Raw genomic sequence first — 250,000 nt, forward strand, 5'->3', positions numbered from 1 at the left:
TCAGTCTACTTAAATTAGTTACGTTAACTGCAGCAACCCTGCATTTTTTTTAAAGAGGTTTGAGCGAGATGCTAATGGTCTAATCTGATTCAATGATCTATGCTAAGCTAAGCTAAAAGTACTCCGGAGATCAGCTAAATATGTCACACACTCAACTGTGAAAATAGCAACTTTTCATTTTCTAACTACAGAGATTAGAGTGAGATGCTGATGGTCTAATCTGATTCAATGATCTATACTAAGCTAAGCTAAATGTGCTCCGGCCAGACCTGGAGATCAGCTAAATATATTCAGAAATGGTAAAAACTCAACTGAGTTAAATAATCATGATTGATTAGTCTATGGTTTATATCATGGGTGTCCAAACTCTGTCTTGGAGGGCCAGTGTCCTGCATAGCTTGAATTGTTTGAAAGTTCCGAAGCACATGCAGATAATGTCCTGTGAATCCAGACTAATGTTTAACTGGCAGTTTGATGCTCGTTTCCTCCCATATATTTGATGAATTCAGAACATTTCTAAAAAAAAAAAAAAAATGGATCGAAGATTAGTAAGGACAGCAAATATCCAGCTAATTGTCACCTCCGGGAAACCCAGAAAGTAAAATTACCTGTAAGTACAGCTACAGTGGATGCTAAACAATCTACAAAGATGGCAAATGATTGGCCTAAAGAGCAATGTGGACTGATTAATCTAATATGAAAATTAACTATTCTAGAAAAGTTATTCTTTTCAGATCTAGATGTCACAAGGAAACGTAACTATTTTACGTTTTGTCAGTTTAGAGGCTAATTCATACAAATTCATAGTTTAGTCGATAACATATTTGGATAAATTAAGTTGCCCTATGTCGAAGAGAAAATTTCCCTGAAATAAGTATTTCAACTATACAACAACCCCAGATACACAAGCAAGCAAGTAACAACTTGGTTTCACACAAAAAAATTATCAATGGAGCGGCCAGCTCAATGCCCTGATCTCGACCCAAATGAAAACTCAAGAAGTGACATTACAAATGCAGTTTTAAAAGCAGGACGTCGTTTATTTTTCCTGGCTGAAATAGATGTTTCTAGATGCCAGATGTTGGTTGACTTTGTTGAACTGAAGGATATGAGTGTTTTAGTTTAAAGAAAAAAATATTGATACTTCTGTGTACAGTGTGTGTGTGTGTGCGTGTGCGTGTGTGTGTGTGTGTGTGTGTGTGTGTGTGTGTGTGTGTGTGTGTGCGTGCGTGCGTGTGTGCGTGCGTGCGTGTGTGTGTGTGTGTGCGTGTCTGCGTGAGTGCATGCAAGCAGGCAACCACTTTCAGGCAAAGAAGGATTAATGGAGTGGCCAGCCCAATGACCCAACCTTAACCCAAATCAAAACTCACAGGGTGACATTACTAATGCTAATTTTGATGCAAACCTCCCCAAAATCAAAGGTATTGTGGGACATTGTTCGTTCTCATGGCTGAAATATATATTTCTGACTGATATGTAAAGTTTATAAGTGTTTCCAGTTAAAAGAAAAATATTGATACTTCTGTAAATATGTGTATCTCAAGTACATGCACTGCTCAAATATTAAATAATCCCAAAAAGAATGACCGTACTACACAATATCACAAAAGAATGGGTTCTCTTTCTTATAAGTACAGGTAAAAACCAGGCCAGCTGGCAAACATTCCTTCATTTTAAATGCTCAGCCAGTTCAGGAAGTAGATGCTTTATGGCCGTTCACAAAGAGAATTAGAAGAAGGCATTATTAAGTAGTATTGTTGCCATAGCACTAGGAGAAGGGTGAAGGGCCACACAGTTTTCTTGTCTGTTAAATAAGGAAATGTCATTGAAGGATGGCGGGAAGTGGAGCTTTAGCATTGTCTGAGTCAGCCATGATAAATTAAGGCTGGACAGTTTCACACAGCTGGGTAACAAAAGTGCAAATGTTAAAAATCTGGTTTTGTTTTTGATTTTCCTAAATTACTGTGATAATATTATTTAGAAAGATACAATTGAAAAATATTCTTAAATACATAATTCTCTAGTTATATATTTTACGAGACAAACTTTAAATCAGGGGTCACCAATCTCGGTCCTGGAGGGCTGGTGTCCCTCCAGGGTTTAGCTCCAACTTGCCTCAAAACACCTGCCTGGGTGTTTCAAGTATACCTAGTAAGACCTTGATTAGCTTGTTCAGGTGTGTTTGATTAGAGTTGGAGCTAAACCCAAACCTAAAGGACACCTGCCCTCCAGGACACAAGTTTGGTGACCCCTGCTTTAAATCTTCTGATGAGTGAACATTAGTCACTTTGATGTTATAGCTTTACGTTATAGCTATTTAGCAAAGGCTTAATTTACGTTAAATGTAAATGGAAATCTGATTTGTGAATGTTATAAAGTGTATATAAATGACCAGATAAACAGGATCAGAAAAATACAGGATATGAAATGGCAGTGATGGTGCTAAATAACAGGCAAAGACAAAAGCTGAGTTGAGCAATGAGTGTGATTTTTACCAGATTGTTGTTTTTTTAATCATATTAAAAGGCATAACAAGAGCAATTGGGAAAGCAGAACTTTTATCTGGGTGCACCTTCTAAATCACAGGTGTCAAAGCCAGTTCCTGGAGGGCCGCAGTTCTGCATAGTTTAGTTCCAACCCTAATTAAACACACCTGATCAGACTAATTGAGTTCTTTAGACTTTTTCGAATTTATTAAAAATAAAAAACCTGAAGAATCACATGTACATAAGTATTCACAGCCTTTGCCATGAAGCTCTAAATTGAGCTCAGGTACATTCTGTTTCCACTGATCATTCTTGAGATGTTTCAGCAGCTTAATAGGAGTTCACCTGTGGTAAATTTAGTTGATTGGACATGATTTGAAAAGGCATACACCTGTCTATATAAGGTCCCAGGGTTGACAGTGCATGTCTAAGCAAGACCAAGCATGAAGACAAAGGAATTGTCTGAGAACTCCGAGACAGGATTGTCTTGAGGCACAAGACTGTGGAGGGTTACAGTAAAATTTCTGCTGCTCTGAAAGTTCCAATGAGCACAGTGGACTCCATCATCCGTAAATGGAAGATATTTGGAACCACCACGACTCTTCCTAGAGCTGGCCGGCCATTTAAGCTGAGTGATTGGGAAGAAGGGCCTTCACAAGCCAGAGCCCAGACCTAAATCCTATTAAACGTATCTGGAGAGATCTGAAAATGCTGTACACAGTCGCTTTCCATCCAACCTGAGCTTGAGAGGTACTGCAAAGAGGAATGGGCAAAAATTCCCAAAGACAGGTGTACCAAGCATGTGGCATCATATCAAAGGTGCATCAACAAAGTATTGAGCAAAGGCTGTGAATACTTCATTGATTGTGAAATCCTTATTTTTTCAGGTTTTTTATTTTTAATAAATTTGCAACAGTTTCAAAAAATCCTTTTCACATTGTCATTATGGGGTATTGTGTGGAGAATTTAGAGTAAATAAATCAATTTAATCCATTTTGGAATAAGGCTGTAACAAAAAGATGTGGAAAATGTGAAGTGCTATGAATACTTTACGGATGCACTGTATACATATATATATATATATTCCCTATATAAAAATCATAAAATCTTATATTATGCTTCTGTGCATAAAACAAATAAAATACCATCACATTCAATGTTTTTGAAACTACATCAATTTATATTCATAAGTGAGTATAATGATGATTTGTCCAGGGTTGCAGTATACCTACTTGCACCTCTAGATCACCATGCAATATGGCCAAAATTAAAATTTAAATCAATGTAGAACGGAGACAAAAGTTATATTCATTAATAAGCTCTTGAAATGGCATCATCTTTATCGTTCAAAATTCATAATAAATTCATTTGTGGCAATAGTGTGTTTTACAAAAACAGCTACCGCACAATAAAAAACACTTTATTTAGTGAAAAACGCAGTGATCAAATTTAGAGAACGGCAAAGATTGTAACAGGAAGATTGATTACAATTTAATATGTCATATCAATATCAATAGCGCAAGTCTTTGGAAATTGGAGGAAACCGGAGCACCCAGAGGAAACCCACGCCAACACGGGGAGAACATGCAAACTCCACAAATGCCACCTGACCCAAAAGGACTCGAACCAGAGATCTTCTTGCTGTGAGGCAACAGCACTAACCACTGAACCACTGTGCCGCCACATGATACATTAAGTTAGCCTACTTGCTTTTACCAAATCAAATGAATTGATTACAAAACAATTACTGAAAGTTGTCCCTAAAAAATTAAACAAGTGGTTTTAACAAACAGCATGTGACACGGTGGCTCAGTGGTTAGCACTATCGCCTCACAGCAAGATCACTGGTTTGAGTCCCGACTGGGCCAGTTGGCATTTCTGTGTGAAGTTTGCATGTTCTCCCCGTGTTGGCGTGGCTTTACTCCGGGTGCTCCAGTTTCCCCCCACAAGTCCAAAAATATGCTATAGGTGAATTGAATAAACTTAATTGGCCGTAGTGTATGTGTGTGAATGAGTGTGTAACCCAGGTTAACCCTGATTAAAAAAGGGACTAAGCCGAAAAGAAAATGAATGAATGAATGAACAAACAGCAAATGTCATTTTTGAGCGTAAGTTTGCTTGAAAATCATAGTGAAAGTCCAGTAATTGGGGGAAAATAATTCAGTAAATGTTTACATTTTGCTAAAACTAGCAAATGATTGACAAATAATATTTGTTTAGAAAATGTTCATAGAGATATCTCTATAATACAGACAAAATCTGTATTAGAACTTTCCCAGCACTATATCACTCCATCAGACTGAGCTATGCTTGATAGGGTCAAAATGACCATTTCGATTCAGTCAAGAATGTTCTTTTTCACCACAACAACAATCTAAGGGCCTCTTGAGCCAGAAAACTAGTCCAGATTTTTTTTTAATAATACGGAAGTACAAAGAACCTAACATAATAGGATAATGAATGTGTGACGTTTGTAAGCCTTTGACTATTCAGAGGAACTTGTGAAGGTGACCTGTGGTCTGTGTTGCTGGTTGTATCCCGGGAAACCAAAACAACAGTTGTCCATTTATACTTTCCCTGGTCTTCTGTTTTCCATAATGAGGAACACGACACAAAAATGGGATTGTATGAGTTTCAGAGATGATGTAAGCTGATCAGTCACTTTGAACCAAAGCAGTGAACTGAAGGAATTGAGACAAATGTGGAGCTTGATTGTGTGTCTGAGGAACCATTAACTTGGAGTCCACATTATACACTTTTTTTTTGGTATTAATTCACTCATTTACATATTTCTCCTCAAGATCATATATACCAAGATATTTATAGTTTTTCGAAGCAAACACCTAACCAAAACAATAATTAAATCATGAGAAAAAATTCATTCATTCATTAATTTTCCTTCACCTTAGTCCTTTTAATTATCAGGGGTCGCCACAGCAGAATGAACCGCCAACTTATCCAGCATACGTTTTACACAGTGGATGCCCTTCCAGCTGCAACCCAGTACTGGGAACACCCATACACTTTCACATGTGCGCACACACACACACACACACACACACACACACACACACACACTCATACACTACGACCAATTTAGTTTATCCAATTCACCTGTACCACATGTTTTTGGACTGTGGGGGAAACCGGAGCACCCAGAGGAAACCCACACCAACATGAGGAGAACATGCAAACTCCACACAGAAATGCCAACTGGCCCAGCTGAGACTCGAACCAGTGACCTTCTTGCTGTGAGGCAACAGTCCTAACCACTAAGCCACCGTGTTGCCCCATGTAAAAAATATATTATAATAATATACGCTGTTTTGTTTGTTTGGATGTGAATTTATCATGCAGTTTTTAACAACTTCTTGAGATCAATTAAAAAGGTTGATGAGATACTCTACACCAGTGTTTCCCAACCCTGTTCCTGGAGGCACACCAACAGTACATATTTTGGATGTCTCCCTTTTCTGACCCATTAACTTCAGGTGTTGGAGTCTCTTCTGATGTTATGATAAGCATTCCTGTCACATTCAGGTGTGTTTGATTAGGGAGAGGTTGAAAATGAGCACTGTTGGTGTGCCTTCAGGAACAGGGTTGGGAAACACTGCTCTACACAATGCAGGGTTCTTTAGTAAAAATTGATCTATTTGGCACTACTAAAAATACTCCCTTTGTGTAATTAAAATAAGAACAAATAACTGCTGGTTTCAATCAGGAAATAATTGTTATACCTATACCATATATGACAGATTGCTTTCTTGCTTAAATATAAACAAACTTTATATAATTTTAGAATATATCTCAGAAAACAACTTAACTCCAGTAAACGTATTTTTAGTTGAAGTAATGGTTCACCCCAAATTACAATTTATTCACTATTTTCTCTCCCTCAAGTGGTTTCTTTCTACTCTTGAACACAAAAAAAGATCTTTCAAGAGTTCACACTTAGCTGATGATTAATTATAAGCTTGTTTGGCATGCTGAGCCCTGAGCTCATAAGATCCTCGAGCCCGGGGCTCCCTCCCGTTGCAAGGCGAGAGGGGAGTTTGAGCTCAGGTAGATCTCGAAAACTCCCCCGCTGTAATAACCAATGAACAGCCAGTGATTGCTCTTGAGAGATAACCATTTACTAGGAGCATGTCTATAGTGCCGGTTTGGATTAGTCAATTAACTTATGTTGCATGTTTTTTGGACGGTGGGAGGAAACCGGGGAACCCGGGGGAAACCCACGTGAGCACGGGGAGAAAATGCAAACTCTGCACAGAAATGTCTGCTGGTTTGGTAAAGCCTGGAACCAGAGAGATTCTTGCTGTGAGGCAACAGTGCTAAGCACTGGGCCACCGTGTTACCCATCTAGGAAGAAGGAGGAGTAGGGGTGGATGGGGGGATTCTTCAAAACGAAGATAGCAGTGGTACGTAACCCAGGGTATTTGTAGTAGCTTAGGAGTCGTCTGATTGGTGCATTGAGAATTGGATAATGCGGATCCAGCCGCTAGCAATCATAAGCACGTGATCCTCTCGAAATTTGTTTATAATTAAACTTCACTTTAAAAAAAACTGGAAACCTGTAACCATTGACTTCCATAGGAAAAACAAATACTATAGAAGTCAATGTTTACAGGTTTCCAATATTCTTAGTATATAATTTTGTTGTTCGACCGACGGAAGAAACTCAAACATTTATTTATCCTTTATTTTACCAGGAATTTTCCATCGAGATATGCATAGTTTCAGATACAAAATTAGACACATAAAATATCACGTGATAAAATTGACACAAAACATTCACATGATTCTTCCAGGTAATGATTTAAAGCTTCAAAAGATTTTACAAACATTTAGAGATGGAATTTTGTCTAATATGATAACACTCTGCATTTCATTTCATAAAGGAGGAAAACATTTTGGGAATAAGTGAAAGATGAATTTTTTGATTTTGGGTGATCCACCCCTTTAAGAATGTTTTAATATTATATATACACATACATATGCTTTGAAGTTAATAAATTCATACTTACTTATGTATGTATTTATGGATTTCAATGCGATCAACATTTTTAATTCCACTTTATGAATTTAAGTCTTTCTGCTCTAAATTAAGACCTTTCAAGTACACTTAAATTGTGGATTGGTGAAGTGAGACTTTTTAAGACAGATAAAACCTGAAATTAGGGGAAAACCTGTTTTTTGTTGTTAATTCATGTGAAACATTGCATTATAGTGTTTGAATTAATGTATTCCATCCAATATAATAGTATTATTAAACACAAACCTTTTCTGGACATAGTGCTGACTGATAAGAGTCCAAAATAGGTGGAAGCGAGCTTTCATGATGAATTTCTTCAGTTTTCATTGCCAAAATCAGACCAGCGGACTATGAACATAAGACGTGGACATTTTGAGTTTTTAATGCACGATGTGCTTCAATTTGGCATCCATAGAAACACTTTTTTGCAGTTATATGTCACTATGGGTGAATAAATTAAGTTTAAACCACCTGCATTAATTATTCTGTAGTTAAAATACACGAAATATAAATACTTAAACGTTAAAATCGCACAGACAATGAAGATAATCCCAAAATTAAAAAAGACTTACCAGTTCAGCGAGAGAAATCAGCTCTCTGAAGCTTTTAATGTTATTATAAATTAACTAGTACACAAGTATCAGTCGTGTAAACGCATTTCTAACAGTTTATAATTACAAACGATACTTTAATTACGTTATTTAATGTCAAAATCTAAGTACATTCCTAAACCTGAAGAATTAGCCGTTTTCTTGATGTAGCGTCAAACTCGTCTCCATGGTGACAGCTAGCTACTCCACAGAAAGAGAGCAAAGCAGTGACTAGCCTATCGTTGCCATAGAGCGAGCTTTCACAACCTCAGTCCTTTTGACAGCTTATAACCCATTCATTACACTTTTTTGATCGTTGTAGTCTTCTCGTACTCAGGTTTTACCCAATTAATAAACCATTAATTAACGAATTTGTAAGGAATCGAGTCTACTTGACAGGTCACGATGTCATTAGCAAGCGCTTGCTATGCGTTTCTTTTCTATGCTATCCTTAAAACTGATCATGTTAAGATATAGAATTTAGTATACAGTTGAAGCCAAAATTATTAGCACTCCTATTATTTTTTTTCCTTTTTCAAATATTTCCCAAATGATGATTAACAGATCAAGGAATTTTTCACAGTATTTCCTAAAATAGTTTTTCTACTGGAGAAAGCTTTTAATTTTTTTTTTATACCATTTCAAGGTCAATATTGTTAGCCCCCTTAAGCAATTTTTTTTTATTAGCTACAGTCACAACAAACCATCTTCATTCATTTATTTTCTGTTAGTAAGGGCTTAGTCCCTTAATCAGGGGTCGCCACAGTGGAATGAACCGCCAACTTATCCAGCATATGTTTTACGCATGCCCTTTCAGCCGCAACCCAACACTGGGAAAACAAACCATCTTTTACAATAATATAAGGCTTTAAATTAAACTTTAAAGCTGAATAGTATCTTGAAAAGTATCTAGTCAAATATTTACTGTCATCATGGCAAAGATAAAAGAAATCAGTTATTAGAAATTAGTTAGGCCTATTAATTACAGTATGTTTAGAAATGTCTTTCCGTTAAGAAAGAAATGGGGGGGGGGGGGGTATACACAGGGCAGATTTAACCAATAAGAGAGCCCCCAATGAATAAGTAAAAAATATACCTAAACAACCATCGTTTTCTTTCAAATTTTTTATAGTTAGAAAAGTTTTTCCATAATTAAATATTATTTCATTTACACTAAAATATAATAGGCTATTATTATAATAATGTGATGTTATGTAATAATATTATAAAATAAAATATCCACCACCCCAATCATAGAGCAGTTCAGCAGTCAAATGTCTAAAAAAAAAATAAAAAAATAATTATATATATATATATATATATATATATATATATATATATATATATATATATATATATATATATATATACACACACACACACACACACTACTTTGTATTGTAAATTCATTTTAAGACAACTAATCATTTCATTTAAAATGCAAAGATTGCATTAAGATAAAACATAGAAAAGAAGTTTGAGTAATAAAAAAACAGCAAAATAAATACAAATTAAACAAAAGTAGAAAGGATGCATCTGGGCTTGAGCCCCATGTCTGGAGTTGCCTATAGGGCCCCTGACTTCAACTGTAAACAACTATAGGAAACTCCTGTAGGATTGTTTAGAAAAAAAACAGCATATGGACCACAGAACCAATCAGAAAAAAAATAAAAAGGCCTATAAATAAAATCACATATAAGCTCATAGGCATACACCAATTTGTAAAGGTTTCAAGAAATGCCATTATAATCTTTTCAGTTTTATTACCAGAATCCTTAAAAATGACTTGGAACAACACACAGCATATAAACACACCTCCACATGGCAAAATAAATACTGTACACAGCTGGTTTTGTCGATCAAACAGTTTATATTAGCCTATAGGCAAACTTTTAACAGGTCTCATATAGGCTATTAAGTAAGTGTTCGTTCTAAGGCTCTCAGACAGTGTCGCCTTTGACATCTTTTGTTTTCTGGCACAAAGGAAAGATCAGATCCTCGGGATGCATTTCCACGATCGACATTGTCCACAGTTTGTAACATAGCCGGCATCGTTCATTCAGTCTATCAAAGTGAAAACAATAGCGATGTGCAAAAAAAACACTACTGTTTCTCAGTCAACGTGTAAAGGTCACCTGCAAATAAAATAAACGAAATTCTCTGAGTGATCACCAATAGCCTATACGTCTCGGTGCAGAAAACATTCCAGTCAGCCCATCAGCTGAGTGTATTTACGCATTTACGCATAGGACGCGTTCTTGCGTTCAAAATTGTAACAGGAGTATAATCCTTTATATATATGGGCTTATATATATATATATATATTATATATATATATATAGTCCATTGTTGCAAACACAGAAATTTGTTTTCCCCCTTGCTCTATGTATACATTCATCCAATGGAAATTGGCCTTGCATTTTAAGACAGTGTCCAATTAAAAAAACATATAGGCTACAAACACCTTATCCACAGACATCGACGCAATCCGTCCAGCTGATTTCAAAGCAAGAACGCGTCCTGTGACCCCTGGAAAGCAGAATTTCTATAGGTGACTTTTGCGTTTGACACATAATTCATGGCCTGAAGTTTTCACAGTGGGCCTTTCTCTTATTTTGTGGTTAGCTAGTTGAGATGATCAACTTTTAAGATGAGGCAAAGACGACAGCTTATCGACTTTCCCAAAGGCAGCAGCACTCTCCACACCTTTAAGCCACTCTTTACATTTCCTCATCACAGTCTCGTCCACATCTCCGTCCTCCTCTTCGTACTCCACATCGTCGTATTTGTGTTGATCATTGAGCAGGGAGATCTTCACGATGGCGCTAATGTCATTGGACCCGTCCAGTTTAGCCACAGGGCCCGAGCTCTTATTATTAGAGCCTCCCTGCGCTCTCTTGGATGGGAAAACCCGTCGGTGTCTCAAATCCGCGGAAGCGCAGCACTTCTGCTTGGCCATCATCTGCTTCTCCAGATTGCGCTTTTGGATAACTAGGATGGCTTCGGGGGTCAGACTGAGGGAGAAGTGGATCTCCTGCTCGCCTTCTTCTTTCGCTAGAGAGGTCCTGGAGGCGTATTTATGGCTGGACTCTCCAGAGCTGGAGCGCGGGACGCTTTCGCATGAGGTAGCCAAGGGTTTGGGGACGCTCAACCACGAGTGCTTGCTGTCCGTCTCGTGGTCCAGAGGGACTCTGCTCGGCTTGCTTCGTCCCAGCTGCTTTAAATTGGACGATGGCCACGATGTGGAGAGCTTATCTTTCTCCGATTCCTTGTCCTCTCCTGTCCTTTGACTGAACGGCTGTTGAGGAGGAGCGACGTTATCTCTGCTCTTCTTCCTCCTGAACAGCTCCTTTCTCGGGGAGGTAATCCTCGAGTGCAGGTTTATAGGCGGAAAAGGCATCCTGGATACTTAAAAAATGAAGAAATCTGTGCGTAATCGATGGGAGAAATGCGTCCATTCGCCTCGGATCTTTGGATATCAGACGCTGCGCTCCGCGGTTTACTGCTAGACTGACAGGAGGCGGGGCTTCCGCAGCTTTATATGGTGTCATGCGAAAAAGGCGTGGCCACAACATAAAAGTAATAACAACAAAGCCATGCTCACACAAGAACCCGCTAAAGTGTAGCTTAAAGGGGTTTTATTGCATTACAATAATACAGTCTAGTTCACTTGTTCATGTCAATTCTTTCACTTTTCCTATTGATCTATGCTCGAGACAGTCTAACCAGAGGACAGTTTTGAGAATCTGGCTCGAAAATGCAATATTACAGCAGTTTTTATAACAAGAGGTTAAGAAAAGTACATTTGTTTTAACAATTTACTGCATTTTAAATGATGACAAAACTAATTAATAAAAAGTAGACGTGAAATCCAAACTACCCATATTGATTTTAGCTCACATTGCTAGTTTTATGATTGCGAACATTGAAATCTGAAAAACACTTTCTGCTTGTTTTCAGGTAAATTCTCAGATGACGTCTGTGTGAGGTTTTGGGCGGGGCTAACACTTAACCACACCCCTCCAGCTGTCATTTATTTATTTCATTTCATTTATTTCTTATAATTTTATTATTATTTATTTATATATTATTATTAATTTTATTATTATTTTATTTACTTCTGATGATTTATTTACAGATCTTCATTATCTTTTTAAAATATATTTTTATTATTCATTTATTATTTTATTACTATTATTTATTGAATTCTCTTTATTTCTTTGAATTTATTTCTTCTTCTTATTTATTGTTATTATTATTATTCATTTTTATTATCCCTATTTTATTTATTTACTTTTGATGATTAATTTACAGATCTTCATTATCTTTTTAGAATATATATTTTTATTATTTTATTAGTCATTTATTATTTATACTTTTATTACTATTTTTTATTCTCTTTATTTTATTTCTTTTCATTTGTTTCTTATTTATAATTTTATTATGATTTATTTATTTATTTATATTATTAATTTTATTATTGTACATTATTTATTTATTTACTTTTGATTAATTTACAGATATTCATAATCTTTTAAAAATATATATTTGTATTATTTATTTATTATTTTATGACTATTATTTATTAAATTCTCTTTATTCATTTAATTTAATTTATTTCTTATAATAAATTTATTATCATTTATTTATTATTAATAATTTTATTATTCATATTTTATTTGTTTACTTTTGATTATTAATTTACAAATCTTCATTATCTTTTAAAATATATATTTTTATTATTTTCACTATTCATTTATTATTTTTATTACTATTATTTATTACATTTTCTTTCTTTATTTATTTCATTTCATTTTTATTATTATTTATAATTTTATAATTATTTATTTATTATTATTAATAATTGTATTTTTCTTATTTTATTTGTTCACTTTTATTAACTTCAAAATCTTCATTATCTTTTTAAAATATATATTTTTATTATTTTTTTAGTTTTTTATTACTATTATTTATTAAATTCTCTGATTACGTGTGTCTGAGTTATTGGGCGTGGCTAACACTTAACCACGCCCCTCCAGCTGTCAGTTTTGACAACAGACAGAATGGTGAGAATGAGGAGTCTGTTAGATTGTAATAACTCTTCTAAAACCTTTTTCCAGATCTTTCTAACTGAAAATGCATACTTTATTACATCCAATCAGCTCTCAGTAGGAAAAACAACCCACTCTTTTCTCATTTATTATTCAACCCCTCTAGAAATTGCGTCAAACTGCAAAAAAAGTCGCAATTTTTGTCATGCGTGACTGAAAACGCAACGTCGCGTCAATAGCAAACATTTGCTTTTTCTCCTCTTGAATAACATTTGAAGTACCCACGGGTTTAAATAACACTGTTGTTGACTTTTATAATCCAACTAACACTACTTTATAAATGCCGATTGTCAATATTTTCTCCTCGGCGACCTTGACTTAGAAAAGAGGAGGTTAAAGACAAGCAGCCTCCATGCTTATTGATCTGTCGCCCTCCTTTCCAGCCATTTATAAGTTGACAAGAGACAGCTGTTCTGTCACCCAGCGCTGTGAAGTCTCCCAGCCCCAGAGTAAAAAATCAATAGGCTTATCCCTACTGTTAAGCGGCACACAAAAGACAGATGTTCATTTTCACAAACAATGTCCACAGATTGCCTTCAGAATCAAGTCAGAGGGATTAGTCCACATATTTAATCTTAATAAATACTTCGAAGTAATAATCTGAGGGTTTCAACTAAATTAAAAGACTTTATACTGTCACGAAAGGAAATATTACTGTTATTATGAGGCTGAAGCTATAATTATATAGTTTATTATTTTTTAAAATGGTTATAATAAAAAACAGCATTTTTTCCCTGGTAAATGAATGGTTAAAATGTAGAAAGCCTTAATTTAGTCCATTCATCCCTAATGGCGTCAGCTGAGTTAGCAAGCTGGTGCTGCTGGTGTCCTGCCAAGTGTAAATTGTTCAGATGTTCTGATAGCATATACAGCACATGCAATGTGTTATTGTTGCTGTTATTATTATTATTATTATTAATAAATGTATTTAATTTAAATTATTAATTTACAAATCTTCATATTTTAAAAATATTTTTTCTTATTAATACTATTATTTATGTATTATTGTTATTATTAATTTTATTAAATTAATTCAATTTAAATTATTAATTTACAAATCTTCATAATATTTAGAAAAATGTATTATTATTATTTTTATTATTATTAATTATTTCTGATTATTAATTTACAACTCTTCATTATCTTTAAAAATACTTTTATTATTTTTATTATTTATTTATAATTGATATTTTTACTACTATTATTTATGTATTATTATTTTTTATTATTAAATGTATTTAATTTTAATTTACATGAATTTAACTGACATGTTAATTAATTAATAATTTATATTTAATTTATTTATTATTTATAATTATTTATAATTTATTTATAATTTAATTTATTTATTTAATTTACAAATTATTATATTTAAAAATATGTATTATATGACTTTTTTCCTTATTAATTTATTTTATATTTATTTATTTATTATTATTATTCATTTCATTATTCTTATTTTATTTTTGCTTAGTAATTTAAAAATCTTCATTACCTTTAAAAATATTTTAGTTAAATTAATTTCATTTAATATTTCTATTTTTATTATTAATATTTATTATTAATTTTACTCATTTATTTTTGATTATTAATTTACAAATCTTCATTATCTTTTTCCAATGTATTTATTATTTTTATTATAAATTAATTAATTTATTATTATTTATAAGTAGCATTATTATTTTTTATTAATATTAACTTAATTATTATATTACTTAATTTTAATTTACAAATCTTCATTCTTTTTAAAAATGATTTATTATTTTTCTTATTCATTTATTTATTGATTTATTATTATTTTAATTATTCATTTACAAATATTTTTTCAAATGTATTATTATTTTTATTATTCATTCATGATTTATTTATTATTAATTTTATTATTATTATTTTTTCCTTCTTTTTTCATTATTACTATTTTCTTCTCTTTGCCATTGTTAAAATGTTGTTTTGGTCTAATGTGACCGTTTATTTAATGTTATTAACCATAAAAATTTTAATAAACAAGAATATTCTAATAATAGTCAATATACATATCAAAAATTCATATCCTGGCTAAATTATAATGCTTTCTGAGGGACAGTTCACCCAAAAATCATCATTTACTTGTTTCAAACCTTTATGAATCTCTTCCTTCCCTTAAACACAAAAGGAGACATTTCGAAAAATGTTGGAAACCACTAACCATTGCCTTCAATAGCCTCTGTTTACATATTGATCTCAAAATATCTTCTTCTGCATTCAATAGAAGAAAGAAACCCATAAACGATTCATAACATAAGCGATGAGTGATTTAAAATTTTGGGTGAACTATCCCTTTAATGATATAAAAAAACCTATATACTCACACTCTTATCAAAATAATTACAGACACGTGCACAGTGGAGGAGGGATGCTCAAGAAAACGGAGCGCTCGCACAGTTGTCATGGAAACCGCATCCGTGGTACCACACTCTCCTTGCCTAAGCAGTCTAAAAACAGACCAGCCACTCTAGGTTATTAGGTCATGAAAAAAAAACATGCTCAGAGGTAACTAACAAACCTGATTATGCATATAGAATCGATCCTATACTAGTTTATTAAATAGCAACACGCTTAATAGATTAAACACAAGATAGAACGAAAAACAATGGGATAGAATCAGCTGTCTCCTGAGATTCAGTGTAGTTAGACAGCTGTCTCTGTTGCCCTAGGGCTGGCGCATTACATACATCATTATACTGAACACATCCGGCAGAAGATTATAACACATTAACATCCTGAAACGCAGATAAATGAACGTACGAAACGTTAAATGAACAAAGCAGTTATTTATTTGGTGCACAGGCTCGTGTGAAACCTTTTTTCCTTCTTTTCTTGTTAATATATTTGGTAGAAATGCATTTTTTCTGTACAAAAGCGAACAGTAGTATTTTATTTCATTCATAAACATCATGAAAAGGCACTTTTTAGCACTCTGTTTGTACTGGCAGTATATTATATTAGCTATTAAGTATTTATCCTACATAAAATATGTAAATAGAAAGAATTGAATGTAATGCATATGCATATATTACATTTGACACTATATTAAGTTAAACGTATTATGCTTTACCTGAGAAAAGTCTTGTCGCTTTTCCAAGTTTTAGGAAGAACAAATAATAACTTGACTTCCAGTTGATCATTTGGTATCAGAAGTGGCTTATATGAAAGGAAAAAGGCCTCTAGATTATGCTTATTTTACCAAAATAAAATATGATCATGCCTTGATTATTCATGATTTCATTAGGACAGTAAGGTCTGACTTTACTTAGACTAAAGTCTTGTGACTGAACAGAAATAATGTCCAGTATAGAATATGTGGTCATGCTGCAGTGGAAACAGAATGAATATTGTGTCTGACTCCATCATGAGCTTGGAGGACTGCATCCATACATCTCTGCAATGACTCAAATCACTGATTAATAAAGTCATCTGGAATGGCAAAGAAAGCGTTCTTGCAGGACTCCCAGAGCTCATCAAGATTTGGATTCACCTTCAATGCCTCCTCCTTCATCTTACCCCAGACATGCTCAATAATGTTCATGCCTGGTGACTGGGCTGGCCAATCCTAGAGCACCTTGACCTTCTTTGCTTTCAGGAACTTTGATGTGGAGGCTGAAGTATGAGAAGGAGCGCTATCCTGCTGAAGAATTTGCCCTCTCCTGTGGTTTGTAATGTAATGGGCAGCAAATGTCTTGATACCTCAGGCTGTTGATGTCGCCATGCACTCTGCAGATCTCTCGCACCGCCCCATACTGAAATGTAACCTCAAACCATGATTTTTCCTTCACCAAACTTGACTGATTTCTGTGAGAATCTTGAATCCATGCGGGTAGAAATAGGTCTTCTGCAGTATTTGTGATGATTGGGATGCAGTTCAACAGATGATTCATCAAAAAAAATAAATAAATCGACCTGATCGATCCAAATGATCAACTAGAAGTCAAGTTATTATTTGATGATCTTACAACTGGGATTGACAACAAATCTTTTGTCAGGTAGTGTATTATGACTAAACATGATGATGAAAAATGTGTCGGATTATGAAATGAAAGGAAAACAGCATACGCAAACGGCAAATAAAACATTAAATAAAACAAAATAAGGCTTGTAATTTATTCAAATAATAAAAATTCACTCTTAAAGGGATAGTTCACCCTAAAATTAACATTTTCTCACTATTTACTCACAGTTACTCAGAGTTTCTTTCTACTGTTGAACACTAAAGAAGGTGTGAAAATGTTAAAAACCCTGTAACCATTGACTTCCATAGTAGGAAAACCAAATACTGTGAAGTTATTGGTTACAGGTTTCCAGCTTTCTTTTGTGTTCAACATAAAAAAGCAACTCGAACTGCTTTGTGAAAAGTGAAAGTTCATTAAACCAGTGTTTCTCAACCACGTTTCTGGAGGACCACCAGCTCTGCACATTTTCCCTGTCTCCTTAATCAAACACACCTGATTCAGATCATCAGCAGAGAGCGAAAGACCTGTAATGGGTGTGACAGACAAAGGAGACATCCAAAACATGCAGTGCTGGTGGTCCTCCAGGAACGTGGTTGAGAAACACTGCGTTAAATTGAGCGACTTTCAGTTTTGGGTGAACTAACCCTTATATTTTACTCAGTATTCACTTAAAATTAGGACAAAATATGAAATGCTTTTGAAAAGGTCATGAAGAAATGTGGCAGGTTCTAAAATAAGAGAAAAACAATTCCTTTTAGTTGTTGCTTGTTTGATTTTTGTTTACTCTCATTATGAAGGACCCGTCTTCAGATGGAAATACTGGATTCTTTAGCTCAAACACGTGGTGAAGCACTTGATAACAGCGTCCCTGTGAAAACAACAACACATTTATGTTTATGGTTGACGCTTCAATAAAGGGTATTATATATGGGTGGGGGCTCACCGCTAAATCCACTGTAACAGATGGATAGATATTCATACTTAATCCTGCATAAACCCATAACTTGATTGTTAGCATTGTTTATTACCTTAAAGGGATGGTTCACACACAAAATGTAAATTCGGCCATCCTTTACTTACTGTTGACTTGATAAGTTTGTTTGTTGTACGCAAAAGAAGATCTTTTGAAGAATGTCGGAAAACTGTAACCATTGACTTCCATAGTATTTTTTTTTCCTACTATGGAAGTCAATGGTTACAGGTTTCCAACATTCTTTAAAATATCTTCCTTTGTGTTCAACATAACAAATAAAAACTCAAAACTAGTTTGGAACAAGTCAAGGGTGAGAATATTTAATTTCGAGGGAACTATCCCTTTAAAATTGAATTTAAGTCTTTGTACTGGGGGATTCTTTTCTTCTTTACTGGGTGAAGCTCTTGCATATTTTATTTTGTTTTGGTAGGTAACCACTGCACAATCTTTTTCCACATTTAATAGATTTTAGAGATTTGATAGATTTTCAATTGCTTTTAAACATTTAAACAGACTAGTTTTCCAACAAACGCACACACTTAAGTGTACATTTTACATCTCTCTCTTGTTTTAAAGAGACAGATCACTTAAAATTAAAAGTACTGTCATCAATTACTCGCACATGTTCTACACCTTTTGAATAATTGCTGAATTCCATAGTAGGAAAAAATACTATGGAAGTCAATGGTTACAGGTTTCCAACATACTTCAAAATATCTTCCTTTGTGTTCAACAGAACAAATAAAAAAAATCAAACTAGTTTAGAACAAGTCAGGTCAAGTATTTTTAATTTTCGGGTGAACTATCCCTTTAAAATTGAATTTAAGTCTTTGTATTGAGGGGTTGTTTCTTCTTTACTGGGTGAAGCTCTTGCATATTTTATTTTGTTTTGGCAGGCAAACATTGCACAATCTTTTTCCAGACTTGATAGATTGTGACGACTAAATCACATTCACATTAATTTCCTTTTAAACATTTAAACAGACTAGTTTTCTAAGAAACGCACACATAAGGTGTACATTTTAGATTTCTCTCATGTTTTAAAGAGACAGTTCACCAAAAATTTTAAACCCTGTCATCATTTACTCACAATTGTTCCACACCTTTATGTGTTTTTTCTTCAGTTAAACACAAAAGAAGATATTTTGAAGAATGTTGGAAACCTGTAACCATTGACTTCCAAAGTGGGAAAAAAAAACTATGGATGTCAGTGGTTACAGGTTTCCAACATTCGTCAAAATATCTTCCCTTGGGTTCAACAGAACAAATAAAAACTCAAACTAGTTTAAACTCAAACTCAAAACAAGTCAAGGGTGAGTATATTTAAATTTTGGGTGAACTACCCCATTAAACTTTAACTTAAGTCTTTGTACTGGGGGATTTTTCTTCTTCCTTGTGGCTGGGTGAAGCTCTTGCCTATTTTATTTTGTTTTGGGGGCAACCATTGTACAATCTTTTTGCATATTTGATAGATTGTGATGACTCTAATACACATTAATGTCCTTTTAAACATTTAAAAACGACTAGTTTTCAACAAACGCACACGCATATAAGTGTACGTTTTAGATTTCTCTCATGTTGTAAAGAGATAGATCACCTAAAATTAAAAACCCTGTCATCATTTACTCACACATGTTCCAAACTTTTATGAGTTTTTCTTCAGTGGAACAAAAAAGAAGATATTTTGAAGAATGTTGGAAATCTGTAACCATTGACTTCCACAGTGGGGAAAAAATACTATGGAAGTCCATGGTTACAGGTTTCCAACATTCTTCAAAATATCTTCCTTTGTGTTCAACAAAACAACAACAAACTAAAAAAAAACTAGTTTGCAACAAGTCAAGGTTGAGTATATTTAATTTTCGGGTGAACTATCCCTTTAAAAATTGAATTTAAGTCTATGTATTGGGAGATTCTTCTCCTTCACTGTGGCTGGGTGAAGCTCTTGCATATTTTATTTTGTTTTGGTGGGTAACCACTGCACAATCTTTTTCCAGATGACTCTAATACACATTAATGTCCTTTTAAACATTTAAACAGACTAGTTTTCCAACAAACGCACACATATAAGTGTACATTTACATTTCTCTAATGTTTTAAAAAGACCGATCACCCAAAACTAAAATTCCTGTCATCAAAATATTCAAAACCTTTATGAGGTTTATTTTCTTCAGTTCAACGCAAAAGAAGATATTTCGAGGAATGATGGAAGCCTGTAACCATTAACTTACATAATAGAAAAAAAATACTATAGAAAACAATGGTTGCAGGTTTCCAACATTCTTCAAAATATCTTCTTTTGCGTTCAACATAACCAAAAAACTCAAACTAGTTTGGAAAAAAGTCAAGGGTGATGCATTTAATTTTTTAATGAACTATCCCTTTACAATTGAATTTAAGTCTTTGTAATGGGGGAATTTTTCTCCTTCGTTGCGGCTGGCCATCGTACAATCTTTTAGCATATTTGATAGATTGTGATGACTCTAATTCACATTCATTTCCTTTAAAACATTTAAACAGACTAGTTTTCCAACAAACACACACGCATAAGTGTACATTTCTGATTTCTCTCATGTTTTAAAGAATTGAAATGTTGGAAACCTGTAACCAATGACTTCAATAGTATTTGTTTTCCTACTATGGAAGTCAACATTCTTCAAAATATCTTCCTTTGTGTTCAACAGAAGAAACTCATTATAACCACTTGAGGATGTAAACTGTAATTTTATAGGTGAACTACCCCTTTAAACCTACAGCAATGGCATTATGGCAGAGCTGTTAATAAATAAATTGAGATAATGAAAACAAATAGACGACATATTTGTACACGTCTCTGATTTGGAGCGTAAAGATGAGGTAATCATCACGGTCTCCAAGGCAACAGCAGAACAAGGTCACCGTGCCTCCTTGCCTCAGCCTCCACCCTTCTCTCGCTCTCTCGAAATGTGTTGCTATGCAGACTTTGTCACGCTCAAAATTCACAGGAAGTGGAGGAGGCGTGAAAACAGCCAAGGTTAAAAAGGAAGAGAAGAGAATCAGATAACGAAAGAAAGAAGATAGAAATGACAAGCGTCTGTAGATGTTCCTCATCCCTCCCGCGGTGCAGGCACCCACACAGCAGCCGCAATCAGGAGAGCGTTTAGCGTTTAGCCTTAAAAGCACTGCACATCCAGCACATAAATAAATGATGATTAACTCCCCCTGCTTTCTGATGAAACATTGGTGCAACGGATGCTACGGCCTTTCCAGCACAGCGGGTGGATTTCCTTCAGAAAAAGGCTGAATAAGCCGGAACTTAAGGACCACACGACTAATAAATAATTCATTTTTTTCATTTAGAAGACAATGTACACCAACTAATAAGGTGACACGGTGGCTCAGTGGTTAGCACTGTCGCCTCACAGCAAGAAGGTCACTGCTTCGAGTCCCATCTGGGCCAGTTGGCATTTCTGTGTGGAGTTTGCATGTTCTCCCCGTGTTGGCGTGGGTTTCCTCTGGGTGCTCCGGTTTCCCCCACAGTCCAAAGACATGTGCTATAGGTGAATTAAATTAACTAAATTGCCCGTAGTGTATGTGTGTGAATGAGTGTGTATGGGTGTTTCCCAGTACTGGGTTGCAGCTGAAAGGGAATTCGCTGTATAAAACATATGCTGGATAAGTTGGTGGTTCATTCCGCTGTGGTGACCCCTGATTAATTAAGGGACTAAGCCGAAGGGAATGTATAAATTACAGGAAAACCCCTAGTCCTTTTATTTAATTATGTATTATTTTACTTAGGTCCCACTTTATATTAAGTGTCCTTAACTGCTATGTACTTACACCGAAATTAATCATTTGTTACAATGTACTTATTGTGTAAATACATGCATTTACTGTGTACTTATGCTGGATTAAATACCTGTATGTAATTACATTTGTAAATACACTGTTGACTATTCCCTATACCTTAACCCACCCTTAAAATCAAACCTGTCCATAACCCTACCCCTATCCCAACTCAAGAGCACCACAAGTGATCTCAAATACATTATAAACACAGTATTGTATTTATTTTTTGTTGCAAGTACATAGTAGTTAGGGACACTTAATATAAAGTGGGACCATTTATTATGTAACATTTTATGTAGGTAATTTGTTCTTTATTTGCAGCCGTTTCCTTTTTTTGTAATGTAAAGGTGTACTGAAAATGCCAAGTTGTTGTACATTACGTTAATTATTTTTTTTTAAACTGTGTTGTTTTTAAACCGTGCTACCATTTCTACAGCGCAAAAACTTTTTGGTGGACACAAAGCGGCAACATCCCGCTCTCTCTTGAAAAGTCAATACGGAAGTAATTGAAACTGCAATTCATCGACTCGCCTTTAGGGGGTGGCTCCAGAAACAACAGATGTCCACTGACTGCAATGGTAAATTGGCCAATTTTACAGCTGATAAAAACATGTTTACAGTCTGGTACAGAAGATGGTTTAGGTGCATGTAGCTAATATTACCCTTCATGACAACAGTGGTGGGGGGGATTTTTAAAAAACTCATCTGTTTCGTTTATATTAAGTCTGCATAATTAAGGGCGTGGCGACTTGAGTCACAGCTAGGTCTCGCTGGTCGCCGTCACTTTACCTCAGCTGATTCCGGCTGATTAGCTGCTGAACTCGGTATATACATCATATTTCTGTTTTGTTTTGTTTTATGTGGCTTTACACAGTCAATTACCTTTTGGAATTATTTCCTACAATTATCAGATGATATGGCATGCGGTGTGCACTAAATTGTGCTCACAAACCATTCAACTTGCCTCCATTTCCCAGGTGAGTGAAATTATTTACTTATGTATTTGTATGCAATATTTTTTTAAATATATAAATAATTCTCTTTAACAAGCACTCCAAAATCTGACATATTGATTATCTGTAGGCTATAGAACAGTCATCTGAAATGTTGTCATACAGTGTTAAGCCTGGATTTCATAAATAGCCTTGCATTTACTAAAACAGACTAGAATTTGAAGTATTTAGAAGTAATTTGTGTTTCCTCCAGTAGAAAAAACATCATAAGAACAACGTTTAATGGCTCAATGTATTACTACAGTGTTTTTAAAAGACTAAACTCTTTATTGATATAGTGTACAACCAAGCACAAGTGGTCAGAACACAAACGAGTCGGCGGTAATGAAGTATTAAGCGTTTCTCCCAAAGAAAACCCCAACTAAGCAAAATGTTAGCAGGCGTCTGTAGCTCCGCTCATGCTTTGCCTCTTTTCTCTTGTTTGGTATCCCCCGGTTGGGAAAATGACGCACAAACAAAATGACGATGATTGGCCACGCCTACTTGTAGCTTCATTTGCGCTCTTTAAAAACCTATGGGTGACGTCACGGATACTACGTCCATATCTTTTACAGTCTATGGCAGACACGCAATCATAAAGGAAAAGTTCACCAAAAAATATAATTTCCATCATCATTTACTCATTCTTTACTTGATTCAAACCTTTGAGTTCTGTTGAACACAATTGTAGATTTTTTGAAAATGCAGAAAACCTGTAACCATTGAATTTCATTGAAATTTTATTTCCTACTATGGAAGTCAATGGTAACAGGTTTTCCGTTTTCTTCAAAATATCCTCTTTTTGGAAGGTTTACAAAAGGTATGGAACCATTTGAGGGGGCGTAAATAGTGATAAAATTTAATTTTTGAGTGAACTATTGCTTTAAAAAAATTTCAACAGTCTCAAAAAAAATATAAATAATTTAACTCCTCTAATTTTGTGATAGTTTTTATCCTGTCATCCTGACTTTTGAATGAGAATACCATATTTTAAATATTATTGATGGCTAGTTTGTAATAATAAGGCCGACACGGAATCTCTGTGCGCAGAATTCCGCAGACTTTCCACAGATTTTCGCAGATTATTAGCCCATCATTAATTCTGTTTATTTACTAGAGTAAATGTGTGTAAATCTATATTTATTCACTTTTTAAATTAATTACAGTAATATTATTGACTAATATGAAAATATGCATCTGATTTATGTACAATGCAGTTTGTAAAGTCATATTTTCTGTCTTTTAGTATATCTATTATATGAGAGACTTGATTTGTTTACCAAATAAAGTGGATCTAATTGGATTTGCATTTTAAACATTAAATAAAAGTTAAAAAGATATTATTTTAGTTCACATATTAAGGTTTTAGGTATGATTCTCCCAAAATAATTCCGCAGAAATCCGCAGATTTTTACCAAAATTCTCAGCAGAAATAGCAAAAAACGTCCGCAGATACCGTCTGGCCCTAGTAATAATAAATCTATAAACTGCTAAACTAGCACAAATTGTTAATATTATACCTTTTATAACAAACAGTGCAATAGTTATTTAAGTATTCTGTGATTTTTTTTAAATTGGGTTATATATATATATATATTTCTATTTCTTTATGAAATTACAAAAGTTTATTTATTATGTTTTTTAGTGACTATAGTAAAGTATAGTTTGATGTTTTTAATGTTCTTGCTGGGTCCGATGAAACAATTTCGTTCTGAATTGCAATTTATTGGGGGCATTGTGCTGCAGTGGGTAGCACGGTTGCCTCACAGCAAGAAGGTTGCTGGTTCAAGCCTCGGCTGGGTCAGTTGGCATTTCTGTATGAAGTTTGCATGCTCTCCCAGTGTTGGCGTAGGTTTTCCTCTGGGTGATCCGATTTCCCCCACAAATCCAAACACATGCACTATAGGTGAATTGGGTAAGCTAAATATGTGTGTGAATGACAAGTGTATGGGTGTTTCCTTATGCTGGATAAATTGGCGGTTCATTCCGCTATGGTGACCCCAGATTAATAAAGGGACTAAGTCAAAAAGAAAATGAATGAATAACAATTTATTGTGATGTTTTGAATGACAAAAATAAAGGAAACTGAAACTAATTATTAGATTAATTTTCAGATTAAACGGGCATTAAATGAGCACAATATTAGATTGCAAATATGCACAATGCTCAAATAAAACAAGCACACGTGCGCAGCCTAATGATCAAAACAGAAAGTAGGATAAACAACTTATGACGTGGAGCCTGCTCATGCTAATCCAGGCAAAACACAATGAAAAGAGCCTTAACTGATGATTTTAAGCCACTCAATAACAGCATTGCTCTGAGCTTGTTGAAGGGTGTGGCTATTTCTAGGAAAACAAGCAACAATGAAACAACAGTAAGCGGGTCATCCAATAATAATCCGGCTCCAGATAAATGGAGAGATGAGTCAAGGGTTTGGGGGCTCATCTTTCCATTTATGGTGGTATATAGAGGGAATCATTCAGAAGGAGTTGTTTTCCTCTTTTCGAGAGGTTCCTCGAGCAGGGAGGGCATCAGGTTTGGGGGATGGGGCGACCTGGCTGTCAGAATCCATCAGAAACATGCACAAGCACCTCTGGCAGGAAAAGAAGGGGGTTGTCTGCCGCAGCGAGGGATGCTAAATATTAAAACCATTCTTTACTAGATAATGAAATGATGCTTATCATTCCAGTGGATTACATTTATTTATTGTAAACACATTTCTATTTAGTTTTTGATATTTATTTTCGATTTTCGATTTTGTAATTGAATAATAATAAACAATTGTAGCATGACAGACTGAACGTCAATAAAGATGCAGCAAACATGGAAGAAAAAGTGGAAAAACATTTGATGTCGACCATCCGTGACATCTGAATGATCCCTCACGGTAAACAGACATTGTAGTTGTGCACTGTAAAAAAATATCTGTTAATTAACAGTCTCTGTGTTTTGTTATTCACTGATGTTTTCGGTTTATAGGGTATCTGTAGAAGGACTTTTAATTTTAATAGCACTTCCAGTGAACTGTATATTGTTACAAAATCGCCACGTTTAAAGGCGTGGTCCACTACGATATCATATTTTAAACTTTAGTTGATGTGTAATGTAGCTGTGTAAACATAAACAACATCTCTGAATGCAAGACGCTCAAAGTTCAATGCAAAGACATTAGCTTTTACAGGGTTAGCTTAGCAAAGCCTACAACGAACAAAGTTTGGGGACTACAAAAAAATACATCCAGGCTAGTGAGATCACAAGGGCTTCCATTTACCTGCATTCACCATGTGCACACACCCCGCGCAGCGAAGAGGCGTGGCCAGAGGCGCTGTAATGTTATAGCAGAGAAAGCTAAAATGCCAAACGCTGCTTTTCCACAGAGCTTCTTCTGTTTCTGTATTTGGGCTTCCAAAGGACGCGACACCATATGAGAAATATTTGAATTATGTTCCAGAGAATTATAAAAAACATATAGCTAGCATTTGACAAAGGAGAACTTCCAGAATCTCTCCAGTTCAGTGCTGGATTTGTCCTACAACCGACGAAGCTGGGGATTGTGAGCCACAACCTGTAAGTGTTTTATGTGTTAAAACTGATCAACTACTTGCACATTTTCTAGCATTAATGGCATGATGCAGCGAGGACATAAACAAGGATGTAAACAACGGGAAATGCAGTTTGGCACCGCTAACAATTTAGCCACAAATTCATATTTATCCGTCAAACAGCTGTGAACAGCCACAATCATCAGCAGCGCTGCAGTGTCTCTCTATGCGGACGCTTTCCCTCTGTTTTACATCTCAAATAACAACAACAACGTTTCACATTACTTACACATGCTTATTTCTAATATATGTGAAAGAAACTTGTCAGATGTTATTTTAGAGAGCAGGCGTGAGGTTCAGCTGTGTGCTCTTTATTTTTCTGTCTGATTCAGGCAGCTAACGCATTCAGGCAAGTGCGTGCTTGTAGGGGCGTGATGTGGAGCTGATCCGTGAATCACAGCACATTATGTTAGCTGACGAATCAGAGCCTCTTGAGGGCGGGTCTTTCAGAGGAACTAGGAAATATGACAGTCGCTTTCATGTTAGCGGAGTAGCTGTATATATTCAAATTAAGATATATGAAGACATAACGTGATTTTCCACAAGTGAAGCATGAGCACACATTGCTTTGCGTCTTATAAGCACATCCAAAATACGCTGTGGACCACCCCTTTAAAGTCTGTTTTCTTTAAAAATTAACGGTATTCACTGCCGGATTGATATACGATATTGAATGCATACAAAAAAATTGAAGACAAGGGGGTGTAATCTGAGAGAAGAATAAAATTTCAACGCAGGCTCATTGTGAAAACGTAGCCCTGCGGACGTTTCTGGAGACAGTGAATTACGTGGGCGGAGGTACGTATGGCTGCATTTCATTTCTTTAAACGAACGCTACGGGGCGGTGTGACGCTGTTTCTTTTTCGCGCTTACCAGCTGACCGCTTACCTCCGTATGGACGGCATTCCGGCTGCAACCAGTTTGTCTCGTTAGCGCGCCACGTTTGTCTGCGGATTTGAGATGCAGAGAGGAGTTGACCACGAAGACGGGGGTTCGAGTCCGGTGAAGAGTGGTTCCAGAAAGCAGGTAAGACAAAAACAGAATCCAAAATATAAAGCAAACATGTGAATAGCAGGGTGAGGATGTGGTATTTTTTTGGATTGCTTTTGAAATGTGTTGGTTGGGTTCAGGGAAGTGGGTGAGCGGGTCAATCGATAAAACTGGTTGGGTTTAGGGAAGGTGGAGGGTGGGTCAGCCGATCGTTCGCTCAGTCAGTCAGAAAGTCTGTCCAAAAGTGAGTCGACAGTGGCCTCTGGTAGGTTTACGCGAGAACAGTAGGCGCGAATGGCACTCACGAGGGAAACCTGAGATCTCGAAAAGCTTACACGGCGATCTCTGGCGCATTCGCGAAAACAAAAACTGCAGAAAAACGTGCCGCCAGGACGTATTTCGCGGTCTCCAGAATCGTTCATGGAGGTACGTTTTCAGAATGAGCCTGGGTTGAAAATCTTAGTTAAAAACAAGGTGCTAATTATATTTGTAGTACCAATTACTAATAGAAGTTTAGAAATAATTTCTGGTTACTGATGTTAGAAATTACCTGTATTTTTTCATGGATGTGTACATTTCTGGAATATTTATGCTATGTCGTTTTGAATTTACCAGTAAAGGTGTTGTGGTAATTTTCCGTATTCTTACTGGTATTACTGTGTGAAAAGAGCTAATAATCACAACTGGCTATAAATACAGCCCCAAACCAAGATGGAGTCTTCACCATGTTTCATTGAACTCATTTCAATCTTTTTAACTCTTCTATTCACATACACTTGAAATCAAAATTATTATTAGAAAATGTGATTTTTCTTTTTCAGATATTTCCCAAATTATGTTTAACAGAGCAAGAATTTTTTCACAGCATTTCCTATAATATTTTTTTTTTTCTGGAGAAAGTCTTATTTGTTTTATTTCAGCTAGAATAAAAGCAGTTTTTAATTTTTAAAACCATTTTAAGGTCAATATTATTAGCCATCTTAAGCAATATTTTTCGATTGACTACAACACAATGACTTGATTGATACCCTAACTTGCCTAATTAACCCTTTAAAATGTCACTTTAAACTGAATACTAGTATCTTAAAAAATATCTAGTCTAATATTATTTACTGTCATCATGGCAAAGATAAAAGAAATCAGCTATTAGAAATGAGTTATTAAAACTATTATGTTTAGAAATGTGTTGTGAAAAAAAATCTCTTTGTTAAACAGAAATTGGGGAAAAAATAAACAGGGGGGCTAATAATACATGTATAAATGAGTTATTAAAACTATTATGTTTAAAAATGTGTTAAAAAATCTTCTTTCTCTTAAACAGAAATTGGGGGAAAACTATACAAGAGGGGGCTGATAATTCTGACTTCAACTGTATTTTGTTTCCTGCAATATTAACAGCCTTCAATATTAACAGTCCAAAAATTCTTCTATCTCAAGTAAGATTAATTATTTATTAAACAATTAAAAACTAAAAATAGATCAAATTACTTTTGTTAAGGTCCTAGACAAAGAACTTTACAGGCCTCTAGATGAGGAGGTGGAAACAAGCAGCACTGGGAGAGCATCGCGCTTCGGTAGGGGATTAAATGCCATATGGTGAAGGCCAACAGCCGCAAGGCCATGAGTAAATAACAACATGTTTTCATTGAGGGAATTGAGCTCTCAATGTGTACACAACCCAATCCCACCCAACAAACATGAACTGAAAGAGGATCTCACAGTCTGACAGGCTACCATTTGGACACAAATTTATGACTTCCACTGAAGTTAACTAGGATTTCACCTGGCATTTGAACTAATCTAGTAGGGCTGCACAATATATTGCAAATGTATCATTATCGCGATAATAGTAATGTAATATACATATTGCAGACGTGTGATCATTTATTCATTAATTTTCCTTCAGCTTAGTCTCTATTTCAGAGGTCACACAGTGGAATGAACCAGCATATGTTTTATGCAGCGGATGCCCTTCCAGCCGCAATCCAGAACTGGGAAACGCTATACACACTCATACACTACGGTCAATTTAGTTTATTCAATTCACCTATAGCTCATGTCTTTGGACTGTGGGGGAAACCAGACCACCCAGAGAAAACCCACGCCAACACAGGGAGAACATGCAAACTCCACACAGAAATGCCAAGTGGCCCAGCTGGGACTCGATCCAGTGACTTTCTTGCTGTGAGGTCACATTGTTCAAATAGCAAATCCATGTGTGCTACTTTGTGGACTCATGGGTGTTCCATTCTATAAAGGAGGTGTGTTAAGGCGCATTGTTGGTGTGTTGCTATTTTGATGAACAAACAGACAGCGCCATTGACCAACTAAAAGCTGCTCTAAAGTCCAGCGCAGAGCGCGTTATGCGCCTATGCAGGTCCAAATGCTTACACACTGCTTAATACACATAGGATGAACAGCAATACACAAATATCTTCACATATGAAAACAATTAAAGGTGTTGAATGTCAAATGCTAAAAAAATTTACAAACATTATTATTTTCCACAAATATAAAACCACTGCCTCCATGCCTTCATCTCTGGGGGCTTTTTCAGTTTATTCATGCCATTTTGATTTGTATAATGTTATTATTATTAGCAGTATTATTTATTATATGCAAATTTATATTTGTTTTAATAAAAACAAGTTTAGATTTGTCTGCCAGTCGGGTTTTGGAGACGTCTGCACCACCATATGGGGCATAAGAACAGGACGCGTGTTTAGATATAACTCAGTTTTTGACCAAACTTCATTATTATTGTTCATTTATTCTTTTGCTGGAAATTAGAACTGAATTTAGAAATAGTTTTGAAACAAATCTTTGCACTTTACAAACTCAATTAAATATGTAGGCTAATGGATGTCTTCAGTGGAGCGCGTATCAAAGTAAAGGAGTAAAGTAAAGGAGTAAAGTAAAGAGAAAGTAAAGAGGCTGAATGAAGGAGGCTTGTTCTTTATCCTCGCGCTGCAGATGCTCTGTTTAACTGTTGTCTCACTAGTGAAGCATTCAGTTTTTCCATTTACTAAATCCATCATGTAAACATCAAATGCACTATGGCGTGACACAACTGACTCTTAAAAGGAATGGGAGATGAGACTCTTGGTTTAATGCTCAAAACACACCCATAACTCATTAAGAGAATAAGCAAAACCCATCTTTTATCTGTTTAGATTATATCATTATATAAATGAATAATTCAAAACAGGTAATAAAAATGTTATTTTTTTATAGAAATGTTATATCACAAGAAATATCGTTATCATAATACTTAACAATGCTGCATATTTTTCCAGTATCATGCTGCCCTTTAATATAGTATGGAGTCAGCCATATTTTACAGTTAACTTTATTGTTACACAGTGCTACAAACACAATATACCATCAGGTTTAGATAGTTGCAGGGCTAAAGCAACAAACTGTTTATATATATATATATATAAATATAAATATGTTTCATTTTTTACCATTTTTAAACTGTGGTTGCCAAGTAACACAGAACTCAGTTGTACAACCTCTCACTACGCTATTTTACAACAGCTGAAACATACAGTTGAAGTCAAATGATAAGCCCTCCTGAATTATTAGCCCTCCTGAATTATTAGCCCTCCTGAATTATTAGCCCTCCTGAATTATTAGCCCTCCTGAATTATTAGGCCCCCTGTTTATTTTTTCCCTAAATTCTGTTTAACGGAGAGAAGATTTTTTTCAACACATTTCTAAACATAATAGTTTTAACAACTCATTTCTAATAACTGATTAATTTTATCTTTATCATGATGACAGTACATAATATTTTACTAGATATCTTTCAAGATACTACTGTAGTATTCAGATTAAAGTGGTATTTAAAGGCTTAATTGGGGTAATTAGGCAGGTTTTGGTAATTAGGCAAGTCACTGTATAATAACGATCGGTTTTGTAGACAATCAAAGAAAAATATGTGCTTAAAGGGGCTCATAATAATGACCTTAAAACATTTTTTAAATAAACTAGTCGAAAAAAAAAGACTTCCTCCAGAAGGAAAAAAATTTAGAGGGAATACTGTGAAAAATCCTTGCTCTGTTAAACATAATTTGGGAAATATTTGAAAAAATAAATTCACAAGAGGGCTGATCATTCTCATTCAAATGGATTTCAGTGCTGAAACTCTCTGTTGTACAGTCTAAATGATTCAAATTGAAATAACTAAATGTTACTACTTTCAAGTGTAAGATTTTTGATGAAAGTATGGAGAGAAATATTTTAAAAAATGTAAAATGAAGGAGATATTTTCTTACCGTGCAAATGGAATGTAGGAAATGCTGTACCTAAAAAACACACACAAGCAGTGTTAATACCTAATGCCCCATTAAAAGCTTAGTTTAGATTCCAAAACAAACAATCTGAAATAAGACTTAATCCATGACAAGTTACAGCTTGCTTTTAAAATAATGAAATGATGTAATAATACTGTAGATGCAGTAGCATTATATATATGAACATGCTATCATAAAAGTATGCTTTAAATATATTTAACAAAGCTAAAATGTAACCTGAACGTTCAAACAAGATAATAAAAAACTGAAACCTTTTTTTCCCATTATAAATGTTTTATTTTGTAATTTTATGTGGCCTAGATGAATAAAATTAATTTCTTAAATGTGCTGTATGTAAGATTTTGGCTCTTCTAAAGCATAAAAATACCATTATATGTTTGCAGATATTTGAGAAACCTGCTAAGTGAACATTCTTGTTTATCTGAAAAACAATACTAAAGTCAGATATTCCAACACAATCTCACGGCAATTCGTAACTTTTTGATTTAGTGGCTAATTCGTACGAATTTGTACGATCTAATTCGTACAATTTAGTACGATTTGCTCATCCGCCAATGACGGTTGGGTTTAGGGGTGGGGTTAGGTGCCACGCCTCCCTTTTAAAATCGTACAATTTCGTACAACTGAACTCGTACGAATTCGTACGAATTAGCCACTAAACTGTCAAAACGTAAAATACTTACGTTTTCTCGTGAGATCAGGCTGGATATTCTGTCAGATACATCACTCACTCAATATTTCGTTCACTCGCTTGCTCGCTCGTACACTCACTCGTTCCATCGATCTATCTTTCACCCGTTTATTCAGTCACTCATATGCTCACTCACCCACACACACTCGCTTGCATACTCATTCTCACACTCGTTTACACACTCACTCGATCACCCGCTTGTTCACTCAATCACTCACTCGTTCACTCATACACTCACTAGATCACTCATCCACTCACTCGTTCACTCAATGTCACTCATTCACACAATCACTTGTTCATTCACTCGATCACTTTACTCAGGTACTCGATTAATCAATTGGTCGGTCACTCACACACACGCATGGCACTCATTTTCACACTCACTTGTTCACTCGATGACTCACTTGTTCACTCACAGTCACTTTCATTTACACACTCACTCAATGGCTCACTCGTTCACTCACTCACACACTAACAGAATCAAAGTGTTGATGCTACAGTTGACACTGATTGGCCATTCAGTGAGTTTGTCAAGGTGTGACCCTTCTTAAATCCATCTTAAAAGTCTGTCCTAAAGTACAATCACTAGACAGATCAAAGAAATGGAGGATAATGTATATGGCCAGCAGCATGTGACAATGAATGTTTGGCATCAGCACTGTATGGGGAGCAATGACAGGGAGGACAAAGCACAACTGCTGATATTTCTTCACAGAGTTAGCTCAAACTTTAAAGTGTCCCTATATAAAGTCTCTAAGGCACTGCAATAGAGGGTATTTTTGGTAAAGTGTGCCAGATGATGGGCCAGTTATGTCTACAATGTCTTAAGCTGGCCAGCATCACTCAGGGGCTCTAGTATGGCTGCACATTGAAGGGCTTAGAGACATGATAAGAGACACGTGATAAATAGTGTCAGAGTAAATAGTGTTAAAATGAATGTCACTTGCTGCTTTGCTGCTGCGAGTTGCTTGTAGGGTAAATGAGGCTTTACTCTGAGTAAAGTACAGGTTTGACAAACAATACTTTGAGTAAGAAAAGGTATTTTCCTATAAAAACACACAAAAAACAATGTACAGTGCATCTGGAAAGTATTCATTGCGCTTGACTTTTTCCACATTGTTTTATGTTACAGCGTTATTCCAAAATGGATTAAATTAATTTATTTCCTCAACATTCTACACACAATACCCCATAATGACAATGTGAAAAAAAAGATTTTTGAAATTGTTGCATATTTATTACAAATAAAACACCTGAAAAACCACATGTACATCAGTATTCACAGTCTTTGCTCAACACTTTGTTGATGCACCTTTGGCAGCGATTACAGCCTCAAGTGTTTTTGAGTATGATGCCACAAGCTTGGCACACCTGTCTTTGCGAATTTTTGCCCATTCCACTTTGCAGTACCTCTCAAGCTCTATCAGGTTGGATGGGAAGCGACGGTGTGCAGCCATTTTCAAATCTCTCCAGAGATGTTTAATAGGATTCGGTTCTGGGCTCTGGCTAGGCCACTCAAGGACGTTCATCGATTTGTTGTGAAGCGGTGCCTGATTGTCTCCAAATGTAACGCCTGGCACTCACTCCAAAGAGTTTAATTTTAGTCTCATCAGACCAGAGAATTTAGTTTCTTATGGTCTGAGAGTCCTTCAGATACAAAAACAGACAAAAACAGCCAGACACAGGAAAAGTTTCTTTCCTCAGGCTGTCTACCTCATAAACAGTTAAATAATCCCCAACTGTGCAATAAACATGCAATACTTTTTCATACGCACTTGTACACAGCACCTTATATCAATTTACAGTGCAATACTTTCTCCATTCGCACTTGTACACTGCACCGTATAACCCAGGGATGGGCAAACTCGATCCTGGAGGGCCGGTGTCCCTGCATAGTTTTGCACAAACCCTAATCAAACACACCTGCTTGTAGCTTTCTAGTGATCTTGAAGACACTAATTAGGGTGTTTAGGTGTGTTTGATTAGTGTTGGAGCAAAAGTCTGCAGGGACACCGGCCCTCGAGGATCGAGTTTGCCCATACCTGGTATAACCTGTATATTTTTAACAAACTGTACACACAATTCAACATCCAGATTTTTAACTAACTGCATCTCTGTTTAATGTTTATCGGATATCTTTTTTCATATTTATTTTGTGTTGCCACTTGTCACTTTATGTACACTGGAAGCTTCTGTAGCCAAAACAAAATCCTTGTGTGTGTGAAGCACACTTGGCAAATTCCAGGCGGGGAGTGGCTTCCGTCTGGCCACTCTACCATACAGGCCTGATTGGTGGATTTCTGCACAGATGGTTGTCCTTCTGTAAGGTTCTCCTCACTCCACAGACGAACGCTGGAGCTTAGATAGAGTGACCATCGGGTTATTGATCACCTCCCTGACTATGGCCCTTCTCCCCCGATCACTCAGCTTAGATGGCCGGCCAGCTCTAGGAAGAGTCCTGGTGGTTCCAAACATCTTCCACTTATGGATAATGAAGGCCACTGTGCTCATTGGAACTTTCAGAGCAGCAGAAATTTTTCTGTAACCTTCCACAGTTTGTGTTTGACATGCACTGTTTACCCTCAGACCTTATATAGACAGGTGTATGCCTTTTCAAATTATGTCCAATCGACTGAACTGACCACAGGTGAACTCCAATTAAGCTGCTGAAACATCTCAAGTATGATCAGTGGAAACAGAATGTACCTGAGCTCAATTTAGAGCTTTAAGGTGTGATACCCCATGTATTGTGTAAAGAATTGAGGAAATAAATACATTTTTATCTATTTTGGAATAAGGCAGAAACAAAAAATTTTGAAAAAGTAAAGCGCTATGAATACTTTCCAGATGCACTGCACATGTAATAATGCATACTATTTTAAAAAATGCAAAGATCCAAATTTTTTTGGTCACAAAATTGCATAAAGCTTCACATTTTATTTGTCTTTTGTTCATTTCACATTTGTTTTTGAACATTTTCAGCTCATTTTAACAATACGAATTTAACAATTTCTATGTTAAGCTGCTTTGACACAATCCACTTTGTAAAAGCACTTTAGAAATTAAGATGAACTGAACTGAATTCAATTAAATAAGGTAACAGTCATCATTTTGGTCACTTTATTTGTGATATGAAATGTTCATACCATTACATTATAGGGTTGAAAATGTTTTATACCATTCTCAATATGTTACTCAATATATAGGAAATTATAGGTTCTTTAATTTTGGTCTTCATTGTATGTGAACTAATTTTTTTGTTTTGGTGTTGTTTAGAAGTCATGAAGATCTACTACAAGTTTCAAAAGCCATTGTTGAACTGCACTGGGCAACTAAACACACACACAAACACACACACACACAAAACCAGGCATGCTTGAACATTCTGTCCTTTTCATGGTCACAACCTGTGACATTAATTATCATATTTCGATTGCTTAGATTAGATCCAGTGTTGCATTCATATTTCAGCTGAGCTTCTCTACAGACCCACCATTTCAATAGTCTCTGTCAAGGTTGATGTCGGTGCTCACAGTTAATCAAATCAACCGCACTAACAGAGCAATTAAATGTGTTTGATCTGAACCAAACACCAAAGAAATTGTTAAAACACTCTTAAATGTTTAAACAAAGCTTCACCAAGCAACATGCATTGAAAAGCTTTCCTTTTCTAGCTCTAGTGAAACGATGCATGTGCAATGCATATATAGGAAGCCTTTTAAATTTAAAGCAGCAAATACAAATCACTGCACAAACATTTAGGATTGTTCTCTTGTTTGATGGAGTGAAACAGTGAGCCAAAACAGAGCACATTTCTATTGGCTGCAATATTAAAATGGCTAACCTTACAGCAGAAAAAAAGGTGTTTTCGGTCTGGTACAAAAAATTATTTGGTGTACATAGCTTATATTACCCTTCATGACAATTGTGAGAGGGGTGCACAAACATTTAGGATTCTTCTCTTGTTTGATGGAGTGAAACGGTGAGCCCTCTCCACCAGTTTCTGCACCTGTGTGCTTCTTGCATCCAAGCAAAGAGGGCGCACTTAGAGGATCAGATGATTTTTTCAGCCCTGCTTAGCTAGTTTAGTGGCATGGCTATACTACACTGAATAGTCTTTCAGAGGTCTGTTATGTAACTGTGAACAAACCGAAGGATAAAGTTTTATTCGTGTTCTTTGGATGAACAATACAGACCAAGATGTGTGCCGGAGTTTGAAGTGCTCCATTATTCTTCTTTGAATATTATCTTTCATTTAATATTTAACATAGCTGTTTGTGAATGTAAAGATCTGCAACGTTTTAAATATCAAAGTGAATAAAAACAAATTAAAACAACCGGTAACCTGCTTTCACCCTTGAAATAACTGAAACTGCTATTCATTGAAAGGCCAATGAGGGTGGCTGCAAAACAGAGCACATTTCTATTTACTCCAGTGTTAAAATGGCCAACTTTACAGTAGGAAAAAAAGGGGTTTAAGGTCTGGTACAAAAAATAACTTGGTGTATATAGCTTATTTTACCCTTCATGACGACTGTGAGAGGCGTTTATTTTTTTTATAACTCATCCATTTCATTTATATTAAGCCTTATTCTGTGTTCACAGCAGACGCGGCACGCGCAAATATATTGCACTATTCACACGTAAATATACGCATGAACATTTTGAGTTTACTCGCTTCATTCGCGCATTAAATTTGCTTCACAATAGTCATGATTTCACATCATAGATTGGGCTTCTGTCTGCCTGGTGACGCTAGCTTCATTGCTAAACAGCTAACATGGATTTTTTGAGAGAGTAGCTGTGCTTTAGGAAGGCTGAAAAACAGCGTAGATTGTTCGGCGTCATGTCTGAGTCCACTAGATCCTGATTTTAGAGGTGCACCCAGCACTGTGAGTTCATCAGCTCCTCCAGAAACTATACCAGGATGATGGAAGCTTCCAGTTGTGCTTCAGACTGAGCCGAGCCCAGTTTGATGAGCTGTTCTTTGGTGTCGGCATCAGGACTTCCCCTCGCCACACCAACAACAGGTACTACGTCATAATCACGCCCCTACAAAAGCAAGCTGCTGATTGGTTAATGCGGCACAAATGTCCGCTGAACTTCAGATTTTCCAGCTCGAGCGATTCGTGCATCAAACGCACAAAAGCGATACACTCACGTCACCTTATTCGTGCGAATTGTGATATTTGCACCGCCTCATTGACGCCGCAGGATTCGCATCTTTGCATTGACTTAACATGTAAATCACTCATGCTTGATGCTTCATCCACGTCTGGTGTGAACACAGCATTGACAATTCTCCATAATTGGAGAATCCCAGACACTACATCCATATTATTAACAGTCTATAAAAACAACTATCAGAAAAACAATGCTCACATTTGCATTATGCCAGCCGATGGTCTTAACTAAGTGCCCTTAAACAACTAAGTGCCCTTGTTAACAACAACGTTAACTTAATATTCAGTTTTCAGTGGTGAAAACCTAAAGGCCCTGGTATACTTCAAACAAAATTGAACAATGAACTGAAATGAGCTAATTTGGTTGAAACAAAGTTCATTATGAGTTTGTTTCAGCAGTGCCCAACAGCTCGAAGCAAACTTTGGCAGAGTTTGTTTTGGCTCTCTTTGACGCTTTGAGCTGCCATTAGTCCATGGCGATTATGCAATCGGTGAGCATGTTCTAGAACTCCCCCTTTTTGATGTGCGATTGATTCATATCTCATATCTACGGAGGTCAGACAGGAAAACAACATCCAGCACAACAACACCTAGTTAACTTCGCAACATGAAAACACTGGAGTACAGAGTAGCACAGATCGAGTGGTACAGATGTATCCGCACCTGTATAATCGCTAATGGAGAGCGCCACTGTATCTCATAAAGTCCAAAAAACTCTTTGATATGATGCCTGTCTGCTGCAAATAGAAAACCTGACCTAAATAGGAACCTAAAACAGCGCAATTGATTACTATAATAAAATACTTTAATAAGGTAATTCAGTAACGTTTGTGTGAACTGTTTATACATCGCTGTCAAAACTCTGTCAATTCATTTTAGAGCAATGTCAGTAATATTTAATAACAGTTAATGACATTTTAAATGACACTTGTTTTTTTTGTACCACCATAGTTGAGATCAAAAAATATATAAATGATGCTGTTATAAAATTGGTGACAATTATAATAGCCTCATGACAATCATGTTTATGACAGAGTTATGACAGATTTATTGGTAATGTTAAGCTGTCATGACAAAGACACCTTAAACGCTGCTACATTTGCATTTAAGTGACAACTGAGTGAATGACACTGAACGACAGATGTCATAAACATGCATGAAATCTCCTTCATATCCATTGGTCATACAGTGTCATGATTATGAATGTGTCATATGAACACCCCCTTCGAGTAAAGTGTTTTTTATCAGTATTAAAGAACACCATTTTTCTATCACTTACACCTAATATTCTAGCTACAGTATATAATCACTCAGCACATCCCTCACGCTGACTTGGTCTATATTTAGCCCACTTTCTCACCTTGCCAAGGTCTCAACCGCCAGCCTCTAAACCTGCGGCCAGGCACTGATGACAAACAGCACGCAGGGTTTAATTAACAGGTACATTAGTTGAGATGCCCAAACAGTGGGGTTCCAGAGCAAGAGCAGAACATCTTGCTAATTTGTTTTAGATGCCCAGAGCACAGCAAAAAGTGCTCACATCAGGCCTCTGGCTCCTAGAGTAACTCAGCGTTTGACCTGTTAGGAAGTCCAGGATGAGCTTTATGATTTAAACGTACGTACACACACACACACACACACAAACACACACACACACACACACGCACGCACACGCACACAGTAAAAAAATGGCCATGATTTCAGAAAAATGTCAGGCCTCTCTTTTCCGACTTCCCTCACTTTACATTTGGAAAGAATTAGACATGCCACATCGGTGAACTATGCAAAATTTATTAAAATGTGGGATCTAGTCTTTTTTTTTTTCGTCTAACAAAAGATAAGGACTAATAATGTTGTTTAATGTCTGAAGATTTGTAAGTTGTTGTTTCTTTTTTTTATCCATTGCAGTGTCTTTTTGTAGGTCATGCATGTCTTGTATGTCACCATTTTGCATGGTTTCATGTTTTGCTTTATTATGGGTTTGTCTGTCTGTTCTTTGTTTTTCTATGACTGCAAAATCTATAATCTAAATCTAATAAAAACTATTCAAAAAATGGCCAAAAAATAAAAATAAAAATGCAACTTGGTTAACAGTTAGTCTTCATAACATATACGGTAAATAACTGTAATATGATTTTACCAGAATTTCCTGCATGACAACACACACTGTAAAAAATGTCTATAATTTCAACAGCAAACATGCAACAGTAAAAACCTGTATCCTGATTAACAGTAAGCTTCCTTAATATATACAGTAAATAACCTTTCCTAGAATTTCCTGTAATTTGTTTTTTTTTTGTTGACATTACTAAGTTTCATTTTACTTTTATTCTAATCAGCTACTGTACAGACATTACTGTTTTATGTTACATCTAATTTTAATACATGTTTATGGCATTAATTTTATGTATTTGCATTTCTTTAATCTTAATCTTGTCTGATCTTGTCTAAATGACACTGAACACCTTCTGTGTATTAGTATTTTTTCAGCCTTTGGGAAAGTTGTGATGAGCATTTGGTTCACCATATTTTATACATTTTATCATCTCCATATGATAATGGTTGTGTTTTTGTCTGTGTAACAAAGATATGATGTTTATATGTTGCTACTTCAAAACATTAGTGCATAACAGTATAAATTAATGAAATACGGTAGTTTCCCGTAACATTTTTACATTTGTTTTAAGGTTTCTACCATATTTTTAACAGTAAAATTCAGGCAACCGCAGATGCTAGTTTTTTTTTACTGTAAATTTAAAAAACATTTAAGTTCGGCAAGCTAGGCTAGTGCACCATTATGATGGTACTATTACAATCAGATGTTCATATCACAAAAATTAATAAATGTTTAACATGTAATCTGCTAAAAATAACTACAAAACTGAAGTCTGTCCGAATAAAGGACAGAAAGACAGATTATTATGAGATTTGTATCAAATAATAATTATTTTAATATCATCTGAAACAAACCCTGCTAAATCATTTAACTATTTTTATTCTTATAAGGCTGAGGTCACATACCATGTCATGGCCAAGAACTGCAAAATGCAGAAGATAATCGCCAGAGCCCTTTTGTTCCACTGCAAGAGAACAAAAAATACAAATATTAATGTACATTATGAATATTAGAAAATGAATATTAGAAATGAAGCTATTCTGTATAGATAACTTACCCAAAACACAGCACATAATGTCAACACGAGGAAAAGCTGAAGGAAAAGCACACATAGGTTATAAAGATGTGAATAAATACCCGTGAAGCACATCAAAACTATTTTTTCATAGATGTATATGCTTGCATTGCATGTGGAAACAATGACCCTGTTAACAGCTGATAGGGTAAACATTAGAGGATTAATCCAGATTTTAGTGAAATGAGTCAATATTCATTATTTGCATCATAGGTAATCCAGAGCAATTAAATAGCTCTTTTTTAAAGCACGTCATATTTTTTTAAAATAAGGAAAAATCTAAAATTCTTTTTACTCATACAGTTTTAGTCTGTAGTTTATTTGACATATTAGAGTGATATATGAAGAAGAATACAGTAGTGAGGATGATAAAAAAATCTGCTTTACATCCTTGGGAAAAAATAGGATTTTAAAGTATTTAAAATATTTACAACCCCAAATCAGAAAAAGAGCCCAGAGACCTTGACGATGCTTTTGGACACTGTTAACATAGGGCTTCCTTTTGGCAAAGTACATATTGACTGGCATTTGTGGATGTAACTCTGTATTGTAGTACTTGACAAATGTTTGTCCAGAACCCATGTGGTGATATTGCTTATAGACGAAAGAGGATTCTAGATGCAGCGCCACCTGGTGGATCGGATCTATCAAGGTTGTTCAGCTTAGGCTTGCGACCTTGTCCTCTACGCACTGAAATCCCTCCAGATTCCTTGAATCTTTTAATGATGTTATGCACTGTTGAAGGTGAAATATCCAAATGTTTTCCTATCTTTCTTTGTGAAAAATTGTTTATAAACATTTCAATAATTTGCTCATGTATTTGTTGGCAAACTGGCGATCCTCAGCCCATATTTGCTCCTAAAGGACTAGACCTTTCTTGAATGCTGCTTTTATACCAAATCATAATTACAATCACCTGTTGGCATCACCTGTTTCAAATCACATCATTGTTCAACCAATTTACCAGATTACTAGCCCTAAACTGCTCCTGTCCCAACTTTTTTGGAATGTGTTGCAGGTCTGAATGACAGGAAAGGATGTATATTTACAAATAAAATTGAAATAATTTATGTTCATATTGTCTGCAATAAAATATAGGTCAAAGTAAAACTGTAAATCACTACTTTCTTTTTTTATTTGCGTTTTCCATACTGTTCCAACTTCTTCTGATTTGAGGTTGTAACATATTACCATTCAATTTTATCATTCAATATTATCATCATCAATCAATTATTGCTCATTTTACGGTCTCAGACTATATAACAATAATTGAAACCTAAATACTGCACACAAATAAAAATATATAAGTATTTTTAAAGATTTCTTATAGTAAGATTATTGTAATTTTGGATGTCTGTGGCAAATTTGGCATTTAGAAATCATTTCATAGTCTGCTTACATCAGCTTTACATTTTGCTGACCAAAATTGAATTATAAGATATAGACACAAAGACCAGCGATGACTTTCCTGGATTACTGCAGCGGTTCTCTTAATGCCTCATGGTCCCCTTAAGACCATCTAGATTTCTGACTGCAAAAAGGCCAAAGCAATCCATTTACCTTGCCTAGGCTGCTATAATGCCCAAGACGATCATAAATTCCCCCACAGCGCTGTAACAGACTCATTGCAAGTTATCGAAAAGGCTTGATTGCAGTTGTTGCTGCTACAGATGGACCAACCAGTTATTAGAATTAGAGGGCAATTTAAGTAGTAGATTCATGTAGTTTTGTATTTAGGTTAAATTTGCCTTTTCTAAATGTCTTTTCTCATCAGCTCTGCAGTGTGGTGTGCTAGACGCTCTTATTATGATCTTACCAGCATCATAATGGTGGCAATAAGCCTAGTGGGCTCAAACATACGCTTTAGCTGTTTAACTGGACCCATCAGGAAACAGGTGCTGTGAAGAACAGGGACACACAATGAGATCAATTCACAGACCACATGTATCCATTACATCTACTAATGCTAAAGGTGCTCAATAGGTGCATTAAGAAGTAACAAAAGCTTAATAGTTTGCTGACAATTTCCTTAAGATTCATGGATTATTATTCAGAAAATCAGAAAAGCACGTTTTTTTTCATTTGTATCGCCGCTCTTTTTGTTTTTATATGTCTATAATTTAATTATTATGCAGAATAATCACAATTAGCCTAATATTATCAATTCCTTTTCTTGTGAAATTGTATTTATCGCAAAATATATTGCAGAAAAACTAAATATCCCAATATAAATGTTTCCAATATCATGTTATGCTACCCCAATCCTCCTTTGGTTGGTAGCACTTGCAAAAAACGCCATCCTATTGATTTTCATTTCAGTGACAGACACAAAAGACACTAATTAGCATAATTCCCCAATCTATATACGCTTTTATTATTATTAATTTATGCTGTGAGACATCAGAAAAATCGTCTGGAATCACATTGACTGACCCTGAGAGTAGATGGTCTGTGTGCAGGTCTCAGGGGGCTGAACCCATCTCCCCTGCATTACTCAAGCAACCTTAAACACTTATTAGATCACAGAAACACTAATGCATTATCCAGCCATGATGTCATCCACTCTCCTACAAGAGCAGGAATTTGGGGTCGTTGTTATCTGACATTTATAAATAAATGAATAAAGCTAACATACTCAGGTGACTGGAAATAAGACTAAAATGTTCTTTCTTTCTATCTGTCTGTCTGTCTGTCTGTCTGTTTGTCTGTCTGTCTGTCTGTCTGTCTGTCTGTCTGTCTGTCTGTCTATCTGTCTGTTTGCCTATCTGTCCATCTATCCAACCATCCATCCATCCATCTGAGCCAAATCAAAACTGTCCTATGGTTTGGTCGTCTCATGCATAGTTCAATAAATTCTAACTCTTTTAAATTAAAAACAAATCATAAAATCAATAATAATACCTCAGGCCTAATTTTATGAGTGGCTTTTTCAGTAAATGGCAATCTTTTTTCCCCTCATTTTTCTAAAAAAAAAGGAAATTTATACATTTTGTCACTGAAAATTATGTCGTCTGGTTTGACACTGTAATATATTTATTTTAAATAGGTCAATTCCACAGAAAACTGTATATAATTGAAGGACTCCATTAATAACCATGTGACTGAAGCCCATGACATGTAGCTAATAAATTTTTGTCAGAAATTTTTTTAGAGGTTTTATTTTTTAGAACCATTATAAAATGGTCAAGTTTTGTTGTCCATTAGTGTGACACCCCTATTTATAGAAAATGACCAATACGTCTGACAGGTCACAGAGAAAAAAATATTATTTATAATTTAATATAAAGTAAGTACCCTATTCATTTATTTTCTTTTTGGCCTATTCCCTTTATTATTCTGGGGTTGCGACTGCAGAATGTACCGCCAACTTATCCAGCACATGTTTTACGCATCAGATGCCCTTTCTAGCCGCAACCCATCTCTGGGAAACATCCACACACACTCACTCACACTCATACACTACAGACAATTTAGCCATCCCAATTCACCTGTACCACATGTCTTTGGACTGTGGGGGAAACCGGAGCACCCGGAGGAAACCCACGCGAATTCAAGGAGAACATGCAATATCCACACAGAAACGCCAACTGACCCAGCCGAGGCTCAAATCTTCTTGCTGTAAGGCAACAGCACTACCTACTGTGCCACTGCGGCGCCCTAAATAGCCCTATATACACTGTAAAACCAACACATGAAGAAATTTAAGGTAACTTTATAGTTTTCATAAATTTAAGTGGATTGAACATAAAACAAATAAGTTGTGCCCAAAAAAATACCTTAAGAATTGTATTGATTCAGCTGAGATTAAATAAGTAGTATAAGTAAATAAAAAACAGAAAATGTAATTTTTTGAGCATACAATCTTTCAGGGCTGTGTAGTTTTGTATTTTGTTTTCTCTTAATAAAAACGTTCATTTTAAAACCACATCATGTGTTTACTTATGTTATCTTTGACTAATATTTACATTAGTTTGACGACCTGAAACATTGTTTGTGTGACAAACAAGCAAAAAAAAAAAAGAAGAAATCAGTAAGGGACAAACACTTTTTCACACCACTGTACACTGTGAAAAATATCCGTAAATGAGCAGTTTTCCAAATTCAGCGATTCATGTTTTTATATGTATTATATGTTATGTTTATTTATGCTTTTGAATCGCACTATGAGACCTTCATCTTTCTTCTGACAATGTTTAACCTTTGAAAAGTTGGAAAATGTGACTTTTATTTTAATTTGCAGTGCTATATTGTCTGGGTGTGTTGTATATTAGGCTACAAAAACCTTGTAATAACCTGCTGGTACATTTTATGTTATTTTACAGACTTATTTTCTCTATATATATATTATTTCTTAAACATTATATTATTTCAAACAACTAAAATGTCAATAAAAGTCACTTTGTTAAACTTGAGAGTTGAATTTTCAACATCTAAAGTCAACAGAGCAGAGATCAACATCCCATAATGCAATTCACAACTGTAAATAAATGGAAAACACAAAATACGGGAACTGTTAATTAATAGATATTTTTAATAATGTATACTGAATTCAGATCAGGTCGTCTGAATATAAAAACAGAGCTGTCAGTAAATACCATGATCTGCATCCTCTCTTGAGTCTGGGTCACGGCCTATAAATGTGGTTTCCTGATCATGCTGGCAGATTTTCGTGAAACTGCTACCAGAGCCAGTGTTGTGTGTACTAATAGCAGGTAACCCAGACAGCATGACCCTTCGCTCTAAAGACTTAACCTCTGTGGCTCTGTCAAGACAAGTCTGCGATTGAAGACAGAGTCTAGTTACTAATCAAACCTGATCAAATCTTTCAATAAAGGCCAGTTTAATCATTTGTCACAGGGTTAAAACTTTCAAAGTGTACAGAGGTGCAGTCTGGGAAAATGCCAGGAAACTTCTTCTGGGTCATTTCTTTTTTCATTTCACAGACCTGGTTACTAATTAGGTCTCTTCCTTGTTCCTACATCATGACTGGAAATAGCTGACCGCAAATGTTCTGTTTAATATAAACGTCACGCTTTTCTAGAGTTTTATCTACATTGAAAAAATGGTTCATTGCAAATAATTTATATAAGCTGAAATTAAACAAACAAATTAAGTTTACGTTTATTCTAGATTACATTTATTTTACCAAATAAAATAAAATATAATCATGCCTTGATGTTTAATGATTTAATTAGGACAGTAAGGTCTGACTTCGCTTAGACAAGTCTTGTCACTTAACAGAAATAATGTCCAGTATAGAATATAAAGTCATGCTGCAGTGGAAACAGAATGAATATTGTGTCTGACTCCATCATGAGCTTGGAGGACTGCATCCATACATCTCTGCAATGACTCAAATCACTGATTAATAAAGTCATCTGGAATGGCAAAGAAAGCGTTCTTGCAGGACTCCCAGAGTTCGTCAACATTCTTTGGATTCATCCTCAATGCCTCCTTCATCTTACCCCAGACATGCTCAATAATGTTCATGTCTGGTGACTGGGCTGGCCAATCCTGGAGCAGCTTGACTCTCTTTGCTTTCAGGAACTTTGATGTGGAGGCTGAAGTATGAGAAGGAGCGCTATCCTGCTGAAGAATTCACCCTCTCCTGTGGTTTGTAATGTAATGGGCAACACAAATATCTTGATACCTCAGGCTGTTGATGTTGCCATTCACTCTGCAGATCTCTCGCACGCCCTCATACTGAATGTAACCCTAAACCGTGATTTTTTCTTCACCAAACTTGACAGATTTCTGTGAGAATCTTGGGTTCAGTAGGTCTTCTGCAGTATTTGTGATGATTGGGATGCAGTTCAACAGATAATTCATAATTCAGAAAAAAATCCACCTTCTGCCACTTTTCCAAATGATCAACTAGCAGTCAAGTTATTATTTGTTGCTCTTACAACTGAGATTGACGACAAGCCTTTTTTAATAGGGTATATATCTACAAATGTTCTGGTTAGATTTCCCATACCAATTCCCCTTATTACCCCCCCAAAAAAAAGCAAAAGGAGAAAATGAAAAATGAATAAATGATATTTATATACAACATACTCCCCCAATTTAAGTCAATTGTCAAATTCCTAAACGTTTCCTAGATTTTCACTGATCAATATTAAGTTTGAAAAAAATAAACATATTAAAATCTGTATTTCCATAATGAACAGAAAAACTGGCAGCTGTTGTGTTTTGAAGTCCCTCCAGAATTTTGTGATTCTGCAAATTTGCTAAATTGGACACATAATTTGTAGGCGTTTACAATTTTTTTTATTGATGCAGATTTCCCACAAATTTTGGCAATTTTGTGACTCATGTTTTTTCTTCCCATTTATTTATGCCTCTGAATTGCATTATGGTATCTTGATATTTTATCCAACAACTTCTGATGTTGACAAAGTGACTTTTAAGTGACATTTTTATAGTTTAAAGTGATATATTGTGGTGTAAAAAATAATGTGTGTAATTGTGTGTATATTTCACAGCAAAACTACACAAGAAATGCTTTCAAAAGATTCTACATCAATTGCTTAAAAACTAGGCCATGCAGAGAATCGTCAATCACCCATTTGTAATATCAAACTGGTGAGGACTAGAGAGGCTTGTATTCAGTCTTTTGGGAACAGAACATCTTGCTACATGACAACCCAACAACATTGTAAAAGGAGGAGAACAAACATCTAAGCTTACACGAGGAGACAATGCATGTCGAAGACAGCCAACAAAGACCTCTGAAGGGTACAAGAACAAGTGATTGACAACTTAAACTTGACAAAGAAAATATATTATCCTTAGAGTCGGTGGACTGACAAAGCACAGTTATGAAACCACATTAGGGCTGCACAATATATCGTTTCAGCATTGATATCGCAATGTGCACATCCGCAATAGTCACATCACAGGACCTGCAATGTTAAGTAATGATTATAGTTGACCAGTAGATACAAACACGTGTGAATTGTGAGGTTATTTTAGAGTTTAACTATAACGGAGTAAAAGTTGTTCATTTGCATGTGTTCAAAGTATTCAGGCACAAGACATTTTACAATTTGTAACTTTAATAAAGAATAATTTTATTGAATTATTTATCCAGTAAAGACATTTGCAGTGTTATTTTTAGATTTGTTTCTTAATTTCTGAACCTGAATACCATTAAACTGTCCCAAAAAACCTAAAACTCTGTTTATTTCACTTTTAGTACAAAATGCAGCTGCCAGAGTTCTTACCAGGTCTAGAAAATTTGATCACATCCCCCCAATTTTATCCTCCTTACACTGGCTGCCTGTTAAGTTTCGTATTGAATTTAAAATATTGCTTCTTACATATAAAGCTTTAAATAATCTAGCTCCTGTTTATCTAACCAATCTTCTGTCTCGCTACAATCCAACTCGCTCTTTAAGGTCTCAAAACTTAGGGCTTCTGGTAGTACCTAGAATAACAAAGTCGAGTAAAGGAGGTCGAGCCTTCTCATTTATAGCTCCGAAACTCTGGAATAGCCTTCCTGATAACGTCTGAGGCTCAGACACACTCTCCCAATTCAAAACTAGATTAAAGACCTATCTGTTCAGTAAAGCATACACTTAGTGCTCCACTCAGCGGGTTTCCACACAGGTTCTGCATCTTGTTGATATACACTATGAACAGCAGCTACGCTAATTATTTTCTTTATTCTCCATTTCCACCTGGAGATACTCTTCCCGAGGCCCTCAGACTATGCAGAGTCACTGATTCGATCCAAGACCAACGACGAGATGATCCCAAGGTTTCCATATCCTGGACCAGGCCGTATCCTGAGCAGCTACTGTGATGGTCATGGAAGAGTGGAGAACATGAGACTGATTCCTGTGATGCTCCAGAGACAGACGAGTCTTCGCTGAGGCCAGCTTCCAGCCTCCGCCACTGAGACTGCAGCTCTGCACAAGACGTTTGGCCAGCGGAGAAATTAAAATGGTCGTGCCCAACTGAGCCTGGTTTCTCTCAAGGTTTTTTTTCTTCACTATCGCCATTTAGTGAAGTTTTTTTTCCCTCTCCGCTGTCGCCACTGGCTTGCATGGTTCGGGATCTGTAGAGCTGCGCATCGTTGGATTTGCTCTTCAATATTTGGACTCTCAGTAGTGATTATTAAACCACACTGAACTGAGCTAAACTGAACTGAACTTAAACACTACAAACTGAACTACACTGTTCCAATTTACTATTTACTATGACCTTTTATGTGAAGCTGCTTTGACACAATCTACATTGTATAAGAGCTATACAAATAAAGGTGAATTGAATTGAATTGAATTTTATCTTTGCTTTTAATTCGGTTTTTTTGACATTTCTATGAATGATTCGCTTCCCAACAGAATTATTACACTCAATCTAAATTAATAAATTCTTTCTAAATAGGAGTTTTCAAGTCATCTGGTGAAATAGTTATATATCTTTTATCTGGTGAAATTGTATATATAAATCACAATATTTGGCGCAGAAAATAAAATATCACACGGTCAGTTTTTTCCAATATCGTGCAGCCCTAAACCATATCGTCTCTTCATGTAATCACGCCTTTTTTCTTAAATCGGGGTTCATTTCAGTGCACATGTGGGCTGTTTTGGGTCGGTGGTAATCAGTTTAGATGAATTTCATCACAGAATAAATCATCACAAAACAGGGAAGCTCCTATAACCAATTTGGTCAATGGAATCATTAAAAGATCATGCATAAGTCACTAGGCATGGGATGATAACTGGTTACAAGGTTTACCGCGGTTTGGAAAAGTCAAGGTTTTATCATATTCTGTTATACCGTTCCAATGATATTTGTAAGTTTTTTTAGGTATTTTGTAAAATGTGTTGTATAGAAATCTGTGATTTTGAAACTAATTAAAAGAGCAGAAGTCAAAGATTTATTGTAAGCATTTAGCCTGACATGTTAACTGCTCCAAATTATTATAAATGTTTCCTAAAATAAAATGTATTTTGTTCAATGGGGAAAACATTTTTTTTTTTACCCACACATTCAAAAAGAACATATAAGTCACTTTCCATAACACAACAGATACAAATATTCTGTGATAAAATAAGAAACACTAAACTGAAATAAAATAAAATAAGGCGACGTGGTGGCGCAGCGGGTAGCGTTGTCGCCTCACAGTAAGAAGGTTGCTGGTTCGAGCCTCGACTGGGTCAGTTGGCGTTTCTGTGTGGAGTTTGCATATTCTCCCCGTGTTCCTCCGGATGCTCCAGTTGTCCGTAGTGTATGAGAGTGAATGAGAGTGTATGGATGTTTCCCAGTGTTGGGTTGCAGCTGGAAGGGCATCCACTGCGCAAAATATGCTGGATAAGTTGGCGGTTCATTTCGCTGTGGCGACTGCAGATTAATAAAGTGACTAAGCCAAAAAGAAAATGAATGAATAAAATAAAAAAGTCAACCTCGGGATATCAGCTAGTCTAAAAATCAAGATTTTTTTATTACTTTTTAAAACGACTTTTCCTATCGAATGAGGTTTGAAGTGTTTTGTTATTCCAAAATTTAGGAGTAGGACATGCCAAAGCTGTTTGAAATAATGACTACATAAATGTCAATAATAACACTAGCATCGTAGGTTTAATTATGAATAAATGATAATAATGTTTGGGGTATTTTTATTTCAGGGAAGAAAAAATAATATTACAATAATACACTGAAAATAATTCATTAGATTTACTAAAAAAATTAGGGTAAGTGGTTGCAAAAATGGGCTGAATTTAAACAAACTAAATTTAATTTGTATTGTCAAATTACAGAGGACACCACAGCTCATATGTTTTGGTTTTGCCCGACTTTGTTCAATTTTTGGACAAACATTTTTGATTTATACTCCAAGGCCTATAATATTTCCCTCCAACCGGACACAGAGCTTTTTGGTGTTTCAGAACACTCCCTCACCCTTCCAAAACATCTCCAACAAGCTCTTACTCTAGGCATGACTGTGGCCAAGTGGCTAATACTAAAAAACTGGAAATCTCCTTTACCTCCTTCTTTTCAAACCTGGTTAATGTCTATGGACTCCGGTATCCACTTGGAAAGGCTCAGATTTATCAGGTCCAATTCCAATGAAAAATTATTTTCGTTGGAACCCTTTCTTGGATACTTACACCTGAAACGTCCAAATCCAGCACCCTTCATGAAAACTGACTGGCACACTACCTAATAGGACTTTTTGATGTCTACATACTGTGCATCACTACATTTTGTATCCCCAACAGCTGAACCCACATGTATGCCAATTCATATATTTACCTGCAAAACGTGTATAATTTGAGACAATATTGTTTGTTTTTTTCTGCTGTATTTAAAAAACCTTAAAATAAAAGTATTAAAAAACAAACAAACAAAAAAAAACTTAATTTAATTTGTTTGTTTGTTTTTTTTATATTCAGCCCATATAAATTATTTGCAACCACTTACCTTCCTGTTTTTTTATTTAAACTTTATTTTTATTTCAGGGAAGAAAAATACATAAATGCAGGACACTGCTTTTTACAATATATGGCAACCATTCCTTGATCACCTGGACCGACATAAAGGTGATTCCGACAAGAAATGTAGCACTTAATACAGGGGTGGGCAAACTCGGTCCTGGAGGGCCTGTGCCCTGCACAGTTTAGCTCCAACTCTAATCAAACACACCTGCTTATATCTTGCAGATACTGATTAGCTTGTTCAGGTGTGTTTGATTAGTGTTGGAGCTAAACTGTGCAGGACACCGGCCCTCCAGGACCGAGTTTGCCCACCCCTGACTTAATATGTTGACTGCCCCCTAATAAAAGCCTTTTGTATGCCCTGATTGTTTTCCCTCATTTATTACTATTCTTTTCTTTGTATTACTATTTTTATTCAATGTATTTTGTTATTTTATTGGTGTTGTTTTATTGGTGTGTACTATAAAATGTAAAAATCTCTCTAAAAAGCAGGACAAACGTAGTGACCTTATTGCATGCATGCCCTATACACACAGCCACTAATATGCTTACCTTGAAAGTGCTGCAATGTTTCCGAGGGTGTAGAATACAGCAAAAAGTTTAATTCCAGCTTTAGGCAAGAAGAGGAGTGCAGTTCCCTGTGCCAGAGGAAAGCAACATACATTTTCAGTCAGTTTTTAAATCAATTTTAAAAATGTCTGCAATGAAATAAAATCATTCTGATTCACTCACTCTCAATTTTAGAGCTTGCATACGTAAACATTAAACAGTTCTGCCACCTAGTGGTGTTACAAAGGTTTTGCATAGAGCACAAGGTGTATAGACTGTCCTCCTACTGTTGAACACAAAAGAAGATATTTTGAAAAATGCTTAAAATCAGTAACCATTGACTTCCACAGTATTTGTTTTTCCTACTATGGAAGTCAATGGATTTCAGCTTTCTTGGAAATATCTGCATTTGTGTTCAGCAGATGAAAGAAACTTATAAAGGTTTGAAACAAGTGAAGGGTAAGCAAATGAGTAAATGTTCATTTTGGGTGAACTAGCTCTTTAATCCAAACACTTAAAACTGTATGGACATTGACGCATTTGACAAAAAAAAAAGTAAGTGACATGCTAAATGATTCTTCAGGTTACATTAAAAATAAGTTATTCTACATATTTGCAATTACTCTTTGAAGCTTTAGAGAATTAATAAAGGCACTCTAGCCTCACAAAAATCTTGTTGGTATATTATAAAGCAGTCTGCATGTATAGTTTGCGGTTTGTGATGTAAGCCTTATCGCAAGTGTGTTATCACTCTGTGGCCAAACTACACACCAACTGAACACATTTGCAGAAGGAGGAAGAGGAAATGTGTGCCATTAAAGAACTAAGACACTGAGTTAATCGATTTGTGATCATGTATTCACATTGTGTTGCATGATTGTTTTCTGTGTGAGTGAGAATCCATAAGCTGTTATTCAAATTATTTAAACTTCTCAAATATCATATATACAGTTAGGTGGATCATTTTTTCAAACATCCTGAACTTTCTGATGCGACACTCTAAAATCCATTTTAAACATGTTTTTTAAAGGTATGCATTATGAATGTGATTTGAGGGAGGTTTTAGTTACCCATGATCCTTCAGACACCATTCTAATCCACTGAATTATTTTAAAGCTTAGTTATTGATAACTGCTATCATTATGGGCCCTATCATACACCCAGCTCAAAAAGGCGCAAGATGTGTTTGGCAAGATTTGTTGCTATTTTTTTAGACCATCGCAGTGGTAATTTTAACGTTTTAAGCCATGTTGTTTAAATAGCAAATACATTTGGGCCACTTTGTGGACTCATGTGTGTGCTGGTCTAGAAAGGAGGTGTGTTAAGGCGCATTGTAGGCACGCTGGAACTGAGAAACTGAAATCGACTGGGCAATTGACCAACTAAAAGCTGCTCTAAAGTCCAGTGCAGAATGCATTAGTTATGCGCCTATGCAGGTCCAAATGCTTACACACTGCTTAATATACATAGGATGTACAGCAATACACAAATATCTTTACATATGAAAAACAAAGGATTAAAATGTTACAAATATTTATATTATCTACATAAGTATAAAAACCACTGCCTCCATGCCTTCACCTCAGGAGGGGGGGGGGGGGGGGTTAGTTTAGTCTTATTTATTATTATACAATTTTCATTTGTATAATATTATTATTATTATTATTATCAGTATTGTTTATTATATGTATATTTATATTTGTTTTAATAAAAACAAGTTTAGATTTATCCACCTGTCGCGTTTTGGAGTTGTCTGCATCACCATATGGGGCATAAGATCAGGACGTGTGTTTGGATATAACTCAGTTTTTGACCACACTTCATTATTATTGTTCATTTATTTGTTTGCTGGAAATTAGAACTGAATTTAGAAATAGTTTTGAAACAAATCTTTGCACTTAACAAACTAAATTAAATATGTAGGCTAATGGGTGTCTTCAGTGGAGTGCGTTTCAACTGTTTCCTTACTCCATCAAAGTAAAGGAGTAAAGTGTAAAAGTAAAGTAAAGAGAAAGTAAAGAGGCCGAACGGAGGAGCCTCGTTCTTTATCCTCATGCTGCAGATGGTCTGTTTAACCGTTTTCTCGCAAGTGAAGCGCCATGGCGCAACGCAACTAACTCTTAAAGGGAATGTGAGATGAGGTTCTGATTGGTTTAATTCACGTTATGCTTAAAACAAACCCAAAACTCATTAAGAGAATAAGCACAACCCTGTTAGACCATGCGCTGGGGTGCAGAGCGTATTTTTGTGGATTTGGACACACCCTTAATGCTTTTGCACCATGTGCTTTATACTTTGTGCCTAGATCGTTAAAATAGAGCCCTATATATGTTATTCAAATTGCTATTGGTGGTGTACTATTTATTATATATGTCACGATATATGTAAACAACTTTTATTGTATTCATTTGTAGCTTGGAAGTTCAAACAAACATCTGCTATCTTTGTTGGAGAACAAGCATAAGGGTGAGAAAATGACTTTCATATTTCCTTGAACTATTCCTTAACAAACTGCAATTGCAAATTAAAAGGAGAGTTAGATCAAAAATGAACATTTTGTAATTATTTACTTGTTACCAAACCTGTTTGAGTTTCTTTTTTCTGTTAAACACAAACGTTATTTTGAAGAAAACTGGAAATACGTAACCATCGACTTACATAGTAGTTGTTTTTCCTACTATGGCAGTCAAAGGTTTTCAGCTTTCTTTAAAATATCTTCTTAATGTTTGACAGAAAAATAAAGGTAAATGAAGACTAAATGTTAAGTTAATTGTTATTTTTGGGGTGAAGTATCCCTTTAATTAGCCACCGTGTAAGTATGGCTGCTGACAGATTTTGGAAGAAAGTTAACTTACAAGAATTGAGCACAGGATTCCCGCTGCGAAACAAATGATGAACCACTTCAGCCGTGTGCTGAAACTGAGTGTTGAGCCATCCAGGACCTAAAGAGAATCACAGGATGTCACATGGTTCATAATTCCCCGAGAACAAAGACCAAGAGATCATGCTTTTAGCATGCTGACCGCATCTGAATCAAATGCCACCGACTTATATGTGCAGAGACCCACAGGAAGAAAAACACAGAAAGGAAACACACTGATGTTCTTACTTTTCCACATAATAACCATGCATAAATCAAACTGTTATAATCAATAAGAGTAGTTTACAGAAAAGTAAAACTAAATGAATTAATTTCTGCATCTCTGAAATCTAACAATAGTTTTTTTACAGTGTAATTAGCTTTTCATCCAAAAGGAAAATGGCATTTACAACATTAATGTATGTCAAGCATACATTAGACAAAACATCATGAGAGGGTCAACAAGAGTGTTTAAAGGTCTTTTAAACCAGGGGTTCCCAAAAGTTTCTGCCCGCAACCCCCAAAATAACAATGCCAGTGACTCACAACCCCAATATCCTCTGAGGTGGTTATAAATATAGAAACCTTGCACACACACCAATAGGCCCAAGTCTATTCTTAGTTTAATTTTTTAATGTATGTGAGTGCTGTAAATGTGCCAGAAAGTTTAAATTGGCAACATAAAATCAATCTGCTTGCTCTGACGCTATTGCTGTGTTTTTAATATAATGTTATCACCCTAAGAGTCACAATCCAATAGAAATAAAAATAAATAAATCAAAAGGCTGTAAGTATAAACTACAAATTTTATCTTCAGTATGATATGGATAAAATATGGTAATTCCAACAGATTAAAAAAAAAAAAAGATTTAGATCCCTTTCATTGTCCCACGACCCCCACTTTGGGAACCACTGTTTTAAACAATATCCAGATGTCATGACACCTTACCTCACATAATCCTACTCCTCAGGAAGCATGTAAAGTTAGCAGTGTTAACAAATATCATTATCACATGAACATTTGTAAAGAAATGCATGTCGTTTCCCGACACTAAAGTATTAAGGGAAAATTGGTTTTATATTTTAAGTTGATTAATAATATAATTTCAGACAAGTATTCTTTGCAAATCCTAATGGGGAAAATCATATTAGCAGCCAATGACTATTTGTAAAGCATTGTTTACACTCAAATAAATAGTCCTAATGTTGTTTTGAAGTCATACTTACATGTGATTTCAGTCCTAAAATTCAAAGTACCATGGTAAACAATGCAGTGAGCACATCACGAGTTGTCACTGAATGAATGTGCGCATATAAAACCAACTTTACCTCAATCATATAGTTACTCTGTACTATGTAGTCTAACAAAGCTTACCAAATGGTATTACTATAATTAGTGATAATGCTATGTCTGTCATGTTGTTGTTTTAGTTGTAAGTTACTGATTGTGGTGTTAAACATTACCATCATGACAGCAACAACACCAACGTAAACTCTAAGGAACATTCATAAATTCCCGTCTTAATTTTATAGCAATAAATCACAATATCAAGGCATTATAATCCGAAATATTCGCTTAATAATACGCTTGTAAGATCTAAAAGAAAGTTTTTAAACAGCAAAACTGTCAATGACAGCACTGGATAGACTGAGTTACTGTATGGAGGGGCCTCTCGCTTACAGAGGCAGGAAAACTGCAAATAAACACCCGTTTTCCTTATACCTGTGCTGTTAGTCCCATTTCTTCATTCTCCTCTCGACCACTTAATACTCGTCGCAACTTGTCCATCGTTGCTCGTCAGATGAAATATCGATAAAGCGAAATTATCCGACACTTCCTCAAAGTCCACCACTGACACTCAAACCAGACGTTACTTTCCCCCACCCCATTTCGCTAAGCCCCGCCTTTCATTTCACTTCTGACTAATACGATTGGGTGTATGACAATGATTGACGTTAAAACTGTCCAATCGTAAACAGATAAATGGCCAATCCTACAGTAAAGTCTAGATGGGATACAGCTGCATAATTTATGTGACTTTATCCCTTCTAGCAACAACCGCTGTAGAAGACTGGCGGTGAATCTGCTGCTCATACTTTTGTCTTTGTATTTTGCTTTTTTATATGCTGATAATCCCTGCTGATTATTTTTTTATTAATTTACGAGTCGCAGCTCTTTAATAACAAGGCATTAACGTAGCTAGCCATGAAACCACTCTATTTCTGTCCTGATAAAAACGATAACTGCGTATGACATAAAAATACTATAGTATACTATAAAATACTATAGTACTGTAGTATACTATATATAATACTATAGTATTTTTGGTAAATACTAGGCCTAAGTGTTTTAAGCCATGTATTGTACTGTGTATATTATAGTATTTCTAACATTCTGATTATGAACGCTAGTATTTACTATAGGGCAGTTCACTATGCTGAGGCGAACCCTGATGAATTAACTGTAATAAATACTGCAGTATACTTTATATTTACTACAATGAATAAGGAATTACGCTTACTTCATCGACTTACTTGCTGTGAGACGACAGTGCTAACGACTTAGCCACCGCATCGACCTGGCTTTAATATATGAAAAAGTATTTTACTACAGTATTTTCAATGGAGTTTTTGTGCTAGGCTGCTGCTCCTGATGGCACATGTGTGTAAACAGCTTTTCATTTTGTTTCACACATGAACAACTAAATGAATGCTTAAGTCTGTTTAACTGATTATATTTTAATTACATCGATGCTGTAAAAGGAACCTTATGAAATTGAAAATAGTCACATAAACCTTTCACTGGAAGATCATTGGTAGAGGAAACAACACCAGCTGTGCAGAAACCCCATAATGTTCAGGACATTAAAACGTCATTTGTCCACCTTTTAGTTTTTAAAATGTCACTTTAAAACCAGGTGTAAACTTTTAGTACATAACTATTTGGCACGTTATAAGTGCACTGGCAGTACTAGTCATTAACCACATGTTGTGTTGGTGGATCAGTTTATTAGCTGTTTTACCGTGATGTATATAAGATTCCCATAACAGATTATTTTTATGTATAGAAATCTTAGGGGAAGGCTTAGGGGAAGTGCTAGATAGCCATTAAAACAGAATTTTTTCAGAACCAAAATAGAGCAAAAAAAGAATTGGGATTGGGCCTTATTAAAGCCTACACCTACACCAACCCTAAACCCAACTCAGTTATTAACATCTACACCTACCCCAACCCTAAACCCAACCCTCAGTTATTAACGTTTACACTTACCCCAACCCTAAACCGAACCCTCACAGTAAATAACATCTACACCTACCCCAACCCTAAACCCAACCTTCACAGTAATTAACATCTACACCTACCCCAACCCTAAACCCAACCCTCACAGTAGCATGAGTGTTACCATAGTGAGCATTCTACACCTACACCAACCCTCAGTTAATAACGTCTACACTTACCCCAACCCTAAACCCAACCCTCACAGTTATTAACGTCTACACCTACACCTACCCCAACCCTAAACCAAACCCTCAGCTATTAACATCTACACCTACCCCAACCCAAACCTGACAGTTATTAACATCTACACCTACCCCAACCCTAAACCCAACCCTCACAGTAGCATGAGCGTTACCATAGTGAGCATTACAATGTCCACTATGTTCTGATCCAGTAAGTCATTGTGCTACAGACCGCAGTAAGGACATAAAAATAAATAAATAAATAAATAAATAAATAATTACAATTAAGCTAAACATCCCTGCTCCAGTCCAGTTGGTGGCGATGTGAACATGTTTCTCTCCAAAAGTAAACATCAAGAACAAGCTGAAACGAAAGTAAAAGCAGAATCTTCAATCCATGTGCAGAGTTGTTCATCGCTTTAACCCAAACCAAACTAAGTATCAATTTTGCGGATATATAATCTGTATAATCTAATCTGTCCCAATGGACATGTGAAGAATCGAGATTACAGTGAACGTTTACAAAAATACAGGCGTTTAACACGGAGGAATTTTACCAGGGATTTTTCCCGCTTTGGATTCGTACCACGTGACAAGAAACAAAACGAGTGATTAAAATGGGAGACCTCTAAATAGTCTTTTAAGACAAGACTGTAAGTTTTTATATTATCTATAGCAATTATTTGAGTTATTCACATATTGTACATAGAATTTTGTAACGTGATTTTGACCAGTGTTTTTGTGAAATCGAAGAGGTTTTATAGCCGCTAAATGGGTCATTCTTCAGAAATGTCCGTTTTTTCACTAGATTTTAAGATGAAACTACATGTGATTTGAACAATAGCACCATTTTGAGTCATTATTGTGGCACTGGCAATAATAGTATTTGTAAAATCCAAGCACCACAAAACTGCTCACAGCCATGTACAGAGACTGGTTTATTTTTATGTCAAAAACTGATTTTTCTACCATTAAAAATGTAATAATGTCTTCATAACAATTTGGTCTTAAACTTTTTTTCTGAAGAAGGTTAATCTTTGTAACACAGTTATCACCAGGTTTTACTAAGTGGCTTATTGTTTTCCCAGGGCTGTCAGCTGAGCTGCAGTATGTCAGAGCAGCGAGAAAAAGACCCTCCAGAGATGAGGCCCTCAGAGAAACACAGCCACAGGTGAGACATGTTTATGGTTTTACTCTTCTGACTAACAAATCACAAAGAATTATTCAATGTTTGCATAACTAAAACGTTAAACTTCCTAAATGTTTGATATAAAATACAATTATAAATATAATACGCACAATAAAAAGGGTTTAATTGAACATTTAAAGATAAAATTTTACAGTTTTTTGCAGTGCTTTATTGGGTCTAGGTATGTGGAGACTTAAAGGGATAGTTGTCTAAAAACTGAAAATTGTATTTTTATTCAGGTGGCGTGGTGGCTCAGTGGTTAGCACTGTCGCCTCAGAACAAGAAGGTCGCTGGTTTGAGTCCTGGCTAGGTCAGTTGGCATTTCTGTGTGGAGTTTGCATGTTCTGCCCGTGTTGGCATGGGTTTCCTCCGGGTGCTCCGGTTTCCCTCACAGTCTAAACACATGCGCTACAGGTCAATTGGATGAGCTAAATCGGCTGTAGTGTATGTGTGTGAATGAGTGTGTATGGATGTGTAAAACATTTGCTGAATAAGTTGTCGGTTCATTCCGCTGTGGCGACCCCTGATGAATAAAGAAACTAAACCGAAAGAAAATGAATGTATCTTTGTTTACTCAACCTTCACTTAATACAAACATGCTTGAGAGTGTTTTTTTCTGTTGAACACAAAAGAAGATACTTTAAAAAATGTTGGAAATTTTGGAGTTCAACGGTTACAGATTTCCAACATTTTTTAAAATATCTTCTGTTGTGTATAACAGAAAAAGGAAGCTCATACTAAACTACACCTTTAGGTAAATTACTGAAAATAAGTTGATTTATTCATTCATTTTCTTTTTGTTCTAGTCCCTTTATTAATCTGGGGTCGCCACAGTGGAATGAACCGCCAACTATTCCAGCATATGTTTTACGCAGCGGATGACCTTCCAGCCTCAACCCAGCACTGGAAAACACTCAAACACACTCACATTCACACACACTCATACACTACATCCAATATAATTTACCCAATTCACCTATAGCGCATGTGTTTGGACTGTGGGGGAAATCGGAGCACCCAGAGGAAACCCACACCAACACAGGGAGAACATGCAAATTCCACAGAGAAAGACCAACTGGCCCAGTCGGGACTTGAACTTGCGACCTTCTTGCTGTGAGGCGACAGTGCTAACCACTGAGCCACCATGTGACAAACATTCATTCATTTTGTTTTCGGCTTAGTCCCTTTATTAATCCGGGGTCGCCACAGCGGAATTAACCGTCAACTTATCCAGCACATGTTTTACGCAGCAGATGCCCTTCCAGCTGCAACCCATCTCTGGGAAATGTGACAAACATGCAAAAAATAAGAAAGTAGTAAGGGGGCAAACACCTTTTCACACCACTGTAAGTAGTAATGTTTCTCACCTTCTTGTGTCCTTAGGAAAGGTTCAGGTTCACATGTGTCCAGCTCTGTGTCTGTGAAGAGTGACCATTCAAAGGATGGTGACATACCAAACTTCAGTATGAATACAAAATCACGCAAAAGGTATTTCATGTTTTCAATTGTAGCATTGTGTTACCTACATGTTTCACAATAGTGTGTGCTAAATCGTGACTAGATGTAAAATATGTCTGATGACCATTGTTTTGTTTAACTTCATAATACCATGTCATAGCTATGCAACATGATGCTGTGACACGCTGTAGAAGATATCTTCAATTTTCTTTTTTAAGTCATGGCTAAACAACAGCATAAATCAACATAGGCTCATTCTGAAAACGTACCGCTATATACATTTCTGGAGCTCGCGAATTATGTAGCCAGAGGAATGTATGGCTGCATTTTGTCTTTAAAACGAATGCTACGGAGCGGTATGATGCCGTTCCTTTTCACACTTACCAGCTGACCGCTTACCTCCATGTGGACGGCTTTCCCGCTGTTACCAGTTTGCCCAGTAGCTTATCGCGTATGTCGGTGGGCTTGAAATGCAGATAAGAGCTGACCGCGATGATGGGGTTTAAGTCCGGCAAAGAACGGTTCTAGAAAGCAAAAAAAAATTTAAATAAGCAAGTAAATAACAAGGTGAGAATGTGGTAAAATCTAAAAACGTGGTAAAAAATCAGGTGAGGGCTTTTCGTTTTCTGGATTTCATTTGAAAACAGTCAATTGGGTTCAGGGAAGTGGGTCAATTGGTGCTTTTAAAACACTATTGGTTGAGTTTAGGGAAGGGAGTGGGTCAGTTGGTCGGTCAGTCAGTCAGTCAGTCGACAGCGGCCTCTGGTGGATTCGCAAAAACTGCAAAAAAAAAAGTATGTCCTGGGACGTATTTGGCGCTTATATATATATATATATATATATATATATATATATATATATATATATATATATATATATATATATATATATATATAGGGCTACATATTCAGAATGAGCCTATCATAAACTGCTGTGGTTGAATGATTGTGATTGAATAGCGTTTTTCATGACATACAAAAGCAGCTAGTTTACCTCAGATGTAGAAAATAAGATAAATAACAAGCCTATTTAAACATGATTGCTAGAACTGTAGCGAAAACCAACAACATCAGTCACTCAACATGTACTTTTAATAATGCTAATGTGGTTTATTATGTATTCATTTAATTATAAACTTATCTATTTCATTGGGAGTGCAGTGCACTATTCTTTTCTATTTTTTTTTAGAAATAGGTTCATTTTACAAATCTACAAGAGTTAAACAGCCGAGTTTTACCATTTTTGAATCCATTCAGCTAATCTTCAGGTCTTGCGGGAGCACTTTTAGCTTAGCTTAGCATAGATCCTTGAATCAGATTAGACCTTTAGAATCTCGCTCAAAAATGACCAGAGTTTCAATAAAGGTCCTATTTAAAGCTTGACTCTTCTGTAGTTACATTGAGTAGTAAGACAGATGGAAAAATAAAAGTTCTATCCTGATATGGGTAGGAATTATACTGTCAGTTTTCAGTTCAACTTTGCAGCCGTACCATGGCTGTTTGCAGCTATACGCAGGGCTGTTACCTAGTTATTTAGCTGGGGACTATTTTCATTCATTCCTTCATTATCTTTTCGGCTTAGTCCCTTTATTAATCTGGGGTCGCCACAGCGGAATGAACCGCCAACTTATCCAGCATATATTTTACGCTGCGGATGCCCTTCCAGCTGCAACCCATCTCTGGGAAACATCCATACACACTCATTCACACTCATACACTACAGACAATTTAGCCTACCCAATTCACCTGTACCGCATGTCTTTTGACTGTGGGTGAAACCGGAGCACCCGGAGGAAACCCACGTGAACACAGGGAGAACATGCAAACTCCACACAGAAACGCCAAATGACCCAGCCAAGGCTCGAACCAGCAACCTTCTTGCTGTGAGGCAACAGCACTACCTACGCCACTGTGTCACTGTGTCGCCGGGACTATTTTCAGGCACTGCATAATATCATTGTGTCTGCTGTAGTCATGCTATGGCAGCAAAGTTCCTTGATTATTACACAGGAATGAGAGTATAGTTCCTAGAACTGTATAGTTCCATATTGACCTGGCAACTTTTAATTTTCTGATGTAACTACAGAAGAGTCAAGCTCTAAATAGGAGAATTATCAAACTATTTTGAATTTTTTGATATGCTAATGGTCTAATGCAATTAATGATCTATGCTAAGCTAAGCTAAATGTGATTGTGCCAGAGACATAGATTGGCTGAATGAATTTAAACTGTTTAACTTAAGGGGAGTTGTAAAATGAGTCTATTTCCCCCCAAAAAGGGGAGTGTTCCTATAAATGTTTTTGTCGTTCAGCATTTGGTACAGCCAAATAGCTTGTCACTGGAATCTTGTCATGCTTCTTGTTGTTAGAAACAACAGATACACAGACATTTACACAGACAGCCACTATGAGGCTTAAATTCACTATAAAAAAATACCAAACATGAATATTGTCTTCCGTCTGTAGTCATATATGGAAAATCATATAACTGTACTGCATTTAACAAGACCGATGGATTATAAAAAGTAAGGTTAATATGGCTAGGAATTATACTCTAAATAGGAAAATTATCAAACTCTTTTTTAAATTTTTAAAGTGAGATGCTAATGGTCTAATCCGATTCAATGATCTATGCTAAGCTAAGCTAAATGTGATCCTGCCAGAGACATAGATTAACTGAATGAATTTAAACTGTTTAACTTTAGGGAAGTTGTAAAATGAGTGTATTTCCCCCCAAAAGGGGAGTGTTCCTGTAAATGTTTCTATTGTTTAACATTTGGTACAGCCAAATTGCTTGTCATGGGAATCTTGTGTTGCTTATTGTTAGGGCATGTTGTAACAGTAATACAATTACATAGACAGCCACTTAGGAATATTATCAAACTCTTTTATTTTATTTTTTATTTTTTAAGTCAGATGCTAATGGTCTAATCCGATTCAATGATCTATGCTAAGCTAAGCTAAATGTGATCCTGCCAGAGACAAAGATTAATTGAATGATATTAAAAATGGTAAAACTGTTTAACTTCAGCGGAGTTGTCAAATGAAGGGGAATGTTCCAATAAATGTTTCTGTTGTTCAGCATTTGGTACAGACAAATTGCTTGTCACTAGAATCTTGTCATGTTTTTTGTTGTTATGACATGGTGTCACAATAATAGTTACACAGACAGCCACTATCAGGCTTAAATTCACCATAAAAACTACCAAATATGAATATAGCCTTCCATTTTTGGTCATATATAGACAAACGTATAACTGTACTGCATTTCATGAGACTGTTTTTTGTGTATGTTGTATCAGGAAAAGATCAGGTGTGTCCAGCTGTGTGTCTATGAAGAGTGACAACTCAAAAGATTTCAACGCACCAAACTTCAGTGGGAATAAAGTGTCTTTCAAAAGGTATTTCATATGTTTTACATAATAGCAATATGCACAATTGAATATAGCAGAACTTGTGTAATTAATTCACTGAACTCTACTCCATCATTGTGTGCAGTTGTGAAAAGAACGTTGGTTCCTCGGTTTGGTTGAATGGTTAACCCAATACCACTACAACACTACAAATCCCAAAATAGATTGAACAGCACTCTATATTGATTGTCTGATGTTTATGCCTTCAGTCAACAGAATAACATAAATAAAATAGTTTGAAGGATTATATTTCAGAGCATTTTTTTGCATTAACATGAAAAAGGCCTAACAATGGGTTGTTGTTTCTTTGCAACCTGTCAAACTGAATTATTAGAAGCAGAATTTGTATTAGCGGGACTTGATACAAAAATGCCACCAGAATTCATGCAGATACCACCAAGAATTCAATGCTAACAAACAAACAGGGGAATTCAAAATCTACACTCACACAAGGGGAATTGAGTGTGTTGTGCGAGTGTCTGTGGAGACTGTATGAACTAGTTTTGGTAGTACCAGGATTTCAGCTCTCACCACAGATGATTGGCCTCCGGAGGATACGATGTTTTGAGGTGAAGATTTTAGACGTGAACGTAGCAGATTCGAAAGACTCTTACTCACGGAGAAAACATCTAGGTAACTCAAGATTTACTGATTAACAACTCAAAGTTACGATGGTTGGCGTTTGGAGATACAAGTCGGTACTCCTCTGTAAACGATCCAGCAAGATAACTTACAGTGCAGATTAGTACAATTGCGCTTAAAAAAAACATCGATCACCTTTTTTATCAGGACACTCCGTGATTCTGGCAAGTCGCGTTTCTGGAAAACTCGCTCCACCTTCACTTCCGCTCAGACCATCTTCTTCCTCCAACCAACCCACAGAACACCTCCTCACTTCTCCCCCCGGGTCCCACTATTGACCCATTTTTATATTTTCCATAATTGAGGAATTTCCATATATGGACTCAGAAGGCGGGCGGTCTGTCTGTGGATGTTAAACCTCTCATCGCCACAAAATAAACCTGTATATTGTTTTTAATATTTACAAATATGATTGATTTTATGCAACAGTTCACTAAACAAGAAGTTAATAATAAGCTACTAAGATTTTATACACAATTTTGTTCGATTTTTGAAGTTCCAAGTAAAGTCACAGTTAAATAGAGTTATTTGCTTCATTTCTGAATGAATCAGCTATTTTGAACAAATCAACTGAATGGGTGATTTATTTACAACAAGACTGATTTGCCTCCACCTAATGGCAGTTTGCATGTTTTTATAGGTGGGCTGCTCTGAAGGCTAGGAAGTAAAAAAAATTGTGTGTTTATTTTCATTAAACACCTGCTATTATTGGATAACAGTTCTGCATAGTAAACTAACTTTCGACTCCTCTTTCAGTTCATGTTGGCATGAGCGTTTGGAATATACTGGTATAAATTCTGACTATGCAGCCTAATCTCATGAGGAAACATAATTATTGTATCTTTTGTCAGTTTAGTGACTAATTCGTACAAGTTCAGTCGTACAAAAACGGAGATTTAAAAAGGAGGCGTGGCACCCAACCCCACCCCTAAACCCAACCGTCATTGAGGGATGAGCAAATCGTACTTAATTGTACGAATGAGATTGGACGAATTAGCCACAAAATCAAAGCTATGAATTGCTGTGAGATAGCGATGGCCTATGATAAAACAAAAATAGACTTACTATAATAATGATGATAGTACCAGCAGAGAAACACTCAAAAATATTATGTAATTATTGTTTACAATACCTTGACAAAAGAAATTGCAATGTAGGGTGTTAATTTTTATGTCTTCAGGTCTTAAAAAAGTCTAAAAAGCCTTAATTTTCAATATAAAAAATGTGCAGGAACCCTGTTTTCATATGGAGCATGAGAATATTGATATTTGTTTTATTCCCCACTTCGGCTGATGATCATACATGCACAAAAACACAACTACAGTGTATCTATATTTAGTTACCATTTGCGACATTGAACCATTTTCAAATGAGACAGGTAAAAGAGACAAAGTTAAGACTAAAATTAAATGATTTTTTTTGTTCTCATATCTCTGTGTTTTTGTTTTGTTTATGTCATCAGGAAAAGATCACGTTCACGTGTGTTCAGCTCTTCGTCAGAGGATGAACACATGCCAAACCTCAGTGAAGAAACACGCTCATCTCTCAAAAGGTATTCGTTTGTAAAAGTGTTTCAATGAGTCCTTATCATAAAACATTATAGACAAAGATTTTAGAGTATGTTTTTCTATTTCTAAATAGATTTCTTTAATATTTGTCCTGGAAATGCTTATTTTCTCTTTCATTTTAACAGGCCTAATTGTTTGGATTCAGTCTTCAAGGTAAACATTTTAACTATTGAATAAATCAAATATACCTTGACCAAAATTATATTTAAATTTTGGTTAAATAATCTTTCTTCTGGCTTCATTTACAGAAACTTGAGAACAAAATCAATAATTTTGTGAAAAGTGAACTAAAAAAGTTTAAGTTTATATTAGAAAATGAATGCACACAAGACATTGTAAACTACATTAATGGGAATAAATGCAAAGCAGCAGCTCTTGATCTCACAATCCACTTCCTGAGAGAGATGAAAAAAGATGAAGCTGCTGCTACTCTTAAAGGTAAAAAAAATAATTTTCCGGGGGCAGGAGGTGGGGGGAATCATGATTTTATCTTTATCGTGTTGGTTTTTAAGACTTTTCCTTCCTACAATGTAAACATTGTGGCTGAAGTGTGTTTTCAAGAATTTACAAAATAATTTAATTTTAGGTTTAATGCAAGCATACAAATTTGAACATACTTGCATTCAGTTACAAATATTTCTTATTACTTATGAGCCGCTGAGATGCGCTGGGCAGTATTAATTGTGCTAATAGCCCATACGAATGGCACCAAAGTCGCAGGTGGACCCCCATGCAGCTTCCATATGTGACAAGAACCAAATTATCGGCTTCACATTTTGAATTCATCATATACACCTATCATTACAATAATTACCTCAGAGAAATGCAGAACGCTCGAACACTATAGTGCTTTTTAGGTTTTATTCATAGATAAAGCTTGTATCAGAGCTAGAGCAAGGGTTTTGTCAGTGGTGGTTATATGGAGAGCGCAGTTGATAATAAGCTCATACATGCAATGCAATAGTGGCGAAAACAGACAAAGTAATGTAAAAGGGGACTTTTTAAAGTCCCATGGATGAGCTCTGGATAATAAAAGGAAAAGAGACAGCAGTGGAAGAGAACCAGGCCTGGACACTTTATGTTTTACTTTTCCTTTCAGTTTGACGGTATCCTCCATGAGGAGCTGACGCTTGTTTGTTTTATTTTTTGCCCATTATAATTATTTAAAAGTTTGTCAGTTCTCCACCTCCTTCCTCTCGATGGGCAGGTAGCCATCAACTTCATTACAATGGTGCTGAAATCTGGGAGGAAGGAGGAACGCGCTGTCAGAGAGCCCTCGCCACTGAGTGAAGTTCACTGTGCCATTGAGTTGGAGAAGCAAGGTCTGCCACCATTGAAGTTTGAGGTCAACACTGAAGGAGCTTGCTGGGAGGACAGAACTTGCCGCCGTCCACCACAACCTGGAGGATGGGGAGTAGCAGGAGACGGGGGCTTACCACCATCGGAAAAATACGGGGAAGTCGCCGCCGTCTGCCGAGAGCTGAAGCCTGCTGTTGCCAGGCACCATGAATGAGGGTCTCCCAGCTGGTTGAGGACCAAGAAGCAGCATGTTTGGAGAATCTCTGTCTCCTCTGTCTCTCCTCAATGTTTCCAAATCCTAAAATCCTATAAATGTTAGTTTCTCATTAAAATTATTTAAGGGTTGGTCGGTTCTCCACCTCCTTCTTCCCAATAATCAAGTGGCCATCAACTTCATTACACTCTCAATTAAAACAAAATTCAACACGTATATTCCCATATAACACATAGAAAGACTTTTACAAACATTTTACAAAAATAAGCACAAGTCTTCCTGCTTTGGATGAAAGAGATGGTGTGACTGCCACTATGACAGAATGAATGTAGAGGAAGCACTGCATGTTGGGGTGTATGGCTAAGGTCAGATAATATGCAATTAATAAAATGTGCACTCTTACATGATGCAATGATCTTTTTTGTTCCTATGTCTAGATATGCTGATCGCCATTCCTAAGTTAAAATGTAATCTGAAGGAGAAGTTTCAATGTGTGTTTGAAGGAATTGCAAAGCAAGGAGACTCCACACTTCTGAATAACATCTACACGAATCTCTACATCACTCAGGGTGATAGTGAACAGATCAACACTGAACATGAGGTGAGACAGATTGAAGTTGCTTCCAGACGTCATGAATCACAAGAGGTTCAGATTGAATGCAAACGTTTGTTTGAAGCACCTGAACAAGACAAGCAGATCAGAACTGTACTGACAAAAGGAGTTGCTGGCATCGGGAAATCAGTCTCTGTGCAAAAGTTTGTTCTGGATTGGGCTGAAAAAAAAGAAAATCAAGACATCAACTTCATATTTCCTCTTCCATTCAGAGAGATGAACTTAAAGTTGAAAGAAAATCTAAGTTTGATGGATCTTATAACTCACTTTTTCCCAGAGACAAAAGGACTGAACCTTACAAGAAGGAATCAATTCAAAGTCCTGATCATCCTTGATGGATTGGATGAATTTCGTCTTCCTTTAAACTTTGCTGGTAAGGAGACTTGTCATGATGTATCGACAGCAGTCTCTCTGGAGGTTCTTCTGACGAACCTCATCAAGGGTAATCTGCTTCCTTCATCTCTCATCTGGATCACCACTAGACCAGCAGCTGCCAGTAAGATTCCTCCTGACTGTATCGACCGGGTGACAGAGATTCGAGGATTCAATGATGCACAAAAGGAGGAGTACTTCAGAAAAAGACTCACAGATGAGATTCAGGCCAAAGAAATCATTGATCATGTTAAAAAATCAAAAAGTCTCTTCATCATGTGCCACATCCCAGTCTTCTGCTGGATCTCAGCCACTGTGCTCCAGAACATTTTAGAGGAGAAAAAGAATAATGATGTGATCGTCAATCAGGCTGGTGTTGCCTCCAAAACACTGCAGAAATCAAATACTGAAGACACTCCCAAGACTCTGACACAGATGTACACACACTTTCTCCGCTTTCAAAACCTTCAGAGCAGACGAAAGTATAATGGAGAAAACACACCAGATGCTTCCTGGGACAAAGACACTATTCTTTCATTGGGGAAACTGGCATTTCATCAACTGGAAAGAAGCAACATGATCTTCTATGACAGAGACCTGGAGGACTGTGGTATTGATGTCTATAAGGCATCAGTTTGCTCAGGCATGTGTACCCAAGTTTTTAAGAAGGAAACAGGGATCATTCTTGGTACCATGTATTGCTTTGTTCACTTGAGCGTTCAAGAATTTATTGCAGCTCTTTATGCACATTTAATTCTAGACACCAACAAGAAAAGTGTATTTGATCAAGACTCTACAGAACAGGGAAACCAAAATCAATCCATGATTGATTTGCTCAAGACTACTGTGGACAAGGCACTTGAGAGTGACAATGGACACCTGGACCTTTTCCTTCGGTTCCTTCTTGGACTTTCACTCAAGTCCAATCGACACCTTTTACAAGGCCTTTTGACACAGCAAGATGACATTGACCAGAGCAAAGAGGAAATAGTAAGGTACATCAAACAGAAGTTTGAAGCTGATATTACTCCAGAGAGATCCATCAATCTGTTCTACTGTCTGAATGAACTGAATGACCAAACTCTAGTTAAAGAGATTCAGACCCACCTTAGCAGAGGAAGCCTCTCATCTGTTGATCTTTCACCTGCCCAGTGGTCTGCTTTGGCCTTTGTGTTGTTGACATCAGAGGAGAAGTTAGAGGAGTTTGAGCTTCATAAATTCAAGAAATCAGATGAGTGTCTCATTAGACTATCACCAGTCATCAAAACCTCCAAACGGGCTCTGTAAGTCAGTTTGTATTTTCAGTATATATCCAATATGAATATAGAATTGTAAATGTTCTTAACCTAATTCTGTGATGTTGTTTATGTCATTGTAGGCTTAAATGTTGTAACTTAACATACAGAAGTTGTTCAGCTCTGGCTAAAGTTCTTGAATCAGATACCAGTCTGAAAGAGCTGAACATGAACAACAATAATCTACGGGATTCAGGAGTGAAGCTGCTCTGCACAGGACTGAAGGATGGAAAATGCGAGTTGGAAATACTGAGGTAAGTTGTGTGACAGTTCACAATTTCCAAGAGTTTGAGAGTTTGAGTTTGAACCGCCAACTATTCCGGCAGATGCCGTTCCAGTACTGGGAAACACCCATACATGCTCACATTCACACACACTCATTCACTATGGTCAATTTAGTTCATCCAATTCACCTAAAGCGCATGTCTTTGGACTGTGGGGGAAACCGGAGCACCTGGAGGAAACCCACATGAACACAGGGACAACATGCAAACTCCACACAGAAATGCCAACTGACCCAGCCAAGGCTCAAACCAGTGACCTTCTTGCTGTGAGGCAACAGTGCTACCCACTGCACTACTGCACTGCCATCCCATTTGTTTCCAAGTGATCAAATCAAATTACTTTTTTCACAAATTATTCTTGGCAGTATTGTGTGTTCATGCTACATCTTGATGGTATGCAGTGAGGGGTATGGAGAGAGTTTGTGTGAGGTGTGTTAAGTGTTCATCAGCCTGATAGTCTGTGTGAAGAAACTTTGCTTCAGTTGGCTGGTGCATGACCGGATAATGCGGAACCGTCTGCCTGAGGGTAGCAGAGAGAAAAGTCTATGGTTTGGGTGGCTGGAGTCGCTGATAGTTTTCTTGGCTTTCCTCATGCACCGCCTGGTGTAGATGTCCTGGAGGGAGGGAAGCTCACCTCCTACCATGCGGCCAGCAGTTCGCACAATCCTATGTAGACATTTGTGATTGTTGCTGGTGCTGTTTCCATACCAGGTGGTGATGCAGCCAGTCAGGATGCTCTCCACAGTGCAGGTGTAGAACGAGCGGAGGATGTGGGGGCTCATTCCAAACCTCCTGAGACGCCTGAGGAAGAAGAGGCATTGTTGTGCCTTCCTCAGCACTGCATCTCTGTGAGCAGTCCATGTCAGATCCTCAGTGATGTGGACTCCAAGAAACTTGAAAGTGCTGACCTTCTCAACTGGTGTTTCGTTGATGGTGATGGGAGTGTGTTCTCTTTTCTCTATCCTGAAATCTTTGTGTGATGTTATTATGGGTTGTGCAGTTGTTTAATTACTTGTGCTATATGGAATTATACACATTTTCCATCTTTTCTTTGTAGACTCTCTAACTGTAGCATCACAGAAGAAGGTTATAAAGCTCTGGCTTCAGCTCTGAGATCAAACCCTTCACACCTAAAAGAGCTGGATCTCAGAGGAAACGATCCTGGACAATCAGGAGTGAGGGAGCTCAGCGATCTACTACAGGACCCAGACTGTCAGCTCAACACACTGAGGTGAGATGTCATTTGATATATGATGAATTGATCTGATTCCTTATTTATTTTCTCTGTCTTTAGGTTTTTGAGTCCCGCTGCAGATCAAGCCTGTCAGTTTGTGTCTGGATTTGTGGGTCAAAACCCATTATTGCTGAAAGAACTGAATCTGAGTGGACTTACGCTAGGAGACACACAAATGAATCAACTGGCTGCTCTACTGCAGGATAAACACTGTCGGATCAACACACTCATGCGAGTATAATGTATTTGAAATAGGGTTGTCAAAAGTATCAAGTTCGGTGCCAATCTTCGGTACCATTTTAAAAACATCCATTTCCACTAACATTTGAGTGCATTTTTAAACAAAGCTAATTGGCCATTGTGTTCACGTGTTCAACAACAACAACAACAACAACAGTGAAAAGTGGTGAAGCGATGACCTTCACAGCCAATCACAGTCATTCTCCTTTGGCTTCATCTTTGTTTATTGGGAAAAGTGGTCAGATTTTTTTCTCTCTCTCCCATATCTCTCTGTACCTCGTTCCTCTTGCCTAGTCTTATTCTATCTCTGAGGATCTCCTTGCCAGGCTCTCCAAACAATAAGAAATTATGGATTTGATCAACTGGTCTCTGAATGCAATTGACACCATCTTCTCAAAGAGAAGTCTGGGTTCGGGGGAACCCAATTGTCCTGCGGGAACGTTTGCAGCTAGATACATAATGGACGGGTGGGAGAAGTGGCGCGACATGTGCCTGGCTACTCTGTCCCTGGAGGATATTGAAGATATCTATCTATTCGAAACTTTAATAACAAGGTTTCTGCTAGTGGGCTTGTGACAAATCAAGGTATTTCATCATCATTATCATTTCTGTTGAGCACGTGAACACAATCGCCAGTCAGCTGTGTTTAAGAATTCACTCAAATGTTAGCGGGAAATGGACATTATTAAAATTTCAATACTGATTGGTACCGAACTCAATACTTTTGACAACCCTAATTTGAAATATGACATTTATATATTGTCAGTGCACTGCCAATGTTATTTATTATACAAAATTTGTAAAGAAACTAAAGAATGTTTTCTGTTTTTCTTTCCCTTCAGACTGAATAATAACAGTATTACTGCAGAAGGTTGTGCCGCTCTGACCTCAGCATTTAATTCCAACCCTTCAAACCTGAAAACGCTGTATCTGAGTGGAAATAAGCTAAGAAACACAGGAATATTAAAGATCTGTTGTCTGTTGGAAAATACACAATGCAGATTGGAGAAACTGGAGTGTGTATTTATTTGCCTATTTTTATATTTGAAACAAATATATATAATAATTTGATTATAAAGCATTCTCATTTCATTCTCATTTTAAATATTATATTACACACTAATAAATTCTGTGATTTGAGTCCATGTTTTTCTTTTGGGTGGCGGGGTAGCTTTATATTAATGTATTTCACCAATATGTGTATCATTTAATGTAGATAAGCTGTGTTATGTGGAAAAATTAATTTTCCATATTTGTAGTCTTTCAGACTGCAGTGTGACAGAAGAAGGTTATAAAGCTCTAGCTTCAGCTCTGAGATCAAACCCTTCACACCTGACAGAGCTGGATCTCAGAGGAAATGATCCTGGACAATCAGGAGTGAAGGAGCTCAACGATTTACTACAAGACCCAAACTGTCAGCTCAACACACTGAGGTGAGAGCTTTTATACTGATCAAATATCAGTATTTATCAGAATATTAATTCTGATACAAAAACCTTGTGAAACAAACCATTTTAGCATCAGAAGTTTGAACGACCAGTTGATGTTACTGCTACGATAAACTCCTATCACCCAGTGTTGTCATTATTATCGGTTTCAGGGTAAACCATTTTCTGACAGTTAGGTTTATTGTTTCCAATACCGTGATTGATTATCGTGATTTTGAAAACGTTGCAACATGCGATAAAAGGTATTTTTTCCATTCATTCATTTTCATTCAAACCATCTATGCAAATGCTAGATCGCTGAAGAACTACACATCCGCCACTATATGAAATACAACTCCCAGAAGTTTTTGCACTCACACACCAGTTCCTGATGCCCTCTGATTACTCACACACAGCTGAAAGCTCATGATGGACTGATAACCAGGACTATAAATGCATCTCACTCACACACACTTTGCTGAGTCTTATAATCTGTAAGAGACCATTAACGAAGCATTATCCTAGTTTTTGCCTTTCGTGGTTTTGACCTTTGCTTTGTTTATTATTTGTTGCTTTGCTACCTGTCCCAACCATGAGCTTGTTTTTCTGACTGTGCTTTGGATTAACTGCATGCTCCTGTCTTTTCCTGTTTTTACCTTTGCCTGCCTGACTATTCTTTTACGTGGATCTTCACCTCTGTCTCCGACTACAATGAGAGCGGAGCGTGAAATTTATATTTTAGAAATGCTTTATATTTTCACTATGTCACGGCAAAACAACAGCATAAACTACTATGACAATGTTCACCTCAGGTAATGATTATGTGCTTTATTCAGTGCTAAATGCTATCAATGTGAGTTTAAATATTATTTTACATGACATTTATTGTCATACTACTGAAAGCAGCAACAGAAAGTTCACCTCAGATCTCGGAAATAAAATATAACTAGCAAACTAGCTATTTTGAAAAGGAATGTCTGAACTGGGACCAAACCAACAACATGAGTCACTCAGCAGCCTATTAATAATGGTAAAGAGGTTAAATAGTATTTAAAAAAAGAAATTATTAATTAGATTAAAATCCTGTACTATTTTGTTGGGGGTGCAGTGGCTGGTATATAAATGTTTCTGTTGTGTTGCGTTGTGTTTGGTGAAGACAGATAAACTGCTTGTCGCATTGCATATTGTTAGGACATTCTGTAATGATAAATCCTAGTAATGTGTTATTGTGCACCGAGGCTTCGAAGCATGTATCAAAACGATGATGCATCTCGCAGTGAAGCAGTGTATAGGAGCTTGATTTGTTTGGCCATTACCCACGTGACTCCATGAATTTTGATTCAAAAGCTTAAACACCCTCGTGGGTTAGTAAAGTGTATAGCGAGAGATTAGGCATCGATTATATACATTTCTGCTGTTTCAAAGCACTGCACTGTTCCCACACACCAGTAATTCAGCTAAAATAGAATAATAATTTATAGTAAAAAGCTTTTGAACCATACTAAAGTTTATTAGTGTATTAAATATTTACAACTGTTTCTATAGAATGCCACTGCATATTGTAGTATAGTTTGTAACGGAGGGCAGCTAACGAATGCCGTGCAGAAGTGGGTCTCCTGCTATATCTTCTCTGTCTTTAGGTTTTTGAGTCCCGCTGCAGATCAAGCCTGTCAGTTTGTGGGTCAAAATCCGTTACTTGGGAATGAATTGAATCTGAATGGACAAAAGCTTGGAGACACACAAATGAATCAACTGGCTGCTCTACTGCAGGATAAACACTGTCGGATCAACACACTCATGTGAGTAAAATGTATTTGAAATAGGATTGTCAAAAGTATCAAGTTCGGTACCAATCTTCGGTACCATTTTTAAAAACATCCATTTCCACTAACATTTGAGTGCATTTTTAAACAAAGCTAATTGGCCATTGTGTTCACGTGTTCTACAGATATGACTGTGTTTGGTTGTGAAAGTCATTGGTTCAACACTCTTCATTTATGTTCACCAAGTGCAAATGCACAAACACTGGAGTATGTCAAAGCTGCGTAGATCAGCTAATCCATCAGCGGTTTACCCATATGCCAGCTTATTTAATAGACCAGCTGATCGAACTTTGAAACGCTACAGGGTCTGTGTGTCTGTGTTTGCACTTGGTGAACAACAGTGAAAAGTGGTGAAGCGATGACCTTCACAGCCAATCACAGTCATTCCTCTTTGACTTCATCTTTGGTTATCGGGAAAGGGTAGTCAGATTTTTTTCCCCTTTCTCTCATATCTCTCTGTACCTCATTCCTCTTGCCTAGTCTTATTCTATCTCTGAGGAGCTCCTTGCCCGGCTCTCTAAACAATAAGAAATTATGGATTTGATCAACTGGTCTCTGAATGCAATTGACACCATCTTCTCAAAGAGAAGTCTGGGTTCGGGGGAACCCAATTGTCCTGCGGGAATGTTTGAAGCTGGATACATAATGAACGGGTGGGAGAAGTGGCGCGACATGTGCCTGGCTGCTCTGTCCCTGGAGGATATTGAAGATGTCTATCTATTCGAAACTTTGATAACAAGGTTTCTGCTAGTGGGCTTATGCAGGGCTCTGGGGAATCAATGATTGATAAAAGTGGTCAGTGCGGCTTAAAACCCCACCAAGCTGGCCGGCTGGATTGAAACGGTGGTGAGTCAAATTTTTACTAATCAGACTGTAGTTATAGACCACAAACTGGAAAACATCAGGCAGAAATTGGCGGCTTTGCAGCGAGATTTGGACAGACCTAAAGCCCAGTGACGGACATAAGATATCTGCAAAATTGGCAGATATTGACCCAAATTTGGAAAACTTTTTTCTTTTCTCTTTCTGCTTCTATGTGACACTCCTGCCAGACAGCCTCGGCTGGAGACGAACAATTTCCCCCAGAGAACAAGATAAAGAGATGCTCTGAATTCCTGCTCCCTGTTCCAAGGACACCTGTTGAGACACTACAGGCTTACACACACACACACACACACACACACACACACACACGTACACAGCTCCAGATAGACAGTCACTACATAACCCTGCATCCCACGCCTTCATGTGCTTTCACCCACCGGTGTGGGTTGGCAGGTCTGTGACCAGCACCCCTGCCTGCGGGACCATATGGCTGCTGCCTTTATCAGACTTTTTTCCCTGATCTCACACTGCGCTTCTTCAAGGATAGTCTGAGAGGGACTTTTTTTTCGCCTCCCTCTTCCCTAATGTATCTTATTTCCTCTTTATTAAAGCTACCTCTTGTCTGACCAGTCTTCCCCTGAAATGTGTGATGTTTGTGTGTGGTTGTGGGGGTCCAATTTCACTACATATAAAAGTGTATGTGACAAATCAAGGTTTTTCATCATCATTATCATTTCTGTTGAGCACGTGAACACAATCGCCAGTCAGCTGTGTTTAAGAATTCACTCAAATGTTAGCGGGAAATGGACATTATTAAAATTTCAATACTGATTGGTACCGAACTCAATACTTTTGACAACCTTAATTTGAAATATGACATTTATATATTGTCAGTGCACTGCCAATGTTGTTTATTATTGTAAATTTGTAAAGAAACTAAAGAATGTTTTCTGTTTTTCTTTCCCTTCAGACTGAATAATAACAGTATTACTGCAGAAGGTTGTGCCGCTCTGACCTCAGCATTTAATTCCAACCCTTCAAACCTGAAAAAGCTGTATCTGAGTGGAAATAAGCTAAGAAACACAGGAATATTAAAGATCTGTTGTCTGTTGGAAAATACACAATGCAGATTGGAGAAACTGGAGTGTGTATTTATTTGCCTATTTTTATATTTGAAAAAATATATATAATAATCTGATTATAAAGCATTCTCATTTTATTCTCATTTCAAATATTATATTACACACTATTAAATTCTGTGATTTGAGTCCATGTTTTTCTTTTGGGTGGCGGGGTAGCTTTATATTAATGTATTTCATCAATATGTGTGTCATGTAATGTAGATAAGCTGTGTTATGTGTAAAAATTAATAGTAGACATATTTGTAGTCTTTCAGACTGCAGTGTGACAGAAGAAGGTTATAAAGCTCTAGCTTCAGCTCTGAGATCAAACCCTTCACACCTGACAAAGCTGTATCTCAGAGGAAATGATCCTGGACAATCAGGAGTGAAGGAGCTCAACGATTTACTACAAGACCCAAACTGTCAGCTCAACACACTGAGGTGAGAGCTTTTATACTGATCAAATATCAGTATTTATCAGAATATTCTGAAACAAAAACCTTGTGAAACAAATTATTTTAGCATCAGAATTTTGAACGACCAGTTGATGTTACTGCTACGGTAAACTATCATCTAGTGTTGTCATGATAACCGGTTTTAGGGTAAACCATTTTCTGACAGTTAGGTTTATTGTTTCCAATACAGTGATTGATTATCGTGATTTTGAAAACATGCGATAAAAGGTACTTTTTCCATTCATTCATTTTCATTCAAACCATCTGTGACTGTTACGATCCCCAGCTATCTAGCATTTGTAGATCGCTGGAGAACTAGACATCCGCCACTATATGAAATACAACTCCCAGAAGTTTTTGCACTCACACACCAGTTCCTGATGCCCTCTGATTACTCACACACAGCTGGAAGCTCATGATGAACTGATAACCGGGACAATAATGCATCTCACTCACACACACTTTACTGAGTCTTGTGATCTGTAAGAGTGCATTAACGAAGCGTTATCCTAGTTTTCGCCTTTCGTGGTTTTGACCTTTGCTTTGTTTATTGTTTATGATGTTTTGCCACCTGTCCCAACCATCTGCCTGTTTTTCTGACTACGCTTTGGATTACCTGCATGCTCCTGTCTTTTCCTGTTTTGACTTTGGCCTGCCTGACTATTCTTTACGTGGATCTTCACCTCTGTCTCCGACTACAATGACAGCGGAGTGTGAAATTTCTATTTTAAAAATGCTTTATATTTTCACGACGTCGCTGCAAAACAACAGCATAAAAAACTATGACAATGTTCACCTCAGGTACCGATTATGTGCTTTATTCAGTGCCAAATGATATTAATGTGAGTTTAATATCATTTTAAATGACATTTATTGTCATACTACTGAAAGCAGCAACAAAGTTTACCTCAGATCTCAAAAATAAAATAACTAGCAGACTATCAGCAGTTAGAAAAGTAAAGTCTGAACTGTGACCCATCAACATCAGTAACTCAGTAGCCTATTAATAATGGTAAAAAGGTATAATAGTATTCAAAAAGAAAGTAGTGATGAGATTAAAATGCTTTACCATTTGTTGGGGGTGCAGTGGCTGGTATATAAATGTTTCTGTTGTGCTGCGTTGTGTTTGCTGCAGACAGACAAATTGCTTGTTGCATTGCATATTGTTAGGACATGGTGTAATGGTAAATCCTAGTGATGTGTTGTTGGGCACCGAGGCTTCAAAGCATATATAGAAAAGATGATACATCTCGCAGTGAAGCAGTGTACCAGAGCTTGATTCATTTGGCCATTACCCACGTGACTGCTTTGAATTTTGATTCAAAAGTTTAAGCACCCTCATTGGTTAGTAAGGTGTATAGCGAGAGATTAGGCATTGATTACATACATTTCTGCTGTTTCAAAGCACTGCGCTGGTCCCACACACCAGTAATTCAGCTAAAATAGAATAATAATTTATAGTAAAAAGCTTTTGAACCATACTAAAGTGTATTAGTGTAATAAATATTTACAACTGTTTCTATAGAATGCCACTGCATATTGTAGTATAGTTTGTAACGGAGGGCAGCTAACGAATGCGGTGCAGAAGTGGGTCTCCTGCTTGATCTTCTCTGTCTTTAGGTTTTTGAGTCCCGCTGCAGATCAAGCCTGTCGGTTTGTGGGTCAAAATCCGTTACTTGGGAATGAATTGAATCTGAATGGACAAAAGCTTGGAGACACACGAGTGAATCAACTGGCTGCTCTACTGCAGGATAAACACTGTCGGATCAACACACTCATGTGAGTATATTTGACATTTAAAGTGTTACAGTACTTTTAACAGAAATTACTGAAAACATTTATTATGTTAGTCAGTATTTTCGTTTTTTTGTTACAAAAAGAGCACTGTATTAAAATTATGCAGGCATTTAAAACACAATTAAATACAAGTCATGCGAGAGATCTGCAGAGCGGATGGCAACATCAAGAGCCTGAGGTATCAAGACATTTGTGCTGCCCATTACATTACAAACCACAGGAGAGGGTGAATTCTTCAGCAGGATAGCGCTCCTTCTCATACTTCAGCCTCCACATCAAAATTCCTGAAAGCAAAGAAGGTCAAGGTATTGGCCAGCCCAGTCACCAGGCATGAACATTATTGAGCATGTCTGGGATAAAATGTAGGAGGAGGCATTGAGGATGAATCCAAAGAATCTTGATGAACTGCAAGAACCTTTTCTTTGCCATTCCAGATGACTCTATTAATAAGTGATTTGAGTCATTGCAGAGATGTATGGATGCAGTCCTCCAAGCTCATGATGGCGTCAGACACAATATTCATTCTTTCTCCACTGCACCATGACTTTATATTCTATACTGGACATTATTTCTGTTAAGTGACAAGACTTTTGTCAAAGCAAAGTCAGACCTTACTGTCCTAATGAAATCATTAAACATCAAGGCATGATCATATTTTATTTTCGTAAAATAAGCCTAATCTAGAGGCCTTTTTTATATGAGCCACTTCTGATACCAAATGATCAACTAGAAGTCAAGTTCTTATTTGTTGTCCCTAAAAATTGGATTGACGACAAGACTTTTGTCAGGTAGTGCATAAAGTGACATTGTACTGAACCCAACATTTTTACGGTGTACTGTAGCTTATGACAGACTCAATATTCACTGTAGCAATCTGAGTCATTGTTTCTCTCTCTCTCTCTCTCTCTCTCTCTCTCTCTCTTTCTTTCTCTCTCTCTCTCTGTCTTCAGTCTGTGGACATGCAGCATTACAGAAAAACAGTGTATCACCCTAACTTCAGCTCTAAAATCAAACCCATCACACCTGAGAGAGCTGGACCTCGGCGTGAATAAAATAAACAAAGCAGTGAATCACTTATGTAACCTAATAAAGGATTCACGCTGTGAACTGGAGAGACTGAGGTAAGAAAATACCTTCAAATAGAAGAATAAACGTGATTAAAGCAGGTTTCAACAGTTTAAAAATCACATATTAAAGGGATAATTCACCCAGAAATGACAATATATTACCATGTACTCACCTTCAAGTTGTTCCATACATTTATGAGTTTCCTTTCCCTCTTGAACAGAAAAGAAGATATTTATATAAATGTTAGAAACCTGTAACTATTGACTTCCACAGTGGGAAAACGGTTTTGAAATATGTTGGACCTGCTTTGAAAACCATTGACTTCCATTGAAAACTATTGACGTCCACAGTGGGAAAACAGCTCAATGTTTTTCAATGGTAATCCAACATTTTTCAAAATATCTTCTCTTGTGTTTAACAGAAAAAAACAAGCTCAAATGTTTTGATTTTAATATGCCAAAAGATTTCATAGGTGTCTGTGAAGTTAAGCTTTTTCTCTCTCTTTTTTGGAGCACACTGGCTTATAGATATCCTTAAAACTAAAAAAACTAACATCTAAAAAACTTCGTTCTCATTTCTTTTCCTCTATTGATGGGACTATAGAATAGAGAGTTGTTTTCTGGTGTTTTATTTTCTACTCACTCTCTCTTTCTAGGTTAAGAGGCTGTGAAATCACACAAGAAGGTTGTTCTGCTGTAACTTCAGCTCTGAAATCAAACCCATCACACCTGAGAGAGCTGGACCTGGCTCAGAATCCACTTGGAGACCTTGGAGTGAAAAACCTCAGTGATTTACTGATGAATCCACAATGCAAACTGGAGAGATTATAGTTAGTATCATTATAATGTAGATGTATTTAACAGTAATATGAACAGAATTTTCAACACAGGCTCATTATGAAAATGTACCCTCGTATACATTTTTGGAGAGCGTGAATTATGTAGCCAGAGGTACGTATGGCTGCATTTCATCTTTAAAATGAACGCTCCAGGGCGGTATGACGCCGTTCCTTTTCGCGCTTACCAGCTGACTTCTTACCTCCACGTGGATGGCTTTTGCGCTGTTACCAGTTTTCCCAGTGGCTCGCTGTGTATGTTGGTGGACTTGAGAAGCAAGGAGTTGAAATGAGTTGACCACGACAATGGGGTTCGAGTCCAGTGAAGAATGGTTCCAGAAAGCAGGTAAAACAAAAGGCAAGAAATAAAATAAACAAGTTAATAACAGGGTGAGAGCACGGTAAGATCTGAAAACGTGGTAAAAATCAAGCTGCAGCAAGGGCTTTTCTTTTTCTGGATTGCTTTTTAAATCACTGTCTGTTGAGTTTAGGGAAGGGGGTGGGCTGGGGATCGGTCAGTCGGTCGGTCAGTCAGTCAGTCAGTTGACAGCGGCCTCTGGTGGATTTACGTGAGAACAGCAGGCATGAATGGCACTCGTGAAAGAAATTTGAGATCTGAAAAAGCATACACAGCGCCCTCTGGTGGATTCGGGAAAACAAAAACTGCAAAAAACGTACCTCCTGGGACATATTGGCGCTCTCCAAATATGTAAATAGGGGTATGTAATCAGAATGAGCCTGGGTTAAAATTTGTAAACTGTAGCTTAGCATCTTTTGGTCTTTCCCATTGGCCACAATAATAAAAAAATCAATTTCTATCTAGTAAATGACTAAATATACTGTATTTGACAGATTGTGTGCTTACTGTAACTCTTTAATAAGTGAATCATCATAGATCTTAGTCACCGTGTTTTCTCTTTCTGTCTTCAGTCTGTGTCATTGCAGCATTACAGAGAACCAGTGTTTCATCCTGACTTCAGCTCTGAAATCAAACCCTTCGCACCTGAGGGAGCTGAACCTCAATGGGAACAAAATAAAAAACACAGGAGTGAATTATTTATGTGACGTACTGAAGGATTCACGCTGTAAACTGGAGAGACTGAGGTGGGATATTCACTTACAGATATCAAAATTAAGTTTTGAAACATTTCTCACCCTGATGAAAAATGTAGCTTAAACCAGCCTAGACTGGTTGGCTGGTTTTAGCTGGTCGAGCAGCCTGGTTTTAGAGGGGTTTTGGCCATTTCCAGGCTGGTTTCCAGCCTGGTTTAAGCTGGACATAGCTGGTTTTGGCTGGGCTCCCAGCTTGTCTAGGCTGGTCAAGCTGGTTTTAGCTGGTCAAATGGCCAAAACCTCTCTAAAACCAGGCTGGTCGACCAGCTAAAACCAGCCAACAAGCCTAGGCTGGTTTAAGCTGGATTTTTCTATAGGGCAATAATAATAATAATAATAATAATAATAATAATAATAATAATAATAATAATGATAATACTGAACCACTGTGATGACGGGCTTTGGCTGAGGGATTTTAGAAAAACCAAAACAACAATTCCAATGTTTTACAATGTGGTCGATCTGCTGATTTGTCCATTAATGCATCCCATATCATCACATGATCTGTTGAAACAAAGTCTCATTATGTTTTTGACGCACATGCTGGAATTTATTTGATAAATATGTTTCAATCGTAGTGCACTTTTTTATAAAAAGTTTATCCTACTCAGTTGTGCACACTGATTGTTTATGCGCATTTCAAATTGTATTCAGCAAAGATATTCCAAAATGTGCATAAAAATAGTTGTATTCAAACATACCTTTTGATGTGTTGTGAAATAGACCGCTGAAAATCACGTGACGACACATACACATGCACATACACATGCACTGAAAGCTGCTTCAACATATTCTTGCATCTGAGCTTCAGGCAGTCAGCGGGAGCTCTGAACACACCTGCCCGAACATCAGCCAGTCCATCTCGAATCTGCCGCTAAATCTCATCTCATAGTTTTTAAACGTGATCTATTATTCATCTTGTGTAGACCTATTGGATGCCCTTCCAGCCACAACCCAGTACTGGAAAACACCCATAGACTCTCGCATTCACACACTCATACACTACGGCCGATTTAGTTCATTCAAATCACCTATAGCGCATGTCTTTGGACTGTGGGGGAAACCGGAGCACCCGGAGGAAATCCATGCCAACAAGGGGCAGAACATGCAAACTCCAGACAGAAACCCCAACTGACCCAGCCGGGGCTTGAACCAGCTACCTTTTTGTTGTAAGACGACACTTGTGAATCACAAAATACAGATATTTGATATATGATTGGAGGTTGGACATTGATTGAAATTTCTTGACAATAATTCGGATCACACATGTAGGTAGGGATATACTCAGGAGTGTGAATCTTCAAGAAGTGAGTTTGACACACCTGGATAATATCAATATAGAAATGACGAATGATTTCTTCCTTTTTGTCTGTTTCTCTCTCTAGACTATATGAATGTGGCATTACAAGTGTTTCGTCTTTAACTCAGTGTTTGATAAACACAAAAGCCCTGGACTTTTTAAAGGAGCTCGATCTGAATGTAAATAGCATAGCAGACTCAGAGCTGCAGCGGCTCACTGATGTGACAAAGGACTCAAACTGTGAACTGAGGTGAGCAAACAACACTTTGATTTCATATTAATCCCGTGTACCTAAAAAGTAGTACTGCGTCCATCTTTTGTCCAAAAAGTAATTCATTTTTAATTCACATAAGAGACCGATTTCTGGAGAAAATTTCAACACAGATTTATTGTGAAAACATACACCCGCATACATTTCTGGAGAGCATGAATTATGTAGCCAGAGGTACTTATGGCTGTGTTTCGTCTTTAAAATGAATGCTACAGGGCGGTATGATGGCGCAGATGGCTTCTGTTTATTTTCGTGCTACCAGCTGACCTCTTTCCTCCATGTGGACGGCTTTTCCGCTGTTATTAGTTTGTCCAGTGGCTCGCCATATACGTCGGAGGATTTAAAACGCAGAGAGGGTTCGAGTCCGCCGAAAAATGGTTTCAGAAAGCGGGGAAAACAAAAACAAAAGGCAAAAAATTATATGAACAAGTAAATAACAGTGTGAGATTATGGTAAAATCTGAAAACGTGGTAAAAAATCAGGCGAGGGCTTTTGTTTTTCTGGATTGCTTTTGAAAACACTATTGGTTGGGTTTAGGGAAGGAGGAGGGTGGGTCAGTCGATCGGTCAGTCAGTCAGTCGACAGTGGCCTCTGGTGGATTTACGTGAGAACAGCAGGTGCGAATGGCACTCGCAAGAGAAATTCGAGATCTGAAAAAGCGTACACAGCGGTCTCTAGCGGATTCGCAACAACAAAACTGCAAAATAAAACATAGCCCCTGGGATATATTTGGCGCACTCCAAAAAAAAAAATAAAAATAAAATAAATATATATATATATATATATATATATATATATATATATATATATATATATATATATATATATATATATATATATATATATATACATATAGGGGTACTTAATCAGAATGAGCTTGGATTGGAGAATTTACTACAACCTATGATATCACAGTAAATACAAAAAGAGACACTGTAAAAATGTAACTAGAGCAGTGTTTCCCAACCCTGTTCCTGGAGGCACACCAACAGTTCATGTTTTGGATGTCTCCCTCATCTGACCCATTAACTTCAGGTTTTGGAGTCTCTTCCAATGTTCTAATTAGGTGTGTTTGATTAGGGAGAGAATGAAAATGTGTACTGTTGGTGTGCCTTCAGGAACAGGGTTGGGAAACTCTGAACTAGAGGATATATGGCAATAACCAATGAAAGTTTCACTGACAGATTAAATTAGCATTTGTGCATTTGCATTCATTCATCAGCATTTTTTGCACATTTTTGCAAAGGCATAATATGAACAAAGAGGACTACATGACCTAAACAAATCACTGCAGTTTATGCAAGTTTCAAAGATTTACACCAAGAGTTTTACATGCAGTGTAATTACTTAATAAGTCTTTTAAGGAGTTCACATATACTGCTGAACTCAGAATTATTAATGTAACTGATTTCTTTTATCTTTGTCATGATGACAGTAAATAATATTTGACTAGATATTCTTCACGACACTTCTATACAGCTTAAAGTGGCATCTAAAGGCTTAACTAGGTTAATTAGGTTAACTAGGCAGGTTAGGGTAATTCGGCAAGTCATTGTATAACAGTGGTTTGTTCTGTAGACAAAAAAATATAGCTTTAAGGGGCCAATATTGACTTTAAAATGGCTTTAAAAAATTTTTAAACTGCTTTTATTCTAGCTGAAATAAAACAATTAAGACTTTCTCTAGAATAAAAAATATTATAGAAAAATACTGTGAAAAATTCCTTGCTCTGTTAAACAACTTCTGGGAAATTTTTGAGAAAGAAATTCACAGCAAGGCGAAAATTCTGACTTCAACTGTATATCAAAATCTTTTCTGAAAATAAAAAGTATCGGAGTTTGTTTGAAAATGTACATTTGTGGATGTAAAATCTAGCCAGAAAAAGCTATAAATTAACAATAAAATGTACAATGAACATCATCGGCATGTATTGATCGACAGGAGTCACGGGTTCTTCAGTCACACAAACAGAAAAAAGATGCAATTTTTAAAATGTTATTCAAAACACTAAATATGTTGTAGGAATATTAACACACGTCTAAATGTATTTAAGTTATTTATTTAATGTAAATCATTTTTTCTCAGATAACTGAAATATGTGACCCTTTGAAGTGTCAATTTATTTTAAAATTGAGATTTACATCTAATCTGAAAACTGAATTAATAAGCTTTCCATTTATGTGTGTATACTTTTTAAAGACATTATAATATTTGGTTGATATACAACTATTTTAAAATCTGGAATCTGAGCATTCAAAAAAACTATAAATACTAAAAAACAAATCACCTTTAAAGTTTTTTTTTTAATTAAGTGCTTAGCCATGCATTTTACTAAAGAAAGAGTTTTAATATATTTACAGTTGGAAGCTTATTAAGTGTCTTCATGGAACAGTATCCTAATATTGTAATGATTTTTGCCATAAAAGTAAGATCAATCATTTTGGCATATAAAAATCACTGTGTAGCTTTTGCCAAAAATATACCCTTGCAACATAAGTCACTGTAAGTTTCATGGTCCAGCGTCACATACACATTTCACACATTTCCATGTTGTTCCACCTAACACTAATCGGTTTCTCTTGTTCCTCCTTACCGTTTTCAATAGCTGTTCCTGCCTCAGTCAAGTCTTAACTTGTGATGTCAGAAGGAACCCCTATTAAAGGCTTCTGTCAGTGTCAATATGTCATGCGAGCAGCTCTCTGAGGAAACAAAGGATGTTTTTGGAAATCAACACTTGATCTCTTTGGAAAAATCAGCTTCTTCTTTGATGGAGGCAGATTGAGATCAGAGCTCATCCTTCATGTTTCTCTGCTTTTTTTTGACCATGCTATAGTCAAGCTCATCCCAGATCTATAAGACGTTTAATAAATAATATACTAAACATGTTTGGTATCATTTAAATGTGATTAGCATAGTTTTCTAGTCCCATAGTTTTGAACTGAAAGATTTTAAAAGTATAGCTATATTTTACTTACTGTAAAATGTTCAGGTCTAGAATCTGAATTAAAGTAAAATGTTATTTTAATTCCTCAATTTGGAGGATTTTTTAATTATAATTAAGTGTTTAATTAAATGTTGTTGAAGTGTCAGCTGATTTTGTACTCAGAATCAGCCCATATCATGTCTTTCAGATGCCGGGAATGTATCTTTTACTTTTTATTTCTGAGCATTTTAGTTTTAATTTACTTTTAAGTTTTGAATAGGCTATTTACCATGATATTTATCACGATATACGGTATTATCATTAACTAAACTGAAAAAAGGTTACTTTAACAGGTATAATAAGCCAAAAACTGCTTTATTGTATATACATATTCAGAGTAAATAAATGTTTAAAATTGAACAAGTGAAATTGCTAAAGAATGATAAAGTTCAATGGCTAACACTTAACAATAAAGCCTGATGATTCTTAAAGATGTCATAAGTCTGTGTTAAGCTAAATGATTGTAACTGAACAGACAGAGAGCAGTCTGAAAGAGCTTGAACGCAAACAACAATAATAACCTGCAGGGTTCAGGAGTGAAGCTACTCGGCGCTGGACTGAATAATAAAAAAGGCAAGATTGCAACATTAGGATGTTGTATTTTGCTATTTGCTTCTGTTATTTACTCAGGTTTTCTGAATTTATTCTTGTTATTTCGTTTTCTGACTTTTTAAAAAGTCCAAAATAATTTGTTGAAGCTTTAAATTGTTACTTCTTGTTAAACCGTTTGTTTAAAGTTCTCATTTGAAAAGTAGTAGGAGAGACTAGCCATGTTTATTTGCATATGTTCTCTCTCTGTTTTGTTTAGAATAGTTAGAAAAGACTTTCTGCCATCTTATTTCTTTTTTCTTCTTCATTTGGTAGACTAGTATGTGTTCTAGATTTGTTTTGTTTCTTATTTTTTGTTCAGTCTCTCTGAGGTATTGTAATTTCATTCATTATATATTTTTTGTCAATAAATAGAAATTGGTCATTCTGATGGCTAAACAGGAGTCTGTTTATTTGTGTCTCGCCCTTAGTCAACATAATAACTTTGGAAGTATAGTGACTTTTTTGAGCTCAAGGGAAACTAGTTGTGAACTTATGCTTTTTAAATTATCTTCATTCAATCATTCATTCATTCATTCATTCATTTTCCTTCAGCTTAGTCCCTTTATTCATCTGGGACTTATTCCACAGCCTCAGGGTGCTCTGGTTTACCCCACAGTCCAAACACATGCGCTATAGGTGAATTGAATTATCTAAATCGGCTGTAGTATAAGTATGTGTGTGTGTGAATGACCCAGATAGCATACGGATGGGGGCCACTTTAGGCAGTCATGCGGCACTGGTGGTTTTCCTTCGGCCCAGACAAAATTAATGTGAGCCTGAAGTGGCCCACCTGTACAATGGCAAAGGGTGGTCAAAGATTCCAATAAATATATGGGCCATTTAAGGCAAAGAGTATGCCACTTATGACTAAATGTAATCTGAATGTGAGCCTAATGTGACCCATGTAGAAATTGGTAAATTTGGCCCAAATGATGGAGGACAAATGTGGGCCACAGTTGGCAAAAATGTGGCATAGTCATTTAAGGGGAAACTGGGTCTAAAGCTGAAGTGGCTCACATGTGTAGGTGCAAATGTGGCCCAGTTATCTTAAGACATATGTGTGCCACTTTTGGCAAATATTCGGCACAGTAAGCTCTGGCTAATGTGGCTGTGAGCCTAATGTGGCCCAGAGAAAATATGGCCAATGTGGCCCAGTTATTTTAAAATATATGTGGTCCACTTTTGGTAAATATTCGGCACAGTAAGCTCTGGCCAATGTGGTTGTGAGCCAAATGTGGCCCAGAGAAAATATGGCAAATGTGGCCCAGTTGTTTTAAAATATATGTGGTCCACTTTTGGTAAATATTCGGCACAGTAAGCTCTGGCCAATGTGGTTGTGAGCCTAATGTGGCCCAGAGAAAATATGGCAAATGTGGCCCAGTTATTTTAAAATATATGTGGTCCACTTTTGGTAAATATTCGACACAGTTAGCTCTGGCTAATGTGGCTGTGAGCCTAATGTGGCCTAGAGAAAATATGGCAAATGTGGCCCAGTTATTTTAAAATATATGTGGTCCACTTTTGGTAAATATTCGACACAGTTAGCTCTGGCTAATGTGGCTGTGAGCCTAATGTGGCCTAGAGAAAATATGGCAAATGTGGCCCAGTTATTTTAAAATATATGTGGTCCACTTTTGGTAAATATTCGACACAGTTAGCTCTGGCTAATGTGGCTGTGAGCCTAATGTGGCCTAGAGAAAATATGGCAAATGTGGCCCAGTTATTTTAAAATATATGTGGTCCACTTTTGGTAAATATTCGACACAGTTAGCTCTGGCTAATGTGGCTGTGAGCCTAATGTGGCCCAGAGAAAATATGGCAAATGTGGCCCAGTTATTTTAAAATATATGTGGTCCACTTTTGGTAAATATTCGACACAGTAAGCTCTGGCTAATGTGGCTGTGAGCCTAATGTGGCCCAGAGAAAATATGGCAAATGTGGCCCAGTTATTTTAAAATATACGTGGTCCACTTTTGGTAAATATTCAACACAGTTAGCTCTGGCTAATGCAGTCGTTAGCCTATAGTGGCCCAGAGATGATTTGGCAAATGTGGCCCAGTTATCATATGTGGACCACATAGACTAAAGTCACCATCATGGAGAAAAGTGTTTGCTTTAGTTGGGCTCATAGCCCTGAATCTCTTAATAAAATATTTCCTTTTGTGCGACTAACTTTTAAGAACTTTGCTTAAAAAGTGTATTCATTACAGCACACAAGCCAAGTATAAAACAAACAAACAAACAAACAATAAAATGAAGTGAGGCACAACCTGTGATGAAATAATATAATTCACAGATGTTAACCAATGTTTAATCCATTGTTAGAAGTAACGTAATAACATGCTTGCTCATGCCACAGAAATATGAAGGTTTATAAGCAAAAAGCATTCTATGGTTCAACTTCTGCTCACAGAGACATCAATAATCAGCGTACGAACCTCAAAACAACTGTGACTATTAACAAAACATCACAAACAGGATACTAAAAGTGACAAAATCAACAACGTCAACATAAACAGCCGAATGAACAGCAAATAATCAAAACTGGAGCATCAATAAGCTATATAATGTGTTCATACTGCAATGCATGCTGGGATTTTTGTACTTTGCCATGCCCAGCAAGTGTTGGCCAAATCTGGGCCAGAATAAAAGCAAACTGTGGCCCAGAATAGAGTCAGTTCTGGTTCATTTGGTTGAATTCTGGCTGATATGTGGTATTGCTTTGGCTTATTTGTGGCCCAGATCTGACAAACAGGAGCGGACCGCCCTAGAGCCATCATTCCATTCAGTATGTGGTCCAGATGTAAGTGTCTGGTGTGGGCCAGATCTAGGCCAGAATAAAAGCAAACTGTGGCCCAGAATAGGGTCAGTCCTGGTTCATTTGGTTGAATTCTGGCTCATGTGATATTGGCTTAATTGTGGCCCAGATCTGGCAAACAGGAGCGGACCGCCCAAGTGCCATCATTCCATGCGGTATGTGGGCTGGATGTAAGTGTCTGGTGTGGGCCGGATTTGAGACACATGAATTTTGCTTGCTGGGGAGTGTGTATGGATGTTTCCCAGTACTGGGTTGCAGCTGGAAGGACATCCACTGCATAAAGCATAAGCTGGATGAGTTGGCGGTTCCTGCCGCTGTGGCGACCCTAGATTAATAAAGGGACTAAGCTGAAAAGAAAATGAATGAATGAATGAAAAACAAAGCCTTGTGCAAAGAACGAAAGATTTTCTCAATATTTGACCCCAGCCATAGTAAAAGTGCAAAATACTACATAATTTTATCTTAAAGTAAGTCTTGTGCAATATAAGGGAGTTTTTTTTTTTTTTGCTGATAAGAGCTTAAACCACAAAAAGAGCAAAGTTAAAAATGTCAAGAAGAGAAATAACAACATTTTCTGTTCTGCTTTTTGATGACTCTTATTTTGAATCGGCTTCATCACATCCGCTAGCCATTTGGATTGTTTTCTGCTCGTGTTAAGATGAAATGAGTCCATGCTGTTGTGTTTAAGCGTTGGGTGATTGGCTCACGACTCATATGGAATTTATCAAAACATTATTAGGGTATAATTGATCAATTTAATCCGATGTAAACTGTACTGTTAAGCGAGCACGCGCAAAGTAACGTAGTGGTGGCACGGTTCATCCGGCCTGCTAACGTTAGCTGCTGTTGCACACAGCACTAACGTTCACTGATAACTGTTGAGAAATGGGCAAAAACCGCAAACGAAAGGGACAACTTCAATCTCCAGGAACTGGACCACATCCTGGCATGCGTCCCACAGGACCAGGCCCCCGTCCACCCAGACATCCTCCTCCACAAGGCGGGTTTCGCCCGATGGGCCCACCCGGACCGAGGTTTCCAGGACCCCATCCCGACTTCGGACCGCAACCCCCCAGAATGAGGATGATGATGGATCACATGGAAGGAGAGGAGCGGTTTATGGGGAATGAGCCTTTCCACCCAATGGGTTTTCCCGGCAGAGATGAATTCAGACCGCCGTTCGATGGTCCCGGTGATCCACACTTTCATCCAGAGTTTGGGAACAGACCACCAGGTCCGCGTTTTTTTCGCCCAGAGCTTGAATGTGGACCTCCGGAGTTTGTTGACAGACCTCAAGACTTCGGCCCGCCTGAGTTTTACGACAGACGTCCAGATTTCTGTCCGCCGGACTTTCGGGGAAGACGTCCAAACTTTCACCCCTCTGAGTTTGACGATGGGCCTGGTTTCCAAATGATGATCCCTGGATTCGACCAGATGGAGCATCACGGTCCAAGAGACCCGCATTTTGTGCCACCAATGGATCCGTATGTAAGTGTTTGAGAACCTTATTTAACGTCATTAAGTTAACCACTGTAGTCTTCGTTGAAGAACCAATTATATACAATTAATCTTTGTTCAAGCTGAGTAGCGTGGTAAACTAACTTATATCACTAGTAGTCAAGTTGTCACAGTTGAAAAATGAACAAATATGCGAATATAAACCAATTTTACCTCAATATTGTACAGCTTCAACACTAGACGACGTTAAAGCTAAGGTAAAGTTGGTTATACACGGTCACATACCGCGGTAAAGTTAGTTTGACGTTTGACATTCATTAGACATTCGGTTTCAAACCAATTAAATTATTTGCTCCTGTTACAGTTTGAGCCAAAAATATGTCAGATAGACATAAATATATTCCCTTTATGTTGCACAAGGCTTAATGTCTGTATTTAAAAACAATTAACCATACATAAGAATTAAAAATTAAAACATGAAATTATACAATAAGACCCGTACCAAAATGTTCAGCACAGTAATTGCTCAAGATTGACACACTTAAATGAGTTAAATTCTGACTAATATTTGTTATATATACTCGAACACTATATATTCGCAAATTTGTTATATATACTCGAACACTATATATTCGCACATTTGTTATATATACTCGAATATTATATATTCGTACATTTGTTATATGTACTCAAATGCTATATATTCGCATATTTGTTATATATACTCAAACACTATATATTCGAACATTTGTTATATATACTCGAACGTTATATATTCGCACATTTGTTATATATATACTCGAACGTTATATATTCGCATATTTGTTATATATACTCGAACACTATATATTCGCACATTTGTTATATATACTCGAATATTATATATTCGTACATTTGTTATATGTACTCAAATGTTATATATTCGCATATTTGTTATATATACTCAAACACTATATATTCGAACATTTGTTATATATACTCGAACGTTATATATTCGCACATTTGTTATATATACTCGAACGTTATATATTCGCACATTTGTTATATATACTCGAATATTATATATTCGCACACTTGTTATATATACTCGAACATTTTATATTCGCACATTTGTTATATATACTCGAACGTTATATATTTGCACATTTGTTACAAATACTCAAACGTTATATATTCGCACATTTGTTATATATACTCGAACATTATATATTCGCTCATTTGTTATATATACTCGAACACTATATTTTCGCACATTTGTTATATATACTCGCACGTTATATATTCGCAAATTTGTTATATATACTTGAATGTTATATATTTGCACATTTGTTATATATACTCGAACACTATATATTCGCAGTCAAGTCTGCACATATTGTGCAGTCTTGAATTGTGATGTAAAATTTAATACACAGTGAAAGAGTGAGAACTTCAACAAATTTTTCAACTTTTCTACTATTAAAATGTCTTACAGTTAGTGTAACAAGTTATTCATTCAGTGTTTTGTTTTTTACTGTGTAGATTCAGCTTCCTATAAATCTACTGAAGACTTCTGAAGGAGCATTGCAACATTATACATAGTGTCACAATAGTTTGAAACGGGTTATTTGAACAAAGTAAAATTTTGCGCACATCAAATAATAATAATTAGAGCTGCACGATTCTGGCTAAAATGAGAATTACGTTTTTTTTTGTTTGTTTTTTTTTTTTTTGCTTAAAATAAAGATCACGATTTTGTAGATGTAAAATAAAGGTTAATATGAGTCGGCAATTATTATTGTTTTTTTCTCAAACATATGGTAAAACAACAATAATAATATTATGTGTAGGTCTACTGGTTTCTATTAATAATTCTATTCTACTTATAATAATTCTGATGTTGATTTATGTTTGAGATATATGCTTGCAATCTGTCATTGACAACATTATTAGACCATTTTATTCACTGGTAAAATCAGTCAAAATTGCTTGTCGCAATCATAACTGTAAAATGCGATATGATTATTTAAATGATGTGCACGCTTTCGGTTTCATTTTCACTGCTAAGTGCTGTTCATACTTCGCGCGCGGCTCCTAAACGATCACTCTGTGCCACAAACTGAATATTATTTACAACTTTATTATCTGTTACTCACAGCCTATGCAGGTTCTGTTTACTAAAGTAGACGCGCGTGTCTATCATTAAGTAGGGTGCGCGCCCGACCCCTTCTTGGTAACAGGTCACGGTCAGCAGCTCACGCTTGTGTGATTTCCCAGCCGCGAATACAGCATTATATGAAGACAAAAATGAGATTTTTAGGTAAATTATACCTCATAAATACAGTATGTGACTCTTTCAACATCATTTGGAGGTGTCCATGTCGCTGAGCAATGTATGTGAAACAATGAAAAGACTCGTGCAGCCACCTTTGCTTCTCTCCTGAACTTGAAAATATGATTGGCAGACTCGTAGAAATGCTGGATTAAGATTGTCTAGGGGGTCAAATCGAGATCGCGATCTTTTTTCGATTAATTGTACAGCTCTTATAATAATAATAATAATAATAATAATAATAATAATAAAATTTCTGTTAAATTTTTAAAAAGGAATTTTATCACAATGCTGTTTCTCAGCTTCCATTGTATTCTTTCTCACATTGGAGGCAAACGTCTGTCATCATATCTTTTTATAGTTTAGACAAGAACAGGACTTTCTGTTCCAAAGATGGAAATTAGATTCAGCAAAACTGAAATATTGCATGAAGCATTTGCTAATAAAGTGCATTTTCTATTAATTAACTCAAAGAGAACAATATCGTCACTTTCTGATAAGGGTGTAACGGATCACGGTTGGCTTGTGATTCGTGCGGATCACAACTCACAGTTCAGAACACATGTGACCAGGGGATTAGGTTAATACATTTTTTTAAACTTGTAGATTAATCCTAAATTTGTAACAATCACAGTGAGATCGCCTCTCACGTCATTCAAATCGCATGTATGATAGCATTTAGGTTTTTCTGTAAAATATAATGATGACGGAAGAAGTCGTGGTAGGTTATTCAGGATGTGCTGGGTTTATTAGGATTATTAAAGGTGTTTTCTGTCACTATTTGTTTAGCCTGCATTAATACATTAGCCGCGTTTCCACTATCGCGCCTAAAGCGAGCAAGCCAGGGCGAGCCAAGGCCAGTCGCGTTTCCCCTATCACTTCCGGGGCGTAATCGGGCCAAAGCGGGGCTTCCTTGGGGCCAGCGTCCGGCCTTTTTCGGCCCGCCGAATACCTTGGGCCAAGGTGGGCCAACTGGGGCTTCGGGGCGGGGTTACGTACAAAGGCGGAGTTTTCCTGTCAGGTAAAGAGACAAGATGCTTTCTTCCCTTACATTTGTTTTGCTATCGCGCTAGCCTTGCAGCCAAAATCTGTGTTCGAAGTAAATGCCGCCGAACTCGAATGTCCTTATCCAGGGATCGCTGTCTGGCCTTACACCAACAGACCACAAACAGTAAAAAAAAGCAATCGCTTCAGTGTTCTCCATCTTCCAGCTCTCGTAGTGATGCCAGGTTGTGTTTGTGGTTATAATTTGAGTTTTTTGTTCCCGCTGAAGTGGGCGGGTTGTGTGACGGGTTGTGTGACGTTTGATTCGGGGGACGTTTGGGGGCGGTGTTTGCGTGACGCGCTGCGAGCAACTAGCCCGACAGTGGAAACGCGACATGATTTCGGCCTCATTTCTCAACCTCCCGGGCTATTGGCCCAACCTGGCCCGATTAAAGCCCTGGCTCGCACTGGCCCGATAGTGGAAATGCGGCTATTCAGTGTAAGCTGCATGCTTAATCATTAAAAGATCGGGATCTCAACACCCACACAACATAAATTATAAATGATGGTGATTTGCATATGTTTATTAATTCTTCAAATCGCTGCATTCTAGGCATGTGCCGGTATCACATTTTCATGCTGCGATTAATTGATTGAGCTTTTATCACGGTATACGGTGTTATCACGATATTGTAATTTTACTAGAGAAACAGGTAAAAAAACACAAAAAACTTCAGTTTCGTCAACTTAGTAACTTTAATAACTTTTTAATTAACTAAAAGTACTTCAAACATTTAAATACAAATAAATAAAACAATACACAATATAAAAGTAAACTTGAGCAATTATATCGAAGTGAATGTGCAAAGGGAAACCGTCTTCGATCAGCAATCCCTCTGCATTTTTTTGGAACCCAAAATATTTCCAAACCTCTGACTTTACCCTTTTTAAAGGGGGATAAATTGTCGGCAGTGTTCCTCCTTCCGCCATGCTTCTTCTTCGTGTGAGGATTATAGTGCGGTGGCAGCGGCGGCGCGCACTGCGTGCACACAGTGCTTCTACATGTGGGGATTGTTTACATCAGAGTGCGCATCAGTTCTGCGCAGCATATACGCAGTGTTTCTTCAAGCGGTTGATGGAAAATAAGCTAAGGTGCGTTCTAAGGAATATAAATTCGGATCTATTATTTTTCACGGTATTTTGAAGTGCCCGCGATAACAATATCGTGCATATTCATTACCGTGATTTATCACATTACCGAATACCGGCACAAGCCTACTGCATTCAAATCTGTCTGTGAAAAATGCAAAAATGCTAGAAAGAGATTGAGTTTTTAATCTTTTGAGATCGTGATCCAAAAAATGGTCCGATCCGTGATGAAAAAACCATAATGTGATCCAAACCATGAGATTTGTGATCCTATTGTAGTATTGGGTTTCTATTGTAGTTTATGCACATTTTATCAGATCATTTTATCTTACTCTGTTTTCAGCATCTTTGCATTTACATTACTATTACAATAGGTGGATGGAAACTTGGCTAGTGTAATGTAGATTTAAACAAATATTTTATCTGTTATATTTACAAGGGGAATCATGCTTTTGGAGCCAGAGGAGGGTTTGCTGGATCACCACCTGATTTCCAGGGCCCAGGACCAGCACAAACGCCACCTGAGGTATTTACATTTTTAATTCTAGCAATTCTATACTAAATGATTGCTATTTTGTCAAAGATCTGCAGTGTAATGTCTAATAAATATGCTCTCTCTTTTTTTTTGATAAATAGAACCAGCCTCCTCCTCCTCCTCCTCCTGGAGCTGCCTGTCCAACCCAACCTCAGAAGAAAAAGGATCAGTCGGCATCAAAAGACACTGAAGCTTCTAAATCGATGGCATCAAAAATAGCAGCATTTAAGAAAATGTCTGCAAGGTAATTTCCTAATAATAATAATATAATAATAATAATAATAATAATAATAATAATAATAATAATAATAAAAATAATAATATAATATTGACCTTAAAATGGTATTTATGAATGAAAATATAAAATAAAAAACTGCTTTTCTAGTGAAATAAAACAAATAAAACTTTCTCCATAAGAAAAATATAGAAAATACTGTAATAAATGTCTTGCTCTATTAAACATCATTTGGGAAAAATTCACAGGTAGGCGAATAATTCTGACTTCAGCTGTAAATTCTCAATGTGTTGTTAAAAGTTGTGGGCTTTTTGTTGTTTTGACATTGAAGTGTTCTGTCTTTTGTTTCAGCACTCCACGTGGACGTTCACTGGGAGTTATTTCTTTCATTGGGGTTAGTATTGTTACAATTGATTTGCTATCATTAATAACGATGAGGTGAAGATTTTGGTTTGTCCTACCTAGGTTTTGTGCTACGCCTAAGAGTATGGTGCAGTTTTTTTCACAGAGATTTTGTTCAAAGACACACACCAACATGTCCACAGACCAAAAAGTCATGATACTATTTGTCAAAAGTTTTAATGTTTTAAAAGAAGGCAGTTCTGCTCACCAAGCTTGCATTTATTTGATCAAAAACACAGTAAAAGTTGTGAAATAGTATTCATTTTTTAAATAACTGTTTTATTGAATGTAGTTTTACATTTAATTTTAGTTTTATGATTTAAAGCTGAATTTTCTTTATCATCACTCCAGTCTTCAGTGTCACATGATTCTTCAAAAATCATTATAAAACAATGATTTGCTGTTCACACTCACTGGCCACTTTATTAGGTACACCTTACTAGTACTGAGTTGGACCCCCTTTTGCCTTCAGAACTGCCTCAATCCTTCGTGGCATAGATTCAACAAGGTACTGGAAAATTCCTCAGAGATTTTGGTCCATATTGACATGATTGCATCATGCAGTTGCTGCAGATTTGTCGGCTGCACATCCATGATGCAAATCTCTTGTTCCACCACATCCCAAAGGTGCTCTATTGGATTGAGACCTGGTGACTGTGGAGGCCATTTGAGTACAGTGAACTCATTGTCATGTTCAAGAAACCAGTCTGGGATGGTTCACGCTTTATGACATGGTGCGTTATCCTGCTGGAAGTAGCCATCAGAAGATGGGTACACTGTGGTCATAAAGGGATGGACATGGTCAGCAACAATACTCGGGTAGGCTGTGGTGTTGATAGGATGCTCAATTGGTACTAATGAGCCCAAAGTTTACCTAGAAATATCCCCCCACCATTACACCACCACCACCAGCCTGAACCGTTGATACAAGGCAGGATGGATCCATGCTTTCATGTTGTTGATGCCAAATTCTGACCCTACCATCTGAATGTTGCAGCAGAAATTGAGGCTCATCAGACCAGGCAATGTTTCAAAGTTCAAAATAGAAGCTTTTATTTGCGTTATTTTTTTTATTTATATTATAAATGGATTTAGCTTCTCTCTTGAACTTTTTATTGAGCACATCATGATACTAGAACATTTGATGATTATGTGACACTGAAGACTAATAGTGCTTAAAATTCAGCTTTAAACCTCAGGATTTAATACAGTTTTATTTATTTAATATTGCTATACAATTTCACACTTTCACGGTATTTATTGTATTTTCTATTATATAAATGCAGCCTCTATGAGCAGAATAATCTTATCAACCCTGCATAGTCATCCATATAGGAGCTTTAACCTGATTGGTTAAAGCAAAGATAGGCAATGTCCAAATAGGAATGCAGATGTGCAGTTGGGTTTTGGTAAACATAGGATATAGATACTGTAGCACAGGGCCAGAAAGCCAGCAGGCTATACAGAGCTGACCTCAGACCTGTAAGAATGATCACTGGAAGCATATAACGCACACACAAAGCACAATCTGTTCTATACTCAAGGCTGTTTCTTGTACTCTCAGCCCTCTTATCAAAACTGCCACAATCTACATCGGGGTGTCTGCAGGGTCTTAAAAAGTCTCAAAAACAACATTTTAGGCCTTTTTTTAAAATCTTTTTTTAAACAGGTGTTAATTTGACTTATTTCATGTGTAGCTACCCATTCAGGCAAACGGCCATCCAAACGTTTTATTAAAATAGAAAGTCTATCATGCATCATACAAAGGAATTTACTTAAATATAATTAACATATGACATAGACAAATACCAAGGAAACCAATCCGGTAATAGTCCAGTTCATGTCAAGACATCTCCATGACCTCTGACCTGACTTGATAGATCCTGAAAATAGAGATTTGACACACAGAGACAGAGGAAGGAGACACTTGAACTGAACACATCGCTAAATTAGGTAATGATTAACTTTGTTCACTAATCAAAATCAAATCAAAGATTAAATACTGATTAAAATAATCATACTAATAAAGTCACTCCATCAAGAGGAACTCGGCTTAGCCTGACAGTTGAAGAAATTAAAGAAGTGATCATGTTTTTTTTCTCTCCATTGCATTTCTAATAATTAACTAATAATAATAACTAATAATATATATATATTTTTTGTCACTATTGTAAGTCGCTTTGGATAAAAGCGTCTGCTAAATGACTAAATGTAAATGTAATATGCATTAATGTATTTTAATGACTGCATTGAAATGAAATCGGATCGTATTTCATCTTGATAGAGGTGAATCATATCAGTATCAGTAGCTGCTTTATATGCATCTTTAATGTATCATATTCGTAGACATGATCAATGCATGTTCAAAACTAGCGATTACAAGCCTGCAACATGAATAACTTGGAGAAATGCATAGAATTTTTTTAATTACTGAAAATAAATAACGTCCTCTCCATTGCACAAAGCACTTTTGACTTTTTATTGTTGAAATATTTTTATAATTATAGAAAATTAATGTTTATGAAGTGTTGTAAACTTGATCTGTTTGCACAGCCAGAGAAGTTGATATGGCAATAAACTCAAAACTCTCTCTCTTTCCCCTTTAGAATAACTGTGGTTTCATTGAGCGGGAGGATTTGAAGAAATTTTCCTTCGTTTTCGAGGCCTTTATTGGAAAGCGAACCCTCTTGGTGCCTGGGGTTAAAGTGCATTTCACTGTAGTGAGAAACTTGGTAGGTGTTTACAGTGAGGGGGAAATAAGTATTTAACACGTCACAATTTTTTTCAGAAAACATATTTCTGAAGGTGCCGTTGACTTTAATTTTTTTCGCGGCTGTTGATAACAGCCAAAGAAATCTATATATGCCTAGAAAAACATTATTAATTAGTTTACAAATAAAGTTATGTGTAATAAAATTTAATGACGCAGGTGAAAAAGTATTGAACACATGAAGAAAGGAAGGTGATGTAGGAAGGCAGTGAAAGTCCAGACAGCAGCTGAAATCTCTCAGTAGTCCTTCAGCTACCCTCTACACTTGCTCGTTGTAAATTAATGTTAGCTGCTTCAGTCCAACCTCTACATTAACAGGAGGATGAAGATTAATTCGGGGTGGACATTTCAGCAAGACATTTCGCCAAAACACAGCCAAGCAAACTCTTAAATGCTTTCAGAGAAAGAAAATCAAGCTGTAGAATGGCCCAGCCAATCATCTGACTCGAATCCAATAGAAAATACAAAATAAAGATCAGATTTGATAGACGAGACCCACAGAAGCATCAAAATTTTGACTCTCTGTTGAAGTCCTGAGCAACCTGGCACCTGAGCAACACATGTGACTTCATTCTCCATATGAGAGGTGTCTTTAAGCTGCCATCACCAAATAAGCCTTTTATATAAAGTATCAAATACGTTTCAGTAGTTCAGTATTTTCTCCGTGTGTTGTTTCATTGTTTTTACACATAATTTATATTACTCATATTATATTACATATCATAATATTACATAATAATAGTACATAATATTACTCAGATTTTTTGTTTTATTTTTGTTTGTATTATTTGGGTTTTTACCAAAATCTGGTTCAATTCCATGTCAACAGCTCCTTTAGAAATATTAATCCCAGAAAAAAACATGATGTGTTTAATATTTATTTTCCCTCACTGGATGTTGTTCATGTATTAGGATTTGTTTATGCATTGTGAGTCCATTCAATGAAGCATTTTAGATGTTGGAAATGTTTATGTGCTTTAACTCCTTGTGATATCAGGGCAAAGAATGTGCGGTCGATGTAAAAGTGGCACCAGGAGGAACTGATGACATTGACAGTACGGTGTATGAAGGCGTCGTTATCACCTCCCTTTATGATGTGAGTAAAAGCCGCAGTAGTACTTTTATCATAAAATGAATGTCAAGACCTTATCCATCATCCAAGTTCATACAGGAGAGCAGATGCCAACCATCGAGGACTTTAAGGCCAACACATACACATGAAAACACAAATACACTTCATTAAACGTACATGTATGCTATAAAACTGCAGGTTAAATATGTTTATATATAATAACTTATACTTGATTGCACCTTTAACTTAATTTGATAGTAATGCAATAATGCGCTCCTTTTGTAAAGCTGCTTTGAAACAATAATGATTGTAAAAAGCGCTATACAAATACACTTGAATTGAATTGAAGCCCTTGGAGAAATTATGGAATCGCCACTCTTGGAAAATGTTTGTTTAACTTCAAATCCCTGACATGCCACAAAACCGTTTTCATTTAACGTTGCAACCTTTTGGCTTTAAGATACCCCCCCCCACCCCCCCCCCCACCCCCCCCCCCCCCCCCCCCCCCCCCCCCCCCCCATAAAAAAGGGAACTGTAGTCAATTTCAACTGTTTTTATTGATCAAACTACGGTGGCTGAGAGAGCATAACATTCTGCAATTTCATAAAACGCATGCAATTACAAAAAACACCCAATAATATCCAGCTGCAGGCCCGCAGAACCACACACGTTTTAGGCACACACAATCTAGGCATACCATATATGGTTACGGCGGATGTTAATGTTAATAACGTCTTCTTGGACATCGTCATCGATATATTTTGATATATATGGTTAATAAATATTGTACACAATAAACAATAGTGTTTACTTTATTTCACAAATATTACGATCGAGACGGGCGAATAAGGAGCGTTGTTTCCGATCGCCATTCAATATAATAGACTGAACAGTTTTCTGTCAGTCATCATAGATGATCAGTCATTATTATCTGACAGAGTCAATATCTCCGATACTCGTTTGCTGGCCTTGCTGAAAGATCTAAATTGGACAGGTTTGATTTATATAATGGATTCATTTATAATGAAGGAAATAATAGCAAGTTAATATAGGCAATAATACATCTTTATATGTAATAAAAATCTTTTACATGTAATGTATAACACTATATTAATATTTTACTCAAGCGATTTAATAGTGTATTTGCTTAATTTTCTAATAACTTTTTAATTAATGATTTCCCACATAAAATACTGTAATTATTTTTAGTAAGCAATATATTGTTTTTAAACCAAAATTTAGCAATAGAAACAAATGAACTATTAATATTTAATTTTAAAAATAATAATAAGTTTATATATATATATATATATATATATATATATATATATATATATATATATATATATATATATATAACTAACAGCTGTGCCCGTTTAGTAAAAGATAGTAGTTTATAATCAGATAATCAGTTTATAACTATATTATATATTGTTTAAATGATTAACTATAGTAATTCATTTTAATTTGACACATTATTGTTTGCTTTTTATATTTTACAACAAAGTGATTTTTAACCAAGTATGATAGTACCAAGATCCTGAATTAGTTTATTACACTTAATCCTACAATTAGACGGTCTATTATGTGTTCTTTGTGTATGTGGACACGTGAATAAAGTCCTAAGTGTCTTTAACCAATTATTTTTATTTACATAATTTGAGTTCAGAAACTGCAGAGTTGTTAAAATGATCGTTACGATATAATAATAATGACTGAAATGGGAAACCATATTTGTGAAATTCCATAGGTGGCGATAATGCTAAGGAGTTAGTTAGTTAGTTACCTTATATGGTTTGCCTAAATCGTGTGTGCTAGATTGTGTGTGCCTGAAACGTGTGTGGTTCTGCGGTTCTGCAGCTGGATATATCTCAAAACACCAGCAAATAAGGAAAAGATCCTCACATTGGTGTAAAGGTTCAATAAACCCTCGAGTACTTTTTTGGGGGGGGATTTTAACAGATTTGTGCGTGTTGAGCATCAGTCAATGTTAACACCTGTTAGCTTTAATTGTGGGGAAAACTGGATAATTTTGAGCTTTTTTCAGCTAATTTAATCTTCCGGGTTGAAAATAATTTGGGGGGGCAGGTTCAAAATGGTGACGGTGACGTAGCGCGAATTTGCTCCGCATACTGCACGCTGTATTTAGCCGTTCATGAAGGGTTGTATGTGTTTGTTTCCATGAGCCACGGGGTTTGTTGCATGTTTTTCCCTGCGACGCTGTCAGGGCCGATACAGCAAAGCTGTTTGTGTGCTGCAAGCATTTTTGTCGAGAGAGTTGTACGAAAATTGGAGAATGGCGTACTTTTGTCTTTTATCAGTTGAGTTTGTTCCCATTTAGACACATCGCATATCCTTGCTGCTGTGTTCGCCTATGTTCAAAATCCTCCAGATTACCGGCAGGGCCAATGGTTGAAGTAGACAGGGCAAGAGACCTGCTGCACTGCTATCCATTGTGTCTGCATTCAGACCTGGGGATTGAGAAGGACAGAAGTCCTCATTTATAGTGTTTATACAAACACTAAACCGATCAAACCGATGAGGATATTTTCTTTTTTTACTAGCATTTTTGTAATTACATGTGTGTTTTTAATTGCAGCATGTTAAGTGTTCTCAGCCATCGTATCAAACAGAAGAAAAAAATATTGATTCACTCAATTCTGAGGACAGTAGAAGCATTAAATCTCCTTCTATGTGTATTTAAAGGATGGTGCCAAGGAGACTAATCTGGGATGCATCAGGACTATCATCTCAACGGATCCCATTAAACTGCCCTACAGTAAAGCGGACACCAATGTAACTCTGCTGCTGTATGATCGTGTGGAGTTCCAGTTGCTGACCAATGTTATCACCATGGAGCAAAGAGCCACAAACATCAAACCAAAAATACCGGACACTTTTCAGCTCACCAAAGAATTCAGGGAGATGGTAAGCTTCACATCATAAAACACTAATTTTTTTGTGAGAATGAAGGACCGCTTTTTCTGAAGGCATGAGGTTTGACCTAGGTGATTGTGCAATGGTGATTTTTGATCGTGGAATATTAGAATATCTCTGCGATCTTATTTAAAACATATATATATATATATATATATATATATATATATATATATATATATATATATATATATATATATATATATATATATATATATATATATATATATATATGTGTGTTTGTTTGTTTGTTTGTTTGTTTGTTTGTTTGAGTTTTTACATTTCAAAGCAGTACATTACCCCTCTCCTACCGCAACCACGGGATTGATAAATCCATACACGTATGCCTACACATATATACATACATACATACACGTAAAAAAAAAGGAAACTAATATTGATAATAAAATGTATATCATTCCAGACTTTCCGAGTTGACAGTGGGGGAACAGAGTGTCCCATATTTGATCAGTCTATATTGAAGGAATATTGTAGTATCGTGCTCAGAATAGTGCAACATATTGTACAACACAACATAAACTCACATCCAATGTTAAAGTTCACCCAAAAATAAAACTTGACTCATTATTTACTCTAACCTCAATTGCTTCCAAACCTTTAAGTGTCTTTCTTTTGTTGAACACAAAGGAAGATATCTTGAAGAAAGCTGGAAACCTGTAATCATTGATTTCCGTAGTAGAAAAAAACAAATAATATGGAAGTCAATGGTTACATGTTTCCAGCTTTTTTCAAAATATCTTCATTTGTGTTCAACAGAAGAAGCGCAGGTAATTTCCACACGCACGCAGGTGTTTTTATAAAGTTTTCCCCCCTGCTTTTTTAGTGGTAGTTATACTCATGAAACTCATTCATTTTGACAAAAGTAGCCAAGTTTCATTAGTTTTAAAGCTTTGCCGGTTAAACATTGACAGCAAATGCATATAAATACATAATTAGCGATGATAATGGGATTTATCACATTATTTTTACACAGACAAACAATGCTTGCTTCTGAAAATGTATTTTATTTTATCCTTAGGGTGTGATCATGAGCAAGACTGACGGAAACCTGACCATCATGACAGAGAAACATGATAACCTGGCAGCCTCTGCTGCTGACAGTTTAACAGATGCGGAGCTGAATGTCATGGATGAAGTGGAGCTCACTATTTTTACTGTAAGTAACATTATTCGGGGTTTCTGTGGCTCTTAAAGTCTTTTTCGTTGTTTGGAAATCAGAGCCGCAAGTCTTGCATTTATATGATCATGGACTGAATTTTCATTAGTAGTTTCATTGCGTGTTTCATTTTAAAAGTGAAGCGAAGGCATAGGTGTTTTTCTCAATACCAAGAACGCAGAAAATGCTTGCGTTCTTGGCAAGTTACTTCAGAAGAACAAACTCATAAGACTTGGAAATGACAGTACACGTCCTTTGCGATATGAGATGCTGAGATCTTCCTGATGCTTACATGACCTTCATGAATTTAAATAGAAAATAATTTAAACATTACAACATTCATACAGCGATTTATCACATCTTTGCTTCTAAAAACGTGAGATAATTATCTCCTTAGAAATGGGAGAACAATGTTTTGATAAGTTGTTTGGGTAGCTTCATAATTTGTGTATTGTATGTGTTGAAGGTGGATGACACAAAGAAGGCTGTCCGGCTGAAAAAGCTTCCTGAGGGCTCTGTGACCTTCAATCAGCAAGCAAAAGGCAATGACAAGGTATTTTAGACTATTAAAAGGACTTCATTTTTAATGGTTGTCCAGTTGTAGAAAACACAAAAAAAATGTTCACATGTTTCTAGTGGAAGCCTGTGACCACCGAGGCGAACTGCAGTATAAGCAGTGAGAAATATGAGGGAACGGTCATCAGAATCGCCTCAAAGGAAAGCTCAACTCAAGATAAAGAGGTAAGCTTTTATATTCCCACAGCCTGAATAGTGTTTCACTAACATATGAAGAGTTTCAGAGTTATTTATGTAAATGCTGAGGGTGGCTTTAATGACTGTTTACATGGATACTAGTAATCTAATTATCTGCCATAATCTGATTAAGACAATAATATGATTACGGTTTTTAAATGAGTTGTTTTCTGAATGTTTCTTTCATGATCCCATTTTACATGTTATTGTACATAATTCGTACATGTATAGTACATAATTGACGTTATAACATTCGATGCTAGTTTCCTCTGGCGATTCATGAAACAACAGGTGGTGTTTGTCATGATGGGACCGTATGTGATTTTGGGTATTTCCTTTTTAATTTTGCAACAAGTTCAACTGCAGTTAATTTCTCACACTATTGGCCTATTCTATTGGCCTATTTTCACCGAGTGGTACAGTACGGTACAGTGTGGGTCACCTTTATGAGGCTTGCGTTTCCACTGCCAAAAGGGTACCAATGGTGGGCGTGGTGTACGACAAAGTTTCAGTCAATGTCATTCTCGCTCGAGGAAATGTCAAAGTAAAGCTGTTCACAGATCATATGAGAAGCACTCTCACAAAACAGATGCTTTATATACATCAATACTTGTGTATATATGTTCATTAGTAACCTTTCTATGAACATGGTTTGATTAACTGCAGATTAATGATAGTGTGAAATAGCCTACTGTAACGTCTGTAATTCTAAATTACAATTAATTTATAAATGCAAAATATATAATAATAATAATAATGCATTTTATTTAAAGGCGCCTTTCGTGACACTCAAGGTCACCGTACAGAACAGCTAGAACAATCAGTTCAAATAAAAACTCAATAAAATACAATACATATAACTTTTTAAAAATTGCAGTCGGGTTAAAGTGAATAAGCTGTTCTAGACAGATGTGTTTTGAGTTTGGATTTAAATTGTGAAAGAGAGTCTAAATTACGGAGATCAGGAGGAAGTGAATTCCAAAGCTGAGGAGCAGAGTGGCTGAAGGCTCTGTTCCCCATGGTGACAAGGCGGACAGAGGGAACAGTGAGGTGAATGGAAGAACAAGACCTGAGTGTTGGAGAAGGTGTGGCGATATGAACAAGATCAGCAAGGTATGGAGCAAGATTGTGGATGGCTTTAAAAGTGAGAAGAAGTATTTTATAATTAATTCTGAAAGAGATGGGAAGCCAGTGAAGCTGCTGTAGAATGGGTGTGATGTGACAGATAGAGGTTTTTTTTTGTGATAATACGGGCTGCAGTGTTTTGTAGAAGTTGTAATTTATGAAGAGTTTTTTTTTTAGGGAGGCCAAACAGAAGGGAATTACAATAATCTAAACGGGATGTGACTAAACTATGAACAAGAATGGCAGCTGAATGTGGTGTGAGGGAAGGATGTAAACGATTTATATTTCAAAGGTGTAAATAAGCGAACCGGGTGACATTATTAACATGTGCAGTGAATGAAAGGGTACTGTCGAAGATGACCATATGAACAAATACAGTCCCTTACAGTCTCCGATATGTTACCAATTACAGAAAAACAACACACAGCATACATTTTGTCCTTATTTGGCTTCAAAAACACGCAACATATAGCCCACAGTCAGTGCAAACCCCTGATCTGCATCTTTAATTTTCACCAGCACATGAAACCTCTTGGTATAAAGTAATTCTGTCATTACGGGTTCATAATAGTCCAAAAGGTAATGATAATAGTTAAACATGGCAGATTGTTCGTGTTTTAGGTTGCTGAAAGAATCATTTGCTCCTTTGTTTTTTCGCGATTCACTCTCGCGTTTGTCCATTTCTGAATAGATCGGATTTCAGAAGCACTTCAATAGTCATGCACATGTTATTATCATCAGCCCAAGAAGTTCGTTACTTCAAATATAGACGCGCGGCGAGCTCTCTGGAGAAAGTGAAACCGCTCACGCTTTTAGACGTTCTCGTAAAACAAACACGGGACACAGATTTTGTTCATCTTGGCTTGTGGCTGTTTATCAAGACCACGACAAGGTTTGTTTGAGCTCGGGTCGACCATGGCTCGTTATTATATGTATATATTATTACGGTGTAATGTCTCGGCTGTGCATTTAAAAATGGCCATCCATTTCTCTTCATATCCATAGGCATCATTTCCCGCTCGCTCCACAAATGTGCTCTCAAGTCATTCTCATTTGTTTGTTGTCAAATGCCTGACAACTTCTGTGTGTGTGTCCGGTTGCAAAATATAGTGAAAAGTGCTACAAATATAATAGTTTAAGATGTTTACATGTCTGCATTGCACTTCAATTATGCCACTAAAATAGCAGTACTCCACGTCTTAATTTGATTTTTCTTTTGGTTAATTAAGACTTTAGTCGGATGAAAGTAATTAAAAAAATTGCTGTTTACATGGTGGACTCTTAATCAGAGTATTGTCTTAATCGGAGTATTGGTGTCATTCTTTTGTGCAATGATCATGGAAATGTTTTTTTTTTACTTTTGTTTTCTGTTTGAGCAGGTGGACTGTCAGTTGCCCACTTTAGGTCTTCTGGTCACTACGTTAGAAGAAGGCACAGAGAAAAGGTTATCTTTTAAGTTGGGAGATGTGATGTCGAAAGCCACGATGATGAACGGAGACAAGGTCCAGTTCCACATTTGCTCCAACAGTGTAACCAATGAGGAGTGCGCCGTCAATGTGGAGATCCTGCCGGAAACCTTCCTGTCAGACACTGAAGAGCAACGAAAGATAGTGAGTGTTTTTATCTGTTTTATTAATCCGTTTCATCCATGGTGATTTGTTCAGTTGACAAAAGGTGGCGAGTGTGCATTCAGATACAGTGAGGTGTATTGAAAGTATTGAACACGTCACCATTTTTCTCAGAAAACATATTTCTAAAGGTGCCGTTGACTTGAATTCTTTACCAGATGTTGGCAACAACCAAAGAAATCCATATATGCAAAGAAAAAATCTAATTAGTTTACAAGTTATGTGTAAAACAATGAAATGATGCAGGGAAAAGTATTGAACACATGATAAAAAGGAAGGTGTAGAACAGCAGTGAAAGCCCAGACAGCAACTGAAATCTCTCAGTAGTTCTTCAGCAACCCTCTGCTATTCCTCAGTGTAAATGAATATCAACTGCTTCAGTCCAACATTTACATTAGCAGGAGGATGAAGATGAAACCAAAGTGGACATTTCAGCAAGACAATGATGCAAAACACAGCCAAGGAGACTCTTAAATGCTTTCAGAGAAAAAAAATCAAGCTGTAGAATGGCCCAGGCAATCACCTGATCCGAATTCAATAGAAAATACAAAATAAAGATCAGATTAGATAGACGAGACCCACAGAACCATCAAGATTTCACATTCTGTTGTAGTTTGTGTAAAACTCACACCTGAGCAATGTGACTTCATTCTCCATATGAGAGGCGTCTTTAAGCTGCCATTGCCAAAAAATCCTTTTATATAAAGTATTCAACACATTTCAGTAGTTCAGCACTTTCTCCTCCATTTCATTGTTATTACACAGGACTCATTTTTCAGATTTTCTTGTTTTGTTTTACTTTTATGTTTGTATTGTTTGGGTTTTTACCAAAATCTAGTTCAATTCAATGTTAACAGCTCCTTCAGGAATATTATTTCCTGGAGAAAACATGACGTGTTCATTACTTATTTCTCCCACTCTAGTAGGGCAGTGTGATAAAATAGTATCTGTATTTTATTTATGGTACGCATTGGTCGATAACAATACTTTTACCAAACATGTTAGCTATAATGGTATTAGGTGGTATTTAAAGGCACAAGAATTCAGTTTTTGCTAGTAGAAGTCACATTTTCTAAATAATAACAAAGTCGAAGGTTGAAGATGCTGTATAGGAGAGTCAATAAAGTACTCATGAAAGCAGTGGTGCTTGAAGAGAGCTTGTTTGAGAGGATTGAGATACACACAACTGTAGTTTAAACAAGTGCAAAAAATGTTTTTATTATTTGTATTTTTTTTTTCTGGGAGAATAGCACAGACATTGGAGACTGCTTGATTAAAAAAAGCTATTTTTATACTGCAAAGGCTGTGATTATGCTTTGGTCACATGACATTGTTGATTTGTTAAGATGCCATCTGTGTATATACAGTAGTCATAATGATTAATTCTATAATGCATGCATCAGGGATATGGGTAATAATGAAATTGCCTTTGAATTTGCCAATGTGTTCACCTTTCACATGCATCTTTAGTTTTTGAATGGCATTATTTAAAGGTGCTGTGTGTAAGTTTTTGACTCTTCTAAAGCATAAAAGTACCATAATATGTTTGCAGACATTTAAGAAACATGCTAAGTGAAGATTCTTGATTTATCTGAAAATCAATGCTGAAGTCAGATACTCTGCTTTGAAAATGTGCGTTACGTGCTGGAACGTCTGTCTTTGTTTTGGTCTCTTAACATGCCCACTGCCAATGTAGCCAATTATATTTCAGCACCTCAGGTTGCCTTGTAGAAACCTGCGTTTTTCATTCAGTCAGGAAGGCTCTCAAAATTTAACCGTGACACAAATGCAACAGTAACAGCCTCCAAAATGAGACGCAGATTCAGAGTTCCACATGAGGTGGTTATTTATTAGCAAATAATATCAATATTAAAAATGTAAACATTAGGTGAGCAGGTTACTTTGTAACCCCGTGTCCTAACAACACGTTATGTGACTTGTGATAAGCAATTTGGCTGTTTGCACCAGACGAAACACGACAGAAATGTAAATGCAGCTATTCAGAAGCACAGAATAGTGCACTCACTGCACTCCAACAAAATGGTAAGATTTATAATCTAATTGATATACATTAAACCTCTTTAACATTATTAAATGTAGATGCTGAATCCCTGATATGTGTTGGTTTGCACTGAGTCTCAGTTCTAAAGTTCAATTTCAAATGGTTTATTTTATTTTCCAGATCTGAGGTGAACTATCTGCTGCTGCTTTCAGTAGTATGGCAATAAATGTCATGTAAAATGGCATTCAAACTCACATTATTAGCATTTAACACTGAATAAAGCACATGAGGTGTACCTGAGCTGAACATTGTCAGTTTTCTGTTGTTCAGCTGCAAGAAATAGAGGCAGTTTCTAAAATATAAATTTCAGGTGTTGGTTAGGACAAAAACTCCTTTTAATATGGAAAATATTCCTTCTATCGCGTTTCTCTACTTTTAGCTATAAAACGGGTCAAATAAGCCTTTAGGTTTGATAGTCAGGCACCCTAATGTCAATCTGACAATCTGCGCTTGCTTGGACTCCTCAGAGGAACCCGATAAAAATGTGTATAGATCCAAAAGTGCAATACCTAGTTTAAACACTGGGTGTCATACTTGCATACTGCACCTTTAACAGTTATTGTAACGGCTGTGTGTGGAGCCCTCCTGACAAAGCCCACAGTTTTGTTCTGTTTTTGCTGAAATTAATTTTTGCAGATAAAAAGTATGCCAGCTTGCTTGAATACAAATTATTTAGCTGACTAATTTGGTAAAGTATAAAACAGATATATACATTTATTTATATATATATATATATATATATATATATATATATATATATATATATATATATATATATATATATATATATATATATATATATATATATATTCTTTAATTTGTTGTTGTTGCCTTTACCCTGTGGGCCAGTGGATCATTTCTTGTTCATGCTTTTTTCTGCGAGTCAAAGTTTCTGATTAATTGCAATTGTTCATGTATTTGACAAAGATTTCCATCCTATTTTCTTATTCACCAGAACACCAAAACTGCCTTATGGTGTTACCAGTGGTTGTAATGTAGCTGATCTTTGAAACATGCTCTTTTTAATTTAAAGCACAACCTCACTCAACGTTTACTGTTGCTTATGACATGCTTCCATCTATTAGGGGCTTGTTATCAAGCTGGATGATAAATGTGGGTACATCAAGACACAACAGGAACCACAGCTATTATTTGACTTATGTGAGGTAATGGAGGACGCCAAACTCGCTTTGTCTGAAAAGGTTGAATTTACTCAAGTACCGGTAAGTTCTCTACATTTAAAACTTGCGATCTTTGTTGCATTATTCACGTATTACTACAGTAACATTGTAGTTTTGTTTTCTTTTTCTGGAAAAAATGAAAGGGCAACATTTTGTATGCTATTGTCAGTCCAGTTTTTTTTATATAATTGTTGTGCTATTTGAAGAACGAAGCGGTTGAAGGTGGAAAACAAGCTGTCAGAATAAGAAGGCTAAATGAGAGCGTCTTCACAACTGCACCAAAATTAGAGGCCTTTGGGGTGAAGGAGAAGGTGCTGTACTTCAACTTCTGTTGTTGTGAATCTACATTTACTAGTCGTTTAAACACGAGTAGATCTAATATCTGCATGTATGACTTGTGCTTTAACTAATCGAATAGTCAGTGCAACGCCTGGTAAATACATTATGTTAGTGGTTTTATTTTCTGTGGTTTGATTGATCCCTAAATATGGACTCTACTACATTTGCTTGGCTGCCTGCAGAAGAAAATGACCATCAAATTGCTGAAGGATCCAAAAGACATCAAGCAAGAGGCCAAAATGGAAGAAAAAGACAGTGACTCAATGAATGGACAGTAAGTAAATCAAGAGTAAGAGGGTTTGTTTAGCCCAATGGTTAGATAATCTGAAGGAGTACTTCATTGGTATGCTTTTACATTGACCGTAAGTCTAAAAAAAGTAGTTTTATTTTAATTGTGTTTTACTTTTGATATGATTGAGCTATTTTGAATACAAAATAAAGTATTAAAGGTGACATTGGATGCTTATTTTACACCTGTTATTATGTCATGGCCCAGTACAGAGTCATGAGTAATGAAAGATATTCTCTTGGGCCACAAGAACACAAAATTACTCTTTAAGAGATGTCATTTTATTGTGAGTTTCCCCTTAATTACCTTTTTCGTATTTGCCACAGCCATATCACCCTGCAGCCCAATACCGGTTACTCAATGAAGCTAAGCAGGGCTGTGTCTGGTCAGTACCTGGATGGGAGACCACATGGGAAAGCTAGGTTGCTGTTGGAAGTGGTGTTAGTAAAAAAAATCCCATGGCACTTCTTGAAAAAAGTAGGGGTTTAACCCTGGTGTCCTGGCCAAATTCCCTCCGTTGGCCCTCACTGATCATGGCCATCCACCGAATTGGGTCTATCACTGTCTCTCAACTCCCCATATAGTTGGTATGTGGTAAACGCACTGCTGCACCTTTGTCCTGTGACTGCTGTTGCATCCAAGTGGATGTAGCACACTGGTGGGGGTGTGGAGAGACCCCTCTCATGATTGTGAAGCGCTTTGGGTGTATGGCCATACACGATAAATGCGCTATATAAATACACATAACATTACATTACAATTGTGCACATTGCACACCAGACACTTCAACTGCTCCACGTACATGACAAGAATTCTAAACGTTATCTTTTCTATGCATCGAAAGAAAACAATCTCTCTATTATGGTTAGCTGTGTTTTTTTTTTTCTAATTTGTTGTTGCATGTACAGTTGAAGTCAGAATTATTAGCCCCCTTGAATTATTAGCTCCCCTGATTTATTTTATCTTTGCCATGATGACAGTAAATAATATTTTACAAGATATTTTTCAAGACACTTTTATACAGCTTTAAGTTACATTTAAAGGCTTAACTAGGTTAATTAGGCAGGTTAGGGTAATTAGGCAAGTTATTGTATAATGATGGTTTCTTCTGTAGACTATCGAAAAAATATATAGCTTAAAGGGGCTAATAATATTGACCCTAAAATGGTGTTTAAAAAAATTAAAACTGCTTTTATTCTAGCTGAAATAAAGCAAATAAGACATTTGGGTCAAAATGGGTCAGAAAGGTTGAGACACCCAACGTAAACATGATATGTCCTGATTAGAAGCCAAACCCGAAGCAGTAAACAAGAATCCAATACAGGGGAAAGATAACTATAATCTATGATGCATGTGTCTAGTGCATGTCTTTCATGACCTCGTAAGCAGTACAGGGTAGAAACCAGATAAAAAGGAGAGCACACTCTGTTTTCAGTGTCTCACTCTGCAGAAACTGTCGTTGCTGTATAATTGTGACCTTCTTTGTAAAGAATAAAACTTTAAAAAGACACCCTGGGTAAGACATTGTCTTCTTTACCACAGAGAACGCCTCTTTAAAGACAAATTGCCGCTACAGGGGCTAATAATTCGGACTTCAACTGTATATGTGAGATAGATGTAATTTCACGTACATGCTTAATGCTTGACACCTCAAATACTTTCTAATCAACCAAAATACTCTCAAATCTCCAACCTGCATTATAATATTAATTTCACATTATAACAAAATGTGAGATCTCGCTGGGGCATCTCAGACGCATAATTGCATATATTTACCGGCCACTTTATTAGGTACACCCTACTAGTACCGAGTTGGACCTTCTTTTGCCTTCAGAACTGCCTTAATCCTTCATGGCATAGATTCAACAAGGTACTGGAAATATTACTTAGACATTTTGGTCCATGTTGATATGATAGCATTACGCAGTTGCTGCAGATTTGTCGGCTGCACATCCATGATGCAAATCTCCCGTTTCACCACATCTCAAAAGTGCTCTATTGGATTGAGCTCTGCTGACTGTGGAGGACATTCGAGTACAGTGAACTCATTGTCATGTTCAAGAAACCAGTCTGAGATGATTGGTGCTTTATGACATGGCATGTTATCCAGCTGGAAGTTGAAAGCAGAGGATGGGGACACTGTGGTCATAAAGGGATGGACATGGTCAGCAACAATACTCGGGTAGGCTGTGGCGTTGACACGATGCTCAATTGGTACTAATGGGCATAAAGTGTGCAAAGAAAATATCCCCCACACCATTACACCACCAGCCTGAGCCGTTGATACAAGGCAGGATGGATCCATACTACTTCTATGTTGTTGATGCAAAATTTTAACACTACCATCCGAATGTCGCAGCGGAAATCGAGACTCAAAAGACCAGACAATGTTTTTCCAATCTTCTATTGTCCAATACTGGGATATTCCCTTCATATATAAAACTAATTAATTTAGCTATTGCCTTTTCTGAAGCTGGGATTTGGAGTAAGGACACCTCTGAGTCTCTAAAGTTACATCCAAACAGCCACTTTGCAATCCGTTTACAGGATGAGGGTGAAGTCTATAGTTTGCATGTAGGCCGGTACAGAACCACCTGGTTGCCTCTAAATCGGCTAGAATATTATAGCACTTGAAATCACTTTTTTTTTTTTTTTAATCTGCTTTTCAGCTTTTCTTAGCTGGCAGATACAGCAGAAACTCTCACGAAGATATCTACAAAGTACAAATTTCATCCGATGCCACCTTTAAATTATTATTAGCGAAGTAATCATAGGTGCAGACAAGCTTCTAGATTGAACGTTAAAAATGATAGAAGTATAGTATTGAAGTTGTACAAGTTATATTTGATTTAAACATACAAAACTCGCGTCTGGGTTAAATATTTTTGTATTGTAATGACAGTATAAGTATTGCTACGTATTGCTATCATTATATTGAGGACAATTATAAAGGATAAATGCTGTATAAATTATGTAACTTCTGTTTTTATTTATTTTTTTATTTGTATTTTTTTAGCAGGCCGAACAAGGCTTCATCTCTAAATGATCTGAAGAAGGAAAGTGTTGTTAAACAAGAAAACGCTAAGGGTGATAGAGCTCGGAGCAGAAGCAGGGAAAGTAGTCGGCGTAGGTATAGTCGTAGTAGGAGCAGGAGCAGAAGCAGAGAGCGTGGCCGACACAGATACAGCCGAAGCAGAAGTAGGAGTCAAGACAGAAGCAGGAGCCATTACAAGAAGTACAGAAGTTCTAGTTGCGAGAGGAAGGATGGCCGGTACAGGTCCAAACGCAGTCGGAGCAAAGATCGCTCGGAGAGATCCCATCGGAGTAACAGTCGCAGCAGAAGCAGAGAAAGGAGCAGCCAAAGTTCCAGAAAGAGAAGCCGCAGCCCCATTGATCAATATGGTCGCAGCATTAAACTAAACCCTTCTAAGGAATCAGACAGCAAAAAGACAGGTAAAAGCCCTGATGGTGATGTAGATGATGAGTTGTTGAGAAAAAAGAGAGAGCTGATGGAACTCAATGAGCTGATCGCACGTAAAAAAGCTATCGTTGCTTTGGAGCAAAGTGCCAAAAAAATCGAACCTGAGGGAGAAAGTGGAGTTACGACATTTGATTATGAACATATGCATCGGGAGAATGTGTGGACGCCTGACCTAAAACCAGTGAAATCTATTTTGAAGAAGCAGTCTGAAGCTCCCATTGATCCCATACCTCAGGTTTGTGTCAATTTGGGCTTTTCGTTTTGTATCCAATTGGTTTCTTGTATACCTCACTGTCTGTCTTATCTTTTCCAAGGCTTCTGCAAGCAATGAACCTCCTGGTTCTGTTAAGAGTGAGAATCAAGAAATGCAAATTGGATACCATCAACAAACTAGTGCTTATAGCTCAATCATACCTGGCTTGTCTCTATTTGAAACCAATTCTGAGAGGACTTCCACTGCGGGATCTGAGAAGATATATTTACCTCTGGTTGAGGATGAAGAATTGATTAGGAAGAAGATGCAATTTGATGAACTCAGTGAGACCATAGCACGCAAAAGAGCAATCATGGCCATGAAACAGAAGGTCAAAGTTCTGCAGGACTTGGAACCTGAAATGGAAACAGAATATGATCAGGACTCAGACAACGATGATCAACTTGTAATGTCTAAAGGAAACCTATGGAGCTCTAAAGTAAAACCAAAAATTCAGCCCAAAAGGTCCATCTTGAAGAAGCAATCAGAAATTCTCAGCTCTCAGGTTTGTTGATTTGTAAAATGTTAAATTTAGATGAGCAGTCCTAGGTGGAAGAAACAGCATTAGGTGGTAAAACTGGTTTTCCAAACATGGCTGTGTAGTTACATGGCCAGATTATGTTCCTCTCCAGTTATACCAGGTTTGATTTTGGCTGAGATGGGATGACCCAGACATTTTAAAGCCAATCTTGATGGTAAAATGGATGGTTTAAATCATCAAGAAAACATATCTATCTAGTAACCATCTGAAGCTGGGCTTAGCTGCTGGGATGCCCTCTACTATATTTATGTACAATGGAGTCTAGATCAATCAAAGCAAAATGTTCGTGTTAATCGTAATCGTGGTCTTTAAACAAAGAAATGCATGACAATCTAGTTTAAGGAGACATGTCCTCTAGAATTATGAATTTATTGTTATAATTTATTATTTTAATTTGCCATAAGTTTATTGTCATCGATCAGCTGTTTGGGGCCGATCTCACCGAATGCACTTTTCCGTTCTGAGAATGTTGACGACAAAAAAGAAGTTTGATGCGCTTTTTCATTAGGCAATGACTGAATTAGGTGCGTATTATGTGCAAGCATTGCTGTTGAAATTGTTATAATTAATTTTTTTAACAGTGACTACGTTTACATGGACATCAGTAATCAAATTATTTGCCTTAATCTGAATAAGACTATAATGTGATTAAGGTGTTTGCATGAGTTGCCTTTGAATGTTCCTTTCATGATCCCATTCTACATTTTATAGCACATACTTTGATTAATGTCATTGCGTCACCTTGCTATCCACATTTCCTTTAGAGTTTCATGTAATTTTTTTCATTTTTAATTAGTCGACTTTGACTGCAGTTCGGCACTTTCATTTTCATTCAGGAATATTTCATGCATGCCCCCGTGACAAACAAGATGTTGGATGCGAGAATGAACTGTAATAGTGTAGTTTTAATGGAATTTGATACCGCACACCGTATAGGGGAAAAAAACCTCCGCATTTCGCTATGTGTCTGTGGTCTTTCACTGACTCGGTAGGTGCAGAGAATAGTGTCAAACAGACGTGTGTGTGTATAGACTATCCTGTTGAAGTATGCGGCGGAAATCCTACACAACAGTAATAGTTTGATTGCTGTGTTTACATGTCTGAACTTCGCTTCAATAATGCCACTAAAATCGGCATACTCCGCATGTATATTTAATCCGATAATCCGATTTCTGTTTAGTTTGATTATGACCTTTTGATTATCAGATTAATCAAAAATCGCAGTTTGCATGGTAGACTTTTAATTAGAGTATTTGTCTTAATCGTATTAAAATCTGATTATTGGGCTGTTTCTCAATTCAAAGAACGCAGAGAACGGACTTGCGTTCTTGTGGAGACCGATCTTGCTAGGTCACCTCGGAAGAATGAACTCAGGAGAGCACGAGGACAATACAAATAAACACAAATAAAACAGATTTTAATACGAATTTCAGCAAATAAATGTGTTTATGCCTTTATTAAGATTTTCATGGTAATGTTTATATTCACCGTTTCATTTACGGAAACTCCTGAGACAAATAAGTGATATCTCTGAACTTTAATAATAAATCTGTATAAAATACTGTGCTTCCCACCTCCAGTCGCAATGACTTCTGGGACTTCCAGAGCGAGTTCGGTGCTCAAGTCTGCATCGGCACGTCCTCGATATCTTGAACACATTGGGGAAGTTTCATGCGTCCTCCGTTTTTGCGGTCTTGAGTATTGGAACTGAACTTTGGCAGTTGATGATGACGTTACACGAGGACGCAAGACGCAAATTGAGAAACAGCCATTGTGTCCATGTAAATGTAGTCATCGACAGCCCTAATATATATTATTCTGCATTGTAAATTAGCACACCTTATACAATACAGTATAACTGTAGGCGTGCTAGCAAGCTCTGATTGATTTCAGACCACCATGAATGTTTGAGCTCAGTGGTGGGAATTACTATTGGATAAAAGTGCAAAATAAAAACACATTATTTATTTATTTTTTTGCATTTTATGCTTTGCAGAGTGACACAACCTCAGTTGATGAATATGGTCAACCATGTCAGGATGATTCTCCATTTACAATACCATCTCCTCAGGCAAAAGTAGCAGCATTGTTTAACCGGCCTTTAAATCCACAGCCTATTCAATCAGTTTCCATGGGCTTTTTCAATCGGATGAAGCAGGAGCCTTCAGCAGCCTCACAAGTGACTGAAACGCCCACTTTTAACAAACTAGTTATGCCACAGTTATTCATGCAAGCAGCCAGCTCAAAATCTTTGCTCAGTCAGAAGCCTTCCACCGTTTCCAAAGCTCACGATGACCAACCTGGAGCATCATCTCGGCAGCCTCATAACCCTCCCCAAAGCAGTATCCCTTCAACAAGCCAGAGTTCTTCATCAGATAAAAAAGGCAATCTTACCACTCAAATGGAGCGCTTCCTTAGTGCTCTCAACAAGGCAGACACCAGTGTTGTTAACTCGTTGTTTCAGGAGGCTAGAAAGGATCAAGCTCTAATGAACACCAAGAAACCCACTCTAGTGCCAGCCGAAAGAAGAATTCCCTTAATTGATGAGATATATGATCCTTTTAAGGAAGACGAAGACAATGATCAGCCTTCTCTTTTGGGAAAACATTCTGGCCCAGAACGAGCTATAAAGGACTCCGGCAGAGATGACCTCTTGCCTCATGAAAGAGCGGTTCAGGATGGTAGTGGCTTTTCTCGACTTGTTGGAATGAAGTATAGTGTAGACCCTACTTCAAAAGCTGGGAAGAATCCATACGGGCATCAAATGCTTTCAGAAAATTGGAGCATGTTCAAAGAAGATCCAAGTCTGTTCTCCGAGCAATGGAAGCAGTACGAAAAAGATGCCAATCTGTATGCAACAGAACAAAAACAATACCCCGAAGAACATAGGCAGTCTGTAGAGTATGAGGAAGTCAGACAAGATGCCCAGCACTCCTATGTAGAGGACAGAAGGTTGCCTGGTGCGTTTAGCAAAAGCTTAGCCCGTCAGGAGTCTGAGGAAAGCACTGACGAAAAAGACCGAAAATTAGAGAGCTTTGAAAAGCTTCAGAGTCTTCTTCAAACCATAGGGCTAAACCTAGACACTTCAGAGGTTAGCAAGTTAGCTGACAGGACGCAAGAGCGATTGTATGGTAAGATGAAAAAACCTCTTAGCGCTGCATCTCACTCCTTTGAGCACAAAAGGGAGCGATCGATGAGCCAATCAGAGAAGAGAGGCAGTAGTAGTAGGGCAGATTCATCAGACTCTGAAGGCTTTAGGTCTGTTTCGCCAGCTCAGTCGTCCACTCGAAAGGTGTACATGAGCTATAAAGAGCTCAAATCCAAAGACCAGGACAAAGTTGGAGAAGTAGACCTAACTAGCATTAAGAGAACCATAATAAATGTAAAACAGACAGAAGACGAACAGGATCCAAACAATACTTCATCTGAGCAAAATGCGGCTACTGAAGGTTCGTTCCAGCCAGGAACCGTTCAGCAGGACTTTTCCCAGTATACCCAGAATTATGCCATGTCAGCTCAGCAGTATTCACAATATCAAAGCAGTAGTCAGCATGCTTGGGGTGCGTACCCTTACGGCACAGCACCTTCATCCTCTCAAATTGGTTATACTAGTGGTTACCAAGCAATGGCTCCACACATGATGGCTGCTTATAATTCATACAGTTCATACAATGCATCAATGTCCAATCCATATTATATGCATCCAACCTTCATGCCATATTCCTATGGTCAATTATCCACCCCTAGCCCTCAACAGCAATCCGTAAGTAATGCTCCCTATGCTAAACCAGTGGTTGGTAAAAACACAGCTGAAAAAATAAAGCCACCTGTTAGATGCCTCACAACGATAGAAACTCTCAAAATGGATAGTACACTTATTAACATACAAACTGTAAAGGACAGTGAAGCTAAATGTGCATCAGAGGACGTCAAGGATAAACAAGTCCCAGCCATAACAGAAGACGACATCAAGGCTAAGCAGAAGAAAAGGGTATGACATCTTTCTTCAAACTTCTCACATATGGAATCCTTTGTTTGTTTGTTCCTGAGTATCTCTGTGATAATTAATACACGCTGTCATACTTCTGTAAATTCTGCGATGTAGAAAAGATCAGATGCTACACAAAGGACAATGTTGCTTATTGTTTTCAGTTCATCTGTAATATCCTAAATCTGCGATTGATAAATGTGCTGATTGTTTGAGCGCCATTTTGTCAATGAGAGATTTGTTCTTATATGATTGTGCTCTGGGCAGCTCGAACAGTTTAACCAGAGAATGAAGCTGAAGAAAGAGAAGCAAATGGAAGCCCAGCGATCGCGTGGACAAAACCAAAATTCAGCTCCAGGTATTAGTATTTTCCAGAGTCTTGAGGTTCAAGCATTTGTTGACTTCTTAAGAGCTTCAGATGCAATCAATTGCATTGTGTTGATGTTCTTTTGTCTTGCTAGAAAGACTTGATTACCTTAGTTGTGCAGAGCAATGCTGGGATCTCAAGGAAAAGTGGTAGTTCAGGTAGTTCTCAGGTCATGGCAGGGACAATATTAGACCACACTGTAGCCTTTAAAAATGGTCAGCCATGTGTCGAATTTTGGAAAACGAAAGTATTTTGCATTTGAATACCTTGAAATTACAATTTAGATTCATTTGTATTGACAGTAGTGATGGGAAGTTCAGATCATTTTACTGACTCTAACCTTTGAGTCTCGTTCGATTCGTTCATCTCGTTCAATTAATTCGATCCGTTCAGCTCGTTCGAGCCGTTCAACTTACTCAATCCGTTCAGCTCGTTCGATCCGTCAAAGTAACATTAAAATGTTACGAGATGCTTCCAAACACATCTACAACTAGCCCTAACATTGATCCTACAAACAAGTCAGAACAAGAATGCCACAATACAATGCAATGCTACTAAGAAAACGAAAATAATCCTTCATTGTTTACTTGGTGTTATATCTATGATTAGCTCTGCTCACCTCTTCAGGCAAGGCATGTCTTCAAATTTGAGTCGTTCGTTCACCTGACACTGATAAGCTTATAAGTCCCTTATAAGCTTAACCAATGCGTACAGTCTGAGCCAGAAACACCCACGATTAGTTCACCTTTTGAGTCTTTGGGTTTCTGAGTCATTCATTCATCATGTGATAGTATGTTGAGGTGACTCAAAACCGAAGACTAAAGAAATTAACGGATCAAATCTTTTTCCGGCTCTAAATGCATAAGATTGGCTTCTGTCTTTCACGTGATGAACGAACGACAAAGACTAGAATACACAAGACTTGTCACTCGTATAGTTTTTTATAGGGAAAAGTGTAACGACCAATATGGTGAATGAAGCCCAGCCTACTAGTACTGGAGCAATCAGCGATCGCTATAGACTTGACGTTTTTCTGGGCAGAAGCTCGGACCAGACATGTGCTTTTACGACAGTTTGGTGGTCAACAAACTCACTGGAATCATAGCGAATATTTGCTTCACAGACATAAGAAATATGTCAGCATAAAGCTTGAAATCTGTACTTTTAAATGAACCAAGTGCACTTGAAGAATTTTTTGTTTTGTTTTGTAATCTGTATGAAACGAATGTGAGGTACAGTCCATCCTGTCAAACACGCATCACATGACAGCAATTCCTCGTATGGCCACAAACCTGTAAACAAAGAGTTGCTGACATTTCTGGAGGAGATTCACCATCAAAACCAAGTTGTGGATTACTTCAGCAGATCAGCACGATCTGACAATGTATAACATGGCTGTAAATGAGGTTGGTGTCGTGATCTCGTTCCTTTCAAGTGCACATGCGCATTAGCTTGGGCAACTTGAACATATTCAGATTTTGTTTGATTCTGACGTTTTGAAGCAAGACAGATGTAGTTTAATTTTATTGGTGACTCCAAATATGTAATGCAATCGTAAGCTTGGCAAACAGTTTTGGAGATTTTGATGTTTCCCCATTCAGACAGAATGCCCGAGCATACTACCCTAGAGGCGTTTCAAAGATGGAACGGATCAAATCTTTTTCCGGCTCTGACTGCATATGATTGGCTTCTGTCTTTTACATGATGAACAAATGACTCAAACCTGATAGAGGACTCAAAAATGAGCTTAACTTCTCCTCTACCTGCACAAATGTATGCATGGACGAATGAACGAATCACTCCCTCAGAGGACTCATCGTTCTCGAGTCACATAAAAGATTCGTTTAAAATAAACGAATCGTTCAAGACCAACCCATCACTAATGGACAGTGGTAATAGAGTTAAATGAATTTTAGGGTTTTAGGGCATAAGATTTAACACTTATAATTTAGACCAGTGGTCTTAAACTCAATTCATGGAGTGCCACAGCTATGCAAAATTTAGCTTCAGTCATCTTCAACTCACCTGCTTAATTATCTTTTGTAGTCTTGAACACCTTGATTAGTTGGATCAGCTATGTTTGAATAGGGTTGGAGCAAAACTGTGCAGAGCTGCAGGCCTCCAGGAATTAAATTTGAGACCCATGATTTTGACCAGGGGTCACCAAACTTGTTCCTGGAGGGCCGGTGTCCTGCAGATTTTAGCTCCAACCCTAATCAAACACACCTGAATGAGCTAATCAAGGTCTTACTAGGTATGTTTGAAACACCCAGCCAGGTGTGTTGAGGCAAGTTGGAGCTAAACCCTGCAGGGACACCGGCCCTCCAGGATCGAGATTGGTGACCCCTGATTTAGACAGTCTAAAGCCTACTCAGCAGTAGTTTCTTGGAGTGTACATCTTAATTTTAAAGTTATTTATTATTAGTTAACTCATTTACTGCAGGTATAGATACCACTGAAATGTCTTTTAACATTTCCACGTGAACTGGAAGTCAACACTTTTATTTCAGTATGTTGATATATTTCAGTACTTATGATTGAAACAGAATATTGAGTAGGGGGCGGGGCATTCTATTTGCACTTCATATACTCGTAGCAAACTAACAGTAATAGGGGCGTGGTTAAAGGTCCCATGAAATAAAAATAAATTAGTTTTTAGTCTGTCTGTTTTGAGTTTTAAAGTTATTTATAAGCTAGTGTGCTGCAAAACGATGACAAAGTTCGCGTTTAGATGTCAACAAACTTTTCAGTATGTTGATGTACTTCTGTCTGAAACGAAATATTGAGTAGGGGACGGGGCTTCATTTTTGCACATCATACACTCGTAACAAACTAACAGTAAGAGGGGCGTGGTTAAAGGTCCAATGAAATTAAAATTGATTAGTTTTTAGTCTGTTTTAATGATGTCTATAAGCTAGTCTGCTCCAAAACAGTGGCATAGTTTGCATTTAGAAAATATAAAACCGATATAAAATATTGAAATGTTTTTTTTTTCACCTCATACTTCAGTTTCTCATCAAATCTTGACCAATCAAATGCTCTTTAGTATCTGACAAGCCCCGCCTCCTTCAAGACGCCATTTGCTTTTCAACCATACTAAAGCTGCGGTCACACTGGGCTTTTCCTCCCATAGACTTCCATTCATACGCACGCGAATGCGTCAGACCGGAAACGTGGGGTCATGCGTCAAGTTTCGCATGTTGCTGCGGTGCAAAGTTCAAGCTTGGTGAACTCTGACCTGCGAAATCGCAACACTTGACTGCCTGAGACCAATCGAGGATCAAAACACGACCTCCCTGGACAGAAATTTAAAACATGGAGCAATCGCTCGCTTTTTAAATGTCTAATCATCTTGTTTAATTCGCCCCTTTTCGCAGCGCAATACGACAGAATTTCGCACACACAAAGCCCAGTGTGACCGTAGCTTAACTGGCAGAGCTGTGAGGAAAACCAAACGCTATTGGCTGTTTTTATAAAAGGGGAGGAGCTACTCTATCTCCCACCCTCTCTAATTTAAAAATGCACATTTCAAACCACTTCATGGGACCTTTAAGGACCCGTCCCAACAGAGAAGCATCGCCACTCCAAACGTGGAATCGTATGCTCAGACTTTGATTGAAGATTATCAAAACAGTTAATTAACTTGCATGGATTATATGTTTATCTCAAGAATAGCAATGTGTGTCAGCAAAAATGAACATGGTAGAATTTGATTCCACACAGACTTTGAATTCATCTCTCATTATGGCATATTTGGGGTTTGTATATATATATTAAAACGTATTATGTAGACCAGCTCAGAAAGCCAACTCAGCAGAGGTGTAGATCCATATAAATGTTTAATTTCAACTTAAATGTTTCTAATCCTCAACTCATTTGGCAAAAATGATTTAAGACTTGTTAGGGAAGATGAGTATTTATGTGGCATAACATCACCATGTTAAGTCGTGATATGATGTTAACGTATGGACCATCCTTGTTTATAAAAAGAATGTACTTGGCCAAGCCTGTTAATGTACACCTTATATTGTAACACATTCACAGGTAAAGGTGCCTCCGTTGATATAAAGAATGTGTGGATATGTGGCCACTCTCTTGTGTTTTGGGCTGAGAAGAGGGCTACGTCCGCTGAGTTTGGAATGCAGCTGGGCATGCGCTCAGACTTCGCGCGGGTCTGGTGGAAGGGCGTGCAGGGCATGACGTGGAAACAGCTCGTCCCATTGCTACACCAGCTCAAAGACAACTGGCCCAAACCCGATGTGCTTATAATCCACTTGGGTGGAAATGACATCAGCACAACTTCTCCAGAAGACTTCATCCAGACTGTGAAGAATGACATGACCTCCCTGAAGAGCATATTCCCTGGGTGCCTGCTGGTGTGGTCCAGCATCCTCTCCCGAAGGTCCTGGAGGGGTACAGAAGATGGCAAACAAATGGACATCATCCGATTGGCTATTAACGACAGCATAGAAACAGTTATGTTGGAACTTGGTGGCTCTGCTTTGAGCCATATTAACATAACGAGCGGTTTGGGAATCTACAGGCCAGATGGGGTTCACCTGTCTGGGAAAGGTATTGATGTCTTCAATCAGAACATACAGGCTTTTCTGGAGAAATGGGAGCAAGAAACTAATAAGACGGAGGTCCCATCAGATTGAGATTTTTTTTGGTAACTTTGTTTTGATCAGCTGATGCAGCTGAGGATTTCATGGCAGCATAGTTGTGTTTCATTATTGTATGCATTGTTTTTGTTTCCTAGCTTCAAAATTGATTGTACAACCTATGTAGAATTAAAACCGAATAGTTTTTTTCTATATGTGCATATGACAAATGTATTTTGCGAGTATCTGTTCAATTTTACTTGTTTTGTTTTATACATTCCAATTAATGATTAATAAAATGATCATAAAGAAAATAAATTGCCTTTTAATAGAAAATCAACTTTGTCTCACATTTTGATTTTAAATATATAAAAAGCTTCTGTACATCTGATTGCACAAAAACAAAACAAACTAACTAGAAAAGCCTGAAGAGTGTTCATTTTCTACTCTTGTTTTAAAATTGCGATCTTAAGGGGATCTGTCCTTTTAAAGGTGCTGTATGTACGTTCTTGACTCATCTGAAGCATAAAATGCCATAATATGTTTGCAGATGTTTAAGAAACATGCTAAATGAACATTCTTATCTGAAAAACAATGCTGAAGTCAGATATTCTGCTTTGAAAATGCTTGAGTTACGCGCCGGGACGCTGTCTTTGTTTTGGTTCTTTTACCTCGCCCTCTGCCAGTTTAGCCAATTATATTTTAGCACCCTTGGTTGCCTTGGTGGAAAAGGGTGTAGGTGATTTATTTAGTCAGAAAGGCTCTCAAAGTATGCATCCGTGACCGAATATGCAACCTCCAGTGGACAGTAACAGCCTCTGAAATGAGATTCAGAGTTCCACATGAGGTGGTTATTAATTGGTAAATAATAGAAATATTATGAACGTAAACATTAGGTGAGTTCTAACAACACGTTACATGATTTACAGCGATAAGCAGTTGCACTTGGCTGTTTGTACCAGTTGAAACACGACAGAATTTTAAATACAGCCATTCAGAAGCACAGAATAGTGCACTCACTGCACTCTAACATAATGGTAAGGTTTATAATCTAATTAATATACATTAAACTTCTTTAACATTATTAAATGTAGATGCTGAATCACTGATATGTGTTAGTTTGCAGCTCTAAAGGGTCAATTTCAAACGGTTTATTTTATTTTCAACATCTGAGGTGAACTATCTGCTGCTGCTTTCAGTAGAATGGCAATAAATGTCATGTAAAATGGCATTCAAACTCACATTATTAGCATTTAACACTGAATAAAGCACATGAGGTGTACCTGAGCTGAACATTGTCAGTTTTCTGTTGTTCAGCTGCAAGAAATAGAAGCCGTTTCTAATATATCAACTTCAGGTGTTGGTTAGAACAAAAACTCCTTTTAAAATGGAAAATATTCCTTCTATCGTGTGCCGTTGCTTTTATTTAGAAAATGACTTTAATCAGCCTTTAGTTGATGTCGTCAATCTGACAACCTGCGCTTGGGTGTGTTTTGAATCGGGTATGCAATACCTAGTTTAACCACTGGGTTTCAAACTTACATACTGCAACTTTATGGTTCACCCATAAATAAAAATTACCGAATTTACTCTGTCTAACATTTGAGTTTCTTCCTTCTGTTAAACACAAAATAAGATATTTTGAATAATCCTGGCACCCTTTGACTTCCATAATAGGAGAAAAAAATATTGATGTTTCTACCAGCATTCTTCAAAATATCTCGTTTTGTGTTAGACAAAAAAAAAAAGAAAGTCTTAAAGGTTTAATACCACATGAGAGGGAGTAAATGATGAGGTCAAATTTATTTTTAGGTGAACTGTCCTTACAGAACATGTTTTTTTGACACACTATTTTGATTGGCCACAGCCATTGCATAACAAACCGAATCAATGCTTCTCCATTACAGTGTAACTCAGTTACACAACAATCTGCAGTCATATGATATGTGCTCTGAGAAAATGTTGATTGTGGTGATCATCATCTTGAGCTCTGTTCCAAATGGCACACTTCACTTTCACTTGCAGTCTTTTAGGCTAATACATGCCAAAATTCAACTCTACAGTTTAACAAAGCGACTTTTATTGACATTAGTCATTTGAAATAATGTTATAAGCAATAATATATAGAGAAAAATGTCTGTAAAATAACAGAAAATGTGCTGGCAGTTTATTTCTAGGTTTTTATACTATAAAATACAACACCAACTCACACAATATTTCACTTTAAACTATTAAAAATGTTCATAAAAGTCTTTTTTTTGAGATTTTCAAGGTTAAAAGTTGTTGGACAAAAGATCTAGATCCCATAATGCAGTTCAAAACCAAATAAACGGGGGAAAAATTAAAACATTAATCACAAAATATGGGATACTGCTAATTTACCAATCTTTTTTACAGTGTACTGTTTGTTTGGTGTTGTAATGTCTGTCTGCATATCTGTTCCTTCTATGAAAATATAATCAGCTTGGTGTCTAGCAGTTGCACTTGTGTAGGTCTGGAGCTTACAATGAACAACGTCTTGAAGTCAGATTCACTAGCATTGAAATTCGTCAGGTAAGTATTTGTTCTTGGTGAAGTTCATTTGGACTGGTAGATGTTTAACAAGTAAGCCCATCGTGTCTATGTAAATGTGTGTAAATATTTATTTTACATTTATGATAGTGTCAGTAATATAGGATATGCAAATATTTAGATGATTTATGTACAGTGCTATTTATAAAGTCTTTCTGTAGATATGTGAGAGACCTTTTGTTTTTGAAAAGTCTCAAGTCATTCTGCATATATATATATATATATATATATATATATATATATATATATATATATATATATATATTAAAATGCATCTGGAAAGTATTCATTGGCCTTAAATTTTTCTACATTGTTTTATGTTACAGCCTTATTCCAAAATGGATTAAATTGATTTATTTCCTCAACATTCTACATACAATCCCCCATAATGACAATGTGAAAAAAAAGATTTTTGAAATTGTTGCAAATTTATTAAGACTAAAAAACCTGAAAAATCACATGTACATCAGTATTCACAGCCTTTGCTCAATACTTTGTTGATGCATCTTTGGCAGCGATTACAGCCTCAAGTCTTTTTAAATATGATGCCACAAGCTTGGCACACCTGTCTTTGGGATTTTTTGCCCATTCCTCTTTGCAGTACCTCTCAAGCTCTATCAGGTTGGATGGGAAGCAACAGTGTACATTTTCATATCTTTCCAGAGATGTTCAATAGGATTTAGGTCTGGGCTCTGGCTGGGCCACTCAAGGACATTCACCGAGTAGTTGTGAAGCCACCCATTGATATTTTGGCGGTGTGCTTTGGGTCATTGTCCTGCTGGAAGATGAATCGTCACCCTAGTCTGAGGTCAAGAGCACTCTGAAGCAGGTTTTCATTCAGGACGTCTCTATACATCGCTGCATTCATCTTTCCCTCTATCTTGACTAGTCTTTCAGTTCCTGCTGCTGAAAAATGATGGAATTAGCCTGGTGAAGAGCGGTGCCTGGTTTTCTCCAAACGTAACGCCTGGCATTCACTCCAAAGAGTTCAATTTTAGTCTCATCAGACCAGAGAATTTTGTTTCTTATGGTCTGAGAGTCCTTCAGATGCCTTTTGGCAAATTCCAGGTGGGGAGTGGCTTCCGTCTGGCCACTCTACCATACAGGCCTGATTGGTGGATTGCTGCTCAGATGGTTGTCCTTCTGTAAGGTTCTCCTCTCTCCACAGAAGAATGCTGGAGCTCAGACAGAGTGACCATCGGGTTATTGATCACCTCCCTGACTAAGGCCCTTCTTCCCCAATCACTCAGCTTAGATGGCTGGCCAGCTCTAGGAAGAGTCCTGGTGGTTCCAAACATCTTCCACTTACGGATGATGGAGGCCACTGTGCTCATTGGAACTTTCAGAGCAGCAGACATTTCCCTGTAACCTTCCACAGTCTTGTGCCTCGAGACAATCCTGTCTCGGAGATCTACAGACAATTCCTTTGTCTTCATGCTTGGTTTGTGCTTTGACACAAAGCCCTTTCCATTAGTGACCATCTGTCTCTTATTAATATAGAACATTAGTCTTGTTTTTGGAATCTGCCTCTATGCACAGCCATTTGTAGCTCCGCCCTCTTTTGAAAAGAGCAGAATCTCATTTGCATTTAAAGCGACAGTCACCAAACTGGCATAATTAAAATCAAAGAGTTATAAACGTTATTTGTGGGATATTTTGAGCTAACTGAACACACAATTATCAGGGACTTAATTTACATCTTGTAAAATGTGCATATTGGGCCTCCTTTAATTAAAAATTGTGATTTCACAGGTTTCACAAAGGTCTCAAACTCAATTCCTGGAGCTCAAACACAGCTGATCTAGTAGTCTTGAACACCTTGATTAGTTGGATCAGGTGTCCAGGAATCCAGTTTGAGACCTATGCTTTAGGATAACCTCAAATAAAACTAATAGACTTTGAAATAACACGTAATAGACGCATGATACGATCAGATATTTGAGTTTAAGTTACAAAAAAAATATATATATATATTTTTTTTACTTATTTGATAAAATTATGTTGGACCAACTCAATTGCATTTAATTATGTAAATAGCTTTTTTTTATTGGTGCTACACAAATTTATTGGTTGGAAATCCTGCCCTCAGTTAAAGTTCATCTAATGAGTTATCTTTTTGAGTGTGCCATAGAAACGGCACATACTCACTATCATAGACCTTTACATTGACTGACTTTGCTGGAAAGACTTGACCAAAGTCTTGAGTCTTTTCCAAGAAGCTGATTAAGATGCATCTTTTTGTTGATGTTTGATGTATTAAAAACACTTTTATATTAAATCTGCTTTTCTGTTTATTAAATAAATATAAGTTATGTGGATCTGGCTCTTTATTGGTCTGAATTGCTGTTGATGAAAGTATCTAATTGAATGAAAAGGTTTTCTTTTCCTACAAATGATATTTAAGATCAGAAGTAGTGCTGAGAAACATTGGTGAAGCGCTTCATTGTGTTCTTTATGAACGCTGTTTCAGTGTAGCTGCAAAATTAGTTGTATTTGTATTTACTGTCAAAAAGGCCCAAATGGCCCAAATTTTTCTTTAAGTTCCCAGGTTCTGCAGGTTGCAATGTCCCGAATTTTGATTGCCAATCTTAAGCCAATTTTAAAGGTTTGATTTGGAATTTCCCCAACCAATCGCAGAGCCCGGGGGACCAGAGTGAGTGTTCCGATTGCCCCCCTCAGGTCCTGTCCTGTCCTTTTTTTTTTCTCTGACTTTCATGAAGCACACAGACAACCCAGACACAATTTAAGACGCTGAACTTAATTGAACCACCGGAACTACGAAACATTTTCTACTGTCATTTGTGGTTCTGTAAAACATTTAGGACAAGATACAACCTTTACAAACAAGTATTAAAACAAATGTTTATGCGAGGCCTACTTCAAGTTTCTTTGAGGCATCAATTGTTAGGTTATTGCTAGATCAGATAAATCTGCGACCGGAAGTTAGCGAGAATTATTTATATTATTTATTATGTTTCCCATTAATTGTATCTTATTAACATCTACCCAAGACCCCAACGGTCAGAATAATGTAAAAATTGTACCGAGTATTGATTGTTATTTAATAAATTACCTAATAAATTGTATTTTTTAACGTTTACCCCTATCCCAAGCCTAAACCCAACCGTCACAGTACTGTAAAAATATGAAATACTGTTGAACAGTGTCACAGAAACGGTGTTATATTGACGTGTGTATCCGCAGCTGTATCCTATCTCGACTTTACCATGGTTGACGTGCGTATCCGCAGCTGTATCCTATCTAGACTTTACAATGGTTCTTTAGCGGCATTACTGACAAGATCTTTTGGAGAATGTGTAGTCTTGAATAAACATCCTGAATTGTTTCGACCATTTGTTTTTTATTTAAAAACGTCCTGTGTATTTACATTTTTTACAGTCTTTTACAGCCTATTTACCAATCTGACGTGATTTTTTTTAAACCTCCTTCTTGCGACAACAAAACAGCGCGCCCCAGTGGCGGCAAGGCGATACTGCATAATCTTTACCTGCATTTCCTTTGAGATGCATGCTTGATGGTAAAGTGGGATTCAGAGCTTTAGACCAAAGTCAAAATCTCCCACCAGACTCTCATTTTCTCATTTCTGTCCACATAAAAGTGGGAAAATATATTATTTTTATAACACTTAAATTTGGGTAAAAACGCCTTCCTTATATGGTTAATATAATTTATTACGTAACAATCTAGGCTATTTGTATTAAACACTATAGGTGAAATGAGTGAGCTGAATTGTCCGTAGTGTATGTGTGAATGAGTGTGTATCAATGTTTCCCAGTGATGGGTTGCAGCTGGAAGGACAAGCGTAAAACATATGCTAAATAAGTTGGCGGTTCATTCCGCTGTGGTGACCCCAGATTAATAAAGGGACTAAGCCGAAAAGAAAATAAATGAACATATTATCATCATCATCATCACGTATACAAAGTTAAAGTCTTTAAAAATAGCTATTAACTATTTTAAACTGGTATCTATCTTTATCCTATACACAGTATTAACAGTAAATTAACAAGCACTATAACCATTACAGTGCACGCTTTTGTGAAATACTATTAACCTAAACACACTGCTTCAAGATTACTTTAATGCAGGGTGTGAATTACAGGGGGGATTGACCCCCCCAATTAAAGCTTGATCCCCCCTGAAGGACATGAAAACAGCATGTATGGGGGGTCAGCCCTCTAAATAGTATGTTTGATCTGTATCTTAAATACTAATATTACTAATTAAATAATTGATGATATAAACATACTTTAGTTAAGTGTTTCTCAACCACGTTCCTGGAGGATCACCAGCACTGCAAGTTTTGGATGTCTCCTTTGTCTGTCACACCCATTACAGGTGTTTCAGTCTCTGCTAATGAGCTGATAATCTGAATCAGGTGTGTTTGGTTAAGGAGACAGGGAAAATGTGCAGAGCTGGTGATCTTCCTGGAACGTGGTTGAGAAACACTGCATTAGACCACCCTATAATGGATTATACCATTGTGAATGCGATTAATCTAGGCTGATAGACATGGTAAGTGTTCACAAAGCACTTGTCTTGTAAAATAGGTGTATATCCTAAAAGTAAAGTCAAATTAGATGCATAGTTTCACCTACAGTTCGACCAGCTGCCCTGCTTTAATGTGTGTGCGTATGAGGTAAAAGTCCTGCTTCCAGATATAACTGTCTATGAGTTAAAAGTCCTGTTTCCAGATATAACTGTGTATGAGTTAAAAGTCCTGCTTCCAGATATAACTGTGTATGAGGTAAAAGTCCTGCTTCCAGATATAACTGTGTATGAGGTAAAAGTCCTGCTTCCAGATATAACCAAAGAGCATACAACCGCCTAATAATAATAGTAATCATCAAAATTATTCTAAACTCTTTGATAACTGTGTATGAGTTAAAAGTCCTGCTTCCAAATTCCTCCATCTAAGGTTTTTGATCATTTTAAACTAAACAATTTCCCACAAAGTACCCTGCTTCATAGCACATTATTCTGCAATCATACACTACGAGAATAATAAAAGCGAGCTGGATTTTAGGTGAGTTAATAATTAATATTATTTTTAAAATTAATTCGATCTTATAATAATCCTTAAATAATAATTTCTATTTTATTTGACAGTTTGATTTTATTTTATAAACAAAATTTTGCTGCGTTTGATTGAAGGATCCAGACGGGACGTCACATCCTCTGAATGCGGGCCAATGGCGGCACAGGAAGCGACCACAGAAAGACTTGTTCGTGTGTGATGAATAAATACGCCGTCATTCATACCGCATCTCTGCACTATAAATTGTTTTGGATGTGCATTGACCTGTTGCAGGGATAATCGCTGTCCCGTTCCCAGGATAATAAGGACTCGACGCGGACGCAGAAACAGCGGAAAAGCGTCGACATGTTTCGCGGTACTAGGCCGCACAGAGGCGGTTATCGCCATCCCCCGCCGTCTCGTGGTTTCGGGCCGCGTCCTGGACCGGGCCATCCCCCGGACCGAGACCCTTACCGTCGGCCGTCCCCGCGGAGGAGATACTCTCCGCCGGACCCAGCAGATGAATACAGAGGCGGACGACCGCAGAGAGGCTATGGGGTATGGAGTAAACAAAACACTGCGTTATAGCCTTACATGTAATGCACAGTGTGTTTATACTCACAACACTTACTGTATGACTGGTGGCACCTCGTTTGTCGCATTAACTTCAAGTTAGCACGATGTAGTTTAAGCCAATTTAATGTAAATACCGTCGTACGTGAGCATGGCCTTAAATTAATATTCATAACTTTGACAATTACCTTCCAACTTTACGTGAACTGATGAAAGGAGCATTGTTTATTCTCAATTGTTTAGACCTAATGCTATATTGTTCTTCAGAGTGCCGTATAAATGTAATAGCGTATGTTGTATACATAGTATTGAATTACCATCTGATGTCATTAGTGTACTCTAGAAAATCTGGAGTATTTACACTTCATTTTAGTAGTTAGTCAGAGATTAAAATTGATTTAATAGTTATATCCACTAAATGATTTAATATATATATATATATATATATATATATATATATATATATATATATATATATATATATATATATATATATATATATATATATATAATAAATAAATTATTTATAAGTATTATTATTAGTAGTATTGTTATTAGGGCTGCACAATATATTGTTTCAGCATTGATATCACAGTGTGATCATTCGGAATAGTCGTATCGCAGTATTAGAATTTATCATTTCCATGTGTTTTGATGTCTGTGATTGTATAATGATTTGAAAAGCATTCAGGTGTAAGAAATTGCATCATTTGTGAAATTAACTACAATAAATTTATTGAATTATTTTTATCATTAAGTTACTTGAATACTGTAAGGGTCTTATTTAGTTCAGTCGAATTGCACTTGAGCTCGTTTTCCTTCTTGATGTGGTTCGTTTGGGCAGGTGTGAATGTAGCTATCCCACTCGAGTGCGCACCAAAAGCGGACCACAAAAGCGTACTGAGACCTCCTTAAAGAGGTGGTCTCGGTATGCTTTCAAATAAACCCTTGAGCAGTTTGTTTGTGGTGAGATTATGATCCGAAGTAGTACAGACTCAACCGTAAAAAGTACTGTGTCTTTTTGGACTAATATTTCCAGATGATGACTGTGTCAAAATTAGGCATGGGACGATAAACATTTTCAAGGTATGCCGTGTTTTGGAAAACTCAAGGTTTTAAAACCACCTTAATATTTACATTTACATTTAGTCATTTAGCATAATCAAGCAAGCATCAAGCATTAATATTCTGCTGTACCTTTTCTAAGGTATGTGTAAGATCTTTTTTATTATTTATTTATTATAATTTTTTTTTTAGGAATACAGAATCTCCAGCAGAAAATATCCAAACATGACATTTTAAATGGTAAAGAAATCTGTGGTTTTAAAACAAATGAAGACAGCAGAAGTCAATGATTTATTTTCATTATTCAGCCTGACATGTTTACTTCTCCAAAATATTTTAAATGTTTCTCAAAATCAAATATATTGTGTCCAAAGCGGAAACAAGGATGTGTATTTTACCCAGACATTTAAAAGGAATATATTTTACAGCAGTAATCGCGATAACGTGATATTTTTATCCAAGGTTATCATATTGTCAGAATCAAATACAGGCCCATGCCTAGTCACAATACATTAAAATATTGTTTTGCAGCCAAAAGCCAAAAACCCAAAAACGGCAGAAAAATGCTACAATATATCAGTTGTTGCCCTTGGTCCGGACCAAATGAACCAAACCACAGATGTGAAAGCACCTGTAAACTCAGGAAACGATTAAACACATTATTTCAATTGTATCTGTTTCTTTTTTTTTTTTAATTATCTTTTTTATTTTCTCAAAAAGTTTTACAATTACACCAGGTACATGTCAGAGGTCACACATCTGTATACACTCACAAATATAAGCACAAATTCTAAACATCCACTTTCTCTTTCAGCAGTATATGCTTTCCTTTTGTGCGCACGTACACTAATGTTATACACAATATAGAAATAAATAATAATGAGTAATAATTTAAATAAATAAAATAGAAGGAAAAAAAAGGGGGGGGGGGCAATTAAGTAAAAGTAAATAAATAAACCAGTAAAATAACATATGCATACACATCAGCAACACAACTATGTACATGTAGGGAGTGATCCTTCCAATTTTAAGTTAATCGAAAAGTCCAGGATTATGGGATGTTGCATAGTTGGTCCATTTTTCCCAGATTGAAATAAATTGTTCCATTTTCTGATTTACAAATGCGGTAATTTGTTCCATTTTATACATTTCCATTGTAATTTCCATCCACTCATTTAGGGTAGGACTTGTATCTGTTTCTTGATTGTATTTATAGATTATGCATGAAAATACTCACAACACATGAAAATATAGAAATGCATTGCAAATAGCACAGACCATAATGAAAACTTGTTGGGGGACCCCAAAAAGTTTATAGATTGCTTATTGGTTTTTATAAAGATGCAAATAGTAAACATTTATTCATCAATCTCTGACTAAACATGTGCATGAAAATACTCACTTGCAAGTAGAGAAATGCGCTGCAAATAGCACAGACCACAACGAAAACGTGTTGAGGAAACCCAAAAACATTCTAGATTGTTTAATAGATTTTATGGAGATGAACTTCCACTGCAGAATCATCCCAATAGATCTAACATTATAATTTCTTTTCAAATACAGATATTAGGTCATCTGGTGAAATTGCGTTCATATCGTTTTATATATATATATATATATATATATATATATATATATATATATATATATATATATATATATATATATATATATATATATATATATATATATATATATATCGCAAATAATAAAATATGGCAATGTTAGATTTTTCCAATATTGTGCAGCCCTAATTATTGCAATTATTTGTTTTTTGTTTCCATACAGAGGTACAGCCCATCACCTCCTCGTGGTGGTCTCCCTGTTGATCACAGTCTGGTCATAACTGTGGGCAATGAGTTGAACAGTCCATCAAGCTTTAAAGGAACAGATGCTCCCTATGTCAGGTAAGATGTTCACCTTGTGTGATTGAACAATACATTGACTCCTAAAGGTACAGTTAATAGTTATGCATGTTAAATTACTTTCAACTACACTGTAAAACCCAAAAAGTTAAAGTAACTCAAACCATTTAAGTTCAAAAACAAATCCTAATGAGTACTGTGAACGTAATCCATTTGAGTAAACGAGGCAATACGAGCATGGTAAAACCCGATAAATAAAGAGAACTCAAATCAACTGAGTACTGTAAAACCCAATAAGGCAACTCAAACCGTTTGAGGAAACCGATTGCTGCAAACCATTTGAGTTAAAAAAACGAGTCTATGTGAGTACTGTGAACTTACTCCATTTTAGTTGAAGTAATGAGGTATTTAATTAACTCATTACCTTCAACATTGAGTTCAAAACTCTTTTCAAATGAGTGAAATTAACTTTCAGTAATTTTGAGTTGTCTACACTCATTTCGTTTAATAAAGTTGACTGTTGGGTTTTACAGTAAATTTCCAAATGCCAATATGCGCGCCCAAGCTGTGCGCCTGCATTGGAAATAACGAAATTGCACATGGAAAAGACGCAATATGTGAAAGGCACCTAGTCGTTTGTGATCTCCAGCAGTTGATCTTTTTCTTGCACAGACATGCTGGATTGACCCGATTTGTTGACAAATGGGTTGTGAATGCATTCTTTGGCAGTTTCTTGGGTTTCCAAAACTTTCCAAAGACGTCTGTTTCTTAAGCCGCCTTTCCACTGCATACGACAAGCGACAGACCGGAAGTCATTAATTTCCAATGGAGAGTAGTCCGGGAGCTGCGTGGAGTTCCGATCATCTCCATTCACGGAAAATTCGGATCTGATTTGAGCTGCGGATAGGTTGAAATATTTAAACTTCTGCGACTAGAGCGTATTTGACCAGCCGACCGGATGTGACGTATTCCAGTGTTGTCCAAGCAGGTCCGTGTGCGCGAGATGAGAAATAGTTTTTTTCGTTATTTTTTTTAATCAGAATAAAGTCTGAAAAAAAAATTCTATTCATAGATGAGTAATAATAATAAAAAAAAAGATTTTTATTGCTGTCTCCACATTCCCTCCAAACTTTTTTGAGGTCTGTGAATTTCTAGTATTCAATCATTCATTCAACCATGGTGAAGCAAGGAAATAAAGGCTCTTTTTGCACTACTTTATTTCGGAAACCACAAGAATCAGCTTCTCTCCCATGGTGCACGACAACACTGAAAATTCTGTGCGATTGCCATAAGAGGGCGTATTTCGACACTGGTGTCCAAATGTCGTGTGCAGTGAAGAGGCAGCTTTACTCGTTTTGCTGCTTCTGGGTTAAATTTTGCGCACAAATGACGAGGTATAACCAGGAGAATACGGTCATTTTTCAAAATAAAAGATCGTTCAGACTCCGATAATAAATAAAAAGGAAAGAAGTAATGATTTCTTGCGAGGACTGGGGATTGGGGACCACTTTGGTACACTACATCCTTACATTGCTTTTATTTGCCACAGATAAAAAAAAAATGAATGAAACAGTGTTTAAAAAAAACTCTTAATTTGCCACAAGAGGGTGTGGATATTCTGCTGTTCTCATGTCTGACCTCTGCGAATATGAGATACAAACCAATTGCACATACAAATAGGTGAACACACAACAATTCTGTAATCATGTTGTTTTGAACTGTAGGAACGAATTCAAAATGACGTAATTTCGTTTGTTCTTCAATTTCATTCGAAGTATACTGGGGCGTTTGAGGGATGAGGCTTTCACATTATTTAATACCATAGCGCTTGAAGCTATTATCTACTATGGAAATATTTGTCCCTTCATATGACTTTGAGTATGTTTACATGGATACCAATACTCAGATTTTAATACAATGAAGGCAATACTCTGATTAAGAGTCTACCATGTAAAGAGCGATTTTTGATGAGCTTAATTTGACTCCTAATCGAACTAAACAGAAATCAAATTAAGACATGTGGAGTATGCCTATTTTGTGGCATTATTGAAGTGCAGGACAGACGTGTAAACACCTTAAACTATTAGGACATGTAGGACTTTTCACTACATTTTGCAACAGGACACACACTTGGCAGTATGGCTGCACGATTCTGGCAAAAATGTGAATCACGATTTTTTTTTTTTGCTTCAAATCAAGATCACGATTTTCTCACGATTCTGTAAATGTAAAATAAAGGTTAATATGATTAGCCTATTATTATTGTTAATTTTCAAACATATGGTAAAACAACAATAATAATATTAGGCCTATGTGTAGGTATACTGTTGCTTAAAATGCAAAATTTCGTATGGTCATTATGGTGGACTTGAACAGATTTTCAATATGTCCTGTTTGTTAATTCATAGTAAAATGATGACATCAGAATATAACTGTTCATAATTATAAAGTTGATTTATTATGTTTAAGACATGTGCTTGTCATTTGTCATTGACGACACTATTAGACCATTATATTTCCATTATATATAGGCTAGGGTTGTTATACTGACACAGTAAACATTTATTTTCATCCACAACACTGTGTTCGCTATGAAAGAAAAAATATATCAAATGTTTGTCGTAATCAAAACTGTAAAATGCGATATGATCATTTAAATGTGCGCACTGGTTTCACTTTCACTTCCGGGTACGGCTCATGGCTGCTTTCACTGTGAGAAGAAAAAAACACACACACATGAGAATCATACTTGCCGCACGGCCCTCAAACGATCGCTCTCTGCAACAAACTGAACGTTATTTACAACTTCATTACCTGTTATTCACAGCCTATGCAGGTTCTGTTCACAAAAGAAAGCATCAAGCTTGCATGCACGTGCTCTCGGTAGTAAACAAACTGTGCCTCAGCTCACGTGTGATTTTGCGACAGTGAATACATCATTACATGAAGACAGAAATGACATTTTTGGGTGAATTATTCCTTATAAATACAGTGTGTGACACTTTTAAGGTGTCAATGTTGCTGTGAAGATTTGTGCGACTGCCTTGCTTCTCTCCTGACCTTGAAAATATAATTGGCTGAATCGTAGAGAAGCTTAATTAAGATCGTGTGTAGGGTCGAATAGAGATCGCGATCTTTTTTCGATTAATCGTGCTGCCCTACTTGGCAGTGTCAAGCTTTAGAGGACAAACAAATGAGAATGGCTTTAAGCAAGAGAGCATGTGTTTGGTGCAAGCTGGAAGAAATGGACATTATGAAGTACCTCTGAGTTTGTCACAGGGGCATGAATGAAAAGTTAGGGAATAAAATGGCAGAAGTGAGCTGTTGCTTGAGAATTTATATCCGCCTTCGTCTGTTTGCACATATTGTGTCAGAAATGAACTGCTGTTGAACTTTAAAAAGCAAAGCCCCCAAAATCACATAGTGCCATGACAAACATGAACTGGTGTTGCGTTAAACACTGGATGAAACTAGCGTCCAATGGTGACGTGATGACGTTACTCGAACAATGTGCTATAACATGCAAAACGCGATCATGAAAGGAAAATTCAACTCATGTAAACCTTAAAGTCTCAATAAAGTACTCGAGGGTGTCTTGAACCTTTAGGGCAGGGGTCACCAAACTTGTTCCTGGAGGGCCGGTGTCCTGCAGATTTTAGCTCCAACCCTAATCAAACACACCTGAACAAGCTAATCAAGGTCTTACTAGGTATTCTTGAAACGATCAAGCAGGTGTGTTGAGGCAAGTTGGAGCTAAACCCTGCAGGGACACCGGCCCTCCAGGACTGAGATTGGTGACCCCTGCTTTAGGGCAAATAATTAGATCACTGATGTCCAAGTAAATGTCACTCTTTGCTCTCTTTCTTGGCTGCTTTTTGATGTTGTGATTTCTGTTCACAGGGATTACGCTGCAGGAGACTCCCAGTATAAAAAGTCCTATTACTCTCCACGGAGGTCAAGCTATGATGAACAGGGTGATAAGGGTTCAAAGAGGCGCAGTGTTAGTCGTGGCCGGAGCAGAGGACGGAGTCGCAGTCCCGGCTATGGACGCAGCAAAAGCCGACCACGCAGCCGGAGCAGGAGTCGAAGCTATAGTCGTGGAAGAAGTCGTGGCAGGAGTCCTGAACGTGCGAAAAGCCGAGGCCGAAGCAAGAGCAGACCCCGCGGGAGGAGCTACAGCAGAAGTCGAAGCAGAAGTCGCAGTCGGGATAAAAGTAGGGCCAGGAGCAGGGCGAGGAGCAAGAGTCGGCCACGCAGCCGCAGCAGAGAAAGGAGTCGTAGCCGGGGGAGAAGCAGAGGAAGGAGTCGTGCTCGGAGTCGCAGCAGTAGCACTAGCAGCAGTGGCTCCAGCAGGAGTCGCCACAGCAGTGTCAGCCGGAGAAGCAAATCGGGTAAATTTAAGAGTGAGCAGGAGGACTTCAGCGAGCTGGAGAAAGCTCGACGACGTAAAGAGATTCAGGATATGCTTGTAAAGCCTGCAAAGTCCATTTTGAAGAAAAGAGTGGATTCCTCCGAGACTGATTCTCCAATGCTAATGCAGGTAACCTCCTCTCAATATGTCTTGAATATAAAGCAGTTAGGGTATAGAAGAGGTTATTGACCCATTTTACATTTCCTGCTTTTTTAGTGGCGGAAATCGTCATAGTTGGGTAAATTTAGAGTGCAATGAATATTTGCTGAAATAATCAAAGAAAAACTACACGATGGTGTTATCAAGACTTAAAGAAAAAGGAAAAAAAATTGTGAGACTGAGAACGGCAGCCAGGAGAGAGCATCAAATTTGTGACCAAAGCTCATGACCTGCACATATTAAGTTTTTGTCTTATATTTAACATTCAAAAAACAAAGTTTTTTCCTGAGCTTTGGTGCGACACCCTATTTATTGAAAATTGTCAGAGAAAGAGTATTCATAATTTCACAAATAAAAAAATGTCTATGAAGATACAGTTGAAGTCAGAATTATTAGCCCCCCTGTTTATTTTTTTCCTTTAATTTCTGTTTAACAGAGAGTTTTTTTTTCAACACATTTCTAAACATAATAGTTTTAATAACTCATTTCTAATAACTGATTTATTTTATCTTTGCAATGATGACAGTAAATAATATTAGACTAGATATTTATCAAGACACTTCTATACAGCTTAAAGTGACATTTAAAAGCTTAACTAGGTTAATTAGGTTAACTAGGCAAGTTAGGGAATTAAGCAAGTTATTGTATAACGATGGTTTGTTCTGTAGACAGTCTAAAAAAATATATAGCTTAAAGGGGCTAATAATATTGAGCTTAAAATGGTTTTTAAAAAATTGAAAACTGCTTTTATTCTACCTAAAATAAAGCAAATAAGACTTTCTTCAGAAGAAAAAATATTATCAGACATACTGTGAAAATTTCCTTGCTCTGTTAAACATTATTTGGGAAATATTTAAAAAAGGAGGCGGCTAAAGGGGGCTAATAATTCTGACTTCAACTGTAAGTGTCCAACAATGAAGATAAATTGCTTATATACACTGTTTGTAAAATATTAAGAGCTGTTTTTCTTAACTTGCTATGTCACACTACGACATTTTTATACAGCAGAGTTCATAAAGTTTACTGAGTCAGACAGAAAAATAAAGAGCACACAGCTGAACTGCATGCCTGCTCTCTACAATAAAATCTGACAAGTGTCTTTCATGTATATTTGGGTTATAAACATGTGTAAGTAATATGAAACGTTCACATATCTTTTGCGAGTTTGTGATTTGAGATGTAGAACGCATGGAAAGCGTCCGCATAGAGAGACGCACTGCAGCGCTGCTGATTATTGTGGGTGTTTACAGCTGTTTGACGGATAAATATGAATTTGTAGCTAAATTGTTAGTGGTGCCAAGCAGTGTTTCCCATTGTTTACATTCTTGTTTACTTTCTCGCTACGACATACCGTTAACACTAGAAAATGTGCAAGTAGTTGATCAGTTTCAACAAATAAAAACACTTACAGGTTGTGGCTTACAATCCACAGCTTTGTCGGTTGTAGAAGTTTTCAGCCGAATCCAGCACTGAACTGGGAGAGATTCTGGAAGCTGTCCTTAATTCTCTGGAACATAATTAAGTTAAACTGTAAGCACTTCTGTCTTTGTGTTGTGTCCTTTGGAAGCCCAAATATAGAAACGGAAGAAGCTCTGTGGAAATAGCAGCATTTGGACGCCATTTTAGCTTTCTCTGCTACAACATTAGAGCGCTTCTGACCACGCCCCTTCGTTTTGCAGGGTGTGTGCACGTGGTGAATGCACATACCTGGCAGCTTGTGTAAACTTACTAGCCCCAAACTTCATTCGCTGTAGGCTTTGGTAAGCTAACTCTGTAGAAGCTGATGTCTATTTGCATTGAACTTTGAGCATATTTCATTCAGAAATGCTGTTTATGTTCACACAGCTACATTACACATCATCTCAAGTATAAAATATTATATAGTACTGGACCACCCCTTTAAAATATTTTACTTAAAAGCATTTTACTGCCTACTACCAACTTAGCAATTTGTGTTTGAATCATGCTTTGGTCATGGAGGAATTTTTTAAAATTTTTATTTTAAACCTTATTAGACTTATATAATTGAAAATATTCAACAAACTTCCCCTAGGCACAGTATGAAACAATCACACTATGCAAACATGGCCTAGTGTGAGTACATCCTTAGTTAGTATTATTCTTTGAAAGTTTTAATTATGACGCAGGTTTGTCTAAAACATGTCTAACTTGCATTTTTCAGAATAGCGATTCCCCTCGAGGAAATTCAGATGGGGGTCTTTCCCACGAGGCTGAACAGCTTCTCTGTGCACTTTCCAAAACCATGGATCCAAGCGTATTGTCTTCCATGCTGGGCAAAAGCTCTGATGGCAATGTTCTGGAAGAGCTGATTAGCAAGATCCATCCATCCCGAGAGGACCTAGGTGATTTGTTCCCTGCACACGAGAAGGGAAGGCAGACCTCAGACCTCACAGAGTTCCTTGGAATGATAGCCGAGGTAGCACAACAACACAATCCAAAAAAGAGTCTTACAGAAATTGAAGATGAGGAGAAGTTTCTCTACGGAGATGAATTGGAGGCGGATGAGGTGAAACCGGATAAGGAGATTGCAACTGATTCCAGCTATCCAGATACAAAAGAGCATGGCACTACACCTTACAGTTTTAGCCGTACTGTAGAAAATGTGCCAAGCCGTTCCTCTGCCACACCTGAGGTGCATGCTGAGGAAGAACCACATGATTTCCTACCTGGAGTTGGGCCGCAAGATGTCAAGGTGAGGAGGGAGGTTGAGGAATATGAGAAGATACAAGATTTGCTGAAAACAATTGGCCTGGATCTCGGTGTGGCTGAAATAAGCAAGATGGCAGCAAGGACGCAAGAACGCCTCCACGGCAGCATCCCTGCAAAAAAGACACCTGTTCGTCGGCATTCAGATAGAAAGCACCGGAGTCGAAGCAAAAGCTCCAGCAGCAGTAGTGGAAGCGGCAGCAGAAGCTCCAGTCGCAGTCAGAGCGAAAGTCAAAGCAGAAGTAGAAGCCGAAGCCGAAGTGGCAGCTTAAATCACACCTCAAGTCGCAGCAAGAAGAAACCTGTCTCTCCTAAAAAAGCTTCTCCACATGTACATAGCCAGAGCAAGAAAGACACTCAGCCTGCTGTCCCAGAAAGCAACTGGCCTACAACACCCACTGTGGCTCCTGCACAGAGTTATCCTTCCCGACCTGGCGTTTTGCCACATCCCCCTTACCCAGGACCTCCCCCACGTGGGGTAATGCCTCCTGACTACCGTACACATGGTTACGGCGCATATGGTAATTACATTCCCTACATGCCCCCGGGATGGCCAATGTACCCACCTACAGGTATGCCAGTACCTCCTCCAAGTCAAATGGACCCCTACAGCCTCCCTAACATGGAGCGACCTTTTATTAAAACGATCAAAACGTCGACAAGTGAGAGTAAAGCTGACAATAAAAAAGGTTAGTGGTCTTCAGAGTTGATTATTTAATTCAGGAGTAGTTGAATTGTGTGTGCTATTGGAGAATTTTAAAGAATCTTCGCATGGGGGTATTCAGTACAACAAAGCAAGGGCATAGAATTAGCATGGACGGGAGGGTACGTGTCCCCACCAATATCCACCAATTACTGAAATGTCCCTACCTATAATTTAATCGACTTCAAAATAAAATAATGCTCCGTCAACCCTTAGCAACCTACACGTGCACAAAGTCAAGTTCGCCTTAAGTTTATCGTAGTACTATTAACCAAGCCTGTGCAATTAATCCAAATTCAGTTTCTATTTTGGCATCTATGATTATAAATAACAATAATTGGGATTAAACAGTTAAACTGCGTCACACACCTCTATAATTTTCTCTACATTCATACCTCCCCAAAGCCCGACTGCAATAAAATCTTGTAAATTGACTTTTGTGCCATGTGACGTGATTGTTATTTGTATTGTTAAGGTATTATTTTATATTATTAAGTACTTTATTCAGGTTTTTAAAAGCGCAAAACAGAATTTGGGCTGTTCAATGCATGCGCTCTAGGGATGTATGTCCCCACCAATGTCAAGGGCTAATCTACGCCCTTGCAACAAAATATTATTGAGATTATTCTTGATGTATGAGCGGGCACCGCCTTTGCAATCTTTTTGGCTCAACATTTCCAGCCTCATTTACTTCCACTGATTTTTAGACATTAAAAGCAGCTTATTATGCTGCAAACGGATCTTTTCTATTTATAATAACTTATTGACTTACTCCCAGGACATTTATATCGAAGTTGATATTTAGCCGCACATTGTTGGCTCAACTATGGTCAACCTCCAACCTGGAGGACCAGGACATACACACATACACTACAAACTAATTAGCTTACTCAGTTCACCTATAGCACATGTCTTTTGACTTGCGGGGGAAACCGGAACGCCCAGAGGAAACCCACGCTAACACGAGGAGAACACGCAAACTCCACACAGAAATGCCAACTGACCCAGCCAGGGCTCGAACCAGCGTTCTTCTTGCTGTGAGGCAATCGTGCCACCCACTGTGCCACCGTGCTGCCTTTCTTATTATATTAGTCTACTTTTTATGTATAGTTGTGAACAGTTGTTTGTAGAGCAAGTAGTTTGACCATTTAGTATTCCTAGTCATTTCTCCCATAGGCAACTGAATCAGAAGTACTAAAACAATCACAAAACTGAGCGCTCTTCTGTGTTGTAGCATAAGGTCAATAGGCAGGCCTTAAAATAGTTCATGTGTGCATTAGCTTATAAAATTAATTTGCATGAACAAGTTTTTGATTTTTGTTTCTCATAATTTATCAGATTCATAATTTTTAAACTCCCATATTGTTTGCTTATAACACACATAGGGCTGTCATAGGGCTGGGCCGGTAAACGATATTATATCAAATCACAATAAAATTTGTCAGTAACAATAAGCTCTGCACTTTATTACTCCATATTAATCTAAGAGCATCTCACACAGCAGAAATGTGCATTAATCGGAATCTAAAAGTGTGTTAATATTAGAGATATTTTGCCACCGAAAGTTCATCGACCGAAAAAGTTATGCCAATTAATGGACCCTTTAATTTTTGTGGATTCAGTCATTGTGGTGGAGATACTCTTAAATTTGGAAGCATTAACAACTTGTATTGAAATATATCGTTATCGTTCAATATGGAAAATAATTATCGAGATTGCATTTTTGTCATATCGCCCAGCCCAAGGCAGTCGTTTTAAACACAATTTTGATTATCTAACTACGAGGAATAAAACTAACCACCGCAACTGCAGTGTTCACTTTTTCTAATACTTTATTTCACTACTTCATTGTGCATTGAATCTTAAAGAAATCAATAATGGATACAAGAGTGTTTTAAATGGGGTTTTCTCCCTGCCAACTGTTTGCAGTGTTTTAAGACTGAAGTATTGAGAGTTTTGGCAATATTTCGGCTTTCAAGCAAATGAAAAGGAAGAACCAGCCAATTTAGTTCAGCCAATATGCAACATTTTGCAGCAGATATGTCCCTGTGATGCAGCAAGACATTAAATATTAGGTCTCGTTTTACTCAACATAAATGACAAAGTAAAAGCTGTGTAAGTAACATTTTATTAAAATAGCTTAAAGTACTTTCAATTGTTTTTCTGTCGAATAAATATATCTAAATGAAAGATATTTAAAAAGCTTTACAATTAATAGATGTGCAGCCAATAAATTGATTTTTGTGACACTGGAGCATTTTAAAGCCATGATTAATCAGCAGATCGCTCGTACCTCAGCTTGTAAACAGACCAGCAGATCTTCGCGGCTTTAAAACACTCCAGTGTCCCTGTATCTGTGGTTACACTCAGTAAACAGCGGTGAGTTCGATGAACAGATGAGCTTCACGGCCAATCACAGTCATTTCTGTTGAGCATGTGAACACAGTGGCAAATCAGCAGTTTATGAAATTCATTCATTTTTTTTTCGCCTTAGTTCCTTATTTATCAGGGATTGCCACAGCGGAATGAACCACCAACTATTCCCGCAAATGTTTTATGCAGTGGATGCCCTTCTGGCTGCAACCCAGTACTGGGAAACACACATACACACTCATTCACACACAAACTCATACACTACGACCTATTTAGTTTATTCAATTCACCTATACTGCATGTGTTTGGACTGTGGGGGAAACCGGAGCACCCGGAGAAAACCCACACCAACACGGGGAGAAAGTGCAAACTCCACACAAAAAATGCCAACTGACCTAGCTGAGACTCATAACAGCGACCTTCTTGCTATGAGGAGACAGTGCTAACCCCCTTAAGCAAAGATTCTTTAAAATCTATTTGTTTTATAGTAAGCAATGATTTACAACGTGAAAACGTTTGGGTGATTTTAGACGTTGCACGTCACTATTAACCAACATGATTGATGATCATTTTAGCACCTTCTAAATTGGATGCTGTGGCTTCTAAAGCGATCACTAGTGACCACTTTCAGAGGAAAGAAATGGAAGACAAAAATACAGCCAGTCAGAAACAAAAGGTAATCCCTGGAAATATTTTATGAGTGTGCAAATAATGTATAATTGTTGCTTTGTCTACAAATCTGACAATTTAAGCATAGAGATGGATATTAAGTACTGTGTATGTCATAATGATTATATAAGTCTTTAAGATTCCTATTCCTGTGTTTTTTTTTTCGGAAAACAATTCTGCCGTAGGTCACAGAAGAGCTTGAAAAGCTAAGAATAGAAAGAGATGTTCGACAAAAGAGGAAAGAAAATCTCTTAAAGGATGTGGAGACATTGAGAAAGCAACAAGGTATGTTTCTTCTAGTGTAATAGAAATGTTGTTAATGTAGGGCTGCATGATATTGGAAAAATCTTACATTGCGATATTTTGTTATTCTACAATTTATATATATATATATATATATATATATATATATATATATATATATATATATATATATATATATATATATATATATATATATATATATATATATATATATATATATATATATACACATACATACGCACGCACGCACGCACACACACACATATATATATATATATATATATATATATATATATATGTATATGTGTATATGTATATGTGTATATGTGTATATGTATGTGTGTATCTATATATATATATATATATATATATATATATATATATATATATATATATATATATCTATATATCTATATATATATATATATATATATATATATATATATATATATATATATATATATATATATATATATATATATATATATATATATATATATATATATATATATATATATATATATATAGCGATATGAAAACAATTTCACCGGATGATATGATAATGCCTATCTAAAAAGGATTTGTTACTTTAGATTGATTGGGATGATTCTGAATAGGAGTGTATCTGAATAATAGCCTGTTTCCACTGTGTGGTACAGTATAATGCTGTGTGTTTTAATGCCTGTTTTTGCTGTTGGAACGGTACCGTACCACTTTTTAGGTACCTGGCACAACAAAAGTGTACCAAAAGGCAGAGCTAGATGCACAGCTGAACACTATTGGTTTACAGAGCTGCATCACTAGCTTGTGCACAAGGCAGGAGAATGAAAACAAAGGAAGCGCCATTTTTAAATACACAGCCGAGACATTACACCGTCATTTTATATAGATATTGTAACGAGCCATGGTCGCCCCGTGCTCAAACAAACCTTGTTGTCTTGATGAACAGCCACAAAAAGCAAAGGAGAGCTGAATTTGCTGTGTCCTGTCCTGAAACAAGTGGTTTCACTTTTCTCTAGAGCTTGGTCACCATCATATGGATTTAACAACGCTCAAAAATGAAATTTGTAGGCAGCAATTACATTATTTAGCCACAAAAATGTGGTGACAAATAGCCATCATAAATGTGCCACTGATTCTTCAAAAATGATCATCTAGTAATAAAACATGGTTTTATGAGTGAATAACTGAATCATTTATTGAAAATGAGACTCTAATTTGTACAACCCATGTTTATTTTTATTGTGAGATTTCTACATTTAGCATTATCAGCAACAGTAAGTAGTAACGGTGAGTTTTTCAACAGTCATCTTTTATTCAGCTGATTGTCTTCATTTTATTTTTAATAAGTTAGTGAAATATCCAGCTAAGGCTTAAATCTGTAAGTGTACAGTGTTTAAAACTATTGATTCATCTATAAAAGAGTCGACTCATAGTGCTTCAAACGAGTCGTCTTGATAACGAGTCATTAGGTGTTTCGTGATGACGCGGCTACGAAACACAAGTAGTTGCACGCGCAAACCCGGGAGATTTAAAACCTGCGGCCCCGCCCACTAACTGGTGATATAACTGAGCGCCGCGGATATAACAGAGCGATTCGCGGATATAACTGAGCACCGCCCCCTCTCTATTCTACATTTGTCTCCTCCCCTTTTTGGCTACTTTGAAAAATGGTCCGATCCGTGACTGAAAAACCATTGTGTGATCTGAACTGTGTGATTAGTGATCTGTTACACCACTAATTGCGAATGATCACAGTACCATATTGATGCTGAAATTATATATAGTGCATCTCTAGTTTAAGGGTTTGCTGTATTATACAGTTTGCTTTTTTCTTTCAGGGGAGCTTCTTCGGAAGAAACGAAGGGAGAAAGATGGACACAAGGACCCTCTGCTGGTAGAGCTCGGTCGTCTCCAAGAGGATGCAATGGCGCAAATCTCTAAGTTGCGTACTGAACAGAAAGAGGCAGATCAAAAACATGAAGAGCTGGTTAAAGTGGCGCTTATTCTCGGTGTAGACAAAGAGTCGAAGATCTCTGTGACCCATGGTCAGCAGCAGAGTAAAGATTCAGCCAGAAGCCCAGAGAAGTCAGTGGCCAAAACCAACACCTCGTACAATAAGGTAGAGTTGCTCATTCTGTTACAGGAACACAGGTATTTACATATCATCATAGGCTATGGGGCTGGGAAAGTAAATCGATGCATTGCAAATTAAGGAATGATTCTGCATCGATTCTGAAATTCTCAAAACATTGCAATTTTTCTGTCTATCGATTCTGAGCTTAGTTTCTACCACAAGATGGCGCTGTATGCACTACAAATCATGTGGAATTAAAGCTGTGGCGAAAGAATACATTTGACAACTTAGTACATAGTACATGACTGGAAGCACAAGCACTCTATGCTCTCTACATTTAAAAACTAACCTAGAGCACTGTCTGTTGTTTTAAACTAGCCTAGAGCGCCATCTCTGTCAAACACTAGCCTAGAGTGCTGTCTGCTGTTAAAAACTAGCCTAAAGTGCCATCTGCTGTTAAAAACTAGCCTAGAGCGCCATCTGCTGTTAAAAACTAGCCTAGAGCGCCTTCTGCTGTTAAACACTAGCCTAGAGTGCCATCTGCTGTTAAAAACTAGCCTAGAGTGCCATCTACTGTCTAACACTAGCCTAGAGCATCGTCTGCTGTCAAACACTAGCCTAGAGCAACGTCTGCTGTTAAGAAACTAGCCTAGAGCATCGTCTGCTGTTAAGAAACTAACCTAGAGCATCACCTGCTTTTAAAAACTAGCCCAGAGCGTCGTCTGCTTTTGAACACTAGCTTACAACACCGTCTGCTGGTAAACACTAGCTTAGAGTTCTGTTTGCGATTAAAAACTAGCCTAGAGCACCGTCTGCTGTTAAACTATAGCCTAGAGCACGTCAGCTGTTTAAAGACTAGTCTAGAGTGCCATCTACTGTCTAACACTAGCCTAGAGCACCATCTGCTGTCAAACACTAGCCTAGAGCATCGTCTGCTGTTAAGAAACTAGCCTAGAGCATCACCTGCTTTTAAAAACTAGCCCAGAGCGTCGTCTGCTTTTGAACACTAGCTTACAACACCGTCTGCTGGTAAACAATAGCCTAGAGCGCTGTCTGCTATTAGAATCTAACCTAGAGAACGTGTGCTGTTAAAAACTAGCCAAGAGCGCCGTCTGCTGTTAAAAACTAGCGTAGAGTGCCGTCTGCTATTAAAATATACCCTAGAGCGCCGTCTGCTGTTTAAAACTAGCCTAGAGCACCATCTGCTGTCTAACACTAGACTAGAGCACCATCTGCTGTCAAACCCTAGCCTAGAGCGCTGTCTGCTTTAAAAAAAAAATTACCTAGAGCGTTGTCTGCTGTTAAAAACTAGCCTAGAGCGTTGTCTGCCTTTGACCACTAGCTTACAACACCGTCTACTGTTAAACACTAGCTTAGAGTGCTGTTTGCTATTAAAATCTAGCCTAGAGCGCCACCTGCTGTTAAAAACTAGCCTAGAGCGCCATCTGCTGTTTAAAACTAGCCTAGAGTGCCAGTTGCTGTAAAAACTCGCCAAGAGCGCCGTCTGCTGATAAAATTAGCCAAGAGCGCCGTCTGCTGTTAAAAAGTAGCCTAGAGCATGGTCTGCTGTTTAAAACTAGCCTAGAGTCCCAGTTGCTGTAAAAACTTGCCTAGAGCACGGTCTGCTGTTAAAAATAGCCTAGAGTGCCGTCTGATGTTATAAACTAAGCTCAGAATTGATTCCACAGAGAAATGATCTATGAATCACAATACATTGATTTATTGTCCCAGCGCTAATACTTGTGTACTAAACTGCCACTTATAATATTAATATACTTAATCATATATTTCAAGCGTAGTTTAGATTAAGTATTTTAAATAATTTGTGAATTAATTCTAAGTCTATTAAGAAAAATATATAGTATATTTCCAAAATATAAACCATAATATTCAGTCACATTCATATCAGTGCACGGCTCAGAGCTTTGTGACTCGTCTTTGTGACTGCTTCTGAAACATGATTGGTTGATATTTATTTTTAGTCCAGTGGTCAATTTAATTTTACCGTCTTTACTTTCTTTATGATCAGATGCACAAGACCTGTGCATGTCCATGCTGAGTGCTAGATTAAAGCTAATTCATGTCACATTTTGACTTAAGATCAGGGACGTAGCGGACATTTTTAAAGTGTGGGGGACGGCTGTATGAGATCATATGTTCATATAATTATTAATCACCTGTTTCTAAATGGTCTGTCTCTAAAAGTGAGGGGGACGGATCCCCCCCGTCCCCGCCCGTTGCTACGCCCCTGCTTAAGATAATCATGTAGTTCAAATGTATGTATTTAATTGTGTGTGTTTGTGTGTATGCATGTATGTGTATGTTAGGATTTTTATTTTATTTGTATATATATATTTTTTTTTAAAGATTTGATTTCTTAACTTGGTGAAACACTTTTTAAAAGCCACAGTTTAGGTCCAGGATGGATTATCATACAATTGCTTACATGGATCATGTGTGTAATGCTAATGTAATATTTACTCTTTTTACTGTTATGTTAGTGTCTGGTGAAAACATAACCTTTTTAAATTATGTATTTTGTAATTATTAATGTTATTTTTGATAGTGTTTAGGGTAGACGTTTTTTTTTGTTTGTTTTTTTTTTTTTTTACACCTGCTGAAAAATCTGACTGGAATGACCTATAACTGTTTGGAGTTTAAATGCATCTGGAAGATTCTAATTCTGATACTGGTTAAATTCAACTTCTGTGATGTATGAACACCCCTCACCCTATTTTAAGGTTGTTGTTTTTAGCATAGGCTTCCATAATTATTGCTGATTATTATTATTATTAGACCATTGTTTTGTTTCCACCTAAATTTCTCTATAGTCATTCATTCATTTTCTTTTCGGCTTAGTCCCTTTATTAATATTGGGTCGCCACAGCGGAATGAACCGCCAACTTATCCAGCATATGTTTTACGCAGCGGATGCCCTTCCAGCTGCAACCCATCGCTGGGAAAGTGGCTATATACTACAATGTTAAATTGATGTTAGTGCTGTCAAAAGACTACTCGCATCTAGAATGAAAGCTTGTATTTAATTTTATTTTATATATAATTTTTTTATTTTTAATATATATATATTTTTATATTAAATATATATATATTTATTTACTTATTATTATTATTATTATTATTATTATTATTATTATTATTATTATATATATTTTTTTTTTGGTGTGTCTGTGTACTGTGCAAAGTTTGTTTTTGTTATTTTAAATACACAAGAATATACGTTAAAATAACAAAGTTTTATTTTGAATGCGAATAATTGTGATTATTCGTTTGACAGCACTAACTACTATTGATTGAAATGCTTATGTTAATAAGTTTCGATCTTGTTTTTTTTTGCAAATACATACATTTTTTTTATGACAATTTTTTTTTTTAGATTTTCAAAAATACAGATAAAACAAACTCAATGAAAATGCATTATCAAATTTAGTATTTCTTATCATTGTTTTTATTGCAATTGCGCTCAATACATGTTTGGATAGTTCAACAAATGTTGTATGACATAAAAGCCATTTTGGATCTCTTTTAAAAATGGCTTTTTAAAACTATGGTAGCGTCTCCTCGGCTGGAAAACAGATGGCCTGTTTTGCAAAGGTAAGGCTCCTATGACAACTTTAATGATTGGTCTTTAGGATATGAGTTATGTTTGTTGCATTTAAACTTGGGTACTTGGGTAAATAATAAGTATTTATCAGATTTTTCTGTCTTAGTTTGACTAATCACTATTACTTACACATTTTTTGTACTGCCTAAACTAATCTAGGTCGCCTCCTTAAAATCAAGAGCCTCTCCTGAAAAGCTGAAGACGTCTCCTCTGTCGAGCAGCCATTCCCTGGACACTGCTGCAGAGCAGTTCGAGTACTATGATGCGGGAAATCACTGGTGTAAAAACTGCAATGTTACCGGTGGTTCAATGTTTGATTATTTCATGCATTTGCACAGCAAAACGCATAGGAAGGTACGTGTGCCAATTTAGATCTAATCATTTAACTTTTTTGGATTGGATATGATTTTTTTCTTAATTTGTTTATTTCTGCCAGCTGCATCTGTGCTTGCTTTAGTCATCAATTGTTTTTCTCTCCCATAGACTCTAGATCCGTATGACAGACCTTGGGCAAAAACAGAGAGTGAAAAGAAAGGACCAGCTGCAAAGAGGACTTCAAAGCCAGCCAAAGGTAACCTTTTTATTCAGAAAACTTCATTTTTAGCTGCAAAATCCTTTATTTTATTTTACACTAGGGTGAAAATTTGTTTCAACGTGAGCACCGTTATCGAACTGGAATCGTTAGTCATGTTTTTCTTCCAAAGACGGCAATTAAAGTGCAAACTGTATTGTGTAAAAAACATTTGCAACCAAAGCACCATCCAGGGAGTCAACAAACAAATTTGTCACTTCCTGATAAACCGACACCAAAGCTACGTCCCAATTGGCACACTATACACTAAGCCCCTATACTGAATGTAACCCCAAACCATGATTTTTCCTTCACCAAACTTGACTGATATCTGTTAGAATCTTGGCTCCGTGCGGGTTCCCGTAGGTCTTCTACAGTATTTGTGGTGATTAGGATGCAATTCAAAAGATGATTCATCAGGAAAATTGACCTTCTGCCACTTTTTTTTAAATGATCAACTAGAAGTCAAGTTCTTTCTTGTTGCTCTTACAACTGGGTTCATCGACAAGACTTTTGTCAGGTAGTGTAGGTGGAAACTATTAAATGAAATCTGTGGAGTGGAGAATCTGATTTGTTAAATTCTTTATGATTCACTTATTGGTTCAAGTATTGGTGCCATCTTGATTGCAGTAGCATGAGCTATAGTTTTCTTATAGTGTGCCCCATCATTGGAACAGTGCAAGGGCAGATTGCCAGCCATAAAAATCATTACACATTTTAGATAAATGTGATTAACTTTTGTTGTATTCCTCTCTCAGGCTCTGAGTTCTTGGTCCCAGTTAGGGGATTCTTCTGCCAGTTATGTGAAGAGTTTTTTGGGGATCCCATTTGTGCTGAAGCCCACGTCACCTGCCATACTCACAATGAGAAATACAAGGTAACTTAACTGTTCATACCTGGTATCAAGATGCATTTTTGTCGATCTGATCACAAGTGGACAAAGGAGACTCATTACCGTTCACATTTGCGTTCAAATGGGTTTGTTTTGTCCACTTTCTGTAGGCAGTGATTGTATTCCCCTGATCTTTTAATCGAACACTGCGAAAGCTAGCACAATTTTGAGATCGAAAAGTCTTAATTGAATCTAACCACAATTTTATTGACCGGATGTGATTGCCTAATATCTGTTTGTTTTAATCAACAGGCAAAATTGTATGAAAATCCACTCTATGAGCAAAGGAGGAAACTTGACCGTCAGGCTGGCTTAGAAAGCCAAAAGAGTTCAGTGCTCAAACGAAAGCATGAAGATGATGATCATCAGGATGATATAAAAAAATCTAAATGCAACAAAGAAAGAAAATTGTCTAGTAATGTAATGGACACAAAACCAGAATACAGCAAGGAGGAGGACTACAGGGATATCAAAGAGAATGACAGTAAACACAAGGAGAAATACAAAAAGGATGAGTATGATAAACTGAAATATAAGGAGGAGGAGGATGAGAGAGCCAGAATAAAGAAGGAAGAGGAAGAGAAATCTAGGTACAAAAAAGATGATGATGAGCGAAACAGGTACAAGAAAGAAGAGGAATACTCTCGTAGGTACAGAAAGAAGGAAGGGGAGAGTTCCAGGTATGAAGAGGATCGTTACAGAAACAGAGACGATGATGATGATGATGAATACCATCGATACAGAGATGATGATGATGATGACAGATACAGATATAGAAAAGATGACGATAGGGGCCGGTATAGCAGGGAGGATGAGAAGCTAAGATATGACAAAGAGGAGGATAAAAGATACAAATACACTCGAGAGGTAGAGGAGAAGTCAAAATACAAAGGGGAGAACTGGGGGAAGTGGCCTAAATCAAAGTGGGACGAGGACCAAGAGAGTAGCGGCAAGTTTGATAAAAAGGAAGATAAAACGCCTTATCAGAAGGGCAAGGGTGGTTTTTTCAGAGATGACAAGGCAAGCGCAGGAATGTCCAATGTAAAAGATGTCAAGACCGAACCAGAGAAACCAATTGAGCCTCCTAAAATCTTATGTGGCCCAAGTCCTGCCTTGTTAGCTAAACTTCGCAAAAAGAACGAGGAGGCTGCTGGTCGGCCTGGCTTTGGAAAGTTTAGTCGTAAAAAGCCACAAAAGACTGCACTGGAGAAGGAGGCAGAGAGGATGGCGGCACAGTTCTTGAAGGAAGATGAAGTAGAAAAAGAGGAGGAAGAGCTTGATCCTTTTTCCAAATCTGTAGCTGCTGCAAAATCCATTGCAATCAAGTTGACAGGAAAGCCTGTGATTCCCCCCTCAGGTGAATGGCTGGCATTCAACGAAAATAAAAGTAATGCTAATTTACCTCCTCCGCTATCTCCAATGGTTATTAGGAAGTCTTTTTCAGGTGTGCAGAATAAACCAACACCACCTGCTTTAAGTGAAAAACTTCCTGCCCCTTTAACAGGAACGCAGAAGGGCACAGCATTGTCAGCAGACCTTATTTCCAAGGCATTTAGTGGAGAAGAGGTACAATTAAAACAGGCAAAGCTTCTTGAGAGCCCTGTAGAGATCTTCAACAAACCTGCTCCACCTCCGTCTCCCACTTCATCTTCCGCCCCATCTCCCACTCCACCTTCCGCTCCATCTTCCACTCCGTCTCCCGCTCCATCTTCTGCTCCGTCTCCCGCTCCACCTCTCGTTCCATCTCCCGCTCCACCTTCCGTTCTATCTCCCGCTCCAACTCTCAGTGCAGCCCCAGAAATTGTAAAACCCGCCCAGTTGAAACCTGTCCTTCAACCTGAATGTGTTGTCACTCTCGAGTCTGATGTCGCCGCTCCTGGAGTGCCTGAGCAGGAGCGGAAGCAAACTTTAGTCCTTCGTCCTCCTCCTCAGCATCCATCTAATGTCAGAGCCCAGCCCCCTAAAATGGTGAAGCCAAAGACACTTGCAGCAGGAAAAGCAAAAGATTTATTTGACATTTTCTACAGTGGAGGCACCACTGTTAAAACCTCTGTTAGTGCCCTAGTTGTCAACAAACAAGACCCTGGATTTGCACATTCGTACAGTGGCTCAACCTGTAAAGACTCAAACAATAAAGACAAAAAAGTTTGTGATATTTTCCAGGGCAAAGTACCCCCTTCTAATGGGCACTCGCAAGTTACAGCAAATGAAGAATCTCTAAAGAACAAGGAGTCAAATGTTGCTGAAAGGAAAGATGATAATGAGTACTCAAAGATTGCTCAAAGCAAAGAATCTCCCAAGAACGAAGACTTAAATGTTATAAAGAGTGAAGAATCTTCCAATAATGATTACTCTGAAGTTCCCCAGAGCAAAGAACCTCTCAATGAGGATGTAGACATTCAGAGCAAAGAATCTCCCAAGAATGAAGACCTTAAGGTTACACAGAGTAAAGAATCTTTCATCGAGTACCCAGAAATTGCCCAAAGCAAAGAACGCCTCAGCAATGAGGACTCAGAAATGGCTCAGAGTGATGAATCTCCCAAAAACGAGGACTTAACTGTTTCACAGAGTGAAGATTCTCCCACAAATGAGGACTCAGAAGTTGCCCAAAGTGAAGCACCCCTCAGCAATGAAGATTCAGAAGTGCTTCAGAGTGATGAATCTCCCCCAAATGTTGAATTAAAGGTTTCAGAGAGTGAAGATTCTCCTATGAATGAGGATTCAGAAGTTGCCCAAAGTGAAGAACCCCTCAGTAATGAGGATTCAGAAGTGGTTCAGAGTGATGAATCTTCCCAAAATGTTGACTTAAAGGTTTCAGAGAGTGATGATTCTCCAGTGAATGAGGACTCAGAAGTTGTGCAAAGTGAAACCCTTAACGATGAGGACATCAAAGTGGCTCAGAGTGAAGAATCTTTCAAGAACGAAGACTTAAATGCTTCAGAGAGTGAAAATTCTCCAGTGAATGAGGACTCAGAAATTGCCCAAAGTGATACCCTTAACAACAGAGACACCGAAGTGGCTCAGAGTGAAGAATCTTCCAAGAACGAAGACTTAAATGCTTCAGAGAGTGAAAATTCTCCAGTGAATGAGGACTCAGAAATTGCCCAAAGTGATACCCTTAACAACGAGGACACAGAAATGGCTCACAGTGAAGAATCTCCCAAGAACGAAGACTTAAATGGTTCAGAGAGTGAAAGTTCTCCAGTGAATGAGGACTCAGAAGTTGCCCAAAGTAAAACCTTTAACAACGAGGACACAGAAGTGGTTCAGGGTGAAGAATCTCCCAAGAACGAAGACTTAAATGTTGAACAATCGTTTGAGGCAATCTTAAAACCTAGCATTCAGAATGAAAACGATGCAAAAGAAGTTCTTGATGATCAGCAAGCTTTTAAATCTATTGATATCACTATGGGGGATGTTACTGACATGGAAGTTAATAGTGTGGACACACTACTGCAGACAAATAATGAGGAACTGCCTCTGGATTCAGAGGAGCCCATGGCATTCTCTCCCCTTCCCGGCTCTTTCACTGAACAACTGAACTTGGACACATTTGAATTCAGTTTTGAGCCTTTGTAAAGGACCTTCCAAGAGTAGGTTTAGGGATGTACATGTTAACTCTGAATGTAAATACGTGATTTTGAAGTATTCTTTGTATTTGCTTGACCCGGTTAGAATGTTTCATGTCTATTCTTAACCTTTTGGCAGGTAATGCCAGTGAAAGCGTGGACTGAAAAGCATTCATTCTGAAGTGGGTGCCGGGGGAAGGAATCCCTCTAAGAGATTGAAAACTTTCCTCAAGTAATGAACCATGAATATGTGTAAAAGTTTTGCTTTTTTTTTTATCAAAAACACCTGGTGTTGAGCTCCTTGTTTCCTTATTTGTTTCCAGCAGAAACCATTCCTTTTTCCCCAAAGGTAACGTAAAACATATAACGAATATGATGTGTATCAAACATTTCAGACTCTAAAACCATTTGCTCTATTCGTTTCACTTAAATCACCGAAGATATTTTAATGCAGGAGTCAGAAAGATCCAGGCTCAGAGAAGACAAATGGCGTGGCGTTCATGCTTCAAGGACATATGCATTCACAATTCTGCCCAGAAAATACCCGGCTTGGTCTCTGTAGTTTTTACTTACACTGTACTATGTGTTGGTAGCTTTTCTTTCTAGATTTATTTTTTCTTTTCTGAAAAACAAACAATTGAAAAAAAAAAAGTGTTAATGTTCATATTGCTACCATGCTGCATTAGCATCTTCAGATAGTTGGTGTAACTGCACAAGTTCTGTGCTAGCTCAAATAAATCACAGCAACCCTTTCTGGCTTTGCTTCTTATTAACATTATTGCTGCTGTTAGACTTGTGCATCCTTTTTAACTTGTGTGTACACATTGATTTAACTTGACATGAGTGGAATTGATTTCTGCATGTAGAGCTATTCTTAGGTTATTTTGCATTGAAAAATTTGCATAAGTACAGTGTGATGGATGTTATACCTACAACTCTATTCTGGATCATTGTATTACTGTATAGCATTCATCAAATGTGAATATGGATGTACATTTTAGTTCTTGTTACATATTTAAAACTAAGGGTTAGTTACTGAACATTAAGATTACTGTACTTGTTTACTAAATGTGTAATTTTGCATCGTTCATATGGGGATATTTTCCCAGAAAGAGTTAAAGTTAGCTATTGTTTTATTTGCAGTCTTCAGACAGTCATTTGCCGGAGATTGATTTGTTTACAATGTGATGTAATGTCAGTAATATTTCAGCTGATATCTTCAGCCACAGAGGAGCATCAGGAAAAAGCTGCCGTTTACTATGAAGGTAAGTGCCTTAACTGGTCTTGGTCATTCAATGTAAATTAATCATGTACATTATACTATCTTAAATAATCCACTTATAATACACTGTAAGTTACCCCAAAATGACAATTTATTTGTCATATAATTATCAGTATTAGTATAATCCTGCATTACTCATCTTTCTACCATTAATTTTTTTTTAAAATTTTTTAAACAATTGCATTTTATCCTTTATGCTATGAACAGAAATGGAGTCATATATTAGTAACCTAAATATCATATTGTGTATATAATATTCAAAAAAATTCACCTTTGTAAACTGGTTTAGAGCTGACTAGAATTTCTATTTTACTGGTCCTCTGTAATTATAGGGATAGTTCAGCCAAATGCTTCTCCAATTGTTCTAAACATGTTTGAAAGAAATCAAAGCATTTTGACCATTGACTTACCTAGTATATATTCTTCTGTGGATGTCTAACGTTCTTCAGAATATACTGTATTTTGTGTTCAGAAAGAAACCATGGATTTGAAACTGATGGGCTATCTGCACACTGACTTAATTTCAGTCAGCCAGCCTCAGCGCTTCCGCCGAACTGTCTGTCCATTATAAAATTGATACACTTAAGGTCTGATTTCTTAAAAAATAAGTGATCTTCACTACCTGTTAGATATACGGTATGAAGTAGTTCTCAGACCGGACAAGAAGCAAAGAATGAAATTCCATTTACCCCGCCATGTCTGTAAAATATGACCATTTATTTTACCCCAGTGTTTTCTATGAAGTTTCTTTGTTAGCCTGCTGGTACTGACGGCACTAGCAGTTACAGGATCTTTCATCTCGTTTTATGCTTGAACAACATCAATGATGTCAAATTAGCTTCATGAAATTGAAGATAGTCACATCAAGCTGTCACCGGAAGTTTATCACTGGCTGAAAAACACTAGCTGTGCAAAGAGCCCATTGAGGTTGAGTACATTTTCATCATGATTAGGTGAACTATCCCTTTTAAAAGGCTTATACATCAGCATCCTATATGCATTGGGCCTATTTATGTATTTTATCTAGTGATGTGCACATTTCTACCATGTAAAATACAATTAATAAAACAATACTTGAAATGAAGCTCAGAATTAACACTAGTTTTTGATGGACGTCAGAATAAATTTTCATTTTGGGGGTGATTTCAATCTATCGCAATCTAAGAAGTTGAAGCAAAACGTTTGAGATTTTAACCTAAAAAATAAACATTTTGTGTTTTGTTTTTGGTAAATAAAAGCTTGCGAATGAAATCTTCATGTATGTTTTGTTTTTTAACCACCCCATGATACCTCCCTCCCCCTCCACGTCCGAAATGGAGTGTCGTGTTCAACAAACTACACGCAATATACCAACAGATGGCAGTAGATGCTACTACATTTATATTTTTATAAGCAGACAATATTTAAATGATCTTATTTTATAAATACATACAATTATTTCGACCTGAAATCATTTTATAGTCTATTTTATTAAAAATAAACACTGTTTTCTTATTGAGAAGTCTTCAGTTTCAAGGATATTTCAGCCCCAAAAAAGTAAGTTTATCTACTGTGAAGTGGCTCCAAACTTTGGGTTTCATTCTTCTGTTAAACACAAAAGAAGATATTTTGAAGAAAGCTGAAAAGCTGTGACTATTGACTTTCGTACTCTGAAAAACAAATACCCTGGAAATCAATTATTTTCCTGCTTCCTACAAATTAATAAATATATATAATAAATAATTCAGTAAATGATGACAGTTTCCATTTTGGGGCGAACTATCCTTTTAAGCATTTAATAAAGCATAACTACCCTAATTTAGTCTATCCATGATGCTAATCTTCCGTTCCACCACATCCCAAATGCTTTTGAAATCCTCATACAGTCACAGGCCTCAAAAAACACTTGCGAAAGGATCAGTTATAAGCCAGACTCAACATTGCGTATACTGTGATGGGACTATCGACGCTGAAGCGATATAAATTGTGCAGCTCTACTTTAAACAACAGATACATGTCAACAAAACAAACATTTGAAAGCCAGGGTGATAGAAAGTACAAAAATACATGATAATTTTATATATATATATATATATATATATATATATATATATATATATATATATATATATATATATATATATATATATATACAGTATATATATATATATATATATATATATATATATATATATATATATATATATATATATATATATATATATATATATATATATATATATTATAACAAAAATTATATATAAAAATTATACCAAAATAAAATTACACTTCTGGCGTATATTTATTATTATTATGCTTTTAAAAAACATCCTACATCACAACAGAACAAAACATTTAAAACCAGGGTGATAGAAAGTACAAAGATATATATATATATATATATATATATATATATATATATATATATATATATATATATATATATATATATTTAAAAATAATAACATAATAAAAGTATTCTCTTTTGACATATTTCTATTATCATGCTATATATACGACAACAGTAAAATAAACATTAATATTGGTGATAGAAAATACCTAAACCTTTTAATAATACCAAAATAAAAGTATTCTGTCACATAGTCGTCAACAACAGCTGACCGCTAGGTCCCTTATCGTCGCAGGCTGGACCCTGTTTAGGAAACTCAAGACCGTCTGGTTCGCTGGGCAGCCAATAGAAAAATCATGCTGTGCTATTGCTAGGTGAACTGGCGATTTGTTGACCAATGAGCGTACTGCTGGTGAAGGGAGGGCGCGGGAGCTGGAGGTAACAGTGTGCGCGAGAGCCCGAGTGCAAGGGAAGCCTTATCACGGCGGCACGGCTAAAGACAACATTTGCAAAATGCCGAATAAAACAAAAAAAGAGAAGGTAAAGTACATATTACGATTATAATACATTCTAGTTGATGGATATAAGAATTTAATGGGTGAAACAGTTATTCTGCAGCATTTGCTAGCGTTGTGTTTTGTTAGTGAAGGCCTCACTAGCCGCTAGCCCGCTAAGGGCGCAATTTTATGCCTGTATTTCTTAAGTCAAAAGATTGACAGTTACACCTTCACAAGAAGGTTTAAAAAGCGGTAACGCGATTACATTAGCGGAACATTACGTGTTTCTATTATACGAGTCTTATACGTTTGGAGGAATACGCTTGGGGGTTACGTTAGCTGTTTTACCCGGTGTTTGCTTTACACATCAGTTTTCTATACAGAGATTATGATCGGCCTTTAATATGTGAATAGAGGCGTATTAGTTGACAGATTGCGGCATAAGCTGGACACGCGAACATGTCTGAGTCTCTGCATGAGTCAATGTTTCTGTGCATGAGCATCGTTATATAAACGCTCGATATATACGTGAACAAGTTTGTCACTGTGTGTGTGTGTGATGCTGCACTGAATGTGAACTGAAATCATTTATCATTCTCAGAAAGCTGTCAATGTTTGGTGCATGTCATGAAGCCTGGTTCAAAATGTACTTTGCAGTCTCTAACGTTACCTGTCATAGCAGCCCTGCCGCATGGCCTGCCCATGATTTCACTTCTATGCAGACTTGTGTATCCATTCAGATGTAATGAGAAGTGGTTTCAGTAGGATTTGATGTATGACAGATGTTTATTTTCTGCTTCTTTTGGTGATCATTTTAGGAACCAACCAAATCTGCAAAAAGCAGCACGAAAAACAGTAATGCCAGTGCCGGAAAGGATGCCGGAACTGAAAATTCAGAAGAGGTAAAGATGGGAGAGAGAGTTAACAAAAAAAAAAAAACATGTATTATGTTGAAGAAGGTATTGCTTATACTATGTTTCCACCAAAGGGCTGCCTAGTGGAGTTGGCAGAAATACTTGCTTGCTAAGTGTTGTAGATGGACTTTTTGATTCCTCGGGGCACAAGAAGGCTACATTTTCAATTTTCAGTGCCTTTTGCAGTGTTCATTATGTGTAGTATTAATATGCGAAGCAATCACCGCACTTTCTATTGATTCTGCTACAACAGCAGATGTTTTTTTATCCTTAATTTTACGTATGGTTTACATTTTTTGCAGTAGCATGTGTGGTTTGTCGTGCTGACAAATCTAAAATGCACTTTTCACGCTGAGGATGAGTAAAGTATTTCATATCTGCCTCTTTTTTTTTTCTATTTCTGCTTCATTAAATAACCAGTAAGATCGAAAGCAATGTACTGTAAATCCTTTTTTAAAATTAGCCTAGTTTCCGTTATTTAGCTTAAAGAGAGAGTTCACCCAAAAAACTCATATTTACTCACACTCATGTGGTTAACAACCTTTATGGTTTTCTTAATTCAGTTGAACACGAAAGAAGATGTTTTGGAGAAAGCTGAAAACCTGTAACCACTGACTTCCATTGTATATCTACTATGGAAGTCAATGATTACAGATTTTCAGCTTTCTTCAAAGCATCATCTGTGTTCAACTGAAGAAAGTAAGGGGTGACGCGCTGGCGCAGTAGGTAGTGCTGTTGTCTCACAGCAAGAAGGTCGCTGGTTTGAGCCTCGATGGGGTCAGTTGGCATTTCTCTGTGGAGTTTGCATGTTCTTCCTGCATTCCCGTGGGTTTCCTCCGGGTGCTCCGCTTTCCCCCACCAGTCCAAAAACATGCGCTATAGTTGAATTGGGTAGGCTAAATTGTCCGTAATGTATGTGTGTGAATGAGAATGTATGGGTGTTTCCCAGTGATGGGAGGTAGCTGAAAGAGCATCCGCTGCGTAAAATATAAGTTGGCGGTTCATTCCTCTGTGGCGACCCCTGATTAATAAAGGGACTAAGCTGAAAATGAATGAATGAATGAAGAAAGTAAGTCAAATAAGTTTGGAAAAAGTAAATGGTACTTAAATGATGCCAATTTTTTTTTTTGGGGGGGGGGTCCCCTCGATCGTGCTTTATTTATAATAATAGTCATGCTTAATTTATATTAAAAAAATGGCTTCAGCCGCTTCAAATGTACAGATTCAGCCACAGTTTTCCAAATCTCTATTTAAATTTGTTTCAAATAGTTTAAAAGATGTATCTTCCTTTATTTATTTGGCTCATACACTACCTGACAAAAGTCTAGTCGCTGATCCCAGTTGTAAGATCACCAAATAATAACTTGACTTCTAGTTGATCATTTGGGAAAGTGGCAGATGGTAGATTTTTCAGATGAGTCATCTGTTGATCTGCATCCCAAACATCACAAATACTGCAGAAGACCTACTGGAACCTGCATGGACCCAAGATTCCCACAAAAATCAGTCAAGTTTGGTGAAGCCTGAGGTATCAAGACATTTGTGCTGCCCATTACATTACAAACCACAGAAGAGGGCAAATTCTTTAGCAGGATAGCACTCCTCATACTTCAGCCTCCACATCAAAGTTCCTGAAAGCAAAGAAGGTCAAGGTGCTCCAGGATTGGCCAGCCCAGTCACCAGACATGAACATTATTGAACATGTCTGGGGTAAAATGAAGGAGGAGGCATTGAAGATGAATCCAAAGAATCTTGATGAGCTCTGGGAGTCCTGCAAGAAGGCTTTCTTTGCCATTCCAGATGACTTTATTAATCAGTGATTTGAGTCATTGCAGAGATGTATGGATGCAGTCCTCCAAGCTCATGATGGAGTCAGACACAATATTCATTCTGTTTCCACTGCAGCATGACTTTATATTCTATAATGGACATTATTTCTGTTAAGTGACAAGACAAAGTCAGACCTTACTGTCCTAATTAAATCATTAAAAATCAAGGCATGATCATATTTTATTTTGGTAAAATAAGTGTAATCTAGAGGCCACTTCTGACACCAAATGATCAACTAGAAGTCAAGTTATTATTTACTGTTCCTAAAACTTAGATCAGGTAGTGTAGATGTTATAAAACATTTTTAGGCAGCTGAATCTCTGTTTATATTCTTGCTCTGTTTTTTTTAAATGTTGCTGTGGCATCTGAATCCAGTCAGACTTGTTTTTAGACCCTTGTAAAGAAGCATTCATTGTGATGGTGATGAGGGAAATGTTGGTTTGTCTCTTTTATATTTTTGGCCTCTACAGTCATTTGCAAGATAATTGCATTTGCATGCATTTAAGTATCGAGTTCTGTCTCCCTAAGTGTGCGGTTGCACTGACGTAATAGCTGCTAGTGATGAATATTAGTTTTCTTCAAAGTGCAGAGAGCGTGACGTAGCAGCAGCGGCTGAAGTTTATTGATTTGCTCTATTTTTAAGTCCGGCTCAGTCATGCAACCCCTGTGACCGAGGCCAGCTCTGTTATGTTATGGGCAGGCCTCAACATGCGTCTCACAGCGTCCGTCTGTTCACACAAACACGCGTACACACATACAGTTTGTTGCTTAGTGTTGTGCTTTTCTTCATTAGAAGCCATCAGTGCTTGGTTGTTTTGGATGCATCACATGCTGATATGTTTCCACAGCTATCTGAACTGCGAGTAATGCATTGTGGTTCAGCATTGATTTTGTGCTCCTATAAAGAAGAGATCAGCTTTGTTTGTTTTTTTAATCGATGTGCTGGGTTTACAGTGTGAACAGTTGTTTCTATTAAAATAAGAGTTTGGTCTCCTAACATCTTTAGGAATAGTAAGATAATACATTTAAATTCAAAGAAGTTATTAAAGTACAAAAATAAAAAATAAAACTAAATTTAATATACATTTCTTAATATACAATTTAATTTATTATTCCTTTCGATTATCCTCTATTGAAATCTTATTTCATATTTTTCCCCCAGCATATAAATTTGGGTGTACTTATTATTATTATTATTATTATTATTATTATTATTATTTATTTATTTATTTATTTTTTTTATTAGATTAGTTCAGGTTTTGTCTTTGCAGCACAATAATCTATTGTATATGCCTAAATATAATATCGCAAATATCTATCGTTCTATCTATCTTTCATTCTGTTTGTATCGTTCTATCCATCCATCGTTCTATCTATTGTTCTGTCTATATCTATCGTTCATTCTGTCTGTCTATCGTTCTATCATTCTATCCATCTACACTGCTTCCTACAGGTTTGAAATATACCTGCGGTGGTAGCTGGATTGAAACTCACCATTTACCCACATCACATAAATAGTTAACTTTATGCGACAAACAAAACGTAATTTCATTTTTAATAATTATTTTGACACTGTTTTACACTGTTTCTTTTCAATGGGTTAAAGTAAAAAAAAAAAAAAAAAAAAAAAGACTGTTGAAATAAAAATATATTTTTATGCTATTCAGGAGCCATGTGCACCCGATCACAGGCAAAATTTCCTTCTCTCTCTTTCAAGTGCAAAGCAAACTTCAATGCCAAAGCATTTTAGATATGGACATAAAATGGCTTATGTAGTATATTAACATCATCAAATTAATAAAATAATCAGCAATTGAGAAATAAATGACAGAAAATGTAATAAAAACAGACAATATTTCTAAATTTTCTTGATTGCAAGATTAAATAGTAAATTTAGTAAATTAGTAAAATTTAGTAAATAATAGTAAAAATAAAGTAATTTTTTTGTTTTTTAAATAAAGCAAATGCGTTGATTAACCATTACTAATGGTGTACATATTTTTTGCAGCCAGTTAAGATGTCATTTTGTCAAATCTGTCGTTCTTTCTATCTCTCTATATGTCCTTCTGTTTGTCTCGTTCTATCTATCCATATCTATTGTTCTATCTAACGTTCTTTCTATCTATCAACCAATCGTTTTGTCTATTGTTCCATCCATCCATCTGTCATTCTGTCTATCTGTCTGTGTCTGTCTCTATCTACCTATCTGTCTCTCATTCTTTCTATCGGTCTCTCGTTCTTTCTATAGCTATCGTTCTTTGTATCTGTCAAATGTTCTATCGTTCTTTGTATCTGTCTATTGTTTTATCTGTCTATCCAACTATTCATCTGTCAATCTATCCATCTAGTGTTTAATCTATCCAGCGTTCTATCTATCATTCTAACATCTTTCTAGCTTTCTATCTATCTAGTATTCTCACTCTATCTATCTATCTATCTATCTATCTATCTATCTATCTATCTATCTATCTATCTATCTATCTATCTATCTATCTATCTATCTATCTATCTATCTATCGTTCTATCGTTCTATCGTTCTATCTATCGTTCTATCGATCTATCTAGCGTTCTATCTATCTATCTAGCGTTCTATCTATCTAGCGTTCTATCTATCTATCTAGCGTTCTATCTAGCGTTCTATCTATCTAGCGTTCTATCTATCTAGCGTTCTATCTATCTATCTAGCGTTCTATCTATCTATCTATCTAGCGTTCTATCATTCTAGCATTCTTTCTAGCGTTCTGTCTTTCTAGCATTCTTGCTATCCAGCGTTTTATCTGTTGTGCTAGCATTCTTTCTAGCATTCTATCTATCCAGCATTCTCTATCATTCTAGCGTTCTTTCTAGCGTTCTATCTATCCATTAGGGCTGCACGGTATTGGAAAAATCTGACATTTGTGATCATTTGTTTTGTCGTGATATATATATTGCAATATGAATGTAATTTCACCAGATGATTTGAATAGCTCTATTTGTAAACGGGAATGATCAAGTCTTTTTCTTTACAGTGCATCTGCATAAATTAAAATAAATTACAAGCAAAAATATATAAATAAAGACCGCTTTATGGTTTTCTGGGGAGTCTTAACAGTATTCAAGTATCAGATCTTATCTATCTATCTGTCTGTTTATTTTTCTTTTGTTGCTGGAGAGTAGTTTCGGGGCTTGTGAGATATTTATTTTGTCGTAGGGGAAAATTGCCAGTCTTAGATGGCTTAGTGTGACATTTTCACTGGCGGTCGATTAATTGCTTTTGCAATTAGTCTTAGCCTCACACAAAGTGTCAGTGTCAGAAATATTGTATTAGCTAAGATTTATTCCACACTGTAATAAAAAGGGTTGTTTTTTGCAGTCAGTTTTGGCTTATACACCAAATCTCACTGGGGTCATATACAGCTTGACTTGCATTTTTTTGTCATTTAAAAGACAACAGATTTAAAATAATGTCTAGACCTGTCGTAACAATCAATATATTGACTTCTCGAACAAATAGACTTTTGGTGATGCAATATATACATATCGCTCATACACAAAAACCAATGTCAGCGAGATTTAAGCTGATTGTGCAGCCTCTGTCATCTCATCAACTCTCTATAGGAGGTGTCTGTTAATTTGTTTAAAAAAATAACACTATAGTATTTACTATAAATTATTGTAGTATATTTTCATGTATGTAACTATTTTAAAGGTGCTGTATGTAAGTTTTTGACTCTTCTAAAGTATAAAAACACCATAATATGTTTGCAGATATTTAAGAAACATGCTATGTGAACATTTTTGTTCATCTGAAAAACAATGCTGAAGTCAGATATTCTGCTTTTAAAATGTGCGCTGTGTCGAAACATCTGACATTGTTTTGGTCATTTAACCCGCCCAATGCCAGTTTAGCCAATTAAATTTCAGCGCCCTGGGTTGCCAGTTGATGTTATTCATTCTGTCATGAAGGCTCAAAGTATTTGTCCGCTACCGAAAATGTGACCTCTGGTGGACAGTAGCAGACTCCAAAATGAGATTCAGAGTTCCTCATGACGTGGTTATTAATTAGCAAATAATGTAAATATTATAAACGTAAACATTAGGTGAGCAGGTTACATTGTAACCATGTGTCGAGATTTGCAGTGATGAACAATTTGGCTGTTTAAACCAGATGAAACATGACAGAAATGTAAATACAGCCATTCAGAAACACAGAATAGTGCACTCCCTGCACTCCAACCAAATGGTAAAGTTTATAATCTAATTGATACATGTTAAATATCTTTAATCTCATTATTAAATGCACATGCTGAATTACTGTTGTTGCTTTTTTTATAGAACACCATCTAAATCAGCCTTTTGGCTCGGTAGTCAGGCTCGTTCCTGTTGGAGTCATCAATCTGGCAACCTGCACTTGCGTGTGTTTTGAACCAGGAGTGTTAAACCACTGGGTGTCAAACTTACATTCTGTATCTTTAATGGATCTGGTGTGACATTTTAAGTCTGAAATGACTTTTATTATTATTATTATTATTATTATTATTATTATTATTATTATTATTATTATTATTATTATTTATTACTATTTATTTATTTATTTATTTTTAGGATATACAATTTCACATTTTGGTTCCAATGGCTAATCTTAATTAAATATTTTTAAGAATAAAATGTGTTCTTTGGAAGAGCATACTTGCATTATAATGCTAATATATTGGCATTATATAATGAGTGGCAGAAAATGGTCTTAAAATGACAATAATATAATTCATCACGATATATCATACAACAAAAATGAGATATTGTGACCGATCTAAATGGTTTGTTTTTTGTTTTGGGACAGTCCCACTGGTAACACTGTATTTCTCCCCTATGGTCTACATGGTTTCTGTGACGCTCATCTTCCAAGGAAGACATATTTATTTGATAGTGCAGCTCAGGCTACTCATGAATGTTTAATGAGGACTGAATCTAGATATGGTAATAAGGAGGTATGTAGGCTAGGTTAGTTGTGGACTTCAACTCCCACGGGTTAGGAAGGCAGTTTGCTTGCAATTTGTTGACTGATGTGGTGCATTGCTTTGTGCTTTAACAGATTTAGGGGTTGCACAGGTGCTATGCTGTTTCACCACTGTAAAATACCACAGTTCAACATGGGTTATTTGGGAAATTAGTGTAAATGTGGAGAAAAAGCCACTTTCTGTTAAACATCTATACTAGACAACGTCATCAGTAACAAGTAAATAGAAGCTCACTCTAGATGTCCAAATGTTTCTCACTTATTGTTGTACATGTTTTTAATATGTCATTTACTGGTTAATATGTCTAATATGAGAAAAAGGAACAATGCCAAGTTTTAATTATTAATGAGCAGCTTTCTGCTTTCACTTCTGCTTGTTATTTCTGATGGTCACCATTTAATACAAAGCAAGTTTCTCATTCATCACGTTTCTCATTTATCATTTTTATTGCAGTTAGATTCAGATTTGTAATTATTTAATTATTTTTATTTTATTATTTTACAATATAACTATCAGCAAAATTAACATAAGGAGTATTTAGCATTAATCAGATTTTTATTTTTGAATATTTTAAATGAAGTAACATCTTTCCCTGCTCCTCACTATATTGTGGTAAAGCAATGATGTCAAGACCTAAGAGAGAAAAATCAGTGTTACTTCATAATGAGTGGCCTTAATTACTATAGATTTACATCAGAAAATATGTAGTACTTATTTTGTTCATAGAGTATTGCACAACATTTCTGGTGCTCTTGATGTGGGATACAGGTAAGGTTAGGGACTGGACTGGGGGTATGGGTAGGGATGCAACGATTTTAGATTTTGGTTGAACGATTATAGTCTCACAGTTTCACGATTACTATGTATTCATTAGTTTCAAAACACTACTTTAGAAAATCACATGAAAAGTCCTTATGTTTTAAAGTGTTTGTTGCTGCTCAGTAACTAAATAATACAGCACATAAATATATTAAAAACAAACAATAGTCCACTCTCTTACTCTTTGGTCTTGAAAATAAATGACAAAGTTTTTGGCATTTAAACATTAGTAATATGTTAGTATACATTAGTAATATATTAACACTGAATATAAACGATAGAACAATGAACGAATAAATAAAAATAAGAATAAATGAAAAAAAATTGTTTGTCTAATGTAAATCTAAGCTACATATTAGCTAAGCATTTTCCTCTTAAAGAGAACATGTAGTCTAGTCAAAGTCTGCTGAACCATTGTCTGACAGCCACTATTTTATGAACTTGTTCAGTGTTTTCATTTTGTCTTTTTTTCCTTTTTTTTTGGAGTAGAAATGTGTATATTCCACACAAAGGCCCAATCACAATTCTATTTTTATGCAAGATGCAGTAAAAGATGCAAAAGATGCAAGATGTGAACGGCCTTTAGTTAATAGCCTCAGCCATAGTTAATCCACTGTGCATGCAAAAGAGTCCCGGTTTACAAGTTTGAAACTGTAAACTAGCACACAGTGGCCATAACTTTTAGTTGCAGCAGTTTTGTTTCAAGCGGAAACTTGGAGTTGAGAAGCCTTGATGATTAAATAACCATGACAAATTAAAGCACGGTTAATAGTGAAATCGGTTTATCGTTGCATCGTAAGGGATGGGTCAACAGTGTCATTAAAGTGTTATATATATTTATTTATTTATTTATTTATTTCTACATTTTTTTTTCTTTATTTTTATTATTATTTTTTTTTCTTTTTTTTTTCTTTCTTTATTTATTTATTTGTTTATTTATTTTTGTATTTATTTTATTTTTAATTTTTTTATTTATTAAATTTTTTTTTCAAATATTTCCCAAATTCTGTTTAACAGAGCAAGGAATGTTTCACAGTATTTTGTATAATATTTTTACTTCTGGAGAAAGTCTTATTTGTTTTTTTGGCTAGAATAAAAGCAGTTTTTAATTTTTCAAAAACCATTTTGAGGTCAATTATTAACCCTTAAGCAATATTTTTTTTCGAATCACGACTGAATGTTTTGAATGAGAAGCCGTAATCTAGCCGTGGCTGGATCAATTTTGGCGTGGCGCCCTGCCATGGAAGAATGAATGTAGCGGAAACTGTGGAGTTATTAAAACTATTATGGTTAAAAAATCTTCTTTCCATTAAACAGAAATTGGAAAAAAACTAAAACAAACAGGGGCTAATAACTCAAGAGGGATATTAATTCTGACTTCAACTGTATGCACATAATAAGAGCATCGTACTAAATTAATAATTTAAAAGTGGTGCTATAGAACAGAAGAGTCTGATGCACCTGTTTTGATTCTGTACTTTTTATTATTATTTTTTTTATTCCAGGCCCAGCAGACAGCCAGCAAGCGTCCCAGCAACAGCACTCCACCTCCCACTCAGCTCAACAAAATTAAGTACTCAGGTGGGCCACAGATTGTAAAGAAGGAGCGTCGACAGAGTTCATCACGATTCAACCTCAGCAAGAACAGGGAACTGCAGAAGCTTCCCGCCCTCAAAGGTAAAAAAAACTACTCCAAACAGAGCACAGCCTGAAGAGGCAGCATTTATAGCTCTCTCTCTCTCTTTTTATTTTGAAGATTTCTTGGAAATGATCAAATGATCTGTTGTTGTGTACAACTCACAGTGAATGGTGCTAATTGTGTAAAACATTGGAGGGCAGCCTCACATGACGCCTGTGTTATTACTATTATTATTTTTGCCTGTTAATCTGGCAGATGGAGCTGTTATGCTGAAACATGATTGGGATTGATTATAGAAGAATCTTTATATATATATATTATTTATTTATTTATTTATTTATTTTTGATAGATAGAGTTTTCTAGGCCTGTTACAATAATCAATATATCGACTTATTGCACAACACATGGACACGACCTCAATAATTTTTAGTGATGCAATATATATCGCACATATATAAAAACCAATTATAGCATAATTTTAGCTGATTGTGTTACATCTCTATCTCTAGTGGAGGTGAAAATAGATCTGGTAGCAGGTATCATAGCCTCTGTTACTTTTTACCTTGCTATGTTTTTGGTAACATTTATTAAAATTTATTTAGGATATGCGTTTTCACAATCTGATTCCAATGCCTGATTATTACATTGTTAAATTGACTATAATTAGATGAAATAGTCTTAAGAATAAAATATTATGTGTTCTCTGGAAGAGTGTCCTTGCATTGTGATGATAGTATTGTCATTCTGGCCTTATATAATCAGTGGGATAAAATGGTTTCAAAAGGACAATATTGTTTATCGCTATATATTTTTGTGCAATAGATTGTATGACAAAAAAATGGATATCGTGAAAGGCCTAGTGTTTTCTTTGCATCATCTTTCTTAACCCTTTAACTGTCATGCTTATGTTTTCATCACTATTTTGCAATTAAATTCTAATCTAATCATGACAAACTATATATCAATGGAAAGGTTTAACGCCTGATAACCACCGGGCTTCAGCGTCAACGCTTGACAGAGGGCGTGTCTGAACGGGATCTGACGGGATTGTTACAGCAGCGTCAGCCAATCAAATTAGTCCGCAATCGACTAGTGACTGAGCTGGTGTATTTGCGTAAAGAAATCTGATTGGCAGACGCGTCTGTTGGCGCTTAAAGTATAGAAGTTCCCAACTTCTGCAGTGAGCAACGCCACTGAAGCAGCGCAGACGGATCCACAATGCAGTTCGGCATCACCTGACGACACCCATTCAAAGTGAATGGGAAGCGTTGATGCTGACGCCCCGTGTTAATGGGCCGTCAGAGTGCTGAATACATCTTTTACTGCTTTTTTTTGTTGAAAGAGTAAAAGATTAAACCATTTATTGTCACCTTTCAATCTATTGGACTACCATTTACATTATACAGTAGTCTACCGTTATAACGCAGTTCACCTTTCGCGGCCTCACAGTTTTGCAGATTTTATTATTTTTTTTTATGTATTTTTATTTTTATTTTTATTTTTTTTACAGCACTTTGTGTTCTACAACCCGATTGGCTGGAGAACATTGTCAACCAATCTTCTCCGTGTGTCCTGTACAGTACAGAATGCGTTGCCAGCTTCCCAAGTTAACATAAATCTTCGATCGCTAGCAGTGTTCCTATAAGGATGCAAAACGGGTTGTAACTGTCTGCAGCAAGATCATCGTAAAGCATGGTGCGTTTGGTGCGCAACCCCCATTTTAAAATTGTAAACATAGGTTTCTATCAGGGTATTTGCACCAGCGCTACAAGTCAGCAGCTGTCTTCGGTGCCCAGTTACGACTCCGGACACTTTATATTTGAGCCGCGCCACAGAGCGCCATCTGAATAATTTAATTTTAAATAACCTGCGAATGTGCGCGTCGGGTGTGTGTTACTTCCAACTGTCATGTGGGGAGCACATCCGGTGTGCTTTAGTTTTGTGGATCAGTGACTGCAGGAAAAAGCATTACGCTGGATGCCAACATTTATCCGCACAAAAGCTAAAAAGTTTTATGAGCCTTTTGCGATGAGTGTTTGACAACAGGTTTTAAGCTTTGGCTTCATTCTGTAATACTGGACTTATTTTCTACGAAAATGTAAACTTTGAGTGTTATACTAGAGAGAAAAGTTTGAAAATGTTAATGCCTGTCTGAGAAAAGTGTATAAAGTGTGTAGTGAGAGGTTTTACAGCCTTAAAACATCTAGAATAATAGTAAAAAATAAAACTACTTTGCAGATTTCACCTATTGCGGATTTTTTTAGAACATAACTCCTGCGAATAACGAAGGACCACTGTACATTATTAAACCATAATACTATAGTCTAAACAAAGCAATCATGACAAACTATATATATATATATATATATATATATATATATATATATATATATATATATATATATATATATATATATATATAATTTTAAAGCTTAAAATGTCCAATTTTCTAATAAAATGACTGATTTTCTTTTTTTATTCTGTTGTTTATTCATTTGCAATAAGGATACTCGCTCTTAAAGCATTACTTTGCTACAGCAATCCACATTAAATGTTTTTAAATGTTTTTTTAGAGGCTAAATTAAAATCAACTAACACCATACTTCACATACTTCTATAGAATTTTTATGTTTACAAATATTGCTAAAAGTATGAAATGATACAGTCCATATGCTTCAAAACATAGGTGGCGCCCTTGCATGGTCACCAATACAAACTGGAAGTCTTCAGGTGGTCATGTTTGGTACTGCGGCCAAACAAAATCTTAGTGAAAGCTTTTTTTTTGAGATATCAATTTAATATTTGGAATATAACTAGTTCAGATATTTAGCTTTAATTTTTCTGTCAATTTTAGGCTAAAACAGCTTTTGTAAAATACACACTTTGATCTACATTTATTGTTTTATTATTTTCATAAAGATAAATGTACATGGATTTTGTTATCTTTGTTTTTATTTAACTTTATTCACTTCAAGTTCAATCAGACATCTGTTGTGTTTAAAATGAGACCAAGGTTAAATCTAATAACCAAAGCATTCAAGATTGGCATTCATTCATTCAAGTTGATCATGTCTTTTTTTGTGTCTGTTCAAAAAGTGAGGGTGACAGTCTAGGGGTTAATCTCTCTGTTTTGTTCTCCTGTTGGTGGTGTTTCTCAGTCAGGGAGAGCCTGTACTGTCTGGCCACGCAGGGAGTTTGAGCACATGACAACTCATAGACGGTAATTGGATCAGCAGTGCAAGTGTCTGCACTAAGTAGGACAGTGAAACCTTGTCACCGCTCACATTTTAGAGAGTTACTGTCTAATCTCCAACCTAATCAAGCTTGCTCATTTCTAAGAAACTGATGGGGATTATACTTAGAAAGTGTGTGAGCGTGATTTAATTAAATAAGCACTGTCATTGGTTAATGTTTTGTTTTTATTATATTAATTCCTGTTTACCCTTGAAAGTAATCATGTCAGGTGGTCTGACTAGACAGAACAAATATAATGTATTTAAAATCACTTTATTTTCTAATGTTTTGGAATGGAGGGCTCAGATCTTAGATTTAGTGATTTAGTAGTGTTTCTTAATCATGTTCCTGAAGGACCACCAACACCGCACTGTTTCCTTTCTGCCACACCCATTACAGGTCTTTCAGTCTCTGCTAATGAGCTGATGATCTGAATCAGGTGGGTTTGGTTAAGGAGACATGGACTGTTTCTCAAATGGCTAAAAAAGTCTTAAATTTACTAAAATATTGTCTTGTATCATTTTAAATGGATCTTAATTTTCATTTATGTAAAGCTACCCAGTCGATCCAACACACATCTAGTTACCAACAATACACTACCTGACAAAAGTCTCTTCGCCTATCCAAGTTTTGGGAACAGCAAATAATAGGTTGACTTCTAGTTGATTTATTTGGTATCAGAAGTGGCTCATATGATAGGCAAAGGCCTCTAGATTACACTTATTTTACCAAAATAAAATATGATCATGCCTTGATTTTTAATGATTTAATTAGGACAGTAAGGTCTGACTTTGCTTAGACAAAAGTCTCAGAAATAATAACAGAAATAATGTTTAGTATAAATTAGAAAGTCATGCTGCAGTGGAAAAAGAATGAATATTGTGCATGACTCACATGAGCTTGGAGGACTGCATCCAGACATCTCTGCAATGACTCAAATCACTTATTAATAAAGTCATCGGGAATGGCAAAGAAAGCGTTCTTGCAGGACTCCCAGAGTTCATCAAGATTCTTTGGATTCATCTTCAATGCCTCCTCCTTCATCTTACCCCAGACATGTTCAATAACGTTCATGTCTGGTGACTGGGCTGGCCATTCCCGGAGCACCTTGATCTTCTCTGCTTTCAGGAACTTTGATGTGGAGGCTGAAGTATGAGAAGGAGCGCTATCCTGCTAAAGAACTTGCCCTCTCCTGTGGTTTGTAATGTAATGGGCCGCACAAATGTCTTGATACCTCAGGCTGTTGATGTTGCCATCCACTTTGCAGATTTCTTGCACGCCCCATACTGAATGTAACTCCAAACCATGATTTTTCCTTCACCAAACTTGACTGATTTTCTATGAGAATCTTTGGGTCCATGCTGGTTCCAGTAGGTCTTCTGCAGTATTTGTGATGATTGGGATGCAGATCAACAGATGGTTCATCAGAAAAATCGACCTGATCGATCCAAATGGTCAACTAGAGTTATTATTTGGTGATCTTACAACTGGGATTGACGACAAGACTTTGGTCAGGCAGTGTACATCGCAATAAAACTTTTAACAAAACTATATTTATAACTAATACTATAACAGTCTGTTGCTCATACATTTATTTTTAAATTTTATCAATACATAAAAGATGTATGTATACAAGTAGGGTCTGCTTGGTTTGACATATTATTTAAAATGTGGCTAAGAAATAACTAATAAGAATTCGTTTTCTGCTGTCCATTAAAAAAATCCTTAGCATGTAGCCCTATACGAGTCTGAAATTCTTCATGGTCCCAAAAAACTCTTAAAGTGTTCAATTTGACTTTGGTGAAACCTGCAGAAACCCTGCTCTAATGTATAACACCAATTTACTTTAAAATGTCTTCCTTTGTGGAGAAAGCAATTACTGCAGTGATTGTTTTGTTTAAGTTGTACCCTCAACAACGCTCTCTACTGACTATAACTGTATCTTAAAATACTCTAGCTTACATAATGCGTCATGATGTTGGCCATTTACTGTATTCACCTTTCTGTGAGGGGTGCCAAACAGATGCATGCACCAGAACAATGTGTCTGTGTGTTTGTTTCTGGCCCAGGCAACGTTACTTCTAGTGGTCTGGCACTGTCTCTGGATGTCCACATGGCAAACAAACAGAGGAAGCACGGAGATCTCCCTTTTCCTGTCTTTGTGTGAAACCGAAGTCAAACTAGCTCTATGTTCGTCTAGGAATTCGACTGAAGCGAGCAATTGTACAATATTATCAGCCATCATTGAAAAATTTGATGAATTTTTGATGACTTCATTCCTTTGTTTCTTTTTATTATCACCCTGTGTGTGTTGCATTATTATTTTCATTCTTTGTATGTTTGACCTTTTAATACATTTATTTGAATATGAAGAAGCCATAATCAAACAGACTGTCGTTTGATTTTACCAGTTTGGATAGCACCAGTGAAATTTGAAGATTTGGCAAGTTTAATTAAACCATACCAATTTTGATGCTACAACAGGGTGTCCGTAGGCCTGTCACAATAATCAGTATATTGATTTTAATGCAATACTTTGAGGTGATCTCAATTGTTTTTGGCATTGCAATATATATTTACAAATTCACAAATAACATTAAAGCCATTTTACAATGATATTTGCTTTCTATCTTACCAATGAAGTTTATAATTGAATGTTTACTTAAAGGGCACCTATGGTAAAAAATCTACTTTTCAAGCTGTTTGGACAGACATATGTGCATGTATGGTGTATAGACCGTCATATTGGGGTGATATAAACACACCCAGTGCCCACCAATATTGATTGACAGGCGCGTCATCATATCCTCAGTTTGTTGATTCACGTCCGCCATTTTCAGCGTGAGTCGAAGCGATATCACTAAAGGAACACGCTAGCTCTATTTTTAGATGCAAGGCTCATTGGGCTCAACACAAGATCAATATTCTCCACATTATCGCTCTAATCAGAATTATTGGTTGTATCTTTAGGTAGGTTTGCAAACGTGTACTTCTCATTGAGTCTACCTTATACTTCAGCCGTTTGCATTTCTCGCGATCACAGAAGCTCCCTGTGATCTTAACTAGCATGCGTTTTAGAATTCTAAACAGGTTTCTATCAGGGTACACTCAAATCGACGGCTGGGCGCCGCGGACCGCTGCACAAACCTATGTTTAGAATTCAAAAATGCGTGGCGCGACGATTCGGGACACTTCATGTATCTGCCACGCTACAGAGAGTGTCTGGTGTGCCGTGTCGCGGCTTCGAGCGGGGCATCCGGTGCCTCAGTCAAAGTTAATTCAGTGTGCGTGGTTATTCGTTTCTGTGTACAAGCTCGGCACTTGAAACTAGCACACAGTTGGCTGTAAAACTGTACAAAGACACAAATTATTTTGTACTCTCTGCTTGGTCTGTGTCAGAGTCGTACATGTACGACTGAATGCTGATCCTCTCCTCCTCCTTTCAATCTGCCTGTCTGTGTTGCAAACACAGAGCGGGTCATGGCCCTGCCCCCTTACGTTGGGCGGGAAGCCGAAACTAGTCCACATGTGAAGCAACACACCCATAAATCAGCATACTGTGGACACGCCCCCAACATGACACTTTTTAACACATTATAATAAAACAATCTGAATTGTGTTTTAAACTGAACCTAAACTGGCACACTCAGAAGAACCAGAATATTAATATTAAATCATAAAAAAGAGGTAAACTATGTGCCCTTTAAGACATTTAATAGTATGTATAATAGGACATTTACCTTTTTAACATCAAATTATAAAATCTAAATAGCCTTAAGTATTTTAATGTGTCTATGGCTATTTGTATTATTACAATGTTATATAATCATATATTAGTAGTGTAACGGATCACAAATCTCACGGTTCAGATCACATTGGTGATGTGGAGGAGTGGAGGAGACAAATGTCATTTGCTTTCCATTAATTACAAAAACAGCACTGTAAGACACTTTTGGTTTTAACAAACAGAACTTGCAGAACAAACAGTCCCTAGTAAACAGGCATGTAGACTGAAGTAATGTTCATTATGAATAGAGTCTGATTGATTATAAATACATCAGTGGACTAAAAGCTGATACAGGTTGAGATAGAATGCAGACGACAGCATGCATAATTTATTTGTGGATGTATTTTGGCCGTGTGCACAAGTAGATGAATTCATGGTTAGCTCTGTTCTGATTTTTTTTTTTTTAAAGTAAGTGGATTACGTAAGTTTCGAGATGACATATTTCGAACAGGCTTTCGAATGACTGCTGGCGTATATTTTCACAGTTTTGTGGAGAACATCGTGTGTCACGCAGTTGTTGCCTGCAGCAGGATGATCTCAGTATACCACACAGATGTCCGTGCAGTAATAAGACTGCTTATTGTGTGGGGCATAGAGAACTGTCACTAAACCATCACTCTGACTGCTGAGGAATGTTGTCGTTAAGAGAACCACCAGCCTAAAAAAAAGTTCTGTTTATTTTTAAGTAGTGCTGGGCAAAGATTATTTGCAATCAGTTGCATCCAAAGTTAAGATTTATATGTACATAATATACACTCACTGGCCACTTTATTAGGTACACCTTACTAGTAGCGGGTTGGACCCCCTTTACATGACATAATAGCATCCCACAGTTGCAGCAGATTTGTCTGCTGCACGTCCATGATGCGAATCTCCTGTTCCACCACATCCCAAACGTGCTCTATTAGATTGAGCTCTGGTGACTGTGGAGGCCATTTGAGTACAGTGAACTCAACCAGTCTGAGATGATTCGCGTTTTGTAACATGGCGCGTTATCCTGCTGGAAGTAGCAATCAGAAGATGGGTGCACCGTGATTATAAAGTGATGGACATGGTCAGCAACAATACTCAGGTAGGCTGTGGCGTTGGCACGATGCTCAATTGGTACTAATGAGCCCAAAGTGTGCCTAGAAAATATCCCGCACACCATTACACCACCACCACCAGCCTAAACTCTTGATATAAGGCAGGATGGATCCATGCTTTTATGTTGTTGATGCCAAATTCTGACCCGACCATCCGAATGTGGCAGCAGAAATGAAGACTCATCAGACCAGGCAATGTTTCTCCAATCTTTGTTGTCCAATCTTGGTGAGCCTGTGCAAATTGTAGCCTCAGTTTCCTGTTCTTAGCTAACAGGAGTGGCACTCGGTGTGGTCTTCTGCTGCTGTAGCCCATCCGTCTCAAGGTTGGACGTGTTGTGCGTTCAGAGATCGTTTTTTTTCTTCTTTTTCTGTAAATGCAACCTGTTAAACGAACCACAGCTAATGTGATGCTGCAGCTTTTCGTAGAGAAGGCAGTTTACCAGATGTTTATGAAACTGTTCTTTTCTCTTAGCTGCCATCATCATGTTTAGGTGTACATGTGAGCAGCATGACACATGTACAATCCCACTTACGGGGATGTTGGAGTGTTCAAAAACAGTACATCGTCACTCAGCCTTTTCCAAGTTTTTTACCCTCAAAACAAAGAACAAAAAAGGACACACTGGAGTCATTACTGCTAAAAGTGCATCTACACACATCGGAAAGTTTGTCACTCATGGCTTTTCTATCTTGTTTTCTATTTTAAATCTCTTCTATCTTTTCTTTGTGTTAAATTATTAATGACACTGTGTGAGATCTGATGCTTTATATTCCAAATTGTAAGACCTGCCAAGGACTATACAATTGTTTTTTTTTAATTCTGTCCTAATGTAGAAAATCATAAAATTCAGGAGGGTACCCTAATTTTTCACATGTCTCTATATTTTCACAATATCAGATATGAAATGGGAGTTTTACCATTACTAAAGAATATTCAGCAATTACACTATTTGGTTTGCTGCTGACAAAAGCAGGTCATTGGGCCATATTTTGGACGATTAGCCTGGGTTATGTTTAGCTCATGCGCCACTGTGAAAATAATCTGCTATGACTCTAAACACTCAAGCTGTTGCACTGAATCCAGCTCAGTGTCCTCTTGGAGAGCATTTTAGGATTTGATGCCTATCCTGTGTGCTGGTTGCTTGCATATTAAAGTCAAAATTATTAGCACTCTGTCAGGGTTTGGGGGATGACGATGAGGTTAGGACCCACTTTCAAAGAAACAAGGATTTTATTATAAAAAAGGAAACAAAAAAACTAAACCAACCCTATGGAGCAATGGTCTCAAAGTCAATCCCTGGAGGGCCGCAGCTCTGCATAGTATAGCTCCAACCCCCTCCAACTCATACCTGCTTAATAGTCCATAGTAGTTTTGAACACCTTCATTAGTTGGATTAGCTGTGTTTGATTAGGGTTGGAGCAAAACTGTGCAGAGCTGCAGCCCTTCAGGAATCCAGTTTGAGACCTATTTCATGGGGGAAAAACACAGCAACATAACAAGACTGACTTGACTTGGCTTGACTGACATAGGAACAATGACGGACCAGCACAGGACAGAGCACACTTAGAGAATAAATAGGGAAAGCAAACTAATTAACTGACAATAGGGCAGGTGAACATAATGATAAATAATAGGATAACAAAGTGGGTGGGGCAAGACAATAGACGGGAGAGCACATGATACAAAGACACAACACAAGCCCTGTACTTGAACACGCAGCCAATGAGAGAACCCATTAACTGTGTGCTCACATGAAACAACACTACAGCACGCGGCACATGTAAACATGAGCCATGTGCTAAACACAACACCAACACTAGCCGAACGTAAGACACAAGCACACGATAAATGATTATGTTGGCATGCTTGTTTCCGATCCCAGCGGAAACCAAAACCAACTAGACTAGAGTGCTGAGAACGAAAACACCATGCCGCGAACAATCTATATGCTTACAACAAGCAATCTACATGCTTACAACGGGGGATTCGTTGGCTGTTTGTTGAAAGAAGGATTAGAAAAGACTATTGACGTATGGGACTTTGTCAGAGCTTGACAGACACTTTACAGTACACAGTTCAGGGACCAGTTCCTTCCTCCATTTCACAAGTTTAAGTAAGTGTGATTAAAATGGTTGCCTCCTTGTTTTCTTTAGCTTGCAAATTATGTATTTGTGGTTTGTTACTTGTAACCGCTCCATGCGGCTTGTACTGTATCTGGTTAACTCTTTTTATATTCTCGTGTAAAGCTAGGTTAAAAACGTGGCGTGAGCTGCTTTGTTTACGGATTTAAACTTGTTTGTGAGCTCGCGATCCTCTGCCTGCCGTCTGTTGGTGCTATGGCCACCATCAGCTGTTCCTACACGTGCGGCGGTCAGGTTTTAAAATAGTTCAGCTTTCACCACTGTGTGGATTAATACTGAATAGCCGCGTTTCCACTATCGCGCCTAAAGCGAGCGAGCCAGGGCGAGCCAAGGCCAGTCGCGTTTCCACTATCACTTCCGGGGCGTAATCGGGCCAAAGCGGGGCTTCCTTGAGGCCAGCGTCCGGCCTTTTTCGGCCCGCCGAATACCTTGGGCCAAGGAGGGCCAACTGGGGCTTTGGGGCGGGGTTACGTACAAAGGCGGAGTTTTCCTGTCAGGTAAAGAGGAGACAAGATGCTTTCTTCCCTTACATTTGTTTTGCTATCGCGCTTAATCAACTCACTAAGAAGAAGAAAAAATAAATGCCGCCGAACTCGAATGTCCTTATCCAGGGATCGCTGTCTGGCCTTACACCAACAGACCACAAACAGTAAAAAAGCAATCGCTTCGGTGTTCTCCATCTTCCTGCTCTCGTAGTGATGCCAGGTTGTGTTTGTGGGTATAATTTGAGTTTTTTGTTCCCGCTGAAGTGGGCGGGTTGTGTGACGGGTTGTGTGACGTTTGATTCGGGGGACGTTCTGGGGGCAGTGTTTGCGTGACGCGCTGCGAGCAACTAGCCCGACAGTGGAAACGCGACATGATTTCGGCCTCATTCCTCAAGCTCCCGGGCTATTGGCCCGGCCTGGCCCGATTAAAGCCCTGGCTCGCACTGGCCCGATAGTGGAAATGCGGCTAATGTGTGTCATGGTGAAGACTATAGTGACTGCTGGTGTTTACCTGCACTGCTTTAATGCACTCCTGCATTGGGCTCACACATACACTCTGAACATATCAAAATTGTTGAGCTGTGGTGGGCATTTCTCTCTGTCTCACGCTCAACACAGTCGACCAATCACAGCAGACTGGGTCATCGAACCAATCAGCGCAGATTAGCATCGCACTAAGAAGGGGTTTGGGAACAAACTAATCGCTGAAAGAATCATATGGGAGTCGTTGGGATAATTAAATATAAAGAGACAATGAAAGTGTATTTTGACCCTGAATGCATATCAACCTGTTGTTGAAGACCCCCAAAATACAACCTTTTTAAATGCATAATAGGGATTTAACGGAGCAAGAAAATTTTCACCAGTATTTCTGATAATAAATTTTCTTCTGGAGAAAGTCTTATTTGTTTTACATTTTTTTTAAAAAACCATTTTAAGGTCAATATTATTACCCCCCCCCCCCCCCCACCCCTTAAGCAATATTTAAGCAATATTTTTTTCGATTGTCTACAGAACAAACCATCATCAAAAAATCACATGCCTAATTGTCCTAACTTACTTAATTAGCCTAGTTAAGCCTTTTAAATGTCACTTTAAGCTGAATACTAGTGTCTTGAAGAAATGGCAAAGATAAAAGAAATCATAATTAGTAAGTCAATATTAGAAATAATTAATAAGTCATATTAGAAATTACTTAATAAAACTATTATGTTTAGAAATGTCTTCTTTCTGTTAAACAGAAATTGGGGAGTAAAAATGTATAGGGGGCTAATAATTCTGACTTCAGCTGTATATCAGTTTGGTCATGTGGGGTAGGAGCCCAGAAGTTAGCAGTATTAGCTGCTCTTTTGCTTTTGTCATGCTCTCGGCACGCAATTGTGTGACCTCTTATCACTTTTAAAAGACTATTTTAATCATCTTGCCCTTAGAACCATGCACATCTCACTCTTATTTTTTCATCATCTGTCTGGGAGCCCTGAGGTGTTGCATGAGCTCTTCAAAAGCACTGCGTGTTTTCTGTGATCCGCTCCACAATAGTCGTATTGTGATCTGACTGTGAAGTTGCCTCTGGAAACATTTGTTATGCTTTATTATTTGTTGTTTGGACTCTGTGACCTGGTTTGTCTGTTATATGTTGGCCTATGACATGAAATATCTGGCTATGTCACCGCATAATGATGTCTTAATTATTTTGGGCATGCAGTCAGGTGTAGGGCTGCACATTCTGATCATGTTTTTCTGCTTTTATTTATTGCGATATGAATACAATTTCATCCAATAACTGTAACAGCCCTTGGAAATTTGGAAAGAATTCACAATTTGTCATTGATTTGCGATGATTTTAGAGGAGCGATTATTTTATAAGCAAAAATACAATAGAGTATAAAGTGAAATGAACTGAGCTTTATGGTTTTAATGCTATTCAGGTACAGAAGTTTAATTATCATATGCCAAATAAGACCGTATAGTCTTCATAATATAAATAATCCAATAAAATTAAGTTGTATCAAAGTTACAAATAATACAATTGTTTTTGAATGCTTTAAACTAATTTTGTAAACTATGTAAAACACTTTAAGGTTGTATTATTTTTTTTTCCATGTTAGTAAAAACATTAACAGTACATTTATTACCGTATTTATCTTAATTTTTTTTAATTTGTATTTTACTAATGCATTAGTAAATGTTGAACTATAGGGCAGCACGGTGGCACAGTGGGTAGCACAATTGCCTTACAGCAAGAAGGTCCCTGGTTTGAGCCTCGGCCGGGTCAGTTGGCATTTCTGTGTGGAGTTTGCATGTTCTCCCGGTGTTTGCGTGGGTTTCCTCCGGGTGCTCCGGTTTTCCTAACAAGTCCAAAAACATGTGGTATAGGTGAATTGGGTATGCTAAATTGTCTTTAGTGTATGTGTTTCCCAGTGATTAGTTGCAGCTATGAGGGCATCCGCTGTGTAAAACATGTGCTGGATAAGTTGGCGGTTCATTAAGCTGTGGCGACCCCAGATTAATAAAGGGACTAAGCTGAAAAGAGAATGAATGAATGAATGCTTAACTATGACTGTGAAGTACTGTTCATTATTCGTTCATGTTAATAAATACTAACCAAACCGTTCTGTAAATTAATACTGTGAAGTGACCAATAATGCTTTAATAAATGAATCCATGATTTAATAATAGGCTTAATTAAGTGCTGGTTTCCTTGTGTTTATGGGTCCCGGATAGCAGAAAAAAATACTTAAATAAAAAAAATTCCAATAAATGATTTTAATTTTATTTTATTATTATACCATCCATTTTGAGGTTAAAAGATATTATAGCCAGTCATCATAATTCTTCTATTTAACATATTATTAGCAATTGCCAAATAATTACAAATATCTTAACATGAATATCTTTGGGTACCAGCGAGGAGTCTGTCAAAAGACTTTTGACATACACTTGGTGTGTTTTGTCGAACACTTGCAGGTTTTATAATAATGCTTTCCACAGTAACCAGTGTCAGAGCTCACAGCGCTGACGTGTCATTTGTCATTTCATGTGACTCAATTGACCGGCTGGCATGATGGACTACATTCTGCACAGCAGAGATTCAGCTTTTAATTTCCTGAACATAAGATAATGAATATCAGTATGACATTCATAGATTTATTTCTTGCAAGTAAACACTGCTGTTATTCTAGAAACCTTTGTGTAATCAGTGCAGATTTAAAGCACTTAATTGGAATCTGTCCGAGCCTTTGCATTTATCCTCCCTAAATGAATGTGCAATGCATAGAAGTATGTATGTTTTGAAATACAGGTTTTATAATAATATAATATTAAGTACCAATAAACTGTAACATGCATACAGTTCATATTGCAGACAAACTAAAAGAAATATGACTTCCTCAAAAGTAAAAATATGGTAATATTAGGAAATATTATAGTAGATATTATTATATATCTATAATACCCCCCCCCCCCCCCCCCCACACACACACACACAGTTAATCTAGCATTTCTATGATTCAGCCAATCATATTTTCAAGTTCAGGAGAGAAGCATAAAGGCGGTCGCATAAATCTTCACATTGTTTTATATACGATGCTCAGCAACGTGGACACCTCCAGATGGTGTCGAGTCACATACTGTATTTATAATGTATAATCCAAAAATGTCATGTCTATCTTCATGTAATGACATCTTCGCAGCTGCGAAATCACACGCGAGCTGACCGTGAGCTGTGTGTTTACCACAGAGAGGATGTGCGCACCTGTGAATGTCTACTTTAGCGAGCAGAACCTGCATTAGCTCTGAGTAACAGGTAATAAAGTTGTGAATAACATTTAGTTTGTTGCACAGCGCAATCGTTTGGGAGCCGTGCGGGAAGTATGAGTTTGCTTGTATGTTTTTTTTTTTCTCAAAGTGATGGCAGCCATGACTTGAACTGCACTCGGCAATGAAAGTGAAACCGAAAGCGCGCACATCATAACTCTAAAATGTGATACGATTATTAAAATGATTACGACAAGTTATGATTATGATGTTTTTTTTTCTTTCATTGTGAACACAGAGGGTTGTGCATGTGAAATAAACATTTAACCGTGTCAGTATAACAACTACAGCCTGTTAAACGTTGAATATAAAGCAATAGGGAATCTGATAATGATAAATGTTTTATTTATTTAAGTGAAAAAATGGTCTAATAGTGTTGTCAATGGCAGATTGCAAGCATATGTCTCAAACAAAATAGTATAACATCAGAATTATGAATAATTTATATTCTGATGCCATCACTTTACTGTGCACAAGTTCTAATAACAGACAGGAAATCGATACCATGTTCATAGGGGCTCCCCTTCCAGTGCTCAGGCCTGCTTTCCATCTGCAGCACTCAAGGAAAGCAGGGCTCAACCAATAATCACAGAGGACCCAGTGCTGTGTTCTGTGTCATTTACGTTTCTATGTGGATAAGAGACCAAAAAAAAGAGGTGAATGTTTCCCTGCGGGTTCTGCAGCTCCAGGCTTGCTGGAGTTGTGACATCTTTGAGATAATCAAGTAGGTCCTCTGTGAGACATTTGACCATGTGCTGCTAAAGTGTCTGCTCTGTGTGGGCTGCCGCAGTGCCTGGGCACAGATATTTTTATGCTGTTCACATGTTTGCCTGCTCTGTTTTGTACAGTTCATCTTTTAGTTCTGTATTTAAAATGCTGCATGATTGAAAATATACAAGTTGCTTAACCTAGTTAAGCTTTTAAATGTCATTATTTAAGATATAGAAAAATATCTTGTCAAATATTTTATGCTGTCATCATGGCAAAGATAAATCGGTTATTGGAAATGAGTTATTATAACAATTATGGTTAGAAATGTGTTAAAAAAAAAAATCTTCTTTAGGGAAAAATATACAGGGGGGCTAATAATTCTGACTTCAACTGTACTTTCACTATCACCTTCACTTGAAATGACATGATCAAATACCTTTTATGTTAAATAAGTCTGATCCAGAGCAGGTTTGAGCTTACGGACCTCATGGAGTTTTGAAAAACGAAACTTTACTCAATTATTGACATTTTGACATGATCCAGAAAAGAACGGACCCCAGTAGAAATGGCTCTCGTACACATCTGCAGTCTCAGACTCTCTAGTCTGTGACCAATCTAATATAAACGCTCACCAGAGGTGCTACCTGTAGTAATAGCTGTAGCATTTTATCTTGCAGTTATCTTAATGGCTTGTAGATGTGTTCTTGCAAATGCCTAATTAGTGATTTGCATTGCTTAACCTGAACACAACCCCGAGGAGAGTCATCTGAGATCCTAATGAATCCTGGAGCTGTTTTAGGCTACTTGTTGATTGTGATTTCACAATGTCAGCTAAGCCTGCATTTATTTTATCCCAAATATAGTAAAACAGAAATGCTTTGAAATATGTTACAGACAGCTTTTGATATATTTAAAATGTTATTAATTATTGTGATAGTAAGGATAAATTTTTAACATCATTCAGGGTTCAATGCTAAGGATTATTCTACTGGCCCACAGTTATACAAGTTTTAGGCCCCAATCCCCAAAAATTAATAATTAAGTAATTAATTCTTAGACACATTTTTTTTTAATTATCAAAACAAACAAAATACTATTAATTTGTGCCTTTATGAGGCTTACAGGTGCAGTATGAGTTTGACACCCAGTGGTTGAAGTAACTATTGGATTTCTAGATCAAAACAAATGCAAGCGCAGGTTGCCAGATTGAGGACCAACAGGAATGTACCTTACTGTCGAGGCTAAAGGCTGATTTAAGCCATATTCTATATAAAAGGGTTGCTAATAATTCAGGAGGGCTAATAATTCTGACTTTAACTGTATATATGCAGTTATTTTCCTCCCTGTAAATAAGTAAAGAGAAATAAATACAATAGAATGAAAATATGAAACAAACTGTGCTTTAAGCATCTTCACTGTAAGAAAAAACTGTAACTACAAAAGTCCTTGAGTCAAGAGCAGTGAGAGATTTTGTCCTTTTGTTGTTTGATTAATAATGATAAAAACAGTCGGCAGCAGGAATATTGCGCGCTGTCACTTTAAGAGCAGTGCGTTCAGATATGGTTTCTCTTTCACATGTCTTTTTTATTTTCAACTTGTTTGTTTATTACACAAATGAGGGTTAATATGAGTAATCACTAAACACCGCACACTGACACAAATGTGCATCTATTTGAACATTTAAGCGCTTGCATTAAGATGGCGTTAGATGTGTGTTCTCTGTTCGTCTCCGAGTATTCATCAATGAATGACGCGCATCCCGTAATGCAAAAGTTATGCTACATTACAGTACATTCTTTTAGTCATTTTCATGTGGAACTGAGCTTTGCAGAGCAACAAATGTGTACTACTGGAAAGGGGACGGTATATGATGGAATAATCGTCTATCTCGATTAATGTTTTTTCATAATCGTTAGAAACCGAAATTGAAACCGAATTTTGGATTAGTTGCACAGGCCTACCGGAGGTCTCATTTTCAGTCGCGGACGCACATTTTGAGAGCCTTCCTGACTGAATGAAATACACTGTTTTTCACCAAGGCACTCAGGGGGTGCTGAAATATAATTGACTAAACTGGCATTGAGCAGGTTAAATGAACGAAAACAAAGACAGAAAGTCCGGCACATAACGCACATTTTCAAAGCAGAACATTTTGACTTCAGCATTGTTTTTTTCAGATAAACAAGCATGTTCAATGAATCAAAAACTTACATAGAGCAGCTTTAAAGAGATTTGTTCATCTGAACAATTTTATTTACTTACTATTTCTCTCCCACTAGTGGTTCTAAACCATTTAATTTTTTTTATTCTGTTAACCACAAAAGAAGATATTTTGAAGAATGGTTAAAACCTGTAACTATTGGCTCACAAAGTAGGAAAAACAAAACAGTTTCAGGCTTATATTTCCTGATCTGTACAGCAACACCATTTACATTTTGTAACTCATATTATTTAGTTTAATGACTTTTATTTTTGATCAGCTTTTTCTGTTTTAAACATTGTCAGACAAATTTACAAAGGTTTGCATTTTCAGTTTGGCTAAAAAGTCAATAAATAACAATAATACTAAATAATACTGCAATAACATTTGTCTAATCTATATACTTTGTCCATCAATTTAACAAAAGAGTCACCATTTAGACTCTCCAAAAGGTAGTAATACTCATTCATTCATTTTCTGTCGGCTTAGTCCCTTATTTATCAGCGCTCACCACGCTGGAATGAACCGCCAACTGTTCAGCCATATTTTTTACACAGCGGATGCCCTTCCAGCCACAATCCAGTACTGGGAAACACCCATACACACTCTCATTCACACACACTCTTATACACCAATTTACCTCATTCAATTCACCTATAGCTCATGTGTATGGACTGTGGGGAAAACCGGAGCACCCGGAGGAAACCCACGCCAACACGGGGAGAACATGCACACAGAAATGCCAACTGACTCAGTTGGGACTCAAACCAGCGACCTTCTTGCTGTGAGGTGACAGTGCTAACCACTGAGCCACCTTGCCACCCCTAAGTCATAATACATTCCAATATTATAGGTGATCTTTTCTAGGGCAAAGCAAGAGGTCTTCCATTTTATCCACTGAGATACACCAGGACTGTCTAGTTATGTGCTTTTATCTGCATATATACTAGTGCATATTTGATTTGATGAGATCAATATGAGAGCCATCCTGTGCATTCATCAGCAGAAAAGCTTCTGGCATCAGTCCATCCACTTCCACCATTACCGTCCTCCTCCTCCTCCTCCTCTCATCACTCTCAGAGCTTCTCCTCTGGCATTGCATAAGATCTCCGAGTCACACACTCCTACTTCAGACTGCAGGATGTTGAGGTTCAAGGCCTGCAGCTATTCTGGAAATCCTGCTCTCCTACGCCAGCTGAAAGCATTGTGAAAAGAATTCGCCTATGTTTGCAGAGTTAAAGACATGACGTGTGTTTCATACTTGTATCCACTATTGAGATGAAGGACATACAGTTGAAGTCAGAATTATTAATATTCAATATACAGTAATTAGTTATTTATTATTTAAACTTAGAGTGCTTTTAAGGATATTCAGGTTGTATTTGCAGCTATATAACACAACCAAATGTTTAGAGACTTAATTAGTTCATTAATTAGGTCTTCAAATTTTTTTTTTTACTTCAGACATGAACATTTTCACATGTTGATCTGATCTACTACATGCTGAAATGAATTGATTGACAGTTCTTTGACTATTTATAGGGCTATTGTCCATTAACACTGTGCAGTAAGGCTCCGTTAGTTAATTTAACTAAACTAAGCTTTTATTAATGTTAGGTTATGTTAATTACTTGGTTAATACCTAGTTTCGTGTTAAAACAATAATCGTAATCTGATCAGAAGTCAAAAATCTGGCTTTTTCCTTACTGTATATTTCAATCCACTAACTAACAGAATTGGATGTAACCCATTCCACGGTAATGTTACTGTATTCTAATGACACTTTGTGAAACGCTGTAATGTAACAAATTACATTTTAAATTTGTGTAATTTGATTACAGTTACTAAAGTCAGTGTAATTTCGGTACTTATGTTACAAATATAGTTTTTAGAAGAAAAAAAAAATGCTTCTTTTAAATCACGTTTTCCGCTGCAATGAGCATGTGCTTTTAAATAGCCGGAGAACATGCTGCTGCTGTCGAGAGTGGTTGTTTCTTTAAGTGGAAATACAGACATTACTTTACATTTCACAGCAATATTTTTGTTTTTACGGTTAGTGAAATCAGTCTATGTCCAGTCTCTAAAGAACTTTTGAATGATTTTAACTCGACCAGCAACTTGTTGAAACACTTGATCAGAAAGCATTCCATGACGGTACTCGTCGCCAAGACAGACACCAGCATCCAAAAATATGGCAGTCCTTGTTTGCGCAAGTTCGTTATTTCTGTTCGAGGCGCACATCTTGCACGTGCATATTGGGAGCAAATATTACACACACTCAGATTTTCCAGGCGCCTCAGTTGAAATCCACGAGTCGCGTGACAAAAACTGACCGGTCGGCTTCAAACTTTGTATGAAACATACACATTTCGGTAGACTAATTACCTCTGCCTATACCTATACTACCTATACTGCAGTGCTTTTTCATACTATGGATATCAATGGTTACAGGTATCCATTTTTTTCAAAATTTCTTCTTTTGTGTTAAAAAAAGACCGGTTTGGGACAAATGAATGCTGAGAGAATTTTGAGTTTTGAGTGTACTCTTTAAGTCTTTTGAACATGTCAAGCTGCTGTGATCCACCCCTTTCTATGTTTCTCATTAAATATTAAATTACTGAAAGAGCTGCAGTTTATTTTGTATTTTTATAGGTATATTTTATGTTTTAAAAGTAACTTCAAAGTAAAGTAATTAGTAATCTGATTACTTTTTACATGAAATAATTAGTAATGTAATCAGATTACAATTTTCCAATAGTAGTCAGTAATTGGTAATCTATTACTTTTTTTAAATGACTTGCCCAACACTGCTAACCAGGGCTTAATTTGTGCTGGAACAAGCCGGATCCGGATCTGACACCTCTGAAATCTGATCCGGTACCTCATTTTCAACTAACATTAACCAATGAGACTTTATTGTACAGTGTTACCTATATTACTTTTTAATCCTTATGCAAATTTAAATAAGTTAAAACTTCAGTTTACTCTGAACCTGCTTGTATATATTTATATACACAAAGCAATTCACAAAGTATTTAATGTTAGTATATCAGCCAAAAAAAAGGTTTTCCCTAGGGCTGCACAATATATCATTTCAGCATCGATATCTCAATGTGCGAGTCTGGAAGAGTCACATTGTTTATAAGTGACAGACATTACTGTTAACACCATAGTGGAGTCGTTTCAAATTTTAACCTTCGAGATAAAGTTTATTTTTTGCATGTGTTTTTAAGGCCTGGCAGTAAGAATTTTGAGCAAACTTAAACATTTGGGTCAATATCGGAATAATACCGTATACCATGATAAAAGCTTCAGCAATTAATCACAACAGTTAATGTTTGATACTGCCATAAGCCCCTAGTGCTATTTCATTGTCATTTGAAGCATTGTATCATTTTGTGATTGGTTATGTGTGAAAGTGGAAGATTTGAAAGAGCTGCTACTGCAGTGCAGCTCTCTGTGGATCCTGTTTAATATAGATTCATTGAAGCTGTCATCTGTGCCCCAGATTTTAGCACTGCTTTTCCATGCTGTCCCCAGCGCCACTCAAAAGTGGATCAATCCCCCAACCTCTCCTCGTTGCCCATCATCAGTATGGGCAGGTTGAGTTTAACAAAAACCACTGTCAGATCTAATGCTGCTTATATACTGATTCACATATTTCACGATCACTGGTTGGAGTTTTCTTTTAGCTTGTTGATTTAGTTAAAATGCAGAACTTGCATGTTTTGCTTGTAGTCTGAGGAGAAAAATAAATGAGTTGGAATAAGTGTGATTTGGGGCAGCTCAGTGGTTAGCACTGTCGTTTCACAGCAAGAAGGTTGCTGGTTCGAGTCCCGGCAGGGCTAGTTTTCATTTCTTGGTGGAGTTTGCATTTTCTCATGTTGGCGTGGGTTTCCTCTGGGTGCTCCGGTTTCCCCCACAGTCCAAAGAAATGCACTATATTGTAGGTGAATTGTGTAAACAAAATTGGCCGTTGTGTATGTGAATGTAAGAGTATATGGGTGTTTCCCAGTACTGGGTTGCTTGAATAGTTAGTGGTACGTTCCGCTGTGGTGACCCCTCATAAATTAGGGACTAAGCCGAAGAAAAATGAATGAGTGTCACTTGATGATGCAAGCAAAACAATTAGATGCTTTACATAATGTATTCCTTTTGTTTAATATAGAATTAACTAAGTCTGCTGTCTGAGCCTTCCATGCCTTCTTACACCTTCCTTCCTTCATGTGTTTTTTGCCCCACTGTCATTTCATTTTTTACACCTCATTTTCTAAACTAATTTGTTTTTTATTTGCATGTATGGATTGCTTCAGTTGTTACTGACATCTAAAAAGTCAAGAAGCACCTTTACGAATATCTTTTCTGACAAAAAAGGTGACCTGTTCAATACGTATTTTAGCCGCTTTATATGATTTTTAATTACGATAGAAGACAGGCAAGTATTTGTGACACTTATGATGAATATTCAATATATTTCCCATCCCTAGTACTTGGTTATCTGTTTTCCAGTCAGCCATAGTGGTCTTATAATTGCAGCAGCCTTGGCAGAACAGTGTTATTTTCCACAAGCTCATGTGGGGAAGAGTTCAAAACACGTAGACGGACACTGGAGGTTCACGGTCAAGGTGAGAAGAAGGTGTAAATGAGACTCTGACTGAGCAGAGACCCTTCTAAATAGAAACTCTGTTTAAACTGTGCGTCAGAGTGTGTGAAACAGCACAGTAAGAGCTCTTGGAAATCTTCCCTGTGAGGTTTGTAGGTGAGTTTGATTGACTGTTTGTCAGGTGTCACTCATGCTGTTTGTTTGTTGTGTCCTTCTAGATGCCCCACCCATGGATCGGGAAGAGCTGTTTGTCCAGAAACTGCGGCAGTGCTGCGTGCTTTTCGACTTTGTGACGGATCCACTAAGCGATCTCAAGTACAAAGAGGTGAAGAGAGCCGGCCTGAATGAAATGGTGGAGTACATCACACACAACCGCGACGTTGTCACAGAGTCCATCTACCCTGAAGCTGTCATCATGGTGAGAATATCCACTGGGGATCCTCTGTTATGGCAGAAATCTAAATCATTATTATGTAACGTGAAAAGGAGTGGGCGACATGACCCAAATCTGAAGACTCTCTTATTATTTGCACAATGGCAATATAAAGATCATTCTATGATGAATATTTTACATAACTGTGGTGTTATGGATATCACAGCTGAGATTAAAAATACTAACCTGATTTGCAAGTAATATAAAGCATATTGAAAACAGCAAATGCAATAGAAAATTGGATTCAAACTACACGTTTTACAAAGTACAGAAATCAGAAAGAAAACAAACACAGCATCGTATTTACAGTTTGATTTACTTTGATTGTTATTAAGTAAAGTTTTACAAACTAATTTTGAGAGTCACATGAAATGATTGATTGCGGCTGGCCTCTCATCCATAATCAGCAATAATCCATAATCAGATTAATCCAAGTTTACAATACTCAGACCAATTTCATTGTACTGTCTTCGTTTTGGAGAAATCCCCACTTCCACCCCATTTCCTCCTTTTCCTCCTTTTACCAGGGGGAGCTATCGATACCTATCTGATCTCGGACCCCATTCCATGCTAATGGTCACCTTTATCAGGCTTGAGTTTCCACTGCAAAAGGGTGCCAATGGTACTAGTGGTTTTGGTAGGCGGGGTGTACGACAGTTTCAGTCAACATCATTCTCACATGAGGAAAGGTCAAAGTAAATCTGTATGGGTCGTTCACATAATATGAGAAGCACTTCTCACAAAACAGATGCTTTATACACGTTAATACTTGTGTATAAATGTTCATTACTAACCGTTCCATGAACATAATTTGATTATAACTGCAGATCATTGATAGCCAACTGTAACGTCTGCAATTATATTAAATAAATAAATAAATGCAACATATATGAACACATACAGCCCCTTACAGTCTCTGATATGTTACCAATTACAGAAAAACTACATACAACATACATTTAGTCCTTATTTGAGTTCAAAAACAACACGAAATATAGCCCACAATCAGTGCAAACCTCTCATCTGTGTCTTTAATCTTGACCAGCACATGTAACCGTCCATCATTCAGAGTTTATAATAGTCCAAAAGGCAATGATAAAAGTTAAACGTGGCAGTTCATGTTTTAGGTTGTTGAAAGAATCATTCGCTCCTTTCCTTTTTTTACGCGTCACTCTCGCGATTGTGTGTTTCTGAAAGGATTTGATGTCTGAAGCACTTTAATAATCACGCGCATGTTATTATCAGCTCAAGAAGTTTGTTATTTCAAATATAGATGCACAGCGAGCGATCGCGAGAAAGTGAAACCACTCACACTTTTAAACAGGCTCGTGGCTGTTCGTCAAGACGATGACAAGGTTTGTTTAAACTTGGGTCGACCATGGCTTGTTATTATATTTTGTTTTGTTGTTATTATGTTATTGATGTTTTATTACGGTGTAATGTTTCTGCTGTGTTTTTAAAAATGGCGGTTCCTTTGTTTTTATTCTCCTGCTTGTCTATGAGCTAGTGACGTATCTCTGTAAACCAATAGCGTTCAGCTGCGGATGTAGCTCCGCCTTTTGGTACCCTTTTGTTGGGCTAGGTACCCTTTGCAAAGGGTACCCAAACGGTGGTACGGTTCGCTTTTTGGTACCTTTTGACAGTGGAAACGGGGAAACTATTGGACTAATTAGTTATTAGCTTATCTTGAGTATGTTAAAACAACTTCTGTAAATCTTCAATTGACTTCAGTTTTCCTTTGGCTTAGTCCCTTTATTCATCAGAGGTCGCCACAGCAGAATGAACCGCCAACTTACCCAGCATATGTTTTAGGCAGCGGATGCCCTGCCAGCCGCAACCGAGTACTGTGAAATGTCCATACACACTCATTCACACACATACACTACAGCCAATTTAGTTCATTCAATTCCCCTATAGTGCATGTCTTTGAGCTGTGGGGGAAACTGGGACACCCGGAGAAAACCCATGCCAGCACAGGGAGAACATGCAAACTCCACACAGAAATGCCAATTGACCCAGTCGGGACTGGAACCAGCGACCTTTTTGCTGAGGCGACAGTGCTAAACACTGAGCCATGGTGCTGACTGGTCTTTTCATTTTAAATCATCAAAATAGGAGAAAAAAAGGCTTGCATATTTTTTGCTGTTGCTAGTTTGTATATACACACACACAAACATATTGTCCACTGCTTTTTAGAAATATTTCTTTCCTATATAACCCCTATGGATGTTAGTAAACTGACTTTCATCTGATCAGGAGTGAATAAGAGCAAACATGCTGAAAACATAGACCTTTACTCTGCCTGTCATCCTCTGTGACCAATCGACAGTAATGGCTTTTGCCTGACCAATGCAAAGGTGATTACTTGCCAGACCCGGGATAAAATCTAGTGTAAATTCACACCAGGGAATTTTGGGTAATTAGCTGTCATAAATCAAGACCCAGACACCTGCGTTTCCTCAGCCATCCATAATTCGGAGAGGATCTGCTGTGTCCCAGAGAGGGCTCAGCAGTGCAAATTAGCATTTTTTTTTTCAACTATGAATGATATTTGACTATTTTTATTTACATGCATCACTGTAATGATGCACACAAAAAATATTTTAGCTGCTCGTTCAAACTACCTATTTAAAATGAGCTGAGTCAACACAATTATTAAGTTTTTTTCAGGATAACTTGAATGGTTTCATGTTCAATCCACTTAAATTGGTAAATACAATTATTTGAACTTAATTGATTTGTGTTGGGACAACATGAAGGAATTGTGTGGAACCCAGCTTTTTTTTTACAGTGTACACTAACATAAACATTCAATTGAATAAATTTTTTTTCTATAGCGCTTTTACAATGTAGATTGTGTCAAAGCAGCTTCACAGAGAAGATTATAGTAAATTGAAACAGTCAGTTCAGTTTTCAGAGTTTAAGGTCAGTTTAGCTCTACAAATCCTGAACCATGCAAGCCAGTGGGGACAGCGGCGAGGAAAAAACTTCACCAATTGGCGAAAGTGAAGAATTAAAAAACCTCGAGAGAAACCAGGCTCAGTTGGGCACGACCATTTCTCCTATGGCCAAAGTCTTGCGCAGAGCTGCAGTCTAAGCGCTGAAGGCTGGAGAACGCTGGACGTCAGCGAAGACTTGAAGACAGTCTCATGCTCTCCACTCCTCCAAGACCACCACAGCAGCTGCTCAGGATACGGCCTGGTCCAGGATTATGGAAACCTTGGGATCATCTCATCGCTGGTCTTGGAACACATCAGTGGCACTGCATAGTCTCTGGGGGCCTCAGGATGAGTATCCCCAGGTGGAAATAGAGAATAAAGAGAATAATTAGCGTAGCTGCTGTTTATAGTGTATATAAACGAGATGCAGAAACCTGCGTGGAGCACGTTCATGCATCATACCACTATGTGAGGCATTGAATGTATGCTTAACTAAAAAGATAGGTCTTTAATCTAGTTTTGAACTGCGAGAGTGTGTCTGAGCCTCGGACGTTATCAGGAAGGCTATTCCAGAGTTTAGGAGCCATAAATGAGAATGATCGACCTCTTTTACTCGACTTTGCTATTCTAGGTACTACCAGAAGCCCTGAGTTTTGAGATCTTAAAGAGCGGGTGGGATTGTGAAGAGACAGGAGGTTGGTTAGATAAACAGGAGCTAGATCATTTAAAGCTTTATAGGTAAGAAGCAACGTAACAGAAACGAAACCAGCTGAATAGTGAATTGACTAACCTGCGAATTAAGTCAGACAGACAAGCAGATACAAATAAATTTGGATGCAAGTATATGGATGTGAACATATTCACTTACGATCAAGATAATTCAAAGTTTCCGCATGAGCAGTGGACAGTGAACAGTGGTTGTTAACAAAGAATAACGTACCTTGGAATGTCACGACTGACCAATCAGAATCAACAGACAGCCATCTAATATAATCATTTAACAAGCTACAGAATACATTTACATGAATACTCTGATTTTAATACGATTAAGAGTCTACCATCTAAACTGTGATTTTTGAGAACCTTAATCTGACTAAAATCATAATTAAACTAAACAGAAATGGAAGGAAGACGTGGAGTATTCATACCAATATCCAAACACAATAGCAGTCAATAATAATCATGGAGCTTTTGGGTTTCAGATACACACTGTCCTCTTACATCTCTCATCTTCGTGCTCTCATTAGACTCTCTCAGAGTGAGGAGTTGGTGAAAACCTCTCCCTCCCTCTCCTGTCTGGAGGTCTGAGTCCACCGAGTCTGAGGCTGTGGTCGAAACATTGCGTCATCCTCAGCACAGCCGCCCCTCTGCAGTAGCAACACTCCTGTCCTTTCTCTCAGCCATTTTGGGACACGAATAATAAGCAGCATCTTAAAGTACAAATGAAATCAAAACTAACCATATGTCATTTAGAAAAAATAAAGGGTTTGCCCTTAATTGCAATCTCTTGAAATGCACTTCATGTTTGTTTCCAGTTAAATTAGATTAGGTTTGTCTGAGGTATTGGGCGTGGCTAACGTACCTAACCCCGCCCCTCCAGCTGTCAGTTTTGACAAACAGAAATGGTGAGGATGAGGTGTCTGTTATAACTATCCTCAAACCCTTTTCCCCATCTATCTGAATGAAATGCCTATTTTTCTACAGCCAATCAGGTCACAGTAGAAAAAACAAGCCCCGCCCACTGTTTTCTCATTTAATATACTGATTCTCTGTGTCACAAGCTTTTACACTACCATTGGACAAAAAGTTGTTGTGATGACAAAATATTAAACCTGTAATGCCCATTTCTTTGTGGTATTTGTATTTATTCATTATATATTATATATTTTCAATTCATATTATATACATACATGTATACAGTGGACAGTTTCTTTGCTTGCATAATGACATGCAATGTTTGTTTCTTTTCAGTTTTCTGTAAACTTGTTCAGGACTCTGCCACCTTCTTCTAACCCCACGGGAGCAGAATTCGACCCTGAAGAGGATGAACCCACTCTGGAGGCAGCTTGGCCGCATCTTCAGGTGTGTGTGGAGCTTCATATAATCATAATACTTACTCTTAGTCCATTCCATCTTTTAGTTCATCCTATTACATCCCTGCAATATCACTTCTTCAAAATGGTTTTAAACTGTATAAATGTTGGTAGTCACTCTTTGTGGTTGCCCTGTCATTCACCTGTTTTTAAAGCAGCCATAGAATTAGTTGATGCACTGTTTAATAGTGGTGTTAATCTATATGGACTTTACGATCCAATCCAATTTTTGGAGTAGCAGTTTGATTCTGAAAAGAATCTTAAAATCTGTAAATATAACAAGCTTTGTTAAACTGAGAATATAAGGGGGAAAATGCTCATTGTTGCAATCTCACTAGTAAACGTGACCAATCAAATGCTGCTGTGTGTGCATATTAATGTCCCGGGTTTTGTAACAGTCAGTGTTCTATTTGGATTTACATATTTTTTTCTGTTGTCTTTTGATCAAACTAGATTTATATAAAAGGAGGAATCAATGCTGTTTGCGGCTCACGATATGCCATTACCATTAGGTATGGGCCGGTATAAGATTCTGACAGTATGATAACCTTAGATAAAAATATCAGTTTCACGATATCACGGTCTTGTGCTCACTGCTCTGAAATATATTCTTGTCTGGGTAAAAAACTAAAGATTTTTTCCCTTTTGAAAACAATATATTACATTATTTTGAAAGATTTATAATATTTTGGAGCAGTAAACACGGCAGGCTATACAATTCAGATGAATCATTGACTTCTGCTGTCTTCATTAGTTTCAAAAACATATTTCTTTATAATTTAAAACAGCATCTTTGGATATTTTTTCTGCTGGAGATACTGTTTTAAACTAAATTAAAAATGTAAATAAAAAAAACGTACACACAACTTTGGGATGGTATTAAAGAAAATTTTGGCTGTATTAAAACCTTGACGTTTCCAAACCACAGTATACCTTGAAAATGGTTATCGTCCCATGCCTAGTTACCATGTACTGAACTCTTATTTCTCAAATATGCCTAAAGGCCCTGATATACTTTAAATAAAATAAAAAACATTTGAAACTAAATCTGGCCTACACCAAGTTTTTTTTGAGTTTGTTTCGGCCAATTATTCAATTATGCATAGGTGCATCCTCTTTTTTTTTTATTTATCCCACTTTTAAAGGTACGTTCACACCAGACATGGGTCATCAAGTGCGAGTGATTTACATGTTAAGTCAATGCAAAGATGCAATTAGTCATCCGGCGGTGATATACACTCAAATGAGCTGGCACGGATGACACCAATCGAGCGAATGAGGCAGTGCAAATTGAGCATTTTGGTCATTTGATGCGCTTAAAGCTGCGGTCACACTTGGCTTTTCCTCCCATAGACTTCCATTCATACGCACACGAATACGTCAGACCGGAAACGCGGGGTCATGCGTTAAGTTTCGCAGGTTGCTGCGGTGCAAAGTTCAAGCTTGGTGAACTCTGACCTGCGAAATCGCATCACTTGGCTGCATGAGACCAATCAAGGATTAAAACACGACCTCTCTGGACCGAAATATAAAACATGAAGCAATCGCTCGCTTTTTTAAATGTCTAATAAGCTTGTTTAATCCCACCCCTTTTCGCAGCGCCGTACGACAGAATTTCGGACAAACAAAGCCCGGTGTGACCGTAGCTTAATGCACAAATCGCTCTAGTTAGGTGATCTGAACTTTAGCAGACATTTGCGCCACGTTTACCAATCAGGAGGTGTGTGGTTATGATGTAGCGCCTGCAGTTGGTGTCCCAAGGGAAAATCTTCCCACTGACACAGGACCATAGCTCATCAAACTGTGATCAGATCAGTTGAAAGCACTGCTGAAAGTGTTCGTCATCCAGACACCGCTTCTGGAGGAGTTGATGAAGTCAGAGCTGGTTGCACCTCTGGAGGATCCAGACACAGTGCCAAATGAATCTACGCTGTGTTTCAGCATTCCTAAAGCATGTAAAGCACAGCTACTCTCTTAGGAAAATCCATGTTAGCCATTTAGCAACAAAACTGAAGTCACTAGGCAGACTGGCGCCAATCTGTGTCTATTGTGAAGTAAAATTAGACGCACTAATGAAGCTAGTAAACTCAATGTTTATGCATCTAATTATGCTCAAATTATTCAATTTATCTTTATCTCTATAGTGCTTTTACTATGTAGATTGTCAAAGCAGCTTAACATCAAAGTTCTTGTAAATCAAAACTGTCAGTCCAGTTTTCAGAGTTAAAGTTCAGTTTAGTTCAGTTCAGTGTGGTTTCATTTTCACTGCTGAATGTTCAAACACTGAAGAGCAAATCCATCGATGTGCAGCTCCACAAGTCCCAACCAAGCAAGCCACTGGCGAGAAACAAACTTCACCAATTGACAAAAGTGAAGGAAAAAAAAACCACGAGAGAAACCAGGCTCAGTTGTGTGTGAAAATGTGATTATTTCCAAAAATGTGAATAAATATGATAACTGACTTCCATTAGTGTGCTATATTAATCTTCTCAAGGATGAACTTTTTAGCTTTGCCACAATGCTGAAGTTGAAGTCAAGTTCAGAGCTCTGATTTCACTGGTCACAGAGTATTTGAGTGACTTTAGTTTCCTGCCAGTGAAACCATTCAGTGGGTTTTAGAACAAAGTGTCTTTTTTAAACGATTAAAAATGCAAGAACTGACAGCATTTATTGTGTTGGTGGCAAAAAGGACCTGACAGATCAATTAATCATTCATTTACTATTGATCTGCTCATTTTCCTCTCCTTATCCATTCTTCAGCTGGTGTACGAATTCTTCTTACGATTCCTGGAGTCACCCGATTTCCAGCCCAACATTGCCAAAAAATACATCGACCAAAAGTTTGTACTGTCGGTAAGTGTTCTGTCTTCTGACCTTTTGTCTACATCACGGTTTGTCCTCACCTCACACTATCAGTAGAAGACACGCATTCCCTCTGCTGTGTGTATGAGTGAGGAAACTGAGGGCCAGCTGCTGTTACAGCTTTTACAAGCATGTCCAATGCAGAGATCAGCACTTCAGTCTGGGTAGAATACTAAATCCAGTTTAAAGCAGAAGTGTATCGCTGTGCCAGCATCTCGCTGTATAGAATTTTTTCATTAAATATATGTCCATCCACCTGTTTTAATGCGCTTTTTAAAATGTTGCATAACAATGCTGGATAGAATAGACAAGTAGCATACAATTACTAATTAAAGCACATGGGTATGTATGCACTTAAGTCTAATTTATTTATTTTGATTAAATATATATATACTACCTAGCAAAAGTCTTGTCGTGGATCACAATTGGAATAGCAACAAATAATAACTTGACTTCTAGTTGCTCATTTAAAAAAAGTGTCAGCAGATGGATTTTTCTAATGAATCATCTGTTGATCTGCATCCCAATCATCACAAATACTACAGAAGACCAACTGGAACCCACATGGATCCAAGATTCTCGCAGCATTCAGTCAAGTTTGGTGAAGGAAAAATCATGGTTTGGGGTAACATTCAGTATGGGGGTGTGCGAGAGATCTGCAGAGTGGATGGCAACATTAACAACTTGAGGTATCAAGACATTTGTGCTGCCCATTACATTACAAACCACAGGAGAGGGCAAATTCTTCAGCAGGATAGCGCTGCTCATACTTCAGCCTCCACATCAGAGTTCTTGAAAGCAAAGAAGGTCAAGGTGCTCCAGGATTGGCCAGCCCAGTCACTAGATATGAACATTATTGAACATGTCTTGGGTAGGAAGGAGGAGGCGTTGAAGATGAATCCAAAGAATCTTGATGAACTCTGGGAGTCCTGCAAGAAAGCTTTCTTTCCCATTCCAGATGACTTTATTAATCAGTGATTTGAGTCATTGCAGAGATGTATGGATGCAGTCCTCCAAGCTCATGATGGAGTCAGACACAATATTCATTCTGTTTCCACTGCAGCATGACCACATATTCTATACTGGACATTATTTCTGTTAAGTGACAAGACTTTTGTCTGAGCAAACTCAGACCTTACTGTCCTAATTAAATCATTAAAAATCAAGGCATGATTATATTTTATTTTGGTAAAATAAGCGTAATCTAGAGGTCTTTGCCTTTCATATAAGCCACTTCTGATACCAAATGATCAACTAGAAGTCAAGTTATTATTTGCTGTTCCTAAATCTTGGATAGGTGACAAGACTTTTTTTGTTAGATAGTGTATTTGTTTCTGCAGTTGTAAAAAATTTACTTTTTTATTTTTTAAGCAACCTAAATGTCGTCTTGTTCTCGTTCCAAATCCTGGTAAGATGTAAAGGATTTGTTAACAAGTAAATATATTTATTTCAGGTCTACAATCTGATCAAAAATTCATGCAGATCAAACTCTGCCAGAACAGTTTTTAGTTTCTATGAACACTCTTCATTCTGATTGAGCTCCACTTAATGGATATAAACAGGTTGTTCAGATCTGACATTGAATCTCAGAAAGCATTTAATAATTGCGATAATAATGGCTAAGGTTTACCTTTTTTCCTTTTCAGCTTCTGGAGCTTTTTGACAGCGAAGACCCCAGAGAGCGGGACTTCCTGAAAACCATCCTGCACAGGATCTATGGAAAGTTCCTGGGGCTGAGAGCGTACATCCGTAGACAGATCAACAATATATTCTACAGGCAAGCTGTCAACTAATCCACCTCCGCATAGGCTCCTTCAGCTTGAAAAATGTCCTCATTCATAAACTTTGTAATGGTAGATGAAGAACTTGTGTGCTCTTAACTCTTTCTTTACTCTACATGGTGTCTGCGTGGTCTTTAACATCTCTTAAATGTCAAAAAAAAAAAATGTAGGGATTAAAAAAAGTCTTAAATTGACTGAATTATTGTCTTGTAGGTCTTAAATCATTTTAAATCAGTCTTAATTTTCCTTTATGTAAAGTTACTTAATCGATCCAACACATGTCCGATACCAATAGATCTCAATAATACATCAAAAATCTTTAATAATATTATAACAGTCTATTGAGCATACAGTTAGCTTATTAAGGTTTTAAAGACTTTTTTTGTAAGTTGTGTTAAGTTGCATGCAAACAATTTTGCTTGATTTGACACATTATTTAAAATATGTAGCTAGGAAATAACTAATTAGAATTCGTTTCTTGATGGGGCAAGTAAAAAAAAAAATTCTGCATCGCCATTATAAAAATTCCTTCGCTTTAAGCCCTGTACAAGTTTGAATATTCATTCTTGATGGTTTTAAAAGGTCTTAAAATATCTTATATTTTACTTGGGGAAACCTGCAGAAAACCCCTGCTTTTATTGAAGAACTCATCAATTAAGAGACAATGCTATCTAGCCATCGAAACGTTTTTACGACAATCTGTGTTTTATTTATATTAAAGTAAGGCAAACCAATATAAAAATTTGGTTGCATTTTTGTTGCATGTATTTAAGTGGGGATAAAACATGAACACATGAAGGTAGATTGAAATGCTTTTGTTTAAAACAGGGTTCATGCTGTCATGGAAAACCTGGAAAGGTCATGGAATTTTGACATGGCATTTTCCAGGCCTGTTGTATGGCGCTGCGAAAAGGGGTGGTATTAAACCAAATGATTGTCCGCAGGGTTTTAAAGTCTTAAAATGTTCAAAAACTAAATTTTAGGCCCTAAAAAGTCTTAGGCCCAATCCCATATGTCATCATTCTATTTTTGTACCCCTTCCCCTTGGCCCTTAAAACAGAGTATGAAGGGGAAGGGCTTCAAAATTTACCCCTAAGAAATGGGACACTATTATAGTACCTGCACACATCATCATATGTCATCACGATCTCTTGCTTCAAATGAGATTGACGATCGTGACTGCTGTAGTTTTTCCAGTTGTGTTATTTCTTGGTATTTATCTTCAGGAAATCACTGAAGTCATGTATTAGGTTATCATAACCATATAATGTGGCAATAAGATCAGAACTGTACTGTGCATTTAGACCATTGCCATATTTATCTATGTAAACACAAGAAAACAGCATTTTTGTTTAAAAACAAAATTTGTTAAACAATTTTTTAACATGATGTTAAAACACGAACGCGGTTATGAAAATATTAAAACATATCTTTGTTTGTTGTAAAAATTCAGAATAATGACAAAAAAAATACTAATTTGTGCATCTCCTGACTTCCGTGTTCAGCCATGCTGCCGTTGTAGCTGGTGTATTCTGGAAAATTTTTGTACCCCTTGGTTTCGAGTGTGGTCCTGGAAAATCTCCATTTCAAGGGGTATCTAGTCCTTGTCCCAATTCTCTTAAGCTTACAGGCGTAGGGCTAAGGGCAAGGCTAAGTGCTAAGTTAAAGTCACAAAAATACTGTCTTGTACTGTAGGTCTTAAATCATTTTTAAATGGGTCTTAATTTTAAAAGACGTTGAAGTAAAGTTTGGGCCGACATCTATACAATCCCTGACAATAATTTTTTTTATATATATTCAAGCTTTTTATATTGTAAAGCTTTTATTTTATAACATATGTTAGATGTTTTACAGCAAATTCTCTTAATTAAATTCTCTAATCAGGAAAAAGAAAAAAAAAAACTACATTTTTAGTAAAAACTTAAAGCATTTACACTTTCTTATGATAATAACAGCAAATATCCCTTTACGTAATCTTCCATTTTCACAAAAAACAGAAATACTTTACAGAAGTAAGTGAGAGTAAATATATTTATAAATGGGTATGGAACTTAAGGTCTTATAACAGAAACGCATTAGGTTGAATATGAGTTATACTCTATTCATTTTGACCAAAATTAAACACATACACATCAAATGCATCATTCATGTAGTTTTCTTCATAATAAATATTTTTTTAACAATGTTAAACTTGTCATTAAAATAAAAAAAAAGTTTATACAACTAGAGTTTCCATCTTTTGGCATTAAAATATGTGGTTAAGAATTAGCTACACTTGGTTTTTTCCAATTTCATTAGTCTAACCGGGCCATTACAAAAAATCCTTAGTGTTTAGCCTCGTATAAGTCTAAAATCTTATTCATTATGGTCTTAAAGTCTTAAATTAGACTTGATTAAACCTGCATAATCCCTGTTTTAACAAACACTGGTAAGGAAAGGTTAAGAGTAAGTCTGTCTGTCTTCAGCTGAGTTTGGCAATTGTGAGAAAAGGTGGGAAACTCTTCTAGATTTTATCCATTGACTGGATGTCCTTGATCTCTCATTGTAGGTTTATATACGAGACGGAGCATCACAATGGGATTGCGGAGCTCTTAGAAATCTTAGGAAGGTGAGTGTGAACACTGTCAGTGTTGCCATGACAAACCTGAGAGGAGGTCTTTCTCTCTCTGAGCGAAACTGAAAGTGACCGTCTCACGTTCTTCCTACAGCATAATTAATGGCTTTGCTCTGCCACTGAAAGAGGAGCACAAGATGTTCCTGATCAGAGTGTTACTGCCTTTACACAAAGTCAAGTCTCTCAGCGTCTATCACCCACAGGTACGTCACAGGACCACGCTCTTCTCAAGATGATTGTTTTGTTGAGGACTTTGATGTAGGGGAGATTGCTTTCACTGTAGGGGTGGGTGGTTGTAAACGTCAAACACTTTGTTGTAAACGTCACAGTGGCCTCAACTTGTATTAATTGTTCAATTTTGAAAAACTCCAAAAATTATTATTATTATTGAGTTGTGATTTCATTACTGAAACTTTTATCACTGTATTTATCATTTATCACAATATCGACCTAAGATAAAAATGGTTAATTCAGCAGGTATAATAAGCAAAAAATACTTGGTGTACTGGTTTATTGCTGTGCATGTTCGGAGTAAACAAACAAAAAAAATTAATACAAAATGATTATAAAATAATAGGTCACACTTTATGATAAGGTCTCTTTAGTAATTGTTAGTTAATGCATTTTTTAAAAATATTATTTATTGTGTTTAAAGCTTTTGTCATGATGCTATTTCTGTGTCTCAGAGTCATTCAGAAATTATTATTAAATGCTGGATTAATGCACAAGAGAGTTTTTATTACAACAGTTTTGCAAACACCTTTTATACCATTTCAGATATGTTTTTGTGCATGCTGTATAAGTGCACATACATTGTTTACCCATAGTGTTTACATGGTCATAATACAGCAAGTGATACAAGCATTTATTTTGGGCTAGCTTTTGCAGCTAGACATTGCTTTACAATACGCTTATTTCACGCGGCCGCCATTTTAAAGAACCAAAGTGAGGCTGCGGTGGGAAGAAACCCGGAAGTATAGGACCAGCACTGTAAACATTGCAGTAACATGCTGTGGAATATAAACCTCCAGCTATTGCCGAGATTTCAAAATGCAGAAATGGTGTAAACCACTTTAATATCATTCAGTTAAGTTTAATTTAAACAATTAAAAGCAATTTAGCATCAAATAACATCACAATCTCTTTAAGAGTAATATGCTCAAGTGTCCTCATAGGCTTCAGATCATGGCAGCAGGTAAACAACGTGGGGACGCTTCCCTGTTTCAGTCTATGCAACCTGGTGAGCAATAAAACACTGCAGTCCTCTGTAGCACATCCTCGTGTTGTCTGTAATAGTGTTGTCCCGGTACTGAAGTTTTAAAACCGTCTATTTCCCGCTAAGTTAACATTGAAGCACCGCTGAGCGCGGATGACTTGACTGATCTTCACGGCTGCTTCGCGCTCCAGTCTCCGTGTATCTGTGTTTGCACTCAGTTTACCGCTCTTCACCCAGTGCAAACACAGATATACGGAGACTGGAGCGCGAGCGTGAAGCAGCCATGTAGATCAGTCGAGTCATTAAGCAGATCGCTCGGCTCATCTGTGTTTGTGCTCGGTAAACAGCAGAGGGTAAACTGATGACCTTCTCGGCCAATCACAAGCATTTCTGTTGAGCACGTGATCACAATGGCAAATCAGCGCTGTTTTAAGAAATCCATCAACAGTGCCTTAAATGTTGGCAGGAAATTGACGGTTTTTCTTTTAATTCAGTATCGTGACAAGTCTAATATTGTGAAAGAATTAGTATATTAACTCGAGTTTGATAAAAGGCGTCTAAAACGTGTGTTTGGGAAAGAAAACGTTAGCTAACTAGTGCCATTTCCCTTAACTTTGCTGAAAATGAGCTCATATGTCCCTTTTTATTTTCACTATTCATTCAGAGAGGATCTTCAGGTCACTCGAAAGGCGGTGAAATTATAAATTTATGTCATTTTCTTTTCGCTGATAAGATATACAGCCAAGTACACAACGGTCCAATGTAACTTCCAATGATACTTCCGGGTTTCTTCCCACCACAGCCTCAATTTCGCTTTTAAAAATGGCGGCAGCGTGAAATCAGTCCATGTCCTTGATGGGTGAACATTAGCCACTGGGGGAGTGTCTTTTGTCTTTCCAGGTGTGAATTATTCATGACCAGTCACTCCGATGCATATAGCTAATATATGCCCCAAAATCACCTCAGACCCCCAGAGGGTTAAAATCAACAGTGAGAAATATGATTAGTATGATTAATAAAACTTAGCTCAGGCTATTTCTGTATCTGAATCTTTGCGTCAGTGCGATGTCTGTGTGAGTGACTTTTGTTTGTGTGCTTCAGTGCTGCACATTGATTGAAACACTGCGTTATTTGAGAGGTAGTTGTTTATATTGTGGCTTTTCTTAAGTAAAAAAGTGGATTTATTGCTTTTGCTTTATAGTGAACGTAAAGGCATTGAAATATATATTTACTCCCACTAACCATTCTGGCAGGTCGAGATTTTGTTAGCCCGACTGTCAAAAGCAAAGTCCCGGGATGTTACTGGATTTTGCGAGCCCTGGCTTTCCTTCTGTTGAACACGCATTAAGATCATTTGAAGAATGCCATTGACATCCATAGTAGTAAAAATATTGCAACAGAAACCAAACTGTTAAACATATTCTTGTGGAGTGCCCCATTTTTAATGTTATCAGACAACAATTTTTATCTGGACAAACTTTAAATGAAATATGTTTAAAATCCGAATCCATCTAAAATTGTACAGTTTTTATCAAAAGGAAACCTTAAACTGTTTTAGATTTCTATCTTATATATTATCATTATTTATGTATTTTACCTTGTATATTAATTATTGCTGTTGATTACTTTTAATTGTTAGAATATTTTAATTATTATAGAAAATTGGTATTTATAAAACATGCTAAAATTGATCTATTTTTATTTTTTGCCATGACATAGCCATAGAAGCTGAAATGGCAATAAAATCAAAACTCTCTCTCTCTCCATAGTAGTAAAAACAAATACTGTCGGTGCCTATGGCATAGTGGAAAGTTCCCATGTTGATCCTTCCCCTCTCTCTGCTCCCCACACTTTCCTGTGAATTCTCTCTACTGTCTTGTCAAAATAAAGGTGAAAAACCCTAAAAAAAATTATATATATATAAAAAAAAATACAATGGAAGTCATGGGCTACCGGTTTCCAACATTTTTAAGGTAATATCTTGTGTGTTCATCAGAAGAAAAGAAGCTCAAACACATTTAAAACAAGTGAGAAAATGTTAATTTTTCAGCACATTGAAAGCTGATATCTAACACCGATTAAGATGTTCTTTAACAGTTTAAGATAAATGTGTACAGTTCAGTCTATTCTGTTTTGTTTGACAGTGGAACAAGAGCAAAAAACCAAAAGTTTTACTGAGCATACAGCTTTTTGCTAACAAACTATTATACATAGTCTTCTACATGGTGATATTTCAAAAAAGCTCACTTTATTCTGCATATCACCCACTCCTGCTTTACTGTTTCTAAAGTCCAGACTGTATGGATTAAGCGTGATATGTACGATGTTTTGCGCATTAATATTAATAGGATAAATAGGACCAGTGACTGTGTCAATCACTCTATTGTCATTATCGTAATGTTTTTTTGGAAAAAAGTAATTTCCTGTGTTTTCAGCTGGCTTACTGTGTGGTGCAGTTTTTGGAAAAGGACAGCAGCCTCACTGAACCTGTAAGATTTACAACCCTGGCAATGCTTTCTTCCTGTCACTATTATTAACCGCTCTTTCAAGTCTTTTCTGTATGAATTCTCTATTCACAATGAACTTGCCGAGATGGCTTTCTCAGCTATTTGCCTTCCTCTTTTTGTTCTAAGGTGATTATGGGCCTGCTGAAGTTCTGGCCCAAGACACACAGTCCTAAAGAGGTGATGTTTCTGAATGAGCTGGAAGAAATCTTGGATGTCATCGAGCCCTCTGAGTTTGTTAAAGTTATGGAGCCTCTGTTTAGGCAGCTGGCCAAGTGTGTATCCAGTCCACACTTTCAGGTATGACATAAAAGATCTTGCTCTATCATTAACCCTTTACAGATGTAGAATATCGCTAAAGTGACATTAAGAAAAAAAAACTCTCGCATTTTTAGATTCTTGATCATTCTAATGTGTTTATATTTTATAATTTTTCTATGTTGAATCCTTGTAGTTTATTGCATGTTTGATTTTCTGTTTTTTTTGTAGCGTTTGGGTTTTTGAAATGCACATTATAAATAAAATGAATTATTATTATGAAATTAGTTTCAATTTAGAGGACCAATGGTTTACCATAGCATATGCATCAGTGTTAAAAGAAAAACTTATAGCATAGAGTGGTGTGAAAAAGTGGTTATCCCCTTACTGACTTATTATTTTTTAATGGCGCTTTATAACATTTTTCAGACTGGCAGATCTCTATATTCTTTCAATATTTCATTTCAATAATATCAAGCTTTTGAGGATCTTTTGGTCTACTTCAGAAATTAACCCGAAAATAAATGAAAGACATTTAGCAAATTATAATTTGGAAACCAGGCATGATCAGACGGTCTATACCAGATGTCGAATTGGACATTCTAGGTTGACACATTCATATTTATTAATTAACGAAGAATCACCTAAATGTAATAACTGCCAGACTGCTCTCACCATCAAACATATTTTGTTGGAATGTAGAAGTTTAAATTCCATTAGACAGGATTTTTATAAGGAGAGCACTTTATTAGACATTTTTAAAAAGGTTCCACCAGGAAGAGTTTTACATTTTTTTTTATCAAAAAAAGAACTGAAAAATCATATTTAACTTTGAAAAATTTATTTTTGTAAATTTTATCTATTTATATTTTATATATTTGTCAAGTAATTTATTTATTTATTTGTTTTATATAATACGAATTTGTTTTTATCATGTAATAGTTTAATGTATATCCATTTGGCCACGAAATAGCCATAAATTACTGATGTGGCAATAAATATGTAATAAATAAATAAATTTGGTCTACTTCACTTTGTCAGGCAGGTCCTATTTAAGTGATTTTCTTGATTGCAAACAGGTGTGGCAGTAATTAGGCCTGGCTGTGGCTAGAGAAATTAAACTCAAGTGTGATAAACCAGAGTTAAGTTATGTTAGCAGGGGAACAAACACTTTTTCACACTGGGTTATGTAGTTTTGTAATTTGTTTTTCTTTTAATTAAAACTTTAGTTTAAAAGCTGTATTATTAAAAAATGTTACCTTTGACATATTGAATTTGTGTATATTTAATAATATTTAAAGTGTGACACGCATGCAAAAACATGAGAAATCAGTAAGGGGGCAAAAACTTTTTCACACCGCTGTATGTTTTAAATTTGGGTTCCTTTTGGAGTTTAGAAATGTTTGGGTCACAATTTTACAATAAGAATTCATTGTTAGAATAAGAGTTCATGTTAGACGATGTATTTACTGATATGAACAAAGAATCAACAATACTTGTACAGCATTTAATTATCATAGTTCAACATTTACTAATGCATTCAAATCCAAAGTTGTCTTTGTTAAGATTAGTTAATGTAAGTTAAGAACTAACAATGTGTGGCTTCATTTTCTACTAACATTAACAAAGCTGAATAAACACTGTAGGAAACGTATTGTTGATTGTTTGATCATGTTTGGAAACGCACTAACCAACATTAACTAATGGAACCTTGTTATAAAGCATAGCTGGACTTTGATTTGATTTGATGAAGTAAATGGCAGAGTTCATTAACTAATTGTAACTGATTCGGCGTTTCATTTGTATGCGTGTTAATATCACAGAATGGCAATAGACATGCTAATTGTTTATAATAATTTGCTAAAAAGGGTTTATGAGTATGTGTTGTGCTTTATCTGACAGCCAGTGAAGCAGTCAGCGGACTTGTTTTCTTTTTTTTCCTCTCTTTTAACTGTGTATATCAGTCAGATATTTTATTAGCAACAAAATGGCATGCACGGTCTGATTTTAAAAAAGTGCATGAGATGAAATGATGCATTAAATGCGATATGACAAATACAACAGAGTCTGGGAAAGAGTGTGTGATTTTTTTAAAATGGAAACTCTGTAGCATGTTTGTGTGTGGAAGTCATTGTTCTGTGATGGTCATGTGTGTTTCAGGTCGCTGAAAGAGCATTGTATTACTGGAACAATGAGTACATCATGAGCCTGATCAGCGACAATGCCGCCAAGATCCTCCCCATCATGTTTCCAGCTCTCTACAAGAACTCCAAGAGCCACTGGAACAAGTACTTGCTTATTACACTTTATTTCTGAAGTAGTCTCCCTTGATAAGAGTTAAGCCTCTGGGTTTTCAGAAATCACAATCACGCTTGTTCTCCATTTGGTAATAATTTGTACTTATTTTTTCAGGAAAATCATTTTTCAAAATTTAGATTTTGCATTTTGAGAGGATTTGGTTAAAAACTATATTTATGCCGCGATTAATATTATTGTTTAACTATTTTTAAATCACTGCAGTATTTCTAAGTAGATTAGAGACTCTCCCATTCAAATACAACTAGATTAGCACAATCTGGTTGAAAGAGAAAAGAAAAACCTGCGTAATGTCATGGTGTAACCATTAGATGCATTTATAGCTCTCTATAAAACAGCTTGTGAACTCCTAATGTTTTTTTCAACATAATTAAGATTGTTTTTTAAGTTATAGGTGTTTGTGAGTGTGTTTATTTCAGTCTTTTTGTTTGTGTCACAATTTCACATCATTTTTAATGAACAGTGACTGAATTTTTGAGTGGATTTCACATATTGTCAAAGCATTGCTCTGTATTGCAGGTACAGTTTTTATAGGTGTGTTTGTGTGTAAATGGATGTATCACACTCTTTTTGTTTAGGAGGGCCACCCCTTCACTGCTAAATACTTTTTTCTGTATGTTGATTGATTTGTAGATTGTACACACACTTGTAGATAGTTTTTTTTGGTAAATATCCCTTGGTCAATCACTTTTGACAGAGGTGTACAACTGTGACTATATATTTTATACACACTTTGCCTGCTTGAATATTTCCCCCAGTTTTTTGTTATGTGTACATTGTAAAAGCCCAAAAGTCACACAGTTTCGTACTGTTCTGAAAAAAAAACAAAAAAAAAAAACAAACATTTTTCAGACAGAAGTGACCGAGGAGACCCAGAGGTTTAAAACCAATTCAATTCAATTCACCTTTATTTGTATAGCGCTTATACAATGTAGATTGTGTCAAAGCAGCTTCACATAAAAGGTCATAGTAAATAGGAACAGTGTAGTTCAGTTTGTAGTGTTTAAGTTCAGTTCAGTTTAGCTCAGTTCAGTGTGGTTTAATAATCACTACTGAGAGTCCAAACACTGAAGAGCAAATCCATCGATGAGCAGCTCTATAGATCCCGAACCATGCAGGCCAGTGGCGACAGCGGAGAGGGAAAAAAACTTCACTAATTGGTGAAAGTGAAGAAAAAAAAATCATATGTGACTTAAGACGAAACAACTTATGTTGAAAAAGTATATTTTTTTACATCGTATATATCCAAATTGTAGATTTTTATTTCTTGCTAGTAATCATTTGAATATTAAGTAAAGGTCATGTTCCACGAAGAAACTATTTTCCTGCTGTAAATATATATAAGCTAAATTTTTGCACTTCATATAGACCATTTTAACGGTATGATTATTTATTTATTTATTTATTTTTAGAACTCTCAGAGTCTGTATTTTCCAAATATTGTCCTTTCAAAGTATACCGTGGGGAAAAAAGTATTGAACACATCACCAATTTCTCAGGAAACCTATTTCTAAAGATGCTGTTGATGTGAAATTTTCACTAGATGTTGGTAACAACCAAATAAATCCATATATGCAAAGAAAACAAATTTATTAGTTTACAAATGAAGTTATGAGTAATAAAATGAAATGAAACGGGCAAAAAGTATTGAACACATGAAGTAAAGGGAGGTTTAGAAAGGGAAGTGAAAGCCCAGACACCAGCTGAAATCTCTCTTCAGCAACCCTCTGCCCTTCCTCAGTGTAAATGAATATCAGCTGCTTCAGTCCAACATCTAAATTAGCAAGAGGATGATGAAGATGAAACCAAAGTAGACATTTCAGCAAGACAATGATCCAAAACGCAGCCAAGGAGACTTTCAAATGCTTTCAGAGAAAGAAAATAAAGCGGTAGAATGGCCCAGCCAATCACCTGACCCGAAATAAATGGAAAATACAAAATGAAGCTCAGATTTGATAGACGAGACCCACAGAAGCATCAAGATTGACACTGTTGAAGTCTGTGAGAAACTCACACCTGAGCAATGCATGTGACTTCATTCTCCATATGTTCAGTATTTTCTCCTTGTGTCATTCCATTGTTTTTACACAACTCATTTTTCAGATTTGTTTTGTTATATTTTTATGTTTGTGTTTGGGTTTTTACCAAAATTTTATTCAATTCCATGTTAATAAGAAATGGTATTCCCAGGAAAAAACATGATGTGTTCATTACTTATTTTCCCCGCTGTACATCAATGGAAAGCCTATTTATTCAGCTTTCTGGTGTTATGTATAAATCTCTTGGTTTTGTGGTGGAGGGCCACATATCATCTTCAAAAGCTAATTGTTTTTCTTCTTGTGAAAACAAACCAAAAAAAAAAGATTTGTTCAAAAGTGTGTAATAATAATGCTGTTTCTTTCTGCAGGACAATCCATGGGCTTATCTACAATGCTCTAAAGCTCTTTATGGAAATGAACCAGAAACTGTTTGATGACTGCACTCAGCAGTACAAGGCCGAGAAGCAGAAGTAAGTCAGAAATGGAGAATATGAGGAGGGATAGGAGACTGAATGTGACGCAGTTTGTTTATTTATGAGAAGCAGTTTTTATGTACTGTATCAACAAAGTGAAAGTACAGTTTAGGCATCATGTTTGATTCAGACTTGTCCAGAGATGATGTCTAGGTAGATGGTTCTCCAGATTTTGGGGCCTGGTCAAAACAGCAGTGTTTATTTCACTAACGAAAATGATGAAGTAAAATATTCCTTGACGATATTTTTTAAAACTAAAACAAGATGAAGAGTTTATCATTAGATACTAACTCAATACATCGATATGCTATTTCGTTGATGAAAAAAGACAAGACTAAAATGTAATGAGATAAAAAGCAACCAACATTGTTTTTGTTATAATTCACCACATTGTTATGTACAGGTGAATGTCTAAATCTTAAATGAGAAGAAAAGTCTGATGTGGGCATAATATTGTAGGTTTGGCCAGAGTAGATTGATTGTAAGGTTAAATAATAAAAATCTTAATGCTCATGTTATATATCCATGCAGTGCTTCCCACACATAGACTTTACTTGAGTGGGCAGCCCAGGTATATTAACGGCCACCCAAGTATATTTAGAGACACCTTTTTTACTATTATTATCATCCTTTACACTTAATATAGCCGCTCAATATAAACTAACATCTGCGAATCATTATGTAGTGGAAATCTTCTCTTTTTTTACCCGTTTTATAATGCTCATTCTGTGTGCGTGAGAACTGTCAACACTCCCACAGAAAGTCTCATGTGCGCTGCAGACCCACAGATAGCTGCACCTTTTTACGTCCGGCGGGCATTTCTTAATCTACTTAATCTAAAATGTTCGGGATTTGGTTTTGCTTTCGTTTTCTAAGCTGTCGTTAATTTTGTACGCACAGCCGTGAGAGAGACATTAAATAATTAATTCTTTAATGTAAACAACTCAAAAAAAACTTTACTAATACTCGTAGAGGATGAAATTACACCTAAATTGGCTGCAGAATATGTGCACAACATTAGAATTGGGTAATCAACTCATTTGTCTTATTAAAATAATCTAAACATTTTATTCTTGTAATTATTATAATTTTTTTTAGAGATATTGTCTGCTTTTATTTCTTTTTTTTCTGTCATTTATTTCTCATTTGCTGCATATTTTTATTAGTTTGATATTAATATTTTGCATACTTTATACATCTAAAATACTTTGGCAATACTGTACAAAATGTCATGCCAATAAAGCAACCTGAACATCAATTAGAGATGGAGAAGCAGATTTTAGCCGTCAGAGGGTGCACATGTCTCCTGAATAGCATAAAAGAGAAATATGGAATTTTTTCACTAGACTAGTGTCTTTTTTTTTTTACTTGAACCCAAGAAAAAGTTAAAAATAGATAATAATAATAATTATAATAATAGTGTTAAAAATCTAATTATGTTTTGTTTGTCGCATATAGTTAACCAGTGTTTCCTCTAGGATATCTTCCAGCTGTGGCGGCAGGCCTTTTTTTTACACAGATCTACCAACTACCTGTGGCGCTATTTCAATGACAAATGTCGTGAGCGCAGTATCAGAAGTCGAGATCGCATTTATGTAATAGCCTACGAGCATGTGAATCTCTTTGCTTGCGCGCTGATTTCCTCTGCTCGTGCACAAAACTTCTTGCACGCCCCCTCAAGTATAAGCCACTTCAAGAGTGCGCAGGTCTTCTTGTGCGCTCTCAAATAAACGCTGCTGAGGTGCGATTTAGTGCGTTTATGTACGAGTATGTCTCCAACATTTATTAGATTTTCTAAGAATATTTATGAATGCCTCCGGTATTAATGTGTCCTGAAATAAAGTAAAACGGTTATACGTCGTGTTTGCTGGCCTCATGCATCCCGCACCTGGAACAGCACTACTACGGTTACAGAAAAGTTTGCGCTGTTATTATTCACTTACCTTTTTATACATTTTGGTGCGATTATCACCTGCTATTAAAAAGTGAAATGTTTTGAATGAGAAGCTTTAATGTATCCGTGGCCGGATGAATCTTGGCGTGGCGCCTCGCCATTGAAGAATGAATGTAGCAGAAATCATGGTTAACTATTTATGTGCTGCTAGTAAGTATAAGTATAGCAAGTATATTTCAAATCTGTGGGAAGCACTGCCCTTAATGAATGCTTGTCTAAATTGCTGGGACTTTTTAGTCGACTAAAACTATGATCCTAAATCAAAACTAAAATCAAAAATTGCAGCCAAAATGAACACCGCTAAACAGGATTTATTAGGACATTTGGTTGTGTTTGACCTAAGCTTTTGGCAAATTGTGTTAGTTGTGTTATTAGACAAAGTCTAATAATCTCTGTACTGTTTTCCTGTTTTTCCCTAGAGAGAAGTACAAAGTTAAGGAACGGGAAGAAATGTGGCATAAAATTGAATCGCTAGCAAAACAGAACCCTCAGGTAAACACTTTCTGCTATGCTATACTTTTTAAAATTTTCACTAAAATGATTTCTGTGACGCTAAACATTGGAGATTTCTGTGCCGCTAAACGTTAATCTCAGCCAATATATCAGATATATATTTAAATAGAAATGTTTTCATACAATTATTTTAAAATGAAATATAAACACAATGTGAGGCCTTACAAAAAGTATAAGAAGTCAAATGTATTTGTTGATAAATGTATCGGAATAATTAAGAAGCTTAGATATTGCTAATGGTGTAGTTATATTTACTATGGGTTGTGGCTGGAAGGGCATTCGCTGCATAAAACATATGCTGGATGAGTTGGCGGTTCATTCCACTGTGGTGACCCCTGATTAATAAAGGGACTAAGTTGAAAAGAAAACGAATGAATGAATAGTTATATTCACCTTTATTCTCAAAGCGTTCCCTTAAATGCTGATTAGCATGTGGAGGACTTGTTTTCTTTTTTTATGCATTGTAATTAGCGCTAATTAACTCCAGACTACTCCTGACGAGTGTAATTTTCACAACTCGTCTCTCTCGAGTCAGTAGTGTGCTCTGAGGGCAAACACAGAATCAACCCGCTGTTTAATCAGTGTGTGATGAGGGATCCTGTGAATGCGTGTTTGTCAACTATAACTTTGAGATTTCTTTATGTTTTACAGAGTACAAAGGTTCAGCTGCGGCCCGGTCTGGCTCAGGAGGAGGTGAGTCATTTATTAATGTGAACATAATAGTTATTGCGCATTCAGTCTATCCTTTGGGTTACTCATCTCTTTCCTATAAGATTTTATTTAGGTTTAGTGTGGGAGATGTGATTCAAATCCTATGATTAATTTCAAAACTGAGTTTCAATAAACATACAGTGTCTATTTTTGCGTTGTCCAGTAAATTAAATGCATCGAAAGGAGCTTTTTTATCTGCTGTAATTATTATTTTTAGATTAGAATATAGTATTTACAATGTGAAGGATGGAAAATTATGAGTGTGGCATCAGCATTATGTAGACTCAAAACATTACAACTAAATGCACATGGTGAAATCATTTCATATGAGCCGTAATTTCAGTCTTTGTAGAATTTCAGTTTTTGTAGTCTCGCTCACACCAGGTTTTATTCCGCACCCGACCGCTCCCGCTGTATATTCAGTCTTTGTTCACCCACTGCCTGCTTGGAATAATTTTCTACCCAACCCGACTGTTACCACTAAATTTAGATCTGGTTTCCAAAATCTCTCGTTTTACCCAATTACTACCGAAAGAGAAAGATACCATAAAACTGTAGGTTGTGCAAGGATTGGAGGCTCCTTGTTTTGTTTGCTCCTTCGTGATGAGACATGAGTGCAGCCTTAAACCTGAGTTTCCAGCCATCTGAAGCTGGTCGCACACTGGATGCACCGCTCAGCGTAGCTCATGTTACAGTTGTAAGTAACATGCATGGGATGCGCATATTAGCATGTTATTTAACATGAAACTATTCAGGTGGTGCGGCAGAAATAAGAACTGTCCTGAGTCATAGATGGGTGCTGCAGACTGCTGCCGACTTGCAGTGCTGGTGTGCGTAGCCTGATAGAAGTCTATGTTTAGAATTCTTAAACGTATGGAGCTGCGTGGAGAGGCGCATCTGGTGTGCAACCCACTTGACTGCTAAAGGATCAAACTTTTAGGTATTATTACATTGCGCAAAGCATGATTTTATTCCATTTGTGTCTATGATGCATGAAAACACTCCCATACATTAGACTAGCCTGATGTGGGTTTCCTAACAGTAAACAGTTTTCTAATGCAAGTTGAACGTCCTTCAAGGACAGTTCATCTTCAGTTTGCTCTACCATGGTAAAGCCCGCTCTGAGGATCGTTGTGTAGATGATGCGCACACAGACTGAAAAGAAAGCATGTGCAGAAAGCTCTGGTCTAAAGAATTGATTGTCCACAGAACATCTTGGCTAATAATGCTGACTTCAACTGAATATGTGTTTGTGCGTCTGCAGTATATGATGTACAATGAAGGAGGGATGCCAATGTACTCGATGGAGACTGAGACCCCGACAGTGGAGGACATCCAGCTGTTGAAGAAGACTGTGGAGTCTGAAGCCTCGCAGGTACGATCTGATCTTCACAGGAGCTTCAGAAGCCAAACAGTGGATTTGCATGCATTGACAAGCTAGTTTTCACAATTTTAGAGAAAGCAGCTCTTTTTATTATTATTATTTGTACCAGAGCTGACACCTGACATTGTTTTCCCTGCGAGCTGAAGCCTTTTAGTCTGAGGCACAATGTCGTTTTGTCCCATGACTGGAGCCTTTTAGTCTGCGGCATGACGGCATTTCGTTTTATGACTGAGGTTGAGGATGTCCTAAAATACTCAAGCGTACTAGCGGTTTATCATGGTCACCAGTATGTGCAGTATTATTTTACATTTGATTATTCGATTACTGGATCTGAATACTGACTCCTCAGATAACAATACAACACAGAACAATACCATTCAATCGAAAATGATTATTTTTTCCTAATAGAGCTATTCAAGTCATCTGGGGAAATTGTCCACGTTGCAATATATGGCCCGTTCCCACTGACTGGTACAGCATGGGTCGGTACGGGTCACCTTTATCAGGCTTGCGTATCTACTGCCTAAAGCAGGGCTATTCAATTACAAATTTAGTTGGGCCAGATTGTCAAACCAAGAAGGTTAGCTGGGCCAGTCATTTTAGCGGCAAAGCAGCTTATATGGACAAATTTTAAAACCAACACAAACAAATTTATTGAAAAACATAAGGTTTATTCGTTGTTTCTCTTTTAACTTTGGTCAGTTTGCAGAGCAAAAGGTGCATACAAAAAGAGCTGAATTAACAGAATCTGAGGGTGTACTCACACGATGTACAGTTGCCTTGAACTGGGCTAAAGCACGTTTGTCCCCTCGATGGCCCGCACTCAGGGTGCATTTGGGCCTGAGCAAGCTTGCGTCATTGATGATGCGCTGTTCAGTTTAAGAAGCGCTCTCGCTCAGCACTGTGAAGATTTCTTTATACCTTTATATCATTTTAAATGGTTTAGGATGCAGTGACACGCAGTCAAATATTTCGCCGAACAGATCAGCCACTTTTGACACTCATACACAATCATAAAATCCTCATACTGCCGGAATTACAAGGTTTGCTAAAGGTGCAGCTGTGGTGCAGTGAGGGGTTTGCATCTTTAATAATCTACTACAGTTTGCGTTCATTAAACAGTAAGAATGATTATTAAATTTATATGAAACAGGCCTCTAAAAGTCACGTCTCGTCTTCAGTTTCGCTCAGGTACGCTTTGTACCCTACAAGTGAACCACTTCTGAGCCCGAGTGAGCCGTGCTCAGGCACACCGCTTACAATCGGGCACGCTCTGCATTGTTTGCGTGTTGCAGGCTACGTAATTTACGTAGGAATTTGCGTTTTTGGCAGGACCATAGACATAATAAATACTTTATATTTATATTAATATAATATATTAAATAACAATTAATGAATAATATATATTAATTTATCTATGGGCGGAACCATGGGCTGGGCCGCTCAGAGGTTGATTCTGGGTCGCATGTGGCCCGTGGGCCACCAATTAAATAGCCCTGGCCTAAAGGGTACTAAGCGTACCCTTTTGGTAGGTGTGGTGTACGACAAAAAGTTTTAGTCAACGTCATTCTCACTCGAGGAAATGTCTACAGTAGAGCTGTACAGTTTACAGTAATTTAGGTGATTGACTGCTGGCATAACATTGTGGATGATGTGACGTTACCGTTAGTAGCTCGGCAGTCAAAAGCTTTTCATTTGTCTTAATTGTCTTTAGTTAATGCACATTTGAAAGATACGTTCACTTAGCCAGATTGCTTTCGTTACCCCTTATACAAGAAAACAACTTGTTGTGTTTGTTGCAACGGCAGTTGTCGCTGTCCACTCGGTTAATAAACATTAAAGTCAGAGCTTATCGATACTTCGGCCTTTTAGAAATTTCGGTACCCATCCCTTGTCTGCAAATGGTGGAAATGTACTCTAAGCCAATCATCACGCTCTGTTACATCATGTTCACAGACAAACCAATCATCATCACTGGTTGGTTATGTGTCTCGCCCCAGCCCCGAGCGCGCACACACACACCCCAGAGAAGAGAGGTCCTATGGCTGAGAAAGACGCTGCTCGCATGAAAACCGCTTCAGTGTTCTCGTTTATTGTAACGAGCATTTTATTATCAGTAACTGTGTTATAACAGGGGAAACAGTAACTAATTTGATGACTCATTACTGAAAAAAGTATCGCCGTTAGTAATGCCGTTTATTTATAGCGCCCATGGTTTGTGCTACATTCATTCTTCCATGGCGGGGCGCCACGCCAAATTCATCCCGCCACGGCTACATTACAGCTTCTCATTCAAAACATTTTATTTTTTTTAATAGCGGGTAATATTTGCACCAAAACGTATTAAAAGGTAAGTGAATAATAACAGCGCAAACTTTTCTGTAGCAGTAGTAGTGCTGTGTGTCATTTGTTTAACCCTTTAAGGTGACGTGCTGACTGACTGGCTGGCAGGTGCGTGATGCGTGAGGCCAGCAAACACGACGTACAGCCATTTCACTTTACTTCAGGACGCATTAATGCTACTGTGTAGGTCTATTGGAGACATTCAGAAATATTCCTAGCAAATCTAATAAATGCTGGAGACATACTCGTTACATAAACGCACTAAATCGCACCTCAGCAGCGTTTATTTAAGAGTGCACAAGAAGATCTGCGCACTCTTGAAGCGGCTTATATTTTGGCTCTTTTCCACTGACTGGTACGGTACGGTACGGTTCGGTTTGGTACGGGTCACCTTTATCAGGCTTGCGTTTCCACTAACAAGGGTACCCTTTTGGTGGGCGTGGTGTATGACAAAGTTTCAGTCGACATCATTCTCGCTCGAGGAAATCTCTACAATAAAGCTGTACGGGTCGCTCACATATCATATATATATGAACATATATATATGTATATGTATATTCATATATATATGAACATATATAAACACATACAGCCCCTTACAGTCTCCGATATGTTACCAACTACAGAAGAACTACATAAAGTAGACATTTCGCCCGTATTTAATGTGCTCCTTTTTTTCCGGCTTCTCCTTTGTTTCTTCACGCTTCACTCTCGCGTTTGTCAGTGTTTGACAGGATCGGGTTTCAAAAGCACGTCAATAATCAAGCGCAGGTTATTATCATCAGCTCAAAAAGTTTGTTATTTCAGATATTATGTTAGACGCGCGGCGAGCGCTAGCAAGAAAGCGAAACCGCTCGCGCCTCAGACTGGCTCGTAAAAAACTACGGGGCACAGGGTAAATCTGCTCTTCTTCTTGGCTTTGTGGCTGTTCATCAAGATGACGACAAGGTTTGTTTGAGCCCGGGTCGACCATGGCTTGTTATTATATGTATAAATAATTCCGTTATAATCTCTCGCTGTGTTTTTTAAACATGGCGGGTTTTTTGTTTTCATTCTGGCTTGTTGCGTAAGAGAATGACGTATCTCTGTAAACCAATAGCGTTCAGCTGCGCGTCTAGCTCCGCCTTTTGGTACCCTTTCTCGTCTTTGGTACCCTTTCGAAAGGGTGCCGAAGAAGTGGTACGGTACGGTTCGGTACGCTTTTTGACAGTGGAAACGGCCATAAAAGCGTACCAAACCGAACCGTACCGTACCACTCAGTGGAAACGGGCCATTTCATAGGAAATCAGCGCGCAAAGAGATTCACTTGCTCGTAGGCTATTACATAAATGCGATCTCGACTTTGGTTGGTAGATCTGTGTAAAAAAAAGGCCTGCCGCCTCAGCTGGAAAAACTCCTAGAGGAAACACTGTAGCGCCGTTAGTCCCATCATACGCATGCTTTTTATTTTGTTGCCAGTTGCTCAATCTCAGTAATGTTTTTTATTGCTCTTTTTCAGGGAACGAAAGAAATCAAGAAAGACAAGGTTTTGATGAGGCGAAAGTCTGAGCTGCCGCAGGATGTGTATACTATAAAAGCTCTGGAGGCGCACAAGCGAGCAGAAGAGTACCTGACGGCCAACCAGGAGGCGCTCTGACGGGGGCGCCCCGCCACCCTCCACCACGCCTAAACTGTCCCTCTCGTCCTGGTCCAGAATTGTCGCCTGCTGTAACCCACCATCTCTGTTCCTCTGTCCATACTCTCTTCCTCCCTCGCTGTTGGAGAGCCCGTCTGCAGATATACACGGAGCAGTGGAGAGCTCCCACAAACACACACACACACACACACCCTCCATAGCTGCTGATCCTCACACAGTTCTTCCACAGTAGTGTGGGTTACAAATAATGCGAGTTTGCTCTTGCTGTAGTTGCTTTGTTTTTCTCCACACTCCACCTTTATTTATTTAGCCCACTTTATGCCGTCTCCATTGGTCCGCATGTTCCCATGTCCACCGCTGCTTGTATTCCTGCCTCTGTAAATCTGTTCTCTAATGTGTTTGTGTGTGTTCGCAGTGCACACATAACCAAACCAATCATGCTACTTGAGATCTGCTGATGCCCTGCTGGATTTTTAGCCTTCCGTGTGGCTCGCCGTAGGGATTAGGAAGCCAAACGGGAGTAATCAGGCTTATTCTTGATGTCGTTCATGAGATTGAGACAGTTGTAGCAGGCTAGGGACGTACATGTTTAATGTTAATCACTTTTCTCAAATTAGCAGAAGGCGAAGATGTTTGGCTTAATCCAATTGCTGGTTTCCTAATGATTGTGTTGATGAATGTCAAACAGCACAAGGAGCAGTGTGAACGCAATCACCTCTAGTTCTTCATCTTCATCGTCCACCACCAGCAGAGCGCCTGATGGGAATGCTGTATAAGGTAGTTTACTGAATGTGCGCTTAACACATGCACCAATGGCCTGCAGGCCCACACTGCACTTACATTCGTATGCATCGCTGTTTTATTTTCATTTTAGGATCCCGTTAATCAAATCTCCTGCCATGATCTACCTTTGTTTTCTGTAATGCGTCAAAGCTAGAATGAAAAACAAGCTCTTGTTATGCTTTTAAAAAGTAAACCGTTCAAGATCGTGAACTACTGTGCCGTCCAAGATTGTACGTCTTATTTCGATGTTTAGTTTCGTTTCGTTTTCACTTTAAAAAGCGCCTAAGCATTTTGTTTGTGTTCAGGAATTAGAATGATGGTCTAGTGTAAGATCAAGCGCTATACAATCCTCCTAATAGGACTATATTCTTAAAGAAAGAAAGAAAATAAATAAATAAAAAAAGATAATCGCTTACCTGTCCAGGCATACATAGTATATGGAAAATCGACAGCCTGCAAATGCCATTGCAAATACTTGTGCGTACTGTATAATGTCATGTATATTGCTTATGATTGCACCCTTGCCCGCCCCATGCCCTTCAGAGTTCCCTCTTCCTGTCCATCATCATCATCATCATCATCATCATCTTTTCTTTAATTCGTTTGCTTGTACGACTTCATTAATGCATGAGGTCCCCTCTCTGTTGTAAACCGTCACTCCGATCATTCCGATAGTAAGGGAACGTTAATTTACTCACAACACTTTACTACTGTCCAGCGAGCAGCTTAAAGGGATAGTTCACCCAAAAATGAACATTTTGGATCGTTTCTTACATCTGTTGAACACGGAAGTAGATATTTTGAAGAATGCTGAACATTAATTTCCATAGAGTGAAAACAAATACTGTGAAAGGTGAATGTTTTCAGCATTTTTCTAATTATCTTCATTTGAGTTCAGCAGAAGACACAGGTTTGTTGTGAGTAAACGATGACTCTTCAATTTTGGGTGATGTTCTGCTGCTATACACTTGCTGCAAAACTCGTGCGTACAATTTGACTCGCGCTATTATTACAGCATATAGTATGCAGAATCTTTAAATCACTAGCTGTTTGAAGTGTTGCAATGTCAATGAAGCCTTTCAGCGTACGGGAACGACTTGTCTGCGCAATCAAGAGCATGAATTGCCAACCTAGCTGCCTCTAAATAGACCAAAACATTCCAGAAACAATCAGAGGCAACTTCACTCTTGAACGCCGCATGCTTCCTTCCTCGATGCAGCTCGACCGGCGGACGGGGGCCAGTGTTCAGCTCAAGAAACCCGAGGGAAATGAAGAAAGTATGGGTCTCTCCACACCTCCCCTTTCCTCTCCCCAGCCCTTCTTCCCTCCCCAGTCCGACACTAATCTTAAGCTGCTTTCCAGGTCATATGTACATATGTTGTACTTTAATTAGGTTGAGCATTACATAGTATGAAAGTCATATTTTGTACAGATGTTCATGTATGTACAGAACAAAAATAAAGAGAAACACAAAAGACGTGATGGGATGTTTGCTTTGCTCGAGCTGTGTGAAATGCATGGAGAAGTCACTTATTGCACAACAATTGGAATCTTCTATATAACATAACTGGGATGCGCTGTTAATACGAAAGCAAACCACTAAGCCTTACCTAGCTTCACTTTACCCCCCCAAAAAAGCAAAACGTACACCGAATACTTAACACAGCTGTTTTGGGATGAGGCTGAAATACGTCAAGGGTGTTTTCCAGACATTTCTTGCCTAATCAATAGTTCAAAACAATTAAAAGCTTGACTATTAAAGGAACGCTCAACTTTTTTGGCCTTATTTTACAGCTCCCCAAAAGTTAAACTAATGAGTTTTACCATTTTTAAATCCATTTAGCTGATCGCTTTTAGCTTAGCTTAGCATAATTCATTGATTCGGATTAGACCATTAGCATATCTCTCAAAAACGAGCTTTGATCTGTCTCCTATTTAAAGCTTGACTTGTAGTGTTATTACAGAAGAGTCAAGCTTTAATGTGGGAATCTATCAAAACTATTATATTAATTTGAGCAAGATGCTAACGGTCTAATCCGATTTAATGATCTATGCTAAGCTAAAAGGGCTCCCAACACGTCCAGAGATCGGCTTAATGAGTTAATGTCTTAACTCTCGGGGATATATTTCCAAAACAGCGGAGTGTTCCTTTAAGACAGTGGTCTCAAACTCAATTCCTGAAGGGCCACAGCTCTGCATAGTTAAGCTCCAACCACCTACAACTTACACCTGCTTAATGCTCTATAGTAGTCTTGAACACCTAGCTTAGTTGGAGCCGTGTTTGATTAGGGTTGGAGCGAATCTGTGCAGAGCTGCGGCTCTCCAGGAATGCAGTTTGAGACCTGTGATTTAAGATTTCCATGTCAAGACTTTTCATCCACACACAGTTTGTATAAATGTGCCATTCTGATTTGCGACGAGCACATCGGGTTCATGTTTTAATTGCGTTCCAGTCTCAAGCCTGCAGAGCTCTGTCTGGACTGAAGCGTCTGCTGCACCATGTCCTTCCATTGGTCGTCAGAGATTTCCCGGGCCCAGGCTGGGATTCCCAGTGTCGGTAAATTCACGGCCGCCATGGTCCTTTTGACCAGTTCAACATGATCTGTGAACAGAAGAAACATGACATATTGATGCCATTTACAATAGCTTATCTGATTGATATTAAGACGTTTTCAGCATCTATGTTGGTACTAATATTGTGCAAACTCATTTTTGTATTCATTAATGCTTAAAGGGGACCTATTACGCCCTTTAAGGGGTTTAAACACAGTTGTATGACAACAGTGTTAATATAACCAGCTTCTAATGGTCAACGTGTATACATTTTACTTTTTATAACCACACTTGATAAAAACAGTCTGCAGAAACACTTTGATTGACGTTCTCCCTCTGTTTGTGTAACTAGCCCCGCCCACTAGTTACAATGTCTCCCTCATTAGCATAGTACATTAGTCTTGTTTTTGAATCTGCCACTATGCTGACACATATGCACATATGTAGCTCCGCCCTCTTTTGAAAAGACCACAATCTCATTTGAATTTAAAGTGATTAAAACAGCACAATTAGGATTAAAGATTAAAGTTTCAAAGAGATTTGTGTGGTATTTTGAGGTGAAACTTCACACAGACACACTCACACACTCAGAATATCAGAGACTTATTTTACATCTTGTAAAAAGTGACATTACAGTTCCCTGTTAATATAAGTCTTTAAACTTGTTTCTCACACTGTACAAGTGTACATTACAATTTTGGATGTTTAATTCAGTTATGATTACAGTGTTGTAGGCAAAACAGTATAGATTTTCAACATTGGACATTATTAGCACCCCCCCCCCTCATTTTTACAGGGAGGTTATGAGGTTACTATTTAAAATTGCTATATAAAACAGTCTCATTTAGTAATTTACACCCCTATTTATTTAAAATATCCGACAAGTCGTAAAGAAATAAGATGAAGTTTAGATCGCTTGTCTGTGAAGATAGGTGTCCTATAATCTCTGTTTATATTTTATGTGCATTTTGGATATGAGCATGATGGAAATGCCAAGATGCGCATAAAAAAACGTCTGCGCATAACTGAGTAGGATAAACTTTTTATTCGATAGGATGCGCATAAACTACGATGGAAACACTTTTACTTAACAAATTCCAGCATGCGCATTAAAAAAAAGGTCATGTGATTAAAAATGCATGTGAATGGAAACACCAGCCGGCTCAGCACATTGTAAAACATCTGAAGTGTTGTTTTGGTCAGTTTGACACTTGTGACTTAGACCAACACACGGACAGACAGTTTATGAAACAAGTGACATGATGGATTACGAAAGCCGGTCGTCTTCTTACCTTCATCCATGGGAATGGACGCGTGACTCCTGTGAGCGGCAGCTCCTTCAGGATCCTCCTCTTCATCGCTGTCAGGAGGAGGAGGATGGGGCAGGAACAGACCCATGGCCTGACAAATGTTGACAACATCAGGTTTATTATTAGTGTGCACCAATAATATTAGTAAACGACTATTAAAATTCATTTTTTATATATGTAAGTAAATGTAATAGCAAGGTATTAATTTATTCAAATTCGCATTCTCTGTGACTTATGTGCAAAGTTTGGCTGGAAAATGAAAATGAAATTACATAAATGTACATTTGCTATTTCCAACCACAGATTAAAAATATAAATAACATTGTTATGCTTTATAAGTCGCAAAATTTTATTTAAAACGTATTACCAAAATTGAACTAACGTGTGTAACGTAGAAGCAGAAATGGTAGCAAATTAGTTTAGGATTAGAATTAAGGTTGCACTTTCATCATTAAGCTGCGGTCACACCGGGCTTTGTGTGTGCGAAATTCTGTCATATGGCGCTGCGAAAAGGGGCGGGATTAAACAAGATGGTTCGACATTAAAAAAAGCGAGCGATTGCTGCATGTTTTAAATTTCTGTCCGGAGAGGTCCTGTTTTGATCCTCGATTGGTCTCTCGCAGTCAAAAGTGATGCGATTTCGCAGGTCAGAGTTCACCAAGCTTGAACTTTACACCGCAGCAATATGCGAAACTTAACGCATGACCCTGCGTTTCCTGTCTGACGCATTCGCGTGCGTATGAATGGAAGTCTATGGGAGGAAAAGCCCAGTGTGACCGCAGCTTCAAACTGAAATGTTTGCAGCCAAATTCAATGCGTTTCGAAATGCATTCTGAGCCAAAGGTAGATCAGCAGTTTCTGAAATACTCAGACCAGCCCTTCTGGCACCAACAACCATGCCATGTTCAAAGTCACCTAAATCACCTTTCCTCCCCATTCTGATGCTCTGTTTGAACTGCAGCAGATCCTCTTGACCATGCCTAAGTTTGACAGGTGTACCTAATAAAGTGGCCGGTGAGTGTATAGTTAATTTTAATGCTTTATAAGTTACAAAATGTAGCATACAAGCAGAAATGGTAGCAAAATGATAAATTATGGTTTAAAAGGAGTAGGATGGAATTTTCACCATTACACCGTGGTATCTGGGATGTTTTTATTGTGTATTTTTATTTCAATGTATTATTTCAAAATGCATTCTGAGCCAATGGTATAGCAAAAAGACGGTGAGTTAAATGTATGTTTGTTGCAATGACACTCACGATTAAGATGTTTTAAAAAAATCTATTTTAATTGCTACCATTTCTGCTTGACGTATTACACACATCAATTTAATTTGCCATTACGGTTTCAATAAAATTATGCAACTTGTAAAGCATTAAAAATAACTTGTAATTTACATTTTAAAACTGTGGTTGGAAATGGCAAATGTAAATGACAATAACTGAAATATTCATCTTCCACGTCTTGCTCATTTAAATACAGAAATATATTGCATATGACATTTCAAGATGAATTCTGCTTCCTCAGATCAGCAATACCTCTATTCTGTCTTGAACGTCCTGCAGCTGTTCTGCGGTGGTGCCCTCGTCGGCTGGCTCTGTGTGCGAGCCGTTCATCCCGTCTGGGTCCTGATTCAGAGGCTGATAATAATATCCAGCGCTGTCCTGGTCTCCAGCACCTCCTTCATCCTCCTCCTCCTCCATGTCCTCTCCGCTCCACTCCTCCGGCACAGCGGCGTCTAAAGGCCGGTCCTGCACCACATCCTCCTCAGAGTTCGGTAAGATTCTCTCGGGACCCATTTCTCGGGCCCTCGCCACTTCCATTCAAGGGCTGCGAACAAACACAATATTGGGACGTTCGGAAACTCTTATCGTAGATTGATGTGCCTAAACATCAAAATTTCACTCAAATCTTACTTGTAATTATGTAAAAAAAACAAGAAAGAGCCCCTAATTTACAGAGAAAGTGCATAATATTCAGAGCTCTATATAGAATAGCTGTTATTGATGATTATTATATAGTACATTAGAAGAAAACAGCATAAAGGGGGAGTTCACTCAAAATTCGGAGATTATTTACTCGCCCTTTACTTGTTTCAAAGCTTTGAGTTTCTTCTGTTGAACATAAGAGAAGATATTTAGAAAAATGCTGAAAATCGGTGGCCATTGACTTCTTAGTATTTGTTTTTCCTACTATGGAAGTCAGTGGGTACGGGTTTCTAACATTTTTCAAAGTAACTTCTTTTGTGTTTAAGAATGCGTTCAAATTACACTTAAGCATTACACTTATAACATTTTAAGGTAGTACACTTTATTGCTATACAATAATCTATTTAAATATATTTTTTAAAAGTTCAATTTAGTTTATACCTGATAACTATGTAAACGTATACTAAGTTTAAACTTTTTTTATAGTGTTCAAATGATACTTTTAAGCATTACACCTATAATATATTTTTGAAGTAGTACACTTTATTGCTATATGCTAAAATTCTATTTAAATCTATATTTTTAAGTTCAATTTAATTTATACTAACAATAACTATGTACAAGTGTGCAAACTTTGAACAATTTTTCAAATGCATTCAGATTATACTTTTAAGAAATACATTTATAACATGTTTTTTCAAGTAGTATTTGATCTGAAATCGCATTTAAGTATGACTTCAAAACAACATGAGCACTATTTACTTGATAGTCATTGTCTGCACATATGATTTTACTATTCAGATTTTGCAAAGAATACTTATCTAAAATTATAATATTAAGGAGAAATATAAACCACTTGAAGCTGTTTTCAATGCACTTTTATGAAGGAGAAAAGACTTAACGTGCTATCATACACTTTATCTGTGGCCTCGACAGTAGTTACTGTTAAGTACAATAAGGTTTGACAGAAATGTTGGTTGCTCTGGTGGATATTTATGCACATTAAGCGTTGTAGCATGTCCCACAAAATGCGTTTATTGTTGGAAAGGGACAGGTAGATGTTAAAACACTGACGTGTTAGGAAAAACTGATCTTTTATAGGCTAAATATTAGCGTGTATATGCAATGTATACAACATCTACCTGTCAAGGTATGCTTAGGCTATACAATTATGCTAGCCTAAACACATTTCATATAATTTCGCGGTTTTGACTCAGGAATGCGGCTTTTTAACATTAAGAATAAATTAAAAGCAAACTATAGGATGATCTCTGGCTATTTCCTCTTACCTCTTTATTCTTTCGAGCTCTTTTTTTCGTTTGTTTTCAACTGATGCATCTGTATCCCGAAAAGAATGTATATTTGTTTCCGGTGCTGCGCAGAAGCACAACTGCGCAGTGATTGCGTCACGATGCGTCAACACGCCAAGCGACGTATCTTGCGTATATTAAAATATTCAATTTGTTTAATGCTAGAGAGTTTGTTTAAAATTGTGACTACCATAAGTGAACGTGTAATATATGATGCATATAATTATGCATTAACATATCACGAGTTCATGATGGTTAAATTAGGCACAAACTAATACATTAATTACTAAACAAGCATGTACTAACGAGTAATTAAGGTAGTTATTATTCACACATGAACTCATGTTGTAGTTAAAGTTAGTTCATGATTAGCACATTCATTAACTCATCATTAATTCAGAATAAAGTCATGGTTAGTTTGCATATTAATACATCATTATTCATGTACTGTTATTGTAAAATGCTACTTAAATCACAATTTTACATTCGTGATATCAGAAAGTTTTCTTTATTACTGTATGCACTTTGTTCTGCAATAAAATAAGTTATGTGAATACATCTTTTAGGTGATTTTATTTATTTATTTTGTGACCCACATGAGTTTTAGGTCACAAGAGGATAAGCTGTAACTATATCTGTTATTTATTACTGTATTAACATTGTATCTTTAAGAAGAACACAAAGTTGCATTTTTTTAAACTGCTGGCAGTTGAGAGAAAGTGTTGGCACGACAACCACAGCGCGTCTTCAGTCAACAAAGAGGACAGCACAGCTGAAGACCAACTCTCTGTTTCTCTCTGTTTTTTTATTCATTTTAAAGGTTAGTAAAGTACTGCAATGTAGATGAAATACTATAATTTTATGAGATAAAATTGTTGTGTATAACTGCAGTTATGTGTGTAAATGATCGGTGTTAAGTTATGTCTGTTATTTGTGAAGAATTGGGTTTGTTAATTGAGTTTTAAAGGATAATCTGATGTTAGCATGTGATACTGTTATTGTTTTATGATCCTGTATTTGACACATATTTGTATATATATGTTATAAATCTATCTATACATGTGATATTTGAGATGTCATGGCTTTTAATGCCATGTGTGATTAAAGTCAACAAAGAGGACAGCACAGCTGAAGACCAACTCTCTGTTTCTCTCTGTTTTTTTATTCATTTTAAAGACCTCCAGAGTGAGGTCTGCAACAGATTTTGGGGGCTCGTCCGGGATCGGCTCCTAATATCCATGGGAAGCTGATCCAGTGATTCTTGATCTTTGGGACCACATAAGTGTGGATGCGCTGCTGCAAGTTTGTACTCAAGAGAACGTCGGTGAAGAGTGTGATTCTGCTTACTGCAACTGGGAAGAGAGTGACTTTTGCTGACTGGCTACTGCAACTGTGAACTGAGGGATTGTGAAGAAGATTCATCATGTCAGATACAGTAAGGAAGAGTCTGGTGTGGAACATCAGAAAGAGTCTACTCACCTTGTCTGCTGATGAACTGTATCAAATTGCCAAAAGTATTGTTTCAGTGCCAGAAAGGGACCTGTCTGAACTAGATGCCACCGATCAAGAGGGTTGCTTCGAATACATCAATGCTTTTATGTACAGTACACAATTACTAGAGTCAAAAGATAAAGGGATGACAGAACTGTTAATTTTGCAAGAAACTGTAAACTCTATTGAACAAGTCCGAGCTACTGCTGCACCTTTTTATCAGCATAATCCTGTTGAGACTAATGCTAAAATCGATGAACACATTATCCCCACAGCACATACCTCCATTACTACTGACCACACCACAAATACAAACACTGTTTATCTAGCATCATCTGCAGCTACAACTGACACAGGAGAAATTAGAGTATCAAACACAAACTCAGACACTAACCCAAATATAGTACACCCAAGTTATGAAGAACTGACCAAGAACCTTCTTCATTACCTCACATTATCCACACAACAACCTACAATGACACAAAATGTAACACACAAAATTGAAACCACACAGCCTAACAATCACCCTGAGAAAATGACACAGTTGATGCCAGACAAAGTAATTTCCCTTAGAGACCTTTCCTTCCTTCAGCACAGAGAGTTCAAAATACATGGAGGACAAATTGGCGATTACACATCAGATATTACATACACTAATGTATGTAGACAAATCAAAGATGGAATCAAACAGAATTACAGTGAGGCAGAATTAATTAGAGGCATTTTTCGAACAATAAAACCAGGGACCTTCAAAGACATGCTGATGAATAAGGAAGATATGACTATTGAGGAGCTAAAAGGATTCCTTCAGTCACACCTAGGAGACAAAAGCAGTACAGAGTTATTCCAAGAACTAATGTGTACAAAACAGAGTGAAAATGAAACTCCTCAGCAGTTCCTGTACAGAGTAATAGGACTCAAACAGAAAATTCTCCTTGCCGCAAAACAGAACAACTCTGACATCAGATACGACTCAGCAACTGTTCAAGATGTGTTTCTACATACCATTTACCAAGGCTTGGGACACAAATATAAAGACATTCGTAGTGAATTAAAACCCTTGTTATCCAACCGTTCCATTACAGACGAAACAATATTGAGAAGTGTAACAAAAGTCACCAGTGATGAAAATGAGAGGGTGCGAAGGCTGGGTCCATTAACTCGGGTTAAGCAAACCACTGTAAGCTGTTCCCAGCTGGAAAGTAAACCTGTTGGAGAATTCAATGAGAAAACCAAAAATGACCCGATAAAACAACTAACAGTTCAAGTCGATGCACTTACCAGAATGGTGGACTCCATGACAAAGCCAAAACAGCTGACACAACCTGACAATGCCTGTCCATGCTCTCGGAGTAAGAAGATTTCACAAAGAGGAGTAAAATCTCGTGGCTGCCCAAAATGTGTTGAAGCTGGACATAATTGTAATCACTGCTTCCGATGTGGTGAAACAGGACATTTGGCGAGAGGATGTTTGCGGAAACACAGACTTCAGGGAAACGAGGAATGGTCACTGCAAAGGGACGAGCAGTGACCAGGCCTTCGTTGTCCCAAAACTCAGTCAATAAATCAGACAGTGAAGATAATCAGCCACCTATTTTAACACCACCTAAAGCCAAGAATGATAAAATTGTTAATTTGATTGGAAGAAAAGCCTTAACTCAGTGTAACCTCAATGGCCTTGCAGTTAGTGCTTTGCTTGACACTGGAGCTCAAGTCAGCATAATTGATCGTACATGGAAAGACAGGTATCTACCTGATGTAAATGTAAGACCACTCACTGAGCTTATAGGAACTCCAGACAAACTAGAAGTGTATGCAGTGAATGGAGACCTTATTCCATTTGATGGTTGGGCCATTATTACTGTTAATTTACAAGAAAATGATAATCCCAACTTCTCAATCAATGTTCCTTTTTTGGTTAGTCATTTGCCAATTGAAAGACCATTACTTGGATTCAATGTAGTGGAAGAACTCATTCAAGGGCAACCTGAGCGCCTGGTACCAACTCTAGTTTCTTTACTTTCTGGAGCAATATCTGTGTCAACTGAGAAAGTCCAAACTCTTGTGAATTTTGTGCAGACTTCTGAGCCCAATATATGGTGGGAACGAGTGAAAGTAAAACGAGGGGGGCGTCATCATCCCAGCTAGACAAGTTGCATGGGTGAAGTGCAAAGTTGCATGCGAAACTGATCGGGTTGATAACTTAGTATTGTTTGAGCCAGAGGAGAACAATGTGCATTTAGAGCAACTAGATATAGGTGGAGGGCTATTAGAAATTCAGGACAAGAAAAATCCATATGTTTTTGTGCCCATCGGTAATAACTCTACATGCGACATCACTCTGCCCAGTAACTCAATACTTGGATACTTCCAGTCAATTGATGAAGTACTACAACCTGAAATGATAGAAAAGACAAACTGTAGAGTGAGAGTTCAGAGCATGACTACTTTAGCTACTGAAGAAAATTCACCACTATGGCACCCACCTGTAGACCTCAGCCATCTGAAAGAGGAACAACAAGCAGTGGTCAGGAAAATGCTGTATGAAGAATCGTCAGCCTTTGCCCAAGATGGAAATGAAATCGGCTGTATTCCAAGTCTACAAATGTCAATCAACCTCAGAGATGACATTCCGGTACAGCATGCATATTCATCAATTCCCAAGCCTTTGTTCAAAGAAGTCAAGGACTACATTCACGATCTACTGGCTAAAGGTTGGATTGTAAAGTCTAAGTCCCCTTATTCTGCTCCAGTGGTCTGCGTAAGAAAGAAGGATGGTTCACTGCGTCTCTGTATTGATTATCGCCAACTCAATAAAAAGACAGTACCAGATAGACATCCACTACCAAGAATACAAGACTTGATTGACACTCTTGGGGGATACAAATGGTTCAGCATTCTTGATCAGGGGAAAGCTTATCATCAGGGCTTTATAGCTGAAGGGTCTAGACATATGACAGCTTTTATAACACCCTGGGGACTTTATGAGTGGGTGAGAATTCCGTTTGGCCTGTCTAATGCACCTGCAGCATTTCAGCGCAGTATGGAGGAAATGCTGGACTCCCTCAGGGATGAATGTTGTATCCCATATCTAGACGATGTGCTATGCTATGCCAAGTGTTTTGAGGAACATGTGGAAGGTATTCGAAAAGTCCTTCAAGCTCTTAAACATCATGGGGTCAAGCTAAGACCAGAGAAATGTGAACTTTTTCGTCATGAGGTCCGATATGTAGGTCGCCTCGTATCAGACAAAGGTGTGAGAATAGATCCCAAAGACCTTGAAGCAGTTCTATCTCTAAAAAGCCAAAAACCAAAGACAATTGGTGATGTAAGGAAACTTCTTGGATTTCTAAGTTACTACCGTTCTTTTATCCAAGATTTTTCATGCATAGCTAAGCCACTTTATGAACTACTACAAACAAAAGCTGATGTGGCAACAGTTCAGTCCAGGCAAAGAAAAGCTAAAGGCCCACAACTGCCCTCACGAACTCCTGTGGAGTGGAAAATTGAACATCAGAGAACACTTGGAACACTGATTGACATGTTAATGAAACCACCAGTTTTGGCTTACCCAGACTTTAACCTACCATTCACACTTCACACTGATGCATCAGAGAAAGGTCTTGGGGCTATCCTGTACCAACATCAAGATGGGAAGTTGAGAGTCATCGGATATGCCTCTCGAACACTTTCACCAGCTGAACGAAATTACCGACTACACAGCGGCAAACTTGAATTTCTTGCATTGAAATGGGCTGTGTGTGAGAAATTTAGGGACTATCTGTATTACGCTCCACATTTCACCATCTATACAGACAATAATCCTTTGACCTATGTTATGAGCACAGCAAAACTGAATGCAGTTGGTCATCGCTGGGTGGGAGAATTATCTGACTATCATTTTGATATCAAGTACCGGCCTGGTAAAATAAACATTGATGCAGATACACTTTCACGCATTCCTCTTGATATGGAAAGGTTTGTCACAGAGTGTACAGAGGACCTGTCATTAGAAGTTGTGCAAGCAGTCTGGAATGGGACTCATGTGGCTAAAACAAAGGATGTAGCTTGGATTGCAGCACTCAGTATCTCCTCAATAGACTCTGACCCATCATCTCAATGTTCATTGTTACCAAAGATAAGTAAAGCTGAGCTTTCCAGAGCTCAAAGAGAAGACCCAGTGATCTCAAAGATAATTAAGATGAAAAAGGATGTCAAGGTACCTGATGAGGACATGAAAAAACAAGTGACTGGAGCTGCCAGGAAACTCCTTTACGAATGGCACAAACTATTTTTAGAGGATGGGTGTCTTTATAGACAGACTAATGAGAGGAAACAGCTGGTTCTCCCAACCCAGTACAAGCAACTTGCTATGGAATACTTGCATGATAATATGGGGCATGTGGGCACAGAACGAGTACTCCACCTGATGAGAGAAAGATTTTATTGGCCATATATGAAAAGGGAAGTAGAGGAGTATATTACACGAAAATGCACATGCATCAAGCAAAAAAAGCCAGTAACCCATGTCCGTGCACCGATGGGCAGTATAACTTCCAACTCACCTTTTGAGCTTGTTTGTATTGACTACTTGCACTTAGAACCAAGCCACGGGGGCTATGAATACATACTAGTAGTTGTAGACCACTTCACTCGATTTGCTCAAGCTTACCCAACAAAAAACAAATCTGGCAAAACTGCAGCTGAACGTCTTTTCAATGACTACATCCCTCGCTTCGGCTACCCTGGAAAGCTACATCATGACCAGGGAAGGGAGTTTGAAAATGAGCTTTTTCGAAATCTTCGACAACTGGCTGGAGTACGCCACTCAAGAACATCTCCTTACCACCCTCAAAGTAACCCAGCAGAGAGATTCAACCGGACCCTCCTTCAAATGCTTCGGACATTGGCAGACAAAGAAAAAGCGAGATGGAAAGATCATCTCCCACATATAATACATGCATATAACTGCACCCGTCATGAGTCTACTGGATATTCCCCATTCTATCTGTTGTATGGACGTCAACCCTACCTTCCCATTGATTTGATATTTGGATTGGTTGAAGAGGGCGAAGAAGTGACTCACAAGGGTTTTGCTGGCCAGTGGGCCAAAAGGATGTCTGAGGCTTACCAAATAGCAAATGAAAACAGTAGACAAGCAAGTACACGTGGCAAAAGTCAGTATGATATGAAGGTCAAAGGTGTGGTTCTAAAACCAGGAGACAGAGTTCTTGTCAGAAACCTTAGAGAGCAAGGAGGTCCAGGAAAACTTAGGTCATACTGGGAGAAGAGCATTTATGTGGTAAAGGAGCAAGTTTCAGATAATCCTGTGTATGTAGTAAGCCCTGAATGTGGAAATAAGAAAGGAACAAGAACTCTACACCGAAATTTGCTGTTATTGGTAAATGACTTGCCTGTGGAGACATCGTCCCATCCAGGGGAAGTAGCAAAGCAGAGACAGAAGAGACAAAACAACAGAGAAACTAAGAACAAAGAAACTAATTACAGCAGTGACACAACTGATTCGGATGAGGATAACCATGAGAGATACTGGCTGAGGTTCCCCTCAAGTTGGACTGAACAGGAAATGGAAAATACACATCAACAGAGGCCTGAGTTAGTCCAGGAGACTCATCTTAACACAGCACCTGAAAGAAGAGACACAATAACAGATAGAGTATCATTAAGAGATAACCTGGAGGAAAGTCAAACACCAGATGAACTCATCACCGATTCAATACCATCATCAGAGAGATATGCAGATAATGAAAATGGATGCATACAAATTGATGAAGCCACAGGTCACCCATCTGAAGAAAATTATCCTGAATTAAGACGATCTACCAGAGAGAGGAGACAGAGGCAGACATTCACATATGAAACACTAGGTCAACCAACATTACAGCAAAACACAGCAGTTAACACTGTAGGTTTTTATGAACAACCAGATAATCGCATAATAAGCTATATGCCATACTACCATTCACAGACACCAACATACTTACCTCCATGTTACATACCTCAGTTTGGACCTTCAATGCCATACCATACATTCCCACCATTTTTCTACCCTGTATATGCCTTTTGAGACCACAACTGTTTAAGAAAATTGGGAAGTAGCATCTTCTTTGGCCGGGAGAGTGTGACCCACATGAGTTTTAGGTCACAAGAGGATAAGCTGTAACTATATCTGTTATTTATTACTGTATTAACATTGTATCTTTAAGAAGAACACAAAGTTGCATTTTTTTAAACTGCTGGCAGTTGAGAGAAAGTGTTGGCACGACAACCACAGCGCGTCTTCAGTCAACAAAGAGGACAGCACAGCTGAAGACCAACTCTCTGTTTCTCTCTGTTTTTTTATTCATTTTAAAGGTTAGTAAAGTACTGCAATGTAGATGAAATACTATAATTTTATGAGATAAAATTGTTGTGTATAACTGCAGTTATGTGTGTAAATGATCGGTGTTAAGTTATGTCTGTTATTTGTGAAGAATTGGGTTTGTTAATTGAGTTTTAAAGGATAATCTGATGTTAGCATGTGATACTGTTATTGTTTTATGATCCTGTATTTGACACATATTTGTATATATATGTTATAAATCTATCTATACATGTGATATTTGAGATGTCATGGCTTTTAATGCCATGTGTGATTAAAGTCAACAAAGAGGACAGCACAGCTGAAGACCAACTCTCTGTTTCTCTCTGTTTTTTTATTCATTTTAAAGACCTCCAGAGTGAGGTCTGCAACAATTTTGTTAAAATGTTATAATAACGTCTATATATTGTATAGTAATAGAGGGCATATATAAACGTAGCCTAATTAATAAATAACTAACAATAATTATAAAAGCTTTCTCAGGAAATATAAAATTAACTTTATAATAAATGTATTTTAATGTAATATAGCTTTATTTATATGTGCACATGGCTTATTATTGTTAAGTCTTGATGTTTATTTTATATATTCTTACAGTGAACCAATGAACGAACGAATAAATGAATGTATTGTGGAATGAATGAAGCAATCGTAATGTAGCCGTTATTTGTTGAATTTTTTGTACATTTAATCAGTCGTTTTGTGTTATTTTCTCTTTTATTTTTGTATATTTGACAAACTAAGAAACAATAAGTAACCTAAATAAATAATACATTTATATTCTGTTTTATTTTTATCGTTTTTTTTCTTATCTAATTAATAAATCGGTGAATATTTACGAGGATGAGTAGTTATTTTTAAATCAATGATAAGAAATGAAAACATCATGAAGTGTTGTAATATACGAGCGGCCGCACGGTGGCGTTTTTCTCCGTGTGTGTGTGTGTGTGTGTCCATGTGTGTTTGCGCGGGAAATGACCTGCAGTTCATCTGAACTTCCCGTGAAAGCAGTGCTGCTGACAAAACCAAGCTTGTATTACTGTGGAAAGACGAGGACACCAGCAAATTATGAACATATACTTTTGCGGAAGCATTCGGGGAGGGCGACAGGACGTGGTTATTTACCAGACAATAGTGAAGAAGTTGCAGCAGTATGGCAAGGTTTTAACCGAGCATGTGAGTTATGACAGCCTGTCTGACAAAGGTAAATCCCTTTCATTTTCTGAAGTCATTGAGCAACATGTTCTAGGTCTTTCCCTCTGTACACTTATTTTCCCACGTCGTTTTTAAAATTGTAATCCTATAACAAAGTAAAACAATGTTAAAGGTGCTGTGTGTAAGTTTTCGACTCTTTTAAACAATAAATATACAACAATAGGTTTTAATGGTTGCAGATATTTAAGAAACATGCTAAGTCAACATACTTGTTTACATAAAAACAATGCTAGTCATTTACTCTCCTCCAGGGGCAATTCTACTATTTGGGGTACAGGGGTGATTGTTTTGGATACAGTCAGCATTTTTACATTTCATTCATTAAAGGCGTTCACACTGGGACGCTTTTTGCTCGCGTTTTTCGTCGACGTTTAACACCTCGTGACTAAATAAAGGGCAGCAATGTGATCGTGCACACCAACGTGCTAAAAGCGTCATTTTCACTGTGCGTTCACACCGAAGGTGGTGAGGGCGTCAAAGGGTGAAGTCTAGATCGGGATATGCACATTAATATAGCAGCATTTTTTTAATGACACTGTATAACAATAATTAATATTTTTACAGTACTGTGACTGTTGGGGTGGGGGAAGGCATTAAAAAATACTATTTACTGGGTAATTTAATAGATAACATAAATAATACTGGGTACAACTACTGTTTTTACATTACTGTGATGGTTGGGTTTAGCGTTGGGGTGGGGGTAGACGTTAATAAAATACAATAAATGGGAAATTTAATAAATAATATAAATAATTCTCGTTAACTTCCGGCCGCAACCATATCCGATCTAGCAACAACCGCGTCAAAGTTTGCTACATTGAACTCATATTTAAAGGGACCATTGCAGCATAACAGCTACATTCCTGCATAAAACATGCTTTCTAGCGTGAAAATGTTGCGCACTTTTATCAAATTCGTTTAACTATGGAACATCAAGTTGCGTTCGGTGTGGCTTTGCTCCACTTAATTATCCAATGTGTCCATATGTCTGAAATATCCTAAAGCAGCAGTACTGTTTTGTATTGCATGAGATTCACGCTTTTTTAAAAAAGAAAAAAGAAAATATATAACATGAATGCACATCAGCAACTCGCCGGTAACTTTTTTTAATGTATGTCCTTGTAAGAAAACATTGCAAATAATTGGAAATCCGGCGACCGCAATAATCAAACCCTTGGAAACAACTGTGGTCGGAACCAAAGTTCACAGTGGCTGAGTTCTCTGGACTCCTCTCAAGCGGTGGACTTCTTTATTCTGATTGCTTGCCGCCGAATCGAGTCTTAGCTTATTACAAAAAGTTGACTTGGTTTTTAATTCTCCTCGACACCCACACCGTTGAAGACGCGCCGCGTTGATCCTCGCCGCTTATCGCCACTGGCTCTCATTGAAAATGTGTGACTTCCGGCTACTTTTACCACTTTCGGTGTGAACGTACAGTTAAAGAAACGCCTCATGCTCGTTTTTTTTATTTGACGTGCTGCATAAAACCTTCTCCACCACTCAGGTTGGCACTTTTGTTCACGTGCACGGAGCTGCTGAAGTTACAGTAAACAGCACCTGGAGGCGCTCAAGCGCAAAACTGTCAACGCACATTGAAGAAGATGCCCAGAGGCGAGATGAACGTGGAGCTGCTTATTGCACTAGCGAACAATAATTATTTCTTCATCGCTACAGCTGGAGCTGCTACCTGAACCATCCATGCTTGTTCGAATCGCCAGTATCTTTAACAGCAAGCATGTCAACTTTCTCTCTTCTTCTGTGTTACAAGTGGGTGTCAGAAGCTTAAAGTTGTGTAGCGCCATCTAACGTCAAGGAGTTATTTTGCATACTCTTCTGCTCGACGCCAGTGAAAATCGCTGGGGGTTGAATCTGGAAAAACATCTCAAAAAACGCTAACGATAAATGCAAACGGAAAGCGTCCCGGTGTGTATGAGCCTTTAGGCTGCCTTAATGCATGCGTCCTCCGGAGGAAAGTAGCCACCTCGGAAATTGTCGCAGATTAAAAAAAAAATCCTCACAAGGTGTTTTTTATTTCGCAAACTATTAAAATACTGCAAACGTAAACATTAGTCGATCAGCTTGTGTAAGACTCGATCTTCAGGCACTAACTCGATCTGTTTGTATGGTCAATCTTGCTACCCACGTTTGAGGAGGAGGGGCCGGATGACCCAATTTTTTGAATTTGGACTGCAATACCTAGTTCAACCATTAGGTGTCAATCCTACATGCTTTACCTTTTACAGATGATTGCAGGCAACACTAATAGTGTGTCATTGATGCAGGTGAAGATGGAGATAAAGCCATTCATGATCGGGATGTGCAGTGGCTGACGATGTCTGACGGTATGAGATGAAATATTCCCAACTTTGACATTAATAATGTGATTCAAACAAAGTTTTAGGCCTTGAATAGTCTTGAATTCAATGAAATATGGTGTTGTAGATCTTAAATACGGTTCAGGCTCAATTTCAAGTTGGCTTTATTGTCATTTAAACAATATAATGACAATATAATGACAACATAAGACCGCAAAGTGTGATTTGTGCATCATTTAGTGCAAATAAGATAACATTTTCACAGGTATTAATTTTCCTTTGTCCATGTAAAGCAGGGGTCTCAAACTAAGAGTTTAGTTCCAGCCTTGCTTCAACACACCTATCTGTAGGTATCAAACAAGCCTGAAGGACTGAATTAGTTTAATCAGGTGTGTTTAATTAGGGTTGGAACTAAACCGTGCAGAGCTGCGGCCTCCAGGAACTGGTGCTGTGTTCCAATTCGTATACTTATACTACACCCTAAAAGTATGTACTTTTTTTGTGGCGGAAAATATATACTTTCGAGTGTGTAACAGAAGAGTATACAAGCTTTGGAACATACTACTTCCTAGTTAACAGATTGTTAGGTTGCTGAACCCTGACAATCATCCACACATCATCCACATTTCTCTCATATTTAATTTCCTACCTTATTGGAGAAGCAGCAGGAGGATAATCTCCCATTCACGAGTCTTTCATGCAGAGAAATCTCCAAAGGTCTTTGGATAGTTATGCATTCAGACGTGAATGTCCAAACATATCTTGATATAGACCTTTTTCTCGGCTGCTGCATGGAGGGCGTCTTCTGGTAGAATGTTTAGATCTTCCGTTTACAGCGTTTACAACCAGTAATTTGCGATCCGAAAATGGGTTTCAATAGCGTTTTGAGTGGATTATGGAGTGTTTTTGTGACACAACTCTGAGAGGTGTGTGTTAAAGCCATTTTAATCTGTCAGATGAGATTCAAGCGCGAGAGAAAAACGTTCTCTTAGTTCAAGTGTCTGCCGTCAGAAATAGTGTGTGTGTGTGTGTCTGTGTCTCTTCAATATGCACGCACGCACGCACGCAATACTTCACTGCATTATTGACCTTATTCTTCAATGCGTAAGTGTGCGCGTTTTTGTTTTAGAACTTCCGATTCAGTTGCCTATGGGAGAAGTGACTAGGAATAATAAACGGCACAAAACGGTCAAACTACTTCCTCTACAAACAAGTGTTTGCATTACAATACAGACAAAGTAGAATAATATAAGAAGAAAATATCAGTTTTCAACACCAAGCAGCAAAACGAGCTGTTTTTAACGTCTAAAAATGAATGGAAGTGAATGAGACCGGAAGTTTCGAGCCAAAATGATTCAAATGGCTGCGCCCACTCGTACGCGGTGAATAAGGTGAATAGAGCAAACCAGATTAATGGCATCAAGCTTAACAGGTATGTAAGTCATGCAATTTACAAAAATGACCAAAAAAAGTCTGTGACTGATAATCTGCTGGCTGATTTGCATGTTGATTCTAATCGGGAGCCGTTTATGTGTCGTTTACTTAGTTTGTGTTGTGTAGTATTTACCACGGTATGTGTTTTTCTGTCTTTTCAAAACGTCACTTTATTTTCACTTTGTGACACTTATTTAATCAATGTTTTAGTGGGACAGTACAGTAGGCTGCGTATGTGTGTCAAACATTTGGTGAACTACATTTGTTTGTGTTGGTTAAATATTTGAAAGAAAGAGAAAATGTTGACTTTAGCGATGACGAGGCTTCATTTAAATGGCACAAGATGCCGTCTGACAACAAGGGAAAGATGCCTCACAGCAGTTGTTTTCAATCCTATTAGATTGCACTTTTTAAACAATCAGTCCAGGAGGTGGCGCTGATCGACAGCAGTATTAGTTCAAAGATGTTGAAAGCAAATAAAATATTTAAATTTAGAGCATGAACGCTTCCACACTTAAAATTTACTAGAAATAGTAAACCATCCGGGAACCTTTGACACTCTTTTTAACATACTATGATTTGGGACATACCAATTCTATTTCAAGTAATATTTAGGACGGATAGTATGCGAATTGGGACGCAGCATGAGTTTGACACCTGTTATTTAAGCTACCCAATCGGTACAACCGACTAAAAAATGTTTAACCAAAATCAAATGTATGAAACCTATTTACCAATATGGTTTAATTATCTTCCTTACATCCTCAGTTCTCCATGTATTTATCCGTAAATGTGTGTTGTGCATAAATTGATGTTATTATAGTTTTAAAACAAAGTTAAGCTAATAAATATATGTAAATAACTAAATAACTGGTCTCCAACAGCAGTCAGATATGCATGAGGGTCAAAAAACACTTTCATTGGCTTAAAATATGCTTTTATTTTTACATAATTATCCCAACGACTTTCCCAAGCCCCTCCTTAGCACGGTTCTAACCTGCGCTGATTGGTCCGATGACACTTTTTTATAGATAAATCAATTTAAACACGGTGCACTTTCAGATTTAAGCCTCAGCTGGATATTTCACTTCACTAAGAGCTGTGACACACTGCATGGAAGGTCATCTTCAAAAACCCACAATAGGGGTCTTTAATGGGGCAAGTAAAAAAAAGTCCACTGGCCAATACAAAAAATAGCTAAAATTTAATTCATAATGGTCTTAAAAAGATCTTAAAGTCTTACATTTCACTTGGTGAATCCCTGTTTGCATTTAGATTTTTAGGACTTGATCGTGATCTTTATAGTTATCATGCTTAATGTGAATGTGCATGTACACAGAGTAACCAGTGCTGTTTCCTGTCTCTATATCAGTGATAGTAGCAGAAGTGACGCAGCCATCTTTAGGTGTTGGTTATGAGCTGGGCCGAGCTGTGGCAATGAACAAGAGGATCCTCTGTCTCTTCAGACCTTCCTCTGGAAAAGGTATTGCTCTTCACAGGCTTTATATGTAATGTCATGTGTATTTATATAGCACATTTAACATGTTTGGCCATACACCCAAAGCGCTTCACAATCATGATGGGGGGGAGGGGGGGGGGGTGGATGTTGGTCTCTCCACACCACCACCACCAGTGTGCAGCATCCACTTGGATGATGCGATGGCAGCCAAAGGACAACGGCACCAGTGGGCTCACCACACACCAGCTATAGATGGAGTGGAGAGAGTGATAGAGCCAATTCAATAGATGGGGCAATTCAATAGATGCTTCTCCTGCCCAAATTAACTCAGCTCTCTGTGCCAACCTCTGTCTGTCAGTGGATCCCAACGGACAGGCAGCAGCTGTAGAAGCTGGGAAAATTCTCATCCAGTACCTGTAAAATCAGCACTGGCATCCCCCAGGGGTGTGTCCTCTCCCCCCTGCTCTTCTCCCTGTACACGAATGACTGCACTTTAAAAGACTCCTCTGTCAAGCTCCTGAAGTTTGCAGACGACACCACATTTATCGGCCTCATTCAGGACGGTGACGAGTCTGCTTACAGACAGGAGGTTATGGAGTTGGCTGTCTGGTGCAGTCACAACTACCTGGAGCTCAACACGCTCAAAACAGTGTAGATGATAGTTGACTTAAGGAGAAACCCCCCTGCTCTCCGCCCACTGAGCATCATGGACAGCATTGTGGCAGCAGTGGAGTCATTCAGGGTCCTGGCCACCATCATCTCTCAGTGGGACACTCACATTGACTTCATTGTCAAAAAAGCTCAACAGAGGCTGTACTTTCTTCATCAGCTGAGGAAGTTTAACCTCCCAAAGGAGCTGCTGAAACAGTTCTGCACCTCCATCATTGAATCAGTCATCTGCACATCAATAACTGTCTGGTTTAGCTCAGCTATCAAATACGACCTCCAAAGACTACGTCGAATAGTTCGGACTGCTGAGCGAATCATTGGTACAACCCTCCCTACTCTCCAAGAACTGTACTTATCCAGAGCAAGCAGAAGGGCTGCCAAAGTCACTCTGGACCCCTCACACCCAGCACACTGCCTCTTTGAACTTTTACCTTCTGGTCGACGCTACAGAGCACTGCGCACCAGAACAGCCCGACACAGAAACAGTTTCTTCCCTCAGGCAATCCATCTCATGAACACTTGATAATAATAATTGTGGAACCAACATCACTACTTGCCATACACTTTTATACACATATACACTTATTTAACAACACACTTACATGCCAATTTGCACATAACAGCTGCACATATAACGTTGTATATAGTAATATAGCTGTACATACACTTGTCAATCTGTATATTTGCACTCACTACTTACTTCTATTTTTAAAATTTATTATCTGTTTTTTGTCCTGAATTCTGTTGCGCTGTAAGCTCTGTCACAAAAACAAATTGTGTGAGCATACCTGGCAATAAAGCTCTTTCTGATTCTGATATTCTGATTGGGTGGCCATGATGAGTAAGGGCTGATGGAGGGAATTTGGCCAGGACACTGGGGCTACTCTTTTACGATAAGTGCCATGGGATTTTCAAAGACCACAGAGAGTCAGGACCTCCGTTTAACATCTCACCTGAAAGACGGCGCTCACTGACAGTATAGCGTCCCCTTCGCTATACTGGGGTATTAGGACTCACACAGACCACAGGTTAAGCACCCCCTGCTGGCCTCACTAACACCATTTCCAACAGCAACCTAGTTTTCCCATGTGGACTCCCATGCAGTTACTGACCAGGCTTACTATGATTGAATAGATATCCTGATCATTATTTTCTTATCTCTCTCTCTCCAGTGCTCTCCGCCATGATCAGAGGAGCGTCAAACAAACCACTCTTCCAAGTACAAGACTACAAAGAGGACGAAGTGGAGAGCATCTTGGAGAAATATTTTGATACCGTCATTAAGAACTGATGAGCAGCTGATCATAACAAGTCCTATGTGCTGCTCTTTTTATTTAAGAACATCAACAGGACTGCTTTGGTAAGCATCTGTAGTGAAAATG

General features: G+C 37.1%; 9 protein-coding genes across 14 annotated transcripts in view; 6 read left to right on the forward strand and 3 right to left on the reverse strand.

Moving 5' to 3' along the window:
* Nucleotides 1-9,846: 9,846 nt before the first annotated feature.
* On the reverse strand, nt 9,847-11,607 carry prr18 (proline rich 18). Its single transcript, XM_056470903.1, has one exon. The coding sequence runs from the start codon at nt 11,506-11,508 to the stop codon at nt 10,747-10,749; it is 762 nt and encodes a 253-aa protein (XP_056326878.1). The 5' UTR covers nt 11,509-11,607; the 3' UTR covers nt 9,847-10,746.
* Nucleotides 11,608-16,515: 4,908 nt separating this feature from the next.
* Nucleotides 16,516-56,713, reverse strand: sft2d1 (SFT2 domain containing 1). Its single transcript, XM_056471289.1, has 8 exons — nt 56,558-56,713; nt 54,830-54,916; nt 51,978-52,063; nt 42,794-42,875; nt 40,960-40,995; nt 40,808-40,866; nt 31,874-31,903; nt 16,516-18,073 (listed from the first exon to the last, which is right to left on the reverse strand). Exons 1-8 carry the CDS (start codon nt 56,621-56,623, stop codon nt 18,034-18,036), a joined length of 486 nt encoding a protein of 161 aa, XP_056327264.1. The 5' UTR covers nt 56,624-56,713; the 3' UTR covers nt 16,516-18,033.
* Nucleotides 56,714-58,682: 1,969 nt separating this feature from the next.
* LOC130239629 (NACHT, LRR and PYD domains-containing protein 3-like) lies at nt 58,683-84,133 on the forward strand. Its single transcript, XM_056470906.1, has 21 exons — nt 58,683-58,949; nt 59,385-59,467; nt 60,869-60,973; nt 64,244-64,342; nt 66,459-66,548; nt 66,690-66,717; nt 66,813-67,002; nt 68,515-70,345; nt 70,441-70,611; nt 71,699-71,872; nt 71,936-72,106; nt 72,958-73,131; nt 73,375-73,548; nt 75,183-75,341; nt 77,161-77,334; nt 77,579-77,752; nt 79,387-79,545; nt 80,514-80,684; nt 81,287-81,460; nt 82,397-82,570; nt 83,965-84,133. Exons 2-21 carry the CDS (start codon nt 59,406-59,408, stop codon nt 84,131-84,133), a joined length of 4,623 nt encoding a protein of 1,540 aa, XP_056326881.1. The 5' UTR covers nt 58,683-58,949; nt 59,385-59,405.
* A 7,025-nt stretch (nt 84,134-91,158) lies between these two features.
* On the forward strand, nt 91,159-97,047 carry LOC130239332 (proline-rich protein 2-like). Its single transcript, XM_056470437.1, has 3 exons — nt 91,159-92,030; nt 96,884-96,970; nt 97,036-97,047. The coding sequence occupies exons 1-3, from the start codon at nt 91,428-91,430 to the stop codon at nt 97,045-97,047; spliced, it is 702 nt and encodes a 233-aa protein (XP_056326412.1). The 5' UTR covers nt 91,159-91,427.
* A 37-nt stretch (nt 97,048-97,084) lies between these two features.
* Nucleotides 97,085-126,501, forward strand: LOC130239252 (uncharacterized). 2 transcript variants are annotated; one of them, XM_056470337.1, is made up of 17 exons: nt 97,085-97,223; nt 97,566-97,608; nt 100,223-100,348; nt 101,384-101,482; nt 104,165-104,386; nt 105,435-105,572; nt 106,039-106,125; nt 106,209-106,313; nt 108,830-109,060; nt 112,226-112,363; nt 112,528-112,632; nt 112,843-112,934; nt 115,966-116,665; nt 116,745-117,188; nt 119,221-121,215; nt 121,480-121,570; nt 125,624-126,501. In XM_056470337.1, exons 1-17 carry the CDS (start codon nt 97,183-97,185, stop codon nt 126,235-126,237), a joined length of 5,271 nt encoding a protein of 1,756 aa, XP_056326312.1. In that variant the 5' UTR covers nt 97,085-97,182; the 3' UTR covers nt 126,238-126,501. The 2 variants fall into 2 exon arrangements, with proteins under 2 accessions (XP_056326312.1, XP_056326313.1); XM_056470338.1 differs by having other exon boundaries at nt 115,969-116,665.
* Nucleotides 126,502-133,948: 7,447 nt separating this feature from the next.
* On the forward strand, nt 133,949-160,081 carry znf318 (zinc finger protein 318). 5 transcript variants are annotated; one of them, XR_008838683.1, is made up of 13 exons: nt 133,949-134,347; nt 137,216-137,334; nt 141,193-141,832; nt 144,045-145,278; nt 148,241-148,341; nt 148,520-148,619; nt 150,440-150,720; nt 154,457-154,651; nt 154,781-154,868; nt 155,627-155,745; nt 156,013-159,561; nt 159,653-159,678; nt 159,784-160,081. XR_008838683.1 is itself a non-coding variant. In XM_056470336.1 (12 exons), exons 1-11 carry the CDS (start codon nt 134,156-134,158, stop codon nt 159,337-159,339), a joined length of 6,396 nt encoding a protein of 2,131 aa, XP_056326311.1. In that variant the 5' UTR covers nt 133,949-134,155; the 3' UTR covers nt 159,340-159,353; nt 159,469-160,081. The 5 variants fall into 5 exon arrangements, 2 of the variants coding, with proteins under 2 accessions (XP_056326311.1, XP_056326309.1); XR_008838682.1 differs by having other exon boundaries at nt 159,656-159,678; XR_008838681.1 differs by having other exon boundaries at nt 159,653-160,081.
* Nucleotides 160,082-163,375: 3,294 nt separating this feature from the next.
* On the forward strand, nt 163,376-226,496 carry ppp2r5d (protein phosphatase 2, regulatory subunit B', delta). The gene is made up of 17 exons (XM_056470349.1): nt 163,376-163,480; nt 164,256-164,339; nt 173,503-173,674; nt 195,919-196,118; nt 201,044-201,154; nt 203,926-204,018; nt 205,674-205,804; nt 208,357-208,416; nt 208,517-208,625; nt 212,074-212,127; nt 212,272-212,442; nt 214,561-214,688; nt 217,124-217,225; nt 219,602-219,674; nt 220,347-220,388; nt 221,671-221,781; nt 225,632-226,496. Exons 1-17 carry the CDS (start codon nt 163,454-163,456, stop codon nt 225,767-225,769), a joined length of 1,806 nt encoding a protein of 601 aa, XP_056326324.1. The 5' UTR covers nt 163,376-163,453; the 3' UTR covers nt 225,770-226,496.
* A 1,411-nt stretch (nt 226,497-227,907) lies between these two features.
* Nucleotides 227,908-233,719, reverse strand: mea1 (male-enhanced antigen 1). The gene is made up of 4 exons (XM_056470350.1): nt 233,633-233,719; nt 231,954-232,245; nt 230,398-230,506; nt 227,908-229,154 (listed from the first exon to the last, which is right to left on the reverse strand). The coding sequence occupies exons 2-4, from the start codon at nt 232,236-232,238 to the stop codon at nt 228,991-228,993; spliced, it is 558 nt and encodes a 185-aa protein (XP_056326325.1). The 5' UTR covers nt 232,239-232,245; nt 233,633-233,719; the 3' UTR covers nt 227,908-228,990.
* An 8,781-nt stretch (nt 233,720-242,500) lies between these two features.
* Nucleotides 242,501-250,000, forward strand: part of dnph1 (2'-deoxynucleoside 5'-phosphate N-hydrolase 1) — a 7,564-nt gene continuing 64 nt past the window's right edge. Inside the window, exons 1-4 of the mRNA XM_056470952.1 lie at nt 242,501-242,730; nt 245,024-245,083; nt 247,863-247,973; nt 249,791-250,000. The exon at nt 249,791-250,000 is cut by the window's right edge and continues 64 nt beyond it. Coding sequence (XP_056326927.1) covers nt 242,595-242,730; nt 245,024-245,083; nt 247,863-247,973; nt 249,791-249,909 — 426 coding nt within the window. The 5' untranslated portion in view covers nt 242,501-242,594 and the 3' untranslated portion in view covers nt 249,910-250,000. The remainder of the gene's footprint in view (nt 242,731-245,023; nt 245,084-247,862; nt 247,974-249,790) is intronic.

The sequence above is a fragment of the Danio aesculapii genome, chromosome 13, assembly GCF_903798145.1.
Source record: "Danio aesculapii chromosome 13, fDanAes4.1, whole genome shotgun sequence".
Taxonomy (NCBI): domain Eukaryota; kingdom Metazoa; phylum Chordata; class Actinopteri; order Cypriniformes; family Danionidae; genus Danio; species Danio aesculapii.

What these genes read in the sequence shown, in the direction of transcription:
- prr18 (XM_056470903.1), bottom strand. Translation starts at nt 11,508, where the DNA reads ATGCCTTTTCCGCCTATAAACCTGCACTCGAGGATTACCTCCCCGAGA.
- sft2d1 (XM_056471289.1), bottom strand. Translation starts at nt 56,623, where the DNA reads ATGGACAAGTTGCGACGAGTATTAAGTGGTCGAGAGGAGAATGAAGAA. An exon ending in CATTATGTGCTGTGTTTTGG is followed by an intron (nt 40,867 to 40,959) that starts GTAAGTTATCTA and finishes GTTCTCTTGCAG; the next exon opens with TGGAACAAAAGGGCTCTGGC. An exon ending in TCCTACATTCCATTTGCACG is followed by an intron (nt 18,074 to 31,873) that starts GTAAGAAAATAT and finishes TTGTTTTCACAG; the next exon opens with GGACGCTGTTATCAAGTGCT.
- LOC130239629 (XM_056470906.1), top strand. Translation starts at nt 59,406, where the DNA reads ATGTCAGAGCAGCGAGAAAAAGACCCTCCAGAGATGAGGCCCTCAGAG. An exon ending in ACACGCTCATCTCTCAAAAG is followed by an intron (nt 66,549 to 66,689) that starts GTATTCGTTTGT and finishes TCATTTTAACAG; the next exon opens with GCCTAATTGTTTGGATTCAG. An exon ending in AGCTGCTGCTACTCTTAAAG is followed by an intron (nt 67,003 to 68,514) that starts GTAAAAAAAATA and finishes TCCTATGTCTAG; the next exon opens with ATATGCTGATCGCCATTCCT.
- LOC130239332 (XM_056470437.1), top strand. Translation starts at nt 91,428, where the DNA reads ATGGGCAAAAACCGCAAACGAAAGGGACAACTTCAATCTCCAGGAACT. An exon ending in TGCCACCAATGGATCCGTAT is followed by an intron (nt 92,031 to 96,883) that starts GTAAGTGTTTGA and finishes TATATTTACAAG; the next exon opens with GGGAATCATGCTTTTGGAGC.
- LOC130239252 (XM_056470337.1), top strand. Translation starts at nt 97,183, where the DNA reads ATGGCATCAAAAATAGCAGCATTTAAGAAAATGTCTGCAAG. An exon ending in TTATCACCTCCCTTTATGAT is followed by an intron (nt 101,483 to 104,164) that starts GTGAGTAAAAGC and finishes GTGTATTTAAAG; the next exon opens with GATGGTGCCAAGGAGACTAA. An exon ending in CTGAAGAGCAACGAAAGATA is followed by an intron (nt 109,061 to 112,225) that starts GTGAGTGTTTTT and finishes TCCATCTATTAG; the next exon opens with GGGCTTGTTATCAAGCTGGA.
- znf318 (XM_056470334.1), top strand. Translation starts at nt 134,156, where the DNA reads ATGTTTCGCGGTACTAGGCCGCACAGAGGCGGTTATCGCCATCCCCCG. An exon ending in ATTCTCCAATGCTAATGCAG is followed by an intron (nt 141,833 to 144,044) that starts GTAACCTCCTCT and finishes TGCATTTTTCAG; the next exon opens with AATAGCGATTCCCCTCGAGG. An exon ending in ACAGCAAAACGCATAGGAAG is followed by an intron (nt 154,652 to 154,780) that starts GTACGTGTGCCA and finishes TCTCTCCCATAG; the next exon opens with ACTCTAGATCCGTATGACAG.
- ppp2r5d (XM_056470349.1), top strand. Translation starts at nt 163,454, where the DNA reads ATGCCGAATAAAACAAAAAAAGAGAAG. An exon ending in CAGCTTGGCCGCATCTTCAG is followed by an intron (nt 201,155 to 203,925) that starts GTGTGTGTGGAG and finishes TCCATTCTTCAG; the next exon opens with CTGGTGTACGAATTCTTCTT. An exon ending in CCGGTCTGGCTCAGGAGGAG is followed by an intron (nt 220,389 to 221,670) that starts GTGAGTCATTTA and finishes GTGCGTCTGCAG; the next exon opens with TATATGATGTACAATGAAGG.
- mea1 (XM_056470350.1), bottom strand. Translation starts at nt 232,238, where the DNA reads ATGGAAGTGGCGAGGGCCCGAGAAATGGGTCCCGAGAGAATCTTACCG. An exon ending in ACGTTCAAGACAGAATAGAG is followed by an intron (nt 230,507 to 231,953) that starts GTATTGCTGATC and finishes AACATTTGTCAG; the next exon opens with GCCATGGGTCTGTTCCTGCC. An exon ending in GTCCATTCCCATGGATGAAG is followed by an intron (nt 229,155 to 230,397) that starts GTAAGAAGACGA and finishes TTCTGTTCACAG; the next exon opens with ATCATGTTGAACTGGTCAAA.